Raw genomic sequence first — 267,061 nt, forward strand, 5'->3', positions numbered from 1 at the left:
TATCAAATATTAGGAAGATTTCAAATAGGTTATATCTGACCTTAGGATTACATCCCACAAACCCATATGTTATGTGGAAAATCAGATTTTACTCTGCAGCCTATGTGGAAATATGTTGAGTGTGTGTTGAAGATGTTCAGCCTAGGTATGGAAATGTCACTATCCAAAGTGAATATTCACATCGAAGGGCCTTTATCATGGAGGAGCCACAGGGAGGGATGGATCACTCAAGGAACTTCTCCAGGGACACACAGTGGTCTACGTCAGGGAAAGGGCAGATGTCTCTGGGCTCTTGCACTGAGGGCTGGGCACAGGTTTCAGAGGCGAGACCACAGTGAGAAGTTAGTCAGCACGCCAGCTTCCAGAGTTGCACAAGGGAGCACACAGGGGAGATCAACTGGAGGGTGCTGTAATGTGGGAAAGGCCTGGGGCTGGACAAAAGCACTGGCACCCAGACACAGTCAGCTCTCAAGACACCTAGGGCTCATAACAGGAAGAATTTAGCTAAAGAAAGCCCAAACGATCCCTGAATGGTATTGATTCCCATTGTCACCTTTCTTCTCTAGGCCCATCTAAATACTTTGTCACAGGTTTCTTCTTTATGTTACCTGGAAGACATTAGGAAATGTGAAGAGAAGTGACTTAACAGGAAGAAGGCTATGCTCAGGCTGAGAGGAGTGGGGACAGTGTGGGTCTAGATGATTTCAGAACTCAAGCCCCAGCCCAGTCACTTTCTAATCATGTGATCATCATGGGATCTTGGGGAATTTGTCATGAACTATAACCTCAGCTTCTTCGTCTGTAAAACGGGTTTGATAATCCCTGTGCTGTAGAATTGCTGGAATGTATGTAATGTGAGTAAAACACCTGGCACACAGCTTGGCATGTCTTGGAATTTTAATAAATGGCAGTTGTCATCAATATGATTATAACCCCAGAGTCTACCACTGTCTTTTGAGAAAAATTCTTATTTATCCAAAACCTCAGAGAATATCTAGCTGAATATGTCATGGAATATGAACGGAAACAAAAGTTTTACTTCATAGATATAACTCAGGACATTTTCTAAAAGGATATATTGTATGATTCAAGTAAGGAGAGGCTTTCACAGCTGAATGCAACTCAATGACTATAGATTTTGAGTTAAGGACCAACTCCTTTTCGCCTTCCCCACTGATCATCCATCCAAATCACTAGTTTTATTTAAGCTCCACTAAAAATCTACACATTGCTTAGACTTGTCCTCATTACTTTCAAAAGAACCCAAATAAAACTCCTGTCAATGGAATGGGCTCTGGCTCTTCCTGGCCAGGCAAATGAGTGCCAGCATGGAGGCTTCTGAGCACCACATCAAGGAATTCTCACCACATTTCTCAGGAAACCCTTGCAGATGATGGGGATCAACCACCTAGTCCTTGCACTGTGTTCACGCTCCCCAGTGACAGAGCCACAGGACACCTTCCATGACTTCCCCATGTGGAGACTCCTCTCTGCTTCATCCTCCACCCAGAGCCAACTGCTCAAGTAGTTTTCCATTCCAGGCTTTTCTCTCACTTTCTGAGAATCTGGGCCCTGCCACCACCCAGCTTCATAACAATCAGCTCCCACAGAAGCACCTGCAGTTTCCCAAAGCCCAAAACTGCCTTAGCTCAGAGCCTTTTTACTCAAAGCCTCCATCTGGAGTCTCACCTCCCCACTCCTTTTGAAACTTACTCTTTAGATTGTAGAGAAAATCTTACCACATTCCTGATATGGCATCTGTAGCTACACTTTACCGTTTTAGGGGTAGGGATAAGTCTTGCTTTTAATAGTAACTTCACTACTAACAGTAACTTCTATGAGCAAATGCTGATATAATGGTCATCAAATAAACGAGTCACAGGCACTTTTATTTATTACAATTTACTTTCGGCTACTTTCTTACATAAGCAAACCAGGTATGTATCTTTAGTCTCAAGAACAACAAACTAAAGGGCCTGAGGAAATGCAAATATTAACAATCCTTTATTTGTTCCACTATTTAAATGCAGAATTCCTTCACAGTTTCAAGAAAATTCCTACAGCAATACCACATTCACCTGTGACACATCACAAAATGAGGCCGAAGGTTTTCCCAATGTGGTGTGTTTGTGTGTGTTTTTGTTTTTACAAAATATCAAACTGTTACTCTTAAACCAGATAAAGAGCAATACATGTGTGACTAATATTTGTAAACTAAGATTCTGAAGCTATTTAAACCTGTTATTAATAGGAAAAGCATTTGAAAAATACCCAAAAGGAAAACAGGTAAATCCCTTAACCGCCCATATGGAACAGAAGTGCAAACAGCACTGTGTTCTCTCCAGCCTCACCCGAGCCGTCCACCACGTAGAAACTCGACCGCCTCTTCAAACTCAGAGGGAATAATCTACCCCAGACTTCACTCAGAAGAGCAGCTGGGGGACACGACACTGGAGCTTGCACTGTCTGTGGCAGTGGAGTCATCTGTGGTGTCAATTATGGCCTGGGCTCTCTCTTCCACACCTTTCAAAGCCTCCTTGTACGAGGGTGGAAAGGAAATAGGGACGGTATTGTTGAGCATGGCCAAAAACTCCACTACTTTCCTCTTACTGATTTCTGAATGAGCTCTTGGACCCCACAGGAATTCGTAACGTGGAGGAGCAGTGTTGGGCACCTCCCGGTACTCTAGGTAATGTTCCTGCACCCAAACTTTAGTGAGGAGCTCCCTGGGCTCCCCAAAGATAAAGTGCTCCCTCCCAGCACGCACCCCTATTCCACTCAGCACATCCCAGATGACCTCCTCAGAGGCACAGGTGCCCTTCATGAAGATGATACTCAGAACAAGAAACAAGAGGTGGTTCTGGGGCACGCCCTGCTCATCACTCACACTCCCCTCACAGCTGAGCTCTAATGTGTTTACAAAGACGTAGGAGTCCTCAGGGTCCACCTCTCTCAGGGAAATGCCGAAAAGAATCTCTATGAACTCACGGGCTTTCCTGAAGATCATAGGAAAGTAGCCCCTGTACCTGTTGATGACATTTGTCACCATCTCTGCCTTTGTGACAGGCTGCTTCGCTTGATATTTGAGGAGAAGAAACCGCACCAACTCGTCCACCTTTTCATCCAGTGTATAAGTGAACAAGGGCTCGCTCTCTATCAAGGACTCACTGTCTGTCAAGGACTCGCTCTCTAGCAAGGTGTCTGAGGTGCTTGTATCTTCATCTACTGGGCTGCTGGACTCTTCACTGACTGGGCTCAAGGAAGTGGAGGAGAAGGAGCTCACAGCACTCTGGAGAGGAGACTGGGCAGGCCCCTCAGGAGGACTCTGAGGACTCTCAGGGGAACTCTGGGAAAGACTCAATGAAGTGGACGAGAAGGAGCTGACAGGACTCTGGAGAGGACGCTGCGCAGGCCCCTCAGGAGGACTCTCAGGACTCTCAGGAGAACTCTGGGAAAGACTCAATGAAGTGGATGAGAAGGAGCTGACAGGTCTCTGGAGTGGAGACTGGGCAGGCCCTTCAGGCGGACTCTGAGGACTCCCATGAGGACTCTGCAGAAGACTCGCTAAAGTGTAGGAGAAGGAGCTGAGAGGTTTCTGGAGAGGAGACTGAGCAGGCCCCTCAGGGGGTCTCTGAGGTCTCTCAGGGAAACTCTGGAGAAGACTCAGTGAAGTGGAGGAGGAGCAGATAATCACAGGACTCTGGAGAGAAGACTGGGAGTCCTCCCCCTGAGGAGGACTGTGAGGAAAGCGGAGAGGAGACAAAGAGACCTCCCACTCAGGAGGACTCTGAGGAGTCTGGAGAGGAGACTGGGAATCCTCCCCGTCAGGAGGACACAGAGGAATCTGGAGAGGAGACAGGGAGGCCTCCCTCACAGGAGGACTATGAGGAAACTGGAGAGAAGACAGGGAGTCCTCCCCCTCAGGAGGACATTGAGGAATGTAGAGAGGAGACAGGGAATCCTCCCCCTCAGGAGGACTCTGAGGTCTCTTGACAAGAGACTGGGAGTCCGTCCCCTCAGGAAGGCTCTGAGGACTATAGAGGGGAGACTGGGCAGGCCCCTCAGGAGGGCTCTGAGGACTCTCAGGGAAACTCTGGGGAAGACTCAATGAAGTGGAGGAGGAGCAGATGCTTACAGGACTCTGGAGAGAAGACTGGGAGTCCTCCCCCTGAGGAGGACTATGAGGAAAGTGAAGCGGAGACAGGGAGTCCTCCCACTCAGGAGGAATCTGGAGAGGAGACAGGGAGTCCTCCCCCTCAGGCGGACTCTGAGGACTATGGAGAGGAGACTGGGAGTTGTCTCCCTCAGTGGGACTCTGAGGAATCTCGAGAGGAGACTGGGCAAAACCCTCAAATGTACTTTGAGAACTCTCAGGGGAACTCTGGAAAAGACTCAGTAAAGGGGAGGAGGAGGAGGAGCTCAGAGGAATCTGGAGAGGAGACTGGGGAAAACCCTCAAAAGTACTTTGAGAACTCTCAGGGGAACTCTGGAAAAGACTCAGTAAAGTGGAGGGGAAGGAGGAGGTCACAGGAATCTGGGGAGGAGACTGGGGAAAACCCTCAAAAGGACTTTGAGAACTCTCAGGCGAACTCTGGAAAAGCCTCAATAAAGTGGAGAAGGAGGCGCTCACAGGAATCTGCAGAGGAGACTGGGGAAAACCTTCAAAAGGACTCTGAGAACTCTCAGAGGAACTCTGGAAAAGACTCAATAAAGTGGAGGAGAAGGAGGAGCTCACAGGAATCTGGGGAGGAGACTGGGGAAAACCCTCAAAAGGACTCTGAGAACTCTCAGGGGAACTCTGGAAAACACGCAATAAAGTGGAGGGGAAGGAGGAGGTCACAGGAATCTGGAGAGGAGACTGGGGAAAACCCTCAAAAGGACTTTGAGTACTCTCAGGGGAACTCTGGAAAACACTCAATAAAGTGGAGGGGAAGAGGGAACTCGCAGGATTCTGGAGAGGAGACTGGACGGCCTCACCCTCAGGAGGGCTCTGGGAAATCTGGAGAGGAGACAGGGAGTCCTCCCCCTCAGGAGGACTCTGAGGAATCTGGAGAGGAGACAGGGAGTCCTCGCCCTCAGGAGGACTCTGAGGAATCTGGAGAGGAGACTGGGAGTCTTTCCCCTCAGGAGGACTCTGGAGAAGACTCGGGGAGTCCTCCCCCTCAGGACGACTCTGACGACTCTCAGCGGAACTCTGGAGAAGACTCGGCATCCCAGCAGCAGGCATATCCTTGTCCCCTGGAGAACGCAGAATCAGAGAAGAGGATGAGGATGAGAAAGAAGAAGAGGAGGAGGAGGGGAATAAAAAATGGAGAGAGGAAGAGAAAATGGAGGAGGCTTACTCCTCTCCCTCATGTGGGGGATCCTCTGCATCTACCAACTCTAGTATGAAATTTGGCTTCTGGAAGCCTTGCTGAAAGCTGGGGCATGGAATGTTTGGAGAGAGAGGCATGATGAATATTGTTCAGGAGCAGCAGGTAAACGTGTGAGCATGAATGGATATGATGGGATCCCACAGGACTGAGGGAGAGAGGGACAGTGCCAGTGGCCTCAGCTGAGAAACTCACCCATGATGGCTCTGACAAAGGCTGGCTTACAGCTCTTCTTCCCTTATGGTGGTGCTCTAGGGCCTCACAGGTCACCTGTCTTCCTAGGGCGTTTGTCTCCTGGGAACCTGTAGGAGGATGTGAGAAAGCACCTCAAGGCACAGCTGGCAGGCAGAGTCTGAGGCACCAGGAATGACAGTGGGTGGCTACGGGCTGGGTGCTGCCAGGTCTGCCCTGTTTCTGGGGGTAGGGCCCTTGGTACAGAGTCAGGCTGTGCACTCACCTTGACTCCTGGCAGTGCCTGGGCCTCCTCTGCTGTGGTGCTTTTAGGATGTATGTGTCCCTCACACCCAGGTCTTCAACTCCTGGTTCCTGGAGCACCTGCAAGAGGAAGTGAGGGAGACCCTCCAGTTATGACGGCAGCTGGGGCTGGCCAGACTCTCAGAGTCCCACAGTTCTGAGGTTCGTGGCCCCCTCAGCATTCAGTTAGCATTGTCACATGTTCTCAGACAGAGCCAGGCCCCCACCACTCTGCTGGCCTGAGGCAAAACCTCAGGTGAAACTCCACAGCGCTGAGAGCAGTGGGAGGTAATGAGGTGGCAGCCACCTCCCAGCACTCTACCACGGGGGTGATCCGGGTGGCCTCACGTCTGTTCTGATGCACATGTTGTGTCCGGAATTGGTGGGTTCTTGGTCTCGATGACTTCAAAAATGAAGCCACAGACCCTCGCGGTGTTACAGTTCTTAAAGATGGTGTGTCTGGAGTTTGTTCCTTCAGACGTTCAGATGTGTCTGGAGCTTCTTCTGTCTGGTGGGTTTGTGGTCTCGCTGACAGGAGTGAAGCTACAGACCTTCAGGTTGAGTATTACAGCTCTTGAAGGTGGTGCATCTGGAGTTGTTCGTTCTTCCGGTGGGTTTGTGGTCTCAGCTGGCTTCAGGAGTCAAGCTGCAGACCTTCGCGGTGAGTGTTACAGCTCTTAAAGGCGACGTGGACCCAAAGAGTGAGCAGTAGCAAGATTTATTGTAAAGAGCAAAAGAATAAAGCTACCACAGTGTGGAAGGGGACCCGAGCAGGTTGCCACTGCTGGCTTGGGCAGCCTGCTTTCCTTATCTGACCCAACCCACATCCTGCTGATTGGTCCATTTTACAGAGAGGGTTTGGTCTATTTTACAGAGAGCTGATTGGTCCGTTTTGACAGCGTGCTGATTGCTGTGTTTACAATCCTTGAGCTACAGACAGAGTGCTAGACAGAAAAGTTCTCCAAGTGCCCACTAAGTTAGCTAGATGCAGAGTACCAATTGGTGTATTTACAAACCTTGAGCTAGGCACAGAGTAATGACTGATGTATTTAGAAACCCTGAGCTAGACACAGAATGCTGATTGGTGTATTTACAATCCCTTAGCCAGACATAAAGGTTCTCCAAGTCCCCACTAGACTCAGGAGCCCAGCTGGCTTCACCTAGTAGATCCTGCACTGGGGCTGTAGGTGGAGCTGCCCGCCAGTCCCGAGCGGCGCCTGCAAACCTCACCCCTTGGGCAGTCAACGGCACCAGGCGCCATGGAGCAGGGGGTGGCGCCCATCAGGGAGGCTCGGGCCACCAGGGAGCCCACTGCGGAGGGGGGGCTCAAACATGGCGGGCTGCAGGTCCCAAGCCCTGCCCTGCAGTGAGGCAGCTGAGGCCTGGGGAGAACTGAGCATAGTGCCGGCCGCTGGCACCCTCTGCAGCTGCTGGCCCGGGTGCTAAGCCCCTCACTGCTCTGGGCCGGAGGTGCCCGCCAGCCACTACGTGTGCAGGTCCTGCCAAGCCCACGCCAGCGCCAGCCAGAACTCGGCTGGACCGCGAGCACGGGACTCAGCCTGGGTTCCCCCCCGGGCCTCTCCCTCCACACCTCCCCGTGAGCAGAGGGAGGCGGCTGCAGCCTCCGCCAGTCTAGAGAGAGGCTCCTACAGTGCCGTGGCGGGCTGAAGGGTGCCTCGAATGCCGCCAGAGCGGTCGCCGATGCAGAAGTGCCAAGCACGAGGGCTGATAGCACGCTGTCACCTCTCAATGTGACCCCTCAGTCCTCACTCTTCTCCCCACCAGGGTCTGGGAGTCTTCCCTCTGCCGGCTGCAGGCAGCTCGCCGTGCTGACTTGCCAGGGGACCCCCAGAACAAGGCCTCCCCTTCCCCGTCCCCTACACCCCTCACCCAGCAACAAGAGGGCGGCCGCTCAGCCTGAGCCGACTGGGGAGCTCTAGGAGGGCTGATTTGAGGAGCGGGGTGGGAATCTCCGGGAATCCATCCTCTGAGGTGGGGGTTCCCCGGTCCTCCTCAATGTCTTCCTATTTATTCCCTAGAGGGCCGGCATCTCCTCCCTTCCTCTGCCGTGAGGACCCGTCCCTCAGCCCTCGGCTACCATCTTCCTTTCCGCGAACTACAAGTCCCACGGCAGGGGTACAGCAAGCCGGGCCGGCTTCTCTCTGTGGTGGGGGGAGGATCCCTCAGTTCTCCCTCGGGGCCCTCACCTTGAAGACTGGATAGGTCTAAGACTCTTCCCTCTGCTGACCTGAGACGAGCCTCGTCACAAAATACCTCAGGTTCTTCAGCCTCCCAAGATGGACGCCGGAAAGCACATCCGGGAACCCTGCCGGGGATGATCAGGACTGACAGCAGGGCTAGCGTGGGGCGGGGCCTCCTCTCAGAGGAGCAACCACCCCCCACTTGTCAGCCTCCTTTCCATCCCTTCCTTCCCACCTCCAGGATGTGCTCCTGCCCTTCCTGCTCACTCCCTAAGCCTTGCCGGACTCTTCCCTCCCACCTCCCCAGTCCTTGACACTCACACCCCACCTTTTTCCAGGGCTGACAGCAAGGAGTGGCAGGGTGCAGCCTGTGCCTCCCCTCCGTGTTGGGAGGTCGCTGTCCTTTGACAGACTTCTCTTCTTGTTGCGTGACCAGCCCTGGTGCAACTCCCTCTGCTTAACCGAAGCTGCCCTCCTCAGAGATAATCTCCCCTCTAGCTGACTCCCAAAGTGGAAGTCAGAAAGTTGTAAATCTGGGGACCCTGATGGGCTCCTCCAGAGCTGGCAGCAGGCACAGGGACAGGACAGAGGGCACTACCGGTCATGGGTGTTCCCTTCCTGCCCTATTGAGAGGCTGTGCCTGGACTCCTGAAACGGCCTGGGCTCCCTGCCTCTGTACATCTGAGTCTTTCACCTCCGAATAAGCCCCTCCCACCCCTGAGACCTGCAAGGTAGAAGAGAGATAGAATCACATCCATCCATAGTGGGATATGGCCTCCCAGGCCCCAGGCAGGACTCCGCTGCCCTCCACCTGAAATAGCGTGGGAAGGACCCTCTGTCTTCCTCTATTCCTGACACAGCCTCCACTCCCTCCCTCTTGTCTCCAGAGACTGTTTTTCAGATCAAGGTTCCCATTTCCATGAAACCCCCAAGAGGGACTGGAGCACCCTAGCATCTCTCCCTAATGGCCCTGCCCAAGGCCTCCCAGGAGGAGTGAAAATGGGCTGGTTTTGGGGGGTCCTCCTGTGTCCGTAGTGGGGTAGCTCACCAGTCCGTCCTCTGTATCAGCCTGGGGATGCCAGGAAGGCCCCTGTCATGATCTTCCGCTCTCATGATCTGAACTGAGACTCACCAGAGCACAGCCTTGTCCTCTTTCTATCCCCTAAGATGTCAGGGGACACCCCTGTGGGTCACCATGCCTCTGGGCCTCCCGGGGATGACAACAGGGGGGCAGCTGGTTTCTGTGGATCCTCCTCTTTGTGGGCAAGAAGTGTCTGCAGTTTTCCCTCAGAGGCCTCATGTGACTACTGGCTGCTCCTGGGTCTTCTATCCTTCCCAAGATGACAGTATGACCCAGGGAAAAAATTAATGTGACTTTACCCTGAAGAAAACTGGAAAACTCTACCTCACCATGGTGATCAAATTATCATCATCAATGACAAATTGTGTTTGTACTCTGTGCCCTCGGTATGATATGATAAGAATGGCATTTCACTTCTCTGTTCATCTTCCAAGAAAACATAACCTACATCAAATCATTAAAAAAATCAGATAATTCCCAGTCAAAGGCTGTTTTCCGAAATACCTGACAATACATCTCCAAACTGTCAATGTTTTCAAAAGCAAGAGAAGTCTCAGTGAACTGGCACAGCCAACGGGCATTGAAAGAGACATGATGAATAAATGTAACGGAGTATCCTCAGGGGATCCTGGGACAGAAAACAGATTTTCGTGACAAGGAGATAAATGTGAATAAAGTATGTTTGTTAATAAACAAAGGATGTTTGCATATCACTATTGGTTCATTAGTTTTAGGAAACCTTACCAAAGTAAGATGTTAATAACAGGGGGAATAGATTATGGGACATAAAAGAATGTTCTTGAACATTGTGTCAATTTTCTTTTAAATCTAAAATTATTCTAAAATAAAATAACATGAAAAAAATGTGATCAAACTAGATAAAAGATATGCCTTTTAAATATTTTAAATATTGAAAGTAGAAGTTTGAACTTGGGACTTAACCTAGAGTTTCTGCTACAAGTATTTCTACTACTCTTTATACTAGAGGTAGTGGTAAATGTTGTAAGCAAAGAGGAATAAATGAAAGGAATGAGGATTGGCCAGTTGGAAACCAAACTTCTGTGATTAATGGATGACACTACTGAGCATGAAAAGAATCCAAAAGAACTAAAGATAATTTACTCAATTTATGATAGTATATCAGTTTTCTAATATAAGGTCAGTATTCAAACGAATATCCACTAAGAAAAATACTTAACCAAAAATGCATCCGAGAAAAATACTTAACCAGAAATAATAACTTTACAGATGAAAATATTAAAATGTTTTTAAGAGATATTAATGAAGACTCACATAAATATAAACTAAAAAATAATTCATAGGCATGAAGATTCAATATTTTAAATGAGTTAGTTCTTCCAAAAAGTAGAGGAAAATATAGAATAATTGAAATCCCAAATCAAAACAAGCAAATGGCTTTGGACATGTGTGAGTCACCTGATTCTAAATATAAAGACATGCAAGTGGTCAAGCATAGTCAATATACTCTTGAAAAACAGAAAATAGTCTATCCAATAGTAAGAATTACAAAGAAGCTAATGTGATGAAGAGTTTTAAATTTAGGTGCAGGGGTTGGTCGATAGACCAATGAAACTGAATGGACAGTCTTGAAAAACAAAAGCAAAAAAAAAACCTGTGCACATGCGTTCTTACCTGATTAAAAAAAAAAAAAAATTCACAGCTTCAGAGCATGGAATAGCCTTGTTGAAACTGATGTCAGCAGATCAACTGAGTATCCATATAAAAACCCTAATTTAAGTGGAACCCTTCTTCACCCCATACACAAAACTGTTACTAGGATATTTAAAGCCTACTTTAAAAATACTGTATTCCAAAAAATAAAAATAAAAAAACTTCAAATATACATGGATATATACAGAATAATAAATAAGTCTTTGTTTAGATTATTTTTTATGGAGTCAGCAGTAAAAATATATTAGAGCATCAGTAAGGATAGAGGTGAAAGGATTGAAAGAGGCTGGGAATGTTGATCATGTCAGTAACAGAAGGAAGCAAGATAGTATGAGTCAAACAGGAAGGGAGGCAATGGCAGCTCCTTCCATCCCCTTGTCTCAACCAATAGAAGGTCTGGCTACTTTTAAGAGCCTTTTGCTATCTCAGAGTAGGACTTAGAACTCAACAGTGGTTGGAGGAAAGCTACCTGGAACAATGATGGATTTATTCCCCTTCCTATTAGACCAGTCCTTCTGCTGACCTCTGGAACTCTGGGGATCCAAGAAATATAACACAAGCAGTTCTATTCCAGAAAGTCATGAACAGGGGATGTTGTGTTGATGACAGAAACCTGACAAGGTCCACAAACAGTTTATCGCCTTAGAGCCAGTGCCAGCTTGCCCAAATGTGATTGGAGTAGTGGCCTAAGACCCTCTCCATATGGATTGGAGGTCCACATGAAAGGAATTCCAGCTGCTCTTACTCCTGACAGGACCCTCAGAAGGATTCAGGAGCCCTGAGATTCCAAACGAGGTTGACGTGTGATTTTGCCAGAGAATTCAGTGACAGTTGGGGTTCTGTCCACCCACTACAGCCAGGATCAACTGAGTCGTTCATGAGCTGACTTCCCTCTTCAGCTCTGGCTCAGTGTCCCAGGGGCAGTGGGCCTCTGCTCATAGCCAGGATTGGTGGATCAAACCTCAGGGCTCAAGGTGGAAACCCACAGACAAAGAAGCTCTTCTCCCAGCCTGGGAGGGAACTGGTGGGTAAATTGCAGCTCTGGCCCCCATGTCCTTGGGAATTATCCTCATGGAGCTTTTCTTCTGAGTTCCCAAGAAGGGAGCACTTCTTATGGAAGGTGAAAAGAAAATGGCAGCCCATCCTTTTATCTCCTGGTACTGGGAGGAATTTTTCTGTCCAGAAGAGAGAGGGACTAATGATCTCGGGATTGAATCAGTGGGACAGTGTCAGGGAGCTTTTTAAAGGAGTGAACACAACCCTTCTCCAAACATGCCCCAAATGACTCACCTTCAGTTCCTTTTCCTCACTTTAGTTTCAGCCTTCAGGGAACATGCTGCCTCTGCCAGTGAAGGTTTACCATAGTTGCCATGAATGTAGATTTGTTGATCACGGGGTTGGGAGAGTGGAGGGCATTCCCATCGTTTGAGGAAGAAGTAACATTTACCTGTATATCAGAGAGGTTATAAAACACACATGAATTCTAACAATAAACCATAAGAACCAAATCATGGCTCAATTTCATTTTTGTTAATAGCAAAAGTGGCAAGATTGTGTGTGTGTGTGTGTGTGTCCTGGATGCCTCCATTTCTTTATCTTAGCCCCCAATGCAACAGCATCTTCTGTTCCCTCAACTACTAAAGTTCATTCCAAATCCATCTACTTAAGTCAATCTCCGTTACTAGGGCTTTGGGTGAAACTAACATCATCTCTCCCCTAGACTATGGCAACACTTGCCTTATGGTTGCTTCCTTTGTTTTTTTTTTCTTTATCCCTGTAAAATCCATTGTCTCTTCAGCAGCCCATTATTTTTTACAAATTCCAAACCGTAGTTAATTTTCTAAGATTACACACATCCGATTTAACTATTATGTAAAGTTATATGCATTGTAACAAATGCATAGAGTCCTGTATCTAATACCCAAGTATCATACTGACCAGTTCCATCAGCCTACAATTCCCCTGTGAAGTCAACCTCTGCACTTCTCCCAAGATCCTAGAAGCTATGCTTTCTTTTTCTTTTTTCTTTTTTTTTTTTTTTTTGAGACGGAGTCTCGCTCTATTGCCCAGGCTGGAGTGCAGTGGCCGGATCTCAGCTCACTGCAAGCTCCGCCTCCCGGGTTCACGCCATTCTTCTGCCTCAGCCTCCCGAGTAGCTGGGACTACAGGCGCTCGCCACCTCGCCCGGCTAGTTTTTTTTGTATTTTTTTAGTAGAGACGGGGTTTCACCGTGTTAGCCAGGATGGTCTCGATCTCCTGACCTCGTGATCCGCCCATCTCGGCCTCCCAAAGTGCTGGGATTACAGGCTTGAGCCACCGCGCCCGGCCCCTGCTTTCTTTTTCTTAATAGTTCCTAGAGTTGTAACTTTCGCAGAATGTCATATGAATAGGTTCATAAGATATTCACTTCTAAAAGAGTGGGGTATCATTTTTCATTTTAACCAGCAAGGAATGAGAATCCCTGTTGCTCCATAACCTCTATCACATTTGGTATTTTAAGATTTTTGGATTAGAGTCATTCTAGTAAGTGTGCAGTGTAATATTTTCTGGTTTTCCTTTGCATTGCCCTAATGGCAAATGAATTTGATCATCTTTTCAAATGCCTCTTAGCAATTGGTATATTCTCTTATGTGATGTGTCTGTTCACATCATTGGCTTTGTTGTTATTGTTGAAACGGAGTCTTGCTCTGTCGCCCAGGCTGGAGCACAGTGGTGCCATCTCTGCTCATGGCAAGCTCTGCCTCCCGGGTTCATGCCATTCTCCTATCTCAGCCTCTGGAGTAGCTGGGACTACAGGCGCTACAGGCGCCCGCCACCATGCCTGGCTAATTTGTGTGTGTGTGTGTGTGTGTGTGTGTGTGTGTGTGTGTGTGTGTTTAGCAGAGACAGGGTTTCACTGTGTTAGCCAAGATGTTCTCGATCTCCTGACCTCGTGGTCTGCCCACCTCGGCCTCCCAGAGTGCTGGGATTACAGGTGTGAGCCACTGCGCCCGGCAGAATATTGCTGATCAGAAAATTCAGAGAGCAAACTTCATAAGAAATACAGGGTTCCCACATATCTCCACTCACACACACACACACACACACACACACACACACACACACAGAGCAACTCACATTTACATTTTGTAATAATGTTGCACATTTACTGCAATTGCACACACACAGCGACTCCTATTATTTACATTTTGTAATAATGTTGCACATTTGCTCGGATCGATTGACCTGTATTGCTACATCATTAAGTAAAGTCCACATTTTACATCAAGACTCAGTTTTAGTGTTGCACGTGATGTTGGCTTTGGCAAATGTATAATGATAAGTATTCACCCTTACAGTAACATGCAGAATTGTTTCCTCATCCCAAATCTCCTGTGGCTTCACCTATTCATCTATCCCCCTCCAACTTCTACTGCCTCGGAGGTCCCAGAAACCACTGAACATTTCATTGTATCCACAGTTACCTGTTCCAGAATATGGTTGGACTCATCAGTTATGCACCATTTTTGTATTTTCTCTTTTCACTTAGCAAGATGCTTTCACAATTCTTCTATGTCTATACCACTCCACTAACAATGATGGAAAGTTCCTGTTGCTCCACATACTTGTCAGAATTTGTTGTTTCAGTCCAATGGATTTCAGCCATTCTCATGAGTATATAGTGCTATCCCCTGGTTGTTCTAATTTTAATTTACAATTTCTTTACTCTTTTCTTTTTTTTTTTTTTTTTTTTTTTGATACACTGTCTCACTCTGTTGCCCAGGCTGGAGTGCAGTGGTGCAATCTCAACTCACTGCAACCTCCGCCTCCTGGTTTCAAGCGATTCTCCTGTCTCAGCCTCCAGAGTAGCTGGGACCACAGGCATGTGCTACCACGCCCAGCTAATTTTTTGTATTTTTAGTAGAGACGGGGTTTCATCATGTTAGCCAGGATGGTCTCGATCTCCTGACCTCGTGATCTGCCTGCCTGGGCCTCCCAAAGTGCTGGGATTACAGGTGCAAGCCACCGCGCCCAGCCTTAAATTGCAATTTCTTAATTACAAATAATGTTAAAAATCTTCTCTTATATTTATTTGTCATTCATATATATTCTCTGGTGGGGTGCCTGTTCAGATTTCTTTTTCTTTTTTTTTTCTTTTTTGCCCATTTTAAATCAGACTTTTTGTTTTCTTCCAGTTGGATCTTAAGTGTTCAGTGTATACTTTAATGTATGTCTTTTGTCAGAGGCTGGTTTCACAAATCTTTTATCCTTACTTTTGTCTTGTTTTTCATTCTCTTTGCAATGTGTTTGGCAGAATAACATTTGTTAATTTTAATGAAACTCAATTTATCTCTTTTTTCATAGATGGTTGGTGCTTTTGGTGTTTCATCTAAAATTGTTAGGTGACCAAACCCAAGGTCATGTAAAGATTGCACTCGTAAGTTTGACCAAAATTCAATAGATTGATAAAGTATGTGTGTGAAAATGCTAGGTATTCATATACATTTATTTTGTAGAAAATTAATTGCTGAAACATTTTGGGCAATAAGTCAGCAACATGTTAAAAAATAGAAAACATTCATGCTCTGTTTATTTTGACTCAGTTTCCACATTCATATGACTTTTGTATAAGAAATGACATGAATTTGCCCAAGAAGTTGTTCAAAGTTGTTGATTGTAGTTCTATTAATTATAGCCACAAAGGAGAAATGAATATATGTTCATCAGGAGAAGATTTGTTCAATTTGTTATTTCACAGAAATCAATTAGAATTCTAGGGAGTTATTACAAAAGTAACATAAATCTATATGTGTTTTCATGGAAAGCTTCTGCATCCATTGTAATAAGCAAGTATTTTGGTTTGTTAGGACGCCATAGCACACTACCACAAGCTGGGTGATACAAACAGAGACTTCCTGTCTCGCCGTTTTGGATTCTGGCAGTCCAAGAGCAAGGTGTTTGCAAGATTGGTCCTTTCCGAGGCTATGAAGGAAGGATGTTTTCCAGGCCTCTTTCTGTGCCTTGTAGATGGCTGTCTTTACCCCACGTCTGTTCACATTATCATATCTCTATACGTATTTCTGTATCCAAATTCCCGCTTTTATAAGGACTTCAGTCATATCGGATAAAGGCCTTTATTAGTAACCTCTTGCTGACTTGATTGCCTCTAAAATGATCCTGTTTCCAAATAATGCCATATTTGGTTAACATAGGATTTTGGGGAGGAGGCAGACAAACTTAGAATAGTGGTAATGGCAAGTGGCAGACTTATATGTGTATCATTTCCCATGTATAGACGTATAGTGTGCGTGTGTGTGTGTGTGTGTGTATATATATGCACATCTATGTGTATAAAAGCCTGAAATCAGCTTTTAGTTTTTACAAACCACATCATTAATTGTGGTAACTTCTGAGTGAGAGACTGAATTTTAGAGAAAATTTATAAAGGGGAAAATTGTGATTGATATGTATTTTTTAGAATTGTTTGCAACAAGAACACATGCATTATTTTCTTTTAAGTAAAATATTGAAGTAAGCCTAAGCACAGGAAAAGGAGCAGTGCCGTAGTCACATAAAGAAACAGCAAGCTGATGGAACAGAGAAAATATTCCTGAAATTTAAATGCCTTTACACAACAAGGTTGCTTTGATGCACATCAATTCTGATTTGAGTTGGTTGGGTGTTATGGACTGAATTGTGCCCCTGCCCCAAATTCATATATCCAAGGTCTTAAACCTTGGATATTTGGAGATTGAACCTTTGAAGAGACAATACGGTCATATACGTAGGACCTTATTCAATATAACTAATGTCTTTATAAGAAGTGGAAATTAGGACACAGACACACATACCAAGCACTAATCACGTGAGAATCCAGTCAGAAGGCAGAGCCATTTACAAGCCACAGAACAAAGCCACAGGATACATCAAATCAGCCAACATCTTGATCTTGGATTTTCAGCCTCCGGAAATGTGAGACAATAAATTTCTGTTGTTTAAGCCGCCCAGCCTTGGTATTTTCTTATGGGATAATAAACAAATACACGATGAGTCTCGGCTCTCGCGTGATCCAGGAATCGAGGCTGCTTCCAGCTTATCACATCACAACCTATGGTAACTGCTGAAGTGAAAAGAAAGCATGGGGTTGTTTCACTGGCTTCTCCCTAACTACAAATACGCCACCCAGGAAAGAGAGGCAGACACGATAGAAATGTGCACTTGTAGTCTTTCCCATAAACCATTACATTGCTCAATGATAAGAAACTACGAATATTTATGACAATAAGTCCCTTCATTTCTTGGAAGAGTTTCTGGAAAGGCAAACCTTGCCGTGAACTCTCCCAACTATTTTCAGATCCTATTATGAAACTGCGATTTCAAATACAGTATTACATCTAGTTTTAAGACAATTATTTAAGTCTTCGCAGGGAGGGCTCCACCTTTTTTCCTCAATACCAATTTCTGCACTGTCATTTTTTTTTGGGGGGGGTGGACAGAGTCTCACTCTTGTCACCCAGACTAGTGCAGTGGTGCCATCTGGTTTCACTGCAACCTCTGCCTCCCAGGTTCAAGTGATGCTCCTGTTTCAGCTTCCCGACTAGCTGGGATTACAGGTGGCTGCCACCACGTCTGGCTAAATTTTTGTATTTTTAGTAGAGACAGGATTTCACAGTATTGGCCAGGTTGGTCTCAAACCCCTGACCTCAGGTGATGCACCCACCTCAGCCTCCCAAATTGCTGGGATTATAGGCGTGAGCCACCATGCCCGGACTACACTGTCGTTTTAGTAACCTATAAAATCTCTTTAGGCTGATAATTTTCTCATTTTTTGATGTTTGCTAAATATCTTACCCTGTGAACCTCTGCTACCTTCCAGTGACTGACCGTTCCTACAGTTGCAAAGGTGCCTGTGACACACTGCAAACCAGGAATTCCCTGTGGTGCAGCTACACAGACAAGAGACAGGGGAAGGATAGTGCACTACTGCTTTCTTTTTACATCAGAGCTAGCATGTCCGCCAAGGAACCCTTGTTCACATCATGGGTGGACTTCAGAATGTTGTGGTAGTTTCGTTTTTTAGAAATTTGGCTTCTCATAGTTGTTTATTTACAAAGTGATTTCTATAGTCTCTTCTACAAAGTTTATAGGGAAGCTTTGGTTTTGGATCACCTATGAAAATTCATTCCTCTGTGTATGTGTTCAGTGGCCTCTTTCAAACAATACATCTCTTTAAAATCCTACTCGTAATATCAAATTTCAGGATGATATCAAATCTCTGTCTCTGACCTTAGGATTCCATCCCTAAAACCAGTATATTGTGTGGCAAATAAGATCTACTCACCAGCTTATTTGGGAATTCTTTGAGAGTGTGTTGAAGATTCCCATTATGGGTATTGAAACATCACTGTCCAAAACGCACATTTATATCAAAGAACTGTTGTTATCACAGAGGATGCTGGGTGAGGGATGGAGCAGTCAGGGAATGGCTGCAGAGAGTAGGAATGGCCTATGGCAGGGGACGGGCAGTTGACTCCAGGCCACAGCCCTGGGAGCAGGCCACAGCCTTCACAAGAAGAACCCTTAGTGACAAGCTGATCAGCCGACCAGGTTCCAGAATTAGACAAGGGAGCGCGCAGAGAAGGTCAAAACAAGGGTCCTAGAATGTGGGAAAGAGCTGGGACTGAACACAACTGCTGACACTTGGACAGAGTCAGCTCTCAAGACACCCAGGCCTCACAACAGGAGGACTTTAAGTAAAGAAAGGCCACAACAGGTCCTGAATTGTATTTCATTGTCAGTGTCACCTTCCTTCTTTAGGCTTAACCTAATATCTTAGCCACAGGGTCATCTTCAGGTCACCTCAGAGATATTGAGAAGTGTGAAGAGAAATGACATAATAGGCAGAAGGCCTCCCTCAGGCTGGGGGCAGTGGGAACAGTGTGGGCCTAGATGAATTCACACCAGGGTTCAAGTACCAGCCCTGTCGCATTCTAGCCAAGTGATCTTGGGGAAGTTATCAAGCACTATGAGCCTCAGGTTCTCCATGTGTAAAATGGGTTGGATAAGTTCTGTCTTGTAGAATTGCAGGAATATATGGAATGTGAGTAAAGCATGTGGCACAGGGTCCGAAATACACTGGTACTTAATAAACGGCAGTTGATATCAATTATGATTATAAGCCCAAAGTACCACTGCCTTTTTTGAAAACTTCAGCTCTTCTTTTTATTATGCAAAAATCTGGGAAAATATGTAGCTGAATACGTCACGGAAGAAGAACTCAACCAATAATTCAGCTTCACAAATACAACTCAGGACATTGTCTTTCTGAAAGGATATATCGTATAACTTGGGTAAGGCCAGACGTCTGCAGCTGGAATGCAACTGAAAGATCGTATTTTGAGTCAAGGACAAACTCCCTTTCACCTTCCCCATTGCTGGTCCATCCAACCACTAGTTTTATTTATGCTTCACTAAAAATGTAGATCTCACTTAGACTTGTCCACATTACATTCAAAAGAACCCAACTAAAAGTCCTGTCAATGGAATGGGTTCTGGCTCTCCCAGGCCTGGCAAATGAGTGTCAGCCTGGAGGCTTCTGAGCACCACATCAAGGAGTTCTCACCACATTTCTCAGGAAACCCTTGCAGATGATGGGGATCAATCACCTAGTCCTTGCACTGTGTTCACGCTCCCCAGTGACAGAGCCACAGGACACCTTCCATGACTTCCCCATGTGGAGACTCCTCTCTGCTTCATCCTCCACCCAGAGCCAACTGCTCAAGTAGTTTTCCATTCCAGGCTTTTCTCTCACCTTCTGAGAGTCTGGGCCCTGCCACCACCCGGCTTCATAACAATCAGCTCCCACAGAAGCACCTGCAGTTTCCCAAAGCCCAAAACTGCCTGAGCTCAGAGCCTTTTCACTTGAAGGCGCCATCTAAAGTCTCACATCCCCACTGTTGAAACTCACTCTTTAGATCATAGAGAAAATCTTCCCCTTCCTGATATGGCTTCTGAACCTAGACTTTATCGTGTTATGGGTGGGAAGAAACCTTGTTTTGATAGTATCCCCACAAAGAACAGTGCTTTCCGCAAGCGAATGCTGAAATAATGTTCAGCAAGTAACAGACTCAGCGGTGCTTTTATTTATTAAGGTTTAAATTCTGCTACTTTCTTGAACAAGCCAAACAAACCCAGATATATAGCTGTAGTTGTCAAGAACAACGGAATAAGGAGGATGAGGAATGTCAAAAATTAACAATCCTGTATTTTGTTCCACGATTTAAACACCGAGTTCTTTCACATTTCAAAGAAAATTCCAATCCAATCCTAATACCACATTCTACTGTTCCAGATAAGACAGAAGGTTTTCCTTACAAACTATCAAATCCTTACTCTTAAACCAGACAAACAGCAGTACATGTGTGACGATTTTCATGAACTAAGATTCTGAAGTGAATTCAGCCAACCAAAAGGGGAAGCATTTGAAAAATACTTCCTCCCACCAACAAAATGTTAAATTCTAAGTCACTCATATGAAACAGGAACACAAAGAACACTGTGGTCCCTCCAGCTCCACTCTCGCCCTCCCCTGCCTAGAACCTCGACTGCCCTCTTCAAACACAGAAGGGGACTCAGCCTCAGACTTGACTCAGGACAGAAGTTGGTGGACATGATACTGGGGCTTGCACTGGCCGTGGAAGCAGCATCATCTGTGGTGTCAATTACAGCCTGGGCTCTGCCTTCCACATCTTTCAAAGCATCCACATACCAGGATGGAAAGGAATTAGCAATGGTACTGTCGAGCTTGCCTAAAACCTCTAGGACTTTCCTCTTTTTGATTTCTGAATGGGATCTTAGACCTCACAATAATTCATAATGTGGAGGAGCGTTGTTGGGCACCTCCCGGTGCTCCAGGTACTTTCTCTGCACCCAATCTACAGTGAGGAGCTCCCTGGGCTTCCCATAAATGAAGGCCTCCCTCCCAGCATACACCCTATCGAATTCAGTGCTTCCCAAATGACCTCAGAGGCACAGCTGCCCTTGATGTAGACCACACTCAGAATACGAATTAGGAGGTGGTTCTTGGACATTCCCTGGCCATCACTCAGCCTCCCCTGGTCGCTGAGTTCTACTGTTTTCAAAGACATAGGAGTGGTTGTTGGGGTCCATCTCAGTCAGGGCAATGCCAATCATTAGTTCTGTGAACTCATGAGCTTTCCCGAAGATCATAGGAAAGCAGTCCTTATACTTCTTGATGACAGTCTTCAGCATCTCAGCCTTTGTGACAGGCTCCTTTGGTTGGTACTTGAGGAGAAGCAACTGCACCAACTCAGCCACCTTTTCATCCGGTGCACGTGTGAGCAAGGATTCACTGTCTGACAAGGCATGCCATGTAGGTGTATCCTCCACTTTTTGCCTGCTGGACTCCTCATCCAATGGGCCTCACAAAGGGGAGAAAGAGCAGGAGCTCAGAGGTCTCTGGAGAGCATCATGAAGAGGAATCCTGGGAGCACTCGGGAAGAATTGGAAACCCAGCAGCGGGCATGTCCTCATCCTCTAGAGCATCCAGAACCAGAATAGAGGATGAGGAGGAGGAAGAGCAGGAGGAGCAGGAGGGGAATAAAAAGTGGCAAGAGGAAGAGGAAATGGAGGAGGCTTCCTCCTCCTCATCTGTGGAATCCTGTGCATCTACCAAGACCTGTATCAGAATTGGGTTCTGGAAGTCTTGCTCAAAGTTGAGGTGGGGAAGGCTTGGGAAGAGAGCTGTGCTGACTGTTTTTCAGAAGTAGCATCCTTTAAGCAGGGATGGGGAGCATGGGATCCCAGAGGCCTGAGGGAGGGAGGGACAGTGTGAGTGGCCTCAGTTGAGAAACTCACCCATGATGGCTGACAAAGGCCGACTTACAGCTCTTCTTCTCTTAAGGCAGTGTTCTAGGGCCTGACAGGTCACCTGTCTTTATAAGGGGTTTGTTCCCTGGGAACCTGTAGGAGGATGTGAGAGAGCATCTCGGGGCACAGATGGCAGGCAGAGCCCCAGACTCGGAAACTGATAGTAGGTGGGGAGTGCCGGGTGCTTCGTGGTGGGAGGTCTCCGTCCTTTCACAGAGTTCTCTTCTCATTAAGTGGCCAGCCCTGGGGTTCCTCCCTCTGCTTAACTGAAGCTGCCCTCCCCAGAGAAATCTTTTTCTCTGACTGACTCCTAAAATGGAAGTCAGAAAGTTGTACATCTGGCAAGCTTGATGTCCTCCAGAGCTGGCCACAGGCGCAGGGACAGGGGAGGGGCAATACCATCCATGGGCATTCCATTCCAACGTTCCTAGGGGCTGTGCCTGGACTCCCGAAACTGCCTGAGCTCCCTGCCTCTAGCCATCTGAGTCTTTCACCTCCAAATAAGCCCCTCCCATCCCTGAGACCTGCAAGGTGGAAGGGAGGGAGAATCGCATCCACCCACAGTGGGACTGGGCCTCCTAGGGCCTATACTCTCTCGCTCTTCTGTCCAGACAGCAACCTTTCTTCTAAAATCCATTCCAAATCTTCCCCTTTACTGCTGTGTGTGAAGTTAATATCAGCTCTCACCTAGCCTATGTCAAAGGCTTCCTTATTGTTGCTTCTTTGCCTATTCTTGTCCCAGAAAAAAAACGTCATCTGTTCAGCAGCCCGGGACCCTTTTAAAAAATCCAATTCGTGTTTATTTTTTAATATACACACATCAGATTTAATTATGAGGTGAAGTTATATGTGTTTTGGCAAATGTATTGAGTACTACATTTACCTCCCAAGTATCATACTGACCAGTTCCATCACCCTACATGTCCCGTGTGCATCCGATTTGAGGTCAGTCACTACACTTCTCCACAGCTCCTAGCAACTATGCTCTCTTTTCAGTTCACATTATTTTAACTTTCACAGTTTCTCATATGCGTAAGTCCATAAAATACGAGTTTAAAAGTGTGGCTGTATCATTTTTCATTACAACTAGCAAGGAATGAGAATACCCGTTGTTCCATATCCTCACTTACATTTGGCATTTTAGATTTTCAGATTGTAGTCATTCAAACAAGTGTGCATTCCAATTTTTTTTGTATTTTGTTTGCATCTCCCTAATGACAAATGACGTTATATGCTTCTTTGCAGTGTGTATATCCTCTTTGGTAAAATGTCTGTTCAAATTATTTGCATCTTTTAAAAAACTAACAGACTTCATTTTTAGAGCATTGTTAATCCAAAATTACAAAGAGAAAACCTCATCAAAAGTACAGAGATTTCCTAAATATCTACACCATCCTCCTGCCCTGCCCCATGCATGCGCGCGCACGCGCACACACACACACACACACACACACACAGTGTCTCCTATTATTTACATTTTGTATTATTATGTCATGCTTGCTACAGTTTATTTGACTTCTATTGATGCCTCATTATTAAGTCAAGTCCACAGTTTACATCAGGACTCACTCAACATTGGGGATGCTATACTTTTTGATACGTGTGTAATAGCAAATATTCATCATTCCATTATCATACAGAATTGTTTCACCATCCTAAATCTCCTGTGAACTCCACCTATTTATCAATCCCCCATGTCCCACCCCCAACCCATCAGCCCGTGGAAACTACTGGTATTTTTAGTGTACTCATAGTTGAGTGTTCCAGAGTATTGTATGACTGGAATCTTACATTATGTCGCCTTTTTAGGTATTCTTCTTTCACTTAGAAATATGCATTCATGATTCCTCCAGGTCTATCTCACTAAGCGCCTGAAAGTTCCTGTTGCTCAACATACATGTCGACATTTGATGTTGCAGTGTTTGGGAATTCAGCCATTCTCCTGGGGGTCGAGTGCTATCTCCTAGTTGTTTTAATTTGCATATCTGTAATGACATAGGACATTCGACAGTGTTATGTGCTTATTTTCCATTTGTATATGTTTTTGCTGGCATATCGTTTCAGATTATCTTGCCCATTTTATATTTGGTTTTCTTTTTCCTCATGATTGGATTTGCAGAGTTTTGTGACTTTCTCACAGTTTTGGAGTCTGGTGGTCCAAGAGCAAAGTGTACACAAGGTTGGTTCCTGCTGAGGGCTGTGAGGGCAGGATGCTTTCCAGGCTCTCTCCCTGCCTTGTAGATGGCTGTCTTCACTCCGTGTATGTTCACATGGTCATCCCTCTACTCATAGCACGGTGTCCAAATTTCCCCTTTTTATAATGACTCCCATCATATTGGATTAGGGACGGCATTAATAACCACATTTTTTAAACTATTAGTTTAAGTTCATGGTGCATGTTCAGGATGTGCAGCCTTTTTATGTATGTAAATGTCTGTCATGAAGGTTGGTTATATGCATTATTTCATCACCCAGGTATTAAGCCAATATCCATTAGTTATTTTTCCTGACCCTCTCCCTCCTCCCACCCTCTGCCCTCTGGTAGGCCTTAGTGTGCATTGTTCCCCTCTATGTGTCCTTGTGTTCTCAACATTTAGATCCCACTTGTAAGTGAGAACATTTGACATTTGGTTTTCTGCTCCTCTGTTACTTTGCCAAGGATAATGGCCTCCAGCTTCATCTATTTTCCTGCAAAACTCCTGATCTCATTCCTTTTCCTGGCTGCATAGTATTCCATGGTATATATATATATATACCACATGTTCTTTATCCAGTCTATCATTGATGGGCATTTCGGTTGATTCCATGTCTTTGCTATTGTGAATAGTGCCTCATTGAACATACACTTGCATATGTCTTAATAATAGAACCATTTATATTCCTTTAAATATATGCCCAGTAATTGGTTTGCTGGCTCAGTGAATGCTATTTTGGTCTCTTCGTCTTTGAGAATTTGACAGACTATTTTCTCCAACAGTTGAACTGATTGACATTCGCACCAACAGAGTAAAAATATTCCTTTTTCTCCACAACCTCACCATGATCTCTTATTTTTTTGACATTTTAATAATAGCCATTCTGTCTGGTTGAGGTGGTATCTCACTGGAGTTTTGATTGGCATTTCTCTAGTGATCAGTGATGTTGAGCTTTTTTCATATGCTTCCTGGCAGCATGTATGTCTTCTTTTGGAAAGTGTCTGTGCATGTCCTTTGCCCACCTTTTAATGGAGTGGTTTTTTTCTTGTAAATTTGTTTAAATTCCTTGGAGATGCTGGATATTAGACCTTTGTCACGTGCACAGATTGCAAAAATTTTCTCCCATTCTCTGGGTTGTCTGTTTACTCTGTTGATAGTTTCTCTTGTTCTGCAGAAGTTCTTTACTTTAAATACATCCTGTTTGTCAATGCTCGCTTTTGATGCAACTATGTTTAGCATCTTTGTCATGTAATTTTCTCCTGTGCCTATTTCCTGAATGGTATTGCCTAGGTGTTTTCTAAAGTTTTTATAGTTTTGGGGTTTCATTGAAGTCATTAATCCACCTTGAGTTATTTTTGTGTATGGTGTAAGGAAGGGGTGCAGTTTCAATTTTCTGCATAAGGCAAGCCTTTGTTCAACAAGGACTCCTTTACCAATTGCTTGTTTTTGTCATGTTTGTCAAAGTTCAGATGGTTTTAGGTGTGCAGTCTTATTTTGGGTTCTCTATTCTATTTCATTGGCCTATGTGTCAGTTCTTGTACCAGTACCATACTGTTTGGTTACTTTAGATTGTAGTATAGTTTGAAGTCAGGTGGCGTGAAGCCTCTACCTTTGTTCTTTTTGCTTAGGATGGCCTTGGCTATTTGGTTTCTTTTTTGGTTACATATGGATTTCAAAATAGGTTTTTTTTCTAGTTGTATGAGGAATGTCAGTAGGAGATTAGTGGGAATAGCACTGAATCTATAAATTGCTTTGGGCAATATGGCCACTTTCATGATACTGATTCTTCTTACCCATGAGGATGGAATGTTTTTCCATTTGCTTGTGTCATCCCTGATTTATTCGAGCAGAGATTTATCTTTCTCCTTGTAGAGATACTTCACTTCCCTTGTTAGTTGTATTCCTAGCTATATTATTCCTTTTGTGGCAAATGTGAAAAAAGTTCAGTCATGATTTGGCTCTCACCTTGCCTGTTATTGGTGTATAGGACTGCTAGTGATTTCTGTACATTGATTTTGTATCCTAAGACTTTGCTTTAAGGTATGTTCCCTCAACACCTAATTTATTGAGAGTTTTTAACATGAAGGAATGCTGAATTTTATCAAAAACTTTTTCTGCATCTATTGAGATAATCACGTGGTTTTTATCTTTGTTTCTGTTTATTTGATGAATCATATTTGTTGATTTGCATGTTTTGAACCAATCTTGCATCCCAGAAATCAAGCCTACTTGATCCTGGTGGATAAGCTTTTTGATATGCTGCTGGATACGGTTTGCCAGTATTTTGATGAGCATTTTTGCATCAATGTTCTTCAAGGATATTGACCTGAAGTTTTCTTTTTTTGTTTGTTTGTTTGTCTCTGCCAGGTTTTGCTATGAGGATGATGTTGGCCTCATAGAATGAGTTAGGGAGACGTTCCTCCTTTTCCAATTTTTTTGGAATTGTTTCAGTAAGAATAGTATCAGCTCTTCTTTAATAACCACTTTGAACTTACTTGCCTCTGAAATAATCCTGACTCCAAATAATGCCACATGTAAACTTCAACATAAGAATTTAGTGGGGATGCAACTGAACCTATAATAGTGGAAAGGGAAGTGGCAGACCTATATGTATATTATTACCCATGTGTAGTTATAAACACACACACATGCTCATATATATATAAATTATATTTTAAAAACCACATCTATCTTTCTCAAAATTCTAAATCAGCTTTTAAATGTAAACACCATATGGTTGTTTGTGGAAACTTCTGAATAGGGGGCTGAATTTTGGAGGAACTTTCCAAAGGGGAGAATTGTGATTTCTACCTCTTTTCTAAATTTTGCAACAGAAATATATGCAGTATTTATTTGTAAGGAAAATATTGAAATAAGCCTAAGAAAAGCATGAGGAGCAGTCCAGTAGGAAGATAAAATATGGTAAGCTCATGGAACAACAACAACAAAAAATCCTTGAAATTTACATGACTTAACACAACAAGTTTATTTTTTGGCACAGAAATTCTGATTTTAGTTGGCAGGGTGTTATGGGCTGAATTATGACTCACTCCAAAAATTCATATATCCAAGTCTTCAAACCCACTATCCCAAAATGTGACTGTATTTGAAGACAAACTTTGAAGAGGTAATTAAGTTTAAATTTTTTTTGTATTATTAGTAGAGACAGGGTTTCACCATGTTGAACAGGCTGGTCTTGAACTCCTGACCTCTGGTGATCCACCTGTCTCAGCCTCCTAAAATTCTGGGATTACAGGCATGAGCCACTGCTCCTGGCCAGGAATCTTAACATAAAAAGGACACCATAGCTTGGATAACTGAAATAGGAGTAATTTATAACCAAGGTATCAGAGTAAAATTCTTTCTTTTAGCAACACGCTTTTTATGTTCATCCCTGTCTTTCCACGTCTGGCAGACCTTTTCTTTTTATGGCTGCATAGTAATCCATTGTATAGGTGTATCACAGTTTGTTTATACTGTTGGTGGGAATGCACATTGGTAAAACCACGATGGAGAACAGCTTGGAGACTCTTCCAAAAATGAAAACAATACTACCATACTATCCAGTAACCCCACTCCTCGGTATTTACCCCAAATGAAAGAAGTCACTACACTGAAGAGATACCCGCACAACCATGTTCACTGCAGCATGATTAACAGTAGCCAAGATTGGAAAGCAACCTAAGTGTCCATCAGCAGATGACCGGATAAACAAATTGTATCACATATACACAATGGAGTACTATTCATCCATAAAAGCAATGAGACCCTGTCGTTTTCATCAACATGGGTGGCACTGGAGGTCATTATGGTAAGTGAAATAAGCCAGGCACAGAAAGACAAATTTCACATGTTCTCACTTACTTGTGGAGGCTAAAAATCAAAACAATAGTGTTCATGGAGATAAAGTGTAAAAGGATGGTTACCTGAGGCTGAGAAATGTAGAGGGGTGCTGGGGGAGAAGTGAGGATGGCTAATGTTTACAAAAAACTGTTAGAGAGAATCAATAAGACTTAGTATTTGCTATCACAACAGGGTGACCATAGTCAAAATGAGTTAGTTGTGCTTTTTGAAATAACTAAAAGAGTGTAATTGGATTGCTTGAAACACAAAGGGTAAATGTCTATGCTGTTGGGTCACTCATTTACCCTGATGTGATTATTACACATAGCAAGCCTATATCAAAATACCTCATGTAATCCATAAGCATATGCAAGTACTATGTAAATGATTATTTACTCAAAGAATAGTGTCGATATTTACCAGGATAAATATCACCTGACATTTATCTACCTTGATGTCCACTCTGATGATGTTCCTTTTGTTGGTGACCTGTTCCTCCTCTCTAGCTGCCTTTAATATTTTTTCTTTCATCTTGACATTGGAGAATATGATGATTATGTGACTTGGGGATGGTTGTCTTGTATAGTACCTCACAGAGAGTCTCTGGATTTCCTGAATTTGAATGTTGACCATCCAACAGGAGTGGAGTAATTTTTGTGAATGATACCCTCAAATTTGTTTTCCAAGTTGCTTGTTCTTTCTCCCTGTCTTTTAGGGATGTCAATGTGTTGCAGGACTGGTCTCACTACATAATCTCAAATATCTTGGAGGTTTAAGGCATTATTTTTTATTCTTTTTCTATATAATTTTTTTCTGACTGAGTTGATTCGGAGAACTGGTTTTCAGGCTCAGAGATTTTTCCTCTGTTGGGTCTATTCTGTTTTTACTACTTTTAATTGCGTTCTGAGATTCCTTCAGTGAGATTTTCGGCCTTATCTGTTCTGCTTGGTTCCTTCTTAAAATGGCCATTTCATCTTTCAGCTTTTCTATCATTTTATTGGATTCCTCAGATTCCTTGGATTTGGTTTTGACTTTCTCCTGAATCTCGATGATCTGTGTTCCTATCCAGATTCTAAACTCTCTGTCTCTCGTTGCAGCCATTTCACCCTGCTTTAGAACCATTGCTGCAGAATTAGTATGGTAGTGAGGAGGGAAGAAGGGGCTCTGGTTTCTGGAGTTGCTAGAGTTCTTGTGCTCGTTCTTTCTTATCTTTGTGGGCTGATGTTCCTTTGCTATTTGAAGTTACTATGCTTTGAATGGGTTTTTTATTCTTTTATACTCCTTGATGCCCTTGAGGGTTTCACGGTGGTGGGTTCTGTCAAGAAGCTTCATTTCTGGAAGATGTTAGGGGAAAAAAGCTCAGGTCAGTACTCTTGGGCTGTGTGCTCCACCTTTGGGGACTGGTACCAGGCCCACATCATTGTTCTCTGTCCCTGTGATGTAAAGCAGCCGCTCTGCTAGAGACACCGAGGTGTTCCTTGTCCACCGACCACAACACTCTGCTGGGAGTTGCTGTCTAAAGTGCTTCACTGGGGCAGCAGCAGCAGAGTCTATGCTCAAATGCGCATACCACCAGCAACAGCGGAATGGCCCAGCTTATTAATAGATGAAAATACATGAATTTCCTAGGTATAAAATCAGCATACGAAAAATAAACTTTGTTTCTCTGCAGCAACAATGAATATGAAAATAAAGAAAACATAACCTCTAACCTATCATTCCAAACATTAAATACCTTAAAAAAAACTAACAAACCAAAGTAAAACGTTACAGAAAAACCATTTACATGTCATTCAAAAATATTAATGAAGACCCACAGGAACATAAAATAAAATAAATTCATCGGAACGAAGTTTCAATAGTTTTCCTTAAAACAGAATCGATAGAATAATTGTAATCCCAAATCACAACAACCAAATGCCTTTGGACATGAAGGCATCTATGAATCACCTGATTCTAAAATATAAAGACATGCAAACAGCCAAGCATAGTCAATATACTCTTGAAAAACTGCAATTCATCCAACAGATAGTAAGAATTACAAAGTAGCTATTGTATGAAGCGTTGGCTATCTGGGTGCACGGATTAACACATAGACCAATGGAACTGAATGGAAATTCCTGAAAAACAAAACCAACAAAACACGTATAAATGCAAGCTTAATTGATTAAAATGTGTTGCAGCTTTAGCACTGGAGACTGTCTTGTTGAAATAAGTATCAGTGGAACAACTAAATATCCATATAAAAAACCTTAATGTAAGTGCAACCCTTTTTCATGTTATACAAAAATGCAATTACAGGGAAATTCAAAACCTACTTTAAAAATGTTTATTATAAAAACTTCAAACACACAGAAATGCACGGAATAATAAACAAGTCTTTGTACAGATTATCTTTTAGTGAGTCAGCAGGATGAGTAAATTAGAGCATCAGTAAGGCTGGAGTTGAAAGAACTGAAAGACTCTGGGGTCAGTGATCTCTTCAGTAACAAGAGGAGCGAGATGATATGAGTCAAAGAGGAACAGAGGAAATGGCACTACCTCTCTCCCCCTTGTCTCACCCATAGAAGGCCTAGTTGCTTTCATAAGCCTTTGCTTTTTGAGAGTAGAACTTAGATCTCAATAGTAACTGGAGGAAGGCTACCTGGGACCATGATGGATTTATTCCCCCTCTTACTTGAACCGTCCTCCTCCTGACCCCTGGAAGTCTGGTGATTCAAGAAACATAACCCGAACAGTTCTATTCCAGACAGTCATGATGGAGGGCTGCTGTGTTGATGACAGACACCCTGACCAGGTCCACAAACACTTTACTAACTTAGTGGCAGTGCCAGGTTGCTCACATGATAGGAGTAGAGGCCTATCTCCCTCTCCACATGGATAAGAGCTCCACATACTTCTGTTCAGCTGCTCTTACTCCTGACAGTACTCTCAGGAGGATTCATGAGCCCTGAGATTCCAAAAAACGTGATTGTGGCTTTGCCAGAGATTACCCTGAGGAATGGGGTGCTCTGCACCCACTATGGTCAGGATCAACTCAGCTGTTCATGAGCTGACCTCCTTCCTTAGCTTCGTCTCCATGTCCCAGGGGCAGTTGGCCTCTGCTCATAGCCAGGATTGGTGGATCATCAAACCTCAACGCTCAAGGTGGAAATCCACACACAAGGGAGCTCTTCTCCCAGACTGGGAGGCAGCTGGCGGGTAAATTCCAGCTCTGGCCCCCATGTCCTTGGGAATTATCCTCATGGAGCTTTTCTTCTGAGGTCCCAAGAAGGGAGCATTAGTTATGGATGGTAAATAGAAAATGGCATCCTATCCTTTTACCTCCTGGTATTGGAAATAAGTCTCCCTTCCAGAAGAGAGAGGGACTAACGTTCTTGGGATTGAATCAGTGGGGAGTGTCAGGGGCCTTTTAAAGGAGTGAACACAGCCCTTCTCCAAACATGCCCCAAATGACTCACCTTCAGTTCCTATTTCTCAGTTAGATTCAGCCTTCCGTGAAGATGCTGCACTGCCAGTGGAAGTTTACCATAGGTGCCATGAATGTAGAATTGTTGGGCACCAGGTTGAAGGAGGGGAGGGCATTCCCAGATTTCAAGGAATAAGAAACATTTGTGCGTGTGTCAGAGTGATTACAAAATACACATGAAGGCTGTCAAAAAGTTGAAAAACCAAAATATGTCTTCATTTGATATTTGTTACCATCAAAGGTGGCACAATTTTTCCTTTTGGGCTTGATATCTCCCTTTATCTTATCACAAATCTAATCCAACAACAACTTTTGTTCCTTCAACCTCTAAAATCCATTCCAAATCCTTCCACTTTTTCAATCTCCATTGCTACTGCTGTGTGTGATCTTAACATTCTCTTTCACCTAGACTGGGCTGAAGTGTTCTTTGTTGCTGCTACTTAAAAAAAAAAAAAATCCCATTCCATGGCATGGATGCAGCCAGAGGCCATTATTCTAAGCAAATTAACACAGTAACAGAAAACCAAATACTACATGTTCTCACTTATAAGTGGGACCTAGAGAGAAGAACACATGGACACACAGAGGGGAGCAACGCACACTGGGGCCTTTCAGAGGGTGGAGAGTGGGAGGAGGGAGAGGCTCAGGAAATATAACAAACGAGTACTAGGCTTAATAGATGGGTGATGAAATAATGTGTACCAGAAACCCTCATGACACAATTTACCTGTGTAACAAACCTGCACTTCTATCTCTGAAAGTAAAAGTTAAAAAAAATTTCAAAAACACACATAAGATTTAACTATTATGTGAAGTTATACGTATTTTGGCAAATGCGTGGAGGCCCATATGTACCATCCAAGTATCATAATGACCAGTTTCATCAACCTAAAATGCTCCCGTGCATCCCATTTGAGGTCAGTCACTGCACTTCTGCAAAGGCCCTGGCAACTACGTTCTGCTTTCAGTTCCTTATAGTTTTAGCTTTCACCATGTCATAGGAAGAGGTGCAGAAAACACTGATTTAAAAGTGCACCTGTATCAGTTTTCATCACAACCAGCAAGAAATGAGAATTCTCATTGTTCTATATCCTCTCTTACATTTGATATTTTAGACTGTTGGATTTTAGCAATTGTAATAAGTGTGTATTGCAAACTTCTTTGGTTTTTGTTTGCATCTCCCTAATGACAAATGACATTACATGCCTCTTTCCAATATGTATATCCTCTTTGATAAAGTGTTTGTTCAAATTATCTGCATGTTTTAAAAAAAATAGGCTTCATTTTTAGAGCATTGCTAATCCAAAAATAGAGAGAGAAAACTTCATCAAAATTACAGAGTTCCCACAGATCTACACCATCCTCCCTGCTCTGCCTCACCCACACAAACACACACACACACACACGCACACAGTGTCTCCTATTATTTAAAATGTGTATTATTATAGCACGTTTGCTACAACTGATGGATCTGTATTGATACCTATTTATTAAGTCAAGTCCACAGTTTGCATCAGGATTCACTCAACATTGTGGTTTTGATAAGTGTGAAATGGCCAGTATTCATCATTACAGTATCATACAGAATTGTTTCACCATCCTAAATCTCCTGTGTACTCCACCTATTGATCGATCCTGCATACCTTAATTCCAACCCCTGAGCCCTTGGAAACCACTAATATGTTTAGTGTATTCAGCTTGCCTCTTCCAGAATATCGTATGACCAGAATCATACATTATGTCGCCTTTTTATATTTTCTCCTTTCACTTAGCAAAAGGCTTTCACGATTCCTTCAGGTCTGTCCCACTAACAATGATTGAAAGTTCCTGTTCCTCAATACATGTGTGAACATTTGTTGGTTCAGTGTTTTGGGTTTCAGCCATTCTTCTGGGTCTGTAGTGTTGTATCTTAGTTGTTTCAATTTGTGATTCTCTAATCATGTATGACATTGTATTATTCTGTTTTCACACGGCTATAAAGACATGCCTGAGATGGAATAATTTATAAAAGAAAGAGGTTGAGTTGACTCCCAGTTCCACACGGCTGGGGGAGGCTTCAGGAAACTTATGATCATGGTGGAATGCGAAGGGGAAGCAGGTACCTTTTTCACAAGCTGGCAGGAAGAAGAAGCACAAAGGAGGACCTTCGAAACACGTATAAAATCATCAGATCTCGTGAGAACTCACTCACTACAAGGGGAAGAGCATGGGGGAAACTGCCCCCATGATCCAATCACCTCCCTCCCTTGACATGTGGGGATTAAAATTTGAGTTGAGATTTCGGTGGGGACACAGAGCCATATAACCATATCAGAAATTCAACAGTTGTATACGATTACTTTCTATTCTTATATATCCTTTGGTGGGGTACCCATTTAGAATATTTTGTCCATTTTCAATTAGGTTTTCTGTTTTCCTATAATTGAGTTTCAGCGTTTTGTGCATATTTGAATATATATCTTTTATCAGATATGTGTTTCACAAAACATTTATCCCAGTCTCTGGCTTGTTTTTTCTCTTAGCAGTCTTTTAGAGTAGAAGTTGCTAATTTTAATGAAGTCCAGTTTGTATCTCTTTTCTTAGATGTTGGCACTTTTGATGTTGCATCTGACAAAGTCACCACCAAACTCAAGGTCAACTAGGGTTTGCACCTGTAAGTTTGATCAAAATTTTGGTGATGCATCTAAAAAAGTCATTACCAAACCCAAACTCACCTAGGATTTTCACCCCTAAGTTTGAATAAGGTTTAAAATTCTGATAAAATATGTTTGTCAACAAATGAATTATTTCCACATAAACAAATGTGTAGTGAAATTAATTGGTGAAACTTTTGGTGGAAAAAGACAGCAACATTTTAAAAAGTATGAAATTATTCATACCCTGTTCACTTCTACTCAACTTCTACATTGATATGTATTCCTTATAAGGAATTTCAGGCATTTGTCCCAGAATTTATGCTCAAACATGTAGATTATATTTATCCCAATTTTAGCCACAAAGAAAAAGCAAATATGTGTTCATCAGGAGGAGGTAGGTCCAGTCTGTTATTGTACAGAAATAAATTGGCATTTTCGGGAGAAGTTGCCAAAGTAAGGCAGATCTCTATGTGCTGTCATGGAAAGATGCTGGGTACATTTTAATAAGTGAGTATCATGGCATGTTAGGGTTGCAATAGCAAAGTACCGCAACCTGGATGACAAAACAACAGAAATTCACTGTCTCACAGTTTTGGAATCTGGTAGCCCAAGAGCAAAGTGTACACAAGATTGATTCCTTATGAGGGCTGTGATTGCGGGATGTTTTCCAGGCTTCTCTCCATGCCTTGTACCTAGCTGTCTTCCCTCCATGTCTACTCACATTGTCATCTCTCTACTCATATCTCTATGTCAAAATATCCCCTTTTTATAGCGACTTCCATTAAGGCCAGCATTAATAACCTCATTTTAATTTGATTATCTTTGAACTAATCCTATCTCGAAATGAATGCCACATTTTAATTTCAATGTAGAAGTTTGTGGTCGAGGCAATGGAACTTATAATAGTGGCAAAGGTAAGTGGCAGATCTATATGTGTATCATTATATCATTACACATGTGTGTGTATACGTACATATATATGTCTACATAAAATAGCACACCCATCTTTATGAAAGCCCAAAATCGAAAATCATATTTACAATTTGCATGGTCCCACTGTTACTTGTGGGAACTTCTGAGTAGGAGGCTGACTCTTGGAGGAAGTTTGTAAAGACAACAATGCCATTTCTATGTACTTTTAGAATTTTTTTGCAACAAAAATACACGCACCATTTACTTTTAAGTCAAATATTGAAATGACCCTAAGAAAAGGAAGAGGAGCACTCCTGTAGTCACATTAACAGTAACCTGATGGAAGAGAAAAAAGTCCCTGAAAGTTAAATGGCTTAACACGAGTTTATTTTTGTGCAAATAAATTCTGATTTAAGTTGGCAGGGTGTTGTGGGCTGAATTGTGTCCCTCTTTCCAAGTTCATATATCCAAGTCTCAACCTCCAGTACTGCAGAGTATCACTGTATTTGGAAACAGACCCTTTGAAGAGGCAACTAATGTAAACTGAGATCTTATGGTTAGGATCATATTCAATATGACTGGTGTCCTCATAAGAAGAGCAGATTAAGACACAGACACACAGACCAAGGAACAACCATGGAAGAAATCAGTGAGACAGTGGCCATCAGCAAGCCACGAAGAGGCCAGGGAAGAAATCAAACTGGCCAACACCTTGATCTTAGATATTTAGCCTCCAGAAATGTGAGAAAATACAATTCTATCATTGAAGTCACCCAGCCTGTGGTTCTGTGTTATGGTGTAAGAAACTAACCCACAGCGGGTCCTGGCTTTCAATTCAGACAGGAATCCAAGCTGCTTTCACCTTGTAGCTCCACGTCACAACAGATATCAACTGCTGAACAGAAATGGAAGCATGGGAATGATGCACTGGTTTCTGTCTACAAATGAACCAGCCAGGAAGGCGAGCTAGACAAGACAGAGGCGGGCACTTGTAGCCTCTTCCACATGTTATTACGGTGCTCAATGAAAAGCAACTATTACAACTAATGACAGGAAGTCCCTTCATAGCTTGGAATTGTTTCTGGGAATGTCAGCATAGGCTTGAAATCTTCCAACTTTTTCTTGAACTTACGAGGTGCCTGGTGGTTTCAAATACAGGATTACATCCAGTTTTAAAACAATTCTGTAAGTCTTCACAGGGAGGGTCAACATTAATCCCTCAATATCACTTGGCACTGTCCTTTAGTAACCTATATAATTTATTTAGGCTGAGAATTCTCTCATATTTTTGGTGTATGAAAAATAACCTACCCTTTGAGCCTCTGCTACCCTGCATAGGACGGAACATTCCTGAACAGCTATACACGTGCCTGTGGTTCCCTGCAAGCCAGGATTTTCCTGTGGAGCAGGTACACACACAAGACACAGTGGAAGGATGTTTTAACTATTGCTTATTTCTCATCAGAGCTGGCATGTCCCCCAAAGTACCCTGGTCACCTTCTAGGCAGTCTTCAAGATTTTGTTATTGTTTTTTTTTTTTTTTTTTTTTTTTTTCAGAAAATCACCTTCTAGTAGATCATATATAATGTGATGTCTATAGCCTTTCCTCATCCGCAAAGTTTATGAAGGAAATATTGGCATGTGATAACCTACAAAAGCTTATTCATCTCTGTTTGTGTTCAGTGCCCTGTTTCAAATAATGCATTGCATTAAAATCATACTGCAAGTATCAAATATTAGGAAGATTTCAAATAGGTTATATCTGACCTTAGGATTACATGCCACAAACCCATATGTTATGTGGAAAATCAGATTTTACTCTGCAGCCTATGTGGAAATATGTTGAGTGTGTGTTGAAGATGTTCAGCCTAGGTATGGAAATGGCACTATCCAAAGTGAATATTCACATCGAAGGGCCTTTATCATGGAGGAGCCCCAGGGAGGGATGGATCACTCAGGGAACTTCTCCAGGGACACACAGTGGTCTACGTCAGGGAAAGGGCAGATGTCTCTGGGCTCTTGCACTGAGGGCTGGGCACAGGTTTCAGAGGCGAGACCACAGTGAGAAGTTAGTCAGCACGCCAGCTTCCAGAGTTGCACAAGGGAGCACACAGGGGAGATCAACTGGAGGGTGCTGTAATGTGGGAAAGGCCTGGGGCTGGACAAAAGCACTGGCACCCAGACACAGTCAGCTCTCAAGACACCTAGGGCTCATAACAGGAAGAATTTAGCTAAAGAAAGCCCAAACGATCCCTGAATGGTATTGATTCGCATTGTCACCTTTCTTCTCTAGGCCCATCTAAATGCTTTGTCACAGGTTTCTTCTTTATGTTACCTGGAAGACATTAGGAAATGTGAAGAGAAGTGACTTAACAGGAAGAAGGCTATGCTCAGGCTGAGAGGAGTGGGGACAGTGTGGGTCTAGATGATTTCAGAACTCAAGCCCCAGCCCAGTCACTTTCTAATCATGTGATCATCATGGGATCTTGGGGAATTTGTCATGAACTATAACCTCAGCTTCTTCGTCTGTAAAACGGGTTTGATAATCCCTGTGCTGTAGAATTGCTGGAATGTATGTAATGTGAGTAAAACACCTGGCATGGCATGTCTTGGAATTTTAATAAATGGCAGTTGTCATCAATATGATTATAACCCCAAAGTCTACCATTGTCTTTTGAGAAAAATTCAGCTCATGTTTTTTTATCCAAAACGTCAAAGAGAACATCCAGCTGAATATGTCATGGAATATGAACTGAACCAAAAGTTTGGCTTCGTAAATATAACTCAGGACATTTACTATCTAAAAGGATATATTGTATCATTCAGCTAAGGAGAGGCTTGCACAGCTGCATACAAATCAAAGATTGTAGACTTTGAGTTAAGGACCAACTCCTTTTCACCTTCCCCACTGATCATCCACCTAACCACTAGTTTTATTTAAGCTCCACTAAAAATCTACACATTGCTTAGACTTGTCCACATTACTTTCAGAAGAACCCAACAAAAAGTCCTGTCAATGGAATGGGCTTGGGCTCTCCCAGGCCAGGCAAATGAGTGTCAGCCCGGAGGCTTCTGAGCACCACATCAAGGAATTCTCACCACATTTCTCAGGAAACCCTTGCAGATGATGGGGATCAACCACCTAGTCCTTGCACTGTGTTCACGCTCCCCAGTGACAGAGCCACAGGACACCTTCCATGACTTCCCCATGTGGAGACTCCTCTCTGCTTCATCCTCCACCCAGAGCCAACTGCTCAAGTAGTTTTCCATTCCAGGCTTTTCTCTCACCTTCTGAGAATCTGGGCCCTGCCACCACCCGGCTTCATAACAATCAGCTCCCACAGAAGCACCTGCAGTTTCCCAAAGCCCAAAACTGCCTGAGCTCAGAGCCTTTTTACTCAAAGCCTCCATCTGGAGTCTCACCTCCCCACTCCTTTTGAAACTTACTCTTTAGATTGTAGAGAAAATCTTACCACATTCCTGATATGGCGTCTGTAGCTACACTCTACCGTTTTAGGGGTAGGGATAAGTCTTGCTTTTAATAGTAACTTCACTACTAACGGTAACTTCTATGAGCAAATGCTGATATGATGGTCATCAAATAAACGAGTCACAGGCACTTTTATTTATTACAATTTACTTTTTGCTACTTTCTTACATAAGCCAAGCAAACCAGGTATGTATCTTTAGTTTCAAGAACAACAAACTAAAGGGCCTGAGGAAATGCAAATATTAACAATCCTTTACTTTGTTCCAGTATTTAAATGCAGAGTTCCTTCACAGTTTCAAGAAAATTCCTACAGCAATACCACATTCACCTGTGACACATCACAAAATGAGGCCGAAGGTTTTCCCAATGTGGTGTGTTTGTGTGTGTTTTTGTTTTTACAAAATATCAAACTGTTACTCTTAAACCAGATAAACAGCAATACACGTGTGACTAATATTCGTAAACTAAGATTCTGAAGCTATTTAAACCTGTCATTAATAGGAAAAGCATTTGAAAAATACCCAAAAGGAAAACAGGTAAATCCCTTAACCGCCCATATGGAACAGAAGTGCAAACAGCACTGTGTTCTCCCCAGCCTCAGCCGAGCCCTCCACCACGTAGAAACTCAACCGCCCTCTTCAAACTCAGAGGGAAGAATCTACCCCAGACTTCACTCAGAAGAGAAGCTGGGGGACACGACACTGGAGCTTGCACTGTCTGTGGCAGTGGAGTCATCTGTGCTGTCAATTATGGCCTGGGCTCTCTCTTCCACATCTTTCAAAGCCTCCTTGTACGAGGGTGGAAAGGAAATAGGGACGGTATTGTTGAGCATGGCCAAAAACTCCACTACTTTCCTCTTACTGATTTCTGAATGAGCTCTTGGACCCCACAGGAATTCGTAACGTGGAGGAGCAGTGTTGGGCACCTCCCGGTACTCTAGGTAATGTTCCTGCACCCAAACTTTAGTGAGGAGCTCCCTGGGCTCCCCAAAGATAAAGTGCTCCCTCCCAGCACGCACCCCTATTCCACTCAGCACATCCCAGATGACCTCCTCAGAGGCACAGGTGCCCTTCATGAAGATGATACTCAGAACAAGAAACAAGAGGTGGTTCTGGGGCACGCCCTGCTCATCACTCACACTCCCCTCACAGCTGAGCTCTAATGTGTTTACAAAGACGTAGGAGTCCTCAGGGTCCACCTCTCTCAGGGAAATGCCAAAAAGAATCTCTATGAACTCACGGGCTTTCCTGAAGATCATAGGAAAGTAGCCCCTGTACCTGTTGATGACATTTGTCACCATCTCTGCCTTTGTGACAGGCTGCTTCGCTTGGTATTTGAGGAGAAGAAACCGCACCAACTCGTCCACCTTTTCATCCAGTGTATAAGTGAACAAGGGCTCGCTCTCTATCAAGGACTCACTGTCTGTCAAGGACTCGCTCTCTAGCAAGGTGTCTGAGGTGCTTGTATCTTCATCTACTGGGCTGCTGGACTCTTCACTGACTGGGCTCAAGGAAGTGGAGGAGAAGGAGCTCACAGCACTCTGGAGAGGAGACTGGGCAGGCCCCTCAGGAGGACTCTGAGGACTCTCAGGGGAACTCTGGGAAAGACTCAATGAAGTGGACGAGAAGGAGCTGACAGGACTCTGGAGAGGACGCTGCGCAGGCCCCTCAGGAGGACTCTCAGGACTCTCAGGAGAACTCTGGGAAAGACTCAATGAAGTGGATGAGAAGGAGCTGACAGGTCTCTGGAGTGGAGACTGGGCAGGCCCTTCAGGCGGACTCTGAGGACTCCCATGAGGACTCTGCAGAAGACTCGCTAAAGTGTAGGAGAAGGAGCTGAGAGGTTTCTGGAGAGGAGACTGAGCAGGCCCCTCAGGGGGTCTCTGAGGTCTCTCAGGGAAACTCTGGAGAAGACTCAGTGAAGTGGAGGAGGAGCAGATAATCACAGGACTCTGGAGAGAAGACTGGGAGTCCTCCCCCTGAGGAGGACTGTGAGGAAAGCGGAGAGGAGACAAAGAGACCTCCCACTCAGGAGGACTCTGAGGAGTCTGGAGAGGAGACTGGGAATCCTCCCCGTCAGGAGGACACGGAGGAATCTGGAGAGGAGACAGGGAGGCCTCCCTCACAGGAGGACTATGAGGAAACTGGAGAGAAGACAGGGAGTCCTCCCCCTCAGGAGGACATTGAGGAATGTAGAGAGGAGACAGGGAATCCTCCCCCTCAGGAGGACTCTGAGGTCTCTTGACAGGAGACTGGGAGTCCGTCCCCTCAGGAAGGCTCTGAGGACTATAGAGGGGAGACTGGGCAGGCCCCTCAGGAGGGCTCTGAGGACTCTCAGGGAAACTCTGGGGAAGACTCAATGAAGTGGAGGAGGAGCAGATGCTTACAGGACTCTGGAGAGAAGACTGGAAGTCCTCCCCCTGAAGAGGACTATGAGGAAAATGGAGAGGAGACAGGGAGTCCTCCCACTCAGGAAGGCTCTGAGGAATCTGAAGAGGAGACTGAAAGTCCTCCCCCTGAGGAGGACTATGAGGAAAATGGAGAGGAGACAGCGAGTCCTCCCACTCAGCAGGAATCTGGAAAGGAGACTGGAAGTCCTCCCCATCAGGAGGACACGTATGAGTCTGGAGAGGAGACAGAGAGTCCTCTGTCTCAGGAGGACTCTGAGGAATCTGGAGATGAGACAGGGCATCCTCCCCCTCAGGAGGACTCTGAGGACTATGGAAAAGAGACTGGGAGTTGTCATCCTCAGTAGGGCTCTGAGGAATCTGGAGAGGAGACTGGGGAAAACCCTCAAAAGTACTTTGAGAACTCTCAGGGGAACTCTGGAAAAGACTCAGTAAAGTGGAGGGGAAGGAGGAGCTCACAGGAATCTGGAGAGGAGACTGGGGAAAACCTTCAAAGGGACTTTGAGTACTCTCAGGGGAACTGTGGAACAGACTCAATAAAGTGGAGGAGATGGAGGAGCTTGCAGGATTCTGAAGAGGAGACTGGACGTCCTCCCACTCAGGAGGACTCTGAGGAGTCTGGAGAGGAGACTGGGGATCCTTCCTGTCAGTAGGACACGGAGGAATCTGGAAAGGAGACAGGGAGGCCTCCCTCACAGGAGGACTATGAGGAAACTGGAGAGAAGACAGGGAGTCCTCCCCTTCAGGAGGACTCTGAGGAATGTAGAGAGGAGACAGGGAATCCTCTCCCTCAGGCGGACTCTGAGGACTCTGGAGAGGAGACTGGGAGTCTGTTCCCTCAGGAGGGCTCTGAGGAATATAGAGAGGAGACTGGGCAGGCCCCTCAGGAGGACTCTGAGGTCTCTCAGGGAAACTCTGGGGAAGACTCAGTGAAGTGGAGGAGGAGTAGATGCTCACAGGACTCTGGAGAGAAGACTGGAAGTCCTCCCCCTGAGGAGGACTGTGAGGAAAGCGGAGAGGAGACAAGGAGACCTCCCACTCAGGAGGACTCTGAGGAGTCTGGAGAGGAGACTGGGGATCTTTCCCGTCAGTAGTACACGGATGAATCTGGAGAGGAGACAGGGAGGCCTCCCTCACAGGAGGACTATGAGGAAACTGGAGAGAAGACAGGGAGTCCTCCCCTTCAGGAGGACTCTGAGGAATGTAGAGAGGAGACAGGGAATCCTCCCCCTCAGGAGGACTCTGAGGTCTCTGGAGAGGAGACTGGGAGTCCGTCCCCTCAGGAAGGCTCTGAGGACTATAGAGAGGAGACTGCGCAGGCCCCTCAGGAGGACTCTGAGGACTCTCAGGGAAACTCTGGGGAAGACTCAGTGAAGTGGAGGAGGAGCAGATGGTTACAGGACTCTGGAGAGAAGACTGGAAGTCCTCCCCCTGAGGAGGACTATGAGGAAAGAGAGGAGACAGGGAGTCCTCCCCATCAGGAGGACTCTGAGGACTATGGAGAGGAGACTGGGAGTTGTCTCCATCAGGAGGACTCTGAGGATTCTGGAGAGGAGACTGGACAAAACCCTCAAAAGTACTTTGAGAACTCTCAGGGGAACTCTGGAAAAGACTCAGTGAAGTGGAGGGGAAGGAAGGGCTCACAGGAATCTGGAGAGGAGACTGGGGAAAACCCTCAAAAGGACTTTGAGTACTCTCAGGGGAACTCTGGAATAGACTCAATAAAGTGGAGGAGAAAAAGGAGCTCGCAGGATTCTGGAGAGGAGACTGGATGTCCTCACCCTCAGGAGGGCTCTGAGAAATCTGGAGAGGAGACAGGGAGTCCTCCCCCTCAGGAGGACTCTGAGGATTCTGGAGAGGAGACTGGGAGTCGTCGCCCTCAGGAGGACTCTCAGGAATCTGGAGAGGAGACTGGGAGTCCTCCCCTTCAGGACGACTCTGACGACTCTCAGCGGAACTCTGCAGAAGACTCGACATCCCAGCAGCAGGCATCTCTTTGTCCCCTGGAGAACGCAGAATCAGAGAAGAGGATGAGGATGAGAAGGAAGAAGAGGAGGAGGAGGAGGAGGACGAGGAGGAGGGGAATAAAAAGTGGAAAGAGGAAGAGAAAATGGAGGAGGCTTCCTCCTGTCCCTCATGTGGGGGATCCTCTGCATCTACCAACTCCAGTATGAAATTTGGCTTCTGGAAGCCTTGCTGAAAGCTGGGGCATGAAAGGTTTGGAGAGAGAGGCATGATGAATATTGTTCAGCAGCAGCAGGTAAACGTGTGAGCAGGAATGGGTATGATAGGATCCCACAGGACTGAGGGAGAGAGGGACAGTGCCAGTGGCCTCAGCTGAGAAACTCACCCATGATGGCTCTGACAAAGGCCGGCTTACAGCTCTTCTTCTCTTAAGGTGTGCTCTAGGGCCTCACAGGTCGCCTGTCTTTCTAGGAGGTTTGTCTCCTGGGAACCTGTAGGAGGATGTGAGAAAGCACCTCAAGGCACAGCTGGCAGGCAGAGTCTGAGGCACCAGGAATGACAGTGGGTGGCTACGGGCTGGGTGCTGCCAGGTCTGCCCTGTTTCTGGGGGTAGGGCCCTTGGTACAGAGTCAGGCTGTGCACTCACCTTGACTCCTGGCAGTGCCTGGGCCTCCTCTGCTGTGGTGCTTTTAGGATGTATGTGTCCCTCACACCCAGGTCTTCAACTCCTGGTTCCTGGAGCACCTGCAAGAGGAAGTGAGGGAGACCCTCCAGTTATGACGGCAGCTGGGACTGGCCAGACTCCCAGAGTCCCACAGTTCTGAGGTTCGTGGCCCCCTCAGCATTCAATTAGCATTGTCACATGTTCTGAGACAGGGCCAGGCCCCCACCAGTCTGCTGGCCTGAGGCAAAACCTCAGGGCAAACTCCACAGCGCTGAGAGCAGTGGGAGGTAATGAGGTGGCAGCCACCTCCCAGCACTCTACCACGGGGGTGATCCGGGTGGCCTCACGTCTGATGCACATGTGACCCCTCAGTCCTCACTCTTGTCCCCAGCAGGGTCTGGGAGTCTTCCCTCTGCCGGCTGCAGGCAGCTCCCCATGCTGACTTGCCAGGGGACCCCCAGAACAAGGCCTCCCCTTCCCCGTCCCCTACACCCCTCACCCAGCAACAAGAGGGCGGGCTCAGCCTGAGCCGACTGGGGAGCTCTAGGAGGGCTGATTTGAGGAGCAGGGTGGGAATCTCCGGGAATCCGTCCTCTGAGGTGGGGGTTCCCCGGTCCTCCTCAATGTCTTCCTATTTATTCCCTAGCGGGCCGGCATCTCCTCCCTTCCTCTGCCGTGAGGACCCGTCCCTCAGCCCTCGGCTACCATCTTCCTTTCCGCAAACTACAAGTCCCACGGCAGGGGTACAGCAAGCCGGGCGGGCTTCTCTCTGTGGTGGGGGGAGGATCCCTCAGTTCTCCCTCGGGGCCCTCACCTTGAAGACTGGATAGGTCTAAGACTCTTCCCTCCGCTGACCTGAGATGAGCCTCGTCACAAAATACCTCAGGTTCTTCAGCCTCCCAAGATGGACGCCGGAAAGCACATCCGGGAACCCTGCTGGGGATGATCAGGACTGACAGCAGGGCTAGCGTGGGGCGGGGCCTCCTCTCAGAGGAGCAACCACCCCCCACTTGTCAGCCTCCTTTCCATCCCTTCCTTCCCACCTCCAGGATGTGCTCCTGCCCTTCCTGCTCACTCCCTAAGCCTTGCCGGACTCTTCCCTCCCACCTCCCCAGTCCTTGACACTCACACCCCACCTTTTCCTAGGGCTAACAGCAGGGAGTGGCAGGGTGCAGCCTGCGCCTCCCCTCCGTGTTGGGAGGTCGCTGTCCTTCGACAGACTTCTCTTCTTGTTGCGTGACCAGCCCTGGTGCAACTCCCTCTGCTTAACCGAAGCTGCCCTCCTCAGGGATAATCTCCCCTCTAGCTGACTCCCAAAGTGGAAGTCAGAAAGTTGTAAATCTGGGGACCCTGATGGGCTCCTCCAGAGCTGGCAGCAGGCACAGGGGCAGGATAGGGGGCACTACCGGTCATGGATGTTCCATTCCTGCCTTCCTGGGAGGCTGTGCCTGGACTCCTGAAATGGCCTGGGCTCCCTGCCTCTGTGCATCTTTCACCTCCAAATAAGCCCCTCCCATCCCTGAGACCTGCAACGTGCAAGAGAGGTCGAATCACATCCCTCCACAAGGGGGTATGGCTTCCCAGGCCCCAGGTAGCGCTCTGCTGCCCTCCGCCTGAAATGGCGTGGGAAGGACTCTCCGTCTTTCTCAACCGATTATTCTTGGCATGGCCTCCACTCCCTCTCTCTTCCTTCCAGAGACTGTTTTTCAGATCAAGGTTCCCATTTCCATGAAACCCCCAAGAGGGACTGGAGCACCCTTGCATCTCTCCCTAATGGCCCTGCCCAAGGCCTCCCAGGAGGAGTGAAAATGGGCTGGTTTTGGGGGGTCCTCCTGTGTCCTTAGGGGGGTAGCTCACCAGTCCGTCCTCTGTATCAGCCTGGGGATGCCAGGAAGGCCCCTGTCATGATCTTCCGCTCTCATGATCTGAACTGAGACTCACCTAAGCACAGCCTTGTCCTCTTTCTCCCCCCTAAGATGTCAGGGGACACCACTGTGGGTCACCATGCCTCTGGGCCTCCCGGGGATGACAACAGGGGAGCAGCTGGTTTCTGTGGATCCTCCTCTTTGTGGGCAAGAAGTGTCTGCAGTTTTCCCTCAGAGGCCTCATGTGACTACTGGCTGCTCCTGGATCTTCTATCCTTCCCAAGATGACAGTATGACCCAGGGAAAAAATTAATGTGACTTTAACCTGAAGGAAACTGTAAACCACTACGTCACCATGGTGATTAAATTAACATCATCAATGACAAATTGTGTTGGTAGTATGTGCCTTCGGTACGATATGATAAGAATGGCACTTGTTTTCAAAATCAAATGAAGTCTCAGTGAACTAGCACAGCCAAAGGGCATTTAAAGAGACATGATGAAAAAATGTAATGGAGTATCCGCAGGGGATCCTGGGACAGAAAATAGATTTTCAAGACAAGGAAATACATGTGAATTAAGTATGTTTGTTAATAAAGAAAGGATGTTTGCATAGGAATAGTACCAGCTCTTTTTTAATAACCACGTGTTAACTTACTTGCCTCTGAGATAATCCCGTCTCCAAATAATGCCACATGTTAATTTCAACATAAGATTTTAGTGGGGATGCAATTGAATCTGTAATAGTGGAAAGGGAATTGGCAGACCTATATGTATATTGTTACCCATGTGTAGTTATAAACACAGACATAAGCTCGTATATGCATAAATTTTATTTTAAAAATCACGTCTTTCTCAAAATTCTAAATCAGCTTTTAAATGTAAACACCACATGGTTAATTGTGGAAACTACTGAATAGGGGGCTGAATTTTGGAGGAACTTTCCAAAGGGGAGAATTGTGATTTCTATCTCCTTTTAAAATATTTGCAATAAAAATATATGCAGTATTTATTTGTAAGGAAAGTATTGAAATAAGCCTAAGAAAAGGATGATGAGCAGTCTAGGAGGCAGATAAAGTAACAGTAAGCTCATGGAACAACAACAAAAAAGCCTTGATTTTTACATGACTTAACACAAGTTTACTTTTTTGTACAGAAATTCTGATTTTAGTTGGCAGGGTATTATGGGCTGAATTTTGACTCTCCCCCAAAATTCATATATCCAAGTCTTCAAACCCAGTATCCCAGAATGTGACTGTATTTGAAGATAGAAACTTTGAAGAGGTAATTAAGGTAAAATGAGGTCTTAAGGTCAGGTTCATATTTAATATGACAGGTGTCCTCATAAGAAGTGCAGATTAAGATACAGACACACAGACCGAGGAAAAATCATGTAAGAATTCAGTGAGAAAGTGGCCATGAGCAAGCCACAGAGAGGCCGGGGAAGAAATCAAACCGGTTAACATCTTGATCTCAGATATTTACCTTCCAGAAATGTGAGAAAATACATGGGTATTGTTTAAGTCACCCAGTCTGTGGTACTGTGTTATGGTATAATAAACTAACCGACAGCGGGTCCTGGCTTTCACCTCAGCCAAGAATCCAAGCTGCTTTCACCTTGTCCCTCGACATCACAACAGATGTTAAGTGCTGAACAGAAACGAAAGCATGGGAGTGGTGCACTGGCTTCTGTCTAACTACAAATGAACCAGCCAGGAAGGCGAGCTAGACAAGATGGAGACGGGTGCTTGTCGTCTCTCCCATATGTTATTACGGTGCTCAATGAAAAGCAACTATTATAATTAATGACAGTAAGTCTCTTCATTGCTTGGGATTGTTTCTGGGAATGTCCGCATAGCCTTGAAATCTTCCAACTTTTTCTTGCACCTACGAGGTGACTGGTGGTTTCAAATACAGGATTACATCCAGTTTTAAAACAATTCTGTAAGTCTTGGCAGGGAGGGTCAACCTTATTCCCTCAATAGCACTTGGCACTGTCCTTTTTTTTTTTTTTTTTTTTTTTTTGAGACAGAGTCTCGCTCTGTTGCCCAGGCTGGAGTGCAGTGGCCGGATCTCAGCTCACTGCAAGCTCCGCCTCTCGGGTTCACGCCATTCTCCTGCCTCAGCCTCCCGAGTAGTTGGGACTACAGGTGCCCACCACCACGCCCGGCTAATTTTTTGTATTTTTTAGTAGAGATGGGGTTTCACCGTGTTAGCCAGGATGGTCTCGATCTCCTGACCTCGTGATCCGCCCATCTCGGCCTCCCAAAGTGCTGGGATTACAGGCTTGAGCCACCGCGCCCAGCCGGCACTGTCCTTTTAATAACCTATATAATTTCTTCAGGCTGAGAATTCTCTCATATTTTTGGTGTATGGTAAATAATCTACCCTTTGAGCCTCTGCTACCCTGCATATGACGGAACATTCCTGAACAGCTATACATGTGCCTGTGGCTCACTGCAAGCCAGGATTTTCCTGTGGAGCAGGTACACACACAAGAGATAGCGGAAGGATGTTTAACTATTGTTTATTTCTCATCAGAGCTGGCATGTCCCCCAAAGTACCCTGGTCAACTCCTAGACAGTCTTCAAGATTTTGTTATTGTTTTGCTTTTTTTGGAAATTTGCCTTCTTATAGATCATTTACAATGTGATGTCTATAGCCTTTCCTCATCCACAAAGTTTATGAAGGAAATATTGGCATGTGATCATCTACAAAAGCTTATTCATCTCTGTTTGTGTTCAGTGCCCTGTTTCAAATAATGCATCTCATTAAAATCATACTACAAGTATCAAATATTAGGAAGATTTCAAATAAGCTATATCTGACCTTAGGATTACATCCCTAAAACCCATATATTATGTGGCAAGTCAGATTTTACTCTGCAGCCTATTTGGTAATACGTTGATCGTGTGTTGAAGATGCCCAGCCTAGGTATGGAAATGTCACTATCCAAAGTGAATATTCACATCGAAAGGCCATTATCACAGAGGAACCAGGAAGAGGGATGGATGAGTCAGGGAACTTCTGCAGGGAGTAGGAATGGTCTATCTCAGGGGAAGGCCAGGTGCTTCTAGGCTCTTGCGCTGAGAGTTGAGCAGCCACCTCCAGGCACTCTACACCAGGAGAAATAGGGGCTAGTCTCATATCTATTCTGGTGCACATGTGACTCCTCAGTCCTCACACTTCAGAAAGTGAGACCGTAATGAGAAGTTAGTCAGGAGACCGGGTTCCAGAGTTGCGCAAGAGAGCACACAGGGGAGATCAAAAGGAGGGGCAGGGGGCTGTAATGGGAAAAATTGCTGGGGATGGACAAATCTGTCAGCACCTGGACATTCAGCTCTCAAGAAACCTAGTGCTTAGAACAAGAGGACTTTACGTAAAGAAAGCCAATAATGTTCCCCGAAGTGTATTTTATTCCCATTTGACCTTCCATCTTGCTGCCTAACTTAATACCTTAGCCACACGGTTCATCTTTATTTCACCTGAGAGACATTAAGAAGTGTGAAAAGAAGTGATTTAACAGGCAAAGGCCTTCCTCAGGCTGGGAGGAGTGGGGACAGTGTGGGCCTAAATGAATTCAGACCAGGGCTCATGTCACAACCTTGTCACATTCTAGCTATGTGGTCTTGGGAATTTATCAAGCATTATGAGCCTCAGGTTCTTCATTTGCAAAATGAGTTTGATAAGCCTTGTCTTGTAGAATTGCTGGAATGTATGTAATGTGAATAAGACACCTGCCACAGTGCCTGGCACCTATTGGAATTTTCATAAATGGCAGTTGTTATCAATGATTACCACACCAAAGGTTACTGTCTTTTGTGAAATGTTCAGCTCTTAGTTTTGTTATCCTAAACATCTGAGAATATGTAGGCGAATGTGTCATGGACTACTACCAGCTTAACCAAAACTTTGGCTTCATAAATAAAACTCAGTACATTTTTTTTTCTGAAAGGGTATATTGTATAATTTGGAAAAGGCAAGGCATCTTCAGCTGGAATGCAACTCAAAGATGCTAGAATTTGAGTCAAACACCAACTCCTTTATACCTTCCCCATTGCTCATCCTTCCAAACCACTATTTTTATTTATCCTCCAGTAAAAATCTAGCCCTTGCTTACAGTTGCCCACATTACAACTGAAACAACCTAATTACATGTCTTTCAATGGAGTAGGCTCTGGTTTTCCCAAGCCAGGCAATTAAGTGCCAGCCTAGAGGCTTCTGAGCAACACTTCAAGGGATTATCACCCTATGTCTCAGGAAACCCTTGCAGATGATGGTTATCAATCACCTAGTTCTTGCACTGTGTTCAAGCTCACCAGTTAAAGAGCTGCAAGACACCTTCTATTAATTCCCCGTGTGGAGACTCCTTTCTGCCTCATCCTCCACCAGAAGGAACTACTCAGAGCAGTTTTCCATTCCAGGTTTTTCTATCACCTTCTGAGAGTCTGGGCCCTGCCACCACCCAGCTTCATAACAATCAGCTCCCACAGAAGCACCAGAAGTTTCCCGAAGGGCAAAACTGTCATAGCTCTGGGCCTTTTTACTTGAAGGCTCTATCTGCAGTTTCACCTCCCCACTCGTTTTTAAACTAGTTTTTATGATTCTATAGAGTATCTTACCACGCTCCTGATACGGCTTCTGAACCTAGACTCTAACATTTTATGGGTGGAGATAAGTCTTGGTTTTTATAGTATCCTCACGACTAAGAGCATGCTCCACAAGCAACTGCTCAAAGAATGTTTAGCAAATAGTCACTGAGGCTTTTATTTATTAAGATTTAATTTCTGCTACTTTCTTGAATAAGCCAAGCAAAGCCAGGTATATATCCTTAATTTGGAGGAACAACAGAGTAACATGATAAGGATATGCAAATATCAACCGTACTTTATTCTGATCCACAATTTAACTGCAGAGTTATTTCAAATTTTAAAGAAAATTCTTATCCGAACACCACATTATATTGTTTCAGTTCACAAAATAAGACAGATTTTCCCTTTGTTTCTTATGAAATATCAAACTCTCCCTTAAATCAGACAAACAGCAATACAAGTGTGAATAATATTCATAAACTAACATTCTGAAGTGAATTAAACCAATTGGAAGGAGAAGCATTTGTAAAATATACCCCCCTACACAAAAAATGTTAAACTCTTAAGTCACTCATATGAAATAGAAACACAAAAAACACTGTGGTCCCTCCACCTCCACTCTGGACCCCCACTGCCTAGAACCTCGTCTGCCATCTTCAAACACAGAGGGGAAATCTGCTTCAGACATCACTCAGGACAGAAGTTGGTGGACGTGATACTGGGGCTTGCACTGGCCGTGGCAGTAGCATCATCTGTGGTGTCAATTATGGCCTGGGCTCTGTCTTCCACATCTTTCAAAGCATCCATGTACCAGGATGGAAATGAACTAGGGATGATACTGGATACCTTGGCTAAAAACTCTAGGACTTTTCTCTTGCTGGCCTCTGAATGGGCTCTTGGACCCCACAAGAATTCATAACGTGGAGGAGCGTTGTTGGGCACCTCCCGGTACTCCAGGTACTTTCTCTGCACCCAATCTATAATGAGCAGCTTTCTGGGGTTCCCATATATAAAGTGCTCCCTCCCAGCACACACCCCTATTGCACTCAACACTTCGCAGAGGACCTCCTCAGGGACACAGCTGCCCTTTATGGAGATCATACTGAGAATAAGAATCAGGAGACAGTTCTGGGGCATGCCCTGGTCATCCATCAGGCTTCCCTCATAGGTGAGGCCTAATGGGTCTTCAAAGAAATAGGAGTGGTTGTCCGGGTCCATCTCAGTCAGGCCAATGCCAAAAATTAGCTCTATGAGCTCATGGGCTTTCCCGAAGATCATAGGAAAATAGTCGTTATACTTCTTGATGACAGTCGTCAGCATCTCTGCCTTTGGGACAGGTTCTTTTGTTTGATATTTGAGAAGAAGAAACTGCACCAACTCAGCCACCTTTTCATCCAGGGCATACCTGGGCAAGGATTCACTTTCTGGCAAGGCCTGCCAGATAGCTGTATCCTCCTCTTCTTCACTGCTGGACTCCTCATCCAATCGGGTCCACAGAAGAGGGGATGAGCAGGAGTTTAGAGGACTCTGGGGAGGACTCTGTGGAGGACCCTGGGGAGAGATCTTGGGAGGACCCTGGGGAGGAATCTCAGGAGGACTCTGGGGAAGAGGTGGCATCCCAGCAGCAGGCATATCTTCATCTTCTGGAGCACCCAGAATCAGAGTAGAGGGTGAGGATGAGGAAGAGGAAGAGGAGGAGGGGAATGAAAAATGGAAAGAGGAAGGGGAAGTGGAGGAGGCTTCCTTCTCTTCCTCATCTATGGAATACTGTGCATCTACCAAGTCCTCTATCACACTGGGGTCCGGGAAGTCTGCCTCAAAGCTGAGGCCTGGAAGGTTTGGAAAGAGAGGCATGAGACCTGTTGTTCAGGAGCAGCAGGTAAACGTGTGAGCAGGGATGGGGATGACAGGATCCCACAGGCCTGAGGAAGAGAGTGACAGTGTGAGTGGCTTCAGCTGAGAAACTCATCTATGATGGCTCTGACAAAGAGCGGCTTACAGCTCTTCTTCTCTTAAAGTGGTGCTCTAGGGCCTGACAGGTCTCCTGTCTTCCTAAGAGGTTTATTCCCTCAGAATCTGTAGGAGGATGGGAGAAAGCACCTCGGGATACAGATGCCAGGCAGAACCACAGGCTCCGGGACTGACAGTAGGTGGGTAGGGCCGGGTGCTGTGGGGTCTCCCCTGTTTGCGGGGGTAGGGCCCTTGGTACACAGTCAGGGTGGGCACTCACTTTGACTCCTGGCACTGCCTGGGCCTCCTCTGCGGTGCTGGTTTTAGGAAGTGTGCCTCAGACCCAGGTCTTCAACTGCTGGTTCCTGGAGCACCTGCAAGAGGAAGTGAGGGAGCCTCTCAGGCTAAAGAGTGCAAGCAGAGCCTTGGGCCTCCCAGGGCTGACAGCTGGGGCTGGCCAGACACCCAGAGCCCCACAGTTCTGGACTGCATGGTCCCATCAGAATTTAATGAGCATCCTCACCTTTTCTCAGACAGGGCCATGTCCCTACCACTCTTCTGGCCTGAGCCAAAACTTCAGAGCAAACTCCACATCCTTGAGAGCAGTGGGAGGTGGTGAGGTGGCAGCCGCCTCCCAGCACTCTACCAGGGGGGCAGTGGGGGTGGCCTCACATCTGTTCTGATGCACATGTGACCCCTCAGTCCTCTCTCTTATCCCCAGCAGGGCCTGGGAATCTTCCCTCTGCCAACTGGAGGCAGCTCTCCCTGATGACTTGCCAGGGGACCCCCAGACCAAGGCCTCCTCCTCCCCTACACCCCTCACCCAGCAGGGAGGCAAATAAGTACCAGCCTAGAGACTCCGGCGGCCGCTCAGCCTGAGCTGGCAGGGAGCTCTACCAGGGCTGATTCTCGAGGAGCAGGGTGGGAATCTGTGGGAATCTGTCCTCTGAGGTGGGGGTTCCCCCAGTCCTCCTCAAAGTCTTCCTATTTATTCCCTAGAGGGCCGGCACCTCCTCCCTTCTTCTGTTGTGGGGACGCCACGGTCAGCCCCCAGTGGCCATCTTCCTGTCAGCGGCCTGCAAGTCCTACGGAAGGGCAGGGTGGACCGGGGCTGCTTCTCTCCTTGGTGAGAGGTCCCTCAGTTCTCCCTTAGGCCCCTTACCTTGAGGATTGGCCAGGTCTAAGACTTCCCTCTGCTGACCTGAGTCCAGACTCCTCACAAAATGCCTCAGGTCCTTCAGACTCCCACAATGCAAGTCGGGAAAGCACATGCGAGAACCCTGCCAAGGTTGACCAGGGTTGACAGGAGGGGCAGCATGGGGTGGGGCCTCCTCTCTATGGAAAAACCACCCCCCACCTCTCCACCTCCTTCCACCTTTTCCTGACCACTTCCCCACACTCCACTTCTTCCCGCCCTCCTCAGCGCCCCTCCCACCCCTTTGTGCTGATCTCCCTACCCCCTCCCACCCCTTCCTGCCACCTCCCAGTCCTCTTTCACCACTTCCTCCCCTCCTCCCTGTCCCATCCCACACTTTCCCACCCTCCTCCCATTCCTCTTTCACCACTTCCTCTGCTTCTCCCTCTTCTCCCTGCCCCCTCCCACTCCTTACCACCCTCCTCCCTGCCCCCTTCCACCCCTTTCCGCCCTCCTCCCTGTCTCCTCCCACCCCTTCCCGCCCTCCTCCCTGATCCCTCTCTCCCCATAATGCCCACTTCCCCGCCCCTTCCCACCCTTTCCTGTTCACCTTCCGCCCCCCTTTCACCTTTTATTGCCCACATTCCCACCACTCCAACTCCTTCCTGCCCACCTTCCCACTCCCTCCCACCTTTTCCTACCCACCTCCCAACTTCCTCCCACCCCTGGGGCCTACCAACCTGCCCCTTCCACTCCTTCCTGCATACCTCCCCACTCCCACCTATTCCTGTCCACTTCCCAGCCCTTCGCCCACCTCTCCCTGCCCACCTTTCTGTTTTTGCCTCTCCACCTCTTTTGTCCAGAGGTGACAGCAAGGAGTGGCTGGGCGACACCTGGGCCTCCCCTCCATGTTGGGAGGTCACTGTCCTTCCACAGAGTTCCCTTCTTGCTTGTTGGCCAGCCCCGGGCCTCCTTTCTCTGCTTAACTGAAGCTGCCCGGTGTCTGAAATGAGGTGAAAAGGCCCCTCTGTCTTCCTCAAGGTTTTACTCCTTCCAGGGCCTGCACTCGCCCCTTCTCCTGTCCAGACAGCAACAGTTGTTCTGTCATCCTCTAAAATCCATTCCAAAACCTTCTACTTTAAGTACTGCTGTGTGTGAAGTTAATATAATCTCTCTCCTAAGCTATGTCAAAGGCTCCCTTCATTTTGCTTCTTTTCCTATCCTTGTCCCAGAAAAATCCATTGTCTTTTCAGCAGCCTATGTGTGATCTTTTTTAAAAAATTATTTTTTAAATCTTATTAATATGTTATTAATTTTTATTATAATTTTTATTAATTTTAAAAATACACTCATCAGATTTAACTATTATGTGAAACTGTATGTATTTTGGCAAATGCATGGAGTTCCATATCTGCCAGCCAAGTGTCACACTGACCAGTTCCATCACCCGAAAAATCCCCTGTCCATCTCTTTTGAGGTCAGTCAAGGCACTTCTCCAAAGATTCTAGCACCTATGCTCTGTTTCCAGTTCATACAGTTTTAACTTTCACAATATGTCATATGAGTAGGTTCACAAAACATGGATTTAAAAGTGTGGCTGTATCATTTTTTATCTCAACTAGTAAGAAATGAGAATTCCTCTTGTTGCATAGCCCCTCTTACATTTAGTATTTGATTTTCAGATTTCAGCCATTCTAATAAGCCTGTGTTTGAATCTCCTTTGGTTTTTGTTTGCATCTTCCTAATGACAAATGACATTGGTCATCTTTTTTTATACGCCTTTTTCTGATTGGTATATTCTCTTCAGCAAAGTGTCTGTTCAAATCATTTGTGCCTTTTTAAAAACTAACAGACATCATTTTCAGAGCATTGCTAATCCAAAAATACAAAGAGAAAATTTCATCAAAGTTACAGAGTTCCCACATACCTCTGCCCACCTATTCTGCCCTATGCACACACACACACACAGTGTCTCCTATTATTTATATTTTGTGTTATTATGGCACGTTTGCAACAATTGATGGACCTGTATTGATATTTCATTATTAGGTCAAGTCCACGTTTACATCAGGAATCACTCGACGTTGGGGATGCTATAGGTTTTGATAAGTGTGTGATGGTGAATATTCATCATTACAGTATCACACAGACTTGTTACACCATTCTAAATCTCCTGTGTGCTCCACCTATCAATCCCCCTTGCCCCAATCCTAACCTCTCAGCCTCTGGAAACCACTGATATTTTTAGTGTATTCATAGTTACCTGTTTCTGAATATTGTGTGATTGGAATAATACATTATGTAGCCTTTTAAGATTTTCTTCTTTCACTTAGCCTTATGCTTTTATGATTCCTCCAGGTCCGTCCTACCAACAATGACTGAAAGTTTCTGTTGCTCATCATATGGGTCAACATTTGATGTTTTGGTGTTTTGGATGTCAGCCATTCTCCTGGGTGCAGAGTGCTATCTCCTAGGTGCTTTAATTTGCAATTCTCAAATGATATATAAAATTGAAATATGCTCATTTTAAATTCCTATATATTCATTGTTTGTGTACCTGTTTATAGTTTTTTTCCACTTTAAATTGGGTTTTCTATTTTCTTATGATTGGGTTTTCAGCGTTTTGTGCATATTTAAATATATATCTTTTATCAGATATGTGTTTCACAAAACATTTATCCCAGTCTCTGGCTTGTCTTTTCCTGATCTTAACAGTGACTTTTCAGAGTAAAAGTTTTTAGTTTTAATTAAGTCCAATTTATCTCTTTTTTCTTAGGTAGCTGGTACTTTTAGTGTTGCATCTGAAAAAGTCATCATCAAAACCAAGGTTACCCAGGGTTTGCACCCATAAGTTTAACCAAATTTTGGTGTTACATCTAAAAAAGTCATCACCAAACTCAAAGTCACCTAGGGTTTGCCCCCATAAGTTTGGCCAACATTTAAAACTCTGATAAAATATGTTTGTGAATAAATGAATCATTTCCCCATAGACAATTATGGGGAATAATAATAATTTCCTCTGTTAATGTGAGAGAATTAATTGGTGAAATATTTTAGGAAAAAAGTCAGTAACATTTAAAAAATGTAAAATATTCATACTGACTCAGTTTCCTCATTAAAATGCATTCCTTATAAGTAATTATATGTACTTGTCCCAGAATTTATGCTCAGAGATATTGATTGTATTTACAAGAATAATAGCCACAAAAGATAAACAAATATTTGTTCATCAGAAGATCTGTTCAATTCGTTATTGCACAGAAATAAATTAGAATTCTAGGAAGTAGTCCCCAAAGTAAGATGGATCTATTAACATTTGTGCTGTCATGGAAAGATCTTGGATCCATTTCAATACGTGATTATACTGGCATGTTAGGGATGCCATAGCAATGTACCACAGCTGGGATGACATAAACAACAGAAATATATTGTCTCACAGTTTTGGAGTCTGGTAGTCGAAAAGCAAGGTGTATACAAGGTTGATTCCTTCTGAGGGCTGTGATGAAAAGTTGTATTCCAGGCCTCTCTCCTTGCCTTGTAGATGGCTGTCTTCAGTCCATATCTGTTCACATTATCATCCTTCTACTCATATCTCTATGCCCAAATTTCGCCTTTTTAAAATGACTCCCATCATATTTGATTAGGGCCAGTGTTAATAACCTCATTTTAACTTGATTGCCTCTGAAATAATCCTATCTCTAAATAATGTCACATTTTTAATTTCAAGGTAGAATTTTAGGGGAATGCAATTGAACCTGTCATAGTGGCAAAGGCAAGTGGCATACTTAGATATATATCATTACTCATGTTTAGTTATATTTATACACACATATATATATGCATATATATTTTTATATATGTATATATAGGCACATATATACACACATATACATTACCACATCTATCTTTTAAAAACTTGAAATTAGCTTTAAAAATGTACACACCACATTGTGGAAAGTTCTGAGTAGGGGGCTGATTTTTGGAGGAAATTTGCAGAGAAGAGAATTGTGATTTCTATGTATTTTTATTATTTTTTTGCAACAATAATATATGCAGTATTTATTGGTAAGAAAAGCATTAAAGTAAGCCTAATACAAGGAAAAGGAGCAGTGTAGTAGTCAGATAAAGTAACAGTGAGCTAATGGAATGAAAACATCTCCTGAAATTTAAATGGGTTAACACAACAAGTTTATTTTTGTGCATATAAATTCTGATTTTAGTTGGCAGGGTATTATGAGCTGAATTATACCCCTTCCTCCAAATGCACACATACAAAGTCACTGCATTTGGAGATAGAGCCTTTGAAGAGGTAATTAAGGGAAAATGAGATTTTATGGTTAGGATCTTATTCAATATGACTGGTGTCTTCACAAGAAGAGGAGATTAGGATACAGACACACAGAGAAAGGGACAAACATGTAAAAAGTCAGTGAGAAGGTGGCGATCTGCAAGCCAAAGAGAGCCCGGAGAAGAATTCAAACCAGCCAACATCTTGATCTTGGATTTTTTAGTCTCCAGAAATGTGAATAAATACATTTCTATTGTTTAATCACACATCTGCACACCTCTTCACCAAATTTCTTTGTCACCAATTTTCCAATCGTGCTTCTTCCAAGTTCCTGACCATCCAGCCAAACCACTGGCTACAGCCCATGCATAAGCATATCAGAGCAAAGTGCAAAACCAGGTACACTGTTTGAAGTTCTGTCCACTTGGAAGTCCCTTCACCACTGTCCTTCAGGGATGTCCTAGAAAGGGGCTGTAGTGCTGCAGCTGTCCACTTTGGGGCGGTGCCTGCATATCGTGCAGAACCATCAGTGAACCAGGCTCTGGTTTTCTCTTCCTTCATCAACTCCATCATAGGGAACTCCCCACAGGACCATCAGTGCAGGCTGGGGGAGAGAAGGCAGGGTGGCAGGGGTGGAGACCATGGGCATTTGTGTCACTTCCTCATGTAATTTACTTGTGTCTTCAGGACCTGCTCAAGCCCAATAGCATATATACCATTTCCATTTGATGATGGAATGCTGCTGTGCATGACCCACTTTATGGCTAGATGGGACAGAAAGCACCCAGTTCATGACAGGCAGTTCAGGTTGCATGGTGATTTGATGGCCTATAGTCAAATATTCAGTTTCCCCCAAAACCCAGTAACAGGCCAAGAGCTGTCTCTCAAAAGGAGAGTCGTTATCTGCAGAAGATGACAGGGCCTTGCTCCAAAATCCTAGAGGCCCCTGCTGTGATTCACCAATGGGGGCCTGCCAAAGGCTTCAAACAGCATCCCTATCTGCCACTGATACCTCAAGCACCACTGGATCTGCTGGGTCATACAGCTCGTGACAGAGCAGCTTGCGCAGCAGCCTGGACCTGTTGCAGAGCCTTCTCCTGTTCTGAACCTCACTCAAAACTGGCAGCCTTTTGGGTCACTCGGTAAATGAACCGGAGTAACACACCCAAATGAGGAATGTGTTGCCTCCATAATCCAAATAGGCCCAATAGGCATTGTGCCTGTTTCTTGGAGGGGCCTCATGCAGCAACTTACCCTTCACCTTGTAAGGAATATCTCAACTTCCCCCACACCACTGCATCCCTAGAAATTTGACTGAGGTAGAAGGTCCCTGAATTTGAGTCAGATTATTTCCCATCCTCTGGCATGCAAATGTCTCACCAATAAGTCCAGTGTGTTTGCTACTTCTCACTCAATGGATCCAATCAGCATAATGCCATCAATGTAATTGACCAGTGTGATATGTTGTGTAAGGAAAAATTGATCAAGGTCTCTCCTAATAAGATGATGACACAAAGCAGGAGAGTGGATGTACCCCTGAGGTAGGACAGTAAAGGTATATTGCTGGCCTTGACAGCTGAAGGCAAATTGCGTCTGGTGGGCCTTATGGACAGGAATGGAGAAAAAGGCATTTACCAAATCAATGGCTGCATCCCAGGTATCAGGAGACGTGTTAATTTGCTCAAGCAATGAAACTTCATCTGGTACAGCAGCTGCAGTTGGAATCACCACTTGGGTAAGCTTACAATAATCCAGTCATTCTCCAAGATCCATCTGTCTTCTGCACAGGTCAAATGGGAGAGTTGAACGGGGATGTGGTGGGAATCACCTACATATTTCAGTTCCTTGATGGTGGCACTAATCTCCACAATCCCTCCAGGGATGCGATATTGTTTTTGATTTATTATTTTTCTAGGTAGAGGCAGCTCTAATGTCTTCCATTTGGCCTTTCCCTTCCCTTCATAATAACACTTCATAATAGCCTTTCCCTTCATAATAGCCCTCACCCTACTAGTCAGGGAGCCAATGTGGGGGTTCTGCACGCTGCTAAGTATGTCTATGCCAATTATGCATTCTGGCACTGGGAAAATAGCCACAGGATGAGTCTGGGGACCCACTGGACCAAATGTAAGTCGAATCTGAGCTAAATTTTTATTAATTATCTGGCCTCCAAAAGCCCCTACTTTAACTGGAGGACCAAATTGTCATTTTGGGTCCCCTGGAATCGATGTCAGCTCAGAGCCAGTGTCAGTAGTCCCGAAATATCTAATTATTTCCTTTTCCCAATGCACAGTTACCCTGGTAAAAGGCCAGAGGTGTCCTTGGGGAAGGATGGGAGAAAGATTAACAGCATAAATTGTTGATAGTATAGTGGAGTCCCTCCTCAAGGAGACCCAGCCTCCCCTTCATTCAGGAGGTTCTGGGTCTGCAAACTGGCTCAAGTCTAGAAATTGAGGGGCTGTTATTCTCTGTTTTTATAATTTGAATTAGTTTTTTGTCCACTTAACATGGAAGTTTTCTGCTTATATAAATTAAGTAGGAATGCAGTAGGCTTCCTATCAATTTCAGTTCTAGAAATACTGTGATTAATTAGCCAATGCCAGAGCTCTACAGGAGTCAAACTATTCTGATTGCTGCTTTGCCTCTATTGTCCATTATGGTAGCTATGCCCATCTTGCCTTCGATGGTCGAGTGCTGCCACTTGGCCCCCCGCACCTCAGGATCCAATTATTCCCATTGTATTTAAATTTTATAGTTGAGTAACTGCAATTCCCACTCTTAGATCTGGCATACAGAGAAGAGCAATCCCTACAGATCTCTTCAAAGATTTAAGTGCTGCCCTCACAAATCTGTTTCACAAAGCTTTGGTCAAGGGTATATCTTCTGGACTCTCCCAGCTGGGATGAGTAGGTCTAAAATGACTAATCCACTCCAGCATCACAGTTTCCCTAAGCATTTGGATCCCTTCCTCTACATTAAACCAAGGCAAGAAATCAAGCATTTCCAGATTACTTAGTGGGCCATTTTTAAATCCACGTTTCAGCTAACTAAGCAAGTATACTATTAGAACTTTTTTTTTTTTTTTCCTGAGGCAGAGTCTCACTCTGTCACCCAGGCTGGAGTGCAGTGGTGTGATCTCAGCTCACTGCAACCTCTGCCTCCTGGGTTCAAGCAATTCTGTACCTTGGCCTCCCGAGTAGCTGGGATTACATGTGCCCACCACCATGCCCAGCTAATTTTTATATTTTTAGTAGAGACGGGGTTTCACCATCTTGGCCAGGCTGGTCTTGAACTCCTGACCTCATGATCCACCCACCTCAGTCTTCTAAAGTGCTGAGACTACAGGCATGAGGCACTGTGCCTGGCCTTAGAACCTTTTTTAACTCCCCAAGCTGCAATATTAAATGCAGAATTCCTACTTAGTGGGCCCAAATCAATAAATTCAGTCTGATTAAACTCTGTGTTCCTTCCACCATTATCTCACACCCTTAATATCCATTCCCATGCCTGTTCTCTAGATTTCTGTTTATATAATTAAAAAACGTAAGCAGTTCTTTTCGAGTGTAGTGCACCCCCTCGTGGGTCACACTCTGAACTTCACTTCTAGGGGCCCGCCAGGACTTTAGCCTAGTTATAGGTCTAGAAACAAACAGGGGTGTTGGGGGTGGGTCCTGAGGAGAAGCAACATTATCTTGACTGGTAACTGCCTCAGAGGAGGCCATCACTGTTGCCTCAGGAAGCACAGGGTTTATCTCCTCAGACAAAGGTGGAAATTTCAGCTCTTTCTCTACAGGAGATAAGACTCATACTCAGGGCAACCTTAGTAGATTTGAGGCTCAGTATCTGCTTCTGAAGCCAGGAGCTGGAATCCCTAAGTTTATCATTTTCTTTCAACCCTTTGTCCAGTGAATTTAGGAGCAACCAACCAACTTCATTATGTTCCTTGATTCCCCACATATGGTCAAAGATATTAAGTATAGGGTTACTAAACTTTTTTCTCATGAGCGGTTAATCAGGAGTGTCAAATGCATTTATTTTGCATAATTCTCTAAACAGTTCACACCAAAGCCTATCAGTGTTCTCCACACCATTAGAATTAGAGTCCTTAGCATTTTGGGGTCTAATCACGTTAAGCATCCAACTCCAGAAACCCCAAAACCAATGAAAGACCTCCATCCTTAATATTCTGTTTCTCTAGAACCACTCCTGATACAAAAATCTGTATTACTCAGGGTTCTCTAGAGGGACAGAACTAATAGGATAGATGTATATATATAAAGGGGAGTGTATTATGGAGTTTATTAACTTCCATGATCGCGAGGTCCCACAATAGGCCATCTGCAAGCTGAGGAGCAAGGAAGCCAGGCCAAGTCCCAGTGCTGAAGAACTTGGAGTCTGATGTTAGAGGGCAGGAAGCGCCCAGCACAGGAAAAAGATGTAGGCTGGGAGGCTAAGCCAGTCTAGCCTTTTCACATTCTTCTGCCTGCTTTTTATTCTGGTCCTACTGGCAGCTGATTAGATTGTGCCCACACAGATTAAAGGTGGGTCTGCCTTTCCCAGCCCACTGACTCAAATGTTAATCTCCTTTGGCAACACCCTCACAGACACACCCAAGATCAATACTTTGCATCTTTCAATCCAATCAAGTTGACACCCAGTATTAACCATCACACAATATAATCTCTTTAGACTGAGAATTCTCTCACTCCTTTTGGTATATGGTAAATATCCTACCATGAGAGACTTGCCTATGGCACACTGCAAACCAAGATTTTCCTGTAGGGCAGGTACACAGAAAAGAGACAATGGAGGGATGGTTAACCATAATTTTCTTTTCTCATCAGAGCTAGCCTGTCTGTCAAGGAACCCTTGTCACCTCCTAAGCAGTATTAAGGATTTTGTTATTGTTCTGTTTTTAGAAATTCTGTTCCTTGTAATTTATTTACAAAGTGATTTCCAAAATTGTATCTCATATACCAAGTTTATAAAGGAAGCTTTGCTTTTTGACCACCTAGTATAGCTCATTCATTTGTGTATCTCTTCAGTGGCCTGCTTCAAACAATGCTACCACAAATACCATATATTAAAATCCTAATACAAATATCAAATATTAGGATGATCTCAAAAACTCTATCTCTTACCCTAGGATTACATGCCTAGAACCAGTATATTATGTGGCAAATCAGATTCTACTCACCACCCTATGTGGGAGTATTTTGAGAGTGTGTTGAAGATGCCCAGGATAGATAGGGAATTGTCACTATCCAAACTGAAAATTTACATCGAATTGCTGTTATCGCACAGGAGCCGGGGGTATGGATGGATCAGTCAGGGAACTTCTGTGGGGATGAGGAGGCGTCTATGTCAGGGGAAGGACTGCTGATTCTGGGCTGTTACACTGGAAGCAGGGCACAGCCTTCACAGAGAGATTGTAGGGACGAGCTGGTCAGCAGGACAGGTTCCAGAGTTGCTCAGGAGAGCACACAGGAGAGACAAGAAGGAGGGTGCTGTAAAGTGGGAAAGTGCTGAGGCTGGACAGAACTGCTGGCACCTGGACAGAGTCAGCTCTCTAGAAACCTAGGGCTCAGAATAGGAGTTCCTTAGGTAAATAAAGTCCACAGCGATCCCCACATTGCATTTATTCTCATCGTCACCTTACTTCTCTAGTCCTATCTGAATATCTTGGCCACAGGGTTCATCTTTATGTCACCTGAGAAATGTTAAGAATTGTGAAGAGAAGTAGCTTAACAGGCAAAGACCTTCCTGACGCTGGGAGGAGTGGAGACGGTATGTGCCTAGATCAATTCACAGCAGGTTTCATGTTCCAGCCCTATCACATTCTAGCCATGTGAACTTGGAGGAATTCATTAAGCACTATGAGACTCAGGTTCTTCATCTGGGTAAAATGGGTTGGATAAGTCCTTTATTGTAGATGTTCTGGAATGTACGTAATGTGAATAAAACACCTGTCACAGTGACTGGCATGTATTGGAATTTTAATAATGGCAGTCGTTATCAATAGAATTAAAACTTCAAAGTCTACTACTGTCTTTTATGAAAAATTTAGCTCTTGTTTTTGTTATCTGAAACATCTCAGAGAAGATGTAGGTGAATATGTCATAAAATACCAACTCAACCAAAATTTCAGCTTCATAAATACAACTCAGTACATTTTCTTTCTGAAATAATATATTATATAACATGGGTAAGGGGAGAATTCCCCAGGTGGAATGCAGCTCAAAGATCCTAGAATTTGAATCAAAGACCAACTCCTTTTTGCCTTTCCCTTTGCTCACACATCCAAATCACTATTTCTATTGATCCTCCACTAAAAATCTAGCCCTTGCTTACAGTTGCCCACATTACATTCAAAATAACCTAATTAAATGTCCTTTCAATGGAATGGGCTCTGGCTCTCCCAGGCTAGGAAAATGAATGCCAGCCTAGAAGCTTCTGGGAAGCATTTCCAGGAGTTATCGCCTTATTTCTCAGGAAACCCTTGCAAATGATGGGTATCAATCACCTAGTCTTTGCACTGTGTTCAAGCTCATCAGTTTGAGAGCTGCAAGACACCTTCCATTACTTCCCTATGTGGAGACTCCTCTCTGCCTCATCCTCTACCCAGAGGGAACTACTCAGAGCAGTTTTCCATTCCAGGCTTTTCTCTCACCTTCTGAGAATCTGGCCCCTGGCACCACCCAGCTTCATAACAATCAGCTCCCACAGAAGCATCTGCAGTTTCCTGAATCCCCAAAGTACCTTAGCTCAGGGACTTTATACCTGAAGACTCCATCTGGAGTCTCACCTCCCCACTCTTTGTAAACTTATGATTGTAGAGAGCATCTTACCACCTTCTTGACATGGCTTCTGCTCCTAGATTCTACTGTTTTATAGGTAAGGCATAACTCTTGCTTTTCACTGTATCCCCACTACTAAGAGTCCCCTCTGCAAGCAAATGCTCACAGAATGTTAGGCAGATAAAGCAGTCAGAGATGCTTTTATTTATTAACATTTAATTTCTGCTACTTTCTTGAATGAGCTAAGAAAAGCCAGGTCTATTTCTTTAATTTTCAAGAACAACAGACTAAGCAGGATAAGCAAATGTAACTATTCACCATCATTTATTTTGTTCCACTATTTAACTGCTGAGTTCTTAGACATTTTCAAGAAAATTCCTAGTGCAATACCATGTTATCCTGTTACAGATCACAAAATAAGAGACAAACTTATCAGACTGTTACTCTTAAACTAGATAAACAGCAATACATATGTGACTAATATTTATAAAATAATATTCTGAAGCTAATTCAACCTACTGTTAAAAGGAAAATCATTCAAAAAGTACACAAAAGGAAAAGAGGTAAATCTCCATCTCTCCCGTATGGAACAGAAATGCGAAGAACACTGTGTTGTTCCCTCAAGCCCACCTGGGCCCTCCACTACCTAGTACCTCAACTGCCCTCTTCAAACACAGAGGTAAGAAACTGCCCTAGACTTCACTCAAGACAGGAGAAGATTTTGGAGATGCCACGGAACCTTGCACTGGCCATGGCAGTAGCATCATTTTTGGTGTCAATTGTGGCCTGGGCTCTGTCTTCCACATCTTTCAAAGCATCCTTGGAGGAGGTTGGAAAGGAACTAGGGACGGTATTGTTTTGCATGGCCAAAATCTCACTACTTTCTTCTTGCTAGTTTCTGGATGGGCTCTCGGACCCCACAGGAATTCATAACGTAGAAGAGCACTACTGGGCACATGCCAGTACTCCAGGTAATGTCCCTGCACTCAAACTTTAGTGGCGAACTCCCTGGGCTCCCCACAGATGAAGTCCACCCTCTGAGCATACACCCCTATTGCATTCAGCACTTCCCAGATGAACTCCTCAGACGCACAGTTGCCCTCAATGAAGATCACACTCAGAATAAGAATCAGGAGGCGGTTCTGGGGCACGCCCTGCTCATCACTCAGACTCCCCTCACAGCTGAGGTCTAATGTGTTTACAAAGACGTAGGAGTCGTCAGGGTCCACCTCTCTCAGGGAAATGCCAAAAAGAATCTCTATGAACTCACGGGCTTTCCTGAAGATCATAGGAAAGCAGCCCATGTACCTGTTGATGACATTCGTCAGCATCTCTGCTTTTGTGACAGGCTGTTTGTTTGATATCTGAGGAGAAGAAACTGTACCACCTCATCCACCTTTTCATCCAGTGTATAAATGAACAAGGACTCACTATCTGTCAGGCTGTGCCAGGTACTTGTACGTTCATCTTCTTGGCTGCTGGGCTCTTCATTGAATGGGCTCCATAAAGTGGAGGAGGAGCAGAAGGACAGGGAACACTGGAGAGGACCCTGGGGAGGACTCTTAGGAGGATTCTGGGGAAGAGGCAGCATCCCAGCAGACAGCTTCTCCTTCTCCTCATGGGCACCAAGAATCAGAGTAGAGGATGAGGAGGAGGAGGAGGAAGAGAAGAAAGAGGAGGAGAAGGAGGAAGAAGAAGAGAAGGAAGAGGTGGGGAATAATAAGTAGAAAGAGGAAGAGGAAATGGAGTAGGCTTTCTCCTCTTCCTCATCTGTGGAATCCTGTGCATCTACCAAGTTCTCTATCACAATTTGGTTCTGGAAGTCTTCCTCAAAGTTGCGGCTAGGAACATTTCAAAATAAAAGTATAATGTCTTCCTCAGGAGCAGAAGGTAAATGTGTGAGCAGGGATGTGGATGATGGGATCCAACAGGCCTGAGGGAGAGAGGAACACTGTAATTGGCCTCAGGTGTGAAACTCACCCATGATGGCTCTGACAAAGGCTGGCTTACGGCTCTTCTTCTCTTACGGTGGTGCTCTAGGGCCTCACAGGTCACCTGTCTTCCTAGGGGGTTTGCCTCCTGGGAACCTGTAGGAGGATGTGAGAAAGCACCTCAGGGCACAGCTGGCAGGCAGAGCCTGAGGCACCAGGAATGGCAGTAGTTGGCAATGGCCAGGTGCTGCCGGGTCTGCTCTGTTTGCGGGGGTAGGGCCCTTGGTACACAGTCAGGGTGTGCACTCACTTTGACTCCTGGCACTGTCTGGGCCTTCTCTGCGGTGCTGGTTTTAGGAAGTGTGCCTCAGACCCAGGTCTTCAACTGCTGGTTCCTGGAGCACCTGCAAGAGGAAGTGAGGGAGCCTCTCAGGCTAAAGAGTGCAAGCAGAGCCTTGGGCCTCCCAGGGCTGACAGCTGGGGCTGGCCAGACACCCAGAACCCCACAGTTCTGGACTGCATGGTCCCATCAGAATTTAATGAGCATCCTCACCTTTTCTCAGACAGGGCCATGTCCCTACCACTCTTCTGGCCTGAGCCAAAACCTCAGGGCAAACTCCACATCCCTGAGAGCAGTGGGAGGTGGTGAGGTGGCAGCCACCTCCCAGCACTCTACCAGGGAGGCAGTCAGGGTGGCCTCACGTCTGTTCTGATGCACATGTGACTCCTCAGTCCTCACTCTTATCCCCAGCAGGGCCTGGGAATCTTCCCTCTGCCAACCGGAAGTTGCTCCTTGTGCTGACTTGCCATGGGACCCTCAGACCAAGGCCTTCCCTTTCCCTACACCCCTCACCCACCAATGAGAGGGCTGTTGCTCAGCCTGAGCTGACTGGGGAACTTTACGAGGGCTGATATGGAGGAGCAGGGTGGGAATCTCTGGATCTGTTCTCTGAGGTGGCAGTTCCCCTTGTCTTCCTCAAAGTCTTCCTATTTATTCCCTAGAGGGCCGGCACCTCCCGCCTTCTTCTGTCATGAGGACGTGTCCCTCAGCCCTTAGTTGCCCTCTTCCTGTCTGTGACCTACAATCTCACAGCAGGTACAGGGCAGGCCAGAGCTGCCTCTTTCTGTGGTGGGAGGTCCCTCAGTTCTCCCTTGGCGCCCTTACCTTGAGGATTGGCCAGTTCTAAGAGTCTTCTGTCTGCTGATTTCAATTGAGCCTTCTCACAAAATGCCTCAAATACTTCAGACTCCCAGGATGCAAGTCGGAAAAGCACATCCTGCAACCCTGCCAGAATTGACCAGGGATGACAGCAGGGGCAGCATGGGACTAGGTCTCCTCTCTATGGAGGAACCACCCCTCACCTCTCTACCTCCTTCCCACACTTTCCTGACCACCTACTGGCCCTTCTCCACCCCTTCCTACCCATCTCCTGGGCCCCCTCCACCCCTTCCTGCCCACCTCTCAGTACCCCTCCACCTTTTCCTGCTCCCTTCAAGCCCCTCATCCAGATTTCCCTGCCCACCTCCCCACATCCTTTTCCAGGGCTGACAGCAGGGAGTGGCAGGGTGCAGCCTGTGCCTCCCCTCCATGTTGGAAGGTCACTGTCCTTCCACAGAGCTCTCTTCTCACAGAGTGGCCAGTCCTGGGGTTTCTCTCTCTGCTTAACTGAAGCTGCCCTCCTCGGAGAAAACTTCCCCTCCAGCTGACTCCCAAAGTGGAAGTCAGAAAGTTGTCATCTGGGGACCCTGATGGGCTCCTCCAGAGCTGGCAGCAGGCACAGGGACAGGACAGGGAGCACTATGAGTCGTGGGTGTTCCCTTCCTGCCTTCCTGAGAGGCTGTGCCTGGACTCTTGAAATGGCCTGGGCTCCCTGCCTCTGTGCATCTGAGTCTTTTACCTCCGAATAAGCCCCTCCCATCCCTGAGACCTGCAAGGTAGAAGAGAGGGAGAATCACATCCCTCCACAGGGGGGTGGGACCTCCTAGGCTCAAGGCAGGACTCTGGTGTCCTTTTTCTGAAATGGTGTGGGCAGGACTCTGTTTTCCTGCAGTTATTATTCCTGACATGGCCTGGGAGCCCTTCCCTTGCTCTCCAGACACTTTGTTCTTCAGATCAAGGTTCCCATTTCCATGAGACGACCCCCAAGACGAAGTGAAAAGCGCTAGCATCCCTGACTGAGGGCCCTGCCCAAGGCCTCCCAGGGTGAAAACAGGGACTGGATTTGTGTGCCCTTCTGTTTCTTGGGAGGGATGCCTCATCGGTCCTTCCTCTGTGTCATCGTAGGGATGCCTGGAAGGGCCTGAGTCCCTTCCCCTCTCATGATCTGAAGTGAGACTCACCTGAGCACAGCCTTCTCCTCTTTCTGTCCTCTGAGATGTCAGGGGGATGCCACAGTGGGCCACCATGCCCCAGGGCCTCCCAGGACTGGCAGCAGTAGTGGAGCTGGATTCTATGGATCCTCCTCTTTGTGGGCAGGGAGTCTCTGCAGTTCTCTCACAGGCCTCATGTGACTACTGGCTGGTCCTGGGTCTCCCTGTTCTTCTCATGATGACAGTATAACATACGGCAAAAAATAATGTAACTTTACCCTGAATAAAGCTAAAAAGCACCACGATGCCACGGTAATCAAGTTAATATCATCAGTGACAAATTATGTTGGTACTATGTGCTGTCGGTATGATATGATAAGAATGGCACTTCACCTGTCTGTTCATCCTTCCAGGAAATATAACTTACATCAAATAATGACAAAAAAAATCACATAAATCCCAATCAAAGTCAATTTTACAAAATGCCTAACCACACGAAACTGTCAAAAGTGTCAATGTTTTCAAAATCGAGAAATGTCTCAATCAACCGGTACAGCCAAAGGGCATCTAAGGAACATGATAACTAATAGCAATGGAATATCCTCAGGGGATCCTGGGATAGAAAACAGAATTTCGTGAAAAGTAAGAAAATGTGACTGAAGTATGTTCAATAATAAATAAAGAATATTTGTTAAAAATAATGTATAAATACTGGTTCATTAGTTTTAGGAAAACTTACCAAGGTAAGATGTTAATAACAGGAGGAATTGAGTGTGGAACATATGATAACCTTCTTATTATTGTTGTAATTTTCTTATAAATCTAAAATTATTTAAACATAAAGTTTATCAAATATGAAAAATGTTACCAAACTAGATAAAAGGATATGCATGAGACACCTATAACAGATATATCTTTTAAGGAAATGTTGAAAGCCTCTAGTTTGAACTTGAGACCTAACCTAGAGTTTCTGCTACAAGTATTTCTATTACTTCTTATACTAGAGGTAGTAGCAAGTGTAGTAATCCAAAGAGGAATAAATGAAGGAATGAGGATTGGCCAGTTGGAAACAAAGCTTTTGTGATTAATGGATGATTAGACTGTGCATGAAAAGAATCCAAAACAACTAAAGATAATTTATTCAATATATGATAGTATATCAGTTTGCTAGTATAAGGTCAATATTCAAAAGAATATCAACTTCATTTTTTGTCAGGGAAAGAGTATGAAAATGAAAGTAAAGAATATATAGTTTTAACCTATAGTACCAAAATATCAATTATCTTAGGAAAATAATTTAACCAAAAACATTTTAACCAAATAAGACTGGGAGGCAGCTGATGGCTGGTTAAAATATTTTTTGGTTAAAAAAGCTTAACCAAAAAATTTTTACAGACAAAAATATTAAAATGCTGTTGAGGCATATTAACAAAGACCTACCTGAACATAAAATAAAATAAATTCATGGGCATGAATATTCAATATTTTAAATATGTTGATTCTTCCCAAAAAGGAATCTACAGATTGATTGCAATCCTAAATCAAAACTGCCAAAGGACTTTGGACCTGAAGGCATGTGAGAATCACCTGATTCTAAAATATAAAGACATGCAAATGGACAAGCATAGTCAATATACACTTGAAAAAGAGTCATTTGTCTACCAGATAGTAAGAATTACAAAGCTACTATAATGAAGAGTTTGAGATTTGGGTGCAGAGAGAGACCAAAGGAACTGAATGGAGAGTTCTGAAAAACAAAACCAACAAAACATGTATAAACATGTGCTAAAACTTGCAGCTTTAGAGCAAGAGAGAGTCTTCTTGAAATAGGTGTCAGTGGAACAACAGAATAGCCATACAAAAAACCTAATGTAAGTGGAACTCTTTTTCATATTAAACAGTGAAAACAATTACAGGGAAATTCAAAACCTACCTTAAAAATATTTATTATAAAAAACCCGCAAAAATACACATACATACTCAGAATAATAAGTCTTTGTATAAATTATCTTTACGCAAGTTTGCAGTATAAGTAAATCAGAGCGTCAGTAAGCCTGGATTTGAAAGCACTGAAAGAGGCTGGAGTCTTTGGTCACTTCAGTAACAGGGGGAAGTAAGATGATAAGAGTCAAAGAGGAGCACAGGAAATAGCATCTACTTCTGCCCCCTTGTTTCAGCCATAAAAGGCCTGACTGCTTTCATGAACCTTTGCTTCCTGAGAGCAAGACTTGAAATCTCAGCAGTGGCTGGGGGAAGGCCACTTGGGACAATGTTGTATTAATTCCCTCTCCTACTTGGCCAGTGCTTCTGCTTACCTCTGGAACTCTGTGGATCCAAGAAATACAATGTGAACAGTTCTACTCCAGAAAGTCATGAACAGGGGATGTTGTGTTGATGACAGAAACCTGACCATGTCCAAAAACAGTTTACTGACTTAGAGGCAGTACCAGTTTGCCCAAATGTGATGGGAATAGAGGTTTATTTTTCTCTCCATATAGATAGGAGACTCACATACTTTCTTTCAGCTGTTCTTACTCCTGACAGGACCCTCAGCAGGATTCAGGAACCCTGAGATTCCAAAAAAGGTTGACTTGTGGCTTTGCCAGAGACTTCCCTGAGGGTTGGGGCCCATTTTATTGACTATGGCGAGGATCAACTCAGTCGTTTATGAGCTTACTTCCTTCTTCAGCTTTGTCTCCATGTCCCAGGGGCAGTGGGCCTCTGCTCATAGCCAGGATTGGTGGATCATCAAACCTCAGCGCTCAAGGTGGAAACCCACAGACAAGGAAGCTCTTCTCCCAGACTGGGAGGCAGCTGGCGGGTAAATTCCAGCTCTGGCTCCCATGTCCTTGGGAATTATCCTCATGGAGCTTTTCTTCTGAGGTCCCAAGAAGGAAGCATTTCTTATGGATGGTAAAAAGAAAATGGCAGCCTATCCTTTTACCTCCTGGTATTGGAAATAAATCTCCTGTCCAGAAGAGAGAGGGACTAACGTTCTTGGGATTGAATCAATGGGGAGTGTCAGGGACCTTTTAAAGGAGTGAACACAACCATTTTCCTAATATGCCCCAAATGACTCACCTTCAGTTCCTTATTCTCACTTAGATTCAGCCTTCAAAGAACATGCTGCCTCTGTCACTAAAGATTTACCATAGTTGCCATGAATATAGATTTTTTTGCACACAGGTTTGGGGAAGGGGAGGGCATTCCCTGATTTCAAGGAAGAAGGAGTGTTTGTGTGTGGTTCAGAGAGGTTATAAAATGCACGTGAGGGCTGACAACTTATTAAAAAATAATAGCTCAATGTGACTTTTTTGCTATAGGTGGCACATTTTTTGGTATACTTGATGCCTCCCTTTCTCTCAATTTTTACCAAATCCAAGAGCAGCATCTGTTACTCCAACCTCTAAAACCCATGTGAAGTCCCTCCACTTCAATTGATCTCCATTACTAACTCTGTGGCTCATCTCTCACCTAGACTAAGACAAACCCTTTTTTGCTGGTGCCTCTCCTTTAACATTTAATCCTGTAAAATCCATTCTTTTCTCGGCATTCTTTTGAAAACCCAGTGCATGGCCGATTTTTAAAACTTTGTATACATCAGCATTCACTATAATGAACATTTTTATTTATCATAGAAAATATAGAGTCTTACATCTACCACTAAAATGTCATAGAGATCCCTTCTTTTAGCCAAAAATTCTCTTGCTTCACCTTGATAGTCAACCACCACCCTCTACCCAAATCCCAGCAACAATAGTGTGTTTAGCGCATTTTCTTTATCTACTTTTTTTTAATCATTTCCAGATTTAAAATGCATAGAATCATACAATCCTGTTTCTATAGTGACTGTATTTTTTTTCAAATTAAAATCAGCAATGACTAAGAGTACCTGTTCTTCAGCCTCCTGTTGAGTGTTTGAAATTTTCAGTTGTTTTGATTTTAGCCACTCTAAAAGATGTGTAGTGGTATCTTGTTTTACTTTGTAATTCCGTAGTGACATATGATGCTAATCATCTTTTTACATTATTATTTGCAATGTGTATATATTCTTTGGTGTAGTGTATATCTATTCAGATCTTTTGTCCATTTTTATTAGATTGCTTTCTTATTATTGAGTTGAGGGTTCTGAATATATTTTTGATACACATCTTTAGTCAGATTTTTTTGCAAAACTTTTATCCTTGTTTCTCATTTTTCCTTTCATTCTCTTAACAGAATTTTTTCATTTTTATGAAGCCAAACTTACCAATTTTTTCTTTCATGGATGCTCCTTTTGGGTTGTATCTAAAAAGTTTTCTCAAACCATAGTCACTTAGGTTTTCTCCTATGGTATCTTCTATGTGTTTCATAGGTTTTTAAAATTTTATTTTCATATTTAGGCCTGTGATTGAATTTATGTTAGCTTTTATGAAGAGTTTAAGGTCTGTGCCTAGCTTCATTTTCTCCATGTGGATGTCTATTTGTTCTGGTATAATTGACTGAAAAGATTATTCTTAATTGAAATGCCTCTGATTCCTTGTCAAAAGTTGGTTGACTATATTTCTGTAGGTCTATTTCTGGGCTGTGTATTGTATTTTCTTGACCTTTTTGTCTATTGTTTCTTTAATATCACACTGTCTCAATTACTGTAACTTTATAGTAAGACCTGAAGTTGGGAAGTGTTAGTCTTCCAACTTTCTTCTTCTTTAATATTGTGTTGGCTAATCTTAGTCTTCTACATTTCCACATAAAACATATTTTAGTCCTTAAAATAAGTTTGGTGATATCCACAAAATAACTTGCTAGGATTTTGATTGGGATTGTAGGCAATAGATCAAGTTAGAATTGACATCTTGACAATAATGAGTTTTTCTATCCTTGAAAATTGAATATCCCTTCATTACATTCATCAGAGTCTTATAGTTTTCTTTATACAGACCTTGTGCCTACTGTGTTAGGTTTGTAAAACAATTTTTAAAAGATAATGACGTTGGAGGAATCACACAACCCAATTATGTTATTTACTATTGATAGAGCAGGAGCACTGTCATCTGGGACAAACACCACCACTTTAAGTTCCAGCTCCCTTTCTAGCCTCATGCATTTCAAGGAAATCACTTCTCTTTTAACAACAAGCAGCCAGAAAGAGCAGACAGTAAAACACAGATAAAACAGCTTGGGTATGGGTGTTGGGGTGGTGGTGGAGGTGGTGGGAGTATCTTAGGTAACTGCCAAACTTCACCCTCATACAATGGGTCCCAGTAAAACAGTGGGCCTTAATAAGCACATTCCTTTCCCTTCAGGTGCACTAAGACTGGGAAGCTAAAAGCAGACTCAGGGAGTATGCCTGCAGCTGCAGGAAGAGGTATGGGAACAGATACAAAACTGTCCCTCCCAGATAAGCACAACAAAGAAACACAAAAGCAGTCCAAGCCTCTGATAAACTCTCCTGCCCTAAATCCTTAAAAATTCTTAGTCTGTAAGAAAGAGTGCCTCTCACCTAACTTGGCTAGAAGCTCCTCTCAGGTTTGTTTTCCCTAAAATAAACGTGCCTTGTCTGTCAAGCCACCTTTTGTTTCTTTCCTTTTTCTTTAATTCTTACATTTGGTCCCAAAACCTGGGATGGGTGTTGGGGGCAAAGGCTCTCTTGCAACCCAAGAAGTAGTGGGCAATGGCAGCTCATCCTGAGTTAACTCCTGGATCCTGAGGGTCTCTAGCCACCCACTCCATCTTTTCTGTCACTTCACTTTTCAGGTGATTTGCATGAGGAGGACATTTAACCTGAAAGGGACTGTGAGACTTAGGCTGGGGCTACTCCCCAGTGGACCCTCAAAACTCTCAGGTCTCAAGAATCCACCACCAACCACCTGCAATGGGTATTTCACTCCCTAACCCTTGCTCCCTCTTCCTTCTTCCTCCCTCTTTCTTTTTTTTTCTCTCTCTCTCTCATGTGGCTCCAGTCTGGGAGGCCCTTTACCAATTCCAACCTGAACATCCAACATCCGACACTAATTCAGCCAGCTGACAAAATTTGCCTTCTCCTGGCTTTCTCCTGGTATTGGAGAAAGTCTGGCCTGCCGTCCTGGTCCTCAGAGGACCAGTGGGACTAAGCTAGAGGAAATCTTGGGGATGTGCAGTTTCTTCTCAGATTAACTGTCCTCTTTTGGAAAGAGGATTCTGAGTCTCTGTCTTCTGTCTGGGGATGCCTCGAACAAAACAGAAACCCTCGGCCTCCTCTTACCAGTCCACATGGGTCACAAACAACCCCACATTCCTATGTCCTCCCCTCTGGCCTGTCGTCTTGGCAACCTCACCAAACTTGGCTTACAGGACCCTACAGTCCAAGCATTTAATTTTCTACTGTAACACGGCTTGGCCCCAGTACAGATTAGATAATGACAATCGATGGCCCAAAAAGGAAACCTTTAACTTTCAAACTCTCAGGGATCTTACCAACTTTATAACGAGGAATGGCAAATGGCAAGAGGTTGTCTATTTTCAGGCATTTTTCTACCTTAAATCCCGACCCTCACTATGTCAAGCTTTCACCCCTCATGAAATCCTTCTTCTTAATAAAAACCCTCCCCAGGTCTCTCCTTCCTCTGAAACCCCTTCCTCCAAAATTCCTTTCAACCCTGCAGATGAACTCCTTCTGTATTCTCAATCCCCTGCACCACTCATTGCCTGTGCGAACCCTCTGCCCCAGCAGCCCAACCTATCTCCAAGACTTTAGCCCCTAACCTTGCCCCTCCTACTTCTCCACCTGTTACTCCCACCAGTCAAACAACCTCTGCCATTCTCCCTCTCTGGGGAGTGGCTAGAGTTAGAGGCATTGCTCACGTTCGTGTCCCTTTCTCCATGTCTAATCTGTCACAAATCAAACAGCATCTGGATTCTTTCTCTGAAAATCCCTCTCCTTTTCACAGGGAATTCCTGCACACAACCTAATCCTTTAATTTAACTTGGCATAACATTTATATAATTCTAACCTCTGCCTGTTAAAAAAGAGTGCTCAGCTTAATTAAAATGGATATCTAAGCTATAATTATATTCAAAAGACCTTTATTTTTTTCTCTTCACAAATCTTGTTTTCCTGGAAAAGGTTTTCCCTCAGTCATCTGAACTACTTTTCTCCTCTGTCTTGCCTCACTCCTGGTGCATGCATAAGAAACCCTAAAATGACTTCTGGTGACCTGGGACTCCTTGAGAAAACAGAAAAGGCACCAAAAATCTCGTTTTGGAAAAAAATCTGTTTTCCTTATGGAATCTCTGGAATTAGACGTAAATAAGTACCTCTCGAAATCTGTCTTTGTCTTCCATCTATGTTTGTTTATTAGGCCCTGGAAACTGTATTCCTAGCTCTGTTCTTAAAGGGCCTCATCTGAAGGCCAATAATCCAATTGGGAAATTACCAAATAAAAAAATCTTATAACTACTGGATCTTGTTCTGTTGTCTGTATGGTTATATATGTGTTATATGTGCAAGGTCTATTTAAAAAAAGCTCTAATTAATTGGCCTAAGAAAAATAAGTGCTTAAATCAAACATCTTTAAGGCAAAAATAAAAGTTGTGGTATCTTTCAGTTCATCTAACTTTCATATTTAAAAATAAAAACAGTCTTAGGAATTATTGGTAAAATACTAATGTCTTCAAGGTGTAAAAATGTGCTCTACATTATGCCGGTCAGATACTAGGGTTGTTAAATGTTTTAAGGTTGTAACCTGCTTCTTTAGCCTTTAAAAGCTGTCAACTTGCCTGTGTCACAATTGGTAAGGCCAGAAAGGTATGGAAGTAACCATGCCCCAACTATGCTGGAAAAAGTCCAACTTCATCTGCATCTAGCACATAATTTTAAAACCTTCACAGGTTATACATTAAAGTTAAAATTGCTAAAAGTTACCATCATAACATGTAATTAAAGCTACTAAACATGTATTTGCATTTAAGGTATATAAAAACAGTAAAAAAGTGTTTTTAGTTAAAAATTATAAGAAGGCATAAAAATATACATTTTTCTTAAGAATAAAAAATTGTCTTAAAATTAAATAAAATAAAGTGAATGGTTTCAGCAAATTATAAAAACATTGTAGAAATTAATCCTGCAAAAAAAACAAAACTGTGTAAAAATGTTAGTTAAACTCAAAAGGGTATTATATGGGTTTTTTTTTCCTATAAATTAAACACTAAAATTAAAGCACCAAAGTTTTCTTAAAATGCTAATCTACTCTTTAGCAAAACTTGTCAAGGATTTTAAAAGGTATATAAAAACCTCACTTCATGATCAAACTGGTTAAAATTAAATAGGATTGTCTATAAGATTTCATTAAAATTCGGGTTAACATTACTAGCAAACTAATGCAAGGGTAAAATTTAACTTTCTTAAACAGGATTTTCATGTAATAGAAAAGGCTAATAAATGGGTTTTGCTTTCCCAAATTTTTAGCTCATTATTTTGGCAAAACAAAACAAAAGAAACAAATCCTCAAAAACCAACTTAGGGTAACCTAAAATTCTATTTCATAATATCAAGTGTTTTAAATTTCAAACGTATTTAATACGCTTCCCAAAATCAAACCTTAGTGTCAAGGTTGTCTTTCCTAACCCCTGACTTTTGGGTGCGGCACAGGGCCTCTGAAGCATCTGGAAAACAGGTAAACAGAATTATTTAACATGCTTAGGTACATAAAATGGCACAAATGATGTCTAATAGGTTATATTTTAGGGAATAATATTATTATATTAATATATGTTCCAAAACTGTATGGTATGTCTAAAGTTCTCATGTCCAAATATATGCTATTAATCACAATGAAAGCTGTTATGTTAGGTTATTGTAAACCACAGAAATAACCAAATTTCTTTGTCAACTGTGTTTCTAATTGTACCCAAACTAGACATTTTGTTATTTACAGACAATTGTTATTTTGTTTTAATTCTCTTCAAAACATGATTTATAATCAAGCTGTATCACTTTAACAAGTGCTCTCAAATGCAGGTTTCTCACAACAACAACAAAATATACAGAACTCATGAAAAGCAAAATGTTTATAAATATCAAGCAAAACAAAAGTTAATAAAATGGACTAAACTAATAAAACACAAAAACAAGTTTTTACCTTTTGCTGAAAACACTGCTAATCCTTATTTTATTTTTCAAAGTCAAGAAAACTTGTCTTAAGCTAGCTAAAGCCTTTAACAGCTAGGCAAAGTATACTCCTGTAAACTGAATTTAAAGTGTCTTTCTTTCTTTCTGCCCAGTTCCTCTAAAATTTAAAAACCAGTTATAAGTATTCTTAAATTACAACAACATAGTTGTTTGCAGAAGCACAATAAGAACCTGTTTTATTTTGTAACAGAACACAATTAAAAAAAAAAAAAAAAACTGGTTATTTTACCAAGGCTTTAACTGGAATGGTATGCTCTCCTTTAAAAAAATCAAACAACTTATAAAGTCAACAAAACCCTTGAAAAACTGACCTCGTGTTTTGTGTACACAGTCCCTGTACAGGGTTTCTAATCTATGGTAAGCAAAAAATGTCACTTTCTAACAGGCCAGGAACCCCAAGTGATCTTAGAACCTCCAGAAAAAAAAAAGCTCAACTCATAGGTATTTAATGGTACAAATCCATCCATGGCTGGGCTTGACTTTAAAAAGTCTTATCTCAAATTCCTTCTAAGAAACAAAGTTCCATCAAAGCCAATTTAAAAGGCCTAGTAGCAAATTCTTGCTGCACTGTATATAAATAATTAAGCCAAGTATAATAAAGCAAACCAATCCTACCATAATTTGTCTTTTAATAAAAATGGGAAACTGAAGAAAGAAAATTATGTTTCAAAAACTGTAGCTCACCTATTGTTAAATTCTAGTCTGGCCTAATGTTTTTGGATTTTTATTATTTGCTACAGTTGAAATTATATCCGTTACAGAAATTAACTCCTGCTTACATCACACTCAAATCAAAGCCTAAAAAGTTAAGGAAGCCATCCCTAACAGTCCAGAAAAACATCCTAAATATTAATGTAAATAAATAAAAAATCTTAAGCTGAAAATCAAAAAGAATAAGTAATGGAGTAAAAATTACTCATTTTATTCAATCTCACCCCTAGCTCACCAAATACTTTTTTTTTCATTTCTACCTCTCCTTTTAAGCCAAATATTAAAATGTTTTTAATAAAAATTATTTACTATGCCACCCTTTCAGGAATTGCTTTACTCACTCTACTATTTGCAGTAGGACTATCTATTACAACACCCTCAAGGTAAAATATCAGACAGAAAATCTCAGTTACTGTAACATTTTGCTCAATTATTATCCTCACAGCAGCAGTAATAGTTACTAACAAAAAATAATGCATAGGCCTTTCCAGGTTTATTTTAGAGAAATACACCTGAGAGAGGCTTTTGGCCGAGTTAGCTTAGAGGCCCTTTTTTTTAAAAAAAAATCTTTATTTATTTACTTATTTATTTATTTATTTTGTTACAGACTAAGAGTTTTTAAGGATTTAAGGCGGGAGAGTTCATTAGTGGTTTGGACTGCCTCTGCGTTTCTTTGTTGTGCTTATCTGGGAGGCAGAGTTTTGGGTCTGTTCCCATACATCTTCCTGCTGCTGCAGGCATACTCCCTGAGTCTGCTTTTAACTTCCCTATCTTAGTGCACCTGAAATTAAGGCCCACCGTTTTACTGGGGCTCATTGTATGAGGGTGAAGTTAATAAACGTGTCTTTAGCTGTCAAGCCACCTTTCCTGTTGCTTTCCTCTTTCTTTGATTCTTACAACTATAAGGCTACAGTAATAACAAAGAATGTGGGAACTGAACAATGAGATCACTTGGACTCGGGAAGGGGAACATCACACACCGGGGCCTATCATGGGGAGGGAGGAGGGGGGAGGGGGGAGGGATTGCATTGGGAGTTATACCTGATGTAAATGACAAGTTGATGGGTGCTGACGAGTTGATGGGTGCAGCACAGCAACATGGCACAAGTATACATACGTAACAAACCTGCACGTTATGCACATGTACCCTAGAACTTAAAGTATAATAATAATAAAAAATAAAAAATAAAGAAAGTATGGCATTGGTTAAAGGATAGATTTTTTTTAATGGAACAGAAGAGATAATCCAGAAGAAGGCCCCAAAAAGGTCCATGGAGTGTTTACAAATGTCTCAAGACAACTGAATTGAGAAATATTAGTGGTGGTTTGTTTTTTTTTTTCTGAAAACCTTTCTTTTGTTTATATTTTACTTCATTACTTTCTCTCTTCTTCATCAAACCTCCCTTGGCTATTGTCCTTCACTCAAAGGCACCCACTCTTGCTTGTTTTGTGAATGTCTATTTCACTATTCATATATTTATTTCCACATATGTGAAAGTGTGTAATATTATTGTGTGTGTGTGTGTTAAATTTACAGAAGTAGTAGTATTTGGTCACAAATCTTGCTTCATTTCTTTTTTTGAAGGTAAGAATTATTTGAGCTTTATTTTCATTGCAGCATGTAGATTTGGTTTATTTATCAGATGCATGGATAAACTCCTTTTTTATGTGTATACTGTATTTTACTTATGAAATCTCCTAGTGGTTACTTTTTATTTTGAAATTATGCTCAATTAATATTCAATTACATGTTTCATTGTGCATTTATATGAGTTTCTGCGGGCCTATATCTAGAAAGGAAATTACAAAGTTGTAGAGTACAAGCGCTGTAGGCTTGATTGCTTTCCAAAGAGGCTGCACTAGCTTGCATTTCTATTAGCAGTGTAAGAGTGTTTTCATTTTTGTACATTGTCATCAGCACTTGATATTGTTTGTTTTTGTACTTTTTGCCAATTAAATGTGTGTAAAGTGGTATTTTAATCAATGCTATGACTACAACTGGACATCCATATGCAAAAATATAAAATAAAATTTACCTGAATCACACACTTAATATAAAAATTATTTTAACATGGATTATAGCTCCATGGATTATAATTAAATTAAAAGCTACAAAACTTATGAGAAAACATAGGAGGAAATCTATTGAACTGGACTTAGGCAAAGAGATGTAATACCTGAAACTAAATCATGATTCATTGAAGAAAATGATATATTAGACTTCCTCAATTTTAAAAATCTTTTCTTCCCAGGGCTAAGAGTGGAGACAGACTGGATTTTGCGAGGTCCCCTGTGTACTTCTCAATTCCTCAAGGTAATCATATTTACTCTTGATCAGGGTCTTCACCCCCGCCCTTCTGCTGACTTGAGGCTGTCTTCCTCAGGCCAAGGACATCATCTCCATGAAAGGCTCTAAAAGGATATCAGGGGATGGAGAAGGTTTTTGCTACCTGATATCCATGCATGGGACCTCTCAGGATTCACACGAGGGGCAGGTTCTTTGAGGCTCAGTCTATCTATAGAGGAAGGCTACCTTTGTCCCTTCTCCGGATTCTCACCTTAATGCATGCTGGAGCTGGAAATCCTCTCTCTGCTGACTTGAGTCTAAGGTGAGGAAGCCTCACCTCCCTCAGGTCCCAGAAATAAAGTCTACGGACATCACAATTGGGGAAACCTGCCTTGGGCCACACAGGGCTAACAGTACAGGGAGGGCAGGGCTAAAGCTCCCTATATCTGTGGCAGGAGGTCCCCTCAGTCTTTCCTTAGTGTCCTTACCTTGAAGTATGTGGGGTAGAGGACAAGACTATCCATTCGCTGATCTGAAGTTCCACCCCTCAGAAAAAGCCTCACCTCCCTCAGATGCCCAAGAGGAAAGTCAGAAAAGTCCTTATCTGTGTACTTTTTCTGGGGCTACTCAGGTCAAATAGCAGGGGCAGGACTAGGCTGGGGCAACCTCTACCTGTGATGGAAGGTCTACTCTATCCTTCTTTACTGTCTTTCCCTTGATGAGTGAATGCAATCAGAAAAAAAAAAAAAAAAAAAAAAAAAAGTCAAATTAAAAAGTATAAAATTTTATAAGAAAACATAGGGTAAATCTTAAGACCAGGAATTAGGAAAAGAAGTCTCAAAAATAAAACCAAAATTCAAAAAGAAACAATATATCAGACGTCCTCAATAATTTAAAAAATTAGTTTTGAGAATGACAATGTTGAGAGCAGAAGAAGTCAAATGACAGGTTGGAAAAAATCTTTACAAGTTATGTATCCAAAAAGCACCTGTATCCAGAGTATAGAAAAGGCTATCAAAATCCAAAAATTTAAGATACAACAAAAAAAGAGAATTTTAGACCAATATCCCTGATGAACATCGATGCAAAAATCCTCAATAAAATATTGGCAAACCGAATCCAGCAGTACATCAAAAAACTTATCCACCATGATCAAGTGGGCTTCATCCCTGGGATGCAAGGCTGGTTCAACATACGCAAATCAATAAACGTAATCCAACATATAAACAGAACCAAAGACAAAAACCACATGATTATCTCAATAGATGTAGAAAAGGCCTTTGACAAAATTCAACAGCTCTTCATGCTAAAAACTCTCAATAAATTCGGTATTGATGGAACGTATCTCAAAATAATAGGAGCTATTTACGACAAACCCACAGCCAATATCATACTGAATGGGCAAAAACTGGAAGCATTCCCTTTGAAAACTGGCACAAGACAGGGATGCCCTCTCTCACCACTCCTATTCAACATAGTGTTGGAATTTCTGGCCAGGGCAATCAGGCAAGAGAAAGAAATCAAGGGTATTCAATTAGGAAAAGAAGAAGTCAAATTGTCCCTGTTTGCAGATGACATGATTGTATATTTAGAAAACCCCATCGTCTCAGCCCAAAATCTCCTTAAGCTGATAAGCAACTTCAGCAAAGTCTCAGGATACAAAATCAATGTGCAAAAATCACAAGCATTCTCATACACCAGTAACAGACAAACAGAGAACCAAATCATGAATGAACTCCCATTCACAATAGCTTCAAAGAGAGTAAAATACCTAGGAATCCAACTTACAATGGATGTAAAGGACCTCTTCAAGGAGAACTACAAACCACTGCTTAGTGAAATAAAAGAGTACACAAACAAATGGAAGAACATACCATGCTCATGGGTAGGAACAATCAATATTGCGAAAATGGCCATACTGCCCAAGGTAATTTATAGATTCAATGTCATCCCCATTAAGCTACCAATGAGTTTCTTCACAGAATTGGAAAAAACTGCTTTAAAGTTCATATGGAACCAAAAAAGACCCCGCATTGCCAAGACAATCCTAAACCAAAAGAACAAAGCTGGAGGCATCACGCTACCTGACTTCAAACTATACTACAAGGCTACAGTAACCAAAACAGCATGGTACTGGTACCAAAACAGAGATATAGACCAATGGAACAAAACAGAGCCCTCAGAAATAATACCACACATCTACAGCCATCTGATCTTTGACAAACCTGACAAAAACAAGAAATGGGGAAAGGATTCCCAATTTAATAAATGGTGCTGGGAAAATTGGCTAGCCATAAGTAGAAAGCTGAAACTGGATCCTTTCCTTACTCCTTATACAAAAATTAATTCAAGATAGATTAGAGATTTAAATGTTAGACCTAAAACCATAAAAACCCCAGAAGAAAACCCAGGTAATACCATTCAGGACATAGGCATGGGCAAGGACTTCATGTCTAAAACACCAAAAGCAATGGCAACAAAAGCCAAAATTGACAAATGGGATCTAATTAAACTAAAGAGCTTCTGCACAGCAAAAGAAACTACCATCAGAGTGAACAGGCAACCTACAGAATGGGAGAACATTTTTGCAAACTACTCATCTGACAAAGGGCTAATATTCAGAACCTACCAAGAACTCAATCAAATTTACAAGAAAAAAACAAACAACCCCATCAAAAACTGGGCAAAGGATATGAACAGACACTTCTCAAAAGAAGACATTCATGCAGCCAACAGACACATGAAAAAATGCTCATCATCACTCTCCATCAGAGAAATGCAAAACAAAACCACGATGAGATACCATCTCACACCAGTTAGAATGGCAATCATTAAAAAATCGGGAAACAACAGGTGCTAGAGAGGATGTGGAGAAATAGGAACACTTTTACACTGTTGGTGGGACTGTAAACTAGTTCAACCATTGTGGAAAACAGTGTGGTGATTCCTCAAGGATCTAGAAGTAGAAATACCATTTGACGCAGCCATCCCATTGCTGGGGATATACCCAAAGGATTATAAATCATGCTGCTATAAAGACACATGCACACGTATGTTTATTGTGGCACTATTCACAATAGCAAAGACTTAGAATCAACCCAAATGTCCATCAGTGACAGACTGGATTAAGAAAATGTAGCACATATACACCATGAAATACTATGCAGCCATCAAAAAGGATGAGTTCGTGTCCTTTGTAGGGACATGGATGTAGCTGGAAACCATCATTCTCAGCAAACTATCACAAGAACAGAAAACCAAATACCGCATATTCTCACTCATAGGTAGGAATTGAACAATGAGATCACTTGGACACAGGAAGGGGAACATCACACACCGGGTCCTATTGTGGGGAGGGGAGGGGGGAGAGATAGCATTAGGAGATATACCTAATGTAAATGACAAGTTAGTGGGTTCAGCACACCAACATGGCACATGTATATATATGTAACAAACCTGCATGTTGTGCACATGTACCCTAGAACTTAAAGTATAATTTTTAAAAAATCCAAAAATTAGAAAACATTTTTAAAATGGGCAAAATACATCAATAGACTATTTTCTAGAATTGACATACAAATGTTAAATAAGCACATGAAAAATTATCCTACATCATTAGATTTTAGAGAAAAACAAAGTAAAATCAAGGTAGATGCATTATATTTTTGAGGACTGCTGAAAAATATACTGACATTACTAACTGCTAGCAAGGATGAAGAGCATCTTGAACATTATTGCGTTTCCTGTGTGAGTGTAAAATTGTGCAGTCACTATCTGAAAATTTCTTTTATTTCCCCCAGACTTCTTTAAAAAAAAAAAAACACATTTATTTTAAGTTCAGGAGTACATATGCAGGTTTGTTACATGGGTAAACTTGTGTCATGGGGGTTTGCTGTACAGATTATTTCATCACCCAGGTATTAAACCTAGTACCCATTAGTTATTTTTCCTGATCCTCTCCTTGCTCCCACCCTCCAACCTCCGATAGGCTTCAGTGTGCGTTGTTCCTCTCTGTGCATCCATGTGTTCTCATAATTTAGCTCCTACTTATAAGCGAGAACATGCAGTATTTTGTTTTCTGTTCCTGCGTTAGTTTCCTAAGAATAATCGCCTATAGCTCCATCCATGTTCCTGCAAAGAACATGATCTCATTATAAACATACACTTACCATATGACTCAGAAATACCATTACTGGGTGAAATAAATTTAGAAACCTTATGTTCACACAAAAACCTGTACATTAATTTTTATTGTCTTATTTATGTATTTATGTATTTATTTATTTTGTAGAGATGAGGGCTCACTATGTTGCCTAGGCTTGGCTTGAACTCCTGGGCTCAAGAGATCCTCCCGCTTCAGCTTCCCATAGTACTGCGATTATAAGCATGAGTCACCATGCCCGGGCCAAAAACCTATATGTGAATGTTTCTAGTAGCTCCATTCATACTTCCAAAAGCTGAAAAATATGAAATGTCTTTCTGTAAGTGAAAGGATTAACAAATTGAGGTGCATGCACACAATGGAATTCTATAGACCAACAAGGAGGAATAAACTACTGACATGCACAGCAAGTTGGGTTGAATCCCCTATGCCTCACCTTTGTAGTCAACTAATAGCCTCCTCCAAGTCCGTAGTAATGGTGATCTGTTTTTTGTATCTTTTTACCTTTTTCAGAATATCTATAAGTCAGATAATACAATGCTTTCATCGAACGAGCTCTCTATATATTTTTCCAACCAGCAATAAATGAGAGTAGTTCCTTTTGTTTCACATTATCTCTTATATCTGATATTTTAGGATTTTTTAGCCACTCTAATTAGTTTGTAGTAGAGTCTTATTGTGGTTTAATTTGCACTTCCCCAATGATAAATTATGCTGAGCATCTTTTCATATATTTTTGTGATCTGTATATCTTTTTTATTGAAGTGTATTTTCAAATAGCTTGCATATTTTTAAATTAATAGGCTTTATGTTTTAGAATATTATTATGTTTTACCAAAAAAAATTGATAAGAAAATACAGAGTTCTCACATATCCACTAACCTCCCCAAAGTTTTCCATATTGTTTACATCTTGTAATGTGGTACACGTGCTGCAACTGATGAATGTATGTTAATATATTATTATTAACTAAAATTTACAATTTAGCTAGGGTTCATTCTTTGTTTCACATTCTGTAGATATTGACAAATACATAATGTCATGTATCCACTCTTACAGTATCACATAGAATAGTTTCACCCTCCCAAAATGCCCCTGTGTCCCATCTAGTCATCCCTCTTCCTTGTTCCAATGAACCTCCAACAACAACTTATCCTTGCATTGTCTCTATAGTCTTGCTTGTTCTAGAATATCATAGATTTGGTATGATATACTCTATAGGATTTTTTTCACACTTTAAAAACCTTTATAAACAATTTTTTAAAATAAACAAAATAGATAAGGTAGTAGTGAAACCCCATATATCCATTACTCAGATACTGCAATTTCAAGATTTTTAAAATTCATTTTTAATTTTTTTACTATAAAAATATATGTACATATTTATGGGGTACATGTGAAATTTGGTTACATGTAGAGAATGTGTAATAAACAAGTATGGGTATTTGGGATATCTATCACCCAAGTTTTTATCATTTCTATGTGCTGGTGCATTGCCTGCTTTCTCTTCTAGCTATTTTGAAAATTATAATACATTGCTGTTACTACAATCACTCTACTCTGCAATCAACATTAGAAACTCTTAATTCTACCTAACTGTATGTTTGTGCCCATTAACCAACCTCTCTTCACCACCCCAACCCCTGCTGAAACCATTCATTCACACTCCCTAGTCTCTGGTATCCATCATTCCACTTTTTACCTCCATGTCATCAACACTTTGTCTCACACATATGAGTACGAACATGTGATATTTGTCTTTCTGTGCCTGGTTTACGTCATTTAACATAAAGATCTGGAGTTCCATCCATGTTGCTGCAAATAAAACTTCTTTCTTTTTATGGCTGAATAATATTCCATTGTGGATATATACCACATTTTCCTTATCCATTCATCCCTTGGTGGACATTTGGGTAGAATCTATAACTTTGCTATTGTGAATGGTGCTTCAATAAACATGAATATGCAGCTATTCCTTTGACATATTGATTTCTTTCCCTTTGGATAAATAGCCAGTAGTGGATTTGCTGGATCATATGATAGCTCTTTTTTCAGTTTTCTGAGAAATATCAATACTGTTTTCCATTGCATTTGTTCTGATTCACATTCTCACAACAGTGTATAAGAGTTTCCTTTTTCCCACATCCTCACCAGCATCTGTTATTTTTTTGTCTTTTAATAATAGGCATTCTACCTATGGTAAGATAATATCTCATTGTGGTTTTGATTTATATTTACCTGATGCTTAGAGATATTAAGCATTTTCCCATACTTGTTGGCCATTAGTATGTCTTTTTTGGAGAAATGTGTATTCTTGTCATTTGTCTATTTTTTCATGGGATTTTAAAAAATTGTTGCATTGTTCGAGTTCCTGATACATAGTCCCTTGTTGGATAAATAATTTACAAATATTTTCTTCCTTTCAAGATGTTGTCTCTTCACTTTGTTTATTGGTTCCTTTGCTGAGCAGAAACTTTTTAGTGTAATATAGTCCCATTTGCCTATTTTTGTTTTTGTTGCATTTGCTTTTGAAATCTTAGCCATACAATCTTTGCCTGCACCAAAGTTCTGAAGAGCTTTCCTTATACTCTTCCAGTAGTTTTATATTTTCCAGTTTTACTTTTAAGTAAAATCTTGAGTTGTCTTATCTCAAGTTGATTTTTGTATATGGTAAAAAGTAGGAGTCCAGTTTCATTCTTCTGCATCTGTTTATCCACATATTCCAGCACCATTATTGAAGAGGCTGCCCTTTCCCCAGTGTATGTTCTTGATGGTTTTTTTGAAGATCAGATGGTTGTAAATACATTGATTTGTTTTTGGGTTTTTCATTTCATTCCATCGTGTCTACTTTTTATGTCAATGCCATGCTGTTTTTGTTACCAGAGCTTATACAATATTTTGAAGTCAGGTAGTGTTATGCCTCCAGCTTTTCTCTTTTTGCTGAGGATTGCTTTGGTTATTGTGACTCTTTTTTGGTTCCATACAAATTTTCATTTTTTTTTTCTAAATCTGTGAAAAATGGCATTGATATTTTGATGGAAATTGCACTGACTCTGTAGATTTCTTTGGAAGGTATGGTTATTTTAATTATATTAATTCTTCTGGTACATGAGCATGGGATGTCTTTCAATTTGTTTGTGTCCTTCACAATTATTTTCGACATGTTTTGTAGAGATCTTTTTTCTTGTAAAGATCTTTTACCTCCATTTTAATGATATAATTTTAATACCCTTTCAATTCAGTGTATCTAGCATCCTAGGATGGTCTTAGACATACCAGAATCAACAGACATCTTTGCTCATCATGTCTGTCCAGGGCATCAAATCCACCTGGCCAGATCAGATCCATACATTCCTTCTTTAAATGTAAAGTTTCAAAACTATCTTTGTACTTTTACAAATAAAGACATTTTAATTATGGTGAAATATATATAATAACAATTTTACTATTATAAATGGTCTCCAACTCAATCCAGGTTGCTGTGAATGTTATGCTTTCTAAGCATACAGTTCCGTGGCATTAAGTACATTCACATTGTTATGCAACCATCACCAACATCCATTTCCAGAACTATTTTGCCATTCCAAACTGACACTCTTTATCCATTAAATAACTCCACATTCCCCACCACCACTCCTACAACTTGGCATTTGCCATTCTACTTTCTGTCTGCCTTAATTTGTCTATGCTAGATACCTCACATAAGTGGGATTATAAAGTATTTGCCCTTTTTTGATTAGTTTATTTAATTTAGCATGTCTTCCAGGTTCATTTATGTTGTAGTGTGTGTCAGAATTTCCTTCATATTTAAGTCTGAACAATATTCTGTGGGTTGTCTGTACCACATTTTGTTTATTCACTCATCTTTCAGCAGACATTTGGGTTGTTTCCACATTTTTGCTTTGGGGAATAATGTTGCTATGTATGTGGGTGTACACATACCTGTTAGGGTTGCCATTTTCACTTCTTTTAGATATATACTCAGAAGTAGAATTACTAGATCACATGGCAATTTTATGATTAATTTTTTGTGGCACCATTAAACTTTATTTCACATAAACAATATCGTTTTATGTTTATAAACATAAGCTGTCTTTCCATTTATTTGAATCAAGGGGAAGCAAAGTGCCAACTATACTTGTTTTGAACTGTCTAGATTAGTGTCTTCACTGTGGTGGAACTGGATTGGCTTGCCTTTGGATCCTGCTGACACTACCCTGGTAGGGGAATCAGAGCACATCCCACCTCTGCCAACTGGGGGATGGAAGATCAGCTGTCTGCTAGGCTCATCTACACCATCCTTTGGGAAAATTGTTGCCTGCTTCTGCCAGGTAGAGAAGGAAGGCTAACTCCCTGCTAAGCCTTGACAACATTACCTTGACAAGGGAATCTGAATACCAGCAGCTTCAGCAACACAGGGGATGTGAGATCATATCCCCAGTCCTCCCTGATAAAACTAAGTGGTAGGAGGGAAGGGGAGAAGAGGTTATTGGCCTTTGTCTTTTCATGTTTGGCTAGAATAAGACACGTATTGCAAAAAGCTTTTCTGTCATTAGGCCAAGCTGTTCCTTCTCTTTTGGCTTTGGGCAATAGGTTTTCCTTGGAAGATTTTTGTCTTTTTTGTTGACAGATCTGGATTGGAAATGTCTGCAGTGCCCTACCTGGGATATAGGGGAGGCAATAAGAAAACCCCCAAAACTCACTGTCGTGTTGTTCCTTGAGTCCCAAATCCCTCTGTAGTTTACCTTCTTTATTCCACCTTTCAGAGTCACTTGATGCTTGTTTGAAATGTTTTGGGCAAGGTTTTTAAGTTGTAAGGTGGAGGATATGAGATAAATGGGGCTATGCCATTTTGGTAGCATCAGAAGTGTTTTGGAATATATATTTTTAAAATACAGATAACAGACAAAAGATTAATATCTGTAACGTCCAAGGTCTCCTACTGATGCTAATAAAAACCAATTCAATAGATAAAAATGTATTGAGAGGATATATATAAGATATTCACAAAAAAGTAAATCTAAAATGTCTACAAGCATGTTCAGACTCATTAGTAGTCAGGAATATGCAAGTTAAAGCAATAAGGATATCACTTTACATTCATCAAACAATTAAATAATCAGTAATGCCAGCTCTTGGTGGAAATACAAATCAAAAGGAAACTTTCAAAATAGAATAGATATACAATTCACTAAAATCTTTTTGGAAAGCTATCTGATGATACTTACTAATATAGAAAGATAGAACCCTCACTTATTAGCACACTAATTCAGAGGAATCTATCTCATAGGTACAAAATGCTCTAGAATTCCCGAGGATGTCTTGGATGTTAATTTGAAGAAAAAAAAAAAAAAAAAGAAACAAAGTGAATGGTCATTCATTTGGAGGCAGTCATATGACTGGTGATATACCGTACTATAGAATATTATGGAGATATTAAAATAACGAATCAGAGTTACACAAGGTGACTGGAAGAATTTCCACAAGGTAATCTAATCTGAGAAACTACAAATGCAGGAAAATGTATAGGATAATATTTCATTTTTAAAAAATAACCCCCCAAAAAAACCCAGCCACATTCATTATTTGTGAATGAATGTATGTAAGTTGTGTGTTGTTATATATATATACATACACACATACACAAACATACACACACTATATATATAGTTTTATATATGTGTGGGGGGCACAAATAAATATGGAAGAATATGTATTAGGTTTTTAACAAGGGCTTCCATGGTGTGTGTGTGTGTGTATCTCACAAATACATACACACATATTTAGTGATTTGGGTTACCAGGCAGGTACTAAGTTGGAAGAATTGGAAATCAAACAACATAAAGAATAATTTAAAACAAATGAATATGTGAATATGAGCACAGATAATGCATTTATTTAAAATTATATATGTAAATAAAATAAATTCATAAAAATAAAACAAAATGGATTACTTGTAAGAAATGAGGTTTTAGAGATTGTTGATTATATGAGAAAGGCACCCATATAAGATAATTCCCTCACTTAAATTGGAAGTGTAACAAAATGAGCTTCCCTATGACCTTCAATCATTAAATTCCATGTGGATTTGAGCAAACAATTGATATTTGGAATTATGTAAATTAATATTTTTCAGCCTAAGACAAACTTGATCCTTCCTTTGCTGAAGAAGCATCAGATAATCCATCTGAGTTGTAAATGTGGATTCTTTAATCTTACCAAAAAAAGCTGCATGCATTCTGACATCTTCTGGTAACAACAAACTTTCACGATACTGTTCTTTGTTCTCTATTGAGTAATAATTCAATGAAATATCCAGAATAACTTATATGTATAAGTTATAAGTACATAAAGTTATACTTATAACTCAAAGTGTAACTATCACTCCAAATGGGAAATTAGTATCCTCCCTCAAATTAATTTATGTAAATTAATATTGGCCATCACAGTAGTTACTGTGGATGTATTCATTCATCATACGTTTATTTTTTCAAGATATATACATTAAGAACCTCCAATGTGATAGACTCTGTTTGAGATGCTCAAAATACAGCAGTTAATACCTCTCACTCTTTTGAATTGCATATTATACTGGAATGCAATACAATTAGCAAATGAGCCAGATAGTTACCAGAGAGTTATAAGTATTATAAAGAAAAACCAAGGTGAGGAAAATATTGATGGAGTGAGGGTGATGCCTGTTTCAGGTGTCAAGGAAAGGCCCTGTGAGTAGTTAACATTGGAGCAGAGACTTGAGTAAAGTGGGGTGGAGTCATCTTGAGTCTAGGAGAAGAACATTCCAGGCATTAAGATCAGCAAGGATCGAAGTTCTAAGGCAGGAACAAGCCTGACATGTTCAAGAAGGTGTGCAGTGTTTCTATAACTAAAGCATCATGCAGGAAGGAGGGAGTTACAGCAGGGGATATGGGAAACAGACAAGAACTAGAAGAAGCAGACACTACTAGGACATGGAAGGAGTTTGGTTTATATTCCAAACATGACAAGGTGCTACAGAAACCTGCTGTGAAAATGTGAAAAATATGGAGGTTTGTGGAGAACTGAAGGGACCCAGTTAGCCTGGAAGCTGGGAAAGAATTCTAAAGGTAATCTAGAGGAAAAAGGCAGCTTTGATTAGCTAACCAATTTGCATCTGGAGGCAAAAATCAGTGGATTTGGGCCACTACTTACAGGTAAGCAGATCTATTTCTGGAGCCCAGTTTCCTTATCAATGCTGAGTTCTGAAAGCCTGTTTTTTTTTTTTTTTTTTCACAATTACATTCTAATGTGATAATTACTTAGTCCGAGAGTTCTTAACTTGGGAGACAAGGGCTTATTTAAACACATAAAAGGGTCGATGATCCCCTGAAATTACATGCAGATTTTACCGAATAAACTAATTGTTGCCCCTAGAGCATGAATTTTTCTGGCAAGTGAGTCCATGGCTCTCATGAAATTCTCCAAAGAACTTCTCATCCAAAATGTTCAGGGGTGCTGGAAAGATCCACTGCAGTTTTCTCTTGGTCAGGGTGTTTGCATTTGCAATTACTTGTTTTCTCTCTCCCGGGCACAGACATATCAGTAATGAAAGCCAAATTGTAGTATAACTTTTCCTTTGAAACTGCTCTCTTCCACATATGTGTGAGAACATGCAATATTTACCTTTCTGTATCTGATTTATTTCACTTAACATAATCTCCTCCAGGCTCATCCCTGTTGCTGTGAATAACAGGACTTCATTCTTTTTATGGCTGAATAGTATTCCATTATGCGTCAGTAGCACATTTTCTTTATCTATTCACCTATTGATGAACATTTAGGTTGATTCCACATGTTGGCTATTGTGAATAATGCTGCAATGAACATAAGCATCTTTTCAACATATTGATATAGTTTTTTTGGATATATACCTTTATTTGATTATTGCGCATTGTACACATGTATTGAAATATCAACCTGTACCCAATAAATATGTATAATTGTGTGTCAGTTAAAAATAATCATTAAATATTTTAAAACACCGACTCTCTCAGTTGGTAGTATTCAGTGGATCCAAAATTAAAGCATAGAAAAGGGCCATCCTTTTTTGCAAATACAGCAAATTTTCCTCTATTAAGAAACTTTTTAAAGCTCTGGTAGAAACACTTCGAGATGTTTTAAGAAGGACTCCTAAATTATGTAGCACTAAATTCGCCTCACATGTGGTCATGGTCACCTCTCTTCAGGCAATGCAACTCCCTCACAAGGATGTGCTCCATTGTCTAGCATCACGGTGTGCATATTACTTAGGCTTGTCTTTCACTTTCTAAGTTATGAAAAACCAAAGCCAACTAACAAAGATGGATTCATCCAGCCACATGTTCACAAGACGATGGGTACATGTCTCAGAAATATTAGATCAAGGGTCAGGTCTGATGTCTATCTATATCACAACCTGGACACCTTTAGCTTTTCTTGAGTACTATTTTGAATACTGATCAATACTGTTATTGCTCCAGATGGTTTCTTAGAAGTTTAAAAGCCATCCATTGATGTTCTAGTTGCCAACTTGGATACACTGTTTTTGTTTCTTTCAATTTATCCTGTAGTTTTATTTCAAATATGCTTATTGAAAAATATGTAATCCATAAACAAGAGAATATAAAGAAATATAATACTCCAAAGCCTTATTTTTCCCATGCATGGATGTTAGATGATACAATAAAACCTAAAATTAACTATTTTCAACTTAGCTAACTGTTTTATACATGGTTCGTGAAATGCAAAAGCGTAAGTTTTATGTTGCTACTTATGCTTTGAACCTGCATGTGGTTAAAAATGGGACCTTCTTAAGATTATGAGTCACAGAATATATTAGGAACTGGGCATTTTGCTAGCTTTCAGTTAGGTACTGATTTTTTAAACTTTCGCCAAAATAAAATATGCTTTTCATTTTTTCTTTCTACACATGTTATGTTATATAATATATATATTATAGCTGTGAAAGATGCGTGAAAATGTCTAGATGTTCTTGAGTATAGTCTCATTTCACAAGTATTTCTAATTGATTGAATATTTAATGTTTAGGGAAAAATTAATAAGGTAATGACTATTAGTTATTAATACATTATTAGTTTTAGTGAATAAATGATTAGTAGTTTTAAAACATTGATTGAATAGGATTTTCTAGATACAAGAGCTTTTAATTTTCTAGATATAAGAGCTTTAATAAGGTATTGATACAATACCTTATTGTTAGTACAATACAATAAGGTATTGTAGCTTTACAATACCTTACAATTGTTGATACAATAAGGTATTGTATCAACCCTCCCATCAACCATAAGAAGACCACTCCATCTACATGAACCTCACCTTCTATATCTTGAAGCTGAGAACACTGTGTCTAATTGAATGAGGAAAATGCATAGAGCACTGCAGTAGATGATATACTGATCCAGGAAAAAACAACAACAAAAAAAACAACAAAAAAAACAACAAAAAAAAACTATCTTCTAGCCAAAGACCTGTAGCCTTGTCTAGCTAGTCTCAGTTGCACACTGTTGGATTAGTGGACAGCCAACTACACAATGTAAACTTTTCAGTGTTACCTGTCTTACCACTTAGCAAACCTGTACATATGCTCCTGAGAGTGAGCACTCTCAAAATCTAGATGTTTCTTAAACTCGGTCTTCTGAAATACTTATATTTTGCTCTTGAATGTCTGAAAATTCCAGTTAGAAAAAGATGAAGAAATTAGTTCCCAAATGTACCTATGACTAACTCCCATGTGAATGCAAGATAACATATTTTTAAAGTTATTAACACTATCTGTGTGATCTCACCCTTGCCTACCTCTCCAGTTGTATATTTTTACATGGTGATTTTAATTACTCAAAAGAGCCCAACTCTTTCCCAATTTTAGACTTGTCCACATGCAGAATCTTTTGACTGCAACATTCATCACCATATTAATCTGTTTTCTGGCTGCTGATAAAGACATGCTCGAGACTGGACAATTTACAAAAGATAAGGTTTAATTGGACTTACAGTTCCACGTGGCTGGGGAAGCCTCACAATCATGGCAGAAGGCAAGGAGGAGCAAGTGCCATCTTATATGGATGGCAGCAGCCAAAGAGAGAATGAGGAAAATGAAAAAACAGAAACCCCTGATCAAACCATCAAATCTCCCGAGACTTTTTCATTACCATGAGAACAGTATGGGGGAAACCGCCCCCACGATTCAATTATCTCCCACCGGGTGCCTCCAACAACATGTGGGAATTATGAGAGTACACTTCAAGATGAGATTTGGGTGGGGAAATAGAACCAAACCATTTCAATCACCTTAGTTACTCCTACTCAGATTTCAGGTCTTAGCTTGAAATCACTACCTCACAGGTAGTTTTCTTGACCACTCCCATCCACTTAACTTGCATCTAGTATGCTTATCTCCCATAATTCCTTTTTTCTTTCTCTTCATAGGACTTACCATAAATTGTAAGCATCTGTGTGTGTGCAACCACTAAATATATATCGTATATAATAACCATTAAATATCAGTCTCCCTTCTATAAATTACATAAAGACAGAGATAATGACTATCTTACTCACCCATAATCTACCGCAGGGCTTCGAACAAAATTGGCTCAAAATAATCTGTCAACTTAATGAGTGATTAAATCAATCTAGTCCCATGCAAACTAGATTCAAGTCCACTATCACCTTTTATATAAGGTTGGCACATGTTCAAAAGCAAAGTCACATACATCCTTATTGTGGGATAAGAGTGTGATACTAATATAAGTTGGGACCCTCATGGTTCAAACATGGACTAGCCTTGTAACTAAATACACTTAGTCTATTGGCAAAAAAAGAATCATTAACTTCTGTTTATCAGGAAACATAAGAGGGGGTTCAAATAATCATAACCACTTTTCCTCATCAATTTACCTTTCCTCAGCTCTTACCTCTCAAACCATCACCTTAAAACACCCACAAACCTTACCCTGCATGATTTTTTAAAATTACTTTTCTCTTTTTTTCTGTAACACTTTTCTTGTGTGCCACCTAATCTCTGGATTCTTCATAGTGAAAGTCCAGAAATCTGTCTTATAAAAACAAGTGTCTCAGAAAGAGAAATAAATTTAGCAGAAAAATATAATTTTCTTTAGCAGGAGGAATTCAAAGTTTGTCCATTCCATATAAAGTAAAAATAAATCATTAGATAACATGCAAATAAAAACATTACCAAAATATTACTTCCAGATGGAGGAGAGATAAACAAAAATGGCTTAAATTAAATCTTTTAACAAGATGTCCACAATCTGCACCAAGATACTCCCTGGAGTTTGGTTTTCCAGTAGACATTTACTTCAAAGCACCCAGATTTCTCTCAAGGCTTTAGTGTCATATAAGTCTGTGCCAATGCTATATCAAAGGGAATATATAATTTTAATCAGTGTCTGTGGAAGTGTGTGTGATTCAAAAACTGACATGCATCTTGGAGGTAGATTGACCAGAGACCTAGCTTTGTCACTTATTACCTCCAAAACCTTGGGCAAGAAATTTAACCTTTGTTTCCCTCTTTTTAAAAGGAGGATATAGTCAGCATGCCACATACCACAAGGGTTGCCTTTAGAATTACAAATAACACATGGAAATCTGAATAGACCTGTAATAAATAAAGAGATTTATTTAGTCATAAAGAAATCCCTCAAGGAAAACCCCAGGTTCAGAGACTTCACTGGTGAATTTCACTAAAGATTTAAAAACAGAATTACCATGAATCTTTTAAAAAATAGTTTGTAAAGTAGAAACAGATGAAGTGCTAACTGTCTCATTCTATAATACTAAACCAGATTTTAAAAATTACAGGAAAAGAAAACTACAGACCAATATCTCATGTGACTATGTATTCAAAAATCCTCAAAAAATACTAACAAAATCTAGCAAGACAAAAATAATAATATGACAAGACCAAATGGTATATATCCCAGGAAATCAAGATTGGTTTAACATTCAAAAAGAAATTGATGTAATACACCAAACAAATAGAATAAAGAACAATCATCTTAACAGATGTGGAAAGAAATTTCACCAAGTCTAACACACCTTTTCATGATTGAAAAAAAAAAAAAAACTCAACAAACTAGGAATAGAGAGAAACTTCCTCAACTTGACAAAGAGCGCATAAAAAAACCCCTGCAGCTAACATGATAGTCAAATATGAAAGACTGAAATCTGTTCTCCTAATATCAGAAACAAGACAATGACCATTTCTATTCAACATAGAGCTGAAAGTATAACTTAGTGCAGTTAGGCAAGCAAAAGGAGGAAAAGGCGTCCAAATTGGAAAGACAGAAATAAAACTCTCTCTATTGCAGACTGCATCATCTGCTATATAGAAAATCCTAAATAATCCACACATACACACAAAAATACTATTAGATATAATAAATGAGCTCAGCAAGGTTTCAGAATACAAGTTCAATATACAAAAACTCAGTTGTATTTCTATGAACTAGTAAAAAAATTGAAAATGAAATTAAGATAACAATTCCATTTACAATAGCAACAGTAGAATAAATACTTAGGATTAAATTTAACTAAGTAAAATGCTTATACAATGAAAACTATAATACTGATTTGAAAAAAAAAAGACCTAAATACATGGAAAGGCATTCTATGTTCATGGATTGGAAGACTTAATATTGTTAAGATGGCAATACTGTTCATATTGATCTGTAGAAACAATGCAAGCCCTACCAAAATTCCAACTGTCAATTTTTGCAGAAATGAATAAGCTGATCATAATTTCATATGGAAATGCAAGGGGCCCAGAATACCCATGACAATCTTAATAAAAAAGAACAAAGTTGGAATTGTCATACTTTCTGATTTTGAAATTTACTTCAATGCTACAGTAATTAAAACTGTATGATACTGACATAAGTATAGACATACAGATCAATGGAATAGACGTAAGAATTCAGAAGTAAATTCACACATTTGTGGTCAATTCATTGTCAACAAGGGTCCTAAGGTAGTTCACAATAGGCAATTCATAGGGATTAAAAAATAGATTAGTGATTGTCAGAGTCTGGGACAAGGAAAAAATGGAGAGTGGTTGCTAACAGGTGTAAAATTTCCTTTCAGGTTATTAAAATGTTCTTGAAATAGTGGTGACAGTTGAAAAATCTTGTGAATATACCCCAAACCAGTGAACTGTATACTTTTAATAACTAATTTTATGATACATAAATAAAATCTTAATAAGAACATCAGCCTAATTTTTTAAAATATTAAGCACAGCCCACATAAGACAAACTTCTTTTTCAATCTTGGCATTAACAGAAACACAGCCCTCACAATCTGGTGCAATTAATAGTACTTAAAATAATAATATTCAATATAATACATTAAAAGTGCCAAACAAGGAGTGTAGCACATAGTGAGAATTCAAGCTCTAAAGACAATCATTTTCATTATCAATTTACCTACCATGTTGACAGGATGCTTCAATGATCTAGGCAGACCAAGACTACCCCCAACATCCAACAGACCAACTGTCACAGGGACAATGGTTAAATTGGAAGTGATGGAGAAATAAAATGAAAAAATTGAAGAATCACATGGATTGGAACCAAAACAAACTCTTTTTTAGTTAGTATGTCAAGTCTCAATTTGTAGTCACTAATCCTTCTTCTCTTCTATTTGTTGGATGAGCTTGTGGTGAATTAATGTTAATTTTTCTTTAAAAGCTTGGCAAAATTTATTACTGAAGTAACCTGAGCTTAGTCTTTGTGTGTGGGGCTTTTTCATTAGAAATTCTGTCTTTTGTGGTAGTTATATTCAGATTTCCTATCTCTTCTTGAGTCTGATTCAACAATTTTGAGTCTTTCTAGGGAATTAATCAATTTCATCTAAATGTTCTAATTTTGGGCATAAAATTTTCATAGTATTCTCTTACAATCTTTTTATCTTCTTTGAAGTCTATAGTGATGTCTTCTTTTTATCACTGGCTTTGGTAATTTGTCTGTGATGGTTGATTTTATATGTCAATTTGTCTGGGCCATGCTACCCAGATATTTGGTTAAACATTATTCTGGATATTTTGTGAAATTGATTTTTGGAAGAGATTAATACTTAAATTGGTGAACTTTGAGTGAAACAGATTTTCCTCCATAATGTGTGTGGGTATTATTTAACCAGGGAAGGGGCTTAATAGAATAAACATTGACTTCCTCTGAGTAAGAAGGAACTTTGCCAGACGATTGTCTTTGAACTCGGACTATAACACTTTCCTGCATCTCCAGCCTATTTGCCTATCCGGCAGATTTTGAACTTACACCTCCACATTCAACTGAAGCTTTTTAAAAAAAATTCAACTTTTATTCTAGATATAGGGGGTACATGTGCAGACTTATTATATAGGTATTGCACAGTGCTGAGGTTGGGGTGTGGATCCTATCACCCAAGTAGCGAGCATAGTACCCAATAGGTGGTTTTCCCACCCATGCCTCCCTTCCTCCCTCCTTACTCTAGTAGCTTGCTGTTTCTGTTGTTCCTATGTTTATGTCCATGTGCGCACGGTGTTTATCGCCCACTTATAAGTGAGAACATGTTATTTAGTTTTATGTTTCTACATTAACTCGCTTAGCATAATGGCTTCCAGCTACATTCATGTTGCCATAAAGGACATGATATTATCATTTTTATAACTGCATAGTATTCCATGATGTATATGTACCACATTTTAAAAAATCCAATCCACCATTGATGGGCACTTTGGTTGATTGCATGTCTTTGCTATTGTGAATAGCACTGTGATGAATATATGAGAGCATGTGTCTTTTTGGTAGAATAATTTATATTCCTTTGGGTATATATCCAGTAATGGGATTGCCCTCTCTTAAGTTCTTTGTTAAATCTCCAAACTGCTTTCCACAGCGGCTGAAGAAATTTTCATTCCCAACAACGGTGTATAAGCATTCCTTTTTCTCTGCAGCATTGCCAGCATGTGTTACTTTTTGACCTTTTAATAGTAGCCATTCTGACTGGTGAGATGGTATCTCATTGTGGTTTTGATTTGTATTTCTCTGATCATTTCTGATGCTGAGCAATTTTTCAAGTTTGTTGGCCACTTTCATGTCTCCTTTTGAGAAGTGTCTGTTTATGTCCTTTACTCATTTTAATAGGGTTATTTGATTTTTCTTATTAAGTTCCTTAAAGATTCTGGATATTAGACCTTTGTTAGATGCATAATTTACAAATATGTTGTCCCATTCTGTAGGCTGTTTACTCTGTTTGGCTCTTTAGTTTAATTAGTTCCCACTTGTCAATTTTTTGTTTCATTGGCGTTGCTTTTGGGGACTTAGCCATAAATTATTTGCCAAAGTCAATGTCAAAAAGTGTGTTTCCTAGGTTTTCTTTTAGGATTTTTATAGTATGAGGTCTTCCATTTAAATTTTTAATTCATCTTGAGTTAATTTCTATATATTTAGTGAATGGTAGTGGTTCAGTTTCATTCTTCTTCTGCATATGGCTAGCCAGGTATCCCAGCAGTATTTATTGAACAAAGGGTCCTTTCTCCATGCTTGTTTTTGTTGGCCTCATCAAATATCAGATGATTGGAGGTGTGTGACTTTATTTCTGAGTTTTCTCTTCTGTAAGAGACACATTGGTCTGTGTGTCTGTTTTATACCAGTGCCATGCTTTTTTGGTTACTGTAGCCTTATAGTATAGTTTGATACTGGGTAATGTGAGGTCTCTGACTTTGTTCTTTCCATAAATGTATTTATTTTAATCTTTGTGGGTACATAGTAGGTGTATATATTTATGAGGTGCATGAGATATTTTTATACAGACATGCAATGCATAATGATCACATCAAAGTAAATGGGGTATACATCACCTCAGGTATTTGTCCTTTGTTGAGTATTGCTTTGGCTATTCAGGCTCTTTTTGGATTCCATATGAATTTTAGAACAGTTTCTTCTACTTCTGTAAAAAATGACGTTGGCAGTTTGATAGGGATAGCATTGAATCTGTAAATTGCTTTGGGCAGTATGGCCATCTTAACAATATTAATTCTTTCAATCCATAAATAAGTAATTTTTTTTTCATTTATTTGTGTTGTCACTGATTTCATTTCTCTATGCTTTGTAGTTCTCCCTGTAGAGCTCGTTCACCTACTTGCTTAGATATATTTCTAGGTATTTCACTTTCTTTTGGCCATTTTAAATGAAATGGTGTTCTTCACTTGACTCTCAGCCAGATGTTATTTTTGTATAGAAATGCTACTAATTTTTGTACATTGATTTTGTATCCTGAAACTTTACTAAAGTCATTTATTAGTTCTAGGAGCTTTTTGGTGGAGTCTTCAGGGATTCCTGTTTATAGAATCATATTGTCAGTGAAGATAGATAGGTTGACTTCTTATTTTTCTATTTGCACATCTTTCACTTTTTTTTCTCCTTTCTGATTGGCATTGCTTTTGGGGACTTAGCCATAAATTATTTGCCAAAATCAATGTCTGTTCTGGCTAAGACTTTCAGTAATATGTTGAATAGGAGTTGTGAGAGTGGGTATCCTTGTCTTATTCCAGTTCTGAGAATAATAAGTGAACCATTCATTAAAATAAATACCTCTCTATACAGCTGCCCCTGTAGATACATATGTGTATACATATGCATATAGATGTGTGTATATATATTTATACATACATACTACACACACATATGTATATATACACATACACACATGCATATCCTGTTGGTGGTCCTGTTTCTCTGGATAATCCTGACTATGCTATATCCTCTCTCCTAATTTCTTGTTCAGTCTAGCTACAAGGCTGCCAATTTTGTTTTCATTTTCAAAGAGTCAACATTTAGCTTCATTGATTTTCTGTATTTACTTTGTTTTCTCTTTTATTAATTTCTGCTTTAATCTTTATATTTACTTCTTCTGTATGCTTTGGATTTAATTTGCTCTTCTTTTTCTATTTCTTAAGGTAGAAGTTGAGATTAATTTACTTAAGATCTTTCTTCTTTTCTAATATAAGCATCATAGCTATAAATTTCCCTCTAAACACTGCTTCAGCCAGACCCCATAAATTCTGATATTTGGTTTTATTTTTATTCAGCTAAAGACATTCTTCTAATTATCTCTATGATTTATCTTTTAGCCTATGGGTTATTTTAAATGTGTAGTTTAATTTCCAATTGTTTGTGTATTTCACAAATTTATTTCTTTGTTGATTTCTAATTTAATTTCATTGTTTTGGGCAACATACTTATCAATATTATACATACTTTCTTTTGGAATATTCAGTCTTCTCTGAAGCATTCGATATCTATAACTGTGACTGGACTGTGGCAGTGACTAAGAAATCCATCCATAATGACCTATGAACATCTTCAGAAGGTGCTACGTTGGGATGGTTAGTTGTTTCAGATTATGTGGTGTATCATGAATTGAATGTGGCAAATCTGCCCAATAAGTGCTCTATAAGGTAATGAAATTATGATGTGAATGAAATCTACAACTCTTTTGGTTGAATAACGTGAAAGAGGGTAGCAAGTGCTTGTTCTCCTCTCATGCAAGAGCCTCATAAACCCAATGTGTCCTACAACACAGTTGGAAATCACTAGAGTACAGAATTCCCAACATACTGCCCTATTTCTAAATTCCATGATTCTAAAGTTCATCTAATATATAATTTAGGTAAATGGGATTTTATTCAGATATTCTCATTCATGTGAAATTACCATCTATTTAGTGTATAGTAAATAATGCACTAGGGTAATTGCTTTTATTTTATTGTACTTAATTCTATAAGCCCAATGAATCAGGTACCATTATCATTATCTTATGAATGAGAAAAATGAGACTCAAGAATTTTTCCAGTGGAAGTAAACTATAGCTTCCCATAAAATGAGAGTAATATGACCTATTCCAGAAGAACTAAAGTTAGCAACAACAGTAGTTTATCATAATTTAACAATGGAGCTCATTAAATGACAACAACTTTCAAATTATATATAAAGTCAGTGCAAAAACTTGGGTGCACAGAGTTACATTCTTACTCTTCTAGGTAATACACTCATTTTTGTGTTGTTGAGATATTGTTGAACCAGAGTAGAATTAATATACTGCAAAAGTAACTGATGAGATATAATTAGTTGTGTTACCATCTTGGGGGAAATTGAGAAAGAGAAGGCATAATAAATAATTAAAATGAGTTTTTGTGAGTTAAGAGAGAATTACAAGCGTTCTGAGAACATAGGTAGCTTCTTTGTCTGTACTATTAAATATTTTCATCTCATTGTACTGTTAGGATCCCTTAAGGAGGCAAGACTATTAAAAAAGGCGGGAGTCTCAGTACTCACAGTAAACTGCCAATCATAGAGATTTGTATATTGTAGCAACTCGTCTGTTGTTAAATCTCATCACCCACTCCCCCTCTTAGGTCAGCAAGTTTACATGTGTAATCATCGTAAGAGTAAGCAACTGTAGATTTCTGAATGCATAAGTACATTATCCCATCGGTTGGAAAAGGAGTGGAAAGTAACTGGAACACATTTACAAACAAAACAAAACAAAACACTGGTGAGGAAGCAACAAGAATTTAAAAATACCTGGGAACTGGCTATTGAGTAAGCAGTGCAGATCTGAATCTGAAATGGAATAAAGACCAAGAACCACTAAATAGGTGGAAACGAACTTACCTATTATGTGCTAGGAGCTGTCTGTCCTCTCTGTATCTTAGCATCTGGTATCACAACTGAAACATAGTAAATTTTCAATGTATGATATCAGACACTGTTTTAGATGTTTAAAATTCATTATTTAACTTACTCTCACTATACATCTATGACATATGTATTATAATATCCACTTTACAAATGAGGGCACTTAAGTGCAGAAAAGATTCCTAGCCATACAGCTAATGAATGCAAGTGCCAGGATTTGGTCATAAACAGAGTTGACCATAAATCCTTTTTCAACTAAACAATTCTACTTTACAGAGCTTTTTCTTTCCCTATTAGAGCTTAATACAACCAAAACAAAATAAGTAACTCTTGCACAGTAACTAATTCCATTGGTTTCTCAAAGATAATAACATACAACATAACAACTATAATAAAACATTAAATAAATGGGAGTCAGGTGTCTACTGGCAAATTTGTTAGTATTTAAAGGTTAGCTAGCTCATAGAAGTTGAATGTCAGTAGAGATATATTCACTTAATACATTTACACCTCAAGCATAACTTCTGTTTTGTCGCCATATAAATCTGTTCATTAAAAATATGACTGGAGCTGAAATGATGATATTTATGACTTTTATTCTGCAAAACTTAAAGCTTAATATTGGCATATAAGACTTTAAAGATAATTTATCATATATTTCTTACCAAAGCCTTATGAAAAGTTTTGCTTTTATGTGTGGAAATTTTTTTCTACCATCATAAAGACTATTCTCATTTACCACTACAAACAGAGTTGTACACAACCAAAATCTGTATGCAAGTTTTGCACTCCAAAGAAAATAAGCTTTTAGCTCTCTTTTAATTTAGTTCTTTATTTGTATCTATATGAAATTATAAGTACATTTGCAAAATGTCCTTGGCACTAACTGCAAAACTTGGGAAATTATTTTTGAGATTTCCTACAATTCATCGCTTTACATTATTCATATCTAAATTAAACCAGTATGAAAAAGTGCCTCAGACTACCTTTTTATATTACTCAAAATGCTGATGCAGAAGAACTAGCAAAGGAAATATCAATGAAGAAAATATTGTATCAGTAAACATATACTATGTCCTAGAATGGCTGAAAATGTTAGCACTTTAAAAAAATTACCAATTACTTTTGAGAAATAAAATGTCTTGTGAGCTAATGAGAAAAAAATGTTCAGTTATACTAGAGGGTATTTCCAAAACTTTCCTAGAAGACTGAATCATATGCTTGGTAATGTTGGCATTGGTTTTTATTACTTCTAGATAAAAATGTCTAGTTAATGCAAACACTATACAGATATTTTAAATTGGAAAGGAAAATAATTTGAAGAAATTATCTAGAATACTGCCTAATAAAAACAGAGATTAAAATAAATCAGAATAAATCAGAAGACGTGGTGTATTGAGTGAAGGCTTCATATATATGTAATTAAAATCTCAACAGACAGTAGAAAATAGGAGTCAAGGAAATAGTCAAAGAGATAATAATGTTTTTCCACAATTTTTGAAGACATTAAACTTCAAATACAGAAAGACCAACATGTTTTAAGTGAAATAAATGAAAATAAATGCACACCTAAACACATAACAGTGAAACACCAGAATACCAAAGGCACACAGAAGATATTAAAAGAATTCAGAGAGAAAAGATAATTCACATATTGCAATTACACTGAGAGCTGACTTTTTAACAAGGGAATAAGGAGGGATTAAGCCCACCAAGCTAGACTCATATGCCAAATTTAAATATTTTTCAAATGTGAGGGTGAAATAATGACATATTCAGACAATAGAAAGTTTGAAAATTTGCCACCAAGCAAGGTAAATGCCCACTGGAAGAATATTAATACATAGATTTTAGTGTATTCATAAAATTGTATGCTGTACATCAGTAAAACTAAATCAACTATAATTGCATATATCCACAGGATTGAATTTCAAAAACATGATATCAGATGGAAAAGAGTCAGAATAACTTATACAGTATGACACGGTATGTACAAGCTTCAAAATCAGGGACAACTGTAAAATATATTGTTGAGAGATATTAACATCATACACTCCAGAGAGAAGAGCAAGGGAATGAGTACTGCAAAGTTCAACGTGGTGGCAATCCCTAGATAAGGGATATGCTTGGAGAGAGCACATAGAAGCTTTTTAATGTAATGGTAATATTATATTTCTTAAGACTTCTGAAGCTGTCTGTCTGCTTGTTTACATTGCACTTGTATATACTCTTTTGAACATGTATTTAAGATGAAAACAAACTAACATCAAAAACCTGATGGGGGCACTCTTTGTATGTGGTCAAGGCTTACTAATCAGAGAGATCTGCCTTTGATTATCTGGGTAGGGAGTATGCTGGCAGTCATCTAAATGGTATCAAAGTTTTTGCTCTCGAGCCATTTGATTTCTTAAGAGAATGTCTGATTTTTCTTCTGGAGTTGTATGTCTGCTTGAGGAGCATTCTGTTCATGGGGTGATATATATTTTGAAGGAAGTTCATTTTTCCCTCACAGGTATTTTTTAGAGAAGATGAGCTTTCTCTCCAGGTCAAGGTTGCTATAATTGGACAATGTATGCACAATAAACTTATTCAAATAAGAAACAATACAAAAATATGTAGCTAGTCACTAATAAGGAAGTATATGGGTTGTCTAAATTAGCGGAGAGCAAGTCATTCTTGTGTGCAGAGACAAAAGTACTCTGGCCTAGTAGCTTCTACATCGCAGGTTGATGGCCTCACTCCTGTAGAGTAAGGGACAGCCTGCAGAGGCTGTGAATTCATACATTAAACTCAGATCAACCCTCCAATCATATTTTTCTAACTACATAGCCTTGAAAACTGTTGTATGGATAAAGCTGGAATTTGTGTGTTTTCTGTTACTCTAATCATCTTGTGAACCAGAGACTTACTGTCATTCATTTCCATGATAAAGCTTTTTATGAATAAATTGCCACATTTCTCTATGCCTCTGCAAATGCAGGAGCAATAAATTTCAAGAACATAGATTATTCTCAAAATTATAAATGAGAGAGAAGAAGCAATAATTTAGTAAACTCCACAAAGTGTGTGTCAAACAAACCTGGCTCTTATAAATGAAGTTAGAATGACTTTTGTTGCCACCTAGAGTGATAGCAATCAAAGGGAAAACATAAGACTTATAGTCTAATAAATGTAGAACTCTTCATTATATAGCTAACAATGTAGGAGAGATGAAGTGTTTTAGGGATGTTTATGAAGTCTAAGAGTGTAAATTGAGGGGTTTCATTCCCAGGTCTGCCAGTGATTCATTGTGTAAGCTAGAAGAAGTCACTTTCATGGGAGTAATTTAAGTCTTTATTTATATTTCCAGGGTGCGATACCTTGAGAGGAGAATCTACTTGTGGAATACATTAAACACAAAGGAAATCACAAAGGCCATGAATAATAGGGGACATATTTCTTTCTTGAACAAAGATGCCACCACCACCACTAACCTCTCTTTCTTGAACAAACATGACAACACCTACCACTAACCTCTTCTGACATTTCAACACAAGTTCATTCCAAGTTTTACAGGATGCTTAAAGTGTATTCAGCTTTGAATTGTTTTTAAAACATACCAAAATTAAAAGGCTACAGAGAATCTGGAAAAGAACAAACATCTGAAATTCCATAAAATGACTCAGCTACTATTACAGTCTCTGTTATAGTCTTCATTGTTTCATTGAAACAATGAAACAAAATCATTGAAACAAAAACTTAGCAAGTTTCATTCCTTGCTAGTTTTCATTGTTGCATACGTTTTATAAAGTTGTACTTATATTCTATGCACAATATTGTGTCATGCCTTGTTAACTTATAACAAATAATTTAAGTTTATCTTAATAATTATAATTTGTAATATAATTTTAACAGCTGCACAGCATTCAATCAAGTAATGGTACGGACCAAGTACCAAAACACTACAGTTCATAGTACTAAGCAATTTATCTATTCATACACTTCCAAGTTTCTCAATACCTAATTATCACACTAGAAATATTTACACATCTTCGTGGCCCAAAAATAATACTTCTTTCAATACACGTCATTTTAAACACACAGGTCAGTTAAGATCTTTCATACTGAAGCCCAAATAGAAGGATGTTTTATGAGTGTTTTGCGAGTCCTTCACGTGCCAGCAAATATGCTAATAGCAGTCCCTTTTCTCAAACAGATCACATCATATTGGAAAGTTAGCAAAAGAGACTGAAAAGGAAGGGTACTATTTCAAAAGCCATGAAGGGGGCATCTAGAAGCAAACTGTTGTCACTGACAAATGTTCCAGAGAGGTCATGTAAGAGGTAAATTGATCAGTCCCAGTCAGTAAACAGATATTACTTGAATGCTTAATATGTGTCTACTAAGTATCATTTAGGATCTGGTGGACAAGGCTGAGTCCCTTCCCTCAATAATCTTTCGTTCTAGTGGGAGCAGAAAGAAAATAAACACATAAACAAATATCTACAGTTGATTTCTTATTTTTTGACTTTTAGGTTCAAGGGTACATGTGCAGGTTTGTTATCTAGGTAAACTCTGTGTCGTGGGGGTTTGGTGTACAGATTATTTCATCACCCGGGTAATATGTATAATAACTGATAGGCAGTTTTTTCATCAAGTACTAGGGGCTATCAAGAATGTAAAATATGGTAATATATTTGAGAATGTCATGAGATTTAACTCAGGTGGTCAGGAAATTCCTCTTCAAGAAGATGCAATTTGTTTGGAGACCTGAAAGATCCAAAAGGAACCTTTGGATTTGATAATTAAAATGTCTTTGATGGTCTTGCAAAGTACAGCTTTAGTTGAGTTGTAGAGATAGGTGTCTATAGGGCACCAGGTTGAAGGAAGAGTGATTGGTAAGTAAGGAGAGAAAGACAAGAAGCTTCACTCTTGTGAGGCTTAAGTGGAAAGAAAAGGAGAGACAAGAAAAGAAGTGAGAAGGAAAAGCAGAGTGAAGTTATTATCACATTATTTTTTACAGTTCACCTTTAAAGTGGTTCCTGATGCCTCCTCTTTCTTAAATTTTTATTTAATATTAAACATATTTATAAACCATGGTTAATAGTATAACTGTTAAGTTTATAACTTAACAGTTATAATAGTGTAACTGTTAAGTTTATCTTAATAATTATAATCTGTAATATAATTTTAATAGCTGCACAGCATTAAATTTTCTACTGGTTAATTAGCCAGTAGAAAGGCAGATGTTGAAAATACAGAAAAAAATAAGCAGTGGAACAAGGTCCATTCTCAATCCCCTTGAATAAAACAATTTATTTATTAAATATTTACTGAGCACTTTTGTGTTTGTTTTGTTTTTGTTCTTGTGGGGTTTTTTGATGTGAAAAACACACAAAAGCATAACTACCCATTGACCAACTTCGCAGGAGGACTCCTGCTATTACATCAGGCTGAATTTTAGACAGAATGGTTGAAGAAAATAAATGCTGAACAGTCCACTTTAATATGGTAATTTAGTGGGGAGAAGCACTCTCTCCCATTTAGAGACACAAGAAAATATTGCTTCTATGAAAATCTTCTTAACATGGGGAAGTTAGTAATGATGCCAAATTTATGAAATGTTCTTAAAGAGATCTGGGCAAAGTTTGCTACATAGAACAAATTCAAAAAATATGTAGTTATATGTTTTTCCAATATCATATACTTTTGAAAAATGCAAAATCCTGTGCTAAATGTAACTTTCACTTTCTTAAATCACTTTTATGTCAATAGTCTTATGAAAATAGTTCTTAAAATTAAATGATAGTTTGTGACCTGATTGTTATTCTGTACTTATCATTTATTTAGATTGCAAGCTAAAAACTAATTAGAAAGACTATACTTTTGCTGTTAACTTTCTCAGAGGTAAAATATCATTTTTCTTTAGTGGTTTCTGATGCTATGAATGAATACTTTCCAGGTTGGGTATTTCCTGGCTGTTAAACATCAGTTAAGTTTTGGCTGACTTCACCTCCATCTATCAACCTCCCTGCCAATCGTTTAACAGCTATAGAATAGGTCTGCTCACACAAATGCTTCAGGAAGAATTTCCAATGTGCACGTTCTGACCAGAAGAAAAAAATGCAGCAAATATTTGAGAAAGTGAATCATTTTTAGAGTTCTGAGCACATTATGTTAAACTCAGGGTTTCTCACTGTCAGCACCATCACATTTTAGGCAGTATAATTCTTTCCTGTGTGAGGTCGTCCTTTGTCCAATAAGATGCTTAGAAGCATCTCTGTCTCTGCTTATTAAATGCCAGTAGCATTCCCTGCTGCCACCAATTATGACAACCGACGATATCTCTAGATATTGCCAAGTATCCCCTAGGTGGCAAAATCTCTTCCAGTTAAGAACAACTGAGTTAAGAACAGTAATTAATGATCCAGGGAAAATGGATATAAAGATATTAAAAAGCTAGTAAAGCATTTGATATATTAGAAATGCATATAAACAATTCATATTTATAAGATAAAATCTACTGAAGATACAATGAATAAACACTTGTTTTGGTGAGCAAGCTTGGGATTGCAGCTGTAGGCCTGGAAGTGGTAGGAGCTGCAAAGCCTGCCCAGGATTAGCTGTAGCCAGAGCAGGCAGCCAAGGCAGCAAAGATCAATTTGACCTCAAGATATAATCAAATATCATAGCAGGGGGAATGAAGCTTTTATTTCGCTCCATTCTTCTCCATAATTCTTCTTCTTATGCCCATAATCATTATAATTACATAAAGTATTTAAAAACCTTTAAAAATCATTTCTTGGAAATCATGAATGTGGCAGACTAGAGGCATTTTGTACTCACTTTCTCCATTAAAAAGAACCAAACAGTGAGTCAATAATCACACTTTGAATACATAATTCAAAGGAAATCACTGGAATTCATTAGAAAAGTGATAGGCAATACTCAGAGCAGAGATGGAGAGGGAAGCAAGGCAGCCTGCTCATCCAGGATCAGCTGTGAGCTGAGAGAGACTCCAAAATACAGGGAAAGGAAAGGTGAGAGAGCCTCAGTGGTCCATATTCTCACCGTAGACTCCTACAATCCCAACCACAGGATATCCCCTCAACCGTCATGGGCCCTGAAACTAACATAGAAAGCTGCCAGGAGATTGTATGATGGCACTGCCTCAGGGTGAGTGCTCAAGCTGGGTCCCTCACCCTTCTTGAGACTTAAGCAACTACAACAAAGTACCATTTTAGAGCCCTGCCCTCAACAGACTGAGCACTGCCCTGGAGCCCAGTAGTCCAGGGCTGAGGTGCAAGAGAAGCACAAACTGCTGACCCAGGGACATAGGCACCAGTGACTATAGACTACGGCATCTGGTGCAGAGGTGGGGGCAAGGCGTGGGCTGCTGCTTTTAGGACTGAGGCACAAGTGAGGCACCACTGCAGAGCCTCACCCCTGATGACCTACATACTGTCCTGGAGCCCAATGGCATTAACGCCTAGGTGCAAACTAAGTGTCTGATGTTTCCCTGGAGATTCAGACACCAGTGACCACAGGCTACTGCAACCGAGGGAAAGACATGAACATTGGGGCTGGGCAAGATAGCACTTTAGAGCCTCACCCCCAACAGACTGCACACTGTCTCGGAGCCAAGCAACACGGAGGATGAGATGCAAAAGAAGAGCTGGCTGCTAACCTGAGCTTAGACATGAGCATTCATGGGCTACCACACCTGAGGCTGAGGTGTGAGCACCACTGGGGCTAAGGTACATGTGGCACATGTGTTTTTCACCCACTGGCCTAGACTGCCATCACTGAAAGTGGCATCCAACACCCAGTGGCAGGGCAGCAGCCTGGCCACTGCCACCCTGTCTTTACCAAAGAGATAGATATCATAAAAAAGAAACAAACAAAAATTCTGGAGCCAAATAATGCAGTGAATAAACTGAAAATACAAATGACAACTTCAACAATATACTCAATCATAACTGACTTATTTTAAGATCACATTTTGCTTGAAGACAGTTTTTTTTTTTTGAAATAACACTGTCAGACAAAAATAAAGAAAAAAAAGGAAATAATAAAAGAAACCTTTGGAATACATCTAACAACATAAAGTGACCAAATATAAAAATCACTGAGAGCCCAGAAGGCAAAGAGAGAAAACATGTTTTCAAAGACCTATTTATTGAAATAATAGATGACACTTCCTAAGTTGAGCAAGACACTTGGACATTGAGATACAGGAGGCCCATCAATTCCTAAACAGATACAATGGGAAAAGGTCTCCTCCATAGCACATTATAGTCAAAATATTTATAGATTTTCTTCTTTTTTTCCCAAGATGACAGATTGGAAGCATTGTAAGCATACTTATCCCGCTTAGTAAGACAAAATTGCGTGTAGAGATTCATGCTGTAAAATTTATTCCTAAGAAACAACATAAGAACTTAACATAAGAACTGAAAGAAACCACAGACCCTTTGAATGAAGTGGCAGGCAACGGACTACATCATAAAACAGATGGAAAACCGTTAGTCCCCAGAGCATGAGAGAGGGACAGATTGCTGTCATGACATATACTCCCACAGGGGAGCCAGGCAATACAAGTCATGAGGGAAGACTTCAAACCTACTCAGCTCTAGACGTGATTCAGTGAAAAGTAAGGAACATATAAGAAGGAGTAACATCAGGACATGCTTTGTGTGCACTCCCAGATTCCAGCAGGAATGGAGGGAAGCCATTCCTGATCCCACCTCACAGGGAACATTGCAGAAGTGTAACTCAGGCTGCAGTCACAGGTTGAGAAAAGTGCCCAATTGGGATTTGTGATATAATCCTTAGTAAGGACAAAGCTGATTGGGCAGGACCGAGGGGCAAGTGAGAAGTGTGCTATGGCAACAGGCACATGAGCTTCATGGCCCTGCTTTACAGGTGGACTGGAAAGGATGCGGCCTGAAAGATATGGTTTCTGTGTCCATAGGGAAAGCTTACGGCCTGGGACAGTTTTAAATGCTGAGCACAGGCCACTTGAAACCCAGTTAGCTGAACACTGTGGGTATGAAAACTAACTTGCCAAGCGTGTGGGAGCTGAGTGGGGCTTATTGCAACCTGCTGTCTCCCACTTTTCAGGCAGATTTTTTTGTGCAGCAGAGGCAGCTGTATTCCTGCCTGGAACATTACCTCACCAGCCAGGGAACTGCCCTCGGATCCCCACTGGGGCCACTGCTTGCACCTGCACGTGGGAAGCCAGAGTGCAGACTTGCCTGACCCAGTTTAATAACTTCTGAGGCACAGTGAAATCATCCCAGTACCTCCATGTTCAATTTCAGGCACCACCAAGTCCCTGAGGTATTAAATGCATTGCTTTTCTGCAGTCTTGCCACCTTCAGGAGCTTACTAAGAAAATGAAGAAGAGCCACGATCACTCCTCTCAATTAGCCTCTTCCCTTGGCTGAGAAATGTGTTTCCGGTCTTGAACACAGAAGTTTTGCCTTTGTTCACGAGAGATCTGAAACCTTCTGACACTGCCCTGCATCTTTTCCATTCCTTCTGAATAGAGAAAACTCTTCTCCTGTCTCCTACCTTCTGCTCTGACATCCATTCACTGACACCTAGGCACAAAAAGCCTAGTTCACCCAATGGGAGAAACAGCTAAGGTGGGCCTCTTACAGGCTATGAACAACATTTCAAAGTTTAAGTCCCTACCCTCTTCCAACACAATGTCCTTTTCATTTCTCTAGCTCAGTAGTGCTCAAATTGGGGGTGATTTTGCACCCCATCCCAAGAAGACATTTTGCAGTCTGGAAATATTTTTGGTTGTCACAACTGGGGTGGCTCTTGGTGCTATCGGCATCTACTGAATAGAAACTAGGAATGCTGCTAACCGTTCTAAATTCAGCAAGATGGCACTCCCTCAAAAAACCCAAAGAACTATCTGTCTCAAAATGTCAGTAGTAATAAAGGTGAAAAACCCTGTAGCTCATTCCTTAATAGGCCACCCAAAGAGATTTTGGATGTTTTCATTTATAAAATTATGCATATATTTTGGCAAATCAACAGCTGTTTCTCACCACTGATGGTTAAACAAGGGAAAGAATAAGGAGACTGATATTATAATGAGCTCATTCTATGCCAGGTACAGTGTTCAATACTTCAGATTTATATTATCACATTTAATCTGCATTAAAAATGTCACAATATGTAGTAACAAGGGTTATTTTTATTTTACAAGGTTAAAAGAAAACTGAATTTTGAACAAGTTGAAAGATCAATTCAGATTACAGCACCTGTAAATGGCAGAGCAGAAACTTACTATTAATGACTGTAGGCTTCAGAGCTGATGTCAGTCATCTCAATTTCACAAAGATCTCCTCATTCACTCATCTTTTACCCTCAAGCATTGTCTTATGTAGAGATTCCTGAATTATTCCAATGGAAAGTCAAACACAGAAATTTGATATTCAACAAGGAATATTATGTAGGGTTTTGCTGTTGTTTCCTGAAAATTTTTCAATATACTGAATAAGCTATGGGAAAGCAAGCGGAAATAGTGTGGGCTTATAAAACCTCTCACCCTGTGACTAACCAAAATGAACAGAAATAATTCATCAATGCTGAAACTTGAAACAAAACTGACTCTTACTCAATATAACTCTTGAGGTATGATTCAGATCCAGTATAATTTGGCCCAGATTTAAAGAAGACTCAAAAATCTTTATGTAACCCTTATCATTACCTTGGTCCAGATCTTCCAATTTGAAGAAGCAAGGAAATTAGACTTCAGCAGATCTGGAGGAAGTGTAGGCTGCACTGTGTGGAGCTTGTTTCTCCACTACAGATGAGCATTCCTGAGAAACTAAATGCTGGACGAGATGCAAAGCCACACAACCTATGTGATTGCCTACCTAACTACCTGCCAACCTGAAGTTTACCCTCCTTGTAACCAGACAGAATGTCAGAGAGAAGTAGAAGCAATCTCTTGAGAATCAGAGCCGCAGCCTTCTGCACAGAAAAATACATAGATTCAAACAGAACAAAAACCTCAACAACCTTGGACTTTTTATGAAAATGAATTTCTCACTTTGAGAGGGAGTAAACTGAAACACAAAAAGGCTGTTCTTCACCAACAGATGAGAGTATCAAACTAAGCAACTAAGAAACAGACCAACAACTAAAGAAAAAAACTTCCTGACTGCAACTACTCACAGCCCCAGATATCTCCTCACTGTCCCCCAAGCCCCCTGTTCCCATAAAGGAGCTAAATGTCTGAACAAAGAATAGAAATAATAAATGTGCAAATTGTTCAGTGCATGTTTCAAGGCATTGGTTCAAAAAAAATATGCAGACCAGTTCTGGAAGTTGGGCTAAAAAAGACAGATTCTGAAACTGCAACTGGAAGATTTCTTTTTTTTTTTTTTTTTTTTTTTTTTTTGAGACGGAGTCTCACTCTGTCACCCAGGCTGGAGGTCAGTGGCGCGATCTGGGCTCACTGCAAGCTCCACCTCCCGGGTTCACGCCATTCTCCCGCCTCAGCCTCCGAGTAGCTGGGACTACAGGCGCCCGCCACCTCGCCCGGCTAGTTTTTTGTATTTTTAGTAGAGACAGGGTTTCACCATGTTAGCCAGGATGGTTTCGATCTCCTGACCTCGTGATCCACCCGCCTCGGCCTCCCAAAGTGCTGGGATTACAGGCGTGAGCCACCGCGCCCGGCCGGAAGATTTCTTTAGTAGGTCTGGAGGGGTGATTGATGCTCTGCACTTTTTCACATCCATGTTTGAGAACCACTGTTCAAAGTGGAGAGAGGGTGAAGTCAAAAATTTTCCTAGAACAGAGATATCAACGAAAATGTATTCATCTATTTTTGGCAGTGGGGATAATCCATGGCCCCAATTCAAAATAAATGAGAAGAAAAACAAATAATAACAAGATAGGACCAATATGTAAAATGCTCTGTAACGTGGAAGGGAAGAGAACAGGAATACAGCAAGCAAAAACAGCTAGCTAAGTAGTATTTTTTGCCACGTTCTGCAGTAGTGGCTGAAGAACAAAAATGACCACAGATATTTAACAATTGGAGAAACTAAAAAATAACTCTAAAATCAATAGGAAAAAATAAGGAACATAATCAACCCTATAAAAAATTTAGTCAGTAATTTAAAGTATAGTCTTGGGAAACATTAAAACAACACAGGAAATGAAGAGATTTTATAAATATGTAGATGTATTCATAAAAACATATTTTCATAAAAATATGAAAACATCCAAAGTTAGGATCACTGTTTTGGAATTAGGCTTACTCACTGTGGGACTGAATTTGGGAAGAAGTAATCATTTATTCACTTTATCTTATTGTAACTTTGGCCTTCAGAATCAACCAAAACTTATTTTGAATGTAGTTTTAACAAGAAATATTTATGTGACCCTGGCTCAATGTTTGACTTTTCTCAACTTCAGCTTTGTGCCCTGAAAATTGGAGATAAAATGTGTTCCTGTCTCACAAGGTGGTTGTGGGAGTTTTATAAATCCCGGAGAAAATACAAGGAAGATTTCAAGCATCAGATGTGGCTATTAATATTTCATAGAGAAGAATTTAAAGAAACTCTTGTGGCTCTAAAAGTAACATTTGAAAATTTTAAATTGAATGTGCATTTTAAAAATATGAAACAAAAACTTAGCAGAATAAAAATTAGTTGATATCTTTGGTATTCCTCAGATAGGAAATGAAACAAAACAGGCTAAATAAAATCAGAGAAGAAAAACGTAATGTGATGACGAACGAGAACAAATATGTAAGTCCAATCAGCTCCCCATTTAATGAGAAGACTCATGGACAAATTAATGATAATAACCAATAGCATTATATTTATACAAACAAACACAAAACTTCCAAAACAATGTGACTCAGAAAAGTTGAAAGTAAAAATTTTTGACTGAAATTTACCAGATGATATAAACAAAAATGGGAACAGACACCTATTCCTTTAAAAGGCAAAATTTGGAAATGGCACATCTCAACTCACAACTCATTAGAACTCAGTCACGTGGCCAAGTGGAGTTGCAAAAGAAGCTGGGAAATGTAGTCTGGTCATTTATGCACCCAGCTAAACATCAAGTGTTCTAGTACTGAAGGAGGGTTTGTGGAATAACTAGCAGTCTGTGACAAAGAGTATTGCTTTTAAGTAGGGAACAAAGCAAGGAAGTTTGTGAGAGCTAGTACTTCACGTTCCTGTAGAAGTGTCAGACAATGCATTCAATCAAGGGACAGAATAATAACCACAGATGTCAGAAAGTAGAAGGAAAAATAATTACTATTTGCAGATAATGCAAAATTATACCTGCAGAAGTCCAAAAATACCACCTGAAGATGTCTCAGAATCAATAAAAGAACAGAGTAAAATGAAAAATTATTTTAATAACTATAATTTCATGTAAACAATAACTACTTAGTAACTACAATGAGAAAAAAGTCACATTTATACAAGAAACAGCAGCAGCAACACAGTAACAACAGTAACACTAAATTTAATTATTAGAAATAAACCTGATGTGAATTGGACAGAAGTAATGTGAAGTGGTTATGAAGTCTCCACAGTGAAGCCAAAGTGATACTTCAAAAATGCAAAGCAATTCTATCACCTCTGTTGCTTAAAGCTATGTCCACTGAAGTGAGAAAAAATTCAAGTTTCTTTCCATGGCTTAGGCAACTCTGACTTCATGTCCGATAACTTCTTCCTTTGCTTCAACTTGCCTCTTCTAGGCAGGAAATTCAGCCATATCAGCGTCCCTTTAGTTTCTGAATATACCAACCTATTTCTTGCCTTAAGACACTTGTAGTAGCTATTTCCTCTTCCTGGAAGGCTCTTCCCCCAGATTTTCTTGTGTCAGGCTCCTTTCTATCAATTCATGTTCTAGCTTAAAAGTCACATAATTTGAAAAATATCTCTGACCACTCTTTGTCAACAATAAACACACCCTCTGCTATGAAGTCATTGTCTATTACACTGCTGTATGACAATATCAGATGAAAAACACTAAATTATACCATATCACAGAGTATAATTAGAATATTCCCAAGAGTACATTGAATGTCACTATTAGATAATTAGAATGTCATATTTGATATTTATGTGTTAGATATTAGATTTAAGTATTAGATATGTAGATACTAGATAGATTCCTATTAGATAATTAGAATGTCATTACTACATAATGATTGAATTATAAAATTATATTTGTATAATAGTATATATTCATATTATCATACATAAAAATAGATTATATGAGTAGTGCAGTATATGACATTGATAGAGTTATATGAATACATTAGAAAATAGAAAATATCTCATTGTATTGTATCTTTACACAATATATTCAACAAAATAGTAACCTGGTGACAGGCTTAGATAATTGTTAATTTGTCTTTCATACTTTGCTCTGTTATCTGATTTTTAATAGATAGATAGATAGATGAATTAATAGACACACTCAGGAGGGAAAAGTTCAATTAGTTAAGATACAAGTACAGAAAACTCTCTAACCGGCTTCAATGAAAAGGACATTATTAACTCACTTTCTCAAAATTCCTAAAAGCAGTGCTGTCTTTAGTCATGTAGGAAGGCAATAGAAATGTATTAACTACATAATTATGTGCCTTTCTGTTTCTGAAATGTAACAGTGAGAAAAACTGTGTCCCCATTTCACTCACATTCTGGAGAATTAGAGAGAAAATAAATCTAGAAATAAATATGTTCAATATATTTGGATAAATTTCAGTTTCTGCTAGGCACTACAAAAAAGCAAAATTAAGGAAATATGGTAGAGAGTTGCAGTGAAGTTTGCTTTGGTCTGAGTGATCTCTAAAGTCCTTTCAAAAAGAGGTATCATTTCAGCTGAGGTTTAAATGACAAGACAGCTCTGTAATGATATAGGCGAGTTCCAAGGAGAATAAACAGCAAAGACAAAAAACCTGCATGGAAAGTGTGGTTGGAGTGAAGAGAATGAGTGGGGGATCAAATAGAGATGAGGATGGAGAGAAAAGCAGGGCCAGATACTAAAAGGCCTTGGAGATGAGGATAGGGAAGGAGAAGAGAATCAGATTTAGCTCCTCCTGGGGCCTCATACGGAGGCGTAGGGTGGGAGGGCTGAATCATGCTCACATGAATGTTCTCTGCGCTTTCAGAGAATATCTCACATATTATTCCTTTATTTGCTAACTCTTTTGTATGCATTCAAATCACTTATTTTTTTTCCTTTAAAATCTCACATCAATTCTACAAGGTCACTAATGCTTATTTTACAAATAAAGAAACTGTATTTGTTTCCTATTGCAGTTATAAAAATTTCCACAAACTCAGTGGCTTAAAACAACACATTAAAGCTATAGAAACAATAAACATGGAAAGAAATAATTTCACGATTCAAATCTCTGCCTCAATGTCACCCCCTCAGAGAGGCTTTATTTGATCACCTTATTTAAAGTACTACTCTATGCTATTCACTCGTCATCTTTTTCATAGCAACTATCACCACTGAAATCATTTATTTCCATGTTTATTGTTTCTGTAGTTTAAAAGTGTCCTCCCAAAAGCGTGTGTTGAAAAATAATCCCCACTGCAACAGCGTTGGGAGGTGGGACCTAATGGGAGGCATTTAGATCATGAGGGCTCCACTTTCACGAATAGATTTATGTTGATTATGATCTCTTGCTCTCTCACCCATATGCCCACATCATGCCTTCTACCATGTTATAGTGCAAGCAAAATGACTTTAGCCATATGTGGCCCCGTCGTCTTTGATTTCCCACATTCTATTTATCTGGTTCTATGTGAGCCAAATAAATCTCTGTTTATCATAAGTTTGCATAAGTAATTTGTATTATGTCAAAGAATAACATAACAAAATCTATAGTTTATTTTACAATATAATAAATATGATTTATAAATATAATTTTATAAAATTACAAAACATTTTACCAAAATATGTGATATGCGAAAATATATATATATATATATATATATATATATATATATATATATATATAATTTAAAATATGTGTGTTAGATTTCTAGGCCTGCCATAACAAAGTACCATGAGCTGGCTATCTTAAAACAACAGAAACTTTTTTTTTTTCAAGGCAGAGTCTCGCTCTGTCACCAGGCTGGAGTGCAGTGGAGTGATCTCGGCTCACTGCAATCTCCACCTCCCGGGTTCAAGTGATTCTCCTGCCTCAGCCTCCCAAGTAGCTGGGACTACAGGTGCGCACCACCCTGCCCGGCTAATTTTTTGTATTTTAGTGGAGACGGGGTTTCACCACGTTGGCCAGGATGGTCTCGATCTCCTGATACCATGATCTGCCTGCCTTGGCCTCCCAAAGTGCTGGGATTACAGGCGTGAGCCACCACACCCAGCCAACAACAGAAACGTTTAAGCTCACATTTCTGGAGACAAGAAACCAAAATCTGGATGTTGGCAGGGTTGGTTTCTTCTGGAGGTTCTAAAGGAGAATATGTTCCATGTCATTTTCACAGCTTCTAGTGTTGCTGGAAAACTTAATTGCCTTATAGGTTCATTACCTCAATTTCTACCTCTGTCATCACATGGCATTCTCCCGGTGTGCCTAAGTGTCTGTGTCTCTTTTCTTCTTCTTATACAGACATAAGTCATATTAGATTAGGTCTCACCCTAATGACATCATCTTAACTTGATTACATGTGCAAATAACCTATTTTCCAGTAAGATCACATTCACAGGTACTGAGGGTTAAAACTTCAATATATTCTTGGGTAATGCAATTCATTGTATAAAAATAAGATTTTAAATTGTGTTGTTATATTAAGAAGTGTTACTATCACATCGATCAGGCTTTTACAATATTTTATCTTTATTTACTATCACTACCAAGACCACAAATAACCCTACAGTGTGCTGTAATAGTAAACAATAATAGAACCTAACCAAGTTAGGAGTCTCCGTGATAATTTCCCAGAAGGAAAAACACACAAACTGAGAACATTCTTCAGTTGGGACCTAGTAAGGCAGTGGGGTGTGTGTGTGTGTGTGTGTGTGTGTGTGTGTGCGTGAGAAAGATACAGAGTGAGAGAAAATGAGTAAGAGAAATAATATACCAGCTAGTAAGTAACAAGTGTGACTGTCCCAAATTAGCCAGAGACCACCAGCACATTCAAATAATTAAAATGTTAGTGTGATAAGAGAGTAAGCACAGGAGTGTCTGAAAGCAGATGAAGTTAGAGATGAACTCATGAGATACATAATTTTACATACCTTTTAGAATATTCTGGCTTATTTTAAACTTTAGCATAAATTCAACAGAAAAATTCATACATCACAATAATAATGACTCCATACTGGCAAAGATGCAGTGAATGGGAACATCCACCTACCCTCTGCTTTCATTCTTAGCACCATACACATCTACCTCACCCTTTAAGCCTTAGCTCAGGCCTCATCGCCTAAATGAGGACTATGAGAACACTCCCTTTATTATGTCAACATTTTGCCCACCTGCAAGAGTCCCAACCGCCCACCTTGCTCTAGTTTTCTTCTTCTTCTTCTTCTTTTTTTTTTTTTTTTTTTTTTTTTTTTTTTTTGCATAGCGTTTGTCATCCTCTGTCATATTCTATACATCACTTCTTATTATTAGGGTTGTTTGTTATCTGCCATATACCATTAGAATTTAAGCTTCAAGATTCCAAGAGAGCAAGAAATCTTATCTACTTTGGTCACTTAATAAATATTATTGAAGTAAATAAATGAATGAATTTGCTTTGCAAATTGATATAACTGGCTGGAAATCATACGTTTATATAAAGTAAAAACCTTACATTTTCTATACTTTGATCAAAAATTTCTACCTCTTAGGAAAAATTCTAAAGAGATGATATGAACTGCAAAAAATGGATTTGTATAGAAATGTTTACAGCACAGTTAAGAAAATGTGAAAACAAATGTCTAATATAGGTAAATGCTAAGTAAATATATGAAATTACATATAGCCACTAAAATTATTTTATTTTGAGCCTTTAATAATATAACAACATGAATATCTTCTTAAACTCTTAATGAAAATGAAAATATTAAAATAGTAAACATTCCTTCCTAATTAACATATTAAATTTTAAAAATGAGCTAGTTCCAGTGGTTCCTAAATGCATTTATTAACTCAAAAATTATTTATTTGGTACCTTACTGTAGGTGCTGGAGATACGACAGTGAATGCAACAGACAAAATATCCTGCTATTATGGATCTTATATTTTAGTGTGAATTAAAAGTCAATAAAATATGATATAATATCAGGTATTGTAAGTGCTGTGAAGAAAGCTAAGTAGATTTTAAGGGTAGAGAGGTATGGTAAGAGCTATAAAGAAAATAAGGTAGCCTCTACGGGTAGAGAATGAAGAAGGTGCTATTTCAGATATGATGGTCAGAGAAACTCTCTTTCAGAAGTTGATATTTGAGTAATGACCAAAATAAACTCAGGGAGTGTGATACGAACTCCTAGAAGAAGAGAAATCCAAGCTATGGGACCAGCAAGTGCAAAGAGTCTGGTGTGAAAAACGAGCTTGGCATGTTCAAAGAGACACAAGAATGCCTCTGTAGCTAGAGCAGAGAGATCAAGGTAGAAAACGGTAAGAAATAAAGTGGAAAGTTAGGCAGAGTTCAGATAAGGCAAAACTTCGTAAACTATGATAGAGAGATTTGGGTTTCACTTCGTTGTAATGGCTATCCAATGGAGAACTTTGTACATAACAGAGAAATTATTTATCTCATGATTTAAAGGATAACTCTGACACCTGGGTTGAATTAAAAAATACCATTTGACCCAGCCATCCCATTACTGGGGATATACCTAAAGGATTATAAGTCATGCTGCTATAAAGACACATGCACATGTATGTTTACTGCAGCACTATTCACAATAGCAAAGACTTAGAACCAACCCAAATGTCCATCAGTGACAGACTAGATTAAGAAAATGTGGCACACATACACCGTGGAATACTATGCAGCCATAAAAAAGGATGAGTTCGTGTCCTTTGTAGGGACATGGATGCAGCTGGAAACCATCATTCTCAGCAAACTATCGCAAGAACAGAAAACCAAACACCGCATGTTCTCACTCATAGGTGGGAATTGAACAATGAGATCACTTGGACACAGGAAGGGGAACATCACACACCGGGTCCTATTGTGGGGAGGGGGGAGAGGGAGGGATAGCATTAGGAGATATACCTAATGTAAATGACGAGTTAATGGGTGCAGCACACCAACATAGCACATGTATACATATGTAACAAACCTGCACGTTGTGCACATGTACCCTAGAACTTAAAGTATAATAAAAAACAAAAAAACAAAACAAAACAAAACAAAATGGTAGCAAGAAAAGAAGCAGGGAGACTAGTACTGGATATTGCATACTATAGTCAATTGGTGAAGCTGGTTTAGATAGAGATGGCAGTGGTGAAAGATCACAATAAATAACAACATTCTGAATAACTTTTAAAGATAGTAACAACAGGAATTGCTGATGAACTGGATATAGTAGGTAAGTGAAAAAGAATAATCAAAGATCAATTCTAGCTTCTGGTTTGAGCAACTGAGTTAATAATTGTTTCATTTTTTAATTTTTAATTTTATTTTTAAATTTTTTTTACCTTTAACTTTTTGGGGTATGTAGTAGGTGTATTTATGTATGGAGTGCATGAGATGTTTTGACACAGGCTGGAGTGTGAAGTAATCACATCATGAAGAATGGGGTATCTATCCCCTCGAACATTTACCCTTCATGTTACAAACTATCCCATTCCACTCGGTCAATTATTTAAAAATATACAATTAACATATTGCTGACTTTAGTCAGTTAATGGAAGCAATGGGAAAAATGGAGGAAGAGTAGTTCTGTGTGTGGCTGTATGGGAGAGCCATTGGTGGGGTGCTATCTTACAGAATTATAAGAAACCTTCCAGACATCCAAGTGGTTATGTCTAACATGCAGTTCAATATAGATGTGTAGATTTAAGGGGCTACATCTAGAATAGATTTATAAATTAGAAAGTCATCAGTATATTGGCGATAGTTAAAGCTGGGAGGGTGAATGAGATCACCAAAGGAGTGAATATAGATGGAGAAAATGTCTAATGATTGAGCGTTGGCTTTCTCTAACATTTAAAGTCTAGGCAGAGAAGAAGGAGACCAAAAGGAGATGGAGGAATAGCCAGCAGGGTAAGAGGAAAACCAGCCAGGATGATGAAGTATGCTGGGAGCCACGTAAAGAGGGCATTTTAAAGAATAGAGAGGGGCAAACTTTACAAAATGCTGCTTCTAGCTCAGATAAGACGGGAAGTAAAAATCAGCTATTTAATTCAGCAATGTTAAGATCACTAAGTGTCACTGATAATAGTAAATTTGATGGGTGATGGGTATGAGAGTTGTTGAATGACTTCAAAGGAAAATGAAAGTGGAAGAAGTGGACACAGAGTGCAGAGAAATGGGGTTATGCATGGAAGATAATGTAGGTTCACGAGAAGCTTGTTTGAAGATGGAAGAAATTACATGTTTCTGTACTGAGACAGATGAACTGTAGAGAGGGAGAAAATAATAATGCTGAAGAAGGGGGTTATTTTTAATAGCAAATCTCTTACACAAAGAAGAAAGAATGGGATTCTATGCACAAATAGAAGATGTTGATTGTAGCAATAAATACAGTTCATCTGAGTTAGAAGGCAAGACTCAACTCTGGAGGTGGGTCACGGACACCGAACCAAATTGAGGACTAGCTGAAACAGGGATGGGGTGGAATCACCTTTCCATAAGACATGCCCATCAGTGTGCCATGTCAGTTTACCATTGCCATGGCAACACCCAGAAGTTACTGCCTCTCTCTATGGCAACAACCCAACAACCTGGAAGTTACCAGACTTTTTCTAGAAATTTTTGCATAATCCACCTCTTAGTTTGCATATAATTAAAATAGGTATAAACAGAACTGCAGAACTGCCTCTGAGCTGCTATTCTGGGCACACCGCCTATGGTGTGGCTCTGCTCCCCAAAGAGCAGTACCACTGCTACTGCTGTACACTGTTGCTTCAATAAAAGTTACTGTCTAACACCACCGGCTTGCCCTTGAATTCTTTCCTGAGAGAAGCCAAGAATCCTTGCAGGCTAAGCCCCAGTTGTGGGGCTTCCTTGCCCTGCATCATCTGGTGACCAATGAAAGGACAAAGACAGCAAGTGAAACAATGGTGAGAGACAACGAGAGACAGCAGGTACACGACAGCAAAAGAATGGCAAGAGAATGGTGAGAGGGTGAGAGACAACAGCTGGCAAGATGATAGGCAGAAGGACGATGAGCAGAAAGATGGTGAGGCAGTCTGTGATCTAGCCTGCAAGAGATACAACACTGAGGCTATGACAATAAAAAGCTGCTAACACAACAGAACTGTAACACTAGTCAAAGACTCTTCTCAAAGCCATCATTTTCTCTGGCAGGTGTCTGAGTTGAGCAGACAGGCAAGTGGTTGCAGTGCCACTGCCTCATGTGAAACTCACTACTCTGACCAGTAGGCCAGTAGGTTACTGCTCCTTGTGCCCACTCCCCATGTGACAGCCAAGCTCACCCAAGCTGAGAAAACCTAGAAAGACCTTCATCCGAGTCCCATTTGGAAGATCAATCAGCACCATTTTGGCTCCTACAGATGGGTGAGTGTCCATTGTACCCCTCTCCGATATCAGGAGAACTAGGGAATAAAATAAAAGCCTTTGGTTAAGTGGTCAGTTAAAAGTCCCCTGTTGTTTGAATGCCCTGAAGCACATCCTGGTCACTTCTTCCCCTAGTCCCTTCTCTTCTGACTCCATTTTATTGTTTCACTAGTCATTTGATTTTCAGTGCTAAAATGTACGTTTTGTTTGCAGTCTTATATTTGCTTTTGAATTTCTGTTAACTGTATTTGGACAACTGTTTAAGGCAGGATGCTTGTTTGGGAGAGGTCCTCCATTGTGTTGACTCTGGGATGCCAGAGTTACGTTGTTTTATGACCTCGGCTTGGTGTTGGGTTAAGTGTTGGCTTCTTCCTGGGTGTCCTGGGATTTTCAGCATTTGGTGAGGGGACCCTTGTTAGCTGAAACTTGGGTACTCCAGGTTTTCATCATTGGTATTATAGGTCGCCCCCACCCAATGCTCTGGCGTTTTCAGCATTAACATTCCTTCTATGATGTGAATTGTAGCCCCTCCTCCTAGGGGAATATTGGTCTAACTTTTTTTTTTTTTTGCCCTGAAGTTGGAAGTTACTATTTTCCTAATAGCTAGTTTCAAGCCCCTTCCTGTGTGCTGTCTTACAACTACCTTGCTCAAGTCCCTCTTGGTCAAAGAGACTGGAAGTTTCCAAATCCCTGGCTTGACGGATGACCATCTACAGAGGTAGGCAAGTGGCCAGGCAAACATTTTTTTTTAAAGTGTCTCCACTGCCAAGGGGAATTCTCTTGCAAGTTAAGGACTTGAAGGTCTCTGCTTAGGCAACACTGTTTACCCCTTTCTCTTCTTCCCATCCACAGTCACCATGTGTTTATCCCTCTTCTCTGCTTAATTCTCCCTCTCTGTGGAATTTAAGCTCAACATTCTACTGCCCATTTGTAGCTAATAATTTGCCTTTGTAACACCTTGAAACCTATATTTAAACCTTCCCTTCAGGAAGTGAAAGTCTAAAAGGGAAAGGGCTAATATCTAGAACCTACAAAGAACTCAAACAAATTTAAAAGAAAAAAACAACCCCATCAAAAAGTGGGCAAAGGATATGAACAGACATTTCTTAAAAGAAGACATTCATACAGCCAACAGACACATGAAAAAATGCTCATCATCACTTGCCATCAGAGAAATGCAAATCAAAACCACAATGAGATATCATCTCACACCAGTTAGAATGGCAATCATTAAAAAGTCAGGAAACAACAGGTGCTGGAGAGGATGTGGAGAAATAGGAACACTTTTACACTGTTGGTGGGAGTGTAAACTAGTTCAACCACTGTGGAAAACAGTGTGGCGATTCCTCAAGGATCTAGAACTAGAAATACCATTTGATCCAGCCATCCCATTACTGGGGATATACCCAAAGGATTATAAATCATGCTGCTATAAAGACACATGCACACGTATGTTTATTGCGACACTATTCACAATAGTAAAGACTTGGAATCAACCGAAATGTCCATCAGTGACAGACTGGATTAAGAAAATGTGGCACATATACACCATGGAATACTATGCAGCCATCAAAAAGGATGAGTTCGTGTCCTTTGTAGGGACATGGATGCAGCTGGAAACCATCATTCTCAGCAAACTATCACAAGAACAGAAAACGAAACACAACATATTCTCACTCATAGGTGGGAATTGAACAATGAGATCACTTGGACACAGGAAAGGGAACATCACACACTGGGGCCTATTGTGGGGTGGGGGGAGGTGGGAGGGATAGCATTAGGAGATATATCTAATATAAATGACGAGTTAATGGGTGCAGCACACCAACATGGCACATGCATACATATGTAACAAACCTGCACGTTGTGCACATGTATCCTAGAACTTAAAGTATAATAATAATAAAAATAAATAAATAAAAGATATTCACAAGCAAAAAAAAAAAAAAGGGAAAAGCAATAAGGGGCAAGTTGCTCCCCCTCTTACTAGACTTAGAAAAACTACATCTAGCAAAATTCCTTGTTAGTCATGGGACAATGACGAGCATCCCAGAGGACTGACCATAACATTCTTAACATTTCTCTTATTTCTTTTTCAAGGAAGTATATTTAAAAAACAATGTTGTATGAGGAGGGATCCTGTGCAGTAAATTTTTGTCCTAGATTAAAATAACTGGTTATTTAAGAAAGAGGTCGTATAGAAGTCAGAAAGTTCAAGCACATTGTAAATGATCTGTGTAAGTTGTGTTAAGGCTCATAAAGGAGAATCTATAAAAGCATTTTTTGTGTGATGACTTTAGATATAATTAAAAGGAAATTGTTAATAATAGACTGTATAAAGAATTGTCTAAATGTTAAAATCAAATTTTCTTAAGGTATTAATTTGCTAAATTGCCAGAATTTTTGCTTTTCAATCCTGTAATCTATTTCTTTTAAAAACTTCTCAGATTCATGTAACTCTCCTCTTTAACTTTATTTTATCAGCTCCTGTGAGTTTTTGCATTTTGAAGCCTCCTATGAACAAACTGAGCTTTGTCATATGTCTAGACCTTGAATTTGAATTATGATTTGGAGAGTCTGAGAGGCAGTGACTATCTTTTATTTAGCTTTTTTTACCCTGCAGGACTGTCATATCATTTTCTTAAGTCCTTCAGTAGATACTAATTTGGTCAATTTAATCTTGGAAAGCCTTCATATAGGAAAAGTGAATCCAAAATATTGTCTGGTGTGTAGAAAGCAATTCAAAGACTATTTGCAAATTTTTTCTGCCTTTGAAATAATTTGGACTGCCATGATGTTAAATTGATAGCAGATTTTTCTGACTGCTCTTGGAGTTCATTGGAAACAATTTCAAACAACATTAACCAATGAGAGTTCAAAATAGGCAAAGAAACAGAGTAGGAAAAATTTGTGTATGACTACGTTAGATCAAGAATATCTCATAAAAAGATTACCAGCAAATGAAAGATATTTGAAAAAATTGATCTCTTGTTGGTGAATGCTTTCTACTCTTGTCTTCTTGGGGGGTGGCTGAATGAACGGTATGCTTGTACTGAACACATATTCATCAGTTTTTTTCCTTACTACACAGTTGCCGCTAGTTCTACATAAAATGGTAATAGGGTACAGAGAAGACAGGAAAAGTGACTTCATTTGACTTTTTTTAAAATTCAGAAAAACAGCCTTATAGGCACTTTCTCTTCCAATTTGCTCCTCCATTTTTATTTTATAAAACTCATTTCAATCTATCTATATAAGATTTCCCCTTTTGAACACTATTGTCATTATCATTATTAGCACTACAAAATTTCCCAGATAAATAAATCAATTCAGTAGTAATAAGGACTATGATCCACTATTTACAATCATGTTTCTTTTTAGACAAAAAAAAATTGTATATGAGCACCAGAAGTTAAGTAAAAAAGTGTTCTTACCAAGCCTTGAGTACTATATTCTGTGTAAATTTTTTATTAGTATTCAGTATCTAAAGAACTCACTGTTTCAATACTAGATGCTAGATGAACAGTTACAGGTTTGATTTTTAAATGATTGGCATCCAGTTACAGGTAATAGTAAGCCTGGGTATCATTTAATGAGTGTTATACTACATGTCAGCACTGTACTAAGAAGTTTACAGCCATCTCATTTAATGCTCATCTCAATCTTAAGAGACAGACGTTTTTAATCTCAGTTTTATATATAAGAAAATCAGTGACCTGAGAGATTTAAGTCATTTGTTCAGAGTGACATAGTTGGCAAGTGACAGAGGGATGCTTTTCTGGCTCCAAGCCCATACTTTGGACTACTCTGATTCATGATGAGTAGTCATCCCAACAAATTCTCCAGGTACTTGGTACATAGGTGGTTGTAGGGGTAGAAATTGAAACAGAAATCAACTTTATAAGTCACATAGCAGCTTAAGTGGATAACCCACAGGAAATTTAAAATGCAATCTTATACATTCCTGACAACCAGACCTATGTTACTTACTCCTGGATTTATTGATGAGTGCCTTGGAGAAAAAAGCATTTGTTTTTTTCTAAGATTGAATAAAAACAAATTTGTGTAGGATTATTTTAATTCTTCATCAGTACATACATATTTATATGAAATATAGATAGATAGACAGATAGATTCAGGTAAGTTGCCCCCTCTACCTCCTACGTACATACTGCTTATCTATTATTAAAACAAAATGTGGGTATGATGTTGAATAATGATTGCTCAGGTGACACAACTACTTCCTGGAGAGCTATCACCTGAAAATACCAAAGGACATTACAGGTCTATGTACAAATGAGGAATGGTGTAGAGAAGCCTGATTGTGCCTACCTTTCGAAGAGTTTTGATAGCAATGAGAATAACCATTACATTCCTCTGAATAGAGGCCACTATTGCCTTGAAATTCTCTTAAGTGAGGCATACAGGTATTTAGCTCTTTGCAGTAGGTTCTATTATTATCATCATTTTATAAGTGAGTAGAGTAATATATAGAAAGATTTAGACACAATCCCTCAAGTTCACCCAGATCATAGTTGATAACTGGCTTAACAGGAATATGAACCCAGGCAGCCTGTCTTAAGAGCATCACTCTTTTTTCCACACTATGCTCTATTATGTCTTTGTGTATCTATGTTTTCCCTTTTCATTTATTTTTTTTAAAAAAAGATAAACTGCAAATGTGGGATATCAAGGGAAATTCTTTTCTCTAAAACAAAGAGAGGAAAAACAGGAAACACTTAAAAAGAAACATGCAAATAACGGGGTACATATCAAGGGAAAAGAAATAGGCTTTGGATGAACTGGGTTTCCTGTAATTTTTAACAGAGAAAATACAAGTTTGCCCTTGCGCTTGCTTTAAACCACTTGGAGCAAATTGAGATAGCAAAGTCCAAAACTGTGAATTACACTGTATGTATACCTTTTTGTCTTAAGTATGATGACCTTTCTTTCTGAATTAAAAGTTCAGACATGTTGTCTAACAAGTCCAAATATAAAATCAGCAAGAAAAAATCTACATGGATCTTGCAAAATCTAAGCTGTGTAATGCTATTGCCTATGTGAATGAAAAAATATATAAAGCAGAGTATGAAGGTTTGGACAATTCATCTAGATTTATAATTTTTATCTAATAAGTCACCTGAAAGCACTCTTCATCATAATGATGATGAAGATGATGAAATGTCAAAAACAGGAGAGAGTAAGGCAGATTTAGATTGGTTGATATGTTCCAAGGATGTACTATCTTAAATGCCAGTTTCCACAGGTGTGCTAACCTCTGCCAATCTCTGCTGCTGAAAAATAGACAGCTGCAAGTACCAGACTAGGAGAACAGGAAGAGAAAGGGTCTATATTGTCACGCATCATGCTATGTTTTGTACATGAATTAATTTCATTTAGTATTATGTGAGGAATGTAATCATCCCCATTTTCCAGATTACAGAATTGAGGCTTTCAATATATGTGAGATTCTGCTGTATCTAAGGAGGAGCTTCAGGATTGTGGCAAAAAAAAAAAAAACAAAACCACAAACCTGAGTGTCTTGGAGAACAACAAAATACCACTTCAGGTAGGACCATCATATTTCTGGATTGAACGAGATCGCCTTCTTAAAGGCTTTCAAAAATCCCTGTATGTTTAGCTCCTATCGAAGCTGCAATTAATCATATGATATTTAATGTTCATCTTCCCCAATAGACTAGCTTATAACCTCTCTACAGGTGGGACCTTTTCTATCTTGTTTCTTCACCTCTAGCATTTATTACACTTCCTGGCACATAGCTGAAACTCAAATATTTGCTGAATGAATGAATGGAAAAAGTAGATCAAGTATCAGACCGGAGAGCAAAGTAGAATGTATTATATAGACATTGTACAGTAACTTATGTTCTCAAAAGCTGGATTCATCAAGTCCCTGTCAACTTCCAACACTATCACCAAACCTCACCCAAACAACTGCAACTCCTGACACCACTATGTACTATTCACTCAGTCACTTGGACCAGAAAACTTGCAATCCTACTTGACTTCTACCTTAAATCCCTTAATGAATTATTTGACACATCATATAAGATCTACCTATCCTTCAATATCAAAATCCTGAGATGAAGTGGCACTGAAGAGAGAGAAAAAACAGTCTTAAATTTCTAACACTACCCCTTCCCTACCCCAGCAGTGGTGGCATGGTGTATAGAATGTCTCTGGGAGCTGTGGGAGGAATGGCACAGCAATTGTGAGGTATTGAACTCAATTTTCTCTTGTTACAGCAAAAAGGAAAACCTGAACAAACTCAGCTGACACCCACCCACAGAGAGGGCATTTAAACCAGACCTAGCCAGAGGGAAGGCACTGATCCTACTGGATGGAAATTGTGCTCCTGAAAACCTGGCCATCGAGGCCTAAACTGCTCTGAGTTTCTGAGTAAACTTGAAAGGCAGTCTAGGTCCTAAAGACCGCAACTCTTAGGTGAGTCCTAGTGATTAACTAGGCTCAGAGACAGTGGACTTCAGGAACATGCAGCCTACTGACAAACCAGCTGGGGTGGCTAAGGGAGTGCTGGCATCACCATTCCCTTAACACCAAGCTGCAAAGCTTATGGCTCTGAAAGTGACCCCTTCCTTCCACTTGAGGAGAGGATAGGAAAGAGTGCGAGGGGCTTTGTCTTGCCTATAGAATATCAGCTCAGCCACAGAATAAGGCACCAGTCAGTGTCAAGAGGCCCCTGTTTCAGGCCCTAGGACCCAGGCCACATTCCTAGACACACCTAGGGCCAGAAGGGAACCCACTGCCTTGAAAGAAATGACTGTCTTGGCAGCATTCCTTATCTGCTAACTGAAGAGCTCTTGGATCCCGAATAACAAGCAGCTATACCCAGGTACTACATCGAGGGCCTTGGGTGAGCCTCTGAAGTTTGCTGGCGTCAGGTGAGGTTCAACACATTCCCAGCTATGGTGGCTATGGGGCAAAGCTCCTTCTGCTTGAGGAAAGCAGAAGGAAAAGTAAGGGGACTTTGTCTTACACCTAGGTACCAGGAGAGCCAGAGTGAGGCAGAGCAACAAGCAGGCTCTTGGGGTCCCTAATTCCAGCACTTGACTCTTGGATGGCATTTCTGGAGCTGCCTGGGCCGGAGAAAAACCCATTTCCCTGAAGAGTGAGTCCCAGACTAGGTATCTTTCACCACAAGCTAACATAAGAGCCCTTGGGCCTTAAGGGAACATAAGCAGTAGTCTGGCAGTACTCTTCATGGCTTGCGTTGGCAGTGGCTAAGGAGTGGGACTCCTCTGCCTTTAGAAAGGGGAGGGAGGAATGAGAAGGACTGCATCTCATGGTTTGAGTGCCAGCTCAGCTGCTGTATAATAAAACACCAGGTAGACTTAATGTTTTCAGATGCTATTCCCTGACTCCCAGACAGCACCTCTGGACCTACCCAGGGCCTGGGGGAGCTCACTCTCCTGAAGGGAAGAAAACAGGCCTGGCTAGCTTTGTCACCTGCTGATTGTAGAGGCCCAGGGCCTTGGGCAAACATAGGCAGTAGCTAGGAAGTGATAAAAATAGGCCTTGGAAGAGACCCAGTGCTATGCTGGTTTCAGGTCTCAACCAGGAGAATTGTGGCCACAAGGGTGCTTGTGTCACTCCACCTAAGCTGTAAGGGGCTCAGAACAGAGAGAGAGAAAAAAAATACTGTGTATGTTTGAGAGAAAATAAGGGAAGAGAACCAGGGCCTCTGCCTAATAATCTAGAGAATTCTATTGGATCTTGTCCAAGACAGTACAGTGGCACCTCTAGAAGTCTGCAAAAATCATAGCATTAATGGTCATGTGTGTCCTGTAAAGCAGATACAGCTTAGATCACAAAACCCAAGTCCTTTTAAATATCTGGAAAACCTTCTCAAAAAGGGACAACTACAAATAAGCCAGCCAGTGAAGACTTCAATAAATACCTAACTCTTCAATGTCAAGACACTGAAGAACATCTACTAGCATCAACACCATCCAGAAAAACATGACCTCACCAAATGAACTAAATAAGGCATCAGGGAACAATCCTGGAGAAACAAACATATGCGAACTTTCACACAGAAATTCAAAATAGTTATGTTGAAGAAATTCAAATAAATTCATGATAATGCACAGAAGGAATTTAGAATTATATCAGATAAATTTGACAAAGAGATTGAAATAATTATAAAGAATCAAACAGAAATTACGGAGCTGAAAAAATGCAACTGGCATACAGAAGGATATGTAAGGGTCTCTTACTAGCAGAATTTATCCAGCAGAAGAATGAATTAGTGAGCTTAAAGACAGGCTATTTGAAAATACACAGTCAGAGGAGACAAAAGAAAAAAGAATAAAAAACAATGAAGCATGCCTACAGGATCTAGAAAATAGCCTCAAAAGGGCAAACCTAAACATAATTGGCCTCAAGAGGAGATAGAGAAAGAAATGGGGTAGAAAGTTTATTCAAATGGATAATAACAGAGAATTTCTGAAAGCTAGAGAAAGATATCAATATCTAAGGACAAGAAGGTTATAGAACCCCAGGCATATTTAAACCAAAGAAGCCTACCTCAAGGCGTTTAGTGATCAAACTCCCAAAGATCAGTGATAAATAAAGGATCCTAAAAGCAACAAGAGAAAAGAAACAAATGACACAATGAAGCTCCAATATGTCTGGCAGTAGAGTTTTCAGTGAAACCTTACAGGCCGGGAGACAATGACATGACTGAGGAAAGAAAAAAACTTTTTTTTTTTTTAATTTATTTATTATTATTATACTTTAAGTTGTAGGGTACATGTGCATAACGTGCAGGTTTGTTACATATGTATACTTGTGCCATGTTGGTGTGCTGCACCCATCAACTCGTCATTTACATCAGGTATAACTCCCAATGCAATCCCTCCCCCCTCCCCCCTCCCCATGATAGGCCCCGGTGTGTGATGTTCCCCTTCCTGAGTCCGAGTGATCTCATTGTTCAATTCCCACCTATGAGTGAGAACATGCGGTGTTTGGTTTTCTGTTCTTGTGATAGTTTGCTAAGAATGATGGTTTCCAGCTGCATCCATGTCCCTACAAAGGACACAAACTCATCCTCTTTGATGGCTGCATAGTATTCCATGGTGTATATGTGCCACATTTTCTTAATCCAATCTGTCACTGATGGACATTTGGGTTGATTCCAAGTCTTTGCTATTGTGAATAGTGCTGCAATAAACATATGTGTGCATGTGTCTTTATAGCAGCATAATTTATAATCCTTTGGGTATATACCCAGTAATGGGATGGCTGGGTCATATGGTACATCTAGTTCTAGATCCTTGAGGAATCGCCATACTGTTTTCCATAATGGTTGAACTAGTTTACAATCCCACCAACAGTGTAAAAGTGTTCCTATTTCTCCACATCCTCTCCAGCACCTACAGAATGGGAGAAAATTTTTGCAATCTGCTCATCTGACAAAGGGCTAATATCCAGAACCTACAAAGAACTCAATCAAATTTACAAGAAAAAAACAAACAACCCCATCAAAAAGTGGGCAAAGGATATGAACAGACATTTCTCAAAAGAAGACATTCATACAGCCAACAGACACATGAAAAAATGCTCATCATCACTGGCCATCAGAGAAATGCAAATCAAAACCACAATGAGATACCATCTCACACCAGTTAGAATGGCGATCATTAAAAAGTCAGGAAACAACAGAAAAAAACTTTTATGCTGGAATAGTATATCCATTGAAAATATTGTTCAAACACGAAGGAGGAATAAACACTCTTCAAACAAATAAAAACAGAGATTAAATCAACACCAGAACTGTCCTACAAGAAATACTAAAGGAAGTACATCAATCAGAAAAAGAAGGACATTAATGAGCAGTAACTATCATGTGAAGGTACAAAACTCACTGGTAATAGTAAGTACAAAAACACATATTAAAACACTGTAATTCTGATGTGTAAACTACTCCTATCCTAAGTAGAAAGACGAAGAACTAATAAAAAATAATAACTGTAACACTTTTTAAACATAGTACAATAAGATATAAGAAGAAATAACAAGAAGTCACAAAGTGCGGGAATTAAGTTAAAGCAGAGAGTTTTTATTAGTTTTCTTTTTGCTTGTTTGTTTATTTATACAAACAGTGTTAAGTTGCTATCAAGGTAAAATAGTGCATTATAAGATAGTATTTGCAAGCTTAATGGTAACCTCAAACCAAAAGACCAAAAATGAAAAGCATAAAACTAAACCATACCACCAGAGAAAACGACCTACACTAAAAGAAGACAGGAAGGGAAGAAAGAAGGATGAGAAGACCACAAAACAACCAGAAAACAAATAACAAAATGCCAGAAATATGTCTTTACTTATTTCATATTGCATGCCTGTATCAAAACATCTCATATACCTCATAAATATGCACATCCACTCTGTACCCACAAAAATTAAATATTAAAAACATAAGCAAAGAATAATAACAATTAAATGTAAATGGACTAAACTCTAAAATCAAAAGATATAGAGTGACTGAGTGGATTAAAAACAAGGCCCAGTGGGTGCAGTGGCTCATGCCTGTAATCCCAGCACTTTGGGAGGCTGAGGTGGGCAGATCACGCAGTCAACAGATCGAGACCATCCTGGCCAACATGGTGAAACTCTGTCTCTACTAAAAATACAAAAATTAGCTGGGCGTGGTGGTGCACGCTTGTAGTCCCAGCTACTCGGGAGGCTGAGGCAGGGGAATCACTTGAACACAGGAGGCGGAGGTTGCAGTGAGCTAAGATTGTGCCACTGCACTCCATCCTGGTGACAGAGCAAGACTCCATCAAAAACAAAAAAAAAACAAACAAAAAAAAAAACAGAAAACAAAAAACAAAAAAACCCAATGATCTGTTTGTTGCCCACAAGAAACATGCTTCACCTATAAAGACACACAGAATCTGAAAATAAAGATTCAAAAAAGATATTTCATGCCACTGGAAACCAAAAAAGAACAAAAGTAGCTATACTTATACTAGACAAATTAAATTTCAAGACAAAAACTATAAGAAGAGACAAAAACATCACTATATAATGACAAACTGGTCAATTTTAGCAAGAGGATATAACAATTTTAAATATATATGCACCCAACTTTGGAGCCCACAGATATATAAAGCAAATATTATTTATAAAGCAAATATTATTAGAACTAAGGATAAAGACAGGCCCCAGTACCATAATAGCTGGAAACTTCAATACCTCACTTTCAGCATTGGACAGGTCTTCCAGACAGAAAATCAAGAAACATCAGATTTAAGCTATACTATAGACAAATGAATTGAATAGCTATTTGCAGAACATCTCATTCAATGGCTGCAGAATACACATTTTTTTCCTCAGTGCATGGATTATACTCAAGGATATACTATATGTTAAGTCACAAAGTAAATCTTAAAACATACAACAAAATTAAAATAATATCAAGCACCTTCTCTGGCCATGTGGAATCAAACTAGAAATTAAAACAAGAGAATTTTTGGAAACTATGCAGATGCATGGAAATTAAACAATATGCTCCTGAATGACCACTGAGTGAATGAAGAAGTAAAGAAGGAAATTGAAAAATTTTTAGAAAAAAAATGATAATGGAAACACAACATACCAAAACCTATGGGATACAGCAAAAGCAGTAATAAGAGGAAAGTATAGCTATAAGTTCCTACATAAAATGAGAGAAAAACCCTCAAATAAACAATCTAATGATGAATTCTAAAGAACTAGAAAAACAAGAGCAAAGCAAACCCAAAATTAGTAGAAGATAAATAATAAAGATCAGAGCAGAAATAAAAAAATTAACATTTAAACAAATAATAGAAAGGATAAATGAAACAAAAAAGTTGTTTTTTTGAAAAGTTATGTAAGATTGACAAACCTTTAGTCAGACTAAGAGAAACAGAGAAAATATAAATAAAATCAGAAATTAAAAAGAAGACATTGCAACAGCTGATACTGTGCAAATTCAAAAGATAATTAGTTGCTACTATGAGCGACTACATGCAAATAAATTGGAAAATCTAGAAGAAATGGACAAATTTCTAGACACCTACAATATATCATGGTTGAACCAGGAAGAAATTAAAAACCTGAACAAATCAATAACAAGTAAAGAGATAGAAGCTGTAATAAAACACCTCCCAATAATGAAAAGCCCAGGACCTGATGGCTTGACTGCTTATTTCTATCAAACATGTAAAGAAGTAATCAAAATCTTAATCAATTCCCAAAACTAGAGGTGTATAGATTGTTTGCAAACTCATTCTACAGGGCCAGTAATACCCTGATACCAAGATCAGGCAAAGACACATCAATAAAAGAAAACTACAAGCCAATATCTCTGATGCATATTGATGCAAAAATCCTCAAAAAAATACTGGCATACCAAATTCAACAATGTATTTAAAGTATCATTCATCATGGCCCACTGGGGTTTATCCCTGGAATGCAATGATGCTTAACCATATGCAAATCAAACATCATACCAACAGAATTAAAGTTAGAAAACATATAATAATCTCAAATAATGCTGAAAAAGCATTTGATAAAATTCAACATATCTTCATGATAAAAACTCTCAAAAAAGTGGGGAAAGAAGGAACATACTTCAACTAATAAAAGCCATGTATGGCAAACCCACAGCTAGTATCATACTGAACCAGGAAAAACAGAAAGCCTTCCTCTAACACCTGGAAAACAAGGATGCCCACTTTCACCACTGTTAATCAACATAGCACTAGAAGTCCTAGCTAGAGCAATCAGATAAGAGAAATATATGAAGGACATTCAAATTAGAACTGATAAAGTCAAATAATTCTTGTTTGTAGATGGTATAATCTTATATTTGGAAAATCCAAAGACTCTACCAAAAAAAACTATCAGAACAGGTAAACAAATTCAATAAAGTTGCAGAACACAAACTCAACATATAAAAATCAGCAGCATTTCTATATGCCAGAGTATCTGAAAATGAAATTTAAAAGTAATTCAATTTATAATAGCCACAAATAAAATTAAATACCTAAGAATTAACTTAACCAACAAAGTAAAAAATCTCTATAATAGAAACTCTAAAACACTGATGAAAGAAATTGCAGAAGAAACCAAAAAATGAAAAAGCATTCCAAGTTTATTGATTGGAAGAATCAATATTGTTAAAATGTCTACCCCAAAGCAATATACAGATTTGATGAAATTCCTATCAAAATATCAATACATTCTTAACAGAAATAGAAAAATAATCCTAAAATTTGTATAGAACAACGAAAGACCCAGAATAGCCAAAGCTATCCTAAGCAAAAAGAACAAGACTGGATGAATCATATTACCTGACTTTAAATTATGCTATAGAGCTATAGTAATCAAAACGGCCTGATACTAACTTAAAAACAGACACATAGATTAATGGAACAGAATAAAGAACACAGAAACAAATCCACACACCTATAATAAACTCGTTTTTGACAAAGGTGGCAAAAACGTACACTGGAAAAAAAGACAGTTTCTTCAATAAATAGTGCTGGGAAAACTGAATATGCTTATGCTGAAGAATGAAACTGGACCCCTATTCTCACCATATTCAAAAATCAAATTAAAATGGATTAAGGTCTTTAATATAAAACCTCAAGCTGTGAAACTACTACAAGAAAACTTTGGGGGAAATCTCCAGGATATTGATCTGGGCAAATATTTCTTGAGTAATACCACACAGGCACAGGCAACCAAAGCAAAAATGGACAAACGGGATCACATCAAGTTAAAAAGTGTCTTCACAACAAAGGATGCAATCAACAAAGTGAAGAGACAGCAGAATGGGAGAAAAATATTTGCAAACTACCCATCTGACAACGTTTTAATAACCAGAATATACAAGGAGGTTAATCAATTCTATAGGAAAAATATCTAATAATCCTATCAAATTTAATAATCCTATTCAAATCCTACCAAATATTTGAATAGACATTTCTCAAAATAAGACATACACATGGCAAATAGGTATATGAAAAACTGCTCAACATCATTGATCATCAGAGACATGGAAATCAAAATTGCAATGAAATATTATCTCACCCCAGTTAAAATGACTTATATCCAAAAGACAGGCAATAACAAATGCTGTTGAGGATGTGGAGAAAAGGGAATCCTTGCACACTTTTGACAGGAATGCAAATTAGTACAACCACTATGGAGAACCATTTGGAAGTTTCTCAAAAAACTAAACATTGAACTACTTTGTGATCCAGCAATCCCATTTGTAGGTATATATCCCCCCAAAAAATCAGTATATAGAAGAGATATCTGCACTGTTCACAATAGCTGAGATTTGGAAGCAGCCTAAATATCCACCAACAGATGAATGGATAAAGAAAATGTGATACATGTGCACAATGGAGTACTACTCAGCCGTAACAAATAATGAGATCTAGTCATTTGCAATGACATAGATGGAACTGGAGGTTATTAGTTAAGTGAAATAAGCCAGGCACAGACAAACATCGCATGTTCTCACTTATTTGTGGTAATCTAAAAATCAAACCAACCGAACTCAGTTGTTGCCTACTTACCCTAGGTAACAAGGTAACAGTGGAAATGGTTACCCTAGGCTGGGAAAGGTAGTTGGGGATTCAGGGGAGGGTAGGGATGGTTAATGTTTACCAAAAAATAGGAATAATGAATAAGACCTACTATTTATTCCAAAATAGTAATAAAAACTTAATTTTGTATTTTAAAATAACTTAAAGAATGTAATTGGATTGTTTGTAACTCAAAGGATAAATGCTTGAGTTCCAAACTCAAAAACACCCCATTCTCCATGATGTGCTTATTTCACATTGCATGCCTGTATCAAGACATCTCATGTACCCCATAAATATATATACTTACTATGTATCCACAAAAATTACATATTTTTAGAAGTTGCACAGGATAATCTTGTCTGGTCAAAGAATAATTGTGATTAATAGAAAGGTGGCTTCTCTACTACCTACACCAAAAAAGACCAGAACAACACGACAAATGGGGCCCATGGAATTCCTACCTCTGCCTGATACTATCCTCTGAGTCCACTTAGTTGTGGACTGATGCTTGTGCTTCAAAAACAACACAGTCTAGCAGAATTCAGGTGCCCCATCAACACCTGAGGATGAGCTCTAGAACCAACTTAAACGTGTTGAGCCCCTTGTCACTCAGTCAAAAATAGTGAGAATTACCATTATATTAGACACTCGTGAATCTGGAAGCTAACCGTGTACATGCATATGCTTACTAGTCTGACCATTGAGCATGTGCTTCAGGACCTTAAGCTGTGAGTGTTCTGCAAAAATTTCCTATCCACTTGTTTGGGGCTTATGTCACTCAACTTTTCCTTCAGGTATCTGCTGAATAGTCTCAGGTTATCACTGAGGCCTTCTTTGGCCAAGGCCTTGGCTCCAAGGCATTGTCTCCCTCCTTCCCCTGTTTTGTATCCCTAGCCATTATCATTACCTGATATACCATGTGTTTTACTTATATGCTGTCTGTCTCCTCCTACTAGAATATAAGATCCATGATGGTGAGCGGCTGTGTCTGTTTTTATTTTCCACTTATTTCTTTGCATGGCACGAAGTGGACACTCAATAAATATTTTTGAATTGCTGAATAATACAGCAGATTACACCATAAAGAATCAATTGGGGGAGAAATGAAAATAAGGTAAATAGGTAGAGAACCAACATGAAGTTTGAAGACATGAGAGTGAAGAGTTGTCATTGACTTTTCTGTGGATGAGGCAATTACTCTAGTACCCCGAGTGAATATATACACTCTGGGGACTAGCCAGATTTGGTTTTGACTTGAAGCTCTGTTTCATAGCTTAAATGATTAAATATTTCAAAGTTTGAAAGGTTCAGATTCTTTAAACTTTTCTTAATGGTTCTCTGCCACTTTGTGTTCTTTCCCATTTTTCTAGAATGTGTGTTTCCTATGATTTTATCAGCTATATTATTCATTGATTTTAAAATATTTATTATCTACCCTGTTGTTTAGCATTATTGGGGAGATTAAATAAGTATATAAATAAGTACACACACAGACACTCATATGCACACTTAAATGCACATCATTTACATCATACATAGTAACTGTCGAATAATTGGCAGCTTTCACAATCATTATCATCATCTTTACAAAGATATCCAGGAATCAAATAGAAGAAAAGCGAATGATGGGCAGTTTGGATTAAAGTAAGCATAGGAAAGGCAGAGCACCTACCAAGGCAGAACTAGAAAGACATGAAAAGGCATGTAATAAATTATTTTTCCTTGTTTAGAGGAAGAATTTCCTTACATACAGTTATCACCATAAGCAACATTCGATAGGTACAATTTTAAAAACACACACACAAAGGATTCTGGCACAGTTAACAGAAACATCATGAATGTATTGATACACATAATTTAGTATTAGAAGCAATTGGTAATCTATAAACAGTTATATGTGATGACTACACCATTGTGAACAATATCAAGTGCTATCATTTGAGTTGCTCACATACTATCCATTATAACTCTAGTCAGTATAAAATTTCCCCTTACTCTTGCTGGCTTTGTAATAATAATAACTGTCTTGACAAATTACTTACAGCATTATTCAAGTTCATGCACTTTCATCTGCTTCCTTGTTTCTAGCAAAATTATGACACTAGAAGCAAATTATTCTAATTGCTTCTCCAAGCCCAGATGACACATACTTTTTGTACACTGAGTAATAACTTCATTCTCTTGTTTGCTTAGTCACCAAGGATTTTGACTTTTACTTTGTATAATGTAGACATTTAAGAAACAAAAGAATTAAAAGGATTTTAAAATGTGTAGAGTACATATATGTATATCTAGCTAGCTAGCTAGCTATCAGTAAGGGGTAAATATTTTTGAAAGTTCTTTCAGAATTAAGTGAGACCGATTGAATAAGCATACAGTTATGCCCCACACATCAAGTAATTTCCCCAGGCTAAATTAGAATAGTTAACACAAGATTATCATAATTGCTCATGCAATGTGTTTTCAAGTTTACTGCTCATAGGTTTCTGAAAAATAGAGAAAAGCAGTGGGATAGTCAGGGCTAGTGAGAGAAGAGTCAGAATGTTTACTTAGCGACATACTAAGTAACCTCAAAAGGAAAAGAATCAGATACAAAGGAGTGAGGGAAAGTGGACTAGCTGGATTATTAGAATGATAAAGGCCAACTCTTAGATTTCACTATCTCATTAATCTGTCCATCCATGAATCCACCTATCCATCCAATACTAAATCACCTTCTATATACAAGGCAGCATAGGTGCTACAGTGATTCCTCATCCTTGTAAAGAAGAGCAAATGTCTACCTAAGTAGAATACAATAAAAAACATGAAAAGCTCATGACAGGATTAGGTTACATCTCTGCAGGTACAAAAGAGGGACAGTTTATAATAGATGCAATGGATTAAAGACAGTTTTATGAAAAATGTGGCATTTGAATTGAACCTTGAATGATGGTTAATATTTGTACTAGGAGATACTGAAGGAATGTTGGAAGGCCTTCTAGGTAGAGGATACAGTGAAACCATTGATAGGAAAATATATGCAGAGAAGAGCATGCTCAGAGAAGAGGGTGAATAAAAGCTTATAGTTGAAGGTAAGACTGAAGAAGTGATTTGGAGGGAAATGTATGAGTTCTCAAACACTAAAGACTTTGATCTTTACTCAAGAGTCAAGACCAATTATGGCCACTGCTCTTTTGAGAGGACCTGGGTTAATATATGCAGATAAAATATAAGCTATATGAGGCTGGAGGATCACTTGAGCCCAGGAGTTTGAGGCCAGTATGGGCTAGTGATACCCCATCTCAAAAATATAATTTAAAAACAAACTAACTTTCTGTTTCTATTTCTGTGTAGCAAATTAACACAAACTTATTAGCTTAAAGGAACACAAGTTTATCATCTTATGGTTCCTCTGGGTCAGGAGTCCAAAGATGGCTTAGTTGGGTATTATGCTCAGGGTCTCACTAAGGTTAGAACCAAGGTGTGCTCTGGGGTAGTAATCCTATTTGTGGCTTTGGATTCTCTTTGAAATCCACTCAGGTTTTGTCAGAATTTAGTAGTGGCAGGACTGAAGTCCCTGTGTTCTTGCTGGCTGGTGACTAGGGACCACTCTCAGCTCCTAGAAGCCACCTATATTCTTTACCTCCATCTCCAAGCTTGAAATATAGACGTCTTTTACGTGGAATCCATCTATTGAGTCTCTGACTTCTATCTCTTGACTTCTAGATCCAGATTTAAAGTCTCATCTGATGAAGGAAGGCCCACACATATTTTCTATCTTAAGGTCAACTGATTAGGGACTTTAATTACATCTGCAAAATCCCTTTATAACAACACCCAAGTTAGTGTTTAACTGAATAACTGGGAAAAAGCATGTATATACGAGGTGCCAGAAATCTTAGGGGCCATCTTAGAATCCTGCCTACTGTAATACCCAGAGAAGCCATTTACTTTCACTTGTTTTTACCTTGTTCAATATATCTTGCCAGTTTTTATATGTACATACACACATGCACACACAAACACATATACTTATGTACCTTAAAATTATTCATTATATTGCAATAATTTTTATATTCTTATATATAAGAATAACAATAATAGCAAATTCATGACATTATTCAACTTATAGTTTCTAACAGGTTTAAATTAGGTACAAACAATATTGAACATTTAAAATGAGATTATTCACAACTGCTAGCCTATTTCAAATTGTCAAAGTATCTTCTGCAACACCTTATTTGAAAAATGGAAAATATGACATGCTTAATATGCAATTGAACTTGATATTTATTGGCTTGAGAATCAACTACTATAAAATACAAAAACAGCTAAATTATATGAGACCATTCTTCAGCTTGTCAGACTTTACAAAATGTGATATGACTTAATAATAAGTATAGGGTAGTATCATAAAATAGACAATTACATAGAAACAGGAATTACAGGTACTTGTAAATTTGTTTCCTCTAAAGCAATGTACCATTTTCCATTCTGCATATTTATGGTGTCATTTGGATTCATAATTATGCTCTAAATGGTCTTCAGTTATTTCTCATAAAATTATCTGACCTGTGATATGCCTTTTTCTGAGGAAAAACTAAGTCAGAAAAATTATATAGAGAAGTGAACCAAATCTCTACAAATACAAGATTAGAAAATCAGTGACAATGTGTCCCTCTTAGGGAGCATTCTGTTGTTTCTTAGAGACTTTCTACTCACCATTCACTTATGATTCAATAATGAATAATTGGCCGGGCACAGTGGTTCATGCCTGTGTTCCCAGCACTTTGGGAGGCTGAGGCAGGTGGATCACCTGAGGTCAGGAGTTCGAGACCAGCCTGACCAACATGGAGAAACCCTGTCTCTAGTAAAAATACAAAATGAGCCAGGTGTGGTAGCACATGCCTGTAATCCCAGCTACTTGGGAGGTGGAGGCAGGAGAATCACTTGAACCTAGGAGGCGGAGGTTGTGGTGAGCAGAGATCGTGCCATTGCACTCCAGCCTGGGCAACAAGAACCAAATTCCATCTCAAAAAACAAAAAATAATAATGAATAGTTGATTTAAGTAACATATTTCATTTATGAGACTGCTTATATGATATAATATGTAACATTCTCCCACTAAACCTCATTTGTCTTATAAGCAGCACAATAGTTAAGGCACATGAAATAATTAGTCTGAAGTAATTTCTTTGACATGGCCCTTTGGATACTGGTGTCATCTGTCTTCCTAATAAAGATTAACCCATGCAGTTTGACCAATCAGGCATGAAAATTCATCATCAGATAAATGAGACTATATTCTATAGTTTTTAGATGTAGAGACAGCTTATATATCATCAGCTAAATTCAGTATAATTTTAAAAAATCCCTAGTACTTACATTAATATGCTTCGTTGTTTGCTAACAAAATATTAAAATTGTGATGCTATAATTTAGCATAAACATATTGTTCTAATTATGCCCTAAACAGAAGGAAAAAAATGGTCTTTACTCAAGTTTTGTTTTGTGAACATGTATGTAATTATTTCTGTGAACACTGGTATTAAAGTATTACTCTTGATGATGGGCAGATAGAATATTTCAACTTTTATTACAAGAGACCTTAAAATAATAATAATGAGGGTATAGATGTTGTAGGCAAACAAAAAACACAATAAACAAAACAATGATAATAAACAATGGATCTGGAGGTTTAAAATAAAACCCTGGGTTTAAGTCACTGAGATTATTACATAGAAAGAATGAGACTTTGGATAATTCACTTAATTTGAGCCTCACATGAATGTCTGTCTTGTCTATTTGATGGAATTGTAAGGTTAAAATGAAAATGGATGTAAAATTTTAGTTTTGGTTTCAGTTTATTTTAGTTCTATAATGGAGAAAACAGGATTTATACACTAGTTTATTTAACCCAGATTTATCTGTTCCAAGTCTGAAATTATTAAACAGAATTTATAAAATATTTGTTCTATTGTGCAAACTGGAGAAATTATTAGATATTTGGTTCAAACTCTAGGTTATTATACCACACAAAAGCAAAGTTCATCCCTCCACTAGTGACACCAAAAATTGTACAAAGCTGTTTCACAAATTGCAAAATAAGCACACAATCCTTCACTTGTTTAATAGTATAAAGCACATTTAAACATTACACAGAGAGAAGGAATGAAGATGACAATAAGCACGATCCAACAAGTCTTAAGTGAATAAGTGGTCATAAAGTGTTTTTCAAATTATGAGTCTAGATTTAAAACATTTTGATTATCATATATAGGAGAAAAATATTTCAAGTACATGTTCCGTAATGTCTATAAAAAAGGAAAAGCAATGTAAATGACTTAAACATCAAAACCTTTTTTATTTGACATTATCTTAATATCCTACATATTCTCATCTTCCTATGTTTTAAAATACTTTAAAGTGTATATTATCAATTAATTACCGTTCAGGCAGGTAAGTATTTTAAGGGCTATTTTCATTTATCATAAAATAATGTTATTTGTCATAAGAGAAAAGGATTAGGAATAACAACAAAAAATTATCCAAAGTCAGTGCAGGTTTATCAACAGATATGAGATATGGCGAGCAAAAGGGTGGCAGAGGGAGAACTTGGGTAATGCATACTTATGTCTAGGACTAACAATTGGGTAAGGATAGATTGGTATGTAACTTAGATTCAGCAGTGTGCAGGATTTGAGATCAAAAGTCAAAATTCAATTTGTGGAGACAAATTACTCTGAATTAAAAAACAATGCATAGGTCAGAGTTACAGATATTAGGCTAAAATGAAAAATGTGAGTAAGACCTGAAGAATATTTGGAGAACCAGAAAAAAGAGGTAGGTTGAGTAGAAGACATCAGAAGTGGCATGATGAGGGTATATGGAATATGGTCCCAAACAACTAGATCTACCCCTAGGAGTGGATTTTTTTTTTTTTATACTTTAAGTTCTAGGGCGCATGTGCACGACGTGCAGGTTTGATACATAGGTACACATGTACCATGTTGTTGTGCTGCACCCATCAACTCATCATTTACATTAGATATTTCTCCTAATGGTATCCTTGAGGAAACAAATCAGATAAAGTTGATGAAATGGGAGTCTGGAGACAGTCGTATTCAATCTGAAATAGGAAGAGAGGTTCACATTAAAAACACAAGGTTTGTTCTCTTTGAAGCTATTGTGAATGGGAGTTCATTCATGATTTGGCTCTCTGTTTGTCTGTTACTGGTGTATAAGAATGCTTGTGACTTTTGCACATTGATTTTGTATCCTGAGACTTTGCTGAAGTTGCTTATCAGCTTAAGGAGATTTTGGGCTGAGACAATGGGGTTTTCTAAATATACAATCATGTCATCTGCAAACATGTTCTCACTCCTAGGTGGGAATTGAACAATGAGATCACTTAGACACAGGAAGGGGATCATCACACACCCGGTCCTATTGTGCGGAAGGGGGGAGTGGAGAAGGATAGCATTAGGAGATATACCTAATGTAAATGACGAGTTAATGGGTGCAGCACACCAACATGGCACATATATACATATGTAACAAACCTGCACGTAGTGCACATGTACCCTAGAACTTAAAGTATAATAATAATAAAACACACACACACACACAAGGTTTGAGGAGCACCATCATCAGCTGGGTAACAGTCTTCGCCCAATCGCTTGCTGCTTTCACCCTACATAATAGAGCACTTTCTCCTTTGGCCTCAAATTTGAATAGAAAGACACTCAGCCTAGCCTAGACAATTAAACTCCACTGACCAAAGAGCTCACCTTTTAATCCTATCTCACAGGATAATTTTCCTAATATTTTGCATAAAAGAAAGCCTTGGTCAGCTTAACCAAATCTTGACTACAGTTGATTTGTCCTTCTACATGTTTATTTTAGTCTCTTGTTTCCTATTATTTATAACTTATCCATCAATTTAATTTTCTTGTACTGTTAAAAATGAAGATAGAAATTTCACAGTGCTAAGGAAATAGTCCTAAAGACAATTGGATTCTGCTCGACTTCTGAATTTCTAGCTCTCCAAAAGCCCTTTAAGCTCCTGAAATAGTTGTTCCACTTGAGAACAAAGAAAACCTGAAGAATAAGTGGTTACATGACTTAATTGAAGGTAGTCAAAGTCACAACAAAAAAGGCTGGTAGTGTTAAGGCAATAAGTTACAGGCCAATATCACCCCTCTTGCCTCCATCAGGACTGTCAAGAAAAGGACTAGAATAGGATTGCTGCAAAGCTGTGTCCCTATTGTAAGAATTAGTCAGTATCTCTGGGCTTCCCAATCACTTCATGTTAGAAGTTGTGGATTGGCTGTCATACTCAAGGAAGAACCCTCAATAAAATGTGAAGAATTGGAGAATATTTTTTGAGCATCTCCCATAGTGACAGCATTGAGCAAAAATGCAATCCCTACTCCAGAGTTGAAAGGATATAGCTAATGAGGTCAGAGACTTACAGGGAAAATCAGGTTCAACATTGGATTTTTATTTTACTGTAATACTTCATAGAATGGCCTTACTATATCTTATTTTATGAACACACTTGGATCATAATGCACAGAAGAAAAATATGAGCCTTCAATGTCTTACTGTTTTGGAAGAGAAGCTGGTGATGTATCCTGAGTTGTATGGGAAGCACACAGAAATAAAGGCCCAAAGTAAACTAACTTCTTGGTGATTTTGCAGGTATTTTTAAAAGTTTTGAAGTGAGACACCTATGAGGATTCATTTGCTTTCCAACATCTCTCTTTAGCCATGAACACTTGTGACATATCTGTGAGAGGAAGATTCAGTGGGAGAAAAATTGATCATGAGAATCAAACTAAATTTGTTTATATCTAACACTTTTTAAACATATATGCTTCACTATCCACAAATATTTCATTTAGAAACTGATCCCTTTTCTTTCTTTGGATGCATTTGGCTTTAGTTTTATTCATAGTTAATGGATTATATATTCATTGGAACAACTTTATTTTCATTTCTAAAACCACCAAATGATCAAATATGCTGCTCTTGTTATATACACAGCTAATTAAAATGAGGCTTTTCTTCTTTATTATGGCTTATAAGAAGGAAAAAAAAACCAAGGTAAAAATGTACAGTAGTAGCAATGAGTCAAAAATATTTCTATGAATAGACAGTGACACCCCGGAGAGACAAGAATTAAGTATTCATCTCTAGCTGTATTACTATGATTTTATCTTTATTTTAATGAAAATTAATACTGTTTTTTAAGGGAATAGCACATTTTAAAAATGAGAGATTTAACAGAAAGAGGTTATAGGCAGAAAGGGAAAGCTCCATGGTTCAATGGTTAAAAGTATGGATTCTGGAGCCAATTGCCTAGATTCAAAACCCAGTTCTGCCACTCACTCACTATCTGTGTGACATTGAATAAGACACTTAATTCTCTGTGTCTCAGTTTCATCTTTTGTGGAGTGAGGAATACCAGATGTACTAAAGGCAGATAAGATTCAATTGAAAAGGAAACCACAGCTCAAAATGAGAATAATCTGTTACAAAGATAGAAAAGGAGTAGGAAAGACCACAGGGGTGTCCTAGATTGTGAAGTGGAGGAGGGGGTTCCTAATGAACTAACTGTGAATGTTTAGGGTACCATAATAGAAGCAGCAAGACAGGTGGCTCTTTCTCTACTTTCCTGCTTCTCTCCCTTTCGGTCATGGAGTAAGCAACAAAGATGTATAGCCCGAGAATGGAACAGTAAGTAAGTTAAAAAGTAGGAAGACTAGCAATAACCAGAAGGACAGGGTAGAGTCTGGAAATTAGCTCTCTATCACAGCATGCCCTTCCACAATAATCACTTGAGGTCAGTAGTAGTTAAAAGGGAAAGAATGTAAACACAAGCTATTACAGATTCTCAATACAAAGTTTAAGCACACAATAAAGTATCACCAAATGTGAGGAAATTAGTATTGTAAGAGAGAGGAAATAGATACAAATTAAATATATATATCTTAGAAAAATATATTTAAATGTGTGTATTAAAGTTTAAGGACAACACTTGAATAATATAAACATAAATATAATGTCCAAGCCTCAAGGTAAATGAAAAATTTCATTAAAAACATGAAACTAAGTAAACACTTTGAAAGGGGAATATGAAGCAAATTGAAATCAACATAAGAAAATACAGAAAAGTTGAAAAGACTATGTCTCAGTCTATTAATATCAGAATAATTTAATATTAAATTGTTAATAAAATATAGAGGCACCTATATAGGTAAATTAAAATTATACTATTATTTTTATAGCACATATAAAGCAAGTGTGGTGATATTAATTTTAGGCAAAAAATTTCAAGGTAAAATCATTTATATAAACTATTTCAAATTAAATATTTTAAATCCACAAATAAGATGGGAATCATAAATCTTCATCCACATTACATCATCGCTTTGAAATAAATATAGCAAAGGCTAATAGAAATATAACATGAGAAATTAGAAAACAATAATCATTGGGAAATTTAATGCACCATTCTCAGAAAACAACAAATCAAGTAATGAGGAAATATACAGAGAAACTGAATAACTCATTTATAATATTAAACATAGAGATACCAATAATTTTGTCCTCTTAGAGTCTACAGATTTGTTTTAAACAAACGTGAGTGACCAAAAGTGACCATGTGTTAGGCCATAAGTACCTCTCTACCAATTTCAAAAAGCCAGCGTCATATAGACTATACTTACTGATTACAATTAAATGTAAGTATAAAATAACATCATAAAAACAGTCAATAGAAATCAATATATTTGAAAATTAAGGGTCAGATAAACAATTCCACAACATATGTAGTTACACACATGCACATGTACTTCTAAATACCTCTGGTTGAAGGAGAAACAAAAAATATCTTAAGTAATAGAAATAAATAATAATAGGATAATTATTTCAGAAAAGGGGAAATATGGCCAAAGCAGTACCTGAAGTTTCTTACCTAGCACTAAATGCTACTATTGGAAAATGAGAACAAATTAAATCAACTAAAGTTTCAACTAGACAATGTAGAAAATAGGTTTAAAAAACAATCTTAAAAAGTAGAGGAAATTAATAAATAGAATACAGAAAAATCAGTAGAGCTGATTAAAATAATTGAAGATGGTTTCTTGAAAATAACCAATAAAATAATCAATCCTGGAACAATATTAGAGATATAAAGAGTATTATTTTAATAAATCCTTAAAAACTGTGGATACAAAAGAAATGTGAAAAACTTAGAAATCATTCAAAGAACACCATATGCATCTTCAAAACAACAAAAGAAATGATTGTATGAAAAATGACATATACTAAAATTGTCCCCAAAGTTGGTTTGACTTGGAATTAAATTCTGACTGGACCACAAAGTAACCTTGAGTAAGTTACTGCACTGCTACAAATTTGCAGTTTTAATTAGGTACAGATAATAATAGGGCCTCACTATATTAGTTTTCCATTGCTGCCATAACAAATAGCCACATGTAGCATATTAAAACAACACAGATTAATTTTCCACAGTTCTGCAAGTCAGAAATTCATGTGGGCTTGGTTGGTTCCTCTGCTTTGGGTCTCGGAAAGCCAAATTCGAGGCAGCAGTGACCCGTACTGTTATCTGAAGACTGTGGGCAAGAATCTATTTGTAAGTTCCTTCAGGTCATTGAGAGAATTCAGTTTCTTGTGGTTGTATGACTGAGGTTCTCGCTTCCTTTTTTACTATCAGCCTGGAGTTTCTCTCAGATCCTTAATACCAACTGTATTCCTTGTCACCTTGCCCCTCCACCCTCAAATCCAGCAAAAATGTATTGAGTCCTTCTTATACTTAGGATCCCTCTTACCTCTCCTTCTGACATAACCCATTCCAGCCAGTGAAAGTTCTCTGCTTTTAAGGGCTAATGTTGCTTACAGTGGGCTCACCTGCATAATCCATGGTACTCTCCCTATTTGAAGGTCTCTAACTTTAATTATATTTTCAAAACTCCTTTGGTCATGTAACGTATCATACTGACAGGTTCTGGAGGATAGTGTGAGGACATTTTGTTGGAGGGTATTGTGCCTACCATATTACCTCGTAAGATTTTTGCAAGAGTTAAATGAGATAATAAGTCAAATGCTTAATGCCTAATTCAGTGCAGGAAATTTATTTCTGTATACTCTTCTGTTTGTTTGCTTGTTTGTGCAGTTTTTGAGTCTGTGTTTTGTACTATAATATTGCTTCTATTATAATGCATCTATCTTATCAGACCAATTTTTCTGGTAATGTACTCTTTCTTTTGCATTTATCACACCTATCCACATCAGATTCCCCTCTTTTATACTCAGACTAAAAGTATCTGTGACCATTTGACACCTAAAGTCTCTATTTCTTTGATGCATTATGTCTGAAGATGTTCACTGTTCCATTATGATAGTAAGAAATTGGAAACAATTGCAAGATATCTAAAAATATCAGAATGGCTAAATAACTGACATACGATGTGCCATTTGCAGGCCTTAAAATTAGGCTCACAAAGACAGTAATGACATGAGAAATAATTTAATACAATGTCGTCTGAAAAACTACAACATTACATATAAATATGGTAGAAGGTTTAAGAATGATGTGTGTATGTGTATGTGTGTGCATGTGTATCAGAAACAGTATATGCATAAAGAGAAACCTGAACAGAAATGTTTAAAATCAGTGAGTGGTGATTATCCTTGCATAAGGATTAGTGATTATATTTCTTTCTTTTTTTTGAGATGGAGTCTCGCTCTGTCACCCAGGCTGGAGTACAGTGGCACAATCTTGGCTCACTGCAACCTCTGCCTCCCGGGTTAGAGCAATTCTCCTGCCTCAGCCTCCTGAGTAGCTGAGATTACAGGCATGCGCCACCACACTCAAGTAATTTTTGTATTTGCAGTAGAGATGGGGTTTCACCATATTGGCCAGGCTGGTCTTGAACTCCTGACCTCGTGATCCACCCGCCTTGGTTTCCCAAAGTGCTAGGATTACAGGTGTGAGCCAGATATTTCTTTAGAGTTGCATTGCAGTTTTAAACTCATTTACAAAGAATATATATTATCATATCCCAAAAAACAGTTGTTGTGTGCAACAACACAGATGACTCTAAAAAGCCTTATGTCAAGCAAAGGACACCTTTCATTTACAAAAAGCTACACATTGCAAGATTTCATTGATATGACACTCTGGAAAAAGTAAACTTACAGGAATGCAGACCAGTAACTGCTGAGGACTGGCTATAGGAAGAGAGGATTGACTCTGAAGGGATATGAAGGAACATTTTGGTGTGACAGAAATTATCTAAAAGTAGATTGCACATTTTTTTTTATTATACTTTAAGTTCTAGGGTACATGTGCACAACGTGCAGGTTTGTTACATATGTATACCTGTACCATGTTGGCGTGCTGCACCCACCAACTTGTCAGCACCCGTCAACTCATCATTTACATCAGGTATAACTCCCAATGCCATTCCTCCCCCCTCCCCCCTCCCCATAATAGGCCCCAGTGTGTGATGTTCCCCCTCCAGAGTCCAAGTGATCTCATTGTTCAATTCCCACCCATGAGTGAGAACATGCGGTGTTTGGTTTTCTGTTCCTGCGACAGTCTGCTGAGAATGATGGTTTCCAGCTGCATCCATGTCCCTACAAAGGACACGAACTCATCCTTTTTTATGGCTGCATAGTATTCCATGGTGTATATGTGCCATATTTTCTTAATCCAGTCTGTCACTGATGGACATTTGGGTTGATTCCAAGTCTTTGCTATAGTGAATAGTGCCACAATAAACATATGTGTGCATGTGTCTTTATAGCAGCATGACTTATAATCCTTTGGGTATATACCCAGTAATGGGATGGTTGGGTCCTATGGTATTTCTAGTTCTAGATCTTAAGGAATCACCACACTGTTTTCCACAATGGTTGAACCAGTTTACAATCCCACCAACAGTGTAAAAGTGTTCCTATTTCTCCACATCCTGTCCAGCACCTGTTGTTTCCTGACTTTTTAATGATTGCCATTCTAACTGGTGTGAGATGGTATCTCATTGTGGTTTTGATTTGCATTTCTCTGATGGCCAGTGATGATGAGCATTTTTTCATGTGCCTGTTGGCTGTATGCATGTCTTCTTTTGAGAAATGTCTGTTCATATCCTTTGTCCACTTTTTGATGGGGTTGTTTGTTTTTTTCTCATAAATTTGTTTGAGTTCTTTGTAGGTTCTGGATATTAGCCCTTTGTCAGATGAGTAGATTGCACATTTTTTAAAGCTCATAAAATTGTACGGCTTAAAAGGGTGAATTTCATTTGATGTAAATTATACCTCAATAAACCCAACTTTTAAAAATATCATTTTGCTTTGTTTGAATGGTCCAAACGTAGCATGCTTAAATGCCAAAAGAATATAACATCTCAATTTACAGCTTAAAAGTAATTATCTGTTTAACTGGTTCTTCAAGGTTGCAAAACTATTTTAGAATTCTTCCCATTAATAAACTTGGCTAAAACCAACCAACCAATCAACGAACCATATCAATTAGCCATACAACCAGCAGAAGCAACAGTGGCTTAGAAGAAAAATGTTACCTCTGGTGTCTTTAAACCCTTTGTTTTTGAATCATGTCGTTTATCTGTTGTTGGTGTTTGCTTCCAGCTCTTCGTTGCCTTCTTATCACATCACAACCTCCATTCTCTTCCCTCCTTTTTTGTTTCTTTAAAAGAACATTTTTGTATTATTATTATACTTTAAGTTCTAGGGTACATGTTCACAATGTGCAGGTTTGTTACATAAAGAACATTTTAAACATCATTCAGTAAGTTATCTATTGCATGTGACTTTTTGCCACACTGCAGTTTCTGGGCTCTTTAATAGAAAGCTATGGTATTAATATAACCTATTCGAAGAATATATGTTTGGATTCCTCAGAGTAGTTTCACCTGTCAACATTTTATACACCTGCATAAGCAATAAACCTACAAGGAGAGTAACTCAGAATGATCTCATTAGAGTTTTTATAACGTTGAATTAGGAACACTCACTTCACTAACAAGCAGACGAAGGTTGTCTTCAGTGGCAGCCCTATTGCTTGTCACGACTGTAATTCCAATGAATGTATCCAATCTCTCCTCACTGCTTGCAGGGATCTTCTGTCTTAGATGTCTGACAACTTGTATGGTATTCAATTTCTCACACTCTCGATATAGCAGTGTTTGTCATTCACTGGTAGACTGGAAAGCACCCAAAGGATGATATCCTAATAAAGGAAAGTGAAAAATGGAAGTGTCCTCAACTTATCTATACAACAATCTAGAGCACTGTGCAAAGGGTAACCTGCTCATATGCTTCTAATATGATTTCTTAATAAAATGGTAGAGGAAGAGATAAATAACCTTCATATTTCATAACAAATTAAAACTCTAACCTAATGCTACCATTCATGATCTAACTTCTTCATTTACCAATACTCTTTGAAAAAATGAAAACATTAGGTATATTTCTAATGTCTTAAATTTGTTTTGATGATGAATGTCATATTTTGGCCTAAAATATTTTTAATCATATTTTTAAATTATTACTTTTGAATCATAAAACTAGATTTTAATGCCTGGCTGAGAATGTAAAGTTTTAAGAGTGTTTAACAAAGCCAGATTCTTTGTCTCAAGTAAGGATGAATGTATCCATTTGTATTCCCCTGCGCACAATTCACTGAACTTCATTTGAAAATGTCAAGGATAAATATTCTTCAAATGCTTCCATTAAACAGACGATAACCATAGTAACAGTGTATGGTTTGATTTTACCTATATTTCTGAGCTTCTCTCTTAAAAATAAAATGGTAATCAAAATGAGATTGCAAATGAGAACACTTATATACTTTTTACACACTGTTCATATACGGATATTAAAAACAAAGATACAAATATACGACCTAATGCATTACATTTAGTGGTGCTTATTATAAAAAGGGCTTTTACAATAGTCTTTTTATTACAATATGTTCTAACTTGAAATCTACTATCTCCTCACTTGAGAATGTGGGGATGCAGTTCTTTTCTAACACAACAAAATATTAACTATCTCCCTTTTACAAATACATACCAAAAAAGACAGATAAAACAGATTTAAATGTGCCCTAGGCCTAACCACATGATGTTGAATTGGGAAAAGATTTTGCAAATCATTGAATCCTACATAGTGATTTTTTTGCAGATAATAAAAGGGGCTTTAGCTGTGTTTGAACCTTCTTTATTTCAAAAATGAAAGTGACATAAAGAGAGTAATCATCAAGGCATGGGCACTTGGTGATTATCTCACATTTTAGATTATATTAATGATATGAAATTAGAAACTGAGTAAGAGCCCATAAAATAGGGGGCCCTAAAGCACACACAGCAGGAAATCTAAGACAATGGAGTGGAATTTTTAAATTTTTAATTTTTATGGGTACATAGTAGGTGTATGTATTTATATGGAGTACATGAGATACTCTGTTACAGGCACACAATGTGTAATGATCATATCAAAGTACATGGGGTATCTATCACCTGAAGCGTTTATCACTTACTTGAATTACAAACACTCCTATTATATTCTTTTAATTATTTTAAAATGTACAATAAATTACTGTTGACTATAGTGACGCTGCTGTACTATTAAATACTAGATCTTATTCATTGTAACTATATTTTAATACCCATTAATCATCCCCACTTCTCCCCAGTAAGATGGGTTTTTTTAATCAAAAGAGATGTTGCTTAGAAGTCCCTCCACAAAACCTGGCCCCATTAGTCGAATTTTTTAATGGTTACAGAAGCCCGTTTCCAACTATCAGCTGAGATAATTAGCACATGTGGGGAATATTTCAATTGAGGCAAAGTGATTTTTTTTTCCTTCTCTCCCATCTCAATATAAAGTTGAAAGATTGACAAAGTTTAAGTCCAAGAATTTAAAATACAAAAGTTTAATTTACAAAACAATACGTCCCAAATCTCTGTGTATTCATTTTGGAATCTGTGAGAGTGCTTTATCAGATCAGATGACTTGTAGAATACATGGACAGGGTTACAAAACCTGGCAGTACCAATAAAAGCCCACTCTTCTCAGGTTCAAAACCTCTGTCATTTTAAGAAAAAAAGAAAGTCTTACTTAAAACTGAAGCCACCTGGTCAGGAATCATTATTCTGTAGACACTTTCTTAAAAATTAAACAATCTACCCGTGAGGTGATTTTTTTTTTTCCAGAAAACTCCATTACATGTAAACATGGATAAAAGCTCCAATTTTTTGGTACCCAAAGTTTACATTTGTTCAGAAGTAAAATCATTTTAAGAGTTTTCAACCACTGGGTCTTGACTTTTTTTAGAGCCTATAGAAAAACTGTTATTCGGGTTTTCAAAACATTGCCCATTTTAACTGATAGCTATCACTTAAGCCATAATACTCAAAACGAAAATCATTTTCATTGATTTTCAACGCAATTAAACACTGAACTCTGCAGGCATTCCTGTGGGCAGGATCGAGAATGTTCACATCACTTTCACTAACCCAGCTATAACTGAGATGAACAAAGGCACTAGGCCCAGTGATTTTAACGAAGAAAGCATACAAAGTGGACAAGAGTCTCAGTCTTACGAATAGGCTAGTTAATTTATGGTATTTGGTTTCTCAGCATCATTTTCTACAACTCCATCTTCCCTGTACAAAGTTTAGGCACAAATGACAGGTCTATATTGAGACCACATGACAAACTTTGTCAGTTACATTTCCTTAATATTTTCTGTGTACAAAGATTCCATGCTGACGCTACATTCTCAGACAGTTCTCTGGAATGTTAAACTATTGCCATAGGTGTATTCTAAATAATCACTCTAAAAAGTGTCCTTGATAATTTTAAAAGAGTTCATGTACTGATAGTTGATCATTAAAAGCATTTCTTCTGGACATTTTGCACAACAGACATATGATGGGAGGAAACCACTGTATTGCTAGAAAAAACCCTGGACTGAGATCTCAGAGGCTTGGGGAAGTCTGAGGTCAGTGGGTAATTTGCTTTGTAATCCTAGACAAGTCACATTCCCTTTTTGAACTGCATATTACTGGTTTGTGAAATGATGGAGTTAAACTATCATTGAAAGTAATGTTGTCAAATTTTCATTTACATAAGATCACCCGGGAAGCTTATTCAGTATGTAGGTTTCTGGCCCCATCTTCACAGGCTAATTCAGTCAGACCGAACAATGACCCTAAAATCTAGATCATAATAACAGGATGCCTGAGATAGGTGCTCTCCAACCACATTTTGAAAAATATTGTACTAAAATATTTTCTTGATTAAAAGTTCTATAATTCCATGAGGGACAGTCAAAAAGTAATGATACTTAAAGTAGATAGGAGAGAAAACTATTTTAATTTACTGTACTTTGTCGTAAGTAGGTTGGAGAAGCAATCTTGTACAACATGCATTTATGTGCAAGACCAAATCCTAATGACAATAGACAATACATTTACTCAACAATCTCCTGCTGAATTAAATAAATGGCTATAACCTTTTTGCCACTGCAGAAGGCTAAAGATAAGTAAATTGAGCTATAGAGTGTCACCACTGGCAGGTATCATAGCCTAGGATTAAAGGTGATATCCTTATGTGAGTATGGTACTGCCCTCCGCTCACCCCATCCACGTGATTAAGGGGGTTAATTTTATTTATCAGGGAGGATGTTGGCTCCATCTTTTCATGGGATTTTCTGTGACCAGGGACCACTGAGGCTCTTGGGCAGTGTTAGTGGCACTACCTATGACTGCAGGACAAAATGGAGCTGTTTGTCTTAACCTGGGATCTTGGCCTCAACAACTCTACACATTTGGGTGGTAATAGTGACTTGGAATACGCAAATGACAATCATTCTGAAAAGTATCCCATTTATCTACAAAAAACACCATGGTAATGCTTGACTGCTCATACTCGCTAAGGGAAGAAGATTCATAGCATGTTTTACAGCATGGCCTTGAGATAGATAAAAAATCATCTTCCTACCTTTAAGCCTTTGTTACCCTTCTCTTCACTGAGATGTCATTTTTTCATCTGTGTAACTCCTTCTCCTCATAGATGGTCCATCTCCCGAACACCCAAGGTAGACTAATCTATCCTCCTTTAAACGTTCATAGCCCTGAGATTTCACTTCCAGGAAGGAAGCATTTTAAACCTCTGTGGGCCTTACTCTGTTTTTCTGTGAAGAATCTTTAAGATCCAGCTTCGGATAACTATTTGTTGTTTTAAGTTGTGTTTTTAAGCATGCTGCTGTAGTTATAACTTTGTATTAATATTATTTATATTTCATTTTCTTCACTAGATTCTGAGCTCACTAAGGCAGGATTTTTTGTATTCTTTGTCATATCTGCAACATCTTATGTAAGATCTGAACCATAATTGGTACTTAACAAATGTGTTTTGAAGGAAACGAATGAGTGAATGCATGATGGATTAAGTGAGTCCAAGTGTCAGAAGCAAAAGTCTTTCCAGAATTTTTCTTTGTTTGAAAGTTAAAATATTGAACTTGATATGTTGCCATTCAGTCACATGGGATGAAAATACTGTCCAGATATGAAGCTGTCATGAGTCAGCATATCATCAGCAAAAACAGACTGAGGAATGACTTTCTCCTCAGGATTCAATCCTGAGGACAAGTTGTGATTTCAAACACAAATATGGAAATATTCTCCAAAGTTAACTGAGCGAGCCTAAGGTAAAGCAATTTAACTTTTCTTTGACTGCTCTTCAGACCCACTCCAGAGTGACAGTTCTGCTGCACTGAGATAGATATTGTGGTGCATATTGTGAAGCCTGCAGTGAAAATTCCTACAATTGTCCTGCTTCTGGAGGGGGTGGAAGTAAATTCACCTGAGACCATTTAACTGGCGCGCAGGTAAACATTTAGCAGCATGATGCTGGCAAAGCCCTTCAAGTATACTACTCATTTTCCCCAAAACTGGAAAAAACTATTTTGATGTCCTGGGGTACTTTTGTGGTTGTGAAAGAATGAAGCATTCAAGTGTTTTATATATATAAAGTCTTTGTAGATATAAATTTATATATATTTATATATATATAAAACTTTATATACATAAATATTTATGTAAAAATATAGCTACTACTTAAGCCATAATACTCAAAATGAAAAGTCGTTTTCAATGATATTCAAAGCAGTTAAACACTGAACTCTGCAGTCATTCCTGTGGGCAGGGTCGAGAATGTTTGCATCACTTTCACTAACCCAGCAATAACTGAGATGAATAAAGACACTAGGCAAATATATATTATATGTAAGTTTATATAAATATATTTATATATATTTATATGTTTTTATATATTTATATAAATAAATATATATTTATATAAATTTACATATAATATATATTTTATAAAAATATATGTGTCTATATTATATATGTTATATATAATATATTTATATATTATATGATGTCTACCTTATATTATTATATTATATATGATATATAATTATATTATATAATGTATGTTTATATATACACATTATTTATATATGTAAATATATATTTATCTATACATAAATTTATATATATACATAAACATACATATATAAACTTTAATCTCACCAGAAATAATACACTAGTGGGTATGTTTTGTTGTCTTTGCCAAATAATAGATCAAAAATATTACAAAGATGCATCTAGGTTACACACTCAGCCACAGCAGGGTCGAGCACTGTTCAGTCATGAGATGCCTGTTCCAGGCCCCAGCGCCCACGTGACATTTCTAGACATACCCTGGGCCAGAAGAGAACTCGCTGCCTTGAAGAAAAGGACCCAGTCCTGGAACCATTTATCACCTGCTAACTGAAGAGCCTTTGGGCCCTGAATAAGGAATAGTGATACCCAGGTACTACATCAAGGGCCTTGGTGAGCCTCTCAAAATTCCTGGCTTCGGGAGAGACTCAGCATATTAGCAGCAAAACTCCTTCTGTTTAAGAAAAGCAGAGGGAATAGTTAAGGCGACTTTTTCTTGCACCGTAGATACCAGCACAGCCAGAGGGAGTTAAAGCACCTAGTGGGCTCTTGACTCTTGGATGGCATTCGTGGACCTGCCCTGGCCCAGAGGGGAGCCCACTGCCCTGAAGGATGAGTAACAGGCCAGGCAGCGTCCACCACAAGCTGACTTAAAAAACCATGGGCCTTAAGTAACATCTGCTGTAGTCTGGCAGTACTCCTTGTGGACTCGGGTGGCGGTGGCTTTGGTGTGAGGCTCCTCAGCCTTTGGAAAGGGGAAAAAAGAGTGGGAGGATGGTATTTTCCCACTCTTTAAGTGCCAGCTCAGCCGCAATGCAGTAGGACATCAGGTAGATTTCCAAGGAGTTAAATCTAGTACCTGACTCCCAGACAGAACTTCTGGACCCACCCAGGGCCTGGGTGCCCTTGCTACCCTGAAGGGAAGGACAGAAGCCCAACTGGCTTTTCGACCTGCTAATTGTAGAGCCCCAGGGCCTTGAGGAAACATAGGCAGAAGCTGTGGATTGGTTCCAGCAGGCCTTGAGTAAGACCCAGTGCTGTGCTGGCATCAGGTCTGAGTCAGTGCAGTCATAGTGGTGGTGGCAACAGGGGTGCTTATGTCACTCCACCCCAAGCTTTAGCAGGTGCAGAACAGAGAGAGAGACTATGTATGCTTGGGAGAAAATAAGTGAGGAGAACAAGAGTCTTTGCCTTATAATCCAGAGAATTCTGCTGGATCTTGTCCAGGACATTAAGGCAGTACCTCTAAAAGTCTGCAAAAATCACAGCATTAATGAGCCTGGTATGTCCCCTAAAGCATACACAGCTTAGGTCACAACACCTAAGTCCTTTCAAGTATCAGGAAAGCCTTCCCGAGAAGGATGCTACAAATAAGCCCAGCCAGTGAAGACTACAATAAATAACCTAATTATTCAATGCCAAGACACTGAAGAACATCTACTAGCATCAACACCATCCAGAAAAACATGCCCTCACCAAATGAACTAAATAAGGCATCAGGGAACAATCCTGGAGAAACAGACATATGTGACCTTTAAGACTGAAAATTTAATACAGCTATATTGAGGAAACCCAAAGAAATTCAAGATAACACACAGAATTTAGAATTCTATCAGAACAATTTAACAAAGAGATTGAAAAAATTATACTGAATCAAGCAGAAATTTTGGAGCTGAAAAAATGCAACTGACATACTGAAGTATGCATAAGAGTCTTTTACCAGCAGAATCTATCAAGCAGAAGAACGAATTAGTGAGCTTGAAGACAGGCTATCTGAAAATACACAGTCAGAGGAAACAAAAGAAAAAAAATAATTAAAAAAATGAAGCATGCATATAGCATCTAGAAAATAGCCTCAAAAAAGCAAATCTAAGAGTTATTGGCCTTAAAGAGGAGGCAGGGAAAGACATATGGGTAGAAACTTTATTTAAAGTAAATAAAAACTTCCCAAACCTAAAGATAGGTATCAATATCCTAGTTCAAAAAACGATTATACATCACCAAGCAGACTCAACCCAAAGACTACCTCAAGTCATTTAATAATCAAACTCCCAAAGGTCAAAGATAAAGAAAGGATCCTAAAAGCAGCAAGAAAAAAGAAACTAATAACATAAAATAGAGCTCCAATAGGTGTGGCAGCAGACTTTTCAGTTGAAACCTGACAGGCTAGGAGAGAGGGGACAAAAAGCTTTTATCCTAGAATAGCATACCTGACAAAAATATCCTTCAAACATGAAGGAGAAATAAGCACTTTCTCAGACACACAAAAGCTGAGAAATTTAATCAATACCAGACCTGTCCTACAAGAAATACTAAAGGAAGTACTTGAATCAGAAAGAAAAGGGTATTAATCACCAATTAATAATAACTTGAAGGTACAAAACTCACTGGTAATAGTAAGCACACAGAATAACGCAGAATATTATAACAATGTAATTGTGATGTGTAACTACCCTTACTCTAAGTAGAAAGATTAAATGATGAGCCAATCAAAATAATAATTACAACAACTTTTTAACACATAATATAAAAGTATATAAATAGAAACAACAAAAAGTTAAAATGCAGGGTGATGAAGTTAATAAAATCAGAAATCAAAAGGGAGACATTAAAACTGATACTGCAGAAATTCAAAGGATCATTAGTGACTACTGTGAGCAACTAGATACCATCAAATTGGAAAATCAAGAACAAATGGACAAACTTCTACATACATGCAACCTACCGAGATTGAACCAGGAAGAAATTCAAAACCCAAACAGACCAAGTAACAGGATAGAAGTCATAATAAAAATTATTCCGGTAAAAAATAGCCCATTACCTGATGACTTCACTACCGAATTCTGCCAATCACTTAAAGAAGAAACAATACCAAATCCTACTCAAACTATTAAAGAGAACAGAGGAGGAGGGAATGCTTCCCAGCTCATTCTACAAGGCCAGTATTACCCTAATACCAAAACTGCGCAAAGGCACATCAATAACAGAAAACTACAGGCCAATATCTCTGGAGAATATTGATGCAAAAATCCTCAACAAAATACTGGCATACCAAATTTAACAATATATTAGAAAGATTATTCACCGTGATAAGGTGGGATTTATCCCTGAGATGCAAGGATGCTTCAACATATGCAAATTGATCAATGTGATCCATCATATCAACAGAATAAAGGATAAAATCCATATGATCGGCCGGGCGCGGTGGCTCAAGCCTGTAATCCCAGCACTTTGGGAGGCCGAGACGGGCGGATCACGAGGTCAGGAGATCGAGACCATCCTGGCTAGCACGGTGAAACCCCGTCTCTACTAAAAAATACAAAAAACTAGCCGGGCGAGGTGGCGGGCGCCTGTAGTCCCAGCTACTCGGGAGGCTGAGGCAGGAGAATGGCATAAACCTGGGAGGCGGAGCTTGCAGTGAACTGAGATTCGGCCACTGCACTCCAGCCTGGGCGACAGAGCGAGACTCCGTCTCAAAAAAAAAAAAAAAAAAAAAAAAAAAAAAAAAAAAATCCATATGATCATTTCAATTGATGTTGAAAAAGCATTTGATAAAATTCAACATCCCATTATGATAAAAAACCTTTGAAAAAGTGGAGATAGAAGGAACACACCTCAACATAATAAAAGCCATATACGATAGACCTACAGCTAGTATCAACTGAATAGGAAACAAACTGAAAGTCTTTCCTCTAAGACCTGGAACACAACAAGGATGCCCACTGTCACTTTTATTTAATGTATTACTAGACATCCTAGCTAGAGCAATCAGACAATAGAAAGATATAAAGGGTATCCAAGTTGGAAAGGAAGAAGTCAAATTATCCCTGTGTATAAATGATATGATCTTTTATTTGGAAAATCTAAAGACTCTACAAGAAAACAATTAGCACTAATAAAAAATTCAATAAAGTTGCAGGATACAAAATCAATATACGAAAATCAGTAGCATTTCTATATGCCAAGAATAAGCAATCTGAAAAAGAAATTTAAAAAGTAATCCCATTTACAATAGCCACAAATAAAATTAAATATCTAAGAATTAACCAACAAAGTGAAAATGCTCTATAGTGAAAACTATAAAACATAATTTCATAGTTTCTTCAATAAAACATCGGTGAAAGGAATTGAAGAGGACAGCAAAAAAATGGAAATGTAAAATATTCTCAAACTACTCATTTGACAAGGGATTAATAACCAGAATATGTAAGGAGCTTAAACAACTCTATAGGAAAAAAATCTAATAATCCTATCAAATAATGGACCAAAGATTTGAAGAGACATTTCTCAAAAGAAGACATACACATGGCAAATGGGCAAATGAAAATAGCATAAATATCACTGATCATCAGAGAAAGGCAAATCAAAAGTACAATGAAATATCACCTGACCCCAATTAAAATAGCTTATATCCAAAAGACAGGCAATAAAAAATGCTAGTGAGGATGTGGAGAAAACGAAATCCTTATACGATATTGGTGCTAATGTAAATTATTATAACCAATATGAAGAACAGTTTGTAGGTTCCTCAAAATACTGAAAATTGAGCTACTGTGTGATCCAGCAATCCCACTGCTGGGTATATACCCAAAAGAAATGAAATCCGTATATGAAAAAGGTATCTGCACTCCTATGTTTGTTGCCTAGCTTATTTCACTTAATTCAATGATCTACGGTTCCATCCACATTGTTGCAAATGACTGGATCTCATTCTTTTTTATGGCTGAATAGTACTCCACTGTGTCTATGTATCACATTTTCTTTATGCATTCATCTGTTGATGGACACTTAGGTTGCTTCCAAATCTTAGCTATTGTAAATAGTGCTGCAACAAACATGGGAGTGCAGATATCTCTTCAATATACTGATCACCTTTCTTTTGTGTATATACCTAGCAGTGAGATTGCTGAATCATATTGCAGCTCAGTTTTGAGGTTTTTGGAAAAATAAAAGGTCCGGAAGCAACCTAAGTGTCCATCAGCAGATAAGTGGATAAAGAAAATGTGATACATATACACAATGGAATATTATTGAGCCATACAAAAAGAATGAGATCCAGTGATTTCCAACAGTGTGATGGAACTAGAGATCATTATGTTAAGTGAAATAAGCCAGACACAGAAAGACAAACATCGCATATTCTCACTTATGTGTGAGATCTAGAAATAAAAACAATTGAACTCATGGACATAGAGAGAAGAAGGATGGTTATCAGAGGCTGAGAAGGGTAGTGGGGGCCTGGTAGGGAGGTCGGGATAGTTAATGGTTTAAAAAAAACATAGAAAGAATGATTGTGACCTACAATTTGATAGCAACCAAGATGACTATAGTCAATAATAACTTAATTATACATTTTAAAGTAATCAAAGAGTATAACTGTATTTTTTTGTAACTCAAATGATAAATGTTGAGGGGAAGGATACCCCATTCTTCATGATTGACTTGTTCCACATGGCATGCCCATATCAAAACATCTCATGTACCCCATAAATATATACACCTACTATGTCCCCCCCAAAAAATTTAAAAATAAAAATAAGATTATGAAGAGACTATACCAAGAGGGAAACAAGCCCTATCTTCCAAAGCATAGTTATTATTTCACAAGATTTGTTTCATTTATTTATTTATTTATTTTTTATCTCTCCATCTCTCTGCTACACACACACATATACACACACATTCACACAGACACACACAAGATGATAATTTGAGGCAAATAAAACCAAACATAAATTTGGAGATATTGAATTACAGTTTACCATCCAGACTGTCGTGTCTGAAAGAGATTAGAAAATGAAGTATCAATCATCCAACATTGGAAAAAAATTGTAAGCACATATCGTGGAATTTATTGATAATATGTCCTTTAGCTACTACAGATTTTAATGCTGTTTTTAATGTAGGTGAACTGGGAATTTTTATAATCTTGCTATTTTATAAAAACAGTTAAATCAGAGATAAAATATAATGTATTGCTGCACTAATTTAGAAGGTGTCATGAATACCATGCATAAATTCTTTTCATACAAACTTCACTGAATTATAGCATTTATTTTTGATGTTCTTTTACTCCAAGTGGGAAAATTCTCTTACTTTAAATCACTAATTATGGCAAGTAAATACACTGTAGCTCAGATGTAGGCTCAGCACATTGCTAATGTCTGGGCAAATTATTCCCTGAAGTTAGTAATTAGTAGAAGTAGCTTTAGACTTTTACTCAAATACATGCAACTTCGATTTTAAGATGAGATTTATATTTAATGTTGAAGATTTGTTTGATTAAAAAGACTGGGGAGTCTATTAGGAAAAATAACCAAGACCCTCAGGGAAAGGTACAAGCTTGAACATCTAGATCAGGATAATTAGGGAATTCAAATGAGCCTCAAGCCCTAAGTTAGATTGTATTGCTCCAAAACTTTTATCACTGCCTTCATATTCATCTCTTGACTAGTCATTTTCAATGCATGGAAAAAATTTAGGCACATGTATATATATAAATTATTGAGGACAGTATCCAACTTAAGTACAATACTGTAGGCATGCATTTGAGTGTCATATAAGGATTAATATTTTGATTTACTATAAAACAATAAGTTACTGAACTTCTAGAGACCCATCCTAAATAATATGAAGAAGATGCAGTCACTATTTATTGTTCACGTAATAAGTACCTGACACTATGCTAGGAACTATGAGGTGGGTGGTGGGACTTAATGAGTCTGTCAATTGTTTTTATATATTTATATATATATATATATATATATATATATATGTGAGTGTGTGTGTGTGTGTGTGTGTGTGATTACTATTATAATTGTTGAGCATCTGCTATGTGTCAAGCACTATAATGGACACAACAGACTCAGTAGTATGCAAAACTAACATAAGCTTTGACCCCATGGAGTTGGCAATGTAACAAGGAAAGTAAATGTGAAACTGAATGTTACAAAGTAGAATGCCAGAAGAGCAGGAAAGCTTTCAGCAAGAAAGAATTATTTGAGATGTTTATTAACACATTTTCAGTCTTGTAAACATAAACATGCTATTCTTTATACAAAATCTCACTGTGGACTCACAAGCACAGATAGGGTACACACAGGGATTGTTCTCCCACAGCTGAGATAAACTGACATTCAATATCAGCCGCCCTCAGCTAATCTCTTAAATAGACACACATACTTACAGAATGCTTGGACTAAATTAGGCTATGACGCAGTGTGAAGACAATTACTTTAACCCCAAATTAATTCGGCAACTTGTTCCCCCTTGGTTCACTTTAATTGTGCTCATTACCAAAAAGCTAAGTATGTGGTCCAACTGGGCAAAGAAGGTGTTAGAGAACTTCCATGTATTATTGTTTACTTTTCAAGTCTCTAAACCCGAAAATCAAAAAAGGCAGGTGCTATTAATACCATTTTATGGATGAGGACACCGAGACTCATAGTTAATAGCCCACCCAAGATCAAAAATACATAATAAGAGCTATTTCCAAAGTTCAAAGCACAAATCTCTTGGCTCTGAACTCTTGTCTCTCTGCTGAGTCAGATTACTTACTATTCACATATACTTTGCATCATTACATAAAAGAAAACTGCTCAGTCTGTGCACTTTAAGCCTTTTAGGTATATTCTATCAAAGACACAAGATCAATTCAAAAATAAAAATTGCATTAAAATTTATAAAGTTGAGATATTTACTTGGTAGTATTCATGACTCAGCAAGTAGTAATGTAATGCATGCTTGTCACAGATACTATTCACTATAAAATCATAAAATAGTGCATTCCTGGGTAAAATTCTACTCCCAGGTCTACAGAGAAAACACCAGTTTAAACTAAGTTCTGCTTGCTCCCATAGAATAAAATAGCCGTGTGTATTTAAATTACAAAAACAGTAGCCTTTCTGTTATGTAAATTTATGTCCTAAATGATTGTAGTAGATAGTGCATATACCACCACTGATATTTGTGGCTGGGCAACTGGAAACATGTAATCTGCAAATATCTATAATATTTATATTTATAATATCAAATATCAATAATACAGAAAACCAAACAAGAAGTACAGGTTTACAAAAAAAAAGAAAAAGAAAAAACAGGCCATATGCACAGCTGCAGCTCAATAAAGCACGCTGCTGTCATTTTGTGGTAGATTATACTCTTGCTGTAGCTAAGAACAAGCAACTCTAGAAGATGATTATAGGTGTGCATTCATGCATGAGTGCACATACACATAATTTTGTTTTCTCATTTTTACTGATAATAACTGTAATAATCATTGCAGAAAATTCGGAAACTGAGATTTTAAAAATCTAAAAATTGCACAACCTTTCAGAAGTAAATGCTACTAACTTTTCACCTCATTTCCTTGCAGATCACCAATTATATATCTGATATTTTTCATGTATTTACAGTGATTATTTCCTCATTGCCATCTATTCTTTAGAACGTACTTTAATCACTCTACTATACCTCATTTAACTACTCCCCTTTTAAAGGAGGTTATGAATTTGCCCAGCTATTTTTCTTTTAAATGTCTGCAATTCGATAGTTTGAAACAGTATCTCAGTGATTTACATTTTATTTGTTTGATTACTAGTGAGAGTGAACAAGCTTCTCAATGTTAATTGACTATTTTCATCTCTTTATTAGTTGGTTATTTGAGCATGTTCTTTATTTTATTGAGAACAGTATCTTCTTTCTCTAAAAACAATAACAACAACATAAATTTAAAAGCACATTACTAAGGAAACATAGTCATAGCATATTTGGCAAATAAAATAACATGATAGTTTCATGACAACACTTCCAACGTGATAACTTAGAAATGGGAGTTTTTGAAGTTGTCTTAAGCAACAAATGTTGTCTTTCCAAACCTAGCTTCCGGGGCAAAATAATAAGAATGCATTTGAATCCAAAAGATGCAAGAATCATTGTGTCCAACTCCTGTAGACAGACAATATCAGCTACTGAAACCTGACTGATGCATAAAAATTGATTCTTTTTCCTCCTTAATGATTCAGTCTGCTGGGTTTTCACACTCATATTAACATTTAAATATTTCTAAGTCATCCAGAAAGGACTTATGAATCAGAATGTGATCTTTGTACCAGTGATTCACTTAATTATTTATAACACTACAGAATTAATGTTTTGTAAAAGTATGAAAAAAACCCTTCCTCAGCATATATAAAAATATTTAAATGATATGAAATATTCTATTTTACCATTATTACTTCTATAATAACAGCAAATTTTGCATTTACCTTATTTGACCCTCACAGCAATCCACAGACCTAGAAAGAAGAGGCATTTTCATACTATTTTTGTAAAGAAAGAAAGTGAGGTGCAAAAGACATTGAGTAAAAACCCAAGGTCATATGGTTAATTAGCAACAAGGAAGAGGCTGAACATTTACCCTTCTGTTACTAAATCCTTTACTCCCTTTTCCTTAACACTACTGTCCCACCTTCCACGTAACTATGGCATCATTGTCAGAGTTCTAGATTTCTGTTAATACCCTATTTGGTTTACAGGTGATGTTCAACTACACCTCTCTGTTTACCACCAATCTATGAAAACCATTACTCTTTATTAATACGTGGAAGACAGGAGCTTTCAGTTGAAAGCTTCTTAAGGAAACTAAGAGGGTGGAATGCCCTTTCAAAGAATGTCTGCAAAGGATAAGTCTCTGGGTTAGCCTGATCTATTTTGTACTGTCATTCATCTGTAGCATTATTCATGCAGTTCCCTGTGCCTGGAAGCCTGGAATGAACGCTTTCATTCATTCTTTCTATCTCCTTTCTTGCTTTCCTCTTTCTCTCTCTCTCTCTCTCTCTCTGTCTCTCTCTGTCTCTCTCTTGTCTGTCTCCATCCACCCCATTCTCCAAGGCCCACCTCATATGCCATCAATGTTTCTCATTATCTTCCACAAATGGAATGTGATAATTCTTGCCTCTGAACAAATACTACTAAGTAAACTTATCTTTTATTTCAATCCTATACAAGTTGTTTTACTCCCTTATCTGACTTAAAATGCTTTATGGTTGTGCCTCACATATAAAAGTGTTCAATATCATTAAGAAAAATAATGTACAGATACACATCTGAGGAGGTACTGGCATAGACAATTGATATAGGCCTACGAGCCTCCAAAATGGGTTAGTGTTACAGAACCAGAACTACCCATGAGTATTAAAGTACACCCTACATTCCTAATGGTAGTATGTAGCTGAGAACAACCTCCAAAGACGTGAATAATTCGCACTGGGGCCCTTCAGAACCTGATTATGCTTCCAAAATGCATCCAGCTTTGACTTTAATGATGACTTCAATTATTATTTCTCTAAATTCAGTGATAGCAATGTGTGTTATCGTCTCCTTCTAATTGTAGCTTTCTGCCTGTTTGAATACGTCCCACAGCATAAGTTATGCATATTTCAGCAATAGAAGCAAAAAACACTTGTGCCCAAATGACATTCGGGACTGACTTCCCAATCTGCTCCAGGATTTGCTCTACGTGATGTTTCCCTAACATAGATCTTCCAAACTGAACAGCTTCAATCTCTGTTAGTACATAGTGCTGGAGTTGTAAATAACTGCTCAAAAGTCAATTGTGCTGTGATCAAGACCCCAAGCAAGAAATTATGTATAAAGAAAATATTTCTTCTCCTTCCTAGGCCTGTTAATTCATCTGCAAAAGGAAGACATTATAAGATAGGAGGGGTTTCCAAGTCTTACTGTGCAGAATCACTTGGGAAGTTTTTATTTTTATAAAAAATACAGTTTTTTATCCTCATCCCAGTACCATAGAATGAAAATTTCCAGGGATCATTCTAATATATCTAGTCCATAGATCCCTGTGAGATACAATAGATTAAATGGTCCTATGGTCTCAGGCATCACTAGAGTTTTATAATCCATGAATATTTATGAAGTCCAAATGATAATAGGAAAATGCTTTTTTAGTCCATCTAGACCCATCAAACAAGGCAAAGAATGCTCATTTGAGTATCAGGAGACTTGGAATAAATTGTGACTTTTTCATGACTTTGTAAACTCAGACAAGTCCTTTCTTCTTGTGGCTTCAGTTTTCTCATCTATAAAATAAAATAATTGGATCAAAGCATAATCTAATCTGTGATGCCTTGCAAGTTGTGCCTGTAGAAGTTCAAATAAGACAAATGAGGATAAGACTAACACAAAGACTTATGCCACCAGCGGAAGGACTGTTGACTGTCTCACACGGATACATTCATTATCATGATGCCAAGGCCTGAGATCTACTCTGCAGTCTTTTTGACTCAGTGATCTAAGTTATCAGCACTCAGAGAGTGGGTAGATTCACATTGTGCTGGCTCACAAGACTGATCAGAAACACAAATAATTAATTGCAGTGAAAAACAGGACTGTGATAATAACTAGGCACTGTAGATGAGGCATCTTTTTTTCTATAGACTTTCCCTGTGTAAAAGATAGAGCATAGAAAGCTACCTATAGTGAAAATGCCAGGAACTTAATTATAATGAAAGCAACATATAACTGAAAGAGAAATAGGCCATCAATTACTTTGGTGAGAGCAGTCTCTTTTTGAAAGTAAGATCTACCTGGGAAGACCCATAACAGGCAGTCCTCTTCTGGTGAGCCATAACAAAAAAAGAGCCATAACAAAGGGAGTTAGATGAATTAACAGAAAAAAAAATGCGAGTACATCTCTTACTGTTTTGATTTCAACTCTCTTTAGCCTTTCCAAAATTAGCTCAGAAACTTCCACAAACCTAGACTTGCAGGAAGTATTCAACATGGATCTGCCTTTCAGAAGCTGAAAAAGACAAATAGGGCAGCAATGAGGTAGGGTGAAGTAGTAATGAGAAATAAGTTTAAGGATAAATCATGGAGAACTCCAAATTCCATAACAATGAGTATAGACAGAATTTGTAGGTCTGAAGAGCTATAGGACATCAAATTTCAGTTAAGTGGCATGTCTGACGTAGAGCTGAGTCAGAGTCAATTGATGATATCTTGAAAAGTTAGAATGAATATTGAACACTATCCAGTATATGGCTAGTGATTAGAGCATTCAAAGGTGTTCATGTGATATTCTGTCAAAGTTTTGTAGCAACATATAGTATTTTAAAAAGGATAGATGTCAGGAGTGAGTATAATTCAAAGAGCGATCTCAATTTCAAGTTAAGTAAAATATTAATGTACATGTTAACTTAGTGAACTCCCACCGGAGAGAAAATGGAATCATTTCAGCAATAATAACTTCAATGGTCAAAAACACATCACGTGTATAAAAATAAATAAATTCAGAATGATAAAAACTTACTAGATACCATTGGAAGTTGTTCAGGCATCAACCCATTTTTCTGAAATCTGATGAAGAAGTGGAAAACTTAAGTATTCATCTTCCCTTTCCAGATGAAGTGTATTTTAAGATAAGTTAATAATTAAGGAGAGAAAGTTATTCTTTATTGAATTGATAGATTCAAAAGGAATGATAGAATGAGAAAATCTCCATTTTGTATCCCCTAAAGGCATAATGTACCTTCACAACAATAATCAATTAATTCTAAAAACCTTAGTTGAAGTGTTGGTGAGAAATTTGATGATGGAATGGTTAGGTTGGCATCATCTGAACCCACAATGACAGTTTGCATTACTGCAAGTAGGACAATCAGACATTATGTACCTCCAATGTAATGTAATGGAAAGTACACACCACCACTCACTAAATATTCTTGCCTAAAATTGGACCAAAATACAATTAAGGCTCTAGAGCTACACACAATTTTATGGGAAATACCAGAAAAAGAGGAATACATTAAATGAGGTCATGAGGAAACAATCTGAAATTAAGAATGTGGGATGGTCTATAGGACAAATGATCTGGTTTCTCTCTCAATCAATTGCATGATCTGAGAGATATTTGAGTATAGATGATATCAGATGGTGTTAAAGAATTTAATTAATTTTCTCAGGATAATGAGTTAATGTTATTAAGTATGATAATGACATGGTGATATGTAAAATATATTTAAAGTATTATATCAGTTAGAGATGTATATTTAAGTATTTTCTGGTAAAACAACATAATGCTGTAATCTTTTATGAACCTCTCTCAAATAAAATTAAAAAGAGTAGTTGGGCAATAGAAGGCTCTAGATTCCAAAGTAATGATGGTTGTTGAATGTATGTGATGGATAGATCGTAACTAATTACTGTTCTCTTTACTTTTGTGTGCATTCAAACATTTGCATAATAAAATGGTTTTTAAAGTTACTGAATATGAGTACAGATGCAGATATTGATCTGACTAGAGCAGAACAGGTAGACAACACCTGTCCAAGAGATACTACAGATTAGCAAATCAGAGATGCCCCTTCTAAAAGTTTTAATGCCATGCAAAACTTCCTCTAACATATCACTTATCACTCTATATAAAACTTACCTACTTAAATGCCAGTTTCTGTATATTATGTGCTACTTATTCTTTAGTTTTTGCTATAGATTGATTATCTATTTCCATGTTGTACTATTTTCCAGGAATCTGGCTTGCTTGGGCTTCTTTTCCCTCTGGCTTCCAACTAGATTTGGCCAAAGGAAAATACTGAAAAGATATTTGAGGATGGGAGGAGAGAATGAAGTACTAATTTCTTTGTTTCCTTCCTTTATAGGCTGCAAGTTGTCTGGGCTGATTTGTCTATCTATTAATAGCTCCTGTGGTCAAAACTTTCATACAGATAGAACTTTCACTGCAGGTTCCAGAAAGTATTTTCTCCCCTTGACCCTTTAGGCCTAGGAATAGTAGTAACTTTTGAGTATGCCATCTGTTTTTTGCTAAGACCCTGACTGATAAAGACTATAAGCTTCATTAAAGCTTACAAATTGTCTCACTCTCTTTTGTACATTGTGATACCTACAATATATGGCTGCCTGGCATCTAGGAGACAAAAATAAATAATAGTTAAAAGAAAAGAAAAACAGAAGGATATGAATAAAATCCAACATCAATTTCTGATTTAAAAAACATAACTGAGAAATAGAAAAATACATGCTTATTGTGTTCTTTTAAAAAGATTCCATTCATTAGTCAGTTTCATGTTAAAATTGAAAAATTAGCCACAATTTTATTTAAAATGTCATGAAGAAGATAAAAAGATATGACATAAAAGTCAAAAAGAGTGTTTATAAATTATCATTGCTTTCAAGTCATGTATTTAAACCCTGATAAAATCTTAGTAAAACAATATCAACTTTTCCAAATAAATAAATAAGTGCAATGCAAGTCTATTTTACAAATTGACAAAATTATTCTAAAGTTCTAGTGGAAGAATAAATGCATGAAATTATATAATAAATTTCAAAGCAGTTAAGTGTTGGGGAATTAGCTTCACTAAAAATATATATATAGTTAAAACAGGATAGTTATTAAAAGAATTCCCCTCCTGATAATAGTGAACTAATGATTTGTAACTAATCACTCTAAGAACAAGTAGAAAACTTGTACTATGCTAAATAAACACTATAAATATATATATATACGATATTTTCAGAAGACTGTAAAACTAGAATAGGCCACCAGTAGATGAAAACAGACCAAACCAGAGCAAGAACAGGGATGCTTTCTGTCCACCTACAGTGAATCCTGGTGCACTGGTCCCTCCTCGTGCTTTTCCCCCTAGAGAAGTCAGACTCAGGAAACAGGGAGAGAGATGATATTCCTGAGCCTGCCTAAAGGTGGTATGATGGGTGAGGTAAAAGAGCAGACCACTCTTTCCTCTTTCCTCTGGGTACATGTAACCTCAAACTAAAGATATGAGAAAGAGAGAAGTTGAAATAGTATTTGAATTGAATTAGAGATTGAAATTGCACACTCTATTGAATTGAAAGTGACAGAAAGTGGTGGAATTTACCCCAGATAGCATTTATGGATGTGAGCCAAAAATTAAAAGCAGTGAGTTTTCAAAAAACAGAACCATTTCATGTTTTCTCCATTAAGCTGACGCTTCTTAATAAATTTGTTATTTTTATTATATTCAGTGAAAAGAAAACTCACTGTATGTAAACACACACAAAGTTGTAGTAAACCTCTGATATGTATAAATAAATATCTATATCTACACCTGTGTCTCTATATGAATTCTTGAGTAAGGCAGTCATGTGCATGCAGTATTTATTTATTTATTTATTTATTTATTTATTTATTTATTTGAGAGCGAGTCTCACTCCATCGCCCAGGCTGCAATGCAGTGGTACAATCTCGGCTCACTGCAACCTCTGCCTGCTGGGTTCGAGCAATTCTCCTATCTCAGCCTCCCGAGGAGCTGGGACTACAGGCGCCTCCCACCATGACTGGTTAATTTTTGTATTTTTAGTAGAGATGGGGTTTCACCTCGTTGGTCAGGCTGGTCTCTAACTCCTGACCTCAGGTGGTTCACCTGCCTCAGCCTCCCAAAGTGCTGGGATTACAGGCATGAGCCACTTCGCCCGGCCATACATGCAGTCTTTCTATCTTCTCTTGGACACATACAAATGGGCCTTGGTCCAGGAGCACTTCCTTACCAAGAGATAAAGAATCCTCACAGCCTGTTCTAAACTTGTCGCCTTGTGTGAGGGTATTTTTCTGTTTTAGACTCAATGTTCACTCCTTTGGACTGGCCAACCCCAGTGAGGAGAAGGTAAAGCCCTTCTGCTGTGACACAAGAGGGGTGTGCGCAGGCCAACTGCCCTGTGTCAATTGCCAAGGGGGACCCACTGGCCATGGGGGACTGGCACCCACCACTGAAGCTGATCTTTCTGTTTCCTCCCTATGCGCTAGTGCTTGACTACCTTGTGTTTTCCTCAGTGACTCCAATACCAAGAGGAAGTGCGCAGGAGTGCTCAGACTTCCGCTCTTGATAATAAGCAGCAGATGCAACTTGCTCAACATGAAAATAATAATCAGTAGACAAACCATATGCATAAATACAAACTAAGAACAAGGTGACACTACTGTTTGGGAAACACTCTGTGGTGCCAGGCACTGTGTTTAATGCTTCTTTAATTATCACTACAACCTTGTGTTGTAGGTACTACTCTTTAGCAATGAAAGCAGAGGTTCCGGTTGGTAAAGTGATTTATTTGAAGACTTACACCTTGAATGTAGTAAAAGCCGGATATGAATCCAATTTTTTCTCACCCCAAAGCACATGCAATAAATCTTCTGAAAATGGAAGATGTCTTTTCAGTTTTGAGTAACCTGGCTGGAAACCGCATGGCCACATCCGAGTTTACCTCACCCTCACTCAACTTTCCCTTAACAAGGAAGAGGTAATACAGTTGTCTTTTCCAATATGGAATGCATATTTCTAGAAAAAGAGTCAGGGTCTACACAACGCGGTTCCTGTTTCCTCTAGACCAAGGGTTGGCCCCCGTGTGACCTATGTGTTAAATTCTGCTTACTCTCTCTTCGTGTATGCTTTGTGAGACAGGAATAATTTTTTACATATTTAAATGGTTAAAACAAGTCAAAAATGAATAGTATTGTGATGTGAAAAGTACAGAATATTCAAATGTAATTGTTTATAAGTCAAGTTTTGTTGGAACAGAGTCACACTAATTCTTTTACATATTGTCTATGGCTGCTTTTGTGTTGCATCAATGGAGTTGAGTAGTTGAGAAAAAGACCATAAGGCCTGTCAGGTGTATCTGGCCCTTTACAGAATGAGATTGCCAACCTCACCCTTAACAGTACTGGATAATAGTTGCTTTAAAAGAGGGTGGTAGGGGGTCCTTCAGTTAAATGCTTTATTTTTCATTTATAGTTTTTCCATATATATGGACATTGTAAAGTCTCAGAAAGGTCCTACAATGTTATGAGCTTATTTTGCCACGAAAGACCTTCCTTTTCTTTTTTTCTTGTATTTCTTTTTTTTTTCTTTTTAACATTAACACTTATTAGCTCCCCATAAAATAAAATCTGAAGAAAACTGTTTTGAAAAGGCTGAAGTAGCTAATCACTGGCATATTCTTTTCCTTTGACCCTTTTATTTTCCCCTTCATAAGTCACTGTAGATCTTTCTTCTACTGTTATGGTATTATATAAAATGTGACAATTAGCTCACAACTTATTTGCAATGGTTTAGTGTGTAGCCTTTATAATTTTTTTAAACCAAGAAAATAAATAACCAAATAACACACTAATTACTGAGGCTTAATTGGCTACTGAATTTGGATAAATTTTATTAGAAGATAGACAGCTATATATTTCTCACGTGCCACAATGAGGAAACTACAATGAAAGGTCAGAATTACAAATGTTAATATTTTACTGAACTGTTATTTGTCAGATTCAGAAGTGGATATAACCTGATTTTATTGTGTAAGTGGTGTTTATTTTTATGAACTATATATAGATTGGTTCTATACAAGCTTTAATGGAGAGAGTGAAAAATAATGTTAATTTTTTGTGTGTGTATGACCTTAAGGAATCTAAATTTATGAAGTAACTAATCAAAACTAAATTAAAATATGAACATTTTATTTTAATATAGCCAAATAACTAGTTAATAGAAACCTTTTGCAGAAATTAATTTAGCTACCTCCTCACTTCATCTACTTTTGAAGGAAAGAACTCTGAGGCCTTCTGAGACCAGTAGGGGCATCTCACAAGGGGGTCATCTTGGACTGTCACATTAGAAGCTTTCCAAATTAGATGGTAAGCTCGTTGAAGACAAGTTTCATGCTTTATATACCCTCATAGCTCCTTCACTGCTTAGCACAGCACTAAACACAATGCACGTATTCAGTCATTTGAGTATTTAAAAAATTTCAGATTTCCTTTATATGCCAGTTTCAAATTAAAATTATCATAACACATTAGTTTTAAGAAAAACAACTTGCTACAAACTTTTAGAATTCTGGTCCACATAAATATTTAACTAGTTAGTGCTATCTAGTCATACATTCTATACGCATGCTCCTTAATATTGTTCTATTATTTTGTGAAATAAAGGCTGGTGATTTCTCAACAAGTTTCTTTTCCATTAAATATCTTCTATCTTGCACATATGTGTATATATCTCTCTTCTTTTGTAAATAAAAATAAAATAATACATAAATAAAAATAGCTATTATATTTGGTTTAGTTGGAAGGCCTTTATTTCTTCTTACCCGATTTTTAGAAATTTGTATAGGAGATACGTCTTGTGACATATCTCATGAGGTATATGCCTTAATCTATAAATGGTACACTGTCTTATAGAAATTACAATATTATAGAGATTATTGGATCAGTTTCCAAATTTTTCCATACACGTTGTTCTAAATGAATAAAGACAAGAATGAGTAAGTGAATAACTGAATATTATGTCAATTGAGAATTTGATTTTCAGTAAGTCTCTAGTCAATGTTATTTTAGAGGTCTTAGGAGGAAGATTAACGAAGATATTGTAACTGTACTCCTCCTTTTAAGAGAATTTTGACAATCATTTGTATGAAGAAAGTCAGACATTTATTATGTTATATCTGGAACATTCTCTTTTTAATTTCTCTACATAAAGATAATTCTTGGCTCAAAATTATAGCACATGAGGGAATGGTGGACATTGGCTTAATGACAGTGCACTATTCATCTAAGAAAACCACTTTTCAAAATGTTGTTTGAAAGTTCCTGGATTAAGCTATCTAGAAAAAGGCAATCCAAGCAACAATTACTATAAAGTAATTCATACTTTATAGAGACCAGTGCAAGTATGGATTGGGTATATTAAAATAGGCTTAATAACATCTTACTTAACATAACTTTCAGTTATCTATTGGCTACAGGCCATGGAAGTTCGATGAGAAGCAACAGAATCATTAGCACAAATTCCTTTAAGGAGAAGAGTGAAAGCAGTTGCCATTCCTGAACCCAATTTATTGTAGAAAACTTGGGTTAACACTAGATCCCTCTGACACCCATACTCAGCTGTGTCCCACTGAGATTCTCTGTCAAGCTTGTGGTTGTATTTTCATTTGATTTTTGAGAAAATGCATTACATGAATGGTCTGTGTTGGAGTGGTGTAGCATGGAATTTCTCAGCATTTAAAAGAGGATTGAAGTTTTTTTAAAAGTTGAGGAAGAGTTCGATTTGTAGATGAGGAGTGTCAGTGCATCCAGGGGTTAAGAAAAAGACAAGCAAATACGTGGACATTTGATGCTAAGATATTTAGGTCATGACATGTAGGCCAGTGTAGCCTGGCTATAAATAATATGGGAGTTAATGCACCATCTCTGGACTCAAAGTGGCTATTTCGCCTTGGGCAAGTTACCTATCCTTTTTGAGCCTCAAATTGCACATCTCAAAAATGAAAGCTAGTAAGAAGGTTGTTGTGAAGATTCAATTAGATAATGTATATAATGTGCTTAAAACAGTTAACGGCGCCTTGTCAGAAATCATCAGCAAAATGTACTATTAATATTATCACTATTATTATCATTTAGAGGGATAATATGAGAAAAATGGCTTGGAGCCAAATTGTATCTGACTCTGAAATCAATGATAAATAAGTTGCCTTCTATTCTATACAATAAGGAGCTTCTGTCTGTTTTGAGGAGTAAAGCAAGAAAAATAAAAAAGGTGAAAGAAAATTATATACTCTCACTGAAGAAATGCTCAGCAATGAAGTAAAACAAAAAGTCTGTTCTTTAAGAGTCAATGAACGTTGACCTGTCTCCAATGTGAAACTCAATTTAAATATTAATAGAACGTATCTTGGTTGTATCTGAAGCCCCATTTCTTTGTTTCTCAGTTACAATCTGTGTTAATACCAACTTTTGCAACATGCCAGTGAAATTTCACTCGTTGTACATCCATAGTAGTTTCTCTGCGGTATGCAAATAGAAATATGATAAAAGAAAAACTGATGATTGGCAGTCAAATTCAAACTCAAGAATCTATAACAACTTCAAGAGACCTCAAGAAATGTGTTCTTTTTCACTGTGGCCATCATAAATACCATATTTGATCACAAGTATATTTGCATAATGAGGATTACTTGATTTAATAAAGTATTCATTCTAGCAAAGAAAAAGTTCTTAAATGGCATAAATACTCAGAGCTTGGTTCTCTCTCGAACATTTCTTTGCTTCCTGACTTATGACAAATACACTAAGATCATTTGCTGATCTCTTCAATTGTGTGTGTGGATTCTTTCTATTAAAAGGGGAAATTAGAAAGAAGGCTAACAGATTTCATTGACTAATAACTAAACTACCTCGAACGTTATTAAAAAACTAAAATTAAATGTCAAAATATAAATAAAGTGAACCACATTTGTAGCTCATAAGAACCGATGAGGAAAAGAGCAAGTTTCAAAAAGACAAATGGGGAAGAGAATATTAAAACCTAATTTACTAAAATAAAATATAAAACATAAGCAACGATATAGGGAAATGTTCAGCTTCACTAGTAGTAATCACACTTAAGTAATAATCTTAGCTCATGCCCACTATTTCTTAGTATTTTATATTAGCTCAATTCTAGCTCCGTACTTCTAACCTTGATTAGTTTCCCACATAAGGTGGATGACTGAGCATATACGAAAACTTCCTCCTTCACTGAAAACATGGGAGCATGTGTGCTTTTTAAAAAAAAAAAAAAATTTAAATGCCTAACTGCACTGACATAGAACGGCAGACTATCTGTAGGCCAGGGAAAGGGGAAACTAACAGTGCAGAACACTAACCAAACGTGAAAGACACCGCAATCAGAAACAAGCAGCAGGGGTCTAGTTTTAATGTCTTGCAGTAACAGAGAATGACCTCATCCCTTAAGTGGTTGGATAGCAAAACCAGGCTTCCTTTATGAAGAAGGGGCCTAGAATTGCACTCTCTGACTGTTTAGGAGAAGATGTAACTGTCCATCCAAAGCTGCCTGTGGAACAGGAAGGAAGCTGAGATGCCACTACAAAATTAGGACCCAGCCTGAATTGCACACAAACATAGTGACTAGGATTGTGTTGTACAAATAAAGAGTTCCAAGCTGCTCACTGACTCTTTTTTGAATCCCCAAATCCAAAACGTGTAGCAGAAGCAACCATGAAATTGCCAAATGTGGAGGAACATGTATGATTTGAAACAAAATAAAACAGCCACCTCCCAGTCAGGACAGCCCTCCATCAAAAAGCACAAATGGAAATTCAGATTCATGAAAGAGATAGCACTGCAATAGGAAAATCTAAATTAAGAAAATCGGGATATTACAGCAAGCTGTCTTAGAAAGACAGACATACTTATTTTAGATTTTTAATAAAAGCTTTGAGATAAAATATAAAACACACCCTTTTAAACTTTACAATTCAGTGTTTTTAAGTGTATTCACAGAATTAGGCAACTATTACAACTTTCTACTTTTAGAATACTTTCAGCTCTTACATTTAGGTCTATGATGCATTTTGAGTTAATTTTTATATATGGTTTAAGATAGAGGTCACACTTCATTATTTTCCAGTTGTCCCAATAATTTCAGAGTTTTGTTTAAATGGTAAAAATGTAAGGAAAATTAGAGAAAGACTAGAAAATGAAAGTTTAATCGAATAGAGAAGTACATGGAATAAGCTCCACAATCCAAAATGAAACAGGAAAGGAAAACAGATGTGATGCTGAAGATGGTATATACAAACACACATGAAAACAGACCAGTGATCTCAGGAAAAGGAAATAAATTAAGCACACCTATTGAAAGGCAAGTATTCAAATCAGAACCAAAATAATTCCTGCTATATACTTTTTTCTACAGTCATATATAAACAAAATAACATGTTTAAAATAAAATATCAAGTAAATTATTAACAAATAAATCAAAGAAAGATTAATATTTAGCAAAATGAAACTGAAAAAGCATTAATATGAACACAGACAGAGATTCCACACTAGTAAAAAACAATCTTCCAAGAATATGATAATCCTGAACTGGTATGGACCAAATATCTAGAGTTGAACAATATAAAACAAATCCAGAGAGAATTACACAGACAAAATAGTATCACCTGTCTTTTCTCACCTGCTTGTAATCTACACCATTTTGCCATATTACATGTGATGTGGAAGACACCATACTGCATTGTGGCACTGTGGTAGAAAGATGTGTATAAATAAATACATATGAGACAAATAATGATATACAGAGATGATTTCCACCTTTCAAATTTGTAAACGTCTTCAGAAATGATAATATTCAAATGATGCTGGCAGCAGTGCTGTGCACAGCCGTGTTGGAACCTGAGGCAAAATGAAGAAATTGGAGCCTCTTTTATTTGAAATGTGATTTTGTTCATCATGGGTTTTTGCTATAATTTTGTTTTAAAATATTGCATTTAAACATTATTAAAATCTTTTGTCCAAGGTAAATGCCTCCCTTGTACTTAGTACCCATGTACTTAGTATCGACCTGCCTGGCAACATTCATAGCCTTTGATCCAGTTATTCCACGTCTGAAAAGTGAACCAAACTAGAACACATGAAATAAGAAGAAAAAAGGAAAAAGAATTATTAAACAATAAGTCTATTTGCAGTATTATATATAAAGGAATCTAAAAGAATAATCAAATAAGCTACATGAAAAGGCATGCCATAAAAGGTCTATTTTTTTTTGTTTTGTTTATTTATTCATTTTTGAGACAGAGTCTTGCTCTGTTGCCTAGGCTAGAGTGCAGTGGTGCGATCTTGACTCACTGCAGACTCCGCCTCCCGGGTTCAAGCAATTCTCCTGCCTCAGCCTCCTGAGTAGCTGGGATTACAGGCGCCCGCCACTGCGCCTGGCTAATTTTTGTATTTTTAGTAGAGACAAGGTTTCACCATCTTGGCCAGGCTGATCTCGAACTCCTGACCTCAGGTGATCCACCCGCCTCGACCTCCCAAAGTGCTGGGATTACAGGCGTGAGCCACCGTGCCCGGACAAAAGGTCTATTTTTTAATTTGACCAATATATGTCTGTGGTCAATTAAACAGCTCTCAGAAGTGTTTAAAACAGGGGTTCCAAAATTTGGATCTTTGGGAAAGAAGGTCCATGAGATGCACATAGAGAACATATTTAACAAAACTACAGACCTCCAGAATATCTAAAGGTGGGGTCATAGCATCTAAAATATTAAATACCTCTTCAGATGGCATAGTAGTAGCAAGCCTGCCATTGGGAACAATTATTTATAATAAAATTTGATCAGGCTTTAACTACTTCATTGACGCCTGTTAGAGAATTTTTTGTGTCTTATATTACAAGTAAGAAAATTGAGTCTGAGAGTGATATAGTCTGATCTTACAAGGCAAAACCAAGACAGAAAGGCAAAACTTTGTTCTATGATCTCTATTAGATCTTGCTGTATTTTCCTGAACAGAAATATTGTCTCTAGACAGAAAATTTAACAAACCAACTGAGTTTTTAAATTCACGTTTGCATAAATTGGGACTTCATAAATGGGGCACACATGTATTGATTTAAATCTACATTTCCCTTTGAGAAACAATGCACAATTTTGCCAAGTTTTCTATGAGAAGGGCAAGGAAAACCATTCAAAAATATATTTTTTTCAAAATGTGTATATTCAATAGCTGTTAATAACACACAGCTTCTTTTCAAACTTTTTATAATGAAAAGCTTTTAAAATGATTAGAATGGTCTCTTGATTCAGACTCTAAAAATGAAATGACAGGATGTTTTCCAGAACATCTGCAAATCAGTGAACACACCAATGGAATAGTTAAAATGGCTCTTCCGATATTGGTAATTGTATCCACCATGTGTTAACATTCTGTCTGCTATCTCCTTTCATCCCAGCTGACCCTATACAACTGCCTACCAATTCCTTGCCACATCTGCTGCTGCACAAGACAGATCTATTTTATTAAATAAAGGACAAAAGATTATTCACAATGAAAAAATGCTATCAGACATGCTAGGCCATACTCAAGACTTTGCGAGTCGCTGTTAAATAGAAAAAAAAAATTAAATCTACTCTGAGAGAAACATGATAACTGGCTTGCCCTTATGACACTGGGAAAACTTGTAAAGCATGGTTGTAATTCTGAATCATCAAGGGAAGTTTCTCAAACTACAACTCCTGACCCAGATATATTCTTGGAGCACTTAGCCCACCTGTTGAAAACTGCTGCTGTAGAGCCAGGCACGTTGGGTCCTTTGTTCACTGATAACACACAATTAATATGCACCAAATAGTGAATGCTAAGAAATAATTATTCACTTGTGTATTCATTCAAGAAATGTTTACTGAGTTCAGACTCTGGGCCATGTACTGTCCAAGAAACTACAATTGTAGTAGTGAATAAACAGGCAAAAATCCCTGTTTTCATGCTCCTTATATTTTGGCGTTCTGGCTATAAGCGTCTTCCACCTTAGGTTGAGTGGGAGATATTTTAATTTTACAAAATGCATATCTTATTTTCAAATATGTTTAAATTGTTGTTAATGAAAGCCTGAAATCATACTTAGAGGTCTGTGATACAAAGTGGTAGCCAATAGAAAAAATCAATAAGATGGTGCCAATTTTAGTAAATTTAAATTTCAAAATCTGTATTTTTTCTCTAAGCCAATCAATTTTCCATCTTCAGTTTAGATTGAAGTAGTCAGTATTTTAAGCACTTTTATTTCTATCTCCATATCTACAATTAAATTATATTATGGGTATTCTTATTGTCATGCTAGAGGAATGTTTCTGAATAGTGGTGTAAAAGATCTTCATGTTCATTTAATTCTATTTCAATTGAAAGTAGAAAGTAAAGATTTCTTTTTTGTAAAGTGCGTATCTTTATAATGAGTAACTGTTTTGTGATTGAGAAAATACTTTTGTTGGAGAGGCCTGAAGGTTACAGCAGACATGTCTGTATACTAGAAATCTTAAGAATTAGACAATGTGAATTGTAGTCACTCAATGGTGTTGTCTTGGTAAGAAAAGATATTTGAAAGCAAATTGTCCAATTGTCCAAAATAACCTGCAGAGATAAAAGTTTGGCAAAAAGAAAAACACCTGGTCAAAAATGAATGTTTCTACTTCACACATTTTGTCACTAATTAATATTTGTGTATGTGTGTGCGCGTGTGTGTGTTTGTGTGTGTCTTAGAATAGCTTTACATCAGTTTTTATTCCTTAAATAGAACTTGGAAATTGTGTGTGTGTGTGTGTGTGTTTGTATGTGTGTGTGTGTTCAATTTCCACATTTTTGCTGTATGTCTCAGAATGTAAACTGTCTGGGTCCAAAGTGCATTTTGACCACTTAATAGCTCTTTGAACTTAACCAAGTTATTTATTTTTAGAGTTTCAGTTTCCTGAGTTATTTTTGTACTACTCCATATAGATGATGTTAAACTATAAACTATTTTGTACTGCTCCATATAGATGATGTTAAACTGATGTCAGAATTTGACTATTATTATGAGCTATTAGGTTTACTTTTAAGTAATTTTCAGCCAACCAAGACTATTGCTGGTAATAGTGAAGTTTGGAAACCATCTGAATGTCCAACAAAAGTGAGTTGGACAAATGCTGACTTATCAAAATAATTAATGGAACACTACATGATTAAAATGATGTAAGAGAAGAAAACATTTATTAAAATATATTTGGATTTATTTTCTGTTAACAGGGAAGACTATATCTTCACAGAAAATCAAAACAGAACTGAAAATACTGAATAATGCAAGTATATAATTTGGGATGTTGTGATTGGAGTTCAAGCATTCTAATATTTTCATACAACTTAAGGAAAGAGAAATATGTTATTAATTGTAGAATTTTTGAGGTTTAACTCTATATTAAATTTCCTCAATTAACTACTAAATAAATAAAATAGAATGTACAACTTCCAGAACAGTACAACCAAAAATGAAACCAGGGGAAAGAAACAGGGTTAAACCAAAAATAATCAAGTATGCAAGAAGAAAAAACTATAAAAGTAGGACAAATGGAAAATACTAAATAAGATGATAGAAATAAATCAAATGCCAATTATCCCAAATTAATAATTATGCTATATACACATGTATCAAACATTATACTGTACCCAGTAAATATGTATATTTATTATATGTCAATTAAAAAGGAAATGAAACAAAGTATATATATATACGTATATATATGTCTATATCTACATGTATATATATACATACAAATCACAAGCTATGCTGTTCACCCTCAGATCATATTTTTAAAATATATTTATGCATTGTTTACAAAAGTCATATTTAAACATAAGGACACAAGAACTATATAAGTAAAATGATACAAAAGATATACAAAATAAATGTGAAACAAGATATTTGGCACAGTCACATTAGCATCAGACAAAATAAATTTTAGGCAACATTTATTTCTATAGATAGAGAGGGCCAATACATATTTATAGAAGTATTCATTCATTATGGAGATTAAGCAATTCTAAACCTGATGGGACCTAGTAAAAATAGTTTTGAAAATAGTTTAAAAGTAAAATTTGACCAAACTACAAAGGAAAAGAAACTAACAAATCCAGCCATCATATTTGAATTTTTTTTTTCTTTTTTGAGATGGAGTCTCACTCTGTTGCCCAGGCTGGAGTGCAGTACAGGCTGGAGTGCAGTGGCACAATCAGTCTCAGCTCACTGCAACCTCTGCCTCCTGGGTTCAAGAGATTCTCCTGCCTCAGCCTCCCTAATAGCTGGGACTACAGGCGCGTGCCACCATATCCAGCTAATTTATATTGTATTTTTAGTAGAGACAGGGTTTTACCATGTTGGCCAGGCTGGTCTTGAACTCCTGACCTCAAGTGATCCATCCACCTCAGCCTCCCAGAGTGCTAAGATTACAGGCGTGAGCCACTGCACCCAGCCGCATATTTGAAAATTTTAACGTACCTCTCTAAATAGTTGATAGGTTAAGCAGAAAAATATCAGTAAATATCTGGAAGATTTGAATAGCATAGACAACATGCTTAATCAAATGGACATCTAAATATAACATGATGGCACTGAACAACTGGATAATGTACCTTTTAAATGCATATGAAATATTAACACAAACTGACCATCTGCCAGACCTTAAGTAAATTCTCAAAACAATTAGGAGACATGCCCTACAAGTTATTCCAGTATTTTTTTATAGAGCTATAATAGTTACATTATGTTTTTTGGGCTCAGGGATAGATGATGGGAACAATGGAACTAAATAGAGATCCCGGAAGCCAGTCTATACACATGCGATGAACAAAAACTAATGTTAATATCAAAAGATAAGCCACAAAATGGGAGCCTATATGTGCAACATATAAACCAACAATAGTTAGTATTCAGAACATATAAAGAAATCCTCCAACCCCTGAAACTGATAACACAATAAAAAAAGGAGGCACAATACATAAGTGGGCATCTCTCAGGAGCAGAAACACAAATGGTCCACAGTCATTTGAAAAGACACTCAATTTCATTAGTAATGTGGGAAATTGAAATTCAAACCACAATGATATAAAATTTGACTCTCATCAAATTGGTAAAGTTATAAAGTTGGACAATACTATGCATTAGTGAAGACACAAAGTGATGAGCATTCCAGTAGAACCGCAAATAGATATATAAATCAATATCACCAATTTGGAAATAAATTGAACACACTTATTTCCCAAGACATAATAATTACACACTTAGGTATATATCCTACTTAACTTCCTAAAAATTTGCACCATGTAGAGTGTTGCCAGATTCAGCAAATAATAACACATGACTCTCAGTTAAATTTAAATTTAATATAAATAATAAAAATAGTGTATGTATGTTCTATGCAATATTGGGAATATACTTATACTAAAAGAGTTTGTTTATCTGAAATTCAAATTAAACTAAGCATCTTGTATTTTATCTAGCAGCCATAACCATGTACAGAAATACAGGAGCATTGTTTGTGCCATCAAAACACTAAAATTAACCAAAAAATTCATGGACAACACATCCATGTTTATTAGCCAGGCATGGTGGCCCAAGCCTGTAGTCCCAGCTACTAGGGAGGCTGAGGCAGGAGAATCGCTGGAACAAGGGGAGGTGGAGGTTGCAGTGAGCCCAGTTCATGCCACTGCACTCCAGCTTGGGTGACAGAGTGAGACCCAGTCTCAAGAACAAACAAACAAACAAAACAAAACAAAACAAAAAACGTTTTATGCCTAAAATGGAATACTAAATACTACATATGTTATGAAAAATACATGAAATGTGGCTACTTGTATCAACACAGAGACAAAAATATAATGAGCAGAAGCTGCAGAAAAACACTTATGATTTCAATAATAAAAAATCAAATACAGGAAAAATCAAACTTTATGTCACTTAAAGATACATACATAGGTGGTAAAATATGAAGGAGAGCATGGGAGTAATTACCATAATATGCAGAATAGTAGTTACATGAGAGAGAAGGGAATATTAAGAAGTAATAATCAGACAGCATCATATATATTGGCAAAGCATATACATCAGTCTTTTATGTGTATATTTTATAATGAAGCTTAAAAATTAAAGATGTTTGTGATATATTGCATTAAGTTAAACATGGATGGTAGATGAACATTCTTGGCATAATCTCATTTAAGGGGGTGAGGAGAGTGAGAGCAAGACAAAAGGATCTAGAAAAATAGATCTTGAGGTCTCGATAGATAAAGTCTCTGAGTTTTATGGGATATGGTCATCAGTTGCATTCTTTTTGTTAGAATGTCTTTTCTGACTTTTTTTCTTTTTTCTGTACTAAAAAAGCAAATGAAAGGTAAGCAGTAAAACCATAAAACTTTTTACTTTCATTTTCTAATTTTAAAATTCTATTTTCAAACAATGTTTCTTGTTTGGTAGTGCTCTCATGATTTTAAATATTTTTCAAGTATATTGAAAATGATTGTTGCTAATCACTAAAAAACAATTTTATGACTTACATATAGCACCTCATAAAGGGCATATGTGGGATTTACGGGTATGGATTTTTAAGTTGTTTTTAATTTTCATGTGATATATATTTAAGTTTTCACTTCTCATTATTGCCAATAACACAGAGAAGACTTAATTAGGTTAATTATGTTTTTCATTAACAAGAGAGAAAAAAACAAATACATAAAAATCCAATAATTTGGCATAGCTGTTATCTAATAGCTTGCAGTTGTGACTAAATTTTCATCACGTCCAAAGTTGTTTGTATTGTATTTCTTTTTCCCAAAATTCCCTTCACCTAAATTCTTTTCAGTAGTCCTCTGCTACCACATTAACCTCCAGGGCACTACTAATTTGATTTCATATCTTATGCCAACACAATATGTAGATTAAAGTATGTATAATTTTGAGTATACTCACTTTCCAAAAAATGTCACCTAAAATACTGTTCTTAATAGAATATTTTTCACTGAGTGGGTGTGTAAAAAGCTCTCTTACTTCCTGTCGGGCACAGTGATTCACGCCTATAATCCCAGCACTTTGGGAGGCCAAGGCAGGCGGATCACAAGGTCAGGAGTTCGAGGTCTGGCCAACATGGTGAAATCCCGTCTCTACTAAAGATACAAAAAATTAGCCCGGTGTGGTGGCGGGCGCCTGAAATCCCAGCTACTTGGGAGGCTGAGGCAGGAAAATCGCTTGAACCCGGGAGGCAGAGGTTGCAGTGAACCGAGATCACCCTAGTGCACTCCAGCCTGGGCAACAGGGCGAGCCTCCGTCTTAGAAAAAAAAGCTCTCTTACTTCCTAACTATGCAATTGGCCACAAGGGACCTTTCTCCACATCATGTGTCTGAGGAATGACTACACTAGCAAACGGTATGACACCTTGTTCATCTTGCATTAGTCTACTCCATATGTACCTCTAAAGTAAGTCCCTTACCTGAAGAACTAAAATTGCTGGGATTTTCATTGACAAAGTGAGAGTATGTGTACCAGACATGAAGTAATCATGTTAAAGTACTGAGAATTCTTCGAAATATAAAGTTATCATATATTTTCTTTTGAACTCACTCTGGCCAACCTCAAAATTAACTGGGAAAAGTAGGTTAGACCGTTTTCTTAACAAAACACTTCATTAATTCTCATGAACTCGAGGAACTTTGCTACTTGTCTTATTTATACTGCTAAGGATGCCATCTACAGTCATGCAGACAGAACATTAGAGCTGAGTGGCACATGGAGTAAGTGACTAACTTATCAGAGAACAAAACTGGGACACAAGCATACCAGACAAAAATCTATAATAATATAAACTATAATAAACAGTTATACCTATATGTGTTATTACTTTAAGTTAAACTATGAAAAATGAATAGATTTTTGGAATTATACATTATTCTGTATTTACTTCTGTCACATAAATCCTATAATTTATACTTAAAAATCAAACAAGTTAACAGTGGCAATTAGTAGTAATTTATATAAATTAAAATTATGGGTGTGAGAAAAATACAATAATGTTTTATAATGTATCATTGTGTCTTCTGATATAGCCATTCAACTCTTTTTTAAACACTACTGAATACTTAAATATTGTAGGCTATACTGTTGTATACTCTTTGTTTTTTCATGTAGCTTTATTATTGTTAATATTTTAACTAATAAATACTAATTATATACATTTATGGGGCACAATATGATATTTTGATGTATGTATACAATATGAAATGATTAAGTCAAGCTAATTAACATGTCCATCACTTTGCTTACCTTTAACATCTTATATGTTGAGACATTTGAAAGACTCTTAAAAAAGAGAACTCTCCCCAAAAGACACCAACGCTTGGTTGAAAACACTTGAATCAAAAAAAGACTCTTAAAAAAGAGAACACGACATGATTTTAAAAAGAATATGACATGATTTAAAAAGTTACCTGTATTTAATAAAAATAGTGACATGTTTTTTTCTGTTGTAAGATGTTTCTACTATTACTGTTTCCATTTCCAATACTACATAATGTCTGAACTGCCTACAGTCTTTAAGACATCCTTCTTTTCTTTTATACAATAATAAAACTGAATACAGCCAAATACAATGTTTATTTTGACTTGCAAGCTCTTATCAAGACCACATTAAAATGATTACTGATGTCAGTCCGGTATGACGGCATCATGCTAACTATCCTCTAAAAAACTGTTTAAGGGCGGGGTGCGGTGGCTCCCACCTGTAATCCCAGCACATTGGGAGGCCAAGGCGGGCGGATAATGAGGTCAGGAGCTCGAGACCATCCTGGCTAACACAGTGAAACCCCGTCTCTATTAAAAATACAAAAAATTAGCCTGGTGTGGTGGCACGCCCCTTTAGTCCCAGCTACTCTGGAGGCTGAGGCAGAAGGATTGCTTGACCTTGGGAGGTGGAGGTTGCAGTGAGCCGAGATTGCGCCACTGCACTCCAGCCTGGCTGAAAGAGCGAGACTGCATCTCAAAACAAAAACAAAAACAAAAACAAAAACAAAAAAATTCATCAAGTGCTGCTGCACATTTTGGGAAACCAAAAACGTTCAGTTACAAAAATTACAAAAGCCTTAGTGGCACAAGTAAGCAAATCATGCCCTTTTTCAGAAATGCTGTGGACAAAGCCTAAATAACATTTACTAGACAAGATCTTTTAATCTTCTTTGGTAAGAAGTGTATACATTGAAAGAAATTTGCCAAAATTTAGCTTTGTACTCTCTGCTGAATATGCATATAAATGAGCAAAACCTAATTTATATCTTTTGTTTTATGTTTTCTATATCATTATTAAAATCTTCATATAAGAGGACTGTTTGAAACTCCATATTTCAAATCAAAGCACCTGAAAGCTAGAGACTTGTTGCCATGATTCAAAGTATCAACTGATATAGTGTAGAAAGCATGATAGTTGGTAAAAAATGGACAGAATCAGCTTTACGGTGTAAGAAACAAACACATCCATTATCAAATCCCTGTTTTCATTCATACAGACGCTTTAGTTGAAACCTCTGAATCAGGAAATGTAAGTTTATTCAGATTTATAGAGCAATCAAAGGAATGATATGATAATGAATGTACTTTCATGTGGTATGTCCAGGTTAATTCAGTGGCGAGTGTTTTCAACTGAGCATTGTTGTCTTTTGGGGAGACAAAAACTTTTCTCACTTGTCTCACCCAAGACTTATGAAATTCACTCTACATATGTGCTTTCACATCCCCTTCTCCATTATGTTTACTCCCAAATTATTTTCTGCATATTGTACAGTATTCTCTGTTTGGGTTGCTTACTTCCTTTATCTCATATCTGAATCCTTCTGTCAGTATTAAAATCACACAGTCAGGCCGGGCGCGGTGGCTCAAGCCTGTAATCCCAGCACTTTGGAAGGCCGAGGCGGGCGGATCACAAGGTCAGGAGATCGAGACCACAGTGAAACCCCGTCTCTACTAAAAATACAAAAAATTAGCCGGGCGCGGTGGCGGGCGCCTGTAGTCCTAGCTACCCAGGAGGCTGAGGCAGGAGAATGGCGTGAACCCGGGAGGCGGAGCTTGCAGTGAGCCGAGATCGCGCCACTGCACTCCAGCCTGGGCAACAGCGTGAGACTCCGTCTCAAAAAAAAAAAAAAAAAAAAAAAAAATCACACAGTCATTTAACCTTCTTTTCAATGATAGCCAGGTAAGTTCTGTGTTGATATTGCAATTGTCTCTTTGTCGTTATCTGAACTGTTACAAAACATGGTAACATGACTCACAATGTTAAAAAGTTACACTAACAATATCTTGATACAAAGCACAACAGCTAGCCTACAGGCAAATTGAAAACTGAACCGTTAACACAATTACAGTATGCGTAAGTTGCACATACTCTGGTCTGTGTATCACAGATCAGGGTTGCAACATTAGCAATAAGCTGGGAAGGTGGGGGGGAGGGGGAAGGGAGGGGCGCCGTGGTGGGGGCAGAGGGAACAACAGAAAACACAGCAGGCAAATAATCTGAGACTTATCCATTTAACACTGAAAATAGTATTACTTTGAGCCCCTATTGTGGAGGCCGCCGGTTTCCTCCCCATCCCTCTCCAATAATAAAGAGAAACTGGATCTTTTCACATCCCAGGGTAGAGGTTTTCTGGTAGGTGGGAAGTTTAGGGCTAAAACCAAGACAGTCTCAGGAAAACCCAGTCATATGGTTATTCAAGTGATTCATTAAAATAATCATAATTCAGTTCATACTTTTTTTTCTAGTGAGTAAAGGCTAAGAAAGAGCAAGTGAAGGTTGCATAGCAAATTAGTGCCAAGTTTGACACTCCCCACTCTATATCACTGACTACCAGTTTAAATCTCTTGCTACCACAGCACCTATTTTTGATAGATACAAATCTGGCTGACTGACCAAAACATTTGAGTAGAGGAAAAACTAATGGCACAGCATAGACAAATTACTGACACCTGGAGAATACATTTTTTGTTCATCTTTACAGGAGGATATAAAGTTAGAATAAAACATAACAAGTAATTTCTTATCACGATCATTTGAAAATATTTGAAACTTTTTCATCAGCATTTAGCGTAAATTTCACCATATATATATAGTTCCCATATTTTATGGACTGAATGTTCATGTCGCCCCAAAATGCGTATGTTGAAGCCCTAACCCCCAATGTGATAGCATTTGGAGATAGAGCACTTGGGAAGTCATTAGGGTTAGATGACATAAGGATAGGGCCCTCACGATGAACCTTATAAGAAGAGACACTAGCCGGGTGCAGTGGCTCACGCCTGTAATCCCAGCACTTTGGGAGGCTGAGGCCGGTGGATCACAAGGTCAGTAGATCGAGACCATCCTGGCCAACACGGTGAAACCCCATCTCTACTAAAAATACTTAAAAAAAAAAAAAAAAAATTAGCCAGGCGTGGTGGTGCGTGCCTGTAATCCTAGCTACTGGGGAGGCTGAGACAGGAGAATTGCTTGAGTCCGGGAGGCAGAGGCTGCAGTGAGCTGATATCACACCACTGCACTCCAGCCTGGGTGATAAAGACTTTGTCTCAAAAAACAAACAAACAAACAAACAAAGACACCAGAGAGGTAGTGTGAGCACACTGTGAGACGGTAGCTGCCTATAAGCCAAGAGAAAAAGCTTCAGAATGAGGCCTTATTTTTTTAGTACTTTTTTTTTTTTTTTTTTGAGAGGGAGTCCCACTCTGTTGCCCAGGCTGGAGTGCAATGGCACAATCTCGACTCACTGCAACCCCCGCCTCCTGGGTTCATCCTGGGTTCAAGTCATTCTCCTGCCTCAGCCTCCCAAGTAGCTGAGATTACAGGCGTGCACCACCAGTCCCGGCTAATTTTTTGTATTTTTAGTAGAGATGGGGTTTCACCATGTTGGCCAGGGTGGTCTTGAACTCCTGACCTCAGGTGATCCACCTGCATCGGCCTCCCAAAGTGCTGGGATTACAAATGTGAGCCACTGTACCCGGCCATTTGCTGGTAATTTGACCTTGGACATAGCAGCTTCCGCAATTATGAGAAATAAAATTCTGTTGTTTATACCACCCATTCTACAGTATTTTATTATGGCAGCTCAAACAGATTATGATACCATATGTTTGGAACAAAACATTATACTCGTCAAACTATATATTAGCTATCTACAAGTGTTACCAAAAAAAAACTAAATTTCATGGAAGAATTCACACATAATATTAGATAATTTCAACTTGCAATATGATATAATAAAATTTTTAAAATACTAAGGAAAAACTAGATTTGAGATTGTAGATTAATGTGTGTGTGTGCGCGCGTGTGTGGATTTGAAGTATTAACCACACATTCAGATCGACACACACCTGTTTACCACTATGTTTCAGTAGGCTTCTCATTCCAGCCAACTCTCACTGAATGAACTCCTCCTTGCTACCTCACGTCTTCTGAGTCCTACTGATCTGGCTTCAGAAGTGTAATTAATGTAGAAGAATGAGCTGAAAAGGCCTCACTCCTTTACTTTTGCACCAGCATAGCTCTGCACCATGACTACACACTGATACACAACCTCAGTTCCCTTCCTTGGCCCACTGGGTTACAGCTGCACACTTTCCCTAACCTGTCAGACTATGACTTGGTCTATTGTAGAACATACCAGAACATTCTGGATTGTTCTTTCCTAGAGCTATCAACCTCTCTACACACCTCAGCCTTGTGACAGATGCAGGAGTACAATCTTCACATAGCCCTCAGCTTTAATACTCTCATGCAAGACTGCTTTGCAAAATCCCATGCTTATTCTGCTGTCCATTTACATTCCCCTTGTTCTTCCAAACATTCTACTTCCTCTTTTCTATATTGTCCTAACAGTCAAGCTTTGATCCTCCTGCTTTGCACTCTGGATTTCTCTGCACTTCTATGGAGCCATTCTTACCTACATACCCTCTGTAGAAGCTAGGGATTATGGGGATTAAGAGTATGAACTCCAGACTAGAGTCAGTGTGCTTGGGTTAAAATTCCTTCTTCCCCTACTTCCTACTTCAATGACCTTGAGAAAAGTTACTTAACCTCTCACTGTGCTCTATTTGTCCAGATCATAAAATGATAATGAGAATAGCCTTATTAAGATGTTGAAAGGATTAATTCAGATGACCCATGTAAACCACTTATGTTTCTGGGCCAAACTAAGTGATAAATAAATTGCAGTTGTGAACAATTTATTCTTTCTACTATCTTCATGCTACAGGGCTAAGTGACATAGTTGAAATTTGTGATGTGACTGTATTTCATGTTTAAGTTATAGTAATTTTGAATACTTTATTCGTTTTGATCAAATCACATTGATCAATACAATATCTAAAACTGAACTAATAGGGACATTTAAATCTTCATGTTTAGCAATAATTCAGCTGAATCATTAAGACTTGACTTCTAATAATACAACTGTTATTAAAATCTGTATGACTTTGAGAAAGTTACTTAAATTGAATTGCAATATCCTCACATGATAAAATGGAAAAATTCATTTCAGCAAATATTTGTTGAGCATCTGCGTCAGTGTCTACAGTAGATGATTTGCATACATTATCTCAATCATCCTTATAGCAGTACTATGTAATAAGAGTGATTATCCTGATTTAATAGCAGAAAAAATATATATATTTTTCTTCAACATTTATTTTAAGTTCTGGGGTACACGTGCAGGACGTGCAGGTCTACTACATAGGTAGGTAAACATGTGCCATGGTGGTTTGCTGCACACATCAACCCATTACCTAAGTATTAAGCCCAGCATCCATTAACTATTCTTCCTGATGTTCTACCTCCCCCCACCACCCCTAGACCCCAGAGTGTTGTCTTCCCCATGTGTCCATGTGTTCTCATTATTCAGCTCCCACTTATAAGTGAGAACATGTGGTGTTTGGATTTCTGTTCCTGAATTAGTTTGATGAAGATAACAGTTCCAGCTCCATCCACGTCCTGCCAAGGACATGATCTTTTTCCTTTTTATGGCTTCATAGTATCCCATGGCATATATGTACCACATTTTCTTTATCCAGTCTATCACTGATGGGCATTTGGGTTGATTCCATGTCTTTGTTACTGTGAATAGTGCTGCAGTGAATATATGCATGCATGTATCTTTACAATAGAATGATTTATATTCCTTTGGGTAGATACCCAATAATGTGATTGCTGGGTCAAATGGTGTTCCTGGTTCTAGATCTTTGAGGAATCACCACACTGTCTTCCACAATGGTTGAACTAATTTAGATTCCCATCAACAGTGTGAAAGCATTCCTTTATCTCCACAATCTCTCCAGCATCTGTTGTTTCTTGACTTTTTAATAATTTTCATTCTAACTGGTGTGAGATGGCATCTCATTGTGGTTTTGATTTGCATTTCCCTAATCATCAGTGATGTTGGGCGGTTTTTTATATGTTTCTTGGCCACACGAACGTCTTCTTTTCAGAAGTGTCTGTTCGGCTGGGCGCGGCGGCTCATGCCTGTAATCCCAACACTTTGGGAGGCTGAGGCGGGCATATCACGAGGTCAGGAGATCAAGACCATCTTGGGTAACACGGTGAAACCCTGTCTCTACTAAAAATAATACAAAAAATTAGCCAGGCATGGTGGCGGACGCCTGTAGTCCCAGCTACTCCAGAGGCTGAGGCAGGAGAATGGCATGAACCCAGGAGGCGGAGCTTGCAGTGAGCTGAGATCACGCCACTGCACTCCAGCCTGGGCCTGGGCAACAGGGCGAGACTCTATCTCAAAAAAAAAAAAAAAAAAAAAAGTGTCTGTTCATGTCTTTTGTCCACTTTTAATGAGGTTGTTTGTTTTTCCTTGTAAATGTGTTTAACTTTCTTGTAGTCTCTGGATATGAGACCTTTGTCAGATGGGTAAGTTGCAAAAATTTTCTCTCATTCTGTAGGCTGTAAGTTCACTCTGATGAAAGTTTCTTTTGCTATGCAGAAGCTCTCTAGTTTAATTAGATCCCATTTGTCCATTTTTGCTTTTGTTGCAATTGCTTTTGGCATTTTGTCATGAAATCTCTGCCCGTGCCTATGTCCTGAATGGTATTACCTAGATATTCTTGTAGGGTTGTTACAGTTTTGAGTTTTACATTTAAGCCTTTAATCCATCTTAATTTTTGCATAAGGTATAAGGAAGAAGTCCAGTTTTAATTTTCTGCATATGGCTGCCCACTTCTCCCAGCAACATTTATTAAATCCTTTCCCCATTGCTTGTTTTTGTCAGGTTTGTCAAAGATCAGATGGTTGTAGGTGTGCAGTCTTATTTCTGAGTTCTCTATTCTGTTCCATTGATCTAATGTGTCTGTTTTTTGACTAGTACCATGCTGTTTTGGTTACTACAGCCTTGTAGTATACTTTGAAGTCCCATAGAGTGATGCCTTCAGCTTTGTTCTTTTTGAGTAGCAGAAAAATATTGAGGCCTTGCCTATCTCCTTGGGATAAGAGGATCAAATGGGCAAAAATGTGAAAGTGCTTTATAAATTAGAAAGTACTTACCAAATATAGTATTACTTTAAAGTTGATGTATTTGTTTTGACAAAGCATATCATTTCAGTAATTGAATTGTTGTCTATTCTTCCCTCTGTGTTTTGTTGAAAAATCTGAATAATCATAACCACTGGTAATTGTTTGTAGAGTTAGATATCATGATCAAATTAAAATCATACTCTTATAATTAAGACTATTAATTGAATATTAAAAGGAAGCTTTAAAAAAGAAGTTTTAGATAAATATCACTGTTCTAGAAACTTATACTATATACCATTAAATCTTTGTGCCACAAATTAAAATGGTTAAGATTTATATATTTTTAAAATGTTAAGAACTTTTTATGTTAGCACAAATGTTGAAAAAAAAAGGATTTTTGAAATCTACAAATTAAACTATTTTTTTAAAACAGATGATGTTAAGAAAGATTTGTGTGAAATTGTTTTACCTATGATAGAGCTGCCCTTTCATTATTTACAACCTGAGGATTTCTTCTTAGAAGAAGTTGATGATATATATGACAATCCAAAAGTGCTACGTCTTTGCCAAGGATATCCAACTATTTTTATTGGACAAGTGTCGCTTTTAAACTTGATGAATAGCAAACGTGAAGTACTAATACTGAAAAATGAAGCTACCCAAGAAGCAAGAAATGATAGATAACTTGGTGCTTTTTTAATATCACAAAAAGTTCATAAACGAGAAATATTTTTGATGATGCCTCAGTTTTGATTTGTAGCCTGTAACTCCAGCACACCATTTCAGATTGACCCTTCTTTATAGTAGAATAAAAATAAAATATCTCATTTCCTCCTGAAAATACCCAATATGGCTACTTAAGTATATTTTTGTGGGTAATTGAAACACATTCCCTACAAATACTCCATAACATTCTGCAGGGGTCTGCTGGGATCTGGGATTTTGCCTACAGAAATCTGTAATAGCAATTTTAAGCACTTGTAGGATAATGAGAAAATTTAGGCATTTTCAATAATATCATTCAATGCAGTGTATCTTCATTTCTTTAATAATAAAGGAAAGTCCTGCTGATCCAGTATTACACAGCTTAAGGCTCATTCGGGGGCAAGTAATGGCAAAGCCTAATTTATGCCTTTAGGGTTCATCTCAATATTAACCTTTTATGATTCCAGTGGGGTTAGAGGCTTAATAGAATGAGGTGAAGTTATTAAAACATATAACTCTATAATATACACTTTTTTCACTGTTCCCTCCAGAGTCTAAATGTTTCTTTCAATCTGAATGAGGCAGGCAACGATTTATCTATACAGTCTTCCCAGTTCACATTTATCCTTAATGAGAACATTGCCAGTTAATTTATTTTTGTAATTAATAATACTGTGCTCCAGAAAGAAGTGGATGTCAATCATTCATAACTAAAAGAGAGCCTATATAGGCTTAATTTATACACACACATACACACACACACACACACACACACACACACATATTTATATAAAGCCCTTTTATATTTTATATATAAAATATACAAAGACTCTGGATTGCTGACACACACACACACACACACATATATATATATATATATATACAACTCTTATTAAAATCTATGTGACCTTGAGAAAGTTACTTAAATTGAATTGCAGTATCGTCACATGTTTAAATGGAAAAATTCATTTCAGCAAACTTGTTGAGCATCTACTATGTGTCAGTGTTTACAACAGATAATTTGCATATATCAGTCATCCTTATAGCAGTACTATAAGAGTCATTATAGCTCATATCTAAGATGAGGGGTGTGTGTGTGTGTGTGTGTGTGTGTGTGTGTGTATATATATATATCAGATACATATATATATATATATATCAGCAATCCAGAGTCCTTGGATATGTGTGTGTGAACTTTGTATGTAGTTTTAGAATCACAAATTATAACCTCCTTTTCCAATATTCCTTACTAAAGGAAGTTTTGCCAAAATGCTGCCTAATGTTTTCTGAAGGACAATTGGAAGTGAGTCTGTGGCATGGTCAGATAAGGGAACACTACCTGGAGCCATGTTATCCATATCATTAATCAGAAAGTGAAGAATTTAGAACGAGCCTGGAAATATGAGTTATGTGGGCTAGAGAAGAATGTATAATCCGTTCAATAGAGTGTGAAAGTTTCCATATATCTACTACTCCTAAATCCGTAATAGCTAAGGATGAAGCTTTATGAGCTTTTTAAATAAAATGCAATTCTTGATAATATATGCCAAATCTCTGAAGCAGTATGCAAGGACATAGTAAGTCACCACTCCAAATCGTTTTAGTAAGGGCATTATTTTGAATTTTGAGAGAACTGTATGTGTTGTCATGTACTTTTTAAAGTTGGATAATTCATGAAAGAAGTGCAATACCACCAAATATTTGATGTTCCTCTGACTTCTCAGATGTTAACTACTTAGGGTGTTGGGAGGGTTTGGCAGGGACCAGAGACTAAGTAAAAATATACTGAAGTCCTGGTCTATTCCCCGTTGCTTGGTACACTATTTGATTTGCTCAGTACACGCACAGACGCACACACATATGAACGACTGAGGTAGGAGTTTTCATCATTTCCACTTTACAGTTGGAAAAATTGGGACTTGAAGTTTAACAAATTGTGCCAGGTCAAAAAATATTTAGGTCACACACTTGGGTCCATATTACTGTGAAATTAATGTTCTTTTCCCTACACCATGAGGCATCCCTTAGAGTACACTAAGAAAATGTATGCTGTGCTATATTTTACTTTTGTAATATACATGTATTTACCTTAGTGAAACCTTTATCTCCTGTAGGGCATAAACTTCATCTAGTTAATCTTTGCTGCCTCACAACACTTGACTCAATGCTGTGCAACTATCTGATGCTCAATGGAGGGGGATTAGTGAAATGAACTAGTGCATAATGACCTCAAGAATTGGCAATAAAAATCTAAATGTAACATGAGCAATCAATGTATTTTGGAAAATTTATCTTAAGGTACAAATATGAAGATACTGATCCTGCCCTCAGTATTCTACACTCTGAACTATGTTTCTCTTGTAGTTGGAAGGAACCTGCAGTTAGTGTCTCATTCTGGCACCACTGGAAATATAAATAACAAGAAATAGAGATATGACCCTTACTCAGGAAACTGAACTAAGCTTACTGGCAGATGTGAGCATCACATAAAGTAGACATTGTTGGGAAAAAATAAAATGATTATTTTCACACTCTACCGTGTGCTTTTGATGACAGGAACATAATTATCTGTATATTCCTAGTACCTGGCACAGTTTAGGGTTCTATTTTTTCCTAAGGGTAAAGTGAAAGAGTTATATAATCTCTAAGATCACCTTTGGCTTTCACCAGACATCATGACTTTGAACAGGTTTTTCCCTACACTGTGCCTTTCTTACTCTCCCCTTCTCTATCTGCCTTGGTTATTTTCATACCTCGAGTGTTACTTCCTCTGAGTAACTTTCCCTGACTCCTTTGGTGACACTGAAGCTCCCCTTTCCCTATACTCCCGGTGTGCTTTAATTATACCCCCAAATGACGTAGGAAAATGTTTCTACATCTGTAGGGAACAACTGAACTGGCTTTGAATTCTGGTTCCACGATTACCATTCAGAAAGTCTTACGACTTTCTATTAATATATTTCCATATTCTCAATTGTAAAGGAGGAGTTGGGTAAGATACAATGTTGCTCAGCTGAGAACTGGGGTAATAGCTCATATCTAAGGTGGGAACCATTGAAAGCTCTGGTCAGAGGATGACTTGCATTGGGTTCTGCTGATGCACTTTCTGCCTTAGTTCTAGTGCATTCTCATTCTACTGAGGAGTGATGCTTTTAGCGATAGAAGATTCTCATAACTAATTTCCAAGTTAGTAACTCTAACACTTTATTATCATCAATGCAGAGAACATGTCCAGTTCATAGGAGAGAGAAAAATAGTGGACAAAGCAAACCATACAGCTACAGCTATGATAAGGGTTGTCCTTCCCCATCTCTGGGCAGAGCACTATAGCTTTAAATTAGTGGTTAAGTAAAAGAAGCCCTGAGATAAATTTGGAAGGCCTATAGTACCAGCAACCTTTGCTCTACTTTGTCAGGCTGCCCTACTTGCTCCAGAGGTTGTAGTGTCTATGCTGATTTTATATAACTAACTCTCGAGAACAGGTATCTAAAAGTTCCTTCCCCCTCCCCTGCATTGGGTTTTGCCTTCTAAGTTGTAATCAGGTTTGGCATGGCCTCTGAGTTTCAACATTCCATGAAGAAACCTACATAAGATATAGGCAATGTTTAAGAAAAAAATTTTAATTTTTTTAATAAAAGTTTTTGTAAGAGGAAAGATACAAGCTTATGGCAAAAGAGATTTCTTAACTATTTTACAGGCCAATCACAGAAAACATCATTTTTATTGTTTCTTATATATTTTACCCAGTATGAGAAAAAGAAATAGGCAATATATGAATCCTAGACTGGGAGAAAGAGGATCCACCTTTCTGGCCTTGGTTTTCCATATGTTCCACCATGCCAGAAAAAAATATTTACATGTCAGTGTGTGTGCTAACCCAAGTAGCCTAAATACAAAAAGGGAAAAGTGCACATTAATAGGTATAACAGGTTTTTTTTTTCATTCCCAGCTATATATTAAAGTCATTTGTGGGGCTATATAAAACATGCCAATGTATGGACCCTACCCCTTACCAGTCGATGTATCTGAATTTACAGACACCAGGCTCCGATCATTAGTTTTTTGGTGGATCTTTTCAATCTGAAGTCCTGAGTCCCTAATTTCTGTACTACTCTCTCTTCGATAATTCCTGTCTCCCTATATTCTCTGTCTGCTCTTTCAATGTTTTTCCTACACTGTCTCGGGATTTCTGAAATGTCTGATCATCTTGGGGTTCCTTATTCTCATTTAAGATTAAATCAGGCCGGGCGTGGAGGCTCACGCCTGTAATCCCAGCACTTTGGGAGGCCCAGGTGGGTGGATCATGAGGTCAATAGTTCAAGACCAGCCTGGCCAATATAGTGAAACCCTGTCTCTACCAAAAATATGAAAATTAGCTGGTCCTGGGGGCACAAGCCTGTAGTCCCAGCTGCTTGGGAGGCTGAAGCAGGAGAATCGCTTGAACCCCAGAGGTGGAGGTTGCAGTGAGCCGAGAATGAGCCACTGCACTCTAGCCAGGGTGACAGAGCGAGACTCTGTCTCAAAAAAAAAAAAAATTTAAATCAAATACATACTCATTGAGAGCTCTGTTTGCATCTTCTTACTGAGGGACCACTGAATATCAGTATCTGGAAATAATTTTTTTTTTTTTTTTTTTGAGACAGAGTCTCCCTCTGTCGCCCAGGCTGGAGTGCAGTGGCGTGATCTCGGCTCACTGCAACCTCTGCCTCCTGGGTGCATGCCATTCTCCTGCCTCAGCCTCCCAAGTAGCTGGGACTACAGGTGCCTGCCACCATGCCCGGCTAATTTTTTGTATTTTTAGTAGAGATGGGGTTTCACCGTGTTAGCCAGGATGGTCTTGATCTCCTGACCTCGTGATCTGCCTGCCTCGGCTTCCCAAAGTGCTGGGTTTACAGGCGTGAGCCACTGCGCCCAGCCTGGAAATAATTTTTATGAGGTCAGTCAGTTTCTCAATAGAAAAATCCACCAGTATCATCTCAGGGTGCCATAATCTGGTGTTCTGGGAAGAAGAAATTGATAGACATGTGGGAATCTCAGTATGCACATCTTCGCTTCATCCATTTTTTATCCACTCTGGATCTTGCCACTGCCAAACACTGTTAGGTGTCTCAAAGTCTAGAACTTCACAAGTTCAACTTTCGGAAAGAAAACATTTAGTCTCTTATCTGAGAGGAGCAGAAAGTGGAGAGTAGCAGGGGGAGACCTGGAACTCTATCACCTATAAACACAGACTTTCAACAACTCTCTCTGTTTTAACTCCAGTTTTCCATATCTGTCTTCTGCAGTATCTGATGCCTCAAGACCTGATCTATCCTGGCTCCTGTGTGGCAAATTGGCTCACCTCCTTTCATGTCTGCCCCAGGTTAACATTTTTAACTTCCTATACTTTGCTAAATCAATCGCGATCCTTCCATCACTTTTAGGCTTCCTTTGAAAATGTGCTCTGGCCGCTAGAACATTGGATACATGACGGCAGGAATTTTTGTCTGTTCAGCTTACTGATTTGTTGTCAGTGTTGAGAAGAGTACCTGGTGCATAGCAAGGCATTCCGGACATAGTTGCAAAAATGAACGAATGCTGAAATCTCTTTTGGGCCAGTGACTTCTCTTATTTTCTTTATCCTTGGGTTTTACACAATTTTTATTCCTTTACAACCATTTAAACAGTGTTTTTGAAGAGAGATGGTAAACATGAGAAGTTAATCCACCATATGAATAAGAAATAGAACTTTTTTTTCACAGTGACTAAATCAGACCTGAGTATCCTCTTGGAAGACATCAAAGGAGTTCATTTTCCTGACTCCTTAGGAGTTACATCCTTAGCACAATCTGGCCTTTGCTGCTTTCCAGCCATCCCAGTTTCTATTCTTAATACTGTATTCATTCATTCACTTATTCACTTATCCATTCATTTACTCATTTCTTTACAGTTACTTACTCATCTATTTTAGAAACACTTACTGAGCACCTACCTTGTCAAGTATCTTTGCCAGGTGCCAGGTATATAATGATAGGTCCAGTATAAGCCACACCATTGAAGTGTTCAAACTTCCAGAAAGGAAACCAGCGAAGGGTTGAGAGGCCCTCCAACTCTGTATTGTTAGTAAGCCTGTGCTCTAATGATAAAATTGAGATTGTGTCCAGGTCCTTATTCACAAGAGGACTCTCAGTGGTTAAATGAAAAGATCTCTTCTAAATAAATGCATACACACACACACCCCAAAAACAACCTTCTTCCACCAGTATTGTTGACATACACTGTTTTTAGACCAAGAAGATACCGTTCCTCGAGTTACCATACTTCCATCTCTACATTTTGATGGAAGAAAACAGAGACCGTTCCAAAAAAAAAAAAGCAATTTGATACAAAATAATGGATTGAAATTCTGGCAATTTACTTTAGGGAAAGAAAATAATACTACACCCAAATAATCTCCTGCCTGTTCCCATCAGGAGCCCATGAAGTTGGAATTTCCAGCAAAGTGAAAACACTAACAGACTGTTTGAAAAATATCCTGGCTGCTGGAAGAATTAGAGAATAATGTGTAGAGAAACGGAAAAGAAAGTGAGAGCAGTGCCTCTACATCAGTAGCTTTGTTTAAGGTATCTATTTGCAAGGCTGCTCGAAAAGAGTCACAACCACAACAAACCACAGATTTTCTAGACCCTGTGCTGAGTGTAGAATAGGTTCAGTGGAGAGAAGATGTTTAATATGAGAATGAAACCTGCTTAGGTAGCTCCACCCTAAATCTTGCACCATACAAATAAGAAGAATCCAACAAAGTCACTAACACTGAAGCCAAAAACTATGAGTACTTATATTATCAATTATTTATTAATTTATTCATTAACAAACCATTATGTTTCATTTTAGTGAGACAGTGTGGAAAAATGAAAAAACAAGGAATTTGGAGTCAAACAGAATCAAATCGTCTTCCACTACTTGACGGTGTGTGATTTGTAGCTAATTATTTGAACTCTTTGAAGCTTGATTCTTCCCTATGTTGAAATGGAGATTATAGTAGCTTTGCTGTTTCCCTGGTTTTTTATGAAGTTTAAATGTGACAATGCACATAAAAGTGGGCCAGTAGTACATATATTTGTAACTGACATTTTATATACATGGCTAGTACAATTAATCTGCAATAATAGTTCCCAAATGATTAAAATCCTAATAACTTAGGCCCTGCATTAGTCAGAGTTCTCCAGAAAAACAAAACAAATAAAATACATATATAAAATAATGTAAGATTCTTACATATGTAATATATGTATTCTCATATATGTAATATAAGATATATATCAGCCTCCAAAGTCACATGAGTCAATTCCACATTTGTGAGAAGTCTCACAATCTGCTCTCTGCAAGCTAGAAAACAAGGAGAACCAATGGTGTAAATTCTAGTCCATGTTTAAGATCTGAGAATCAGGAGTGCTGACTATGTAAGTCCCAGCACAAGGGCAGGAGAAGACTGATGCCCCAGCCCAGTCAGTAAGGTGGAGAAAAAATTCTCTTATTCTGTCTTTTTGTTTTATTCAGGCCCTCAATTGATTGGATGATGCCCACCCACATCAGGGAGGGAAATCTGCTTTACTCAGTCTACCCACTGAAATCCATCCAAAGGCACCTTCACAGACACACCAGTATAATATTTAACTAAATATATGGACACCCAGTGGCCCAGTCAAGTTGGCAATTAAAATGGACTATCATAGACCCCATCTAAGCTTCAGGCTTCAACCTCAAGAATGGAATTGCTGTCTTTACAGTGTAGGTGCTTTGCAGGATGTATTAATTTGGAAAAGATGGTCATTACTTTCTTATTGCATCATTTATCATATCAGTGTTACAGGTCTGTTAGCATTCACCTTGGCTCTGAACTCTGCTCACTGCTACTCATAGGAACTCCTCAGACTTCCTGTCATTGATGTCTTATATCCTGCAGGCTCCCAAGCTTTATCTCTTTATTAGGGCTTTATTCCACGCTTTTTTTTTTTTCCAACTGGTAGAATTCATGCAGTAAATTGAGCTTAGCAGTCAGTGAAAGTAGAAAGCTAAGGAAAGCAGCACTGACTAAGGAATGAGGTCAAAGATATGAAGGTAAAAAGAGATGTCTGTTACTTTGTAATAAAGTGAATCAGAATAAGAACAGAGAGTCCATAAAATAAGATAAATGATCAGTCGTAGGATGTGCAAGGAATTGCCCTTCATTTATGGAATATGTGTTAGGTGTAAGGAATGTGAGAGGCATTTACAGCCACTATCTAACTTAAAACTCACAATTGATCTATGAGGGATGTGCTTGCATTACATAGCTGCAGTCTTCCTACTTAGGAAATAACCTTCCATAACACAGTGTCAGTCTCTAGATAACTCAAAGGCAGGGCATAGATAGAGGCAGTGTAATAAAATGAGCAATGAACTTTGCTGGAGACCTGAGTTTTATTCCCAGGTGCATCATATTTGCTGCTAAGGGGTTATTTTGGACAATTTTCTAACCTCTCTGAATTTTAGGTTCCTTATGTGGAGAATCTGGATGCTATGTCATTCTTACCTTACATTGCTGCTGTCAATCTCACATGAGGTGATACACTGCTATCATGGTTAAAGCTGTGAGCTCTATCGCATAGGGCTTGGCTTCCAACCTGGAGAACTAATTGTGTGACTTTGAGCAAATGTCGGTCATCTAAGTCTTTCAGTCCCCTTTTCTCTAATATTAGGATAATAATGGAAACTTAAACTGGATTGTAGAAGAATTAGATTAGATAATTCATGTAAAAGTGCTTCTGACAGGGCCTAATTAACACTGTTTTATGCTCCTTCCTTTCTTCCTTCTTTCTTTTCTTTTTTTCTTTTCTTTTCTTTCCTTCAACAGAAAAAAAATATCCTTTCTATATTTCTCTGTCACCCAGGTTGGAGTGCAGTGGTGTGATCTCAGCTCACTGCATCTTCCACCTCCCGGATTCAAGTGGTTCTCATGCCTCAGCCTCCCAAGCAGCTGGGATTATAGGTGCCTGCCATGACACCGGCTAATTTTTTTTTTTTTTTTTTTTTTTTTTTTTTTTTTTTTTTTTTTTTACTAGAGATGGGAGTTACTAGAGAAGAGGCCAGGCTGGTCTTGAACTCCTGACCTCAGGTGATCCACCCACCTCGGCCTCCCAAAGTGCTGGGATTACAGGTGTGAGCCACCACGCCTGGCCCACTCTTCCTGTAATAACTCACTTAGCTAGTAAAGAAAGAACATTTTATTTTTTTTTATTTTTTTTTATTTTTTTTTTTTGAGTCGGAGTCTCGCTCTGTCGCCCAGGCTGGAGTGCAGTGGCCGGATCTCAGCTCACTGCAAGCTCCGCCTCCTGGGTCTACGCCATTCTCCTGCCTCAGCCTCCCGAGTAGCTGGGACTACAGGCGCCCGCCACCTCGCCCGGCTAGTTTTTTGTATTTTTTTTAGTAGAGACGGGGTTTCACCGTGTTAGCCAGGCTGGTCTCGATCTCCTGACCTCGTGATCCGCCCGTCTCGGCCTCCCAAAGTGCTGGGATTACAGGCTTGAGCCAGCGCGCCCGGCCAAGAAAGGACATTTTAAACAGGACACTATCCACTATACACATGTAAGAAATTATTCTTACTAAAACAATCTAACTTTTATGTATTTTGTTAATGGGTTATATTCTTTACAGTAGTATCTTATAAATACGGTTTATATACGCAATGTTAATTAATTGGTTTACCAAGTGACTTAGCTTCCAAATTTCTATTGGTGAGAAACCCCTCACACAAATATGAATTTATTTAAATGTGTCATTACATAGATGTAGTTGACACGATCCCAAAGTCATTTCTGCCAAGCTGAATCCTGCCCATTATTTGGGACTGAATGGTGTATTGGTTAGTGGGGCAATTGAAAAAGACTAATCAAGGCCTCAAAATCTTCTCCAGACCTTTTGAGAAAGAAAAGTGGCATAAGTGCACATCGACAATGCTTCCTCTCTAACAGCCACCAAAACAAACAAAATGAATATACCTCCACAAAGACCAGGAAAAGTTATAAGGACATACTAGAATCTCCAGATAATACTACTGGTCAAGAACAATACAGTTAGACCAAAAGGAGAGTGGATGCAACAATTCAGACTCTGCAGGTTTTGAACGCCATATATAACTTATTTTCATCAGTAAGTAAGTGGAATAAGTTACTAAGATTTCCAGTGATAGGTCTCAGCTTAGAAGGCTGGGGAAAGGAAGCAAAAGCAAATCATAAGAAATAGCACACCCCACTTGCTTTGTATTCCTTGACCTCAGCTCTCTATAAGGAAGGGAAGGCTAGAGGAACAGCCACATGACTAAATGCATCACCATGTTTTTCCTGGCCCAGCTTCCTAAACAGTCTTGAGGCAACTCTTTTAGAGCTACGAGTCAGGGGTTACTGTGTAGAAAACAATGTACTGACCCATAAAGCAATTGATGGTATAGAATATATGTACACACGCATACACACACACACATATCCTTGAAAAATGAGCAAAATAGTTTATAAATAATTACAATGTAATATGTTATAAATAATTACAACGTAATGAGGCCAATATCCCCAAAATTTCAAATAGAAAATGAGGAGACTGGGTATGAACACAGAGGAACAACCATGAATATCTATGTACGGGCAGCTATTCTTTCATCTTTTCTTCAGGTTATAATAGAAAAAACTGCCTTTCTTAAGTATGCACTGAATTCCTTTCATCTTTCATCTTCTAAGGGAATTAACTTTTTAAATATTCACCCTTTTATCTCCAGTTATGTCATTGATCTGTCACATCCACATATAAATATGCTAACATATTTTTCATCTTAACCTTTGCTTCTCTCCAAATCCCACCAGCTACTGCCCTATATTTTTCCTCTGTCTTAGCTGAAAATTGCTTCACAGCCAACTTCCCACTGTAATTGGAATTCTGTTCCTTCCAGTCCTCTGAAACTATTCTCATAAGTTCATTAATAATATTTCTATATTTCTCAGCCTTTTGATCTATGGCCACTTCTCATTGTGCTATGAGCAAACTCACCCACTCCAATGGATTCAGTTACCATTGATGAAATGTTTCAACAAAAGGCCCTAGAGGAATTATCAAAGTATCTAGAAGTGCATGATAGGAGAGAATATGTAGTTTGAAAACACATATTACAAGTAGCAATCATTTTTAGTATAGAATATTGAATATACACAGTAAAAATACGAGATAGTAGAGAAATAAAGTAGATTAAGGAAGATTGCAAGAGTTACTTATTTAGAAAGGGTGAAAAACACTTTTTATCCTTTCTAAATAAGTCATTTTGAAGAGAAGTTCCAAATCCAAATTACCATTTGGATCAATCTCTTAATCTCCAACTCTTATACTGAACTGCCTCACAGATATCCACTTGAAAATCTCACTAGCACTTCCAACTCAACTGTTAAACACGAATTTATCTTCTCCCATGGATCTGGTTTCTCCTCCCGTGTTCCTCAGTATAGTGAATTTCCAGACTGTAATCCCTGTTACTCAATCTATAACCTTGGGTATTATGGGTATTATGGTAAAGGGTTTTCATTCCCCATTCTCTCACATGAAATCACCAAATCTATCATTTCTTAACATTATTTTCATGAACAGTTTTCTATACTTTCTTGACTTTAACAGCTTTATTGAAGTATAATTAACATAAAGGTTATGAATTATAAATTACACAATTTAATGATATTTAGTTAATTTAAGCAGTTGTGCAATCATCGTAAGAATCCAGTTATAGAACATTTTCATTGCCCAAAAAGAGCCCTAAATCAGTTGGGCTTAAGAGCCCTTAAGTCATGGCTGGGGAGACCTCACAATCATGGCAGAAGGTAAAGGCACGTCTTACATGGTGTCAGACAAGAGAGAATATGAGAACCAAGAGAAAGGGGTTTCCCCTTGTAAAACTATCAGATCTCATGAGACTTATTTATTACCACAAGAACAGTATGGGGGAAACAGCCCCTATGTTTCAATTATCTCCCAGCAGGTGCCTCCTACAACACATGGAAATTATGGGGGCTATAATTCAAGATGAGATTTGGGTGGGGACACAGCCAAATCCTATCAATTATTATAACCATTTTATAAATGTAAAAACAAAGAGTAGGTAGAAGAGTAGGAAAATCCAGATTTTGAATCTTTGCTTCTCTCTTTCTCTCTCCCTTTCTCTGGTTAGAGAGGTCATTCCTTTAACCAGTACAATTGCTACATATTTTAAACTGTTTCAGAGTGTGAAAGATAACAAAACTTTTCTAATTGTTTCATTAAGGAAGCATAATACTAATACCCAAATGGACCTAATGGCACTAATGAATGCAGATAAATCTACTGAAAAATATGTCTTAACACAAAAGTCTGAAATAAAGTATTTGAAAATATTTGTAAACATAATCCAACAGTATATCAATAAAATAATATATAATGATGAAGTGGGAGACATTCTAGGAATGAAAAGCATGCAAAATCAGGAATCCTGTAAAGAATTACATAAATATAATTTACCATATTAGTAAGCCAAAGGAGGAGAGAAATATGGTCATTCTGGTAGATGTCAATGAGGAAATTTATAAAGTTAAACCTTCATTTAAATATAAGTGCTTTCTTAAAATGTGTAATATATGATTCAAATTAAAAGCCTTATGCTTAATTGTAAAATAATTGAAAAATTTAGAATTTGTATATGAACAAAATTAGAATGTGGCTTTTGACAGTTATATAAAATTGTTTTAAAATTGATAGATTTTATGCTCTATATGTGTATCTTATAACACCATGTTTTATACCTTGAATATATACAAAAACTATTTTTTCACAATTGCTACATAATACATTCAGAAAAGAAAAGAAAAAGCCCAGGCATGGTGGCTCTTGCCTGTAATCCCAGCACTTTGGGAGGCCTGGGTGGGTGGATCACCTGAGGTCAGGGGTTTGAGACCTGCCTGGCCAACATGGTGAAAACCCATCTCTACTAAAAATACATAAATGAGTTGGGCATGGATGTGTGTGCCTGCCATCCCAGCTACTTGGGAGGCTGAGGCACAAGGATTGCTTGAACCTGGGAGGTAGAGGTTTCTGTGAGCTGAGATCACGCCACTGCACTCCAGCCTGGGCAACAGAGTGAGAGTGTGTCTCAAAAAAGAAAAGAAAAGGGTAGAAAAATTTTACATGTTTGATATGAAAGTGACTGTAAAATTAATAGACGTCTAATATCTTCCTTTCATACCAACAAAAAGCTAAAATGAAATGAAAAAGCCCATTCACACAAGCAGTCAAAAGTAAAATGAAAAGAAAATAACAAGGAATAAATTAAATAAGCAATGCATGAGTACTAAATGAAGAAAACTACCATATAAAACTTTGCTGGGAGAGATTAAAAGAAAAAGGCCTGAATCAAAGTAGAGAAACATAGAAAAGGCAGTGATTTAAAGATATCAGTTCTTCCTGTGTCTGTAAAGAGATTAAAATGAGATATTTTGACCTTTCAAATTGATAACAAAGAAAAACATTAGCAAAAAGGAAAGAACATAAGGAAATCTGCTGTCAGGGACGTCATGGAATGTGGGCATATTTATGCATACTGTTGCAAATGCAAATTTTTCTAGCTTTTTGGATGGGCAATTAGCATTGTGCTTTCTTAACAACTTAAATATATGACTCAAACTAAAAACAGCATATTTAATCATAAAATAAAGTTCAAAATTAATTCCAGAAACAAGCGAAGGATGCTTACTGTTATTAAAAATTATTTTGGCTGGGCGGTGGCTCACGCCTGTAATCTCAGCACTTTGGGAGGCCGAGGGGGACGGATCACGAGGTCAGGAGATCGAGACCATCCTGACTAACACTGTGAAACCCCGTCTCTACTAAAAATACAAATATTAGCTGTAGTCCCAGCTACTCAGGAGGCTGAGGCAGGAGAATCTCTTGAACCGGGGAGGCAGAGGTTTCAGTGAGCCAAGATAGCACCACAGCACTCCAGCCTGGGCGACAGAGCAAGACTCCATCTCAAAAAAAAAAAAAAAATTCTTTTGAGAATACTCTAATGTTTTTGGAAAAGACAACATCATTTTTTTTTTACACATCAGAAATGAATGCAACTGAGAGCAAAATTAATATACAATTATAATATCATTCTTTCATTTAAAAAATAAGTTAAAAATATTACTGAATGGGATTCTGTGTGTGTGTGAATCTCAACCCAAAAATTCCAAAGTTTATCTGGAAGGAAATAATATGGAAGAATATCTATACAAAGATCAAGTAAGTAGAGTAATGGCAGGGACTTTGCCCACTAGACATTAAAAACTACCCTAAATGCTATTGTAATTGAAATGGTGTTACCCAGATGCACAGGCAGAACAATATAACAGATTAGAGAGGGTTTAGACATTTAGACATATGTCTGTCTAATTGTATATTGTAATTAAGTATATACTGAAGATAACATTTTCAGTCTTTGGGTAAAAGGTAGACTAATCAATAAATCATTTAGGGAAAACTGTTTACCTACTTGGAATAGTAATAACAAGACGAAGTCCGGCTAACATTAATAATATGCTTAATATGTTCCAACATTTGCTCTAAATTCTTTGAACTGTTATTTTCATCACAAACCTGTGAGTTAGGGAGTATGGTTGTCCCTTTTCACAGATTAAAAAAAACAGGCTCCAAAAGGTTAGGTGATTTTTTTCAAGGTCACTTGGCAATTAAGTGGTGGAGCTCAGACCTTAATACAAGTCTTTCTTATTATATAGCCTAAGCATTAGCTACTAAGTTTGACTGCAGTACCTCACTCCAAAGCTCTCAAATCAATTCCAGAGAAATCAAATATTTAAATGTTAAAAATTAAATTATAGTTGAAGGAGTTTTGTACGAATACTTTTTATAATCTTGATGAAGGTCATGCCTTTCTAAACTTCACTAGCATCCCAAGAACTTCTAAAAAATGATAAACAGGATAACATAAAAATGTCAAGCTTCCTTTTAGCTAAAAAGTACCCTAATGAGAGTTAAAAGAAAATCTGGGAAAAAATATTTGTAATACATTTGACAGATTAATTTTCTTAATATTCAAAGAGCTTCTATAAATTAAAACTAAAAAGATGAGTAACATTTTTTAAAACTGAGCAGCAAATATGAAAAGCCAATTAAGAATTGAAAATGCCAAAATAAGAATTGAAAATGGTTAGTAAAAATGAAAAGATGTTCACCTTAACTATTTATCAAAAATTTAGATGAAAATGAAGGGTTTTTTTTACCCTTCGTAGTGATAATTAGGAAAATATTAACAAAGATGGAGGAGTCTGAGGTCTCCCGCTGTCAGGAAAGGTATGCGATGTGGGCATATCTGCGCACTGGTGGGAATGCAACTTGTCTCAACCTTTCCAGAAGGGGAATTAGCACTGTGCTTCAAAATTGTTTAAATTAAATATTATTTGACTCAACAGATCTTCTAGAAATATTTCTGAAGATGATAGCAAAAAATGCATAAAGAGTATACATAAGCATGATCACTCCAGCATTGTTTTATCAGGGAACCTCTGGTAACAAACCACCTAAATTCCAATCAAGAAAAGCATAGCTTAGTGAAGAAAATGTACCATTCAGCAGTTATGAAAATAGTGATGTAAAGCCCTGAACGATTCAGCAGTTATAAAAATAGTGATGTAAGTGGAAATAAAAAGGCATTTACAGGACATTCATGAGTAAAAGTAGCAAAGTAGCAGATAACATATACCATTATGGATTTATATGTGCAAAGGTGTGTGTGCACACGTGTGCACATATATGACTGTATGACTAAAATAATCTTGACCTTCATGTTCTCTCATTAAAGTCTATTTCCAGTGTTTCTCATTCAAAGAAACAACAGTCGGCCAGGCACAGAAGCTCACGCCGGTAATCCCAGCACTTTGGGAGGCCAGGCAGGCAGATCACCTGAGGTCAGGAGTTCGAGACCAGCCTGACCAACATGGTGAAACCCCATCTCTACTAAAAAATACAAAAATTAGCGCCGGGTGTAGTGGTGCATGCCTGTAATCCCAGCTACCCAGGAGGCTGAGGCAGGAGAATCGCTAGAACCCGGGAGGCGGAGGTTGCGGTGAGCTGAGATGGCGCCATTGCACTCCAGCCTGCGCAACAAGAGCGAAACTCAGTCAAAGAAAGAAAGAAAGAAAGAAAGAAAGAAAGAAAGAAAGAAAGAAAGAAAGAAAGAAAGAAAGAAAGAAAGAAAGAAAGAAAGAAAGAAAGAAAGAAAGAAAGAAAGAAAGAAAGAAAGAAAGAAAGAAGGAAGGAAGGAAGGAAGGAAGGAAGGAAGGAAGGAAGGAAGGAAGGAAGGAAGGAAGGAAGGAAGAAAGAAGGAAAGAGCAGTCTATTATTGCCAATATGCATAAAGAAACTTTATTTTTTATTTCCTACTTTTGAAAAAGTGCCAGAGTGGAAAATACATTCACAATGCACAGAAGAGCTTATTATACAACTTCTTCCTCTTTTTGTTTATCTCTGTCTCCCTCTAGATCTTCAGTGCTTCTTCAATTAATGTAATCAAAAGTACAGTCTTAGAAATATCTGGTACATTGCGTATTATAGGTTTAGCAGCCATAGGGAAAGAAAGAGAGAGTGGATTCTCACTCCTAATGTCTTTCCCCAAATTTCCAGGGTCAAAGCTTATATTGAATTAACATGGCAGCTCCTCTATTACTCAAGTACGGGTAGCAAAGAAATGGAATAGAATGATGGACAGCAATTAATAGAAAAAAATGTTCTATGCAGATATAACTATAAAGATAACAACAAATATAAATCTATATTCTTAATCAAATCCTCCTGGCCATTTCTCAAGGAAAAAAATATATTAATTTGGGTGCATTGTAAGACTCTCTACTTTGCAATGTTCTGAATATAAGAGTAGATTGCATACCATCAGAAAAAAAACTTCTAGCACTTTCCTGTAAAACTTTCCCATATGTACTGTAAGGACTTATGGCATGTTAAAGATCTGTGCTATGATATAGAATTGCCTGAATTATCTGTGTACATTTTTACATGCTTTTAAATCAGACCTGAATTTTTTAGACCTGGGCACTATTGGTAACTTGAGCTGGATATTTTTTTTTCCATGTTGGGTATGAGGGTCTGGACTGTGCATAGCAGACCATTGGCAAAATCCCTGACATGTACCCATTAGATGCAACTAGATTCTCTCCCTGTCTACTCTCACCCCAGGCTGTGACAGCCAAAAATGTCTCCAAACATTTCCAAATGTGTGACATGGGACAAAATTCCATCTCACTGGGAACCAGTGGAATTGACAGATTCTTTACGCGGCACCAGATTGCATATGGATGTGTGTGTGTGTGTGTGTGTGTGTGTATGTGTATAATATGCATAATATTTTTGTATCCTATGTTAAATTTTGTGTTTGCAATTTGTAAAATAACAAAAATGGATCATGTCAAAAGTAAGCACAATAATGTTGAAGCTCATACAATAAATACATATTTATTTATAAAATTCATGAAAGGTTGATCAGATAAAAAATCATGAGAAAAATCTCATTATCAGAATAAAAAGAAACGCTGATAAAAATGTTATCCAGAACTGGAAAATGCAGCTATTAGGGGTAAGGAACTGACAGAATTCAGCTAAAATCTAATTAGAAATATTCTACAGGGCAAATAAAAGACTACTTAAATTTACGTTTTAATCATTTTTGGTGTATTTTTTTTTTCATTCTTCAAGGCAGAATATGCTTAAGCTCATACTGGGCTCATTTCTGTATAATTCTAGAATGATGAAATGAATCAGAGAATTTCATAAACTCCCTGGTGAATTCACCATCTGCCCATGCCCTCTGAATATTTTCTACGACTGAAGTCACTGAACAAGTGAAGTTGAAGGCATAGCGGAACAGAAAGAAACAGTGAGAATAGAAAATAAAGAGAACGTTCAAATATCAAAACCCTTGCTGATTTAGGAGCCCATACTGCAGTCTTGCTTTGGGGAAATTTGTCAATGTGCCCAAAGCTTCCTCCAGCTTCAGAAGTACTTCTTGCTGTGATGAAAACCTTTCGTGATATACATTGCCATCAGATTCATCTTTAGCACAAAGAGCTAGCTGAATTAAACAACAGCAAAAGAGAAAGAAAGTCCTAAAGTAATGCTACCATTGTTGAACAGGCCAAGCCATACATAAAGAAAACCTTGGAGTACACAGACCTAAAGTTATATTATTGTTCAAATGCTGGCTTTGACAGTGATTTCCAAGTCACTTTCCTGTGACAGTTGCTTAACCTAATCAAATACCTTTAACAGGCCATTTGTCCATCTACCATCTGCAGAAATACATGAAAATTCTTAATTCCCCTCTGTGCCCCACCCTTTGTGAAACATTCTCTTATAGCCAAGAAGCCTCATTAAGGATCTCTGTGCATATCAAAAAAGCAGTATATTTGATAACTTAAAATGCAATCCAATATATATTTTGATTGATGTCAATATATTGGCTAGGTTGCTGTGATAATATGATCACACATAAAAATTGGAACAAATAGGTGAGAGTAGGATCTTAAATCTATCCAAATTCATAACTATCATATAACTTTTATTCATTAATGGTTTCTTCATTTCTGTCATGTTCATATGTAGAACATGATAGTATTCATGTATGCTTAAGATAGCCAATGCTGTTCTTAATAAGCTACAGCCAAAAACCTGTCTAGTTACTTCTCAAAATTCTCAGCTTAATCCTGACTTAAACAAAAAAGATTGAAGCACATAAATAAACTCCACTTCAACAGAGAGACGTCTTTAGGCTAGGCATGAACAAAATTAGTTCTGACTATATTGATCCAAACAGAAAAAGGAAGAGTGGAATTGGTCACACACAAAATTCTTCATTGCTCCGTAGACCAGGGCTCATCAAACTAAGTTCTCTGGGCTAAATTCAGGCCACAATCTGTTTTGTAAGTAGAGTTTTACTCTAATGCAGTCATGCCAATTAATTTACATATTATCTACAGCTGTCTTTGTTCTGTACAGATAGAGTTGAGTAGTTTTGACAGAGACATTTTGGTCTGCAAAGCCTAAAATATTTACTATCTGCCCTTTGTAGAAGATAGTTGCCCATTCCTGGCATAGAATATCAAAGGTAAGGGTTTGTAGAAATAATCCAATCCTCTCATTTTAAGAAGGGGGCAGAAAGTGAGCCCAGGTAGGAGCACATAGCTTGTCTAAAGTCACACATCTTATCAACAGCAAAGTAGTTAGTAGATGCCAGGTTTCCCAATGTAACCTTTGGGAGAAATGGATATTGCCTCCCAGAATTCTAGCTAAGGTCCACAGTTATTCAGAGTTCATATTTCAGCCTCTTCTACCATTATAATTCACAAAAGTTTTCTGTTTTTTAGATAGAAGAGTGAAAAGACAAGTCTGCGCACTAACGGTTCTTTGCTTTTTTCTGGAGATTAGATGAGACAATGTACATATGTGTGTAGCCCAGCTCCCAACCCAAGATAATTTCCTTTCTACCTTCATTTTTCCAGATGAGGAAACAGGTTTGACAGGTGCAGTGACTTGTACTGAGGACATATATGCAATAAGAGTTAAAGGTAGAATTCACCTTCGATGTTTAAGATTCCAAGTTCAGTCTTCATTCTATAATGCCAAATAAACAATTTGAATACATATTACTAGGATTTAGGAATCAGCTGGATTAATGGTTTTGCTTTTTGCTGCTTATGAATGGTTTCTTAACCAGGAATGTGAAAAGTCATCTCTCCCTTTCACTGCAATGTCCCATGATGAGAATAGGAAGTAGAGAAGCACCCACATAACTATAAGTTGTGGTGAGCATCTACATTCCTGAGCTTTGCACATGTTGGAGTTTCTAAACAAAATAAAGTATCCTGTCTGTAAGCAATAGCGAGAGTAAGTTAATGCACAGTGAATTATCTAAAGAAACCAATCTCACATGGAAATAGGGGGAAAAAATCCAACTTCCTTCATGCTGGTGGCTCTCACTAAAGTCCCTCTCTTCTACATACTCCCCTGTGTCATTGCATGCATTTTAGAATGATGGATCACTTTGCACAAATGTGGACCAAGGCTTAAGTGTAAAAGGCAAGAAAACTAGCAAAGATAATACCACAAATATTCAGTGGAGAGAGAATGAGGTACTGAATTAAACAAAAATAAAGCTAGAAAAGAAAATGAACTTTTTTGAAGATATTAACCCAGTAAGAACGTTAAATCCTTTCTAAAACAACATGCTGGTGAGGGAGTTTACAAAAATTAAAGATAAAACCCACACAAATTTTCATTATGACTTTGATAGAAATGGTGGAGAGGTACAAAGAAGAGTTAATGATGACTATCAGTTTCCTAGTGTTGCTGTAACAAATTACCACAAACTTAGTGGCCTAAAATAACAAAAACATATTATCATACAATTCTGGGAGTCAGAAGTATTAATGGATGCCATTGGACAAAAATCAAAGTACACACAGCTATATTCCTTTTGAAGACTGTAGGGGGAAATCTGGATTATTTGCCTTTTCCAACTTCCAGAGGCCACCCACATTCCGTGGCTCATGGCCCCACTTTCCATCTTCAAGCCAGCAATGTCAGACCATGGCCTCTCATAATACCATCTCTTTAATTATCTTTTATTCTGCATGCTTATTTCACATTTAAGAACCCTTCTGATTACTTTGGCCATACCCAGATAATTTTCCTATCTGTTGATTAGCAACATTAATTCCATCTGTAACCCTAATTCCTCTTTGCTGTGTAATGTAACAGATTTATAGATTACAGGGATTAGGACACAGATATCTGCAGGCAAGGTCCACTTTTCTGCCTATCAGAGTGACTTCTCAAATTCTTACTTGGGCAATGAGATATCATTGTAGTGTAAAACATACATTTATTGCTGAGTAAAATCTAGAGTTCTGATAATGTCCTATATGGCTCTCTATGTAGTTAAGGACTATGACCCTGAATATAGACTGAATTTGAGTAATATACTGCCACTTAATAGTTTGGTAAATGTGTATATATATGTGTGTGTGTGTGTGTGTGTGTGTGTGTGTGTGTGTGTGTGTGTGTATCTCACAGCTTCTATTTCCTCATCTGTAAAATGTGAAAACCAGCTATCTCTAACAAATAGAGTTATAGTGAAGATCAAATAAGATAATGATACAGTGCTGAGCCTAGTGTCCCACTCAAAGAATTTTAGATACTAATTAGCACTGAATAGTAATGCAGGTGAAGGAAAGTTGGGATTTAATTTTTACTATATAGATTTCAGTTATGTGAAAGACATCCAATCACATTTATCTGCTGTATTATTCCATTCGGACACTGCTATGAATAAGTACCTGAGACATGGTAATTTATAAAGAAAAGAGATATAATTGACTCACAGTTCCGCATGGCTGGGGAGGTCTCAGGAAACTTATAATCATGGTGGAAGGCACCTCTTCACAGGGCGGCAGGACAGAGAATGAGTACAAATAGGGGAAATGCAGACACTGATAAAACCATCAGATCTTGTGAGACTCACTCACTATTATGAGAATGGTATGAGGGAAAGCTCCCCCATGATCCTATTACCCCCACCTGGTCCTGCCCTTGACACATGTGGATAATGGAGATTACAATTCAAGATGAGATTTTGGGTGAGGACACAGCCAAACCACATCATCTCCCTAGAACACACTTTTTCACTCACCTAGAGGGCCATATTGTACTTTCTTTTCTCTTTTCCATCTTTTAAAAGCTCTTTGCCCATGCTCATCCTCTGAAAAAGATAGAAACAGACAGAATTTTCCAAAGCTCTTACTTCTTCATCTAGACACCCACCTGTGACTATGGCCATGTATTCTACCTTCTTTCTTGTTGCTATGTGTAATCGTCCATGATCCTGACTAACTACAGAACTCACTCCCATTTACACACTAGATTCTGTCTCTTATTGCCTATTCAAGCAATATCCTCTTTCTTGTCTGCATCATCAGATTCTCCCCTGCTATTATTTCAATGTGTTCCCCAAAGTTCATACGTGGAAAACTTGGTTCCCAGTGCAATAGTGTTGGGCGGTGGGGTATAACAAGAGGCGATTGAGTCAGGAGGGCTCTGCTTTTATGAATAAATTAATGTCATTATTACTGGAGTCAGTTGGTTATCATGAGAATGGCTTAACCTCACCTTATCTTGCCTTTCTGCCTTTCACCAGGAGATGACACAGCATGAAGCTCCCTGCCTAGATGCCAGGGCCATAGTCTTGGTCTTCCTAGCTTGCAGAACTGTAACAGAAATAAATTTTCATTATACATTTTCCAATCTATGGAATTTTATTATGGCAACATAAAACAGACAAAAACAACCCCTCTCTGCTAGATCATTGCCTTTAGTATACAAACATTTCAATATTGCTCTCATTGTGTTTACAAAAAAGCTCCAACTGTACCTCATTTTAACCTCCAACAAATGCCCCATGTTCTCAGCATGCAAGCTATAGTGATCCTCTTATATCCTGTTAAATCGTAAGTTAAATTATGTTATTTCCTCTCCTAAAAACCCTCTCCATGCCTTCCTATCTCACCATAATTAAAATCCAGAAGGTCACATAGGTTCTATGTCAACAGTGCACCGGCAATTGCTTAACAACCAGTTTTATATTAAAACAAAAATATTGTATATGGGTGTGAGTGACACCCACCAGTATATGCACACATATTTATATTTAAGGTTTATTGTTTTAAAGAAGTACTAGCATATAATTTACAAATATTACTCAAATATACAACACTTTTTTGAAAATATCCAAGAAACTATTGATTCTTACAAAATGCTTTTATTGAATTTTGCCAGACTCTTGTATCCATAACCAAACTATGGCTGCAGTTGATTAATGTGTTTAGTTTCTTTTCTTTTCTTTCTTTTTTTTTATTTTTCATTTTTGGAGATGGAATCTCCTCACTCTGTCACCCAGGCTGGAGTGCAGTGGTGAGATCTTGGCTCACTGCAACCTGTGCCTCTCGGGTTCAAGCGATTCTCCTGCCTCAGCCTCCTGATAAGCTGGGATTGGATTACAGGTATGCACCACCAAACCCGGCTAATTCTTGTATTTTCAGTAGATATGAGGTTTCACCATGTTGACCAGGCTGGTCTCGAACTCCCAGCCTCAAATGATCCGCCCGCTTTGACCTCCCAAAGTGCTGGGATTACAGGCATGAGCCACCGGCCATGTGTTTAGTTTCCACATAAATGTTGGTTGATATTTGCATGTGTTTTAATGAGTATGATGAAAAGTAAAACAACAAAGATATATGTTGGAACATCACTGGTTCATCAATGACAGGAATGGCTTCTTCACTGAATCAGATAATAGTTTTCAAATAGTGGAAGGATATTTTCTCAGTTTTTTACTATTCACAATGCAATGCCTACAGTCATGACACCCTTTTAGGTTTAATCTGCATTGTTAACATTTTCTCTATAATATTTTTAAGTATAGATGATCAGCAAAACAATAAGCCCTCATTTGAAGCATTTTTAAATTTCCCTAGTGTAAATATTCCCACCATGGCTGATTTCAATGTGATGTCACTAAATGCAGAAATATTACTAGATTTTTTTTTAATGCTGCACTGCCATCATGCAGATAGAATAAATCTATACAAGCTGGAGTCATGGTTACATATTATAGGACACATGTTCAAGGTCATTCTCCTGTAGAGGAGGTGAACTGCTCCCTGAAAAATGGTAGCTGGGTAATAGTAACAGATTACGGATATAATTGCAAGGTGTCAGAATCAACCTAAGAACTTCCTGTGACTTTGATTGAAAGGTTTGAGACTTAGAGGTATTAGAATATCTATAACTACAACACGATTTTATATATCTGGAATTTGAACCTTTTATGTTTTCTCCAAGCCTTTGTTAAACTCTGGTTAAATTGTTTCAACACAGCCTTATCTTGCACTGTAGCGAATTGAAGAAAAGGCATTTTTCTATACTTGTGGAGAAACAGTAAAAGGAAGAATGACAGCTGAGCAATGGAAGCACGTTAGGAGCTGGCAGTAAGTAGATAACAAGCTGGAATCAGACAACTGGTTGAGATAGAAAATGAGAACAAGCTGGATGCATGAAACATGAACAGATTCCTTAGGGATTTCTAGAGATACATGAGGAAAGGAACTTGGTAGAAGATAGAGCTAGTAAAATATTGATAAATATTAACTGTATCATCTTGTGATGATAATGGTGCAGAGAGATTGGTACCTTTGAATACTGCTGGTAAGAGTATAAGGATTCATGGGATTTTTTAAGACAGGAAAATGATAATATTTATCAAAAGCTTAAGTTATTTATACCTCTGGACTCAGTAATTTCACTTATAAGAATTTATTTTAAGGAAATGTTCAGAGAGACACAAAGACTTATGTACAATATTGTTGATAATAGCATTTTTATAAGCAAAAGAACATGAAAACAGCCAGGTGCGGTGGCTCACGCCTATAATCCCAGCACTTTGGGAAGCTGAGGAGGGCGGATCACTTGAGGTCAGGAGTTCGAGACCAGCCTGGCCAACATGGTGACACCCTGTCTCTACGAAAAATACAAAAAATAGTCAGGCATGGTGGTGCACATTTGTAATCCCAGCTACTTGAGAGGTTGAGGTGGGAGAATCGCTTGAACCCAGGAGGTGGAGGCTGCAGTGAGCCGAGATGGCGCCACTGCACTTCAGTCTGGGTGACAGAGCCAGACTCTGTCTCAAAAAAAAAAAAAAACCACAAAACCAAGGAAACAACTTAAATGCTATGCAGATGAGACTAGTAAAATAAGATATGGCATATCCATATAATGCAATACTACATCGGTATTAAAAATCAAATTTTCAAAACATATTTCATGACATTCAGAATTTATGAAAAATAATATAAATTATCAAAAGTAGGATACAAATTTCACATGTACCATGACTCTGGTTTTGTTTAAAAAGAGTAATAATAGCAGAATAAAAAAATAAAATGTCAGCACTGGCTATAATTTGGAGGTAGAATTTTGGGTAATTTTTAGTTCTCTTTCTTTTTTCAACTATTCCAAAAAATACATAATTATAAATATAATGTTTTTGCCATGATCATGTGTTTAAAAGTTTGTATATATAGTACATATACAGATAATCTAACACATTAAGAGGATTTATCTTGCTGAATTTTCACAAATTGAATGAACCCCATGTAACTTGCGCCATGATTAAGAATAAGATATCACCATCACCGGTTCTCTTCATGCACCCCAGAGGTTTTCATTCACCAACCCTCCCAATACATACACAAATGTGCACACACACACACACAGCCTTTTCCACCTAGGGTCACAATTATTCTGACTCTAACAGATTATATTAGCTTTACCTGTTTATACAGTTTACACAAATAAAATTATATAGCATGCAGTCTTTTTTTTTTTTTTTTTTTTTTGAGACAGAGTCTCGCTCTGTCACCCAGGCTGGAGTGCAGTGGGCGGATCTCAGCTCACTGCAAGCTCCGCCTCCCGGGTTCACGCCATTCTCCTGCCTCAGCCTCCCGAGTAGCTGGGACTACAGGCGCCTGCCACCTCGCCCGGCTAAGTTTTTGTATTTTTAGTAGAGACGGGGTTTCACTGTGTTACCCAGGATGGTCTCGATCTCCTGACCTCGTGATCCGCCCGTCTCGGCCTCCCAAAGTGCTGGGATTACAGGCTTGAGCCACCGCGCCCGGCCAAGCATGCAGTCTTGTGTCTTCTTTTTCCCAACAATTTAAGTTGCATTTCTCTATTTATGTTTCAATACTTGCTATGATTTGAGTATGTCCCTTCCAAAATTTTGGTGTTGCCAGTGTGATGGTTTTAAGAGGTGGAGCCTTTAAGATATAATTAGGTCACGAGGGCTCCTCTCTCATGAATGGGATTTGGTGCCCTTTTAGAGGGACTTGACAGAGGAAGTTCTTCCTCTCTTGCCCTTCTGCCTTCCACTATTGAGGACACAGCAGGAAGGTCCCATCAGATGTTGGTAGCTTCATCTTGAATTTCCCAGCCTCCAGAACTGTGAGAAATAAATTTCTGTTCTTTATAAATTACTCCATCTCAGGTATTCTGTTACAGTAGCCCAGACAAAAACAATGAACTAAAAGGAAAACATGAGGTTGGAAATAACAGTGAACACTTCTTGTCTCATGCAACGTCCTTTGTGAATGAGTAGCTCACAACACAGCTACTCTTTCTAAAATGTCAGGATTGTTTAGTTTCTGGACAATTCTCCAAATCATCAAAAATTGATCAATTGAAATACTACTACTACTAACAAAGTAACAGTGATAGTAAAAATAATAAAACATAAATTCTCAAGAGGAAAAGACAATCTGTGGGAATTTATTTTAAATTTATAAATTAGATTCTACATGAAGATAAATTAGTTGAGAATAAGGCAAATCAATAAATTTTATATAGTAGTTAATATTTGCATGCACCTGTTATATGCTAGGCATTTTACATATATTGTCTCATTGTTTAACCTTCACAATAAACTTACGAATTAGAAGATAATATTCCTATACTACAAATAGAAAAGTAAGTCTCTGAGAGGTTTTCTGCACAAGATTGCTAAAATGCAGAGAATAGTACTATAATCCAGGTTTGTCTGATTTCAGAGCCTAGACTGTTTCTACTGTGATGCTTACTGGTAGTTATTTCAGGAAATTGTATTTTTATTTCACTTCCTTTTGAGTTCACATAGTAGCATCTGATTTTGATTCAGAGTGTGGTTAACCCAGGGAACTCTGAGCAGTAACAAAGGGCTGATTGTCAGGAAGACCTGCTTATACCTTGCCTGTTTTACTTTAATCAGCAATACCCTTATTAATTGTGTATCCATTTATACTGATAATAAAATTTGAATTTTTTAAACATCCTGGATTCCATAGACGCTGGATACATTGTTGCTTTTCAGTTAGATGTGACAAAAAAAAATGCTCAGAATTATTGAAATGACTATTTCATCAGAAACCACCTGTAGTGCTCATCACTTTTAATGTTCAATGAATAACACACCATTTCAGCTTTGTCATGCTCCCTGCATGCTGTGCAGGTCTGCATGTTTCCTGAGGGCATGGGGTTGCCATGCAGGTTTGGATGTCAGGGTCTCAGTCATTCAGTCTGGCCTAGGCTCTGGGCAGCTGGGATCGTGATGCTGCAGGCAACCATATGCACCTGGTGGCATGATGGCGGGACCTCAGAGATGAAGAGAGTCCGTTGCTACTGGTCCCCAGAGCAGGATGCACTGTATTAGTGCGTCCATTTCAAGATGGTGCTGAGTCATAGCAGTTTAGGTCGCTGGTGTGGAGGGTGCTCATGTTGAGTTCCTACTCTGAGGCAATGCAGCTGCACAAACTCCAAGCTACTCTCCAAACTGGATTCAGAGACTATGAGGACTGGGGGACTCTCTTGTAGCAAGGATTGTTAATGTTTGTGGCAGAAATGAGGACTACTGTGGATCTCTAGCTTACCTTTTAACTGTAAGATTCATTTCCCTCTGACTCCGAGCTGATCCCAATGGGGGAGATAGTGTTGCAAAGGCAGGCTTCCTCATTCCCCTCTCTATGGTGCTGTCCTGGATTTCATTGCTTTCCGGGGTTTTCACCACTCCCCTGGTGCTCTCCAGAGTGCTTCCTCAGTCACTGTACTCAAAATATAGTTGTTTATTTGTTTTTTGTCTCTTTTTGTGAAGGAGAAGACAAGCACCAGGTAACTCTTGTTAGCCATCTTGGTGACGTCACTCTGTACCTTGGTCTTTTAAGTGGCCATAGTTTGCCCATTTCTGTTATGGAGGGATAGAAATAATCCCAACTGTGTAACATTATTTATTCACATAATTATTTTGCTTTTTTTCCTAAATTAGCCAACTGTCTTTATGGCCACTCCTTGTTCTGCCACCCGGGTCAGGCTGGCAGAACAAGCAGGAACATTTCTCAGCAGTCTGCCTGCCTTCTGACTTCCTCATTCACCAGAAGCCAGGAGCCTCGCTTGTCCTACAATTTCACTTTGCTTCCCTAATAACCATCTCATTGAATCCTTTAGACACCTAACTCATAGGACCACTAGTTATCTTTCCTTGTCACCAGCAGTCTTAAGTCAATACTGTTAACTACCTTTAGTGACAAATAGCAAATTTAATGTGCTTTCCAGAGGTGAGCTGATAAAACCACTCATGTAGGTATATAAACAACTGGCAGAGTTTAATTTATAAGCTTTCATAAGGGTTTACTCCCCCAAAATGTGTATGTGGTGTGTGTGTGTGTGCATGTGTGCGTGTTTCAGTATTATTTTGGAGAATCATTTCATAGATGACTAACCCTGTCTCTGTTAGGTAATCATCCATTTTTAATACATTTTTTATATCGTGGAAAACTCGGAACTCTTCACCAATAGATATTCATTGTGTGAAATTAAGCTTTTAACATTATTTTTCTCACGAGGCCAAATGAGTGTGGTTTTAGAGTTAGGTTTACTGCGCCTCCCGGGACAGATCAGGCGCCTATGCACGGACTTCCCAGTAGACGGCATTTTAGCTTCCTGGTTAATCAGAAGTCGCAACTTGTTTTGTCCTGGCACTTCACTTTCTACCACCACAAGAACATGACTGATTCCTTGATCTCAACAGAGGTAAGACTGTATATATAAGACACTTTAATATTCACTTAACATTGGAAGTATAACATAGATAGCACCAACTTGATTTTAGTAGAGAACTAAGGGAAAAGAGACAAGTTAAAAAAAAATCCTGTTTCTCAGAGAGAAAGAAGTAAAAGAGAAAGAAACTTTAAGGCAGGCGCCATTAATTGCCTCTTTCCGGGAAGAAAGAGTTTAGAGAGCTTGAAGCTAACAGGAGAGAAGATAGCTAGATAATGGCTATACATCTGTGGCTTCTTATTTAAAAATATAATTGTTATGATATGTTGCAATCGTTTTCTCACCAGCAACATTTTCTCATTGGCTGCTATTGCACCAGGGGACTGTTCCGTCAGGTTTTGGCACCCTCTCTTTCCCTAGCAATAATGGGAAAGACAAGGGAAATGGATTCTGCTGAGTTCTTCAGCCAATCACCTTCTGACTGTCCTGCCCTTTAACCTCTTACCAATGGCCCCAACTATTCAGATTTCTGTGTGTCCTATAAGCTCTGAGGCAATCTGTCCCACCCCAATAGCCCAACCTAAACTAAGACAAGGAAGGCTTCATCCTACACCAGAGTTTTCATCGTCAGCACTATTAACGTTTTAAGCCTGATCATTCTTTGCACAGAGACACTCCTGTGCATTGTAGGATATTCAGAAGCATCTCTGGCCTTCACCCACTGTCAGTAGCACTCACCTCCCACCAGTTATAGCAACCAAAAATGTCTCCAGACATTGATGAATGTTCCCAGAAAGGGGGAGGTGGAAATCACTCCCAGTTTGATAATTACGCTGATGGGAAAACAGCAGGGATTTTGTAGGACAACTTGGTGTGAGACAGTGGGTCTTTTGTCCTCCCCATACAGGGCACCAGGACATGCTCTGTGTCCAGGTGTGAGTGTACACTATGGATACAGCATGCCCAGAGCACTTAGCAATGGCTGGAGCTCATATGAGCTTCTGAGAAGAGGCTAAGCCAAGGTCCGAGCTTTCTTGAGTGGTTGGCCCCCACAGAACACAGATATGACATAAAGGAGCAGCTGCTGATAAACACAGACAGGTTGACTGACCTTCTCTGGTCACTCCATGTTTCTCAATTAATATCTGCTCACTCATCAAAACTGTGAAATAATTCCCCAATGTGGCAATCCAACAAACAACAAAATTTTCACATTAATTTCATTTTGGTTGACAAATTGTATTATACCCTTTTAGGCAAAATAAGCAAATGCCTAAGTATGGATGAAATGGAAAGCCATTTTTTAAAAAATATGGCTAATTAAGAAATTGTCTATTGACTATCTCTCTGTAGAACACTACTGGAGTTTGGGGGGCTTCTAACATCCTGCACAGGGAAGAGTCAATGTTTGGGGTAGCAGGTATCTCCCCGGGCCTCTTAGCGCCACTCCTGCTCATGGCTGCTGAGCTCACAAAATCACTGGCCTTCTTTATTCTCATCGATCCCAGACCCTGTCCCTAACATTCTTTCAAAGCATCCATCCATCATGCGGCACTTAAAATCATGAATTCTGTAGCTACATTGTCTCGGTTTGAATCTTGGATCCACTATTTACTAGCTGCATAGCATGGGTAAGCTACTTATCCTCTCTGTGCCTCAATTAGTAAATACTGAGTACTCACATGTGCCAGGAATTATTTATTCATTGTTTCTGAAAACTAAATTAGTTAATACTTATTTAAAAATTTAATAGTGTTGAATATGTATTAAGTGCAACTGCATTAGCTATTATTATTATTATGCCCAACTCCTCTCCTTTTTTCCCCCAAATCCAATTCATCAGCAAATCCTGTATGCTCTTTTAAAATACTTTTCAAACTGGCCCACTTCTCACTATCTCTAACATTACAACTGTCAACCAAATCATCATTATCCCTCATCTGGATTACTGGAATAGACTCCTACCTGGTATTTCTGCTACAACCCTTATCAATCTATAGTTTATTCTGCACACAGCTTCTAGAATGATCTTTTAAAAATTCATCACAACACTCGTACACTCAAAACTGGCAATGGCTTTCCAGCTCGCTCAAAGCAAAAAAACACACTTCACGTCATTTGGAACCTGCTACCTCTATGACTTTAGCCTCGATTATTGTGCCTGTTTCTTATTCTTCTTTGGTCAATATGACCTCCCCATGATTCTTTGCATATGCCAAGCACATTTCTGCTTCAATAATTCAGCCTTTGTTCCGAATGAAAAGCAGTTCATTATCGTTTTGAACTGCTTTTCCTCAAATATCTACATTACTTGCTCCCTTATTTTCTCCAGGTGTTTTCTCAAATATCACCTTTTCAGTGAGGTTTTACTTGAACCCCCTATTTAGAACAACACCCCCTCAGCATTCCCTGAACACCCACGTTCTATATTATTTCCTCCATTTCAATGTATACTATCTCAAAGAGTATATATTTAGCATATTTATTTTTGCTTATTGCCTCCCTCCTCTCCCTAGAATATAAGCCATATGAGGGAAAAAAAAATTAATCTATTTGTTCACTGCCATATCTCTAATATCTAGAGCAGTGCCTGATTGAAAATATATGCTCAATCAATTAAATTATGCATTGAACAGAGTAAATAATTATAAGCTAATTAATTTTTTCTTTTTTCGAGATGGAGTTTCACTCTGTCGCCCAGGCTGGAGTGCAGTGGCACAATCTCAGCTCACTGCAACCTCCACCTCCCGGGTTCAAGCGATTCTCCTGCCTCAGCCTCCCAAGTAGCTGGGATTACAAGCGTGTGCCACCATGCCCAGCTAATTTTTGTATTTTTAGTAGAGACGGGGTTTCACCATGTTGGTCAGGCTGGTCTTGAACTCCTGACCTTGTGACCTGCCCGCCTCAGCCTCCCAAAGTGCTGGGATTACAGGTGTGAGCCACCGTGCCCGGCCAGCTAATAGAATCATTGGTAACCGTGATGTTAATGTAGCTGGAGCATGTGATGCAGGGGTAGGTAAATATAAAGATTTTATAATGAGATGTGATCTTTGGAAATGGCAGCTAATGTTTATTGAATGCTTACCTATTTTCTCACTTAATCCTTGAAGCAACCATATAAAATTGATAATCTAATTATTAGTTCACAGATGCAGAAAATAAGGCCAAGGTGGTTAGGGTCACACGGTAAGTGGCTTAGATAGGATTTTAACTTCAGGTGTTTGGCTTCAGAGCCCTTGTGTGTAACGACTAAGTGTTTTATTGTCCCTAAAATGCAGTTTGGGTAATAGTTTGAAAGATGAATATTTAATCAGAGAGCAAGAGAGTAGAGAAACTGGCTTTGAAACTACACTTCATTGAAGAATTATGTACTCGTTCTTTTGAACAGCTAATATTGACCAAGCTCTGTACTAACCACTAATAATGTACAGAAGAAATAGCATATTTGCAGTTCTCCTAACCCACAGTTAAATGAGGGAACAAATACATAAATAATTTGTGAAAAAACATAAGATAAGCACTGTTCTAGACATACATATGAGGATTTACAGAAATTCAGAGAATCAGTCAACCAGTCTCCAGGTAAGTGAAGGTGAGTTTACTGGAGGAGATGATATTTAAGTTATCTTTATAGTATAATTAACAGTTCACATTGACCAAGATGGAAAGAATATTCCAAACAAAGGAACCAATAGCATGTGGAAGTATTAGAAATGACAAAGATCATAGCCCACTAAAAAACTCAGAGAAATTCAAATTTGCAAATAAGGTTTTCTGAGGGGAAGAAGGAGCAGGTGAAGACAAGAAGGAGAATGGGGTGCAAATCCTAAACAATTTATATACTTTTAAAGGTTTCAGAATTTTTGTGCAGATCATAAAAACTCTTGGTCCCCCTCTCCTCTATCCTCCCAGGCATTTTTCCCAATAAATCTTTTGCACTTCTAATTATGCCTCAACATCTGCTTCCCAGAGGTCCAGAAATGACACATAATGTAGTATAGGGTGCTCTTTCACAAAGTATTTGTAACTGTAATCCAATCAAGCCTTCAGATTGAACTACCAGTTTATAGAAAATATAATAGATATCAGTAGAAAGTAAATTACACCATGAGTAAACAAGCACACAATTTCAGAATCCTGGGATCAAGGTATCCTCCCATCTTAGTATTGCAAATGTTGAGATTACAGGCATAAGCCACTGTGCCTGGCCTTAGAAGATATCACTTTTGTTTTCTATCTTAATAGTATTGCAGTTTATTTTTTAAAATGTTGCTTTTTAGAGATACATATTAATATGGTTTGGCTGTGTTCCCACCCAAATCTCATCTTGAATTGTAGTTCCCATAATCCCCGTGTGTCATGGAAAAAAATAGATGGAGATAATTGAATTATGGGGACAGATTCCCCTATATTGTTGTCATGATAGTGAGGTAGTTCTCACAAGATCTGGTGGTTTTATAAGGGGCTTCCCCCTTTGCTGGACACTGATATGGTTTGACTGTGTCCCCACCCAAATCACATCTTAAATTCCCACATACTGTGGGAGGTACCCAGTGAGAGGTAATTAAATCATGAGGGCAGGTCTTTCCCATGCTGTTCTCTTAATAGTGAATAGGTCTCATGAGATCTGATGGCTTTATAAGGCAGAGTTTCCCTGCACAAGCTCTCTTTTTCCCTGCCACCATTCATGTAAGATGTGACGAACTCTTCCTTGCTTCCACCATGACTGTGAGGCCTCCCCAGCCACCTGGAACTGTAAGTCCAATAGACCTCTTTCTTTTGTCAAATTGCCCAGACTCAGATATGTCTTTATCAGTAGCACGAAAACAAATGAATACAGTAAATTGGTGCCAGTAGAGGGGGTCATTGCTGAAAATATACCCAAAAACGTGGAAGTGACTTTGGAACTGAATAACAGGAAGAGGTTGGAACAGTTTGGAGGACTTGGAAGAAGACAGGAAAACATGGGAAAGTTTGGAACTCCATAGAAACTTACTGAATGGCTTTGACTAAAATGCTGATAATGATATGGACAATGAAATCCAGGCTGAGGTGGTCTCAGATGGAGATAAGGAACTTATTGGGAACTGGAGCAAAGGTGACTCTTGTTATGTTTTAGCAAAGAGACTGGTGACATTTTGCCCCTGCCCTAGAGATTTGTGGAACTTTGAACTTGGGAGAGATGATTTTGGGTATCTGGCAGAAGACATTTCTAAGCAGCAACACATTCAGGAGGTGACTTGGGTGCTGATAAAGGCACTCAGTTTTATAAGGGAAGCAGAACATAAAATTTTGGAAAATTTGCAGCCTGACAATCCAATAGAAGAGAAAATCCCATTTTCTGAAGAGTAATTCAAGCCAGCTGCAGAAATTTGCATGAGTAACAAGGAGCCAAATGTTAATCCCCAAGACAATGAGGAAAATGTCTCCAGAACATGTCAGAGGTCATCACAGCAGCCCCTCCCATCACAGGTCTGGAGGCCTAGAAGTCAAACATGGTTTCATGGGCCAGGCTCAGGGTCCCTGTGTTGTGTGCAGTCTAGGGACTTGGTGCCCTGCATCCCAGCTGCTCCAGCCATGACTAAAAGGGGTCAAGATGCAGCTCAGGCCGTGGCTTCAGAGGGTGCAAGCTCTAAACCTTGGCAGCTTCCACATGGTGTTGAGCCTGTGGGTGCACAGAAGTCAAGAATAGAGTTTTGGGAACCTACGCCTAGATTTCAGAAGTTGTAAGGAAATGCCTGAGTTTCCAGGCAGAAGTTTGCTGCAGGGGTGGGGCTCTCATGGAGAACCTCTACTAGGGCAGTGTGGAAAGGAAATGTGGGGTTGGAGCCCCCATACAGAGTCCCTACTGGGGCACCACTTAGTGGAGCTATGAAAGGAGGGGCACCATCCTCCAGACCCCAGAATGGTAGATCCACCGACAGCTTGCACCATGTGCCTGGAAAAGCCACAGACACCCAAGACCAGCCTGTGAAAGCAGCTGGGAGGGAGGCTGTACACTGCAAAGTCACAGGGGTGGAGCTGCCCAAGACCATGGGAACCCATCTCTTGCATCAGCATGACCCAGATGTGAGACATGGAGTCAAAGGAGATCATTTTGGAGCTTTAATATTTGACTCCCCTGCTTGATTTTGGACTTGCATGGGGCCTGTAGCCCCTTGTTTTGGCTAATTTCTGCCATTTGGAATGGCTGTATTTACCTAAGTCCTGTACCCCCATTGTGTCTAGGAAGTAACTAACTTGCTTTTGATTTTACCGGCTCATAGGTGAAAGAGACTTGCCTTGTCTCAGATGAGACTTTGGACTGTGGACTTTTGAGTTAATGTTGAAATGAATTAAGACTCTGGGGGACTGTTGGAAAGGCATGATTGGTTTTGACATGTGAAAACATGAGATTTGGGAAGGGCCAGGGGCATAATGATATGGTTTGGCCGTGTTCCCACCAAAATCTCATCTTGAATTTCCACAAGGAGGCGCCTGATGGGAGATAACTGAATCATGGGGGCAGGTCTTTCCCATGCTGTTCTCTTGATAGTGAATAAGTCTCATGAGATTTGAAGGCTTTATAAGGCAGAGTTTCCCCACACAAGCTCTCTTTTTGTCTGCCATCATTCACATAAGATGTGATTTGCTCCTCCTTGCCCTCTGCCATGATTGTGAGGCCTCCCCAGCCATGTAGAACTGTAAGTCCAATAAACCTCTCATTTTAGTAAAATTGCCGAGTCTCAGGTATGTCTTTATCAGCAGCATGAAAATGGACTAACGCAACACTCATTTTTCTCCCTGCTGCCATGTGAAGAAGGACGTGTTTGCTTCCTCTTCTGTTATGATTTTTAAGTTTCCTGGGGCCTCTGCAGCCATGCTGAACTGGGAGTCAATTAAACCTCTTTCCTTTATAAATTACTCGGTCTTGGGTATGTCTTTATTAGCAGCATGAGAACAGATTAACATGCATACCAATAAATTAAGTTACAAAATGTCAAGATGTCTATAAGTTTAAATACTTCATAATATAAAAATATAGATGAAATAAACATGTAAAACAAACCTCTAAAAGGTATCTTCCCTAAGATAAAGAGCAAAATAAAGATGTTTACTTACACCACTATTATTTATCTTTTCTTTTGAAGTTGCAGCCAATAAAATAATACTAATAATGGCATCAGTATTATAGTGCTGATTTTTAAAAAAAACCCTTTATAGTGCTTATTACGTGATAGGCACTGTTCTAACTATTTGGTCTAAACGAACTCATGTGATCCTTTGATGGTCAAAATCACTTTGTGTGGTAAGTAACTGTCTCTCAGTTTTACAGAATGCTGAGGTTAAGAGATGTAAAGTATCACAGCTGGTAAGTGGTGAAGCCATATTAAAACATATGAGCTCTAGCTCTTATAAATAAATAAACAAATAAATATACACATACGTGTAATAACAATATGTAATTCCTTATAAGGTATGTAATTGTAGATTACATTCTTATAAACCTAGAAAATCTGAGAAAATTCATTCTATATATTTTTAGAACTAATTACAGGTTCAGTATGGTAAATAGTGGGTACATTTATTATAGTAAACAACAACAAAACGTATTTAAGAATAATCAAAGTAAAAGTGTATATTTTATGTAAGTATAATTATAATTTTTATTCTGTTCCAATCAAAATATTATTTAAAAATAAACTGGCAAAAGGACTCAAAGATATACCTGGAATAATAGATGATACGAAGATACTTTTGATAAAGATGACTGAGGGAATACTGGTCCCAACATACATCAATGGCATTATAAAGATAGAAAAAACAAAACAGTTGGTATTGGCAAAGAGCAATAGCTAAAAGGAACACAGTACAAAGTCTGAATTTAGACTCAAGAATATGTAATTTAGTACATGATAAGGCAGCATTTAAAATAAGCAGCAAGGATGTCAATTATTTAATTTCGTTGTGATTACTCGTTAACCATTTTTTAAAAACTAAAATGGTTTCTCAACTCAAGTAAATGCAAAGATATATCAAATACTTTAAAATATTAAAGATAAAGTGTTAACATAAATAATTACTAGTGACTAAAACCCTAAATATCTTTAGGTAGAGAGGTTATTTCTAAGCATATAATGAAACTTAAGAAACATAAAAAAGGTTAATAGAATTAAATATAACATATAACCTTTATTTAAAAAACAAGCAAAATGAGTCGAGATATAAATAACTAAACAGGAGATTATTTGCAATACCAGTAACAAAGGGTTAATATCTTGAAGGCAAAAAATCCCTTTCTAATAAAATATGATTACCCTCATAGAAAATTGCAAACATCAGTTAAAATATAGATGGACACTAAATAAGAAAATAAAATTGTAAGGTAATTAAAGATAATTCCTCATTTACCAAAAATTGTCAAGCACCTCATTGTATATACTTGCTGTTTCCTCTATCTGGGATGCTCTCCTCATAAATCTTCACTTGGCCAGCTCTTTCTCAAGATTCAATATCATCTCCTCATTGAAGTAGTTCCTAATCAAAAGCTTAATTTAGATATCTCCCCAAACAGTTTTCATTATAGCAACCATTACCATCTGAGCTTATCTCACTCATTTAGTTGTGTATTATTTGCCCCCTGAAGTTTCCCAAGGGTATGTGTAAATCCTCAGTGCCTAAAATAGAGCCTGATCCATAACAGACATTCAATAAACCTGTGAAAAATTGCCAAATGAATAATAGCTACCACGATTCCTTCCAGCTTCAAGATTCAATAGTGATCATAAGTAGAAATAGAGAAGCCAGGAAAGGTAAACTTGGGTAAGATTTGCCCAATTGTCTATTACACGCATAATTGCATAGTACCCACAAAACCAAGAGCATTGGAAATCTGTTTGCAAAAGGAATTATTTTCCCAAATGAGTAAAATATTAGAGAAAGGTATATATTTTCAAAGGATAGATGTCACTTTTCTTATGCATTAGCCCCTCTTATATGTCTAATTTAGCCTAATATTTATTATCTAAGCAATAATTCCGAACACTTGGTGGGAACTTTTTAGCAATATCTACAAACTCAGACCTACTCAACAGATTAGGAAACAAAGTTTCCATGGTTGTATAGGTGATCGTGTGGCTGCATTTTGCAATTTAAATTTTAAAAATGTCTTAGTGATAAATAGACACCTAGAGCTTTTGTCTGATCTACTGGAGTAAAATATGAAAACTTTCTATGGAAACCTCAGGGGAATGAAGGTGAGGTTGATGATTTCACTGTGTTAGCAAATGGAAACGCATTGGGAGTGATGACGAATGTTATTATCTGTGTTCCTGGGAGATAACACAATTACATACCAGTGGCTTTCAATGAGTTTTCACTTGAGATACAGTGAGTACATTTGCATGTCAACTAACAGAGACCAAAAATATATTTCATGTCATCACTGCAAGAGGAGAAATCATTTCTGTGCTGTATAAAGTAGAAGGAAAGTAGGTTCATGTACTGCCTTTTGTATTAACGACAAATAACTGAGTTCAGTTAGCTTGTTCTTACACAATCTGAGGAAGAAGAACTGAGTACAGTGGCTTCCATTTTGTAACAGTTTGCTATTCTTTCCTGGGATGACCTAAAGCTAAGAATATGGTGGTAGAGACATGTCTCATAAATTTATGGCAAGAAAAAAATGGCAAACAATGTATTGCCCTATCTAGACGTCTATATTCAAACATAAAAATTTACACATTTTGTTTCAAATGATGGTTTTGAAAGTCACCATATGCCTTTTCTTTTGAACACCTTTTCAGAGTTTTGTTTTTGGTTAACAGAATTTTTGCCCTCAGCTATGAAAGCTTAAAAGGAAGAGGACTGTGGTTGTGTTAGAAGTAAACACTTAAGAAGCTTTAACTGCGAAGTCAATAAGAAAAACTAAATGATTTATATGGCATTCTGTTAGCCTTTTCAATACCTTCAGAAATGCAAGTCTAAAAACTACTTTTAGAATACTAATCTATGTAAACTTTCTAAAGAAAAAGCACAGGTCATCACAATTTTAATATAAACCTGTTATTTGCTAATACTCTCTGTCATGCCATAGAATTCAGAATAAGATGGGCTCTTGGATTTAATCTAAGAGGATTTACTTTTTCAAGCATTACAAGGCCTTTTACTTTCTGTTTTTTTCCACCTGTGTGATGATATTTCAACAGGAATCCCAAGGTTACTGCTAAAGTTAGACTCTGGTATATTATGAGAACATAGCTGTGTCATCTTTGGGTTTCTCTTCAAATATTGAACATGTCCAGCAATGCATTTCAGCTACATAGTCAGTTGTCATCAGATTTACACATTTGGCCCAAACAAGCAAGTAGCCCTTGGTGGAGACAAATGGAAATACTTCCGGGGAAAACATAATGATGGTTTATTAAAAATAGAATTCCATATTATATTGTACCAGAAGAGATCTCAATTTCAAGGAAATATGTTTTCTTAAAATGAAATATTATTGACTTGTTTACTGTATTTAATTTTTGTTTGCATAGAGTTCATTCGAATTTTCTAAAACAAGGCCTCTATAGAATGTTACAAACAGCCTTCCATTCCACAACTTGTAATTATGCTTGATAGTTATGTTTAACAATTATGCAATAGCCCTGATTGAATCTCTTCGTTTCCCTCCCCCGATCCCCTGCATTACCTGTACTTATGAGATAATACCAAATCCCTATGATCCTTCCTGACCTTGTGCTTACACATCTTTATGGCCTTATCTCATGCCACTTTCTCCCTTGAAGCTACACACACACCAGCCATACCAAGCTACTGCCCGATCGATCCTTAGGTACTTCCCAAGTGGTTTGTTCATGCCTCCCTTCATTTGCATAAACTTCCTCCTCTGCTTAGAGGTCCAGTTCAAATGTTATCTCCTTAGTAAAATCCTTCTTAACCAACTATCCACCTGCACTTTGCACCAGGCAATACTAGTTATTTTTCCTTCTGATGTCTCTAAATACTTTCCACGTGTCTCAGTACTGCACTGCTCAAATTGTACTTTTAAATTGTTAACGTATCTGTCTCTTCAAGCAAAATGCATAGACCTTAAATGTCAGGCAAAAATATATCTTAGCTATATTTTTATTCCCTAATGTGGCTGGCACACAACTGACACCAAATAAGAGCCTGCTAACTGATAGACTGAATGAATGAATGCTGTTACATAACCCACTTGAATCCTGAGAGTAGGTCCTGGGGGTGGACTCAAGTAAGGAATTGTCTCTGAAATTTACAAACATAATGGGATTTCATTTATCAAGAGGCAGAAAAGGGAAGGAAAAAAAGTGTCTTAAAAAAAAAGAAAGCATACACTCATTCATCTGCAAACTATATGCTCCTTGACTCTAGAATAACTTCCTCATCATACACCCAGGCCTACTTTGGAAAACTATAGTGTTACTGTCTTAAACCAACAGTTTTCTCAACTATTCTCATCAAACTTCTAGCCATCTCAAGTTTTTACCTTTGTTCAGTCTCATTCAGAATTAATATCTTCTGTATTTCCAGAGCACTTCGGGATGGCTCTATCTTATTGCTCACATTCGCCTATATATTTAAAAGAGCTGTCTCCTCTGTTATGACCTTGGGATCCTCTTGAATGCAAGAATCATTATTTCATCTTCTTTTGGTGTTCAAGACAGATGATTACACAATGTAAGGATGTATCACAGAAATGTTAATTACAATGAATACTGTGATTTTGTTAGTATGTTAAGTAGCAATTTTGTTCAATTCCTTTGTGCTAAATTCCACTTTGCTGTGCTATCAACAGAAAAATGAGAGACTGCATGGATGAAGGTGAACTGTGGGTATGGGAACTACAATGGAAGAACCAAATTACATAGATCAATAACAAGAAACTATCTCCTCGAGAACAAGTATATACAGCTTACTAATGACATACTAGATATTTGCATGTTACTCAGGATGCGTATCAACATGTGCATTATTTTTCTCTGGCCAAAGTGATTAATACAGAGGTGAGCACCTAACCTAACTTGATACCATCATATGAATCTTGCAACATTAAGATGGGAATGCTTGGATAAACATTTTTGTTTTTTCCCACCAGATAAACATGTTGGAGTATGTAGATGTGGGAACAGATGAAAGCTACTTTGAAACTCCTTGATAATGGAGTCAACAAAAAGGAGCAGGGCATGTGGTGGGAGTGATTCTGAAGATATCATTTAATAGCCTTTATGTATACCAGAAGCAAGATATATTCCTTCATTGTTAAATTACTTGAGCCAATAAGTCCTCATCTTTACTTAAATTTGAGACCAGATTTCAGTCACTGTTAGGAAATGTGAATCCTAAGATGCAACTGAAAATAATTACAATATAAGCTACCATTGATTGTCTGCATATGTGACACATACTATGCTGAATATTTTGCTTTTAATATTTCATTTAATACCAATGACAACCCCATGAGTCAAATTCTAGTCTTCCTGTTTTACAGATTAACAAATAATTTTATAAATGTTGCTGTTGCTCATCATAATAATAATAGGGTTATCACTTATTGAGCACATAGAGTTTTCCAGGTATTATGAGATTGATATACATGTCTATATATTTGTTATCAAATAATATATTGAGGTAGGCACTGTCATTAGCCTCAAGGAAATGGAAACTCGGAGATTATAGGACTTGTCCAAGGTCACATATGTAGTAAGCAACAGATAGAAAATTGAAATAATGACTTATTGACCTTTATTTGAAAGATATATTCATATTAAGGAGAATTGGATTGAATTCCATCCATGTATCCAGCTCTTATTAAATTTGCAAGTCTATTTTATTTGAGCCCTACTTTCTTCACAGTAAAATGAAAATGATAACTCCACACATTCTCTACCTTCCAGAGATATTAAGAGACTCAAATGGGAAAGTGAATATAAAAGTAAGGCATAATGCCCCATATAAATGTAAGTTACTATAATTATTATAATTCAGTAATAAAAATGGGTCCCACATTCTGATTACTAAACATATCAAATCAAGAATTTTATCTTAATACTGACATTTATTATTGTTTGGATGTCCTAACTATTCAGCTACAAATTCAATTTTAAAAACCAGAAATTTATAGAGTATACCTTTTCTCATACTGCCATGTTGGTTATCAATAAGGGACTCCAATTCCATTACTTTCATTTTAGTGATATGTACAAATTTAAATTAGTGTTATTCAATTTATCACAGAAGGGTACAATATTATGTCACTTAGTGTCAATTATTTTCACCTTCAACATTTTTGTTGCACAGTTTTTTAGTTCACTATAGCTACCAGGTTAGAATGCATTGGGACCTAGAAGCAAGACCATTGCTAAGAAAATTTGAAGCCTGAGCTCACTTAGTTGTATCACTTATAAGCTGTGATCTTGATCAAAGTACAGATAAATTATCAGCTTGTGTATATACTTTGAAATTTGACAATTGATAATAATGCATACTGAAGAGAAATCAGAGATTTTGCTAGAAAAAAAAAAGTCTAATGCTCTGAAGAAACAGAAGCAATGGAAGAAATCCCATAGGAGACAGCTCAGAGTCCTGTCTCTGATTGCAGTTCTAATGGGTATGGATAGAACTTGAACAACCTTTACCTTGCATAAGAACAGAAAATGTAGAATCCTGGCTAGAGAGAAGATGGAGCAAGAATCATCTTGTAACAGTAATAGTCAAATGGGCAGTTGCCTCCCATGAAGGACAGACCTCTGATGTTAGCAGCTTTGGGGAGGAAGATGGGTAAGAAGATGACTCATTGCCTTAATGTTATAAAGCAGAAGTTCTGAGGGAAAGGAAATCATCTCCCAGCTTCTCTGTGCCTTCTAGTCAATCCCTTTCTCTCTAGTCAAGGGCAGAAAAGCCTCAGAGAGGTCAATGGGAACACAAAGAACTGGACATAAAGCAGAGGATGGGTTCAATTGCCTATAGAGTAAGCAGATGATTGTCAGCCATCTATATTCATTATTTGGGTGATTTTTCTGAATCTGGACCAGAATTCCCTCAGCTATTCTCATGGCTCACTTTCTCACCTCCATTCCAAGTATTACATCAAATGTCACCTTCTCAGTGAGGCCTGCCCTGACTACCCTATATAAAACTGCAATTTTCCTCCCCTATACCTTCTCCACTTCCTATCCTTTTGCAGTGTTCCATTATCTTTTATCCTTTCCCATAGCATTTTAATACACTATATAATTTACTTACTAAGTTTATTCATTTCTCGTATCCCCTTGTCCCAATGAGAATGGACATATTGCCATCTGCTTTGTTCTCTAATGCTTTCACTGACACACTACAATTGTCCAGCAGTAAGAAGCAGAAGAGCAGCCCTGACATCAGGGAGCTGACCTGAACCCATCAGCTTGGCCTGGGTGTTGCTGGGAGCTGGCCTGTCACTCATGGCAAGGTCTTGGTGTTCTCCTGTTGAACATGAACAATTTCACAGAGTATCAACATCAAATAAGGCCACTCTGTTACCATGATGAATCAAGACAAAAACAAGACCACTCCATAATCACATCTAAATCTGTACATAATGGAAACATCGTTCAAGTCAGAAAAAGACGACCAAATATCCACCTATCCTGGCTAATGTGAGTGATCACTTCTTCTTCACCAAATGCCACTTTAACCTTGCTCTATTTTCCCCTCCTTCTGCATAAGACTTATTGAAATACCCAGTCATAAAATATCTCCTGCTTTCCAATACTGCCTTGCTTCCTTAAACCTTCCCCCAAATCTCCTAATATAAACCCAAATCCTATAAAGTATTTTCTCTTACCTTACTAAGACATCTCTTGGTGTGCATTCTCCTTTCTTGCTTCAATGAGCAATAAACCCAAGTGGTTAACCATAGAAGTGTTTCTGGTGGTCTTTGACTGGAGGGAATGGGAAGTGGGTAGACAAATAATTTTCATTGAATCAGTATTCTGGATATCCCGCCTAAACACCAGTGGTTTCAAGTTATGGCTATCCCAGATATATGCAAAGTTCAACTTTATACTTTTGTGCACAAAGCAATGTTAGAGCTCTCCTACCTTGCAGATTGCATTTCCTTATCTAGTGAACAAAGCAAATTAATGACAACGATCCTTTCCATTGTCTTAGGAGGATTTTTCAACTTCCCTATGGTTGATACATGAATCTCTAAGCCAAGGTATGTGCCAGCTGACATACTGATTCTGGATATGAAAAACAAGACCCAAGCACCAAGCTGTCTTGTGAGCCTGGAGCCTTCAATGCCTATGGGAAATGGTGAAGATCATAAACTCAGAAGAGTAAAGAGGAGGAAAACTGATAGAACAGGGAGAGTGTGGTTCAAAGGACAAAGAAGGATAGTTGTAATGACAAAAGTGTTATTTCTGTCTTTTAAAATAATTTTCTCCCCTACCCCCATTTTTTTAAACATGGATTATTTAAGTATACAGTTTGGAGGAAAGGGCTGATATGAAGAGAATATTGTAAAATATTATGCTGAAATACTTTTTATGTCATAAAAATTATACCAAATATTTACAACTTGGAGTGAATGGATGAATGAATGAACATTTGTATACAGAGCTTATATTTTTCTAAAACTGTTATGATCTGATTGTTTTTATTCCACCCCCTCACAAATTTATGTTAAAAAACTAATCACTTATGTGGTGGTATCAGGATGTAAAGTCTGTAGGGGGTGATTAGGTGATGGAGGTGGAGCCCTCATAAATGAGATAAGTGCCCTTATAGAAGAAGCCCCAGAGAACTGCCTTTCCCCTTCTACCATCTGAGGACACAGCTAGAAGGCACCATGTATGAACCAGAAAGTGGGCCCTCATCAGACATCTAGTCCGCTGTCACCTTGTTCTTGAACTTCCCAGACTCCAGAACTAGGAGAAATACATTTAAGTTTTTTTTATAAGCCACCAGTTTATGGTATTTTGTTATAAAGCCTGAATGAACTAAGACAAACATCAACTATTATTCCCGCAAACAATACTTTATGGAGTGGCATCTGGAGGCATGCAATGGGTTCCCAAATCTGAAAGTTCTTTAAGGGTATAGTAAATACCAAGAACAAATGCATCAGTGGGTCCACATTATCTGGATACTTACCTCAATTTAAAAATATTAATTAGCTTAGAATTGTAGGCATGTGGAGAAAGAAAAACATCCGTGAAGGATGTGAGAACTTCCTTCCAGTAATAGATTCACTCTTATTTCACAAGAAAGAGGACACCACTACTATAAGACCTCAAGAGGCAAGGTTAGGACATTAGCAAAGATGTGAAGCCAGATGCTGGCTCATCAAAGAAAAAGTTTTCTCACAGATATATCTGTCTCAAACTGGTCTAGGCAGCTCTCTGGATATTGTGGGCTTCCTCACCCTGAAAGGCATCAACTGAGACTGGATGACCACCTGGCAGGAGTGACCTAGAGGCCATTCAAACACTAGAACTCAAGTAGGAGAATATGGCATTTCCTCTCCTCTCCCAGGCCCAGCAATCTGTGAGACTATTCAAAAGAACAAAATGAAAAGTGGCACCAATTGAACAGAAGTGAAGTGATTACACTTTACACTTGACCTCATGCAATTAAAAAGAATGACTTCAGGCAGAACAGCCAGTTTTTCAGTTTTTCTGGCAGTCCTCAAGTATCTTATGGCCAGAAGGCAAGGGTTATTACAATGTCCACTTCACTGTGGAGTTACAAGAAACTTCTTAAAAATGAGTCACCACTCTAATGTCTTTTTGCCTGAGAACAGAGCTGCTACTTGACGATTTTCCTTTTTACATTTTTTTTTTTTTCATTTTTTGGGACTTAATTCAAAACCAGCACTTTAAAGTTAGTTTTAGAATTGTTGTATAACAATCAATACAGAAAAGGAAAAATATATGAGGAAAAGGACTCTTCAAATGAAGCAAGGAGGCATGAAAAGGGAGGAGTGATTTGGTGCAGAATGGGAGTATTTACCGAATGTCTGTTTTATGCCAGACCCTGTGCTAGGCATTCTGCCTACATGATCTAGTTTTCATGGTAGTCCTGTGACATCAATAAGGTTGACTCTATCTAACAGAAACATACATTGGGGTGATAATAATATAGCTCACATTTATTGCATTCTTATTACCCGCTGAACCCTATTCTGCGCACTTTGCATGCCTTATTTTTTCATTTTTTTCATTCTCATTGCAACTCGGAGTTGGTAGATGCTTTCAATGATCTCATTCTACAGATGAGGAGACTAAGATCCAGAGAGATGTGGCAACCTGCTCATAAGCAATGGAGCCAGGGCTTACATCCAGACATTTTGACTCTCAACCATATTGAGCACTTAAAGACAATGGAATCAGAAGTTTAAATACTGCTATTTTAATGATTGCTATGTACATGGTAAGAGGGGTCAGAAGGTGATAGAGAGGATAAAGTGGTGAATGGGAACTAAAGTACAAAGGCTGAAGGAAAGATGTTTTCAAATATAGTCAGATTACCCAAAGGCAAAGAGCAGACACGTGCCTGAGTATGGTATCTTACATCTGGGTCCAAAGTCAACTTCAGAAAACATTTGTGAAGACCACTTGAGCAATTGCAGTTTCTTTTTGATGACAGCTTGAGAACCAGAGAAAACTATTGAAAGATAAAGAGCAGAGGGTAGAACTGAGGATGAAAAAGAGTCTGATGAGGCTAGATTCCTTTCTGCCTCAGTGTTCACGGAGGTAGACATAAGACATTAGGAAGGACCCAGTTCCCTGTCTTTGGTAGTGCCCAGATTAGAGTTGGGGGAAAAATCCCATTCTGTACATTGGAAAAGCATGCGATCCTGTTCTTACATTGTTCTTTTAAAAACAGTCATCATGGAAATAATTCCTAATGATAACCTAGATTAAAAAGCTGGCTTTCTGAATTATATGGAAACTTCTGCACAGAGTAATCCTTACAACAACCATGGCTACAGATGGCAGGGCAGGAGAGGGGTTTTTAAGAGGCAGGGATCCAGCATGTGCTTTTAGTTGGCTAGAGAGTTTCTCCCACAGGTCACATCCTGTGGGCGTGTAAGATATCTTCAGTAAAACCACGTGAACCACGTGGGGTTCTTGCTCCAGGACTTTCTCTATTGAGAAACAAAGGGACTTCAGTATAGTTAAGGCTCCAAGTAGAGCAGTGAAAATTATAAAGGTTTCCATGGCTAAAGTGTCAAGATTCAAGCAGAGCTTTGATGTCCAAGCTCTCAAACAGCATGAACAGCTGGAGAAGGCAAATCAAAATTGCAGGAGCCTTGTTGAACTGCAAATAAACAGGCTCGCAGGGACCAGAAAAGAGAACACAAGATAAGACAAGTCACACAATTGAGTGAGCTACGTCGTCATTATAATCAGAAATAGAAACAGATTGTACTTGAGGTTTTGACCTCAGGCTACACATTTCCATCTCTGGGTCTGGTTTTATTATCAATAAAATGATAACAATACCTCCCCTATATAGGATAATTGTCAGGCACAAATGAAAATGTGTGGTAAAACCCTTTAGAAATTTTAAAGTATGTTAACATGCTAATGAAAATGCTCAATCCTTACATTTGGTCTGTTGATTTTTTCTTATAATAGTTAGAAGTCTTTGTTTTCCTTTTTTATGTGGCAATATTTTAAAAAGAGTTAAAATTGTTTGGGTTATTTCTTTAATGTTGGATTCCATAAATTCAGTAGTGGAGTGGTTAAATTTGTATTTGGAGAATTGCTCAGTAAAAGTTCTGTCCTTGAATGCCAAGAGAGGGTAAGAGAAGAGCTGAACCATGGAGCAGACACTGAGATACTCAGGTTGACAATTGTGTTGCTTACTGAGGATATTAGAAAAGTTGGTGAGAGAATTCAGGAAGTTTGATCCCTATGAAGGGATCAAAGCAATGGAGTGGGGGAAAAGGATTCTTACTAACCAAATTTATAGAGGTATAAAATTGTATCTACAATCTGCATACCAACCAGTTCAACCTAAGAAGGAAGAAAGCTAAGATCTGTGAGAAGCTATAAGTCAAAGAATATGTGATATTTTCATTGATCAGTGCAAAAGGACCAATAGATCCAGAATTATCAATCTATTCACAACTGAACCCAGTATCAAGATCCCTGGAATAGATCTATGCTAGTAATTCAATGTGATAGAGTCAGAAGCAAGTTGCAGTATCCAATTAACTAAAAATCATTTAAATCACTTCCTTAGAAAAGTATTTCCTGAATTCTCGCTCCCAACCAATCAGGTTCCCTTATAATCTTTCATTGCAGAGTTTAGTATTTCTTCTGGAATTATATGGAAACTTCTGTCAATGAGTTGTAATGATGTTTTCATGTGACTGCTTATTTAATATCTGCCCTCTTTCCCCATTAACCTATAAGCTCTTTAGAAAGCAGAAACTATAGAGCATGCTAGATGAATAAATGGAGTAATATAAAAAATGAAATATCAAGCGATGAGCAAGGGCTATCTTTTTTGAACTGACAGTGGATGATTGACTGGTACTCCCCTTAGAAAATAGTTCAGTGCCTAACAATGCTTACAGAAAGGGTATATAATTATCAAGTGCTGATTATTTGAATTGCAGGCATAGCTCCTGGTTAAACTGAGTATCCAGTCCAAAGTTTTCTAAACGTTTCTGAAGATAAAAATCACCCATGGATATTTACCAAAGTACACTTGCCAGGCCTACAACTGACTGAATCACAATCTCCAGGTAAGGAGGCTGGAAAGCTATACATTGGTCAATCATCCAAGAGTACTCTTAGCAGCAAGAAAATTTGAGCAAGCCTGATCTATAGCAAAGTACCTTTGAGTTTGTTCCTTAGTTATTCTGCATAAGAATTACCTGGGGCAATTGTGAAGTGCACAGCATCCTAGGATATAACCCAGGCTGACTAAATTAGAGTCTCTGGAAGGGGCGCACAAAATAAATTTACATTAAAACAGTATTTCCCCAATAAAATTCAATGAATAGATATCTGGATCAAAATTTGATAAACTTTTTCCGCAAAGGGACAGATAGTAAATATTTTCACCTTTGCAGGCCATACTAATTCTGTTACACTAATCAACTCTGTCGCATTACTGCAAAGCAGTCATAGATATTACCAATTAATAGATGTGGCTAGATTCCAACAAAATATTATTTATAAAAGCAGGCATCAGGCTGCATTTAGACTTTGGGCTATAGTTTTCTGACCTCTCATCTAAATCATTTCAAACTTATTTTATTGATGGTAATGTCTATACTTTCTTGATTCTAAGGTATCATCAATTTTAAGATATAATATCTAATTTTAAAACAGTGTTTAGATACCTGGCTAGCCATATGCAGAAGAATTAAACTGGACCCATACCTTTGACTATATACAAAAATTAACTCAACATGAATTAAATATTTAAGTGTACTATTTCAAATTATAAAAGTCCTAGAAGAAAACCTAGGAAATACCCTTCTGGAACATTACCTTTGGCAAAGAATTTCTGGCTAAGTCCCCCAAACCAATTGAGACAAAAACAAAAATTGATAAGTGGGACTCAATAAAACTAAAAAGCTTCTGCACAACAAATAGAACTATCAACAGAGTAAACAGAAAACCTACAGAATGGGAGAATATATTCTTAAGCTATGCATTGAACAAAGGACTAATAGGTCTAATATAGAAAATCTACAAGGAAATTAAACAAATAAATAAGCACAAAAAAAATAACCCTATTAAATAATGAGCAAAAGACATGAACAGACACTTCTCAAAATGTATGTACAAGTGGCCAACAAACATATGAAAAAATGTTCATCAGCACTAATCGTCTGAGAAATGCAAATAAAAACCACAACAAAATATCTCACACCAGTTAGAATGGCTGTTATAAAAAGTCAAAAAACAATAGATACTGGTTAAGTTATTGAGAAAAGAGAACACTTATACACTGTTGGTGGGAATGTAAATTAGTTCATCCACTACTGAAAGTAGTTTGGAGATTTCTCAAAGTACTTATAACAAAATTATCATTTGATCCAGCAATCGCATTACTGAGTATACAACTAAAAGAAAATAAATCATTCTACAAAAAAGATACATGTACTTGTTTTTTCATCACAGCACTATTCACAATAGCAAAGACATGGAATCAACCTAGGTGCCCATCAATGATGGACTGGATAAAGAAACTGTGGTACATATATACCATGGAATGCTACACAGCCATAGGAACAATAAAATCATTCCCTTTGCATTGACATAGATGCAGCTGGAGGCCATAATCATAAGCAGATGAATGCAGGAACAGAAAATCAAATACCACATGTTCTCACTTATAATTGGGAGCTAAACATTCAATACACATAGACATAAAGATGGAAACAATAGACACTGCAGACTACTAGATGCGGGAGGGAAGCAGGATGGGTTGAAAAACTACCTATTCGGTACTATCCTCACTACCTGGGTGACAGGATCTATACCCCAAACTTCAGCATCACACAATATACCCATGTAACAAATCTGCACATATACCCACTATATCTAAATAAAAATTGAATTTTTTAAATAAAGGCCTTTATGAAATGTTATCAAATACATATAAATGCTTACTGATTATAATACATCCTGAAACTTGCACCACAACAGGCCAAGACTCTCAGCTCATCCCCCGTCTCCACAGCGTTCTAAGCCCAAAGACTCTTTCACTGTATACCTTGAAACTCACTGTCTATTATGAACCACATCTACTTTATTCTAAATCTCCTTTCATAATGTTTATCTTACATATATGCTCTAACTTGATTTTAGCTAACCCTTCAGAACCCTGACTCCCCATTACCACTGTAAGTGAAAGTTGTTTTCTTTCTCACACTCCTCATATCAGTAGGCTCAGAGGTTGGAGTGGATGTCTTCCTATTTTTATTGCCATTCGCAAACCATTCATCTCTCACTTCAAAATCCACAGCTCCTGTGTAGTGGAAGCCATCAAATCACACCAATTCCAATTCTTGTTTTAATTATGGAGACTTCTCTATTCTTACCATTTATTGAACAATTTGTACCCTAAATAATTTTTATGCCTGTCACCATTCTTAGTGGCTTCAACACCCATATCTTAGACCGTTCCTCAAAGAATATGATTTCTCTGATCTAATTTCAATCCAAATGTCATCCATCTCACCTTAGTGACATGTGCCTATGGCTATTTCTTAGACGTTGCAATTACTTAAAATTTTACTTTCTCCAAAGTATCAATTTTATATGTCATTATCTGCCACCTCGTATTCTTCTAAGTCACTCCTTTTAGTGCCTTTAAAACAATTCTTTGACCACACTGGGACTACCAACACATTGACTCTATTAATTGCTCATCATTAAAGTCACTCACTCCCATGCATTCAACCTCAACTCTTTTTTTACTCTATTCCTTCATTCAACCTGTTCCTCTTTAGAGAAAAACCCTTCAAAAGTGCTGTCTATGTTTTTGGTTTCAAATTACCTTTTTAGTCTACTCCAGTTAGACTTTGGATCTCATTATTCCATTTTTAAACAGTTTTTTTTTTTTTTCAAGGAGACCATAACCTCCATCTTGCCATGTCCAATGGTCAAGTTTCATTCCTCATTTTATTCAACTGCCAGTCACATTTGACATCACAGATCACACCCTCTTTCTTAGAACACTTCTATCATTTGTCTTCTTGGCCACTACTCCGTTGATTTTCCTCCTACCTCACTGGCAACTCCTTCTAAGACTTTTATTGGTTTCTTTCATAAACCTCAAAACAATTGGATGTCCCAGGACTCATCCCAGAAGGAATCCTCTTCTCTTTTCTGTTTATATTCACTCTTTAGACAATCTCAACAAGTCACATAATTTTAAATACCATCTGCATACTAGTAGCTCTCAAGTTGCAAATGTACAATTTTAGCCCAGAATTCTCTCCCAAATCTGGACATGTATATCGAGCTGATTTACATCTCTATTTGGATGTCTAATAGGCTTCTAAATTCTAACATAATCCAAGCATGATCCTTTTGCAACTCCCCAGCAATACGCTGCTCTTCCCATAGTCTTCCTCATCTCATTAAACTTCAACTCCATGCTTGCAAATGCCTAGGCTTAAAACTTGGAATCATTTTTTAGCTTTCTCTTACACTACACAATTAGTCCATCAGCATATGCAGTCTGGCACACTGTCAAAATACATTCATAATTTGATGACTTCCACTGACACCCACGTTCACGTCATCATTGTTTCTTATCTGAATTGCCTACTCTAAGAGCTGCCTAATTTGTCTTTCAGCTTCCACCGTCCCACGCCCCAATATATTCTATACACACTGGAATGAGAGTTTTATTTTTAAACAAGTGCCATTATGATCCCCCCATGCTTAAAACCACCAAATGGTTTCTTATCTTACTAAGAATAAAATTCAAAGTCCTCAATGTGGTCTATAGGGTCTTGCATCATCTGGACTCTGGCTAAATCCCTAGTTCTCATTTCCTACCACTCTCCTACTCACTTAGTTTCTGTAGCAATAGAGTCCTTGCTGTTCTTTGAACAAGCCAAGTACATGCGTATATCAGAGCCTATGCACTGGCTATTCCCTCTGCCTGGAACTCCCTTTTCTCCAGATAACTACCTGGCTTCCTCACTTCACTCAGGCCCTCCCATCATTCAGGTGCCTGCTAAAATGTTATATTTTGAGAAAAACTTTCCTGATCCCTCTGTATTAAATAGTATCCCCACCACCACCTTCTCTCTTCTTAACTGCTTTATTTTTATTTCATAGCATTTATAGTCACTCAATCTATTATTGATTTTTTGCCTGTTTATTGTCTGTCAGCTCTAAAAGAATGTAAACTCCATGAAGGCAGAAATTTCTGCCTACCTTGTTCACTGCTAGGTTCCCAATCCTTAGCAGCCATTCAATAAATGTTAATTAAATAAATGTGTAAGTAATTATTAAAAGGTAAAAGAAGACAACTTATAAGTGAGAAAATAGCTCCAGAAAAGGATTTAAATAAATAATAAAGCAGGGCGAGAGGCTGAGGTGGGCAGATTCCTGAGGTCAGGAGTTCGAGAACAGCCTGGCCAACATGGTGAAACCTCGTCTATACAAAAATTACAAAAATTAGACGGGTGTGGTGGTGGTCACCTGTACTCCCAGCTACTCGGGAGGCTGAGGCAGGAGACTCGCTTGAACTCGGGAGGTGGAGGTTGCAGTGAGCCGAGATCATGCCACTGTACTCCAGCCTGGCAACAGAGTTAGACTCCGTCTCAAATAATAATAATAATAAAATTATAGTATGTTATAGATTTAATCAATAAACTAAATTAAATGCATCAAAATTTTAAAAGAATCTAAGGGTGGCATTGTGGAGCTATTAGTCAAAAAATGTAAATAGTCATTAAAAATGCTGAAAGGATGATAGTTAGCATCTATAAGAAGAGTTTTTGTGGAGATTCTAAAGCTAAAGAATGACAAGTTTTACCTGCATATGGGGCAAGTTACTGGGATGTTGACATCCCACTATATATAGGTTAACTGCTTTATTCAAGAAGACATAATATATTCATAAAAAGGGAATGTGCTTTATGTTCAGCTGATTAACATGACTGAGCTCTTCATAAATGTGAATAATTAATAATATGAACAAAATATAACAAGCAAATATGTTATTTTCATTTTCAAAGTACCTTTACATAATCTTCAACTGGAGCTACCATGAAGTTGAGAAGCCTGTTTTTGCCATGAATAGAGAATTGCCTTATAAAACAAGAAATAAAGACTAAGGGAAAATTGCTCTGGACAGAAAGTACAAATGGAAAAATCTCCTAGGGTTCAGCCTAATCCGACAGTTTTTATAAGTGATTTGAAGGAAAGAATGCAATTGACACTAAGCTCTTCTGGAGATAGTGAGATGCCAAACTGCCAGGGACAGAATGCAAGAAAATTACATAAGGCTACATCAAAAAGGAATAAAATTATAGGTAAGTTTCATTATTGACAAGGGCAAGAAAATAATTCTCACGATTCTATTTCAAACTACGAGCTATTACATTTTTACGCTAAGAAAACTTATATGTCTTTGGGCCCTGTTTTTTAGAAACAAAAACGTTCTAGAAAATATTAAACTTTATTAGAAAATATATTGGAAGAAGCCAAAATGCAGCATCCAACTGACATACAGGATTGCAGTGTGTGCACGCCAGGAGCATAGTGTTACCGCATCTCAGATAAGGTATACATGAGATGAAAATTCAGAGGAATTCAGTGAAAAGAAAGAAGTGCCTTATAAGAATCAAAAGACTGCGTGTCTTCAACCTGGAAGATAAAAATACTGAACGTACGTTATTGAAGTCTGAAAGATCTTGAAGGGGGGCGGAGAAACAGGATGTAACTATGTCCACCACATTGTATTATATCAAAATCAGTAGGCCTCTCTTGAAGTATGAAAAAAAGTAATTTTAGGAAACAGGGGACTTCCACGATAGATAGCAAACCTATTCATTGATTTGCAGATTTCATGTGTGCCTTCCGTGCACCAGATACTCGAAATTATGAAAAAATATTTTTTATTGAATATGCATAGATGGGAATGAAAATTCAGTGATTAATATAACATAGATTATCCCTACATGGGCGCCAGACTGGAAGGGAAGAAAGACAAGTAAACATATAATTATAATATTACCCTACCAGATGTACCTGCAAATATCTCTTCAATTCCTCCATTTAGATTTCTGCCACCACTACTCTAAGCCACCTCCGCATTTCTTGGTTGAACTACTTAAATATATTTTTATATTTAAAAACATCTTCCTTCTCCAACTCCTTCTCTTGAATTATTCTCCTTACAATGCTCAGAATAATTTTAAGAGTCAAATCATGTCATTACACACTTCTGCATAAAAGCTTTCACTATCATTCCACTTCTCTGTCCTGAACTATAACGACCTGCATGAGCTGCGCTATTTCTCCCAAACTTCATCTCATGCCCATACCAATATCCCCTTTTTTTCCTGACATTGATCTTTTTGTCTGTTCCTATAACATACCAATAAGTGATTTGCACTTTTTTTTTTTTTTTTTTTTTTTTGAGACGGACTCTCACTCTGTCACCAGGCTGGAGTGCAGTGGCTTGATCTCAGCACACTGAAACCTCCGCCTCCCGGGTTCAGACAATTCTCCTGCCTCAGCCTCCCGAATGGCCAGGACTACAGGTGTGTACCACCACGCCCAGCTACTTTTTGTATTTTTTGTAGAAACGAGGTTTCGCCATGTTGGACAGGACAGTCTCGATCTCTTGACCTCCTGATCCGCCCGCCTTGGCCTCCCAAAGTGCTGGGATTACAGGGTGAGCCACTGCGCCCGGCCATTGTTTCTTTGTATCTGGCATATTCTTGGGTTTGCTTTTTGAGTGACTAGCTCCTTCTCATCCTTCAGATCTCAGCTTAAGTTTCACCTCTTCGAAGAACACTTCTCTGTCCATTAATCTAAACTACCTGTCCTGCCCCATGGGCTCTATTACCAAATACTGTTTCCTTCCTTCGTTGTTCTCAAAACAATCTATATGTTTATCTATTTGTAATTGGTCTATAAGTTTCACTGGGGCAGATACCATATCTGTCTTGCTTGTCTTTGTGTCTCCAATATATAGTTCCAGTACCTTGTACATAGAACTTCTTAAATTGGAATTAAAAAACAAATACATGAATATGATAACTTCTATAAAAATGATGTCGAATTTTTCAGCTACTTAGGAATGATAGCATAATTCACACCATATTTGTATTATGAATAGCATTTCACATAAATTAACCTTGAAGAGAGAAATACAAAAGAAGAAGGAAATTTTCCGTCTTACAAAACAACATTACTTTAAGAGGTAATGGATACTGAAAAGACGCTTGCCTAAGTTCACTGATGAGTAACTATGATGTGTTATTAATGGAAACTAAGATGTTTGGGTAGCCTTTGAGGTCTGTATTAGTGAGACAGTCATACCCTTAAACATCATTCTTTTAGTTCCCCATGGGTCTGACCCAGGCAGAAACAGATGTTTTCTATGATCTCACATTATTATTATATTTGCTATTTTTCTTTTCAATTTTCCATAATTCCTGACATATACCCTTAAATATTTACATCCACAACAAATAACATGTTTATTTAAAAATAATTGTTAAGAGTCTAAGACTTTAAAGAGCTATAGTTTACATCAATATTTTTAATGAATTGAGTCATATTAAAATTTTATTTATTTTTTATAATATCAACTTTTATTATAGATAAAATGGTGTGTGTGCACTATTTTACCACAGATAAATGGTGTGTGTGCGGAGGTGTACTTACATGGGTACATTGTGTGATGCTGAGAATTGGGGTACAAGTGACCCTGTCACCCAGGTAGTGAGCATAATACCCAACAGATGTTTTTATAGCCTATGCCCCCTCCCTCCTTTCCCGATCTAGTAGTCCCCACTGCCTACGGTTCTCATCTTTATGTCTATGTGTATACAATGTTTACAATGTATACACATTATTGTACACACATAGACATAAAGATGGGAAGAATAGCCAGTGGACACTACTAGATGGGTCCAGTTTCACTCTTCTGCATATGGATCACCCGTTTATCCCAACATCATTTATTGAATAGGAAGTCATTTCCTCCTTGCTTATATTTATCGATTTTTTTCAAAGATCAGATGCTTGATCAGACAGAACGTGTGGTATTTGGTTTTCTGTTCTTGCATTAATTTGCTTAAGATAATGGCCTTCAGTTGCATCCATGTTGCTGGAAAGGATATGATTTTGTTCTTTGTTATGGCTGTGTATTATTCCATTGTGTATGTGTCCAACATTTTCTTTATCCACTCCACCATTGGTGGGCACCTAGGTTGAGTCCATGTCTTTTTCTATTGTGAATAGTGCTACAATCAACATGCCAGTGCATGTGTCTTTTTGACAGAACAATTTGATTTCATTTGGGCATTGGGTATATACTCTGTAATGAAACTGCTGACTTGAATGGCAGTTTTGTTTTAAGTACTTTGAGAAATCTCAAAACTGCTTTCCACAGAGGCTTAACTAATTTGTATTCCTACCAACTTTGCATAAGCATTCCCTTCTTTCCTACAGCCTTGCTGGCATGTGTTACCTTTTGATTTTTTAATAATAGTCATTCTGACGGGTGTGAGATGGCATCTCATTGTGATTTTGATTTCTATTTCTCTAATGCTTAGTGATCTTGAGCATTTTTTCATATGTTTGTTGGCCACTTGTGTGTCTCCTTTGAGAAGTGTTTGTTCATGTCTGTTCCCATTTTTAACTGGATTTTTGGTTTTTTACTTTTTGACTTGTTTCTTTTAGTTTCTGGATATTAGACCCTTCTCAGATGCATAGTGTCTGTTTATGCTGTTGACAGTTTATTTTGCTGTACAGAGGCTCATTAGTTTAACTATGTCCCTCTTGTCAATTTTTGGTTTTGTTGCAATTGTTTTTGGGGACCTAGCCAAAAATTATTTGCCAAAGCTGATGTTGAGAAAGGTATTTTCTAGGTTTTCTACAATTTTTATAATTTGAGGTCTTACATTTAAATCTTTAATCCATCTTGAGTTATGTTTTGTGTATAAGAAAGGAGTCCAGTTTTATTCTTCTGCATATTGCTCACCAGTTTATCCCAGCACCATTTATTGAATAGGGAGTCATTTCCTCATTGCATATATATATATATATTGATTTTGTCAAAGATCCGATGCTTGTAGCTTTGTGGCTTTATTTCTGGGTGCTCTAACCTATTCTGTTAGCGTATATGTCTCTTTATGTACCAGTACCATGCTGTTTTTGTTAATGTAGCCTTATAGTATAGTTTGAAGTCATGTAATGTGATGCCTCTGACTTTGTTCTTTTTGCTTAGGATTACTTTGGCTACTTGGGCTCTTTTGTGGTTACATGTGAATTTTAGAATAGATTTTTCTAATTCTATGAAAAATATTGTTGGTATTTTGATAGAGATAACATTGAAACTGTAAATTACTTTAGGCTGTGTGGCCATTTTAACAATAATGATTTTTCTAATCCAAGAACAGAACTTTTTTTCCTTTCATTTATGTCATCTCTCATTTCTTTCAGCAGTGTTTTATAGTTCTCCTTGTAGAATTATCCACCTTTTTGATCAGATGAATTCCTAGGTGTTTTTTTCTTCTTTATTCTGGTTATTGTAAAAGGGATTGTGTTCTTGATTTGGTTCTCAGCATGAACATTATTAGTGTATAGAAATGCTACTAATTTTTATACATTGACTTTGTTTTCTGAAGCTTTACTGAAGTTGTTTATTAGTTCCAGGAGACTTTTGGTGGAGTCTTTAGCATTTTCTATGCATAGAATCATTATCACCACTAAAGAGACATAGTTTGACTTCTTATTTTCCTCTTTGGATGCCTTTATTTTTCTTCCTTTGCATTGATTACTCTGGCAAGGATTTCCAGTACTACGTATAATAGGTGTGGTGAGAGAGGGCATCCTTGTCTTGTGCCAGTTCCCAAGAGGAATGGTTCCATTTTTTCCCATTCAGTATGATGTTGGCTGAGGGTTTGTCATAAATGGTTGTTATTATTTTGCATGTTGTTTCAATATTACACTAAGGAAGATAAGCTTTCCACAAAATTCAAGCCACAATCTCTCTGAGATGCAAGCTCTTATTTTTTTGACTTCTCAATACATTTGCATATTCCTCTATTATGAAGTACACTTGCTCATTTGTTCAGAAAGTGTTTATTAAGTCTATTTAACAAATAGATCTAATGTATCTACCATGTCCAGTTCTAACTTATATCATTACTGTGTAGATAATACCTTAGACCAATACTATGTAGACAGTCTAACTCTGAAGCCATCTTCCTTGAGACCAGATTATGTAGCTAATTCTTTTTCTGCATATCTGTCTGGCAGATCTCCTAACTCAGTGATTGACACATATGAAATGCACGTTAATGTGAATTGACTGAATCAAAGCAGTCCCTCTAAGAAATCTCCCATGGATTTTGATTTCTACACATTGACTCTGGACTTAAACTATAAAAATCACATAAAAAACACATAAAGTCACTTCTGGTGAGCATCCTGTCTCACATTCAGCTCAATAAAATGAATGTAGAAGCAAATTTAATGAATATGGAATCTTCACACTAACACTGCAAGTTGGGGATTCAGCCAAGAAGACCATTATGATACCTTATAAAACTGTTATTCCAGAGAAGCAAAATTGCTATTCTGATTAACTGCTCTCTTAATCTAGGAGATGTGCTGGACCTAATTAGACTATATTAGCAAGATGAAATGGTAGAAAAAGAAGAAACTTGTAGAGGTTCCTAATACATATTTGCATAATAGTTGTTAATGGCTCCTCAGACACTGTTAGAAACTTTCAAACACACTTTTATGCTTAAAATGACCCAAAATCTGTATCTACATGATAAACTTAATGGATCATGTGGGGAAACTAAAATCCTGTAGGTAAATAATGAGCAGTTTTAAATGCCTCTTGTTACATGTTCATTAAATGCCAGAAAGGCATTTTAATTGCCGACATGGTGACTTGGACAACCGTGTGCTTTTTAACAAGTACAGCTTAATTGTTCAATCTCTGTTATAATTTTTTTAAGTTTAATGTAAAAAAGATAATTTTTTAAATATTCTAAAGCTACTGAGTGCTCCCTGTTTTAGTAAATTAGATGAACAATTTCCAGTTACAGAGGCATTGTGTTATGAAAGGAAACACATACTTTTTTATATTTATCATTTTAAAAAATTATGTATATTCACCTATTTTCAGACACAATTTTATCTAAATTAAGGTTACCAGATAATAAGGTATACCGAGATTTGATTCATGGATATTCTCTATAGAAAGCTGGTTTTTATTTAGGGGGTTATCTATCTTTCTCTTCACAAACTTGCTTGTTTTCTTATTATCTTGGATGCTTTATCACAGCTGTAAAGTGAGTCTTTATACTTTCCCTCTCAAGAGCTATTAGTTCTCTTTTTAAAATAAAATCACCAGAACTTAGGTGTGTAGAAAAGACAGCATACTTTATCTTATATTTCCTGTTTTACGGGTTATTATTCAAAATTTATTTACCTACTTTGAATGAAATTTACCATCAATTAACCAGAATAATGAGGTGAAGCATCCCTCTGTTATAATTACACAATCTCTGGTTACTTAATATTAAACCACTTAAATTCACTGTGGACTAGGGCACCCAACTCTACCTAGAGATATCTTGTTTAGAAATATTAAATATCCAAGAGCTTTAACACATGACTTGCACTTTAAAGCATTCTGTAAGATCAATCTGGAAACTCTGCTTTGTAAATAGAATTTTTTTGTGATAAGAAAAATTTGCAGTGGTTCCAAGATGGCCGAATAGGAACAGCTCCAGCCTACCATTCCCAGCGTGAGCAACACAGAAGATGAGTGATTTCTGCATTTCCAACTGAGGTACTGGGTTCATCTCACTGGGGCATGTTGGACAGTGGGTGCAGGACCGTGGGTGCTACCCACCGAGTGAGAGCCAAAGCAGGATGAGGCATCGCCTCACCTGGGAAGCACAAGGGGTAAGGGAATTCCCTTTCCTATCCAAGGGAAACCGTGACACACAGCACCTGGAAAATTGGGTCACTCCCACCCTAACACTGGGTTTTTCCAAGGGTCTTAGGAAATGGCGCACCAGGAGATTATATCCCGTGCCTGGCTCGAAGGATCCCATGCCCACAGGGCCTCCCTCATTGCTAGCACAGCAGTCTGAGATCTAACTGCAAGGTGGCAGCGAGGCTGGGGCAGGGGCGCCTGCCATTGCTGAGTCTTGAGTAGGTAAACAAAGCAGCCAGGAAGCTCAAACTGCATGGAGCCTGTCGCAGCTCAAGGAGGCCTGCCTGCCTCTGTAGACTCCACCTCTGGGGACAGGGCATAGCCAAACAAAAGGCAGCAGAAACCTCTGCAGATGTAAATGTCCCTATCTGACAGCTTTGAAGAGAGTAGTGGTTCTCCCAGCACGGAGTTGGAGATCTGAGAACAGACAGACTGCCTCCTCAAGTGGGTCCCTAACCCCTGAGTAGCCTAACCGGGAGGCACCCCCCAGTAGATGAAGACTGACACCTCACATGGCCAGGTACCCCTCTGAGATGAAGCTTCCAGAGGAATGACCAGGCAGCAACATTTGCTGTTCAGCAGTATTCCCTCTTCTGCAGCTTCTGCTGCTGATACCCAGGCAAACAGGGTCTGGAGTGGACCTCCAGCAAACTCCAACAGACCTGCAGCTGAGGGTCCTGACTGTTAGAAGGAAAACTAACAAACAGAAAGGACATCCACACCAAAACCGCATCTGTACATCACCATCATCAAAGACCAAAGGTAGATAAAACCACAAAGATGGGAAAAAAACAGAGCAGAAAAGCTGAAAACTATAAAAATCAGAGCACCTCTCCCCCTCCAAAGGAATGCAGCTCCTCGCCAGCAATGGAACAAAGCTGGATGGAGAATGACTTTGACAAGTTGAGAGAAGAAGGATTCAGAAAATCAAACTTCTCCAAGCTAAAGGAGGAAGATCGAACTCATCGCAAAGAAGTTAAAAACCTTGGAAAAAGATTAGAAGAATGGCTAACTAGAATAACCAATGTAGAGAAGTCCTTAAATGACCTGAGAGCTGAAAACCATGGCACAAAAACCACGTGACAAATGCACAAGCTTCAGTAACTGATTCGATCAACTGGAAGAAAGAGTATCAGTGATTGAAGTTCAAATGAATGAAATGAAGCGAGAAGAGAAGTTTAGAGAAAAAAGAGTAAAAAGAAATGAACAAAGCCTCCAAGAAATACGGGACTATGTGAAAAGACCAAATCTACGTCTGATTGGTGTGCCTGAAAGTGACGGGGAGAATGGAACCAAGTTGGAAAACACTCTGCAGAATATTATCCAGGAGAACTTCCCCAAACTAGCAAGGCAGGCCAACATTCAAATTCAGGAAATACAGAGAACACCACAAAGATACTCCTTGAGAAGAGCAACTCCAAGACACGTAATTGTCAGATTCACCAAAGTTGAAATGAAGGAAAAAATGTTAAGGGCAGCCAGAGAGAAAGGTCAGATCCCCCACAAAGGGAAACCCATCAGACTAACAGCGGATCCCTCGGCAGAAACTCTACAAGCCAGAAGAGAGTGGGGGCCAATATTCAACATTCTTAAAGAAAACAATTTTCAACCCAGAATTTCACATCCAGCCAAACTAAGTTTCATAAGTGAAGGAGAAATAAAATTCTTTACAGACAAGCAAATGCTGAGAGATTTTGTCACCATCAGGCCTGCTCTACAAGAGCTCCTTAAGGAAGCACCGAACATTGAAAGGAACAACCGGTACCAGCCACTGCAATAACACGCCAAAATGTAAAGACCATCGATGCTAGGAAGAAAATGCATCAACTAACGAGCAAAATAACAAGCTAATATCATAATGACAGGAGCAAATTCACACATAACAATATTAACCTTAAATGTAAATAGGCTAAATGCTCCAATTAAAAGACACAGACTGGCAAATTGGATAGAGTCAAGACCCGTCAGTGTGCTGTATTCAGGAAACCATCTCTCATGCAGAGACACACATAGGCTCAAAATAAAGGAATGGGGGAAGATCTACCAACCAAATGGAAAACAAAAAAAAGCAGGGGTTGCAATCCTAGTCTCTGATAAAACAGACTTTAAACCAACAAAGATCAAAAGAGACGAAGAAAGCCATTACATAATGGTAAAGGGATCAATTCAACAAGAAGAGCTAACTATCTTAAATATATATGCACCCAATACAGGAGCACCCAGACTCATAAAGCAAGTCCTTAGAGGCCTACAAAGAGACTTAAACTCCCACACAATAATAATGGGAGACTCTAACACCCCACTGTCAACATTAGACAGATCAATGAGACATAAAGTTAAGAAGGATATCCAGGAATTGAATGCAGCTCTGCACCAAGCTGACCTAATAGACATCTACAGAACTCTCCACCCTGAATCAACAGAATGTACATTCTTCTCAGAACCACATCACACTTATTCCAAAACTGACCACATAGTTGGAAGTAAAGCACTCCTCAGGAAATGTAAAAGAACAGAAATTATAACAAACTGTCTCTCAGACCACCGTGCAATCAAACTAGAACTCAGGATTAAGAAACTCACTCAAAACGACTCAACTACATGGAAACTGAATAACCTGCTCCTGAATGACTACTGGGTACATAACGAAATGAAGGAAGAAATAAAGATGTTCTAGAAACCAATGAGAACAAAGATACAACATACCAGAATCTCTGGGACACATTTAAGGCAGTGTGTACAGGGAAATTTATAGCACTAAACGCCCACAAGAGAAAGCAGGAAAGATCTAAAACTGACACTCTAACATCACAATAAAAAGAACTAGAGAAGCAAGAGCAAACACATTCAAAAGCTAGCAGAAGGCAAGAAATAACTAAGATCAGAGCAGAACTGAAGGAGATACAGACACAAAAAAACCCTTCAAAAAATCAATGAATCCAGGAGCTGATTTTCTGAAAAGATCAACAAAATTGTTAGACCACTAGCAAGACTAACAAAGAAGAAAAGAGAGAAAAATCAAATAGGTGCAATAAAAAATGATAAAGGGGATATCACCACTGACCCTACAGAAATACAAACTACCATCAGAGAATACTATAAACACCTTTATGCAAATAAACTAGAAAACCTAGAAGAAATGGATAAACTCCTGGACACATACACTCTCCCAACACTAAACCAGGAAGAACTTGAATCCCTGAATACACCAATAACAGGCTCTGAAATTGAGGCAATAATTAATAGTCTACCAACCAAAAAAAGTCCAGGACCAGATGGATTCACAGCCGAATTATACCAAAGGTACAAGGTGGAGCTGGTACCATTCCTTCTGAAACTATTCCAATCAATAGAAAAAGAAGGAATTCTCCCTAACTCATTTTATGAGGCCAACATCATCCTGATACCAAAGCCTGGCAGAGACATAACAAAAATGAGAATTTTAGACCAATATCCCTGATGAACATCGATGCAAAAATCCTCAATAAAATACTGGCAAACCGAATCCAGTAGCACATCAAAAAGCTTATCCACCATGACCAAATGGGCTTCATTCCTGGGATGCAAGGCTGGTTCAACATATGCAAATCAATAAAGGTAATCCAGCATATAAAGAGAACCAAAGACAAAAACCACATGATTATCTCAATCGATGCAGAAAAGGCCTTTGACAAAATTCAACAGCCCTTCATGCTAAAAACTCTCAATAAATTCGGTATTGATGGAACATATCTCAAAATAATAAGAGCTATTTATGACAAACCCACAGCAAATATCATACTGAATGGGCAAAAACTGGAAGCATTCCCTTTGAAAACTGGCACAAGACAGGGATGCCCTCTCTTACCACTCCTATTCAACATAGTGTTGGAAGTGCTGGCCAGGACAATCAGGCAGGAGAAAGAAATAAAGGGTATTCAATTAGGAAAAGAAGAATCAAATTGTCCCTGTTTGCAGATGACATGATTGTATATTTAGAAAACCCCATTGTCTCAGCCCAAAATCTCCTTAAGCTGATAAGCAACTTCAGCAAAGTCTCAGGATACAAAATCAATGTGCAAAAATCACAAGCATTCTTCTACACCAATAACAGACAAACAGAGAGCCAAATCATGAGTGAAATCCCATTCACAGTTGCTTCAAAGAGAGTAAAATACCTGGGAATCCAACTTACAAGGGATGTGAAGGACCTCTTCAAAGAGAACTACAAACCACTGCTCAATGAAATAAAAGAGTACACAAACAAATGGAATAATATTCCATGCTCATGAATAGGAAGAATCAATATCGTGAAAATGGCCATACTGCCCAAGGTAATTTATAGATTCAATGCCATCCCCATTAAGCTACCAATGACTTTCTTCACAGAATTGGAGAAAACTACTTTAAAGTTCATATGGAATCAAAAAAGAGCCCACATTGCCAAGACAATCCTAAGCCAAAAGAACAAAGCTGGAGGCATCACGCTACATGACTTCAAACTATACTACAAGGCTACAGTAACCAAAACAGCATGTGACTGGTACCAAAACAGAGATACAGACCAATGGAACAGAACAGAGCCCTCAGAAATAATACCACACATCTTCAACCATCTGATCTTTGACAAACCTCACAAAAACAAGAAATGGGGAAAGGATTCCCTATTTAATAAATGGTGCTGGGAAAACTGGCTAGCCATAAGTAGAAAGCTGAAACTGGATCCCTTCCTTACACCTTATATGAAAATTAATTCAAGATGGATCAGAGACTTAAACGTTAGACCTAAAACCATAAAAACCCTAGAAGAAAACCTAGGCAATACCATTCAGGACATAGGCATGGGCAAGGACTTCATGTCTACAACACCAAAAGCAATGGCAACAAAAGCCAAAATTGACAAATGGGATCTAATTAAACTAAAGAGCTTCTGCACAACAAAAGAAACTACCATCAGAGTGAACAGGCAACCTACAGAATGGGAGAAAATTTTTACAATCTACTCATCTGACAAAGGGCTAATATCCAGAACCTACAAAGAACTCAAACAAATTTACAAGAAAAAAAAACAAACAACCCCATCAAAAAGTGGGCAAAGGATATGAACAGACACTTCTCAAAAGAAGACATTTATGCAGCCAACAGACACATGAAAAAATGCTCATATCAGTCACCATCAGAGAAATGCAAATCAAAACTACAATGAGATACCATCTCACACCAGTTAGAATGGCAATCACTAAAAAGTCGGGAAACAACAGGTGCTGGAGAGTATGTGGAGAAATAGGAACACTTTTACACTGTTGGTGGGAGTGTAAACTAGTTCAATCATTGTGGAAGACAGTGTGGCGATTCCTCAAGGATCTAGAACTAGAAATACCATTTGATCCAGCCATCCCATTACTGGGGATATACCCAAAGGAGATAAATCATGCTACTATAAAGACACATGCACACGTATGTTTATTGTGGCACTATTCACAATAGCAAAGACTTGGAATCAACCCAAATGTCCATCAATGACAGACTGGATTAAGAAAATGTGGAAAATATACACCATGGAATACTATGCAGCCATAAAAAAGGATGAGTTCATGTCCATTGTAGGGACATAGATGCAACTGGAAACTGGAAACAATCATTCTCAGCAAACTATCGCAAGAACAGAAAACCAAACACCACATGTTCTCACTCTTAGGTGGGAAATGAATAATGAGAACATTTGGACACAGGAAGGGGAACATCACACACTGGGGCCTGTCGTGGGGTGGGGAAAGGGAGGAGGGATAGCATTAGGATATATACCTAATATAAATGACTAGTTAATGGGTGCAGCACACCAACATGGCACATGTATACATATGTAACAAACCTGCACATTGTGCACATGTACTCTAGAACTTAAAGTATAATAAAAAAAAGAAAAATTAGCATGAGATGTACCCTCTTAACAGGTTTGTATGTGTACAATACAGAACTGTCAACTGTAGGCACAATGTTGCACAGTATATCTCTAAACGTATTCGTCCTCAGTAACTGGAACTTTACACCGTATGATTAGCAGCTACACGTTTTCCCCTTTCCCTACCCGCTGGCAACCACCATTCTACAATCTGTTTCTATGAGTGTGACTATTTTATGTTTCTCATGTAAGTAGAATCATGCAGTATTTCTTCTTCTGTAACTGGCTAATTTCACTTAGCATAATGATTTTGCTTCATTTTTAAAATACAAGTTGCAATAAATGTAGTGTTGCATTTGGAAGCCATTGAGCAAATAATAAGCTAGCCCAGGATTATAATTGTAGACTAGGGAAGAGATCCTTTTGTAAGATTCATGCTGAGGCTTGTTAAAATTCACTTTCCCTCTTTAAAGAAGCTACACAAACAAAACTCTCTCAACTACTCAAACAGTTTTTTGGTGAAAAAGAAAAAACTTAAGACACTGTGGGAACTCTAAAAAACGTTCTCTGATAAGCATGCGTATTGGGCCAAAACATTATAAGACTGCATTCCTAACCAGTCCTGATTAGTTCCTGAGAACAAAATATAAATAAGGAAATTGGTCATCACCTCATAGAAATTCATTTTCATCTGTCTTCTCTTACATTTTCATACCCCGAGGGATGTGTTATGGGACACCTAGAGGCTTGTCTCCTTCCAGTGTTCCATTTGTGGTTTTGATCATTGTGATTTCAAAATGATGTCCAAACAAATGACTCTGTTCTGCCTTTAGCAATCTATCAGTATCAGTGGTCCTTTTCCTCCTACCTCCTCAAGTTTGTCTTATTTTCTTCTCCTTCCCCTTCCCTCTAGCTACTGTTGCTTTTCTCATGTCAACCAAAATCCCTTGGGCTTTGGAAAGAAGTCATTTGTTCTCCAGGAGTAGATGAAATAATCATGCCTGAACTGCAGTGAGGGACAGTAGCACACTTGCTCCTGTAACATACCCTTGTAATGTAGACATCCGACACCCATGCACTTGGCTCATGTGGCTCACCTCTTACCACAACTGCAAAGGTAAGTCCATATCAGAAGAGACCAATTTAATAGCCTGCAAGTAAGCAGTTACACGACACAGAGCCTCTCACAAATATGGGAGGCAAGATAAATCAAATAATTTAATAATGCATGAAATTTCTACAGGAATCAGCCCAATTATGAAGAGACTGAAAATAAAAGAACACCAGGGAATTATGGTGAGTGAAAATGAGAAATGACTTTTAATAAATTGCACTCAGAATTACTTTAGAGTCATATATTGTGAAAGCTTGGGCTAAATGAATGCTGAGTTCCCCTTCATTTTTGTCATTTTGCAGATGAGGTCTTGAGTGGTGATTTCACCAAAGTTTGAGTTGTGTGATCCTGATCAAATAATTTAATCTCTCTCGGACTCTGGTTCCACATCTATAATTGGAGAGAACTTTTGGGAAAAATAAAAGTGATAAATTGCAGTGCCTGACAGGTCATGTCATGGTGTTGGTGACTGAATAGTCTAGAAATAGGAGAAGGTTTAATGCTTTAGTAAAATATTGCTAGGTGACATTCAAGGGTAATAGTAATTAATCATTAATTCAATAAATAAATGAATTTAAATTATGCATGCTAGCTGTCTTCTAAATGCTAGCCACTTTGCAGCATTATAGAAATATGAAGATGGATAAAATAAAATCACAGGCCTCATCTGCCTCATTCCCAGCCCTATTTTCATCCTAATTAACATATGTCCTACCTTCACCTCACCTATTTCTTGTTATTTTGTTGTATAGCCTTTTAGTTGTCTTAAATTCTTGCCAAAATAAAGTCCAGCATAAAAAAAATAAGGAAAGTATTTAGTTCATTTATACATACATACACACATACACTAGTCCTTACTCTTGTAGAATGCTTTTAGGAAGACACGCCCATTAACAATTGTAATATGTGATACATACTGCAATTGAGATGTGTGCCATAAAGCATAGAGAGGAGGTTTAACTCATTTTGGAATTAGGGGTTGTCCATTGGAGATTTCCTAAAAGAGGTGACATTTGAATGGA

The 267,061-nt window shown here is 38.6% G+C and overlaps 3 protein-coding genes and 2 pseudogenes across 3 annotated transcripts; all 5 read right to left on the bottom strand.

Moving 5' to 3' along the window:
* Positions 1 to 1,885: 1,885 nt before the first annotated feature.
* On the bottom strand, positions 1,886 to 8,167 carry LOC105499805 (melanoma-associated antigen C1-like). Its single transcript, XM_011772619.2, has 4 exons — positions 8,054 to 8,167; positions 5,830 to 5,927; positions 5,568 to 5,674; positions 1,886 to 5,238 (listed from the first exon to the last, which is right to left on the bottom strand). Exons 3-4 carry the CDS (start codon positions 5,569 to 5,571, stop codon positions 2,420 to 2,422), a joined length of 2,823 nt encoding a protein of 940 aa, XP_011770921.2. The 5' UTR covers positions 5,572 to 5,674; positions 5,830 to 5,927; positions 8,054 to 8,167; the 3' UTR covers positions 1,886 to 2,419.
* Positions 8,168 to 20,583: 12,416 nt separating this feature from the next.
* Positions 20,584 to 28,849, bottom strand: LOC105499819 (melanoma-associated antigen C2-like; annotated as a pseudogene).
* Positions 28,850 to 38,434: 9,585 nt separating this feature from the next.
* On the bottom strand, positions 38,435 to 44,185 carry LOC105499803 (melanoma-associated antigen C1-like). Its single transcript, XM_024787054.2, has 4 exons — positions 44,085 to 44,185; positions 43,253 to 43,350; positions 42,992 to 43,097; positions 38,435 to 42,644 (listed from the first exon to the last, which is right to left on the bottom strand). The coding sequence occupies exons 3-4, from the start codon at positions 42,993 to 42,995 to the stop codon at positions 38,905 to 38,907; spliced, it is 3,744 nt and encodes a 1,247-aa protein (XP_024642822.2). The 5' UTR covers positions 42,996 to 43,097; positions 43,253 to 43,350; positions 44,085 to 44,185; the 3' UTR covers positions 38,435 to 38,904.
* Positions 44,186 to 50,424: 6,239 nt separating this feature from the next.
* On the bottom strand, positions 50,425 to 52,917 carry LOC139355271 (melanoma-associated antigen C3-like). The gene is given in 4 exon segments (XM_071088489.1): positions 50,425 to 50,595; positions 50,598 to 51,649; positions 51,958 to 52,051; positions 52,840 to 52,917. Coding segments are annotated over 2 exon segments (1,026 nt in total). The 5' UTR covers positions 51,582 to 51,649; positions 51,958 to 52,051; positions 52,840 to 52,917; the 3' UTR covers positions 50,425 to 50,553.
* A 10,961-nt stretch (positions 52,918 to 63,878) lies between these two features.
* Positions 63,879 to 169,375, bottom strand: LOC105499806 (melanoma-associated antigen C2-like; annotated as a pseudogene).
* Between the last annotated feature and the right edge of the window lie 97,686 nt (positions 169,376 to 267,061).

The sequence above is a fragment of the Macaca nemestrina genome, chromosome X, assembly GCF_043159975.1.
Source record: "Macaca nemestrina isolate mMacNem1 chromosome X, mMacNem.hap1, whole genome shotgun sequence".
Lineage (NCBI taxonomy): Eukaryota > Metazoa > Chordata > Mammalia > Primates > Cercopithecidae > Macaca > Macaca nemestrina.